Genomic DNA, 288,358 nt, shown 5'->3' on the forward strand with positions numbered 1-288,358 from the left:
TGATATTGGACAAGATGACCCTCCCGTTTATGGGTCACGGGGCTTTGTTCAAGGTGGTGGCTCTGTCATGCCTTCTATAAATATTTCAAAACATTCACTATACATTACTCACAATCCTAATTAATGACATCAGTACTATAGGGAATACATTTGTTTGGACGGGCGCACAGTCCCGCTTAATAAGTGCATACATTCCCGTATGGAGGTGAATAGGGGTCCTAGGAATCCACCTATATTATTGGGCTTCTTAGTTAGTGGTAATAAATGATTGGATCTTCGGCGACCGGTCTTACATGCATTATAAGTTGAGGGGTACTAGTTGTAGGCTTGGGATTTAGAGGCAACATTATATGGGTCATCAGCTCCCATGAGAATATTGGAGTCAACCAGGCCTTCCTTGGTTTGTTTGTATACATTACACAGTGGTGGTCGCCGCTTTGTAGTTGTCCGTGAGTCAGAGTTTCCATAGGAAGAGAAGTTTTTGTTTTGCTAGGAACTTTCATGCTGTTTGATGAATCTTCACGAAACTTTCCCAAAAAAGTACACCCACATAAGCTTATCCCTGAAATTTTTCAGGCTGATCTGTCAAATCGGAGCCAAGAAAAAAGGGGTGGCCCAAAACTTCTTTAAACAGAATTGTTGAACAGAAATACAGTAAATATGGTATAAAGCTAGACATTTACCAGAAAGTTTGCTTTTTATGAGTTGGTGTGAATCTATTTAGTAGTGAGAAAGTATGGTTCAAACTTTATAGATATATAGACAGTTGATCCTGCAAGACTTCAGCAGGAGTACCGTGGGACTGGTAAATAAAAAAATTAAATGATCTGATTGGTCATGAGTGCTTTTTTCCTATCAGCCAGTGCACTCTCACAGGATATACAGTCCTGAGGAAGCGAGCAATCTGATCAGCTGGCCACCACATGAAAGAAAATGTTGCAGTTGTCATTACAGGACACTGCAACTCAGCACCACTGCCCTGAAAATGTGAAACAAAATAAAATAGTAGGGGACAGTGTAGGGGTAGCCTAAACCCTAGTTCCTCCCAGAAGGTCTAAAAAAATAAAAAATAAATAAAGAATGAGGTTTGGGGTTTCTGTAGCTGAATAGCCACTTGTAGAGGTGTAAACTGCCTTTGGGGTGGTTCGGCACTGGTCCATCAAGGCTGCCAAGCCCTGCAGCCAAATCTCTGCCTCCCACCACAAAAGGCTGTGCACACTGATTGATTGGGTGCAAAGCCTGGCTGCAGCCAACCCACTCCGCAGTCTGTAACATCTCTTTAATCTTTGTTTTTTTAATGGATTTCTGTTTTTTAGCATGTTTATCCAACTGGGCATGCCATTTAACTGCGTGGATTAGGGGGTTAGACACAGGCAGCATCTGGCCAAATCCAATGAGGGCTGACAACCCTCTGCCATGCATGGCAGGGGGCATGTGCAGTGGGGGTTGGCTGCAAGGTCTAGCCTGTTGTCAGGCACAGCGTCCAACTACCCGCAGCCAGCTATATCACTGACCTACCTGGGCACTGTTGATGGTTGGCAGAAGAATCTTGTGTAAGAAATTCGGTTGTTAGTTAAGAGGACTGAGAGCCCAACTCAAGTAAATATCACAATCCTTGTCAGGGTGAACCAAAATTGTCACTAAATAAACCGGTGCTTAACCCTCTGGTCGCTTGGCAGTAAGCAGTCTGGCAGTTATGCAGTTCTCAAACAGTAATAAAGTAAAAACACAACACAAGAACAATTGCACACCATTTTATAAAAACTAGAGTTAATTGTATTAAATGAAATGAAAACAAAATGACAAAATGTAATCAGTGGAACCAGAGTTTTGAGTTTTTATAGTTTGAGGTAAAGATTACACCAGGGGGTGAAGCACCAACTGCAGGATCTGGTCGTTGGAGGCCAGGTCAAAGTCACAAATTTAGGCCAACCACGATGGAGTGTGGACCGGCTATAGAACAAAGTTTGTCCCTCTGTACCTTCTCATTTCGATGAAAGGTCTGCAGAGTGTCTCTTTGCAAAGCTCTCAATCACTCAGTGTTGGTTTCAGTGAAACTTTCAGTCAGGAGCAAAGTTGCTCTGCTGTGTTTCATCAACTGGGGACAGCAGAATTGTGTCGTATCTACAAAGAAGTGGTACAGTTGTACTCTCTCTCGGCTCTCGTGCGCTGACTGCAGCCATGTGCCAACAAAGGCACCTTTGCACCATAGTGAAGGGTGTCTGCACTGTGGTCAGTAAAGTTTTTATGCAGGAAGAAATATTTTCCTGCACAAAAATACTATGCTGAAAGACAATTTAATTGTTGTATGTGTGCTGCAGAGTGCAGCACACATGCAAAGAGATAAAGACAAGGAGAAATCAAAATATTTCTCCTTGATGCGTCATCCTCAGGTAGGTGCAGGATTTTGACCCAAATACATGCCTACAAGTCTTTGTAGATATTAATTTGCATCAAAACCCATCGGTGGATGCAGGGGAATGCCCATGCAACACACATAAATGCCTCTTTTACACAAAGTAACATAAGGCATTACCACTTGCCATTTGCATTTGTAAATAGCCACCTGGATTTTGTATCATGCTTTAGTAAAACATCTAACTCAAAACAAACGCAAATTCTTTGTAAATCTTGTGTGGACCTGAAATCCCAGATGACCCACAAGTTGAATGAATCAATTAATACTAAGTGAATAACAATTGCAAATACACTTTCAGAGCCCAAACTCAAACTATCTAGTGTCATAATGTTGGCCATAAAGTTGGTTAGCTCGACAAGGTGCCACCTTCGTAATGTACCTGAAATTTGTATAGTTTGAGTGCATCGCCCTTAAGGCTGCACTGTACTTGCAAACATGCGACTCCATAATGGGTGTCATGACAATGAACAGATGAGGAGAAATATAAGGAGCAGCTAACAACTCTGCATCTTTCAAGTCACTTCTGAGAAAGCCAGACAGCACCTTCAGAATGGCTAAGGGACTCATAATTGATCCTCCAAAGACTCTACCTCGCAACCTGCCGGAGACTAGGATGTCATTAACCTCTGTACTACAGAAGATGCTGTTTTTGAGCTACCTTCAGGCTTGCCAGTGACATGTCAGTTTAATCAACATCGCTTGCCTCTGTTGACAATAAACAACTCTGAGATCCAGGAGGATGGCACACTTAAGGTCCTCATTGATCAGCAACTTTATTTATTTATTTATTTATTGGATTTATATAGCGCACAGCTACCCGGAGGTTTCCCGGCGCCGAGACAATGCAAGACAAAAGGCAGGGTCAGAAGATCAACTTGGGCGATTACTGGTTAAAAAGCCATGTCTTAAGCTCCTTACGAAATCTAATGAACACCCTTTCATGCCGTAAGTGAAGAGGAAGAGAGTTCCAAAGAGAGGGAGCTGGGAAGGGAAAAGAACGTCCCCCCATTTTGACACGTCTGAATCTGGGCACCTGGAATTTGTGTTGATTGGAGGATCGAAGAGAACGAGAGGGCCGATAGAGTTGGACCAAAGTTTTAAGGTAGTTGGGAGCTAGGCCCATAGTAATTCTATGCATATAGCATAGAGCTTTGAATTTGATGCGATTCTCAATTTTCAGCCAATGTAGTTCACGAAGTGCACCAGAAGTGGGAGCAATTCTGGGAAGTTGACAAAGAAGCCTGGCCGCAGAATTCTGAACAACTTGAAGTTTGTGTAGTACTTCTTTATTTGCACCCAGATAGAGCACGTTTCCGTAGTCCAGTCTAGAAGTAACCAGCGCTTGGACCACGGTTCTTTGAGCAGCCACAGGAAGCATCCAAAGAATTTTACGAAGCCACTTTAGGATAGCAAAGCAGGTAGAAGCTACTTTGGTCACCTGCTGTTTCATAGTCAACTGGTCATCAGTAATGATGCCCAGGTTACATGCAGAAAGAGAGGGGATTGGGGCGGCACCCATCTCAGAGGGCCAGTGTTGGGGGCCCCAAAGTGATTTTTTGTTTCCAAAAATGAGGAGTTCTGTCTTTCCTCCATTAAGTTTGAGTTTATTAAAATGCATCCAATTGGCTATCTTAGATAATCCTATTTGCAAAGAGGGAGAGTTAGAGGTTTCTTTGGGAGAAAGTGAAAAAATAAGTTGAGTATCATCAGCATAAAAATAGATAGTTAGACCAGCTTGTTCTGCTATGCTTGCCAAAGGACTGACATATATATTAAAGAGTAGTGGACTAAGAATGGAGCCCTGAGGGACTCCATAAGGGGATGCGTGAATCAGAGAGGAAGCTGTGTAAGAGAAAACCTGAAAAGTCCTATTGGATAAAAAGCTGGACAGCCACAAGAGGGCTTTGCCGCCAATACCCTTGATGTTAAGAGTTTTTAAAGAGAAGAGTGAGATACAGTATCGAAAGCTGCGCTTAAATCCAATAGGATAAGAGCTACTGTTTCTCCTTTATCAATTTGTTGATGGATATTTTCAGTCACACCCAGTAGAGTCGCCTCCGTTGAATAGCCGGCACGAAAACCAGATTGGGAAGGATGGAGGATATTACTGGTTTCTACAAACTGGGTCAATTGAAAATTAACATGTTTTTCCAGGATTTTAGAAAAAAGAGGAAGGAGAGAAATTGGGCGAAAATTAGAGAAAATTTCCGGATCAGAGTTAGTTTTCTTTAATAAAGGAAGGACCATTGCGTGCTTCCATAAAGCAGGAACATAAGTTTCCATAAGTGACATGTTAAGGAACTGCATAATGGAAATAAGTATGGGAGGGTCTAGCTTTTGAAGTATCGTAATGGGGATAGGATCTTGCGGGGAGCCAGACTTGATGCTTGTAAGGATCTTAGAAAAAGAGGCAGTATCCATGGGGAGCCATTCATTAAGTAAATTAATATTATTAACTTGAGTCATTTCTTGAGTGATAGGAAAAGATAAAAGGTGGTTGGATTGAGGTTTAATACTAGTGCTGGGATTGTTAGAGTCGTTGTGGAATTCAGAATAAATTTTGTCAATTTTATCCACAAAGAAATTTGCCAGATCGTTGCATTTTTTAGGGTCAAGATCAGGGGCTTAGATAAGCGGGAATCACCAGAAAGTTCCTTAACTACTTCAAACAGCACTTTGGGGCAATTCTGAGATTGTAAAATAATCTCGGTGGCATGTTCGGCACGCGCGATGTTACATAGTCGGTGATAGTTAAGAAGGGCTAGTTTGTAAGTGGATTTCCGGTCAGGATCACAGTTTTTACGCCATTTCCTTTCCAAGTTCTTGCACTTAGTTTTTTCTATTTTGAGTATTTCTGAGAACCAAGGGGCGGGAGGATGCTGGTAGCCCTGTTTATTCTTTTTATTAGATAGAGGAAGACATACATCAATTGCAGAGGTTAGCCAATCACGGATAACCCCGTCATCTCTTATACTCGTAATCGATGGTAGGGTTTTTTTCAATATTAAATTCAGAGTCTTAATATCAAAATTTTTCCAATTTCTATAGGTACTGGATTTGGCAAGGGATACGGAGGGAGTAGGACCCCGTGATTGTGCAATCGTAAATTCCACCAAAAAATGATCCGACCATGGAATAGGAGTGGCTTGTTTACATGAGATGGTATCAAGATTGGAAAAAATGGGGTCTAATAAATGTCCTGCCTTATGCGTGGGGCCTGAATTATGTAAGAGAACATTTAATGCCGCTAAGTTAGCTATAAGAGTAGAGGTCGTAGTGCAAGATGTGTCATTGAGATGTAAATTCAGGTCACCTAAGAACAAAAAGTTGGTGGTTTCTAATAGAAGAGGAGCAATCAGGTCAGGAAGGGTCGATGCCCAAAGACCCACAGGGCCAGGAGGACGGTACATAAGGGCCCCGGAAAGAGTAAAATTAGGTGATAGGTGAAGTTTAAAAAACCCAGCTTCACAATTTTTAAAATCCAGGTCTACCCATTTACATACATAGTCAGTTTTGAAAATTAAAGCTATACCCCCACCAGTTCGGTCAGTACGATTTCTTCCATGATAGGTATAGTTGGGAGGAAGCGCATACGCCATATCGGGTCCGGAACTCTCATTAAGCCACGTTTCAGTTAGAAAGAGGGCATCAGGTTGTAGCTCCATAAGAATATTCAGAATATCGCCCTTATGCTTAGGTAGTGAGCGGCAATTAAGACTGAAAAAGGTAAAGGGAGTAAGGGATAAGTTAGTCTTGTTGGTCAAAGGAGGAGTTCGACTAGACTCATGGCGAATGGAGCTCCAGTGAAGGGGGGGAGGAAGGGTAAAGCTACAACACAAGCAGCTGTGTGAGGCTGTATCAGGAATAAGGAGTGAGCAAAAAAGGGTTGGGGACAGGTCGTAGGGTCAAAAGATTATTACGAGTGTATGCAACAAAATTTTGGGCAGGGGTTTTGGCCCCTGGCCCCGGATGGCCGCGGACGGGCGCAGACGGGCTTGCCTTAGGCGCGCCTTAGGCGCGCCAACGGCGCGCCCGCTGCACGCGTCCGCTGCGCGTCACGAGAGACATCTAAATTTAAGCAGAATCTGCAGCTGTAGAGCTACTGATTAGTGGGCGACCCGGAAGTGATAAATCACTTCCTGTTGCACTAATCGTCCCTCCACGCAATCCAAACAATTGGCGGTGGATCGGGGACACAGTGCAGGTAGGACAACGATTAAAAACTAATAATATGCTCACCAATAGTTCGTAAAAATAATGCAGATCAAAGTAAAGTTTTAATTTTCTTTAAGAAAGCACAGCGCGAGAAGTGCGTAATTAAAGGAAAACCGGAGCCCTTTACCAGGCGCTCCTTGTCAGCAAGTATGGTGCGTTTTTTTAAAAAGAGAATAACATAACATTCAATTCACGGATTCAAAGTTAAAAGCAGCGAAAGACAGAGCCCTTTGCCAAGCACTTGTCAATTACCAGGGAGACTAGAAGAGCTGCCGTTTATCAAACGCGTCCGCTGCGCGTCGCGAGAGGCATCTAAATTTAAGCAGAATCTGCAGCTGTAGAGCTACTGATTAGTGCTTCACTGCAGCCCTAGAGATCAGGGTTAAAGACAAAAGCTGATCTATCTAGCTTAGTGGTGCCATAGACAGGATTAAAGGGGAGGACATCATGGTAGAATAATTCTAGTTCTTACCTTTCAGATGTCTGACATATAGGTGTTGCAGATGTGATAAACATTTGAATACTATTAATGTTTGTGCAACTTTAGTGGCAAATATCCTAAATTTAAGTATACGTTTTTGCAGTGTGGTGCGATATTCTTGTCTTAATGAGGTCTGTCTAGTGGCCCTTACTTCTTCATCCTTACCTTTTCTCCTTCGTAGCTAATTCCCACCTTTTTTCTCCATGAGCTTCCAAATGTGGCTTCCATACCTAGTTCTTCTATAAATGTACAGTGCTATTAGCTACATGTCTTTGTCCGATATGTCTCTGGGCGTTTTCTTTATGGAAAACGCTGTTTTGCTTTTATTATAGTAAATTATATTGCTATTTTACAGTAAAATCAAAAAGAGGTACTTCATTAAAAGATAGGTTGTGTCATTTTTGCATCTTGAGTCTAAACCAAATGCATTTTCTCTGGTGACAAAATAAGCACCTGGGAGTCTTCCTCAAGTAAAACTGTCACCCAAATGCCCCCTTGAACAGTGTTTACCAGTGTTCCGCTCCTCTCCTTTAACTCAACTTCTTTATCATTTTCGTCTCTAATGTTGGGGCTTAATTGCTTGTGTCTTCTTTCTACCAGCCCATTCCTACGCATGAGCTAAGGTGTAGCTTGATTACTTGTCTCTGCATAACACTCTAAATAGAAGGGCCTATCAACCTCAGGCGATCCTCCTCCATTGCTTGTTCATATGTGCATGTGAGCTAATGCTCCTCTCCCATGTTTGTGCTCCGCTCCCACTGACGCTGTTGCTTTAACTGGATGCTGCCTCAAAATGCTTTGCCAAGGGATAATGCTCTTGGTAAAAACAACAAGTGATGGATGGAATGCTGAACATTGTCAAACACTCACCCCCAGTCATAGATCTGGGTTTAATCCATCGTTCTTTTGCTCACCATGCCACACCAGTTTGGACCCAGCCATATGCATATCAGTCTTGACCCTGTTCCTCATGGGAACAGTCCAGACCGAACTGCCCAGCCAGGTCCTCACTGGACCGGAAACAAGCATCCTGGGACCAGTTTCGGGGTTTCACCCCTCATCAGCCAGGCTAGCTTGAATCCAGTGGCATGGGAAGCACGGGACCCACGTCTGGGCATACCCTTCCCACTTAGGGCGACAAAGCAAAAACAACAAGTGATGGACGGAATGCTGAACATTGTCAAACACTCACCCCAGTCATAGATTTGGGTTTAATCCATCGTTCTTTTGCTCACCATGCCACCCCAGTTTGGACCCAGCCATATGCAAATCAGTCTTGACCCTGTTCCTCATGAGAACAGTCCAGACCGAACTACCCAACCAGGTCCTCACTGTACCGGAAACAAGCATCCTAGGACAGGTTTCGGGGTTTCACCACTCATCAGCCAGGCTAGCTTGAATCCAGTGGCATGGGAAGCACGGGACCCACGTCTGGGCATACCCTTCCCACTTAGGGCGACAAAGCAAAAACAACAAGTGATGGACGGAATGCTGAACATTGTCAAACACTCACCCCCAGTCATAGATCTGGGTTTAATCCATCGTTCTTTTGCTCACCATGCCACCCCAGTTTGGACCCAGCCATATGCAAATCAGTCTTGACCCTGTTCCTCATGGGAACAGTCCAGACCGAACTGCCCAGCCAGGCCCTTAGTGGGAAGGGTATGCCCAGACGTGGGTCCCGTGCTTCCCATGCCACTGGATTCAAGCTAGCCTGGCTGATGAGGGGTGAAACCCCGAAACTGGTCCCAGGATGCTTGTTTCCAGTCCAGGGAAGACCTGGCCTAGCAGTTCGGGCTGGACTGTTCCCATGGGGGACAGGGTCAAGACTGATTTGCATATGGCTGGGTCCAAACTGGAATGGCATGAGCAGCAAAAAAACGATGGATTTAGGCCCAGATCACTGTACTGGGGGTGAATGTTTGACAATGTTCAGCATTCCGTCCATCACTTGTTGTTTTTTGCTTTGTCGCCCTAAGTGGGAAGGGTATGCCCAGACGTGGGTCCCGTGCTTCCCATACCACTGGATTCAAGCTAGCCTGGCTGATCAGGGGTGAAACCCCGAAACCGGTCCCAGGATGCTTGTTTCCAGTCCAGGTAAGACCTGGCCTAGCAGTTCGGGCTGGACTGTTCCCATGGGGGACAGGGTCAAGACTGATTTGCATATGGCTAGGTCCAAACTGGAATGGCATGGGCAGCAAAAAAACGATGGATTTAGGCCCACATCACTGTACTGGGGGTGAATGTTTGACAATGTTCAGCATTCTGTCCATCACTTGTTGTTTTTTGCTTTGTTGCCCTAAGTGGGAAGGGTATGCCCAGACGTGGGTCCCGTGCTTCCTGTGCCACTGGATTCAAGCTAGCCTGGCTGATGAGGGGTGAAACCCCGAAACCGGTCCCAGGATGCTTGTTTCCAGTCCAGGGAAGACCTGCCCTAGCAGTTCGGGCTGGACTGTTCCCATGGGGGACAGGGTCAAGACTGATTTGCATATGGCTGGGTCCAAACTGGAATGGCATGGGCAGCAAAAAAACGATGGATTTAGGCCCAGATCACTGTACTGGGGGTGAATGTTTGACAATGTTCAGCATTCCGTCCATCACTTGTTGTTTTTTGCTTTGTCGCCCTAAGTGGGAAGGGTATGCCCAGACGTGGGTCCCGTGCTTCCCGTGCCACTGGATTCAAGCTAGCCTGGCTGATGAGGGGTGAAACCCCGAAACCGGTCCCAGGATGCTTGTTTCCAGTCCAGGGAAGACCTGGCCTAGCAGTTCGGGCTGGACTGTTCCCATGCGGGACAGGGTCAAGACTGATTTGCATATGGCTGGGTCCTAACTGGAATGGCATGAGCAGCAAAAAAACGATGGATTAAACCCAGATCTATGACTGGGGGTGAGTGTTTGACAATGTTCAGCATTCCGTCCATCACTTGTTGTTTTTTGCTTTGTCGCCCTAAGTGGGAAGGGTTTGCCCAGACGTGGGTCCCGTGCTTCCCATGCCACTGGATTCAAGCTAGCCTGGCTGATGAGGGGTGAAACCCCGAAACCGGTCCCAGGATGCTTGTTTCCAGTCCAGGGAAGACCTGGCCTAGCAGTTCGGGCTGGACTGTTCCCAGGGGGGACAGGGTCAAGACTGATTTGCATATGGCTGGGTCCAAACTGGAATGGCATGGGCAGCAAAAAAACGATGGATTTAGGCCCAGATCACTGTACTGGGGGTGAATGTTTGACAATGTTCAGCATTCCGTCCATCACTTGTTGGTTTTTGCTTTGTCGCCCTAAGTGGGAAGGGTATGCCCAGACGTGGGTCCCGTGCTTCCCATGCCACTGGATTCAAGCTAGCATGGCTGATGAGGGGTGAAACCCCGAAACCGGTCCCAGGATGCTTGTTTCCAGTCCAGGGAAGACCTGGCCTAGCAGTTCGGTCTGGACTGTTCCCATGGGGGACAGGGTCAAGACTGATTTGCATATGGCTGGGTCCAAACTGGAATGGCATGGGCAGCAAAAAAACGATGGATTTAGGCCCAGATCACTGTACTGGGGGTGAATGTTTGACAATGTTCAGCATTCCGTCCATCACTTGTTGTTTTTTGGATAATGCTCTTGGTACCTCTGTGTACCCACTCTTCTTCTTTCAAATGCATACTTTTCTTATTTGCACGCACTGGGCCCAGTGCTTAATTTGTGTTTGTTGTTTCAGGTGTTGAGCACCTGCACTTATTTTTGAGGGCCGGGGCTTGCTCTTCTGCCTGAATCATTTGCTGCAAGCAAAAGACACATATGGGAAAGACGGAGGAAGGGAAAAATGAAAAAGCGTCACAAAGGGAGAAAGCCGAAAGCTGCAAGAGTGAGCTGAAGGGGTAGGGAGTTGCTTTAAATGGATTGAAGAGCCCCAAGATGAATCCAGGATTACACTGACTCAGTATTCCGTGTTCACACATTTAATTGCAGCAGCTGCGTGTTTAAGAGGAGGGCTTTGGGCACCGGAACCTCTTTATTTACAAATTAAGCACTGACTGGGCCCCGTTCTTCTACACCCCCCTAAACGCTGCTTTAGCGAGTTCCAGTTGGCTCAGATGACCCCCCACACACTTCTCAGATCTTGCATTGAATTGCCTATTTGAGGGTCCTGTATGCCTGCAACTATTTTCTGCATTCGGTGTCAACCAGCGACGGGTTGTACGCCAGCCTCTTATAGTTTTATAGATTGATGTTGTCTTCTCCACACAGCTCCTTTGTTTTGCATGCATTTACTCACTGAAGAGTTCATTGTCTACACTTGTTCTTGAGAATATCTGTCACTTTCACTTGTCCCTATTTTCTTCTTTCCTTTGCTTTCTCGCATTATGTAATTGACTTTTCTCCTCCCCTCACACCTTATATCTCATTGTGCTATTTGGCTGACCGCCGCATTGTCCACTCTTCGGCTGCCAGCTTCTGCTGCTCTCTATCATATCTGTTTTTTATTGTTTCGATTCCTCTTTTCGACCCAATTTTCTGTCCCAGTGTAAAAATCAGATACTGTACTCAATACTGATACTTTGTAAATGTTAACATATTTCTGTTATATGTCTTTCATGGTTAGGAGTGTGTTAAGTTTTACTTCTTTCATAACTTTTAATGCTTAGGAACCTTTTCAGAGCTTGTGAATATTCAATACTAATTATCGGTTTTGCAAAGGTTTAGTGGAAGAATTCGCTCACAAAAATGATTTGCGGTAAAATTCTTAACAAAGCAAAGTTTTGCGAGGTTTATGAAACTTTACAACTTAACCCAAGTTAAAAGTATGTAATATTTGCAAATGGCCACAGATAAAATTCAAATTTCGCCCACCCTAATTGTGGTGTGACTGCAGATTTCCCTTCTCTATGGCAGCATCTATTCAAGGTGTTTATCTGTTCGGTACTCTCTTGTTTAACATATCTATTGCTCTGCCTCTCATTAACAGAGCCTTGGTTTCCTCTGGGATGTGGTTCGCGCTCAAAATAAAACATAAAAATATACCAGCAGCGAGAACTCATAATGAAAGAGCTGTGTCTGTTAAGCTGCAGAAAGGTGGTTAGCGTTTCTTTCCAATTACACGGCATCCCAAAGGAGAAAATGTAAAGGAGCCACTGGGCACCGTGTATAGTGCCCGTGCTTCCAGGAATGGCATCCACCCCCGTAGCTTGGGCATGCTGGCACCCGCACAGTGCAATACAGAATACACGCTTTCTTAGCAAACCCTTCTTTGCAGCGACTCTCACTTTTCAGTAATTTATGAGACTGACGCCCATATTTATACTTTTTTAGCGCCGAATTTGCGTCACTTTTTTACGCAAACTTACAATTGTATTTTGTAAGTTTGCGCCGATTTTGCATTAAAAAAACGACACAAATGGGATGCTAAAAAAGTATAAACATGAGCCTGAATCTCAATCTTTGCGCCAAAATACATAATATGTTTCAGTAGAGGTAATTTACATCGAGAAACTATTAAACCATTTTCCTCAATTTATGTTTTGTGACTGCCAGTACAATTTTACGTCATTAAAACCAACCGTGTATTTTATCTACAAGGACAAAATACGAAATCATATTTTGTGCTGTTGGAAATAAGCCCGTGGCCATCTGAATAGGTGATGTAATGTTTGGAGCATTAGTGTTTCCACAAATCCTAGATTCAACACGTCCTTAATTAGAAAGTGTTGTCACATCCTTTGTACCAGTGGTATTCAAAACTAAAATATTCCGGTCGTTTTAAGCTTCTACAGCTGAGCCACTCCCTCCATTCCTAAAGCAAAGTCAGCCTAATGATGTCCTATTGTTTTCTTTTGAGAACACGGTACTTGTAGCAGCCTGACCGGCCAAGCGCAAAGCAAACTCTGCATGCCTTCATCAGGGGTGTGGAGAAAGAGGCCTTTTAAAATGGGTGATGCGCTCTGAACAAAAATGTGCTCTGTTGCCTTTCAAAACAGCTACTTACATGTAAGAAATTGAACAAGAGCTTCCGCAAAGGAATGTCAGACAGAGCCTAGAAACAGGCAGTAACATTTACAGAAAATGGATATTGAAGATGGTTAGAAAACATGCTGCTTGTAGCATTGAAAATGAAAAACAATGTAAGTGTGGAAACGTTATAATTTAAAAAAAATAAAAGAACTGCTGTGTAGAGATGAATCCAGTTGAAAGAAATGATATCAATATTCTTTGAAACAAAGGCCTGGTGATCACAGCTTCTTTCTAAAAAGATTACTACATATGGCCTACTACATATGCCCAAAGGATTTCTTAGGTGCCTGTCATCATTGGTGCTGCCGAATCGCAGGGTTGCCCAAAACCAAGCAGCCGTGTCTTGATTCCACTTCATAGCTCTTTCTTCCACCATCCTTCACTTCTTCCCTCATATATCACTCTTGTAGGTTCTTTTCAATTCCCGCCCCTTTGTCATTTTTGTTTACATTCTTTCTCCCCTTTGCTGCATTTCTCTCTCTTGCTCTGGGTCAAAGTCTGATGAAGATAAGTCTGCAGTAAAATGGTCAAATCGGAATCGAAAACAATCCCATCCCTTTCTCCTGTTAACATAGAGAAAAAACATGCAGAAATCAGTGCTGGATCACAAATTCCTGAGCGTTACTACTGATAGAGCATATTTTTAGTGCTGTCCCTCCTGTCACAAAAGTCATATGAATTTGACAAGTTTTAGTTTATGAACACAAAGAATGGAAAAACTTAGGTAGAAAGCTGACACGCATTTTAAATGTGCATTTATTTGTATTTCAAAGTTTGACATAGGTGCCTTTTTAATTAAATCACATGCTAGAATGTTAAAACTGATGTTAAAATGTAATTTAGATTTTGAACTAATAGAGCCCAGAAACCATATTAGACTTCTTGTGATTTATGAAAGGTTAATAACTTTGAAAATATGCGCAAGTAAGTGAAGTGCAGTTCTCTGTTCTACCTAATGTAATGCAATGGCAAAGCCTTTCCATTTAAATGAAATGTTTTACTTATACCAATGAAGTTGATTTTATAAGTTTGCATATTATATCTGTTTTACTAAAAAGTATTAATTAAATGCATTTTACATTTTCCTTGTTGATTATGTATTTTTATCATTTGGTATTGCACATTGTCTACGCGACATTAAGCTTGTGTTTGTTATAAAACTTTTATCTCTTTAAACTTTATTCCTGATTGGAGTTTTCCTTCCGTGGCCACATTGGTCCTGGTGTCTACATTGTTGGGTGGTGTTGAAATATTGTTGATGGATCACCACACATCTTTCTGGGTCCAAAGGGCTGTCGACCTCATTGCACATTTGATTCCTGTGAAGGATGAAAGTGCATCTGCATATCTAGTAACAGACTGTTGGTTTCGTCCCATAAGATGGGGAACCATGTTTTGTTTACTTTTAGGGAGTTAGGATTGATCCCATGTCATTGCCCAGACCAACAATAGCCCACCTTGTAATTTGTCCCATGGTCCGTTCCAGAGATTGCTAAAGTTCCAGTGTTGAGACTATAAGTGATGTGTTGCATTAGTATAAATAGGCTTTTGTGCTTGCAATGCTTTTGGCTTGAAGATTGCAGTGAAGTGTGATGTTGGTAAGTGTTTTGCAGCCTCGTCGTACTCAAAATGATTGTGGTGCTTTGTGCTTTAAAATATCAATGGTTGTTGTTGTTGAAGGGTCCGTTGTGCCCTAAGATCCCAGTATAATGCCCAAGGGTAGAATACACTTAGTTAATTTATATTCGCGAATATTCTGGAATATTTTGGAATTTTGTTGAATTATCAGGAATATTCTCAAATATTTCCAAATAAGCAAAAAAAAAATTAAAAAAAATTTAGACTCATTCATACACTAATTCATACACTAATTCATTCACTCATACATGCACTCAGAGACTCACATGCCCACTCACACACTCACTCCGACACTCATGCACCCACTCAGACCCACTCATAGACTCACATACCCACTTTCAGACCAACTCAGACACTCACTCACAGATCCACAGGCAGGGGCAGGCTCTGTGGCCAATTGGGGCATCCCCGCTGGGCACGGCCAAAGGCCATGCGTGGCATGGGGTTGGGTGCTTCAAAGGGCTTGACTGCAGGACCAGGCCGCATTACTTTACATTTAATAAATCGTAAAAATTCACTGAAAAAACAAAGGTTACAGGGACGTTATAGTTAGGTTCTGAATTTGCTCTTATAAACCCATAGAAATGTAATAGTTATAGTTAGAGTTATTTCAAGGAACTATAACTCGCGCCCTAAGTTATCTATAACTCACGTCTTCACCATGCACTGCTAATTACCGCACATATTTCATCATCCATGGCATCTTCTATGACATCACTGATAATATCACTGCAACATTTGCAGTGAAATTATCGATGAGAAAACTGTTTATGATAGGGGCGCGAGTTATAGTTACCTTAAGGCATTTGAGATAACTCTAAATGCTGAATTTCCATGGTTTTGTGTTAATAAAATCTAAACCTACTAAGCTTTTTTGGTGACTAAACATATAAATGCATATATATACATATATAGCTTTTTAGTGAATATACATGTATACACACACATGTTTGCATGTTATATGTGTGTTGCCTATTGACTGTCGCCAGTAGGTAGTTATAGTTAGGAGCTAGTTTCCTTAGGAGCATCATTCTTTGCTGTGCTAATAACATAGGCACCCTTTGACAAATCTCCAAATTTTCAAAACTACTTTACTAGTCACTCCATCTGCAGTCTGGATAGATTCTGGGTGGACGTTCAAGTGGGGGGGCTGAGAAAAACAGGGGGTGGGGAGTGTTCCAAAAAGTGTTTTCTACATGCAATTTCCCATAGTGATTTTAGGCATTCTACAGCCTGAACCGTTAAAAGTTTGGAAGAAAGCTAGATCTTAATGGAGGGATTGTTTTTTTTTTTACAGTTCACAAGGATCTGGAGATCCACAATAGCTCTCAGTGTGACCCCCTGTGTGCTTCATGGTAGATCCTGAAGCTAAGTAAAAAAATACATTTACCCACTCACAGACCCTACACACCTACTCAACACTTACACACTCACACACCCACTTACATACTCACACACCCACTCACAAAATTACTCACACACCCACTCACAGATCCCCACATCCACACATCCATGCACATACCCACTCACAAAACCACTACACCCACACAGCTACTCACACACCCTTTCAGCCACTCACAGACCAACAAAACAAATCACACACACTCAGACCCACACAGCCCCTCACACACTCACTCACACATCCACTCACACATCCACTTACACACTCACACAAACACTCATACACCCACTCACACAGCCACTCACACACCCACTTAAATACCTACTCACACACCCAGACAGCCCCTCGCATACCCACAAAACCACTACACACCCACTGACAGACCCACACAGCCACACATTCTCCCACTCACACACCTACACTCACACACCCACTTACACACCCACTCACAACCCATACAAGGCCACTCACACACCCACTCACACCCACTCACAGACAAAACATCTCACATACCCACACAGTCACTCAAACATCTACTCACACACCCACACAACCACTCCCACATCCACTTAATCACCCACACAGCCACTCACAGACCCATTCACAGACCCATATAGCCACTCGCACACCCACACAGTCACTCAGACAGCAGCTCACACACAGGCAATGATACACTTATAGAAATTGCAATAGCATATGTTTCCATTAAATGTGTTGCTGTTTTAGTATTAAATGTGTGCTTCTGGTTGGGAACTGATCTGTGGATCCATGACGCATCATCCCCAATATAACCGGTATACCTCTTACTGGTCTGAGGATTCAGAACTGACCTGTGACAGCGGCAAACTCATAAAATAAATAGGTATGTTATGAAACAAAGGCAGTTTCCAAATATTAAGTTATGGGTATGGTTTCTCTGGCCTAAATGTTCAATTTTGTGGGACCTTTAGATCATATGCATATACCTTTTTTAACATTTTATTGAATCTGTGGATCTGTTGTGATTTTGTCACAGGAACTTGTAACCATAGAGTACTCATAAGGGGTTCCTTGTTGAATTTGTGGAGGATCCATGGATCCATAAAATAAACTAAAAAAACAGAAAGACTTGGGGCCTGATTCTAACTTTGGAGGACGGTGTTAAACCGTCCCAAAAGTGGCGGATATACCACCTACCGTATTACGAGTTCCATAGGACTCGTAATACGGTAGGTGGTATATCCGCCACTTTTGGGACGGTTTAACACCGTCCTCCAAAGTTAGAATCAGGCCCTTGGTGTATTGCATTTGTAGATGACTACATAAGTTACTGTACCTTAATTTTTTAGTTTTTAGTTTTAAAATGTACAATAAGAATGAATGTGTGAATACAATATATTTATAAACTTGTGAAAATGTATATTAGTAAATTGAATGTATGGGTCAAATTGTAGTGCAATGTATATAAAAAAAATGTCAAATTCACAAAAAAATCAAAGGTTATAGAATTTAAGAAAATCTTTCACAAACAAAGGTTACAGGGAAGTGGTAGTTAGGTTCAGATTTAATGCACACAAAACCAAAAAGATTCAGCAGTCATAGTTACCTGAGCTAACTATAATGTACACCCCACGCAATGCACTGCTTATGACCTCACATTTTACATTACTCATGACATGGTCAGTGACATCACTGATGACATCCCTGATGACTTCAGACAGCCAGGAAATGGGTATCACACACACACAGTCAGAGCAAGAGGATGATGCACATATTTGAACAAAGAGAACAGTGAAAAGAGGATTGAGACTCAGGGACTGGAGACTTTGGAAAACAGGCAGATAGTATTTGGGGAAAAGGCTACCATTGAGCAATCAATGTCATCTGTACCTTTACAAAACGTAAGTCACACGTTAGTCTTGGGTCTAGCTAGGCAGTAGCAGTTGCAGAGGCTGGAATCCTTGACCATAATGCCATTCCGCTATTCACTGTAGTTCAATCACCAGTTTTTCTGTCCCTCTGCCATTTCAGTTTTTATAGCTACAGTCCTTATATTTCACATTTCCTATCTTCTTTCTGTTCTTACTGTCTTCACGTTGGCTGGCTATGCTTGTGATAAGTTTGTCTACCACCTTGTAGGTGTGCCCCTGCAGCTCTCACATTCTATGAGGTATCCCGGTACTCCATGAGGTTCTTCACAGTCTCTCCATATCACATTCTGGTTAGTGAGCTTGTAAACTATATTTAACTGTCACTCAAGTAACAAATACTGAAGTCTATTCATCCCCTTCACAGTGCCCCAAGTACAAGAAACCCACAGTGAGGGCCTGGCTTGAGTTAGGCACTGACATCACCCAGTAACAGTCACTAACAAAGTGTGCCTTCCCTCTCTTCTCTTGCTTTGTTCCTCCTTTCCCCTAGGTCTTGCACTAGTTAGCCTTCTTGTGTTCCAAGTGCGATCTCAATTGCAAAGGTGGTTTTATATCAATCCCTTGCACATCCAATCTCTTCTTGACAGTTCTAGACTAGAAACAGCAGAACATCATAAGGTGTGAGCACATTATGTCAGAGATAGGGGCATAGGTCACTTTTTTCAAATGTAAACTTAATTACACTCTGCCAAATTAGCACAGTTAAACATTTCACATTAATTCTGAGCACCTCACCCCCTTCCCCAGCCCCCTCAGCATCCCTTCATTCATTGTCTGCTTCACTGATCTCTTTTCTTGGACCTCTCAACTCCATACCATCTTGGTCAAAATTAGAACCTATCTGACCTCTATAAGTGTTCCAGCTATTCCAGATGTTTTTCCCACTACCGGAGACAACCCCTACCCTCGTAGACCACCCATTCTGCCATTATACACCAGTCCATTTCTTGCTGCCATGCCCCCAGACCAGTCCAGCTCCCCAAGCCTTTGCAATATTCCTTTTTGCCACTGCCAAATCCACCGTCATCCATATCCTTTGTGCCCCAGTGACTACAGTCTCACCCCAGATGTTCAGAATACAATGTTTTGTGGATGTACTTGTGCTCTCACTGCCCACTGTTCTCAGGTATCCTACAACTGCTGCTGAGTATTTTCGCAGCATGGGGCACTACCAGAGGATATGAAAAAGATGCCCATCATCCTGCAGCCATGCAGACATTGGCCCTAATTATGACTTTGGTCGACTCGAAGCAAGACCACCAAAGCCATGGGCACCTGAAGACCGTCAGTGCTGGTGGACTTCCATCCTCCATAATATGGTTACTGCCGGATTTCCACCACATTTAGGGTGGAAATCCGGCAGCAGCCATGCTGGTGGTCGAGGCACCTAGGCGGTGCAACCACCTACCCCGCCCCACCAGTAGGATGCGACCAGCCGTATTTTGACCGTACTGATGACCTGGCAGTGTCCTGCTGCGGGGTGCTGCTGGTGGTAGCAGTGCCCCTTCCTGTTCCCTGTCGTAAGATCTCCTCGCCGGACAAGATAAGACGGGCGTCCAACAGGGGAGGGCCGTGGGAGGCTTGGGGGGGTGTTGTGAGTGCGTGTCTGTGTGTGATGCTGCGTGTGTGTATGCATGTGTGTGTGTGTGTATGTGTCTTTGAGTGTTGTGGTGTATGTGTGATTGTATGCATGTGACTGAATGCATGTTTGAATGTTACAGTGAGTGCATGTCTGCATGTCTGCATGTCAGTGTGTATGCATGTGCGCACGTTAGTGTGGATGCTTGTGAGTATGTGTGAGTGAATGTATTTATGGATGAGTGTGAGTGAATGCATTTAGGGATGAGTGTGAGTGAATGCATGTATGGATGAGTGTGAGTGAATGCGTGTATGGATGAGTGTGAGTGAATGCATCTATGGAAGTGGTGGGGAATGGATGTATGCGTGGTGCATGTGGGTGTGTAAATGATTGCGGGGAGGAGGTTAGGGGGCACTGTGACTCTAGGAGGGGTGGGGGATGGAGGGTTCAGGTGATTGCTGGGGGGGGGGGGTGGAGGAGGTGTCCACCTGTGACAGGGAAGGAACTGCCTGTCACCGGTAGCCTTACCGCCATGGTTTTCGTGTCTGTGCTTCCACCACGGAAACCATGGCTGTAGGCCAGCTCATTATATCGCCGGCGGTCTTGTGTAGACCGCCGCATGGGAAATGCACATCTCCAGCCCTGCGGCTCATACCGCCATGGCGGCATGAGTGGAGATGTGGCGGGTTGGCAGTTACCAACCCACCATACTCATAATGTGGCAGTATACACCACCAGCCTGTTGGCGGTGATACCGCTACATTAACCCTGGCAGTCAAAAGACCGCCAGGGTCAAAATGATGGGCATAGTGTGTCTCCTGCCTGTCCCACCTTCACCATTGGTGTCTGGGCATAGTAGAAGCAATGAAGGATCCTGATCTTGCTTATTCTAAACTCAGAGTGTATGGCCAATTCCTTGCCATGGCCTTCCCCCACTCCTACCGCTCCTATTTTTTCTTTAGGTGCATCAAGACTTCTGGAGAATGATTGAGTAGCTTCTTATATGTCAGGGAATATTTTCTTCTATTGGTCTGTCCTCTAGGGGGAGAACTCTGGAAGCTCTGTCCTCTTTAGGAGTCTCAATTTTATCATGTGTCGGATTTGTATATAGTGGTAGATGTCAGAGGGCACCAGTTGGTATTTTCACTGCAATGCAGGCCAGGAAGCGACATCTTCCTGAGTCCAAACATCACCCACCTTGGAGACCTACATGGCTGGTTCCTCAGCGTCTCCAGGATTTCTGCCTCCCGTGGGGGAGTCACCTACATAGACTTATTTTTCCACCCCACAAACGCTGTCACCTTCCTCCAGAGTTGCACTACTGTCTGCGTGTGGTCCGACCAAACTCTGCACTTAGTTCCCACATATAAGGTCCTTAGGTAGCCCGCAGCCCTAATACCACCCTATCCATGCAGAACACTGATTCCGTCTGTGGGAGGAAGTCCTAATGGTAAATCATACTCTGTTTTGCCACCCAATAGTATTTTTCAATATTCGGCACCACAGTGCCCCCATCGTACCAACCCCTCATTAACTTTGATAGTGCTATCCGCCTCCATCCTGTAAAAGTGACTTGATCTCTTCTTCAATTGCCTTGAAGTATGAGGTGGGTATTTCGTAAGGAGTGTTTTGCAGGACATAGAGGAAGAAGGGTAGATACATGATTTTAAACAACGTCTCCTGCCCAGAAGTGAGAGCGACAAAGATCTCCAGTGCTGCACATCCTGTTTTAACCTGCCAAACATTAGGGCAAGATTCTTCTTAATAAAGAGATCTACATCTGGTGTGATGCAGATTCCCAGGTAACGGAAACCAGTGGTTGTCACCGTAGCTGCACAATCTGGCAGCAGCCACGGCACCTGGCCCTTCAGTGGGCAGAGCAGGGATTTATGCCAGTTTATAGTATAGCCAGAATATTTACCAAAATGTGTGATGATCTGCATTAGCCGAGCTGGGATCAACTCTGGGTCAGTCACACACAGTAGCACATCATCTGTGGATAATGATATTTTGTCCTCCTGTTGCCCCTTGCAATGATATTTTGTATGACCCCCTCCAGGTCATACCCCTCAGCAGCAGATCCTGGCAGATCCATACAGCCAACGGTTCAAGAATAGCCGAGGTAAAAACCAGAGGGGATAGTGGGAAGCCCTGTCTGGTACCTCTTTTAAGTCTGAATTTGTGGGGACATCTGCTGTTTACCTTAACCTGCATCATCAGTCCAGTGTAGGAAAGTTGAATGCACTTCATGAAATTTGGGCCAAAGCCCAATTGGGCCAGTACCACAAAAATGTAGTCCCATTACAGTGCATCAAATGCCATTCTGGCATCAAATGACAGCCACAGTGACTGCACTCTCAAGTTTGCTCCTGTCCATCAGGAACAGAAACAAAAGCTGTTCCCACTGGGTTAGAGCAAACCAATACATCCGGCTCCTGCTTGCACCCAGAAAGGGTGCTGACAGTAGAGCCGGTGACAGCCATGGGCCTCCCCCAGAATCTCGTTGAAACATTTAAAAAAAAGGTTGTGGTAAATCTCCTGGGTCATTGAATACATGACCTTAAGAGAGCTTACCATGTTTTGTAAAGCATTCTAAGCGGGAGCTGTATGCTCTTCTGCTGCAATGCGGAGACCCCTTGTGGTTGGTTCTATGGCTGCATTTTGTGGTCTAAAGAGTGTACAAAAAGACTCAACCCGTTAATGTTTGCTTGAATAAAAATGATTTGTTTAAAATAGTTTTGAGGAAGTATTATTATTACTTGCTATGTAAGTACATGGACACATATGGGATAACAGTTACTTGTAAATTATTGTGGTGATTTCTTGTCTGCTTTATATAGGTTGTTGTGCTGACTGCTTGTGAAGCCAACAGGCCACCCTTATGTATTTTGGTGCCCTGACCCAGTAGGTCTGCCTTATTTAAAATTACATTTCTTTATATTATTGCTTCGTGTTAAAAAAAATCTCAGATTTTCACTGACAAAATTAAAGGTTAAAGTGACATTGTAGTTAAATCTAGTAATAATACCTTACTTTACATGAAAAAAGCTCTGAAATTCACTGAAAAGCCAAAGGTTATAGTTAGGTGATAATGTCAAGAAAAACAAAACATTTTAAACTAAAAAAACTACTGAAATGTACCAGTTATAGTTAACAAAAGTAACTATTACTCTCGACCTCACCATGCACTGCTTATTATCTCACATATCACATCAGTCATGACATGTTCTATGACATAATTGGTAACATCCATGTGACCTCTAAAATGACATCATTGATATTAACACTGTGCAAAACGCCGCCACATACAGCAGATTGGTTTGGGGAGGAACCTAAGAGAGCTAACCCAGTTTGCACTCTGAAACAATTAGTCTTTGACAATAGGATAGCGTTGTTGTGAACCCCTAACTATAGCAGCTAAATTAGGAGGGGGGGCTGAATTGTCTTTAGATCTGCCGTTTTGTAAGATGAACCCAGAGCTTATTAGAGCTTTATGGGTTTATTTTCTCTGCCAATCTGCAAACAGAGTCTCATGGATAGCTAGGTAATGGAACACAATGACAGAGCTAATGGGACCTGCAAAGGTCTGAAAGATGAGACAAGCATAGCGAAGGAGTCCGAGATGGAGAAATTATGAAAATGAAGTTTAGCTGGCAGCTTGAGTAAGACAACTAGAAAGACAGAGGGGGGGGGGAAGAAGGGCAAGAAGGAACAAATAAGGAGGGGAATGAAATATGGGTAGCTAGAGAAAGGGAGAGAAGTGGGAAGGAAGGATGGCGGGAAGAAAAGAAAGGTGAGTGTAAGTAACAACAAAAGAAAGGGTAAAGGAGGGATGAACAGAAGTGTGAAAGGATATCCTGGGAAAGGATAGTTAGGTAGATGGAAAGATGGATGAAAGGCTGGTTGAGGTAAATGATGTATATATGGATGGGAGAATGATAGAATGGTAAAAAGGATAGATAAATGGGTACCCAATGTATTGATGGGTGACTAGATGGGTGAATCAATAGATAGGTGAAAGGGTGAAACTAAAGAGGAATGAAAAAGGGAAAGTTTGAGTAGGTAGACGGATAGATGGAAGGAAGGGTAATAGGACAGATGGAGAGACAGAATGATAAATGAGTAAAAGGATAAATGGTTGGTTACAGTAAAATGACGGATGAATGTTTGGAAGTGTTAATGGCAGATAGAAAGATGAATGGTTAGATATTATGATAGGTCGGGTGTGCAGAGAAGGGTGAAAGGAGGGATCGATAAATGTAAGGAAGAACAGTATAGATAAAGAATGGATGGCTGGCCACATGGATAGATAGATTGCTAAACGGATACAAGGCAGATGGATGGAAAGATGAAGAGGAATGGATCAAAGTGGGAGGGGTATTTTACATTTTTGACTTTCTCCTACATCAAAACTACACCAGAGCCAAACAGGTAAACATCGTTGTGCAGGTGTGAGACGCTTCGGGTCAATTGAGGCAGCACATTTCAAAACACTTTCTGGATCACCGTAAAATAGACGTCAGGCAGGGAGGGATGGAGATGAGGCAATGTGAATTGAGCACATTTAAAGGAAAGGTGTAGACCCCCTAACATACAGAAGGAATGAACAAAGGAACAAAGGGCCAGATGTAGGAAAGGATTTGCGAGTCGCAAACGGCAAAAACTGCCGTTTGCGAGTCGCAAATCGCATTTTCCTATGCAGAAATGCATTCTGCGAGTCGGGACCGACTCGCAAAATGCATTTCAGAATCGCAAATAGGAAGGGGTGTTCCCTTCCTATTTGCGATTCCTAGGGGTATGCAATACCATTTGCGACCGCAGTTACCATCCACTTCAAGTGGATGGTAACCCACTCGCAAATTGGAAGGGGTCCCCATGGGACCCCTTCCTCTTTGTGAATGGACCCCAAATTATTTTTTCAGGGAAGGTAGTGGTCCAAGGGACCACTACCTACCCTGAAAAAATACCGAAACGAAAGGTTTCGGATTTTTTTTAAGTGCAGCTCGTTTTCCTTTAAGGAAAACGGGCTACACTTTAAAAAAAAAAAAACTGCTTTATTTAAAAGCAGTCACGAACATGAAGGTCTGCTGACTACAGCAGGCCTCCATGTTTGCGTGTGCCCATAGTCGGTATGGGGCCGCAATTTGCGACCCACCTCATTAATATTAATGAGGTGGGTCATTGCGACCCCATACCGACTCGCAGACGGTGTCTGAGACACCGTTCTGCATAACATTTTGCGAGTTGCAAATAGCGAGTCGCTATGACTCGCTATTTGCAAGGCGCAAAATGTTTCTTTGCTACATCTGGCCCAAAATGATGTAACCATTAAATTGAGAGTAAGAGATGTTTACCAGTAACATCATTTTTGCACAAGTACCTGCTGATATTCGCCAGAGGCATAAAACAAAAACAAGTACTGGAGATAGTGGACAGAAAGTTAATATGCCACAGGCCCTCTCCTAGAAAGCAGTGCTTATAGATCATAGGGATCGCCAACAGCACCACTTCTCGCATAGAATAGTGGAGATGCTGGGCAATAAAAACTGAACAATAGTTGAAGCCGATACACATCAATATGAGTTAAATTATGTTTAAGCCTAGACTGGACTCAGTAGGTTACACAGAGACACTGCAGAAAACCTGACTTTTTTTTACCTGGCGCATGTAATCTGCAATTAAATGAGTTCTACGTCATATTACACAAGCATTGGCCAAGCTAATTGGTCTTCTAAATAATGTAAACACGGGAATTTACAAATTTTGGTTACGCGGGTTCCACGCACGTGGAGTGGGAAAGGGGATCAAAAAGTGATTGTTTTCTGTATACAATGCATATAGAAGATAAAGTATTGAATGTTAGAAACGATGTATTAATGGGGTGTATTATTCATGCTCACACTGATGCGTTTTTTCATACTTCTGCAAACGTTTTCGGTCCCTAGACCCTTTGGCGAAGCATAAGCTTAAAGTAAACTTATCAGTTGGAGACAGAGAACCTGGTGGATCGTAACCCACAAATTATCTGTTCAGTACATGAGGATGATGCATTCTGGGCACCGATTGGTCCTGTAGGGATGCAATATTATCTTTGTTAGTGACCTCCTGAACTTCTTTCACCATGGATGGACGCACACAAGAACACATGCTATATATCTTTAAGTCTTTATCAAAATCAGTGTGCTAATCTACTACTAATAAAATGTTTGGTTGTAACTATAAAAACAAACAATATCAGTGACAATGAAAGCACTTAGGCCCATATATACAAAAGGATTTAGCATTTCTTAATGGTCCAAATCATTATTTCGGGCACTAATAAACAGCGGAGGCCACAGCAAATCTCAAGGGGAAGGGTGGGGGAGGGGAGTTAGGGGAGAAATAAAATAATAATTTAAAAAAATAGTACCTGTTTCTGCTGCCACCGCCGGCAGCCGCCTCGATCCTCTTCCTTAAATGGTGCTGGTGTCCCAGGAGTCACTGGGACACCAGCACAGGCTCTCCACGCAATCCTGGTGCTGCTCTCATGCTATACTTACCATGAGAGCAGCATCAGGATTGGTCTCACCAGCTGGGTCTGGTACTCAGACAGTGCAATGTGGTCTGGGCAGTTTCTCCAGCCCGGCTGTGTTCCAGAGCCGGGTTGGAGGACCCTAAGCGCACATGTCAGTTTGGTCGGCCTAAGACATCCGGCCAAACTGACATGCGCATTTAGTGCACTGACTCTGTTCCTCCTCCTCCCCGTCCCATGGAACAGCCCCACCCTCCATTCACATGCTGGCTGAGCCAGAAACTGAATTATAAAACAATATTAAAATATAATTTTATTTTTTAGCCGCTGGGTCAGTCAGTGGGACAACGCTCCTTCGCCATTGCAAAGGAGCTGCCCCTGTTAAGAAATGCTAAATTGCCTTTCAGTATGTATGAAAAGCATATGCGCAGTCACAGAGTGTGATTCCTACCCAGTAGAAATCATATTTTGGGATTCACAAAATAGAAGACTGCAAATAGGGATTTCCTATTTGTGATTTCCTAACCGCATGTACATAGCATTTTCCAGTTGTGAAAAGGGTATTTAGGAAATGCTATTACATCGACTTGAATACTTGGATACTTGGATCTGATGGTAACTGGATCATTCCGAATGGCAGCTTTTGACTCCTGGCAAGAAGGATAAGCACAGTATATATATATATATATATATACATATATATATATATATATATATATATATATATATATATATATATATATATGTATATATATATATATAAATGCAAAAAAGAATAGAGAACTCTGGGTAGTTCCCAAGTTTAGGTGGAGAGCAGCTCTAGTAAGGAGCACCCTGCAACACCAGCACCACTCTAGATTTGTTCACCTCAAATGTCTGTTTATCTAGCAAAGTTTTTAAGCATAGGATCAGCACAGTGCTATCCACGCCGAGCTAGATAGTGACAAAAACCTTTGCCATTTGTACAGCAAAGTCTTTAAACACAGGTTTGACACAGTGTCAACCTTGCCAAGCTATAAAATGACAAAAGCCATTCACCACTCCAGGCACAGTATTACAACTTTGGACTGGTAAAATACCATCCAAGCAAACCTGGAATGAGTAAAAGCAACCCCTGACACGTGTTTCGCTCTCATTAGAGCTCGTCAGAGAGGTTTAGCTTTGTCCAGACACAAGGGAGCACCCAGTATAAGTCAAAACAAATCCCTTTCAGGGTTAGAGTGAAGCATAAATTATACAAAAAAGAATAGAGAACTATGGGTAGTTCCCAAGTTTAGGTGGAGAGCAGCTCTAGTAAAGAGAACCCTGCAACACCAGCGACACTCTAGATTTGCTCACCTCAAATGTCTGTTTATCTAGCAAAGCTTGTAAGCATAGGATCAGCACAGTGCTATCCACGCTGAGCTAGATAGTGACAAAGTCTTTTGCCATTTGTACAGCAAAGTCTTTAGGCATAGATTTGACACAGTGTCAACCTTGCCGAGTTGTAAAATGACAAAAGCCATTTACCACTCCAAGCACAGTATTACAGCTTTGGACTGGTAAAATACCGTCCAAGCCAACCTGGAATGAGTAAAAGCAACCCCTGACACGTGTTTTGCCCCCATTAGAGCTCATCAGAGAGGTTTAGCTTTGTCCAGACACAAGGGAACACCCAGTATAAGTCAAAACAAATCCCTTTCAGGGTTAGAGTGACGCATAAATTATGCAATAAAGAATAGCGAACTCTGGGTAGTTCCCAAGTTTAGGTGGAGAGCATCTCTAGTAAGGAGCACTCTGCAACACCAGCAATACTCTAGATTTGCTCACCTCAAATGTCTGTTTATCTAGAAAAGTTTTTAAGCATAGGATCAGCACAGTGCTATCCACGCCGAGCTAGATAGTGACAAAATCTTTTGCCATTTGTACAGCAAAGTCTTTGAGCATAGGTTTGACACAGTGTCAACCTTGCCGAACTGTAAAATGACAAAAGCCATTTACCACTCAAGGCACAGTATTAAAGCTTTGGACTGGTAAAACACTGTCCAAGCCAACCTGGAATGAGTAAAAGCAACCCCTCACATGTGCTTTGCTCTCATTAGAGCTCATCAGAGAGGGTTGGCTTTGTCCAGACTTATAAGTCAAAACAAATCCCTTTCAGGGTTAGAGTGACACATAAATTATGCAAAAAAGAATAGAGAACTCTGGGTAGTTCCCAAGTTTGGGTGGAGAGCAGCTCTTGTAAGGAGCACCCTGCAACACCAGCAACACTCTAGATTTGCTCACCTCAAATGTCTGTTTATCTAGCAAAGGATAAGGATAAGAACTTTGCATGTAAGTGTAATATATATATATATATCTTTAGGGCAGGGGTGTTTTTAGGGCTCAGGGTTGTTATGGGCTTTTGTTTGGCAAGGGTGTATTGGGTGAGTATACATATACCCACCTAATATGTACTGCTAATTACCCCACAAATTATGGCACTCATGACATCTTTGATAATATCATTGATAATATAAATGTAATATTTGCAGAAAAAGTTTGATGTAAAAAACTGTGCATGGCTGGGGTGGGAGTTATAGTTACCTTAGGGCATGAGTTATAGTTACTTCACTATAACGTCCCTGTAACTCTTGTTTTTTTAAGTGGACTTCTATGTTTTTTTAATTATATTTCCTAACTGTAACCTTCGTTTTTTTCAGTGAATTTCTATGTCTTTTTTAAAGTAAAGAAAATTGTCATTACTATACAATAAACCAATCACCACCACGCACAGTCTTCAGTCGCAACCAGGTCCTGCAGCCAGCCCCCTATAACCACTCAACTTCGAGCTGCGCAAGGCCAAAGGGTTTGTCTCTCTGGGTGTGTGAATCGATGTGACAGGGTGTAACTGGGTGTGAAAGTGTCTGTCTGGGTGTGAGAGTAGGTGTGTGAGGGTCTGAGTGGTTCTGTGAGTGGATGTGTGATGGTCTGAGTGGGTCTGTGAGTGGGTGCATCAATGTCAGAGTTGGTCAGTGAGTGGGTGCATCAGTATTTGAGTGGGTCTGCAAGTGGGTACATAAGGGTATGAGTGGGTGTGCTAGTGGGAAAAAGAGACTGAAAGAGAGAAACTGAGAGAGGGAGAGAAAGAGAGTGAGAGTAAGAGAAAGAGTGAGAATGAGAGTGAGAGACATAGAGAGTTTTTTAGGCTTTGGTGAATTATATACTTAAAATGAAATATTACTGGACATATTGAAAACAAAAATGTATTTATCAAATTAAAAGAACAAGATCACCTTTCAATATAACGATTATACTTTTGAAGTTTAAAAGAAATTAAAGAGGGAAAATGACCACGGGCATATCTGGAGAAGAACCCTCAACTTTCAGTGTGAGGATCTGTGATTTTAACCTTTAGACCATAGGCGACTCCTTAATGTGATGTTTCCAGACATACCTTTGACAGTCAACCCATGCATGTGATTGGAAAGAAATGTGAATGGTCCATCACTAGGAAGGTTTAACACTCAAAACACTAGTAAATAAACAAACACACTGTCAATCGATACTAGGATTTGAACCTGCAGCTTACTGAGTGACAGCACAAGACCTTGACCATTAAGCCAGAAGTGACTCTGTTCTGCATCCAAATGTAACTATAACATTCATACCAAAAATCATGCTAGTCTGACTCTTTGAAGTCATTGTATGGAGAGGACATTACAATAACAATCTCTCTCTCTTCCATCTCATGATGGGATGGAAGAGAGAGAGAGAGAGAGGGGCAGGACCGTGAGGGGAGTCTCGAGGACCCTGTGGGCTTAGCCGGCTCCCCGCATCCTGCAGGAGCCGGCACCGCTCCCACAAGCACGGAGATGCTTTAAATAGGAGCAATGTTTTCATCTGTTTCCCTGCCTGCATATTTGCATGCAGGGAAACAGATGAAAACTCCGCTTTCTGCAAGCAGGAGCTGTTTCACTGCTCCTGACTGCAGAAAGTGGAGTTTGTTTGCTTTTGCTTTATGGGAGCTGTCAAAAAAGCAAACAGTTTTGTCCCGGGGTGGGCACCCCAGGAGATAGCAGGAGCCAGCCCTGGGGGGTGGTTGACCCCAGGGCCATCATTGGCTCCTCAAGGGGGCCAGGCCCCCCTCCAACATGAACAAGCCCCAGGAGGTCCATGACTGACCCTTTTTTTATTTGAAATTCACCCGCGGAGAGGTGGTGGTACCTGGGGATACGGGGCTGCCTCACTTCTCCCCCTTAATTATGTTTAAAGCCCCAGGAATGTGACGGTCCCTGGGGCTGCAGGGGTTAGATGATCCCCGCATTTCATTGTATGTTTGGCATCAGAGAGGTGGCGATCCCTGGGGCTTCAGCAAGCTCAGGAGGGGGGGCCCATTTTTTACATGCCCTCAGGACCTGGCCCACCCGGGTGCTTCATTAACAACAAGCGCCGGAGCCCGCACTTGTTTTTCTTTAAAATGTTTGCTGCAGATTTGCGACACCAATGCAAATTTGCTGCAAATGTTTTAAAAAAATGCTTTTTTGCCCTGGGTGGGTCCCTCTGGGACTCCAGCAGCAGATCTAAGGGGTCAGGGTGTCCCTACCCTAGCCCCTTTCCTTATTTGTATCTGTTTTTCAGGGACTAGGCTGAAGGCGAGTTCCAAGATGGTTGCCAACACTTCCTAGTTGAAGTGTTGGCATCCGAATTAGATCTCAGCACAAGAACTACTGAACGGATTTACACCAAATAACAAAAAGGTTCTAAACTAAGAGATACCTTTCGGTCAAAAATGGTGTAATTCCATACAGTGGTTCGGGCACTATTCCTGGTCAAAATCCGTATAGGAATTAACATTGAGAAAACATGTTTTGGACCGCCCCTTTTTCTCAGCCCTGCTTGACAGATCAATCTGAAACGACTGACGTGAATGTCAAATTGGTTGGGAAAATTTGGTGAAGATTCATTAACCGGCACCAATTATATCGGCAAGTAAACAAATTAAATTTCTATAGAAAGTAGCTCCTAACTATAACTATCTGCTGGCGACTGCCAGTGTGTATATATATGTATACATATATATATATATGGCCAGGACCTGTGGCCATCCCTCAGACTGCAGTGCGAATGCCAGGCATGGTGCGCGTTTTGGTGATTATAGGGGTTTGGACATCGGGCCAGTCCCAAGGCTAGGCCATGTGGCTAACCTCCACTCGTGGTGCAGAGTTGTGTGCTCATTGAGGGTTGGCCGCTAGGTAGATATAGTTAGGACCTGTCAAGTTAGGATCTGTCAAGCGGGGGCCTAAAAAAAGAGGGTGTCAAAAAAGTTGTGTTTCCCATGTTAATTCCTATAGGACTTTTAGACAAGGCCACAGCCCGAACCACTGGAATTACACCAAATTTGGCAGAAAGCTAACTTTCAGTATGCAGATTGTACTTTTACTTATTTGGTGTAAAACCATTTAGTAGTTTTTGAGATATTAAAGGGAAAACAAATTTGTATATCTCTGGCATCGACAGATCTTTACGAAGATTAAGAGCCCATGCACGGCAAATGCACAACTCTGAGTGGCTGCCAACACTTCAACTAGGAAGTGTTGGCAGCCATGCTAGGACTTGGCTGCAGTTGAGTCTCACTAAGCAATGTGACAAAAAAGGAAAAGGGGCTCAGCTCTGGTGGTGGGGTCCCAGAGGAACCCTCCCCTTCAGGACAATAAAGCTTTTTTTCAAATTTTCTTGCCATAAATTTGTGGCAAAAAATAAAAAAATAAGTGCAGGCTCCCGTGCTTGTTTATGTGATTTTTAATGGGGTAGGCCCTCCGGTCCCCTGTAGCCCTAGAGGCCACCACCACCCCGGGGTTTTAAAAAATTGAAACACGGGGGGCGCTTGGCCCTCCCACAGCCCTGGGGACCACCACCTCCCCTGGGCTTCAAACAATTGTAATGGGGAGCCCCTGGGCCCCCCACAGCCCTGGGGACCACCACTTCCCCTGGGCTTCAAACAATTGTAATGGGGGGCCCCTGGCCCCCGCAGCCCTTGGGACTACCACCTCCCCAGGACATTGGTCAGATTGTGTGTGGGGGACCACGCGGCCCTCCCACAGCCCTGGGGACTGCAACCTCAATGGGGCATTTCTTAAATTGTATGAGGGGGCACATGACCCCACCCGCTCTGCAATCCCAGGGACCACCACCTTCCCTTGGCAAGTGTTAAACTGTATCAAAGGGTGCCTGGCCCCCCGCAGCCCCATAGACCACCACTTCCCTGGGGCATTTCTCAAAATATGTGTGGGGAACTACGCGGCATCCCCACAGCCACAGGGACCACCAACTCCGGGGGCTATTTTAGTTGAAGGTGGGCTGGGAAGGCCCCTTAAGGAGCCACTGATGGTCCTGGGACCGCCACCCCCCAGGGCCAGCTCCTTCTATGTCCTAGGGTGCCCACCCCTGGGACATAGCTGTTTGCTGTGGCTTGGCTGCAGCTTTGACAGCTGCCGCCCAGCCACAGCATTCACTCTGCTTGAGTAAGAGAGAGCTTTCAAACTGCTCTCTCTTGCTGCGAGCAGAGGTTTCCTCTGTCTCCCTGCCCGCGGAGATGCAGGCAGAGAGACAGAGGAAACAATTGCTCCCACAAAGAGGGAGCTGCTTTAACAGCTCCCTCTCTGTGACAACAATGCTGGATCCTGCAGTAGGTGAGGAGATACAGGCAGGGAGACAGAGGAAACAATTGCTCCCACAAAGAGGGAGCTGCTTTAACAGTGACAACAATGCTGGCTCCTGCAGGAGGTGAGGAGCTAGCTGGGACCGTGGGAGTCTTCTTGCTCCCTCCACAATCCTCAACATTGTGACTGGTTGCCCCTCAAAGCACCAAGGTAACATGGCCAGTATCCAAGGGATGGGGTCCCCAGAGCCGAGATTGGTCTGGGGAGTGGGGCTACATACCCCCCTTCCCTCTAAGAAACATAATAATAATTAGGCCATGCCCCGGGAGATGGGGTTCCTGGGGGCGAGATTGGCCTGGGTAAGGGTGGGAATGCAACCCCCAGTCCTCCCCCCAAAAATAAAATGAGGGTGTGCCTCAGGGGATGGGGTCCCCAGGACCAAGATCGGCCTGGGGAGGGGGGCCACACAGCCTCCCTCCCCCCAAAAATTAAACATTTAGGCAGGGCTCTGGGGGGATGGGATCCCCAGGGCCGAGTTCAGCCTGGGGAGGGAGGTCGCACAGCACCCCCCAAAACTTAAATATTTAGTCCAGGCCCTGAGGGATGGGGTCCCTGAGGCCGAGATCTGCCAGAGGAGGGGGACATGTGGGATTATGTTGTTATAGGTTGGGTTGTCAATGGGGTTGCCCGCAGGGCCTGGCCAAAAACTGTGCGCGGTGGTGGTTGGATTAACATATAGTAATGAAAATTACTTTACGATAAAAAAAATAGAAATTCACTGAAAAAAGCAAAGGTTACAGCGACGTTATAGTTAGAAAATAGAATTTAAAAAACCTTAGAAATTGCTGAATTTGTATGGTTTTGTACGCGTAAATTCAGAACCTAACTATAACCTTTGTTTTTTCAGTTATATATATCATATAATAATATTGCTTGCTGAAGTGTTCCTTGGTGTGTTTGGCACTAGCTTCAATGTGGTTTGTCATGGCATTTTTTTGAGCCTTTGAGTCACTGGTGGTATTTGTTTGAGGCAGATTTGAAAGTAGCTCCGTCTGTGGTGTCTCCGCTAATGTGCCATCTTCTCTCAGGTTGTCTGCAACTGCATTTCCGTGTCCTGAGTTCTGGTGTGTACTAGCTGACTTGTTTGGTTGTTCTGCAAGTCCTTGCTTGTTTGATGGGGATGACTTGGTCTGCGGTGTTGATTAATCTGGTGGTGTAGTTCTGGACTGCTTGTTCCAGGTTGGTTGCAGGGTGGGGTTGGATTGTGTTGAAGGAATCCATCCATTGGGGCTGTGTTACTTTGTTCCAGCTGTGGAAGGCGGTGTTGGGGGGACGGGTGGTAGTTCATGGTGATCCTGCAATGGTGAAGTGGACAATGGAGTGGTCGGCCCAGGTGAGTACTATGGGATGGCTGTATTTGACTCTGTTGCTGGCCATGAAATTCAGGTCCAGTGTGTCTTGCTCTGTGTGCTGGGTCGGTGACCAGCTGGGTCAGGCTGATGTGGCTGCCAGAGTTAGTGTCCATGGGGACGTCCAGGTGGAAGTTGAGGTCTCCGAGAAGGATGTAGTGCTTGAACTTGATGGCTAGTGGGGCAATGAAATCTGTGATGACATCACAAAAACTGGTGCATGTTCTTGGGGGTCTGTAGGCGAGAGTGTCTCTGATGGTATTTCTGCTGTCAGTGTGGATTTGGAAATTTAATTGTTCCATGTTCAGTGTGGTGTTGTCCTCCAACTGTTTCCTTGTAGATGATGGAGACGCCTCCGCTGTGTTCATTTGTGCGGTGTCAGTGTGCCATCAGATATTCTAGGAGAGCTATTGTGGTGAATCTGTCATCCAAGGTAGAGATTCAAGTTGACGCTAGAAGATTGATTGGATATAAGTTTATTTCCAGTTTGATGCATAAAAGAAACTTCATCCACCCACAAGTAAAGATCCTCCAATCTCACCCTTCGGCTTCCCAGACTTCCCTGCATTCCCAATTCCAGAGAGTCTAAGAACCTAAAGTAAAGCAGGGGAAGCAGTGGGAGAAACCAACTAAGAGAAATACATAACTAAAAGAAACACAATACATATAAAGAGAAACCATGCTAAGATAAACACAATAAAGAAATAGTGAGAACACCACACTATCTTCCCCCTAAATGATAAATAAAATATATATATATTATAATTTTTTTTTTTTTTTTTTTACATCTTCACAACTCTATTCAAATTCCAAATACTCCCATCATCCACTTTGATAGCACCTTTAAACACTTTGATAACTTTAAAGATTTTACTATAATGAGAAAAAGTTGCGCAATTTCTTTTCGGTAACTTAATCTTAACAGAATCACCGACTGCAACAACAAGAGGTTTGACTGCTTTACGACGATCATATGTCAACTTCCTTTTTTCCTGTAAAATCTCATCTTTGGTTACAGCTAGTTCTTTAAATTTCTCGTGGTTCAACTCTTTAACATATTTATTCACCCATGAAGGATTTATGCTTGTGTTAGGCACTCTTTTTTTGAACAATACAAATGGAGATTGGCCAGTACAGGAATGCGGTGTATACCTATAACTCTCAACTTTAGATTTAACAGCTTCTATCCAATTACATCCTGTTAATCTTGCCATTTGAATAGTTTCCTTCAATGTCCTGTTAAAGCGCTCAACCATACCATTAGTTTCAGGATGATATAGAGCACTTTTCTTATGTAATATGCCTCTAGATGCTAAAAACTCACACATGTGCTTAGAGGTGAATTGAACCCCATTATATGTTATGATGCATTTGGTATATCCTTCCCTTGAAAATACCCCTGAAAGAAAATTAGTAATTGACTGAGAAGTTATGTCAGAGGTAATCAAAATTTCCGGCCAACGAGACAACATGTCCATTACAACAACAATATACTTAGAAACTGAACCACACACAACAGGACCCATAATATCCATTGCAACATCCTCCCACACTTCAATAGGAATTTTCCTGATTTCTAATGGACGTGACCTACACTTGAAGGTTTTATCTGCAAATTTGCGTTCCACACAGTCACGAACAACCCTTTCCAACGCTAAATCCATTCTTGGCCACCAATAAAATTCTCTCAACTGTTCTTTTGTCTTGCAAATACCATGGTGACCCAAATGAGCTAGATGTAACAATCTTTCTCGTAAACCAGATGGAAGTACTAATCTTCCACTCCTAAAAACTAAACCATTCTCAACTGAAAGTTCATTCCAAATTTTTTTATACACATTCTCTTCATCACAGTCAGCAGGAACATGATTAGATTCAATCAAATCCTTTACCCGTTTTAAACTAGTATCATTACTAAACTCCGTTAACCACTCATCTTCCATGATACAACCATCAGTCAAGATACACACTTTCACATTCTCATCAACCCACCATATGCTACAATCTGTATCTTGGTCCCAGCCAAAAGATCTTACCCTTGACAAACAGTCAGCTGTGCGGTTCTCACATCCAGGGACATATCTGACAGAAAATTGAAAGTCTTGAAGACCAACAATCCACTTGCAAATACGTGAAGAAATACAGTATAGCCCCTTCTTATCAAAAATCTCTTGTAGAGGCTTATGATCAGATTGCACAACAAACCTAGATCCCCACAGAAACTGTTTAAACTTCTTTATAGCCCAGTAGACAGCTAGTGCTTCTTTTTCAATGGTGGAATACCTCGACTCCGCTCCCCTTAACGCTCTGGAAGCAAATGCAATCGTAACATCCTTACCATCATACTTTTGCTTAAGAACACTTCCTAAACCCTTATCCGAGGCATCAGTTATAATCCAACAGGGAAACCCTGGGCGGGAGCTGTTGAGACATTGAGCAGAAGATAGTGCATTCTTTAAATCCTCAAATTCTTTCTTGCAGGCCTCTGACCATACGAAATCAACACCTTTCTTAAGTAACTCTCTAATGCAGCAAGACCTACTGGCAAAATTGGGAACATATTTGGAATAAAATTCTGCCATGCCTAAGAAGACTTGCACATCCTCTCTTTTAACAGGATCCGCAAAATTGACTACAGTTTTAACTAGATCCTCTTTTGGTTTAACACCTTGAGAAGAAATTACATGTCCTAAATATGTGATATCTGAACATGCAAACTTGCACTTTTCTCCCTTGAGTGTGATTCCCTTACTACGAAAAGTTTTCAAGACTTCTCTAACTTTGGAAAGATGTTGTTCAAGAGTGTTAGAAAAAATGAGAACATCATCTTGAAAGAATCTAACACCATCAGTTTTCCCAAGAATATGATACATTAGTCTTTGAAATACAGAAGCAGCAGAGCACAAACCAAATGGCATCCTATTAAACCTGAACACACCAAAGGGAGTGATGAAAGATGTCAGCAATTTTGATTCTTCACACAATTGAACTTGGTGATAGGCTGAGCTCAAATCTAATGTCGTAAAATATTTTGCTTCTCCTAAAAGACAGACCATTTCATTGATGTTAGGTAATGGAAATATGTCTTCAATCACAGCTTTGTTGAGATGTCTAAGGTCTACACAAAGTCTAATATCTCCCGATTTCTTCACAGCCACAACAATGGGGGCGACCCATTGTGCAGCCTCGACTTCTTCAATGATGCCTTCAGATTGTAACCTTTGCAATTCTGATTTAACCTTGTCTTGTAAAGTGAAAGGAATTTTCCTTACTTTGCACGCTACAGGCCTGACATCCTCCTTAAGACAAATGCAATGTTTGTATCCCGTAATGCACCCTACTTTAGAAGTAAATACATCAGAAAATTCACCCACAATGTCGTCTTTGATGCTGCAAACATTTTGAACTAATACTTGAGGAATAGAATTGGGATTTAATATAATCCCAAGCATCTTCTGATGTGGCCAACTCAAAATTGTGTCACCAATAACTGGAACATATATTTTCCCTGTAATTGTGTTCCCTTTAAAGGTTATGGTGGCTTCAAAGTAACCCTTGAGCTCAATAGGTTTTCCGCCATAACTGTAAGGAATCAAATCAGGATCCAGTAGAGAAACTCTTCCCATAAAATGCTTATTGAAATCCGAAACTGATACTAAGGAAAGTTTTGCGCCCGAATCCATCATCATAGAAATAGATGTTCCGTTGACATCCACAAAATCTGAAGGGTACTGACAAGTATTATTGGCGACACAATTAACATCATAAATAATCTGAAGAACAAAATCTCGATCGTCATTACAATCAATTTCCTGAACTTTGACTTTAGACTTAGAAAATGATTTACAATACTTAGCAAAATGTCCCTTCTTGGAACATTTGTTACAAGTAACATGAATAGCAGGACAGCCTTTGCTATTAGCTAAATGAGTTGTAGAACCACACCTAAAACACATCAGTTTTGCTCTAATGTTTGCTTGAAACTTGTTATAAATTTTTGTATCTATAGCTTGAACCTCCATAGAAACACCTTTGGATTTCCTCAAATTATCAATACAAGCCATCGAGTGTTCAACTTGCTTAGCAATGATTAACACTTCATCTAGTGATGGATCACTTTTGACCCATAAAGCTTCTCTTACTTTGTCGCATTTACATTCAAGCATGAATTGATCTCTAATACGCTCTTCTAGATTTTCTCCGAAGTTACATGATGACGCTAATTTGCGTAATGCTGTGACAAAATTTTCAATAGATTCATCATCCATCTGCTTACGTTTTCCAAAATAATAACATTGCAAAATAATAGAAACTTAAGGAAGGAAATGATTGTCCAGTCTAAGTAGAGTAGAATCAAATTCATTCAAAGAGTTGTCACCTTCCGCACCATCTGATGTTGTTATTGCAGGTAAAGTTTCCAAGATTTCTTGACCCTCCGCACCAAGACAATGTTGTAAAACAGAAGTCTTTCTTTCAGAGGATAGGTTGCTGCCACAGACGCGCATGAAAGTCAGAAAAACCTTTTCCCATTTTTGCCACGGTATAGGAGGTACTCCAGGAAGAGCAAGAAAAAATGGTGGAGGTGTAATGTTCTGCATTATAACTTGTTATTGCAGAAGAATATTAAAAAAATGTAACACAGAAAAATGAAGTGTCACTTAAATGAAATAAAATATCCAGGAAAAATTAAACCACAACAATGACCAGAGTAGAGCAGGCCAACACTGTTTCCAGGAAATAAACGTTATAGAATAGAAGTTTAAAGTTATACTCTTTGATTATTTGTTGAATAACTCGCATTAAGAAGAAAAGAAAAAAAAATATATACGTGTCTTCATTAGTTCAAAACGGACCCGGGTGAAAAGCGAGTTGTAGTATCCCCTGTGGAGCGTGTTTCCCTTGAGTGCGGCCAGGTAAACAAACAGCACGTGTTTCCCAAGAGAGCGCGGCCGAAAAAGAAAGGCACGCGTTCATGTTGCTATGGCAACAAAATCAACAGCAGGTAAACAAACAGCGCCTGTATCCCAAGAGAGCACGGCCGGGAAAGAAAGGCACGCGTTCACGTTGCTATGGCAACAAAATCAACAACATGCGTCTTCAGAGGCACGAGAAAAGAAGACAGTTGAAACACACGCGTCTATTAAATTTATAAATAGACACGAACAGGATAAGTATGTGGCTCAAAAAAACAGGTTGAAAAAAAAAAAAATATATGAGCCACAAAAATGAGAAAAAAAAAATTACAGTACCTTTTTTTTTCTTAACGCTAGAAACCGAATAAATGAAGGTGTTGAAGTTTCCAAGGTAACATTTTCAGAGGTCACATCCCACCTTCGTCGCCAAAAATGTGGTGAATCTGTCATCCAAGGTAGAGATTCAAGTTGACGCTAGAAGATTGATTGGATGTAAGTTTATTTCCAGTTTGATGCATAAAAGAAACTTCATCCACCCACAAGTAAAGATCCTCCAATCTCACCCTTCTGCTTCCCAGACTTCCCTGCATTCCCAATTCCAGAGAGTCTAAGAACCTAAAGGAAAGCAGGGGAAGCAGTGGAAGAAACCAACTAAGAGAAATACATAACTAAAAGAAACACAATACATATAAAGAGAAACCATGCTAAGATAAACACAATAAAGAAATAGTGAGAACACCACAGCTATCAATCTACTGTTGCCCAGGACAAGTTGTAGTCTCACACTCTCACCATCTATTCCTCAAGTTTTTGATCACCCACACATTGGGACACCACACACAAAGTTCGAACAAACAGCAGGTCTACAGTGTCTGGAAGAGAGCTTCAATGTTATTGCCCTGTTCTCAATCTGAATTAGTACCCTAGATGGTACTCAGCCTGCTGTGCTGAACATCTTCCACACTGCACACATACAGCAGTCTCTAAGGGTAGCACTCCAGGAATGTTGCAGATTCTGTGCTATACTAAAATTGTCTTCACTGGCATAGAGATACAGTACACAGCAGAACACATGACACATATATATTCAGGCATGGAGAACACATAGGCATCTGTCCACTGGTGAGCTGAATGATGATTACCTCATTGGTAAGTAATAGCCTGCAACAAAGGCAATATTGAAGGTAGAATATTTTAACACATCTGAAGAACAAGGTAATCTCCAAGCAGTTGAATATGGCATATCCCTGTGGATCCTGACCCCCCCCCATCTGATCTGAAAAGTTATTACAGATGTGACGCAATACATTGTAGAGTGTCCATTGAGCTTCATAGAATCCAGACTCAGGACCATGTTTAACTATGATGGCACTGAGAGTGTGTTTTAACACACTTAACATTGTGAGACCTAGCAGAGAAGTAACGTAAATAACTATTATATCTTTAATCATGACGCAGAAGACATAATAGGCATCACTGCTTCTTGTAGGCATAGGTAGTTTAGCGGCAATGACTTGCATGAGCGTTCTCGCTGTGGGACATTGGGCTCCCAGAAGGAGCCTATGAAGAAGTTGCTACACAGGTACTCTTGCTAGGTAAAGTAGCACTGTTGTGTGTGCTGACATTTGCTAAAATAAATTGTGAGATGACTGCTGGCACCTGTGCCAAGCTACTGACTAGGTCTGTAGTTCACAGGATCATGCTCTCATAGCGGTGAAAGGTACACCTGGCTCAAGATTGTGCAGGAATATGACAGTGAGGAGGCACAAAGTGCATGATCCTCATCATGACTAAAATGATTTTGTGCCAAAGTGTACTGTCTGAGAAACTATAAATGGCCTCCACTTCGTTGCTAAAGTCATTTGTTATGTACGTTAGTGTTGACTGCATGTGGGGACATGATCCACAAACTAGAGTGGACAAGTCACCTGCCTACCTACCAACTATATTAATGACTCAAAGTTGATAATATTGCACATGTAGCTTTGAGAGATCTGAGCCCATATGTGTACACTGTGTGGTTTTCTATTAGTAAAACACAATTCAGCAATTTCCTAATTTACAATTTCCTACTAGCGAATGCGAATCCATAGGAATCACTATTGAGAAATCATAGATTACATATATTCCAATTTGCACATCCCAAATAGCAATTTCCACAGATTCACTATTTGGGAATTTCAAAATTGGAATTTTGTACATATGGGCTGTAATAAGCAAAATATTAAAAGGAATTACAACATTGTGACAGCATTCAGAAGTTGATTTCACTAAAAGATGTTCATCAACCTCTCCCTGTGTGACCCTCGCAAAGCTGCCTTAGCTCCAAATGTGGCTATCTTAATTACTTGAGGTGGCCTATATCCTATATAGCTTAGCTGAACAGCAAGCCTATTGTACTATTCTTCTAGAAGGTCAATTTCTCTATTAGTTGTGGTGTTCCCTAGTGAACTGATAAGACAGGCTTGCTCTGAGAAGACGATGGCCTTCACTGGGAGGTTTGCAGCTCAGCCTCCACAAACCAAGTCTCCCAGGAAGTTGAAGATTCCCTTCCTTTTAATACATGTCTGTAACAATCTTAACTACACCTTTATGATTATTTTGAAAAGGGCAAGCCTCTTGTTTAATGACATAAAATACAAGAATGATCATATTAATCTTGCAGCATCTTCACTGAATTTGGTCATGTATTATAAATCATACAAATACATATATATGAAGAATTTGTGCACTTTTAAACACTTTGTAAGAAATTGGATTATTGATTGGGGTGGATGACTGCCTACTGAGTACAATACGAGGATTGATCCGTTTGAAAAGTCCCCCAGGACCCCAGGGGAAGGCACATTGGGTCAGATGTACAAAAATGCAATTTTGCATTTCTTAAATAGCGACTTCATGGAAATTGCTATTTAAGAAATGCAAAATGCTATGTACAAAGATACGGATTTCCTAATAATGATTCCTATTAGGATTCGCTATTAAGAAATCCCATTGCATTTGAATGAATGGGCCGGTTTTGCATTTCCTAAATAGCGATTTGTTATTAAGAAATCACTGTTTGGGAAATGCAAAACCAGGGATGGCAATGCAACCCCCACCCCGAGTGCACCCCTAAAATAGGGGTGCACCTGCAGAGCACACATATACCTAAGGGTCCTGTATGTGCTCTTTTGCAATTTAAAAAAAAAGCACCTTGCGGTGCTCTTTTAAATTGTACCTAGTTACCACAGACTTAAAGTTGGTGGTAATTGCATCTCCAAAATGCCCAAATCACATTTTGGAAATACATGGTACATCAGAATATGAAATGCAAATAAGAAATCCCTATTTGTATTTCCTATTCTGGGAATCGCAAATTGGGATCTCTACAGTGTAGAAATTGCAATTTGCGATTCCTTAAAGGGCTTTGTACATTAGAAAAGCCCAGTTTGCATATCTTAACGGCCTGAAATACCAATTCGGACTGTTCGGAAATGGAAACAGGTTTTGTATATCTGGTACTTAGGGACTCTAAAGGTATCAGGCAGAAGCTAACAGCAAAGTCCAGACCAAGTCCATTTGCCACTGTTCCTCTGGGCACTTTAGGGAAAAGGCCTCTTCGAGCTTGTTGTGTCCCTGTAGCCAAATTACCTCCGATTAGTCCACTTCTTAGTCCTGGGTACAAGCAGGAGCAGGTCCAGTCCTTCAGCGTACCTATCATGTCACATACAGCAGCTCCAGTCCTCCACCGTTTTTTTGCACGTCTAAAACTATTTTAAGGGTGGTATCTTTCGTTGCCACATTTTTGATTGGCACCAATTAGTGGGTGAGGGTGACTCCTGAAAATTCCCTAACCAATGGAGTAAAAGTGCAAGGGGCCACCCCACCCGCTTTTTCAGTAGTTCCTACTTGCCTTACTGGAAACAGGCTCAAAATACTATGGGGGTCATTCTGACCCTGGCGGCCGGTGGCCGCCAGGGCCACCGACCACGGGAGCACCGCCAACAGGCTGGCGGTGCTCCAACGAGCATTCTGACCGCAGCGGTTCAGCCGCGGTCAGAAGCGGAAAGTCAGCGGTCTCCCGCTGACTTTCCGCTGCTCGTTTGAATCCTCCATGGCTGCGGAGCGCGCTCCGCAGCCATGAGGATTCTGACCCCCCCTACCGCCATCCTGTTCATGGCGGGAAAGCCGCCATGAACAGGATGGCGGTAGGGGGGGTCGCGGGGCCCCTGGGGGCCCCTGCCGTGCCCATGCCAATGGCATGGGCACGGCAGGGGCCCCCGTAAGAGGGCCCCGCAAAGTATTTCAGTGTCTGCCTTGCAGACACTGAAATACGCGACGGGTGCCACTGCACCCGTCGCACCTTCCCACTCCGCCGGCTCGATTACGAGCCGGCATCCTCGTGGGAAGGGAGTTTTTCCCTGGGCTGGCGGGCGGTCTTTTGGAGACCGCCCGCCAGCCCAGGGAAAAACTCATAATACCCTCCGCGGTCTTCTGACCGCGGAGCGGTATAATGGGGGCGGAAATCTGGCGGGTGGCCTCCGCCGCCCGCCAGAATCAGAATCACCCCCTATGTGTGGCATTTTCAAGATGGGAAAAGTTTTCAGCCACTCTGAACTTGGGCTCTGAGGACTCGGAGTGAGTGTGGAAGTTTTGTAGGTCAATCACTAGTTTCCTCACACATCTATCAGTCAAGTCAAGTTTGAAGCAATCCGTATACCCACAACAAATAAGGAGAAAGAAATCTTGTAGGACAAAAGCAGGGTCCTGTCGCAACCAAATAGTGGATACACAAGAATTGTCCTGGCACCCAGCTTGCTTCCTTTGAAGTGTCCCAGAGTTTTACATGTGCTTCAGACAGACCTGTCAGGCAGAAGTTGGATGCCCACGGCCCCCATCCTGAGTATTCACCTGGGCCCGGGCGAGTCATCCCTGTCCATTCAGGGTGACCTGTCAATCAAACTGACCTATTTTTGTAGTTTCTGGTTGGAATTTAACACCTTGTTCACACCCCATTCAGGCTGCGTTCAGACCTCATTCAGGTCAAGTACAGTCTGCGAGTAGGCACCGGCTAATGCTTATTAGCCTTCTGGAAGCTCAGGCAGGTAAAGGACTATTTACTAATAGTTACATTCACAATATATTAAAAAAACTGTGAAATTTCAATTAGTTCAGATTTTTATTAAACATAAAAATACGTTTCTGAATGGAGTGTGTAGCTTGCACAGGTCAGAAGTTATAGATTAAAGTTAATAATCTACATTTTGACTTTTTGGATGTGCCAGTTACTACCTGACCAGTGATAATGCCCTTCTGGGCCTAGTCACTGGGGGAACAAGTCATTTTTAAAAACACAAATGTTCCACGCTTTAACTGTATGCACTCTACACTGTGGGCAGCTAGGTTTACTTCGGCATGACTTATTTCATATTTAAAATCATGTTTTCTTACCCCTCAAAGTTTTTTTGGGTTTTGATAGGTCTGTGCAGCAGGGTTCAAGTGTCCCCTGTCAGGCTACACAGGCTAAGCCCTAAGACATTTCTCACAGCCACCACTGTGAATGACACAATTGGTGATGCAGTCTACTAGTGATATTTAACTTTCCAAGCAATGGGTGTATTCCTGCACTATATGAAATGTTCCAATCAGAGTTAAGCCAATTTGGCCATGTTTTAAAGGGGTATCAGAGGCACTTTGTCCTGTTTCTCAGTGATGTAGCAGTGCACTGATTTCTAAGTCCAGGAACACTAGGGTTAAAAAAAGAAATATATATCTGGGGTAATCACACAGAAAAGCAGATTCCCTATACTATTACAAAGCAAGTATTTTATGCTGTACGTGCTATCAATACTAAATGCAGCATACATTTATAAATAATAAATGTGTAATCAGAGGCATGAATATCTGAAAGGAAGTGGGAGTACATAAGCAGAAAAGTACAAAGATTTCTTCATCATCTCTGCAATGATAGAGAATAGTTATTTTGAATATATTATATATACATAAATGTCTTTACGGATTGACAAATGAAAAAGGTATGCAAAAATGCCAGTTCCTTATTTTACTATGTGGCATGCAGCAAACCCAAAAGAAAAATGCTGTCTCAAGACAGCTATGCAGACAAGCAGCAGCAGCTTTTCATTGCCTTTCTTTTGTTTTACTGAGGCTATATCATTCTGAAGACAGAGGGAAACTTTCAAATATGAGAATCGAAAGGAGAATCAATAGATGAAGTCAATGCTGTTTAACAAGTCTCACTTGTATTGGTGAAGCCTCAACGCCAGTTCTTAATTTGTAATAATAATAAGTGCTGGTGCCCAAACCTTTGCAGAGGAAGCTATGTGGCAGATGTACTGAAAAATAAACACACTCTGCTGCTGTTTGGAGCCAAACACCTTGGGGTTTAATCCAGACTCCAATTACATAAGGTGCCGGTGCCACAGTACACAACTCACATTAGATTCCAAATCCCAGTGTGTTCTGCACAACTCATTGCAGAGGCACTAGGGGCCAGATGTATCAAATGGTTTTACCCATTCTGTCTCTATGGGAAAATGCTTTAGTACATATGGCCCCAGATCCCTAACCAAGAAAGGCAACACAAATGTCACTCTTTCTTTTAGTATGGCAGAGCTGGCCAAACATTTTGTAGAGATAGCAGTATCTGGGCACCACTTATGAGAGCTGCAATCAGGAACAGGTTGCATTTAACCGTAGGCTTGATAAACAATGTGTTCTCCCGTTATTTAAAACAACATAAACACCAAGCATTCGTAGGCTGACAAATGAAATCATTTGAAAGTACTTGGGCTCTTTAAAATAGACTGGTGATTGGTTGTTCTGACAGTGTATTTTGGGGCAAGGCACACATGCTATCTGACGCTGGGTAACATAAGAAAGTACAGACCAGTGCCATAACTGCTAATTCAAAATTAACATTAACCCAAGCAACACAAGCAGCAGGTGACATGCAGCCGGAGAAGCATTGCCTTGGATGTGCATCACTGGATGTTCTACACTCTAGCCTGTGCCCTGAGCATTTCATTCAAGATAGACAGTTTCTGCACAATAAATACATAGCCTCTTCCACTTTTCTCCCTGTACCGGGTCAAGTTGTATACTTGTTCACACTGGCTGTGCTCTTTTAATTAAAGTAAAGAATGCAGACGAAAGTATTAGGTTGTCCACAGTACCACTCCTTTACCAACATAGACACTGTTCTCTGATCGAATCAGTGCCAATTTGTTAAAAACTGGTGGATTCATACATGGATCATGAACCTAGCAGCCATTTGCAATTTTCAAGTTTTTCCTCCTGCTGCGCATCCTGATGACGTAGAGAAGAGGAAAAATATCACCTCCCGTTCCCCCCGTTCCTTCCATAGCCAATAGGAGGCAGTTAAGGGGATATATGACAGGTAAGCGGTTGAGACATCCAGCCATGTGCTCTCGGCAGCCTTCTACGACCTGCAATAAGGGGCTGAAGCAGGAGGACGAGGAGATTACTACAGACTGAAGACACGGCTCACGCAGAGCTGCTTTTGGTGTTGGTCTTTGTTCTTCCTAAGGACCCCAGTGACAGGGGTCGCAAGGACAGTCCCAGGGGGTCACAAAAGGAAAGCCAGGGGCCACAGTTGCAACCCTTGTTGACTCCCCAGTGAACCTATAGAGCTAGTAGTTACATGCTTTAAGCATCTCTAGGTGTTGTAATCTTCCATACGGGCGATCATACAAAACAGGAACCACTTCTTAAGCATTTTTACTGCTGAGAGAAAAAGTTGGCTAAAATGTCCGGCGTCTCCCTACTTGTTTGCTCATGCATCTAACTACTTGTCTAATGTAAAGGCCCCGCAACGTACTTGTCTTTAGCACAAAAGTTATGCTGAACACAAGTAATGGGTGTTGTGACAAGTGTTGGTGGATGGAAGGAGAGATGAAGGGTGAAGAGGGACTTGGCATCATTGATGCATTGAAGCCAAAATATAGACAAATACAGGACTGAGATAGTCATTTATTTGCAAATTGCAGGTGCAACAAACCACTCTATGCACTGATATCCAAGAATTGAGTCGTTCTCATATGTCTAATTATGTACATCTATTGTGACCTGCATCAGGAAAAGCTAGCCCACCAGCAGGACATCTAGTAAGCTCACAAAATGCGCAGTTCATTGTGCACAGAAGTTACAGTTCTGAGGTACTTATGAGGCTTAACTTAACAGCTTGCTTAGCTATCCCATAACCGAAATATCCTAACTCTTGAAAACATATCACTGTGACCTGTGGTTTGACCTGTGGTGCCAAGTATCAAATCACTGAGAAATCTAAATTGCAGATGTGTATGGCATCAGAGACAGAGCTGAAGGTGCAGCTGTTGGAGCACTTTTGTGGAGCAACACTAAGGCCCTCATTACAACCCTGGCGGTAAATCGCCGTGCCGACGACCGCCAATATACCATGTCTGCGGCAGAAATCCGCTACGGGTATTATGCCCCACTCTGAGAATTCCGCCACTGTACAGACACCCACACAAGTCCGCCACACCAAAGGTCAGTGATAAACTGCCGATAGCAAAACCCACACCGTCACGCCAACAGGAATACGCCCACAGTATCACGACCCACAAATCAACGCGGCAGTCTTTCAACTGCGGTAAACCATTGGTGGTACGCACCGCTGCGCTCAAAATACACACACACTTACAAAACAACACCACATTGGACAATTCTAAATACACACACCTGACACACATCCCCATCCACAACCACACACCCACACCACTATGAAACACACACCGACATTACCCACAACCCTTTCAACAAAAAAGTTTGAAGAAGCAGAGAGAGAGAGAAAAGCAAAGACCACACCAGCATCCAGAGGCACCCAACACCATCACTCATACACTATCTACGCACATCAGACCACACACCCCAACACACCACCCCACACATCACGTCAACCATCACCTCACACATCAATAACACCACATCATAGCACCTCAAAGACACCCCAGGTTTTCAGAGGAGGAGCTCAGGGTCATGGTGGAGGAAATCATCCGGGTAGAGCCACAGCTAATCGGATCACAGGTGCAGCAGACGTCCATTGCTAGGAAGATGGAGCTATGGCGGAGAATTGTCGACAGGGTCAACGCAGTGGGACAGCATCCAAGAACAAGGGATGACATCAGGAAGAGGTGGAACAACCTACGGGGGAAGGTACGTTCCGGGGTTGCAAGACACCAGGTAGCAGTACAGAGGACTGGCGGGTGACCCCCACATCCTCCCCCTCAACTAACAACATGGGAGGAGCAGTCTTGCCAATAATGCATCCTGAGGGCCTTGTAGGAGTAGCAGGAGGAATGGACTCTGGTAAGTCAAATCTTTACTACTATATCCCCCCACCCTACCTGCATGCCATCACATACTCCCACCCTCACCCTCACTCCCATGACTCCATCTCCCACACACCCCACCATTCACGCCCCACCACTCCCACAACCAAGCCCTGCATGCAACAACAATGCCTGGACACCAATCACAGACATGCATGGACACCCATCACCAAAGCATGTCCAATAGAGAGACTCACCCAGGGCACACAATCACCACTCATACAAGGGCCAAGGCGATAGTGCAAGCACAGTAAAACACACCCATTGCACAAGATGACACACATAGATAAAATAACAATGCACTTACACCCCAACAGGACTCCTACCCAATGTCACCGGACAGGAGGTGTCAGCCATATCCAGTCCTTCCACAGAAGAGGCCCACAGTGACGACAGCAGCCCTGCACGCCTGGATCAAGATGATGAGCCTGGCCCAACAGGGACCTCTGGACAGTCGCTTCCCCTGCCACAGTCCCAACCCACCACAGAACCTCCCCCCTCAGGAAACATCACCACAGCACCCACCCAGCGGGCCCATGCCACTGTCCCCAGGACACGTCAATCAGCAGTGTGCCCACCACTACAGGGATCCCAGGCAACCCCACTAACACAGGACAATCAGGGACCTGGGGTCAGTGGCGGTGGGCACACGGTTCAGGGGACAGAGGCACAGGACAACAGGGAAGCTGGGAGGACTGCTGTGCGACAGGGGGAGGACAGGCCCAGGAAACCCACCCTCCACGAGGCACTATCAAACATCATGGGAGCACACCACCATTCCCAGGAGACGATGGGCACAGTACTGGCCAAGTTGCAGGAGACCCAGCGGCTGCAGGAGGGACAGTACATGGGGACCAGGGAGGACTTGAAGGACATCAACACCACCCTGGTCTCCATTGTAGGGGTGCTGGCTGGTATAGCCACCACCATGAGGGAGGCAGTGGCACAACAAAGGGCTCCTGACACTGGTCAAACTGATGAACAGCCTTCCACCTCTGCCGGCGCTAGTGGACAGGAGGCCCCACCACAGGACCAATAGGCCACCAGCACCCCACCCCATGCAGAAGGAGAACCACCAGATAAACGATCCCTGTGATCCAGGCTGAAGACAGAGAACATTGCCAAGACCCCCGCCAGGAAATAGGACCCTCCTGATTGTCACCCTTCTGTCCCACTATGTCACCCTGTCCACCTTGAACTGCCATTACTCCCCTTTCTATGCCCCATTGGACAATGCACCTGTGATACCAAGAGAACGAACTCCACTATGGACCTTCCTCCACCATCACCCCAGCCCTTTCCACATACCCCTATACACATTAGCCCCTAAATAAACACCCTTGAATCACAAACCAATCTGCAGTCAGTCTGATCTTTCACAAATGTATTATTACAACATCACCAACAAATATCAATGTAAATGTTCATTTGCTCATACCAATGTTTGAAAGTTGCTGGGCAGCAGTACATATAGCAGACGGCAGAATGAGGTACCCAGATCGGAAAAATTGAAAGGCAAAGTTAACTGTCAGTGTCCATAGACAGAGGTGAAGAGGCTGATCTATACAATGTCATACAGTATTCAGAAATGTGAGGAGTCTCTTACCTGTGTGTCACTGAAAGTACTGCATTATGATGTTCATTCTGTTGTCAATATCTCCTTCCTCTGCCTCCCCTTCCCCACTGTCCACAGGCTCCACCACTGCCACAAGACCATCATCAGGCCCATCCTCCTGCAGAAAAGGCACCTGGCGTCGCAATGCCAGGTTGTGCAACATGCAGAATGCCACAATTATCTGGCACACCTTCTTCGGTGAGTAGAATAGGGAGCCAACTGTTAGATGGAGGCACCGGAATCTGGCCTTCATGAGGACGAACATCCTCTCAATGATCCACCTAGTTCGCCCAAGTGCCTCATTGTAGCGTTCCCCTGCACTTGTCCTGGCATTCCTCACTGGGGTCAGTAGCCATGAGAGGTTGGGGTAACCAGAGTCACCTGCAAATGTCGAGGGATAACTGTTTGACACACACTAACCCTTAGGGACTACCCCATACCCAGACACCTACTCACACTGTGTGGGGACATTGGGTTCACCTATTAGCCACACACCGTGCCTCTGGAGTTGGCCCATCACATAAGGGATACTGCTATTCCTCAAAATGTAGGCGTCATGCACAGAGCCAGGATACTTGGCATTCACATGGGAGAAGTACTGGTCCGCCAAACACACCATCTGCACATTCATCGAATGGTAGCTGTTTCGGTTTCTGTACATTTGTTCAGTTCTGCGGGGGGGACAAATGCCACATGTGTACGATCAATGGCACCAATGATGTTGGGGATATGTCCCAGGGCATAAAAGTCAGCTTTCACTGTGTGCAAATCCTCCACCTGGGGAAACACAATGTAGCTTTGCATGTGTTGCAGCAGGGCAGACAACACTCTGGTCAACACGTTAGAAAACATTGGCTGAGACATCCCAGATGCCATGGCCACTGTAGTTTGAAAGTAGCCACTTGCCAGGAAATGGAGCACTGACAGGACCTGCACTAGAGGGGGGATTCCTGTGTGCTGGCGGATTGCTGACATCAGGTCTGGCTCCAATTGGGCACACAGGTCTTGGATTGTGTCACGATCAAGTCTATAGGTGAGAATGAGGTGTCTGTCTTTCATAGTCGCTAGGTCCACCAGGGGTCTGTACACCGAAGGATGATGCCATCTCATCATCTGGCCCAGCGGATGTGCCCTATGGAGGAGAATGGTGAGCAGAGGGTCATGTACCACATAGGTTGCACAAGTGTGTTTGCAGTAATGTGAGTAAATCCATGTGTGGTGTAGTTTGTCCGTATATCTGCCAAATTGTGCTGTGACACAGTTAGGTGCCATACCATGTGCTCCCCTGAAATGGCGGCTGCCTGACTTGTGAGGAGGGACAAGGGGAAATGAGGTAACTGTGCTGGCATTGTGCAGCGTCGCGGTAGGCGATCGAAGACCGCCGCGCAATTCAGCATTGGTTATCATTGGGCCCTTTGGGTTCCAGGCGCCAATGACGATGCACGTCAGTGTTGGCGGTATGCACCCCCACGGACGTGACCGCCATGTTCTATCTGTTCACTCACTTGATACCTGACCTTCAACAGGAGAGGACCTACACTGCAAGTGCTGCTGTGCCTTCACTGCGGAGGATTTGGACAAACTGGTGGATGGGGTCCTCCCCCAGTACACGCTACTCTACAGTCCTCCAGACAAACAGGTCAGTACACTGTGAGCACTGTGAGCATGATGCGTGGGCAATGCCTGTTTGGAGTGGTGTGGATGGAAGATACATGGGGGGGTGAGGCCTGCATGTGAGGATGGGGAGTGTATGTGCGTCAGGGCATGGGTGGGAACTGGTGGGCAATGAGTATGAGGGTCCGGACGGGTGAGTAATTTCCTTTCCTCCTGTACCTTTCCTCTAGGTCAACGGCCACCAGAAGAAGGGTATTTGGCGTGCCATCGCCAAGGAAGTGCAGACCCTGGAGTCTATCATAGACGGAGCACCCACTGCCGCAAAAGATGGCGGAGGCCCAGCTGGGGCTGGCCTCCCATCGTGGAAGGGGTGCCCGCCGCACCATGACCCCCCTGATGTTCTGGATCCTGGCGGTGACATATCCGGAGTTGGATGGGAGCTTGAGGCTATCACAGCAGCCACAAGGGGGTGAGTACAGTGTCAATAAGCTGACTCTGCACGCTGTACAAAGTGTCTGGGTGGGGGATGTGGGCTGTGGGTTCCCCTAGGCCAGGGCGCACTTGGTAAGGAAGGTCCCTTGTTGGGCAGGCTCTGAGGCACTCCAACCTCAATATTTGTAGTGGGCATCTACAACTGGGCAGGCTCCTGTGGGTTCCAAGTGTGCAGCAAATGGTGTGAGGCATTGTACCCCATGGCCTGGTGAATTTCCTACTAATTGCTAGTGCATGGCCTAGTGCATAGGGCTGCTCCCTGTGTGTTGTGTCCACCAACGGTGATGGTGTTGCTGGCATTGACCATGTGTGTTTTCTGTCTTTCCCCCCCTTCTTGTTTTGTCATCCTGTCCTTGTGTGCATTAGCATCATCTGGCGGAGGAGCAGAGGCACTGGTGACGGAGGGAGCTGCATCCCACATGGCCCTGGAGGGTGAATCCACGGAGGGTGAAGGCACCAGTGGGACGAAGGGCGAGGGGAGCTCCACGACGGGGACAAGAGGGGATACCAGTGACAGCAACTCCTCCTCTGATGGAAGCTCCCTGGCGGTGGCGGACACCTCTGTGCCCACCCCAACAACAGGTACAGCCGCCACCCCCCTACCAGCACCGTCCTCCCAGCAGCCCCTCAGCGTGTTTCCTGTGCCCGCTCACCCAGGAGGGTGGGCATCTCCTTCGCCCCAGGCACCTCAGGCCCTGCCCCAGTCAGTCCTGCTGCCCTCAGTGAGGAGGCTATTGACCTCCTGAGATCCCTCACTGTTGGGCAGTCAACCATTCTGAATGCCATCCAGAGTGTTGAGAGGCATTTGCAACAAACCAGTGCATACCAGGAGGGCATTCATTCTGGCATGGCAGCCCAACAGAGAGCATTTCATGCTCTTGCCTCAGCACTGATGGCAGCCATTGTTCCTGTGTCCAGCCCCCCCCCTCCAACTTCCACTACCCAGACCCAATCCCCTCTACCTCACTCTATCCCAAGCACACCTTCAAACCAGCATGCACACACATCAACACCCAAAAGTGGCTCAGGCAAACATAAGCACCACACATCCCACAGGCACTCACACAAGCACCATACCCATGCACACATACCAATATCCACTTCCTCCACTGTGTGCCCCTCCTCCACGTCGTCCACCTACCTCCCAGTTTCGTCTCCACTCACACCTGCATGCATTACCTCATCAGCCACTGCCTCCATCACCAGCACGCCCATCACAACACACCGCTCACATGCAATCACCACCCCCACTACCATTCACACATCCCCTCTGTCCTCTCCCAGTGTGTCTGTGAGCCCTCCTCCCAAAGTACACAAACGCAGGCACACACCCACTCAACAGCCTTCCACCTCACAACAGCCTCGAAACCCATGCACCTTCACCCAAACTCAGCAGACATACACCTCCTACAACCACTACCTCTTCCTCCACTCCCACACCCCCTCCATCTTCTTGTCCCAGTGTGTCAAAAAACTTTTCCTAGCTAACATTGTCCTCTTCCCTACACCCCCCTGTCCTTCCCCTAGGGCCAGGATGTCTAGATCCCAGCCCAGCACCTCAGCCACCAAATCTGCATCCACTGTGGTCCCTGCTACACAAGTAGGGGCTAATGGGGCACCCGTCAGAGCTGCCAGTGTGCCACCAACAGAAAAGAAGGACCACCCTATTCCACCACCTGCAAAGGTCAAAAAGGGGCCGGCTTCCAGCAGGGGACAGTCACACCACCCACCCAGCAAGGCCTCGCCCAACCCCAGAGTGGACAGTGCCAAGGTCCCTGCAGTGACTGTCAAGATGGGGAAGGGCCACAAGCCAAAAGGCACATCACCTCTGGGCACGATGTCTCCTGGTGAGAGGCTGGTGACCACCATATCATCAGGGATGGCAGCCACATGCACCACAGTCACCACCGCCGCTCCGACCGCCACCTGCACCACCACCTGCACCGATGCGGGCACTACGTCAGTCAGCAGCATCCTCCCCAAGGATCAGCCATCCGAGGCTGCAGGAGACTGTACGGTGTCTCCACCCACCACAACTGTCACTTGCACCATGGCCAGCACTGGCAGCATCTCCACCGCAGACACCGCCACTTGCACCACCATCAGCACCACCACGTGCACAGCTGACGCCACTCTGTCGGACGTCAGCCCCATCCCCAGTGTTCAGCCGTCAGAGTCTACAAGTGGCGTCCTGGCCCCTGGACACGCCACCTCCAGCACTGACACGAACCAGCAATTGGCAGCCTAAGTCGCCTCAGGATGGCGTGTGGGTCTGCCTCCATGGAGTATCATGCTACCTGTTCCAGGTACATTGCGTGGCTAAGACACCCAGGTGAGACAAAGTCAACTGCCACACCCCAGGTGCAGCATCACTGGGCACAAAGGCCCCTCCAGAACCAGTGGAGAAAGGCATCCACTCACCCAGTCCTTGGCAGGATGAAGAACTCTGGGCACAAAGACCCCTCCAGAACCAGTGGAGAAAGTCATCTACTCACCCAGTCCTTGGCAGGATGAAGCACTCAGGGCACAAAGCCCCCTCCAGAACCAGAGGAGAAAGGCATACATTTGAGAGACTGTGGCTTTGCACTCCCCAGGACCAGGAAGTGGGCAGTGAATCCACTTGAGAGACTTGTGAGACTGTGGCTTTGCACTCCCCAGGACCAGGCAGTGGGCGGTGACCCCACTTGAGAGACTTGTGAGACTGTGACTTTCCACTCCCCAGGACCAAGCAGTGGGCAAACCACCCATTTGAGAACTGTGGCTTTGCACTCCCCAGGGCATCGCTGTGGACATGGAGGCCCCTCGAGGAGCAGTGGCGTCGTACCATCTTCCGGCTGAGGTGCCCCCCTCCCCTTCCTCCTGAGGTGCCTGTGTTTTTTTCCGACCTGATGACCCTGCAGTGTTGTCTCCGTTTTGAGACAGGTGTCATGTGTGGGCTTGGCCAATGCTTTTTGCGACCACTGGTCCACGGACATTTCATGGGATAGTGTACGGACTTGTGTACTTGCTGTAAATATTTGTGTATACTGATTATTTGCTGTTCTCTTGATCTATCTGATTGTTTCAATATTACACTACTTAAAATCATTTCGTTTGGTCCTTGCGTTCTTCCAGTGGGTGACGGGGTGTATCTGTGATGTTATTGGATATGTGTGTGAGTATGTTGTTGTGGGTGGCGGGTGGAGGTGTTGCGTGTTGCGTGTGTGTGTCACTCTCTTTTCCCTCCTCCCCTCCCCTGTGTACTAGGTGCAGTACTCACCGTCGTCGCCGCCTTCTTTCCACTTCGTGGTGTATTAATAGATACAGCAACATGGGTAGGATCTGCAGCTCAGGCTCCATAGCATCGTGGTTCTTCCTTGGGTGTCGAGAGGTGAGAGGTTTCCCTTCTGTGTTCTGTTTCTGCCGTGATTTTGATGGCGTGGGTACCACACCGGAAAAGCTGGCGGATTGGTGCCTTGTAATACTGTGGGCGGTACATTGTCTTCCGCCTGGCTGTTGGCGTTAACCGCTGCGGTGTTTGTTGCTCCCGCCCTGGCAGTAAGAGTGTTAAAGTGGCTGTCTATGTTGGTGGTTTCCGCCATGGTCGTGATCCCATTTTTTTTACTGCCGGCCTGGTGGCGGTATTACCGCTGCTTTAACACCGACCGCCATGGTTGTAATGAGGGCCTAAGTGTCTCTGAAATTAGTGAGATTGTCAATCACAAACATCAGCTGATGTATCATCACAGGTGAAGAATCATATATAGCTTTAACAATGTGCAGTTGTATTGCAGTGCAGAACGTCTGATGCTCTCTGTTCTGTCTAGCTGGTCCCTGGCAATTAGCACAAAGCACAGCGTATTGTTCTAATTGAATGTTCCAGATGACAGTTTGAAAACAATTCAACCATTGAAACACAGGTCTCACTAGAGGTAATTGAAGTCTGCAAAAACACAGAGTCGAAATGCACTCAGCTCAGCAAGCAATTCTCCTCCAAGACAAAAAACAATACCTTTGCAGCATTGATATTCAGTTGGATAAGATCCGTTGCCACTCACATCGGTCTTAATTCTTCAACAAGAAAAAAACAAATGTTGTGCAGCCCTTCATGAGGAGAGTTGCTGGTATTTCCACCAATCACATGTGAAAAACAAGTCCCAAAAAATGAAGGGTTACATCCAATAATAGACTTGAAGCTTGACAGTAAGCCATATCAATAGTTTTAAAAATATGGCTAATGCCAGTTGTGTTCAAGAATGAAACACCGTGTGGAACTGAAATTGAAATTTCACTTTTATAGTGCTTACTGTCCCTGACAAGGAGGTAAAGTGCTTTATGGCGAGTTGCATGCTACCCAGGAGCCTAGAGTTAGTGGTCAGTCCATTGGGTATTGGGGTTAGTCTTGCATGATAAAGGAAACCTGTTAACGCACAGGTTTTAATGAGTTTTACTAATGACATTTATGTAATTTGAATGTTGAATTTGCGTAGAAAATGTAATAACTTAGAGAAAAATAATGCACGCATTTGAAGGTGCGCACACGTGAGTGGCTGCCAATGTTCACAAAGTGGCAAATATGGGCTTATTAATATGAAATGATGAGCTTATGTTTGATTAATGTAGCAATATGTCACATTAAGGGTTATGCATTATGGATTAGCTTTATTAATCGTAGGCCTTAACTTAGCGAGGTCTTGGCACAGTAGCTCGGCCTCATGTCAAGCTGTATTTCTTAGGCATTTAATAAAATGTTTGTTTAGAGAGTTAAACTGTGATTTTCCACTGTGTTGTCTATGTGCTTGTAGCTAAAAGTCTTTCTCATGAGAACTGCTTGCTAAAAAATCCTGTACTTGCTAGCACAACATTGTTTAAAGTAATGTGTGTGTGACTAACTTTCCCAGGAGAAGACAAAGACCATACTCACTGGAGTATATGCTGCAACAATATTGTTACCTAATGAGCCGAATGTCGAGAGAGAGACAAGAGGAGCCAATTATCGACAAGTGAACCATGTAGTAGAAGAACTTTAGATTAAGGGTTTTAGTTTGATTGGACAAAGTGTGAACAAGCAATCTCCTGACTAATTAGGAGGTGGGAAGTAGTTTTAGGAAATCTAACTTAGCCAGACTACACTGAGAATAAGACAGCATTTGCCATTTGCCCCCACATTTGCCCATTTTCTATCTTGCCATAAGGCAATTTTTTTCTTGACCGTCTTGAGAAGAGACGTGCTTAACTTTATTGCTTAAAAGACTTTGCCTTTTTCTAAACTTTGACGCTGAATCCTGATGCCTTGTTGACCAGACTGATGTCCTGATGACAAAGACTATCTTAGCTTGCCGATGCATATGATGAGAGGTATACTAACACTGATGGTGATTGCTATGTCTGTTTGCTTTTGTTTCTAGGACCAACTGCTATTTTGATAGATGTTTTCAAAATGTGTGTGGCTAAATTGTTTTGCATGAAGCCCAAACATGCTATGCTCATCTAATGTTAGTTAGGAATCTCACAGATGAAGTTTGCCTTATGAAATAATAGCTGATGTCTTTTCTTTGCTGAATCTGAATGTATGTGATATCATTATTCAGTTATTCTTGCTATTACTTTGCACTGTAACTTTAGAATGTGTAGGCGCTCAAGCCTTGATTAGATTGTGATTCTTTCACTGCTTTGGACAGCCAGTGTTGTTTCTGTATGCTTATCAATTGATTTTGAGATTGACCTACGTTACATTTGCATTGTTAATATAGGGAAATAAACATTGTAACTTTTACATAAAAGGTGTGGTTATTCATGACTGAAAGGTCATGGTGTGTGACTCCTGCTGATCATCAATGTTATTGATTGTTAATGGTTATTGATCTGTGCATGTACGGGATATATGGTGGGAAAATCTTGAAACGAGTCAAAAGGTTCATCGACCTATTTGCATCTCCCTTCTAAGTTTACATAATAGGGTCTGACGTGCTAACAACCATTTCATGCATTTACTCCAGTTTCATTGTGGTATATCAGTGAATTAGGTGTGATCTTTAGAGCAGGCTATGTGAGAAGCAAATGCTTGTTGAAATAGATATTGCTATGGTTTTTAAAAAAGGAGCTTAAGACAGACATGCATGAGATTTAGAGTAGTTTATACTGAACATGCATGCAGAAACAAAAAGGTAAATAGAGGTTCATTCAAAAATACATAAGTGAGTGAAAAAGTAAGTTTAATTCAAAGTCATTCAACATGCAATGATCTAAAGTAATATAGTTTGTGCAGATGTTTTGCGATGACCTGCAACCTGGGGATATAATCCAGGGAGAAAACAGTTTTACATTCTGCTCTAAAGGAACAATCTTTCTTGATGCACTTAACTTTTAAAGGGTAGCGTCACTAAAACAATGGAAGTTCAGTGCTTCCTGTTATGAGTGACTGTCAAGCATTGTGACATTTAAGTACATCCCATTACCCGTAATTACAAGTTGGCAACACCACCGTCACCCAATTAAAGCAATGCATGCAATACTTTAAAACCCAGAAAGACCTACCACAGCAATATATCCAGTATCATAAATCATTCCTATTCTTGATGCAAATCACTTTAAACCATTTATAAACTACACATCTGATATGAATATGTTGCGTAAACACCTGCCAACTTAAATACAACAAAACAGTTGATAAACATGTTGCAACAGTCATAATTAGTAAATTCAGTGCATGTTTATGTCACCCATTCACTACCTCTTGGAGAAGGTGCTGTCCCCTGTGCCCACATGAACAGACACTCTGCCCTTGAGAATAGATGTGTCTGACTTCACCTCGACCCTCCAGCATATCTTTTGCCTCGTATATACAATGTCAGCAAAATGTGCAGAAAATCGAGTATGCAGGAGTTATTTGATCTTAGTGGTGGAATAGGCTGTTTAGAGAGCAAATGTTTTGGCCATAGAGATTGAATGTACCTCTTTTCGAGTAGGATTGCACTTAGCTTATTTAATGTATCAAGTCACATGTTCAACATGTCTACTTTTGCTCCTGAAGTGCTTGCAAAGACCTTTGTTGGGGAGGACAAAAAGTGATACCACAGTATTTCAACAGCTAATAAATGCAGGAAGACCTAGACTAACACTCAACAAGATTCATTTGTGCAAATGACCTACATTCTGGAAGTTATCAGCATGTGATAAGACGGAAAGAAAGAAATGTGTTGCAAGTTTGCAAGCCCAATGAATAGTGAGGGAACACAAAGAGGTCAGTGTCATAAAGGTCTAGTGCATGGAGATGTGCAAATGGAATCAGTGTTGCTGTATACCCTGCAGTGATACTCAAACAGAAAGCTCCAAGTATGTTGTAGAAATGTTATGCATGTCACTCTAGATGCCAGGAGGAATACAGGGTATATCTGTCCATGTAGGTCCGTGGAATCAGGTCCCTGCCCCAGGACACAGGGACATGAGATACGAATCCTGAGGAGGATCAGTTCTCACCACGCGGAATATCAGTTTAGGGTACTATCATTTTATTGTACTCGCATTTCTGCTACTATAAGACTTCAGTATTTAAACCTCATACTAGATCAGTAATTCATCTATGTTCATGGTAACATTTAATAGGTGAAAAAAAGGGAGGCCAGATAAAATAATTACAAAACATATACTTACATTTTGAGCAATTGTATTCATGTACATTTTTCTAGACCTCAATAACTCATTTATTATTGCAGGAAAGAAAAATGGAAAAGTATGCATATATAAATTTGAAATCCCATTCTAATGGGTTGGTTAGAGTGAATTCACAGCTTTTTCATGATATGGAATTTGGAGTTCAGCTGCCAGTGGAGAGCAACTGGACTGAGGTTTTCTACAATGTACCCACAGGAGAAATGCGTGGCTTGTACTGTAAACTATTAGGGTGCCGGGAAGCTCTTCCTTTAATGATTACCGCAAAAGTGAACTTGACACTGCCCTATTTAAGACATTTTCTTCAATACAGAAATATTATATACCTGAGTCCTGGTCAGTAAAAATCTATATCGGGCCTTAATTAAGGTTAAAATGTGGTCATTCTCGGGTTTCTTTCTTCAATTTAATGTTTTAAAAAGTGTGTGTGCCATTAATTCTGTTGTAATGTTTTTAAAGCCCTGTTTTTTTTAAACATTATTGTGCAATTAGGAGAAACAGCAACCTACCCACTTGGTAGAAACACTCACCTCAGCAGGGACACGTTTTTGCGTGCCCTCCTCAGCCGATGCCCTGAACTGCAGCAGAGCAATCAAATAATTACAGCACTATGTGGTTGATTAATGTGAATAGGCATTACTTCAGGCTCTGGATTGGCTAGACTTCCACCCATGCTTGTTCCAGTCCACACAGAGCAGGCAAAATATGCAACATTTAGCTGCACAATTTCACTTGTTGAAGGGCTACTTATAATTTTATTGGTCCGTTTTAATAACTAGGTAACACACTTCTCTTATGCCAGGGCTTATAACAGTCAAACTGTCTTACAGTGCAACTGGAGATGTTAGAGTAGTTGCTAAAGCATTCGTGTAATTATTGACTGTGGTGTCTAGTGTACTTGTACTGCCCACGTGTAGAAGATCTACTCCTAAAATACCTGGACAATCAGGGATTTAATGATTCTTAGTAGTGAACTTCTCAAGATAGCCAAGGAGGAGCTTATAACCATTTCACCTGCAAACCCTACCAAAACTATCATTCTGTAAGAAGACAATGTTTCCATGAGGGCTTTCTACTAAATGGGCATTACCACACATCCCTTCTGGGATCCAAGAACTTTGCCTGTGGGTGGTTGGAATATAATACTAATGTTAATGGTTTGGTACAAACTGAATGTTAGCTAAAACCCAGCACTGCAAACATATTCAGATTGTCTAACCAACGATTTTTCAAGAGGCAGGATTATTTTTGACCTGTCAGCTGATAGAATGCTTAGAATTATACCTCCATCCCCCAGAAAAAGAGATTCCTGCTGGAATTCCATGTTGATGTACTTTGTTCATTGGCCACACATAGTATCCTATAGAAATATATCCTAGGACCCTTATTAGCTAACATCCAAAACATTCTAATGTATGTTTCAGTAGACTTGTAAATTGATGCTATATCTTTAATTAAAATCTTATTTCTGCTTTACAAGACTGTTACTGAAGGTACGTGGCCCTTTAGTTATCATTCATAATAAAAAAAAACATTAACTTATCATAGTTGTTTATGTTTACAGTGGGGAAAAAACAAATTATCTTCCGAAATGCAGCGCAAGTAATTTGAGAAATTTGTACAGTATCTAGCTCAATCCAAAATATATGTGCATACTAATGCAGAAGAAAGGTATGAATGTAAATGTATGTTTCTGACAGCTGTACAAAAATACAGCAGTGATGGCAAAGAAAATTATACCAAGCAGGAGCCACATACGACATGTATCTTTGGTGACATGTAAAAGTGTGCTCTCTATTTGTTTAATTGAGAGAAGATTATAGGATGCCTCTTTTTTAGAGACTTTTATCTGTACAATTATAAGAAGAAAGATAGACAAATCATTTAGCAATGACCAGGCCACAGTGTATGCCTTGAGCATTTGTAGCACCTAACTTATTTGTATTAGTACATGCATTTGAGCTTCACCACGTTGTAAAGATTTCAAGTCTTCCTGCAAAAGATGTAACTCAAAGAAGATGGATAGTGGAGAATAATAGATATGTTTAAAAGTGTTTGAGAGACATTATGAATAACTTTGAAAGTGATTGCCTTATTTCCCTGTAGGCTTCATTAACTCTCTCGCTGCAGCTTCTCTCATGGAGTGTGCCTGTTCTTTTACAGCAGTATAAATCATGATATCTGTAAACCTTTTATTACTCACATGATGTGGTGCTCAAAGAAAATCACCTAAATCCATATCCTCGCTTATTTTTAACATGTTTCTTCACAGTACCCAAACTAGGTTGTGATAGCCACCTTTGCCACAACTTCCCTGAACTATAAGTAGTTACAGTCATATAGGGGACTCCATGTCAACTAGGGTCTGATCTACTTGCTAATGGACCTAGAACTACGGAAACTTATGCATACACATATCAGTATTTGTTGGTCATAAGGCTCTACTATCTGAACAAAACCACAGATTGTATGTTCTATTGTGAACCATTTAATTCAAATCATTATCAGTCATTTTTTATTTCCATTTCCAATCTGTAAAATGTGTATAATTAATTTTCACAAGTGATGAAATTTTTTAACTGAAATTGAAGCAAAGTGATTGCAAGTTATCTGCTACACGGTCTTATTTAAAAATATAATTTCACTAGGAATTATACGTGCTCTCATCAAGTTGTCAGTGCCCTGAATGTGCAAGGGGGATTCGCAGAAGTATACTTTCAGGAAGCTTGATGGAGCGTGATGACATCAGGGGGAATCCTGGCGTCGAGGTATTAGAAGGAAGGAGTCGGGAAACAATGGGAGAGCAGGAAGATGGAGGGCAGGAAGATGGAGACAAGGAAGGTGGACAGAAGGAAGACAGAGAGGAGGAAGATTGGCAAGGAGAGAGAGACAGCAGAAGAGGACTGGACAGGAGTACCCCGAGAGGGAGAAGATGATGATCGACGATTGGGGAGGAGGAGTAAGGAACCGAAAACTAGTCGCAGAGGAGGGGAAGAGCAGAGGAGCCTACATAATTTTTTTTCGCATAGCCTAAGCCTTGACAATGTCTTGAAGACGAAACACGTGTTGGCTGTTTTGCTGCATGGATTTATGTTGCAGGTGGTCTTTGGATTTGAACTCTGACCACTCTCGTACATCTGGCTGTTTTACTGTATAGACTGTTTCATCTGATAAAGACTTTGACTATATACTTGCTGTTATAATAAATACCAAGTATCACTTGCTTCACCGGACGTCGACTCAATTCCTAAAATATTACTTGGATTTACCACAACACTTTGATCTTAGGTGTGCCCTTGCCTTTTTTGTTCTCATTGTTCAGGCAACCACCCACTCCTCCAGTGTGTGGACCTCTAACACCAGTGGTGGCAGGTGTATGGCTAGGCCGGCACCCATCACCAGCTGATTCCATTTTTAAGCCTATCTTCGACGGACACCAGTTTAACCTTGGTTGATGTGTGAGCACCTCTGGCATTCTCCACCCTCCTTCGTTTTGACTTTACTCAGGAAGGCTGGTGGCGAGCGGGGAGGGTAAAAGGGGCAGACTGGAGCCAGACCACTAAAGTTACAGAGGGCACAACTCTCATAGCCAAAAAACATAGTTAAAACACGTGTTGCTGGTGACAACTGTGGATCTAAGTTTCTTTCCTTCTGGTGCTTCTATTTAATAGGTCAGATTCTAGAGGAGAAAGCATACTGGAACGTGGCTATTTGTGGGGAGCACTATTTTTCTAAAAAAAATAATAATAATACACACACAAAACAAAAGGGGTGACTCACTAACCACTACTTCCCCCCTTTCACAAAATAGTCAATAGAATTCGTAACTGCACTGGTGACACAGTGGTGAAGCAAACAGAAGTTCATAAGGAAAGAAAGAAAACACTTACCGAATAGAGGCTTCTTGTTTTTCTCCTTCTCTCGCTGGCATCGTGGGAGCAGTCAACGGCGAAGTTTGGACTTCCCTGTGGTGATAAAAAGAGAAGAGATATTCAGGCGAACGGAATACCAAGAAGTGGAAAGACATTATAAACCTGTCCTCTTGAAAGACTCTAATAAACTGTATAAAGACTCTTGCAAACAATAAAACATACATTAGCTTTTCTCGACCACATCCCAGTGTACAGTCCTGTTTGTAGTCCGATTATAGGGACATAGAACTCCAAGAGTATTACCTGTCACAGATGAGTAATCCAAATCTTTTACACCTTTACAATTTATTCAAGATAACAAAATTCCGAAGGGTCAGATCTGCTTTCGCTGCTAAAATATGAAAACCTTTTCTGAAAACTTGTATACTTCTCTTGAGCTGTTAAACTGAAAAATATAGTAGAGTCCATAATGATGGAAACAGAACATCTCCACATGATTCTTTGCATTGGGAAATAGATCTTCATTATCCAATGATAACAATGCAGCTCAGTCATTGGTCTTTAACAGTATTTATATCCCAGGCACATGTAAAAGGACCAGTAGTGACAATGTCATTCAACAAAAGTCTTAAAACATATGCAATCTGAATCATTTCTGTATGGCCAAAAGTCTGATAAAGCACCTTTTCCCAGAGAACACTAGCAAGCAAAGGGTACACATTGATGTCAACAACATGATAGTCCTATTTAGCTCTGTGAGGAGAAGAATGGTGCTACCTTTCCTGACCCAAGTAATATGGTGTTAAACTTTCAGGAATACAGTGCCCATACACTATCAGCAAAATTATAATTAGCATTGTATTCCACCAATTGAATGATAATATTGTAACTATGGTGGGCATATGTACCTGTCATTAGCCCAGTAATAGGTAGAAATCCATCAGTACCATTGGATAACTAGAGTAGTGGACTATTCTGTGGTTTCTTGGAGAGGCACAATGAAAACTGTTCCATTTACAGGAATCTGGATTGGGCAAGTTTCCAGACAGCATAATTTTGTGCATCAATGTAATTTCAATTGATGAAACATTTTTTGAGTTGTGTACTTATTTTGCAGTTGTAGTTGCAGAAGTGACAATCATCGATATTGTTGCCACAGGTTCATTTGTTGAAGATGTTGCTTGCTTCACATCTGGACTAGTACATTTCAACACAGCTCTATTCTTCTTGTGACATTTCCTGAATAGGGAGAAGAGTGACTGGATTAATCTGGAGGCACCATGGTGTCTGCAGAATAAGCCACATCTCCTCTGCACCAGGAAGTGGTAGCAAGGATTAAGCACAAGTGCTTTCTACTTCAAGACCTGGAACAGGTGATCTGTAAGATATTCCAAAGACCAGCCTGTCAAAGATGCATTCCTGAACTAGCTCTCTCACTTTGAGGAGCCATACCAGCGTAACCTTCAGTGGCTGTGTTTATTTTGTTGGAGAAAGTTTCTCCACTCTCTTGAGTATTATGTAACATATCCAATCATAAAACAGGGTCAAATTAATCAATTTTTGAATGTGACACTCTTTCAATGAGACTGAGATCAGGTACATACAGAAGAACATCAAACAGCATCTGGTATGGGGTTTGATCACCTACTACTCCAATAGAAAAGTTACTTAGTGCTCTTTGAGCTCTATACCGGTGTGATACCAGGACAGTCCCGAGTCAAATATCCTAGCAATCAAAACTTGCCTAAGCTTATCATTGGCTCCTTTGACCACACTGTTCAATTGTAGACAGAAAGTGTGTGAGTATAGCTTTTGGACACATAGCACTCAAAAACACCATAGCAGCAAATAGAGGACCATTGTCTGAATTGAACATATGAACTACTCCCTTTGCTGCAAGGCACTGCTAGCATTTAATGACTGCTCAAGCAGTGGTGGTCTTTTATGGCCACAACCAAAAGAATCTAGGGCAGAAACCAATTGCAACCAACATATATCTCTATTTATTGACTCCTGGCAGTAGGTCAACATGATTGAGGAAAACAACACCAAAGGGTTTATTGGCTTTCATGCGCGGAGTAGGTGCTGGTCTTACTGCAGTCAAATGCTTCATTTGGTGGCAAACATTACATTGCTGTAGGTACTATTTTGAATTATTTGGTACATAGGAACACCAGTATTTTGCTGAAGCAATGATACTATATGCTGCACTGTACTTATTCAGTCAAAGCTGTTAGCAAAAAGGTCCATGAGCCCTGCAATCTTATTAAACTACTTGTAATTCAATTGAAGGTAGAATATTGTATATGTATGAAAACTTCTTAATCAATACTAGTACCTAGATAAAATTGTTGGGCACATAGTACAGTTTCATCATATATATATATATATATTAAATTCAATTGTCTACGTATGTCACAATATGACACAATGCTCAGAATTAAGAGTAAGTGAATCAAAATTGCAAATGACATAGTGCTCACATATGAATACACAAAACAGATACAAAGTGATAATAATACACTGTACATTCCAATGGTGCCTCCAGAATGGAGGTAGGAAGGGTAGCCTTGCCGGCCTACCTTGCTAATGATGTATGTTGTGTACAGGCATGTGACCACACAATGGGTCATGTGTCTCATGTATTAAAGTTTTGCTCACCTATAGAAGTTTGGCATTTTAACTGTACAATGCTAAGTTATTCAGTTGATTAATTCAAGGTGGAACCTAACATTATAACAAGGGACCTGCTGGTGACTATATGGACACGCAAGTGACTAGGTGGCATGCATCGGGGAGCATACAGCAACTGGTTTAGGGATGAGATGTTGTCTTTTCACACACAGACACAGTGATTGGTACATTATTTTTGGGACATTCCCATAGTTGCAACTATGGGAGTCCTGCATCGCCATCAAAGTCCATTGAAGTCAATGCAATGTGTTGTCATCGAGCCATGCTATGCGTTGTCGTTGTCTGGGGATCCAATGTTGCTAAGTATCCACTGTGTCGGTGTCAAAGGGCAATGCAGCAGAATTTCTCACGTACCCATAGCGATGTGTCGGTTTTTCCGGGAATTAGCTGCAGGACCTACTTCTGAGGCCCAAGACTGGACAGCGGTACCTCAGGCAAGGTAGGACGCACAGATGGCAGAGTCCAGCAGCACCAGTAGAGGAGAGATACATGCAGTCTTTGATATCCCTGAGAATGCAGAGGAACAGGGAGCAAGCCAGAAAGCCCTTGGAGTCACTCTGGGTGCAAGCGAGATGGGTCCAGCTTTTGTCCTCAGCAGGAAAGAGATCAGCAGGCAGCAGGCAGCTCAGCAAAGCAGAGAAGCAGTTCTTTGGAACAGTCAATCCAGGCAAATTGGCAATCCTTACAGCTCAACAGTCTTTACTCCAGCAGAGTTATTCCCAAGTCCAGTAGTGATCTTATTTCAGGGGATCAGAAATCCAGTACTTATATCCAACAGTGCCTTTGATGTGGGGGATGACTTCAAAGGAAGTCTTTGAGGTGAGCAAGGATCTTTTTCAACTGCCCTGCCTGCCAGGCTATCTGTGGGGGGAATCAGTCATTTAAAGTGTAAGTGTGAACTACTCCCATTATTCCTGCCCAGGAAGACCCATAGGTATGCATATGAATGCAGATACAGGTGAGTGTCCTGTGTTGTGGCTGCCTGGAAGGAATGCACAATTGTAATTGTCACCAAGTCTAGCCCGGACATGTATCGGAGACAGGCTGTAAGGCTCACAGAACATTAAGAGCAGAGAAATGCCCACTTTCTAAAAGTGCCACTTTTAAGCTAGGAATGTTAAATACGACTTTACCAGCAAATAGGATTTATCATTACCATTCCAAAGATATGACACATGACTAAGCTACTCCTGTCTGATCAAGAATTACAGCGTAAAAGTATATTAAGGAATGTCTAATGTTAGCCTATGAGAGGAGTAGGCTTCACAGTAGTGAAAAACGAAATAGGCTGTTGGTCAATACCAGGACATGTAAAACTTAGATGTACATGTTCTACTTTTTTTTTTTTACATAGCACCCTGCCCTACCTTAGGGGTGACTTATATATAATAATAGGAGAGTTTAAGGTTTCGCAAGAGGTTCTAAATGCTAAATCGAATTGGTAGTGAAACTGCATACACAGGCTCTCAAGTGGCGGGCATAAGACATGTTTACAGGGCTACTTAAGTGGGTGGGACAATCAGTGTTGCAGGCTTACTAATAGCATTTAATTTACAGGCCCTTGATGTATGGTATACCACTTTACAGGAGACTTAGAAGTAAATTAAATATGCCATTTGTGTATACTCCAGTATTACCATGTTTAGAGGGGAAGCACGTGCACTTTAGCACTGGTCAGCAGTGGTAAAGTGCTCAAAATCCTAAGAACAACAAAAATACAGCAAAAACAGGAGGTGAAAGGCAAAAAGTTAGGCTGTCAGGTCTAACACTACCGTTCCTACTTACTATTCTGGAGACACTATTGGGGAATGTACAGTATATTTCTGACATTTTTCATCTGTTTTGTGCATTTATAAGTGAGCACTGCATTGTCTGCACTTTTGATTCACTTTTTCACACTTCTGAGCATTGTATTATATTGTGATATATGTTGTCAATTGAAATTATTATGTATGATGCAATTGAACTATGAGTCTAGCACTTTCACCTAATTACTAGAATTGATTTAGAAATATTCATACATATACAATAATATGTCTACAATTGAATTGATAATTACAACTAATTTAATAAGATTGCAGGGCTCATTGACCGATTGGTTAACATCTCTGACTGAATAAGTCCCACTCGACATTTGTTATATATTGATTGTACTCAACCCCATGGGCGTATTGGATGGTCCTTCTTTCTTTATACAGAAGCAGTGATACAGTTGCACGATGACCCAAACTAATCCTTCACTAGCTGCCCTAATCAAATATAATCTGATTTGCTCATTGTTAGACCTGACAGCCTTAGGGTGGTCACCCCTAACTTTTTGCCTGCCTCCCTCCACTTTTTGGACACTGTTTTCGCTGGTTTTCAGACTCTGCGCACTTTACCACTGCTAACCAGTGCTAAAGTGCATATGCTCTCTCCCTTTAAACATGGTAACATTGGATCATACCCAATTGAACTATTAAATGTACTTATAAGTCCCTAGTACTGTGCACTATATGTGCCCAGGGCCTGTAGATTAAATGCTACTAGTGGGCCTGCAGCACTGGTTGTGCCACCCACTTAAGTAGGCCCTTAACCTTGTCTCAGGCCTGCCATTGCAAGGCCTGTGTGTGCAGTTTCACTGCCAATTCGACTTGCCATTTAAAAGTACTTACCAAGCCTAAAACTCCCCTTTTTCTACATATAAGACGCCCCTAAGGTATGCCCTAGGTAACCTATAGGGCAGGCTGCTGTGTAGGCAAAAGGCAGGACATGTACCTATGTAGTTTACATGTCCTGGTAGTGTAAAACACCCAAATTAGTTTTTACACTGCTGTGAGGCCTGCTCCCTTCATAGGCTAACATTGGGGCTGTTCCCATATATTGTTTGAGTGGTAGCTGCTGATCTGAAAGGAGTAGGAAGGTCATATTTAGTATGGCCAGAATGGTAATACCAAATCCTGCCGACTGGTGAAGTTGGATTTAATATTACTATTTTAGAAATGTCACTTTTAGGAAGTGAGCATTTCTCTGCACTTAAATCTTTCTGTGCCTTACAATCCACGTCAGGCTAGGTTTAGTTGACAGCTCCTTGCGCATTCACTCAGACACACCTCAAACACAGGATACTCAGCCTCACTTGCATACATCTGCATGGTGAATGGGTCTTTCTGGGCTGGGAGGGTGGAGGGTCTGCTCTCACACAAAGGACTGCCACACCTCCTACTTGGGACCCTGGCAGACACGATTGAACTGAAAGGGGACCTGGTGCACTTCTAAGCCACTCTTTGAAGTCTCCCCCACTTCAAAGGCACATTTGGGTATTTAAACAGGGCCTCTGCCCCTTCCAACTCAGACACTTCCTGGAGAAGAAACTTATAACCAGAACCTGCCAAGAACTGCCTGGCTGCCCAAAGGACTCACCTGACTGCTTTCTGAGAAGGACTGCTGCCTTTGCTGTTGCCCTGCTGCCTTGCTGCTCCCTGGCTGTGGTGAAGAAGTGCTCTCCAAGGGCTTGGATAGAGCTTGCTTCCTGTTCCCTGAAGTCTCAGGACCAAAAAGACTTTGCTCTTGCAAGTGGACTCCTTGTGCGGCACAAATTTGACGCACAGCTTGCTAAAAACGACGCACAGCCTGCCCAGCGGTTAAAAATTCACAACACACCGAACCGGAACAACGCAGCACTTGTGACTTTGCTCCACAAGCCCAGAATTCCTTGCACAGACCCCAGGGCGTTGGAAAACCCCGCACCCCGAAGAGGATCCACGACCGAGGGCCGGAAATCAACGCACAGTTTAGTGGAAACTAAACGACGCATCACCATGTGCGGCCCGAGAAATCGACGCACACCTCATTTGTTTCCACACTTCTCCTCCTCTGCGGCCCATTGCGGAGATTTTTCACGCAAACCAGGTACTTTGTGCTAAAAAGAGACTTTGTTTGCTTTAAAAAGACTTAAGACACTTTGGGGGTCATTCTGACTCCCGCCGGCCGCGGTAACCGCGGTGCCGGCGGGAGCCGCCAGAATACCGCTGCGCGGTCAGAAGACCGCCGCGGTTATTCTGTGTTTCCCGCTGGGCTGGCGGGTGACCGCCAGAAGGCCGCCCGCCAGCCCAGCGGGAAACCCCTTCCCACGAGGAAGCCGGCTCCGAATGGAGCCGGCGGAGTGGGAAGGGTGCGACGGGTGCAGTAGCACCCGTCGCGATTTTCAGTGTCTGCATGGCAGACACTGAAAATCTTTTAGGGGCCCTCTTACGGGGGCCCCACGACACCCCTCACCGCCATCCTGTTCCTGGCGGTCAAAACCGCCAGGAACAGGATGGCGGTGAGGGGGTCGGAATCCAATGGCGGCGCAGCAAGCTGCGCCGCCATGGAGGATTCCTCAGGGCAGTGGAAAACCGGCGGGAGACCGCCGGTTTTCCGTTTCTGACCGCGGCCATACCGTCGCGGTCAGAATGCCCTTGGGAGCACCGCCAGCCTGTTGGCGGTGCTCCCGCGGTCCCCGGCCCTGGCGGTCCATGACCGTCAGGGTCAGAATGACCGCCTTTATATCACTTTTCAGTGATATCTCTACATTTACTTATTGCATCTTTGATCATCTTTACCTGCAAATATCCAGATAAATATTATATATTTTTCTAAACACTGTGTGGTGTATTGTGGTGCTATATTGTGTTATTGTATGATTTATTGCACAAATACTTTACAGATTGCCTTCTAAGTTAAGCCTGACTGCTCGGTGCCAAGCTACCAGAGGGTGTTTGGCACAAACCAGGATAGTTTGGATTGTGTGTGACTTACCCTGACTAGAGTGAGGGTCCTTGCTTAAGACTGCCAAACAAAGACCCCATTTCTAACATTCTTTATATGTGTGCCTACTCCCAATCTCAGGCAGAAAAACCATAGGAATATTTTCATGGGGTTATAAGCATAAATAGAAATGAAACCATCGGGAGGCTTTTTACCTTTCAGTGTTGCCTGTTTTGCCACCATTATTCCAGCATCAATTTTCATCTGCGATATAGTTACAGAAACAACCTGAAAGTTTTATACTGTTGTCTTTGCAGCTAAATCAGCCTCACAGTTCTCTTTAAACTGAATCCCTTCCCTTTTATAGGTCATGTTATGTTATACTTGGACTAAAGCTAACCTGTCCTATAGAACAGCTACATTTCACCAAAGCTGCCTTGTTTAATCAATTTGCCTTTTGAGTATTTGAATTCTTTTAGGCACCAATGTGGCAAGTCCACATTGTAGCCCTGTATTCAGAATGCTGAATCTGGCAATTTTAGGGTGAGAAATGGTGAATCAGCTGTCTAAAGAGCAAGTAAAAGGGCATAAATATATGCTGTCTGTGCAGTGGAATCACCTAAAATGTTGGTATGAATGCACAGCACCATGAAGTCACCCTCTTAAAAAATCCTGTGCACTGCAGTACAAGTCGCACATTAATTTTGCTTAGTTCCAATCGCAGGCTACACAGAGCTGTCCATGTAGAACATGCTGTTATACTCATGCATGGGTACGATGTTTGGAGTTTGTGCCTTAGTTTGTGTACACAGTAGAAATCTTTTAGTCCAGAGTGCTGGATTATACTCAGTGGTACATTAATGGATTTTATGTCACTGCCCACAACAAAGATGTAGAGCACGAGTGTAGGGATACTAGCTTGAGTAGCTAGCTCAAGTGTAGGTATATTAGCTAGCTATGACTATTTGCTTTCCTGTGCCAGAAGATGTTCTTTCAAAATGGATGTTGGAACCACCATGGTAATTTGCTCAGTATAATATGTGTGTGATAAATATGCCATGGGGGTATGTGTCTCTCATTGTAAACTACATTTGTGTAGCTAGAAGTGCTAGGAATAGTCCCAATTACTAGGTTCACCTTGTTGTCCTGCATCTATAAGTATTTAATGTCTAACATAATTGCTTGTGGTGCTTATAAAGAGAGCAGTGTGCATTTCTGTCCAATTCTCCTCAGAAAATGTAGGAGTAATTAATTGATGTAACATATTAACCCACTCCTGGCAAGTAGTAAACTCTTCAAAAGCTCAAAAACACCATCAGAGCTTACAACCTTCTCATTGAAATTGGAGACTGTAAGGCAGTATACTTCTGTAAGACAATCCTTTACCCTTGATGGATACACAATCTTAGATGTTTTAAAATGTATTTTAATTCCCATGCTGGGCTCAAGGGCCACATTTTTCAAGTAACACTTGAAACACCATCACTCATGCCCTAGTCACTAGCAAGTTTGTTTATGGGAACACCTTCAAAGCTGGAATCCTCAAGCAACTCACTAGAAGACTGTTATAAATGGGGCTTCTGGTTGGCTACGGTATACACCGAAGCCAGGCAGAACCCGCCATTCTAGTCAGGACAAGTCAGATACACAGACTAAATTAAACTGTGCTCACCCCCTGGTAGATCACGCAGAGCAGACAGGCTTAACTTAAAAGGCAATGTCTAAAGTATTTGTGCAACAGGCAGGCAAGAATTACAGTAAGACACAACGAAAAATCAAGACTCTTCACACAGGGTTTTATAAAAAAAGAGATGTCTCTTTATAAAGATAAAAGAGGAGTTAAAGTCAACTCAACAAAGATTCACTTAGGAAATTATTAAAGGTTATCTTCAAACACCATTAGACATGAGTAGTGCTATCATTATTATTACAGATTCAGTTTGGTCGAAGACAGAATGGTTAGTCCCCTTTGGGACAACTCGGTCTGGCAAGGAGCCTTGTTATGCCCCAGTCCCCTCAGGCCATAGGTACAATTCAGTGCGAGCCGGAAGATCCCTTGAGGGCACCTCCTCACCACACCCAATACCTCATGTGTCCATAGGCTTGACGCCTGTTCCCAGGGCTCCTCGTTGTGTTGGTGGTTGCAGTGGTAGTCAGAGGAACAGCACCACAGAAGAGGGAGGGCCGTTATGGGGGGATGCTGAAGGACGGCTGTTGCTGGATCCAGCCAGCTCAGCTAAAGGAGCCATTGCAGGGAGGCTTTCATAGGCAGCGGTCATCAGATCCAGGTGGTTCAGTTTGCTGGGGCTGCACAGCAGGGGGTTCCTTTCACCTGCCAGTCTGGGAGGGCAGGTAGTTCATCTAAGGAAGCAGTGCCCTCCTCAGCGGACTCCGGGTAGCCCCCAGGGGGCACCTCATCCATCTCACTGGAGAGGTCGCACCGTGGAATCTCCTGGCTGTGGCGGTGGTGAGGTGCCTTCGCTTGGCACTCCGGCAGGTTGGCTGGTCACCTCAGGGGGGAAGCAGATTACAGCCAATGGCGAGACCACAATGTAAAGTCTCCTTGTAATTTACTCGCAGCCGCTGAGTCCAGCGGTTAGCACTAAGCGTCAGCTGGCCCTAGCATTTGTTCACCAAGAATAACCCAGGTTGACATGAAATGTGAGGTCCGTGATTGCCCTGAGACCTCGTAGAGAACAGAAATGGCAAGCCAGCAAACCCTTGGAGACACTCTGGGGTGATGGTGAGTCTTTCAGGGTGCAGAGCAGAAGTTCCTGGGAACAGTCAGGCCTGGCAGAGTGGCGATCCTTGCACACAGCAGTCTTTACTCAAGCAAAGTTTCTTTAAGTGCAGAAGTGTACTGATAAGTGGGTCAGGAGACCCATGACTTATAGAGGAAATGGCCTTTGATATGGGGGATGACAACAAAGGCATTCTTGTGAAATGCACAGGTCCCCCTTTCAGGTCATTCTCAGCTCCAGACAGCCAGTGGGAGGTAATCAGACACTTTGTGTGGACCCCAGCCCTAACCCCTTGAGATGGTAGTGTGGGTCCTTCCCAACCTCCTCACCAGGAAGACCCATCAGTATGCAGATGCATGCAGATGAGACTGAGTATCCTGTGTCGTGGGTGTCTGAAGGTAATACACAAGGGGAACTGTCACTTATCCCAAGCCAGATGTGTATTGGAGGTATGCTGTAGGCACACAGGGGAGAGAGTGCAGAGAAATGTCCACTTTCTAAAAATGGCATTTCTATAATAGTAATGAAAACTTAAACGCCCTGCCTTTTGCTTACATGGCACCCCGCCCTAAGGGCTATCTAGGGCCTACCTTAGGGGTGACTCATATGTAAGAAAGGGGGAATTTTGGGCTTGGCAAGAGGTTTTAGATGTCAAGTCAGGGGGTGTTAGTGAGACTGCATCCACAGGTTCTTCAATGGAAGACCTGAGACAGATTTGTAGGGTCTTAAGCCTGTGGGTGGCACAATCAATGCTGGAGGCCTCACTCACGGCATTTAATTTACAGGCCCTGGGTATATGGTATACGCGTCTACAGGGGACTTACAGGTAAATTAAATATGCCAATTTTGGATACACCAATGTTACCATGTTTTTAGGGGAGAAGCACATGCACTTCAGCACAGATTAGCAGTGGTAAGGTGCTCAGAGTCCTAAGGCCAACAAAAAGACACAGCAACAAAGCAGGAGGTAAAGGCGAAACATCTTGGGTAACACCACCCTCAGGATGCCATGTCTAAAAAAGATTATAAACCATCCAGACACAGCAGCCAGACTCATCCTCAGCCTCCTATCCAGAATTCTTTTCACACCACACCTCACGGAGCTCCATTGGCTCCTGCTATACAAACACGCTCATTTCAAACTCCTCACACACACATTCAAGGCACTACACATCTTAGACCCCATGTACCTGAACAGTTGCCTCTCCTCCCACCAACCACCCAGACACCTCCACTCTGTAGGACTCTTTCTCACACATATCCCACAGGTACATAGAACTAGATCAGCAGGGTAGGCATTCTCTTACATCACTCCTAAAGCATAGAATAGCCTCCCACTCCACATCAGAGCCTCCTCTTCTCTGCTTCAATTCCTCAAGAAGCTGGAAATCTGGCTTTTCGATTATCCAACCTACCATATGCAGAAATAAACACACAGACCTGCTCAGTGTCAGGATATCCTTGTGGCGATAGTGCGCTTTAAAATACACATATCATAACATAAGATTTCTGTCCGCCCTATCTAGGTGCTCTGTTAAATCATTGTCTCTAATATAGATGTCATAAATGTATTATTACACCTTTGGATCATTTTGTAAAATCTCCACAATCCTTGTTGCAAAAAGCTGTGGGCTTTTCTTCTACCCCTGAGGCAATCTCATATGGGTTTATTGGATTCCTCAGAATGAGAAAGAGGTTAGACACTGAGATTCAGGTGCTATATTTTGACTAAAGAATCCATTTGAGATATCTGATTTCATTTTGAATTTTTTTTTCTGACTGAATTTGTTATCAGACCAGTACTGTGAGAATTTTGCACTTTTTAACTTTCATATATCTAAAACTATGCTATATCGGTTGTCTCGTTTCAATAAAGGGGAAAGAGGAGTGTCCATAGTTGAATCACAAGGCACTGTTACACCCTGACACTTTTGGCTGTTATAGCTTGCTTCACCTCTGGCTTTAGTGGATATTGAGTTTAAACCTGTGGCTCATTCCATATGTAAATTAAATGGTGGAAAAATGTGCATTCAGATACATGAATATACAAACATATGAAATGTAAAAAGACAAATGCAAAGATTATGTAAATTCATTGCAATAGAAGCAGTCCTAGATTGTGGTAAATACTCCACAGCAGGAGATGAAAGAGAAATACTCTTTTATGTAGAGCCAAATCCCGGATTATGCATATTTTAAGAATTGGTAACAATAGGTCTGCTGGCATCTGTTCTGTTGCGTTATGCTGTGCTCTGGGATTTGATGGGAGCACCCTTCTGAATTGCAGGGATGCCAAATGTTGTTGGCGTTAGGGTGATGTCCTCTGCTGCTTTACTTAAATGGCCGGGTGGTGATGCTTGTTGGGGCCTGCCAGCACAATGCACACTGCAGCCTTAGTGTCAAGAGACTGTCTTCATGGGTGCTGTAACCAATCTTCTGCCTGCTGTCCTTTTAAACATTTTGTAAAATGCTTGCGTGTTGTCAAGTCTTTCACGTCTTAAGTGTTTGTTTGTCGAATTCCGCTGTCCCGTGTAGGGTGATTGATTGCAAGTGGCATACACGATATGTTATATGATGTTTTAATGTGTTTTACTGGAATTAAAGGGCTTCGCGTGGGTGATCCACATACTTTAAGTTGTCACGAATCTTCTCTTGAAGTGGGGAGAGTTGCAGGTTGTGCACACACTGTAGGTCTACTGGCATCTGTGCTGTCAAGCTAGACTTAATAAAAGGAATAAATAATACAGCGACAACAGAGACACTTGACAACTATAAAAAAAAGATTTCCCGTAAAATGTCTACAGGCTTGCTAAACCTAGTATCGAGAGATTCACCAAAGAAAATAATAAAGCGCTACCAATTTAGGTCTAACCATTTTGGCACAATGGAAAAGGGAGCCATGCTTCAGAAAAAGTGAGTAAAAAGAATGCAAAGCTTCATATCAGTGGCCTGTGGATTCTCATTTTTCCAGATTTCAGCTTTTGCAAAGATTTAAGCAAAAAATCATAGGTATCTATTTATTTGTTTAGTTTGATACTGTGCAAACCCAGTCCAAGGGCTTTAGAGCACTTTGCATTAGCACTTTACATTACACAAAATCGGAATGAAAAGAGCATTTAAAGAAAACAGTATGATAGCAACCATTGCTTTCTCTGTAAAACTGAATCCCACCAAGGACAGTGCAACTGTTGTTTCTAAGTGCTTGCCTAAATGATCGAGACTTCAGAGCAAGACATGTAGGTAGAGAATGATTTGGAAATGGGCCCTTGAGCAGAGGTCATTGAAGGAGGTCTAAGATAAATTAGTGGAGAGAATTTCTGCCACTAAACCCTCATTATAAACGTCCCAGTAAATGGGCTGGGTTATCCACACCGATCGAGTTACCAATATTGGGATACCGCTAAATCTGGGAATGGGGAAACTGACTCATTACAAGTTGGCTAGACAAGAGAGAGGGGCTCCACAAACCAAGGGGATGGTACACCGTGTCGACAATTAAACCAATTCTCCCTAAGGAGAAAATTGATTTTACTCATTGCCAGTTGGACCATGAGCATTTACTGAGAAATGAGGAACTGCCAAGGAATCTCTGATTCCAGATCGTAGTATCCTGGTAATTCCTCATATTGTGCCAGACTTTCAGTCAGGAGTTTTCAGCTGCTTCCAGCAGTTGAAAGTTGCAGGTGAAAAAAGTAAACAACTAAATTCCGAAAGGGCAGTAACTGTTGTTACCAGTCACATCAGCGTTCATAGGCCAATCGCAATGAGAGCCTGAATATATAGAATGTTCTAGATGCCAAGCTAAGCAATACATATTAAGCATATTAAAACAAACACTGACTAAGCAGATAGGGTGAGGGGCTGAACAGGGTGAATGAGTGAATGAGTGGATGAAATTATGAGTGCTTGGATGCATGAACGAATGGGTCAGTGAATCTATGCGTTGATGAATGAATAAGTGAGTGATTGTACCCACAGGGTGACCAGATTTTGTAGATCTAACATTGTGAAAGGCCACAGATGTGGATGTAGGACTACAAATTAGTAGTGACTGTAGCCAAAGCTGTGCTTCAATGACAACACTCAAAGACATAAAAGGACTACAATGGCATGGTGCTTCCGAGAGACATACTGTACATTGCTAAAATAGTAAGAAATCATTAACATACACTTTTTCTATTTAACGTAATTTATGTGCTTCCGTTGCCGTTTGCCTCAAAATGCTGGGCTCAGGAGCTCTGTGAACGATGGCAGCGTTACTATGAAGTGAGTGATGTGACTATAGTTATATATTTATGCTTATGGCTGGTCATTGCTGTTAGCTTTGAACATCTGGACGCCCTACGAAACGCACTACAGGGAACTGTGGAGAAAGGTGAGGCCCAACAGTGGTTGAGTACCGTTATTGGGCAATGCAGGTGACACGCGGGACAGCTCTGACAAGTTGTGCTTGATGTTCTGCACCAGTCCGTTTTATTTAATTCTGGGATTTGTAGTTTTGTTTATTCCATTATAAAAATAGAACTCCAGGTCACATAATTCAATTAAGAAAACCTGGACTGGAGCAGATCATCAAGCATCGACCTTGGAAACTTGGCAGCGATGGCGGGAGTAGGTGACAGATGCCTCAGACAATGGTGAGGACGACATATAGGTGGTCATTACAACATTGGCGGTAAAAGCCGCTTACCGCCGTGCAGAAGACCGCCAACACACTGCCGCGGCCGCGGAATTCCGCCACAGCTAATTCAGACATCCACACAAGTCCGCCACACCAAAGCTCAGTGATAAACTGGCGAAAAAAAAACCTCCACCGTCACGCCGACAGAAATACGCCCAAACTATCACGACACACAAATCCACGCGCCGGTCTTTCAACCGCGGTATTCCATTGGCGGTACACACCGCCGCGCTCAAAATACACACACTCTTACAAAACACAGCCACATTGGACAATTCCAAATACACACACCTGAAACACATACACACACCACTCCAACACACCCAACTCAATATAAAACACACACCCACATCACCCACAAACCCCTACGATCACTATTACAGAGAGGCCAGAGAGAGACACCACCATCCACAAACTAGCATCCACAGGCACACAACCCCATCACCCACATAACATCCACGCACCTCACACTACACACCACTACATATCACCACACTTATCACCACACACACCACCCCACACATCACCTACACCACCCCATGGCACGGCAAAGACACCCCAGGTTTTCGGAGGAGGTGCTCAGGGTCATGGTGGAGGAAATCGTCCGGGTAGAGCCACAGCTATTTGGAGCACAGGTGCAGCACACCTCAATTGCAAGGAAGATGGAGCTATGGCGAAGAATAGTCGACAGGGTCTACGCAGTGGGACAACAGCCAAGAAATTGGGAGGACATCAGGAAGAGGTGAAACGACCTACGGGGGAAGGTGCATTCCGTGGTCTCAAGACACCACCAGGCGGTTCAGCGGACTGGCGGCGGACCCCCGCCTCCTCCCCCACAACTAACAACATGGGAGGAGCAGGTCTTGGCGATTCTGCATCCTGAGGGCCTTGCAGGAGTCGGTGGAGGAATGGACTCTGGTAAGTCAAACCTTTAACTACCATGTCCCCCACCCTACCTGCATGCTATCACATACCCCCACCCTCGCCCCCACCCCTATCCCTCCAACTCCTCACAAATGTACCAATATCACAAACCACCCATCCCAACACCAAGCCCTGCATGCAACACCAATGCATGGACACCCATCGCTAAAGCATGCCCACTGCACATACCCATACACCCCCCTAAACCATCATCACACAAGCCCCCCACACAGGAATGCCAGCACTGGGGTACACGCTCACCCACCCATTGCACACCATGGCACACACAGATGCAATAATCTTGCCTTTCCACCCCTGCAGGACCACTACCCAACGTCACCAGACAGGAGGGTCCAGACATCTCCACTCCACCCACAGAAGAGGCCCACAGTGATGACAGCACCTCTGTCCACCTGGATCTAGATGACCAGCCCGGACCATCGTGGGCCTCTGGACAGTCGGTTCCCCTCACAAAGGCACAGTCCAACACAGACCTTCCCCCTCTGGAAACACCAGCACAGCCCCCACCCAGCGGGCCCATACCTCCGTCCCCAGGACACGTCAATCAGCTGTGTGTCCACCACTACAGGGAACCCAGGATAACCCACCACCCCAACAACAACAGGGACCTGGGGGCAGTGGCAGTGGCAGTGGGCACACGGTCCAGGGGGCGGAGGCCCAGGAACACAGGGGAACTGGGAGGGCTGCTATGTGACAGGGGGCAGACAGACCAAGGGAACCCACTCTCCACGAGGCCCTCTCCTCCATCATGGGAGCATACCACCACTCCCAGGAGACGATGGCAATGGTACTGGCCAAGTTTCAGGAGACCCAGCGCATGCAGGAGGAACAGTTTTTGGGGTTCAGGGAGGAACTCGCAACCATCAGCTCCGCCCTGGGCACCATCGTAGGGGTGCTGAAGGAAGTACTCAACACCAGGAGGGACACAGTGGCACTACAAGAGGCCCCTGACACTAGCATGGACGATGAACTGCCCACCACCTCCGCCGGCGCTAGTGGACAGGACGCCCCGCCACAGGACCACCACACCAGCACCCCACCCTCTGCAGACGGAGAACCACCCCGCAAACGGTCCCTGAGATCCAGGAACAAGACAGAGCACGATGCCAAGACCCCGCCAAGAAATGAGACCACCCTGATTGTCATCCCACTGTCCCACTTTGTCACCCTGTCCATATTTAAACTGCCCCAGCTCCACTTCCTATGCCCATATGGGCAATGCACCTGTGAGACTAATAGACTGGACTCTGCCATGGATATTCCTCCATCATCACCCCTCACCATTTAACTTCCCCCTCCAATATTTTGTATTTAAATAAACACACCTAAAGCACCAAAAGATCAGGAGTCTGTCTGTGATTTCGAAATAGTGTATTTGCAATTACAGTGACAAAATGTTCAGGAAATAGTAATGTCAACATACCTATGTCACACAGCTCTAGTCCCTGAGGAATCTAAGCAGATGACACACGTTGGGACCCACACCTGTGAAACCGTAAGGGAAAGTGAAAACTTAGTGACCATACACTGGGTGAAATCGACAGACAGGATAGAGGTAGAAGTGTAAAAGTACATGTTGTAGGCAGGAATGTATTCTCACCTGTGTTTCACTAGAAGTATTGCTGGATGACTGAGTCCCTGTTCTGCATGTCTTCTTCCTCTGCTTCCTCCTCATCACTGTCCACAGGCTCCACAGCTGCCACAACACCGCCATCTGGACCATCCTCCTGCAGAAAAGGATCCTGTCGTCGCAAAGCCAAGTTATGAAGCATACAGCAGTCCACAATGATCTGGCACACTTTCTTTGGTGAGTAGAATAGGGATCCACCTGTCATATGGAGGCACCTGAACCTGGCCTTCAGGAGCCCGAAGGTCCGCTCGATCACCCTCATAGTTCGCCCCTGGGCATCATTGTAGCGTTCCTCTGCCCTTGTCCTGGGATTCCTCACCGGGGTCAGTAGCCATGACAGGTTGGGGTAACCAGAGTCACCTAATAGCCACACACGGTGCCTCTGGAGTTGACCCCTCACATAAGGGATGCTGCTATTCCCCATGATGTAGGTGTCATGCACTGAGCCAGGGAACATGGCTTTCACATGGGAGATGTACTGGTCTGCCAAACATACCATCTGTACATTCATGGAATGATAACTCTTCCGGTTTCTGTACACCTGTTCACTAATGTGTAGGGGGGGGGCGAAAGCCACATGGGTCCCATCAATGGCACCTATGATGTTGGGGATATGTCCAAGGGCATAGAAGTCACCTTTCACTGTAGGCAAGTCCTCCACCTGAGGGAAAACAATGTAGCTACGCATGTGTTTCAGCAGGGCAGACAACACTCTGGACAATACGTTGGAAAACATAGGCTGGGACATCCCTGATGCCATGGCCACAGTTGTTTGAAAAGACCCACTAGCAAGGAAAAGGAGCCCTCATAGCACCTGCACTTGAGGGGGGATTCCTGTGGGATGGCGGATCGCTGACATCAGGTCAGGCTCCAACTGTGTACACAGTTCCTAGATTGTGGCATGGTGAAACCTGTAGGTGATTATCAAATTTCTTTCCTCCATTGTCGACAGGTCCACCAGCGGTCGGTACACCGGAGGATTCCGCCATCTCCTCACATGTCCCAGCGGACGGTGCCTATGAAGGACAAAAGCGAGCACAAAGTCAAACAACTCAGAGGTATGTACCCACAGTCTACACAGAACACCATTCAATCACAAAATGTGGCCTGTATGTGTGTTGAGAGTAGGCCTAGGTATGTGTGACGCAGTTGGTAATTAGGCCATGTGGGCCCCTGAAATGGCGGCTGCCTGACCTCTAAACTGGGACAATGGGATGTGAGGTAACTGCGCTGGTGTTGTACACCGTCGCGGTAGGCGGTCATTTTCTATCTGTTGAATCACTCGATACCTGATCTCCGACAGGAGAGGACCTATACTGCAAATGCTGCTGTGACCTCGGTGTGGAAGAGACAATGGCTCGTGCGTCTGTGGAAAGGGCCCCTGCCTTCACATCGGAGGAGTTGGAGAAGCTCGTCGATGGGGTCCTCCCCCAGTACACACTACTCTACGGTCCTCCAGACCAACAGGTAAGTACACAGGGAGCATGTTGTATGGGCTATGCCTGTATGGAGAGGGCTGGTTGTAAGAAGGAAGGGGACAGAGTTTTGAGTGAATGAAAGACGGTGGGTGCATGTGCCACATGGCAAGGGTAGGGATGGGGGCCACTCACTTTGACGGCGCAGTTGGTAATGACTTCTCTTCTTCCCCTGTACATTTCATGTAGGTCAGCGCCCACCAGAAGAAGGATATTTGCCGTGCCATCGCAAAGGACGTCCGGACCCTGGGGGTCCACCACAGATGAAGCACCCACTGCCGGAAAAGATGGGAGGACATTCGCCGCTGGAGCAAGAAGACGGCAGAGGCTCAGCTGGGGATGGCCTCCCAACGTGGGAGGGGTGCCCGTCGAACCATGACCCCACTGATGTTCCGGATCCTGGCGGTGGCTTACCCGGAGTTGGATGGGCACTTGAGGGCATCACAGCAGACACAAGGGGGTGAGTACACTCTCATTCAGCTGACTTTGGGCGCAGTGGAGGGGTCTGGGTGGGGGAGGAGGGCTGTGGGTTTCCCTAGGCCAGGACGAGTTCCGTAGTCTAGGCCCCTTCGTAAGGCATGGCCCTATGGCCCCCCACCCCATCTCTGTAGAGTGCCAACTACATCTATTCATGCACTTGTGTCATCTATGTGTGCATATGTCGTCCATAGCCTTGTAGGCCATTTCCCAGGAATTGCACTGTAGAGCCCAACAGCGCGAAGTAGTGCAGGGGGCTTCTGTGTCTGTCTTGTCCGCCAACGGTAGCGGTAAGCCATGCACTCAACATGTCTTTCTTCTGTCCCCACCCTTTTTTTTGCAGTCTCCCTGCTCTTGTACGCATTAGCATCATCAGGCGGAGGAGCAGTGGCACCGGAGCACGAGGGAGCTGTATCCCACATGGCCATGGAGGGCCACACTACGGACTCTGAATACACCAGTGGGACGGAGGGCGAGGGGAGCACCACGGCGGTGACAGGAGCTGAAACCAGCGACACAGACTCGTCCTCCGATGGTAGCTCCCTTGTGGTGGCGAGAACATCTGTGCCCCCCACTTCTACAGGTACAGCCGCCATCCCCCTACCAGCACCGCCCTCCCAGCAGCCCCTCAGCATTCGCCCAGTGCCCGCTCACCCAGGATGGTGGGCATCACCTTTGCCCCAGGCACCTCAGCCGATGCCCCTGTCACCTGTGCTGCCCTCAGTGAGGAGGCCATTGACCTCCTCAGGTCACTCACTGTTGGGCAGTCTACCATTTTGAATGCCATCCAGGGTGTAGAAAGGGAGTTGCAACAAACCAATGCATTCCTGGAGGGCATTCATTCTGGTCAGGCGGCCCTTCACCAAACCTTTCAAACTCTGGCCTCAGCACTGATGGCAGCCATTGTCCCTGTGTCTAGCCTCCCCCCTCCAACTTCCTCCACCCAGACCCAATCCCCTGTACCTCTGCCTATCCCAAGCACACCATCAGACCAGCCTGCACACACCTCACCACACAAGGGAAGCTCAGGCAAACATAAGCACCCCACATCACACAGGCACTCACGCAAGCATCACACACATACAGACACACCAACATCCACTGCCTCCACTGTGTCCCCCTCCTCCTCGTCTCCCTCCTCCCTCCCAGTCTCATCTACACTCACACCTGCATGCACTACCTCTACAGCCACTACGTCCCGCACCAGCACACCCACCAGCACATCCCGCTCACGTGCAGTCACCACCCCCACTACCATTCACACGTCCCCTGTGTCCTCTCCCAGTGTGTCTCTGACGCCCCCTCCCAAGATACACAAACGCAGGCACACACCCACCCAACATACATCCACCTCACAACAGCCTCCAGCGCATGTACCTGCACCCAAAACCACAAAACTTACACCTCCTACAGGCACCACATCTTCCTCCACTCCCAAACCCCCTCCAGCTACCCGTCCCAGTGTCTCCAAACAACTTTTCCTGTCCACCCTTAACCTATTTCCCACCACCCCCCGTCCAACTCATAGGTCCCGAACTAGCACCTCAGCCACAAAATCTACGGGATCAGTGGTGCCTGTTTTCACAGGTATGTGGAGTGCACCGGCCACCAGGACAGCCAGTGTGGCATGGAGCCACAGCACAGCCAGTCCCCCCCCTGTGAAGCACCAGAAGTTGGCCAGTGCCCGGCGGGAGAGGGGGAAGACTCCAGCCACCCAAGCCGCACCCAGGGGTCCCGGGGGGAGTGTGGACTCAGCTGTGACTCCTCCCAAGGTGGGGAAGGGCCAGAAGAAACCCGCCAAGTCTGGGAGGAGCAGCACGGCGGAGAAGACCGCCATCATCCCCGCTGGCCAGGAGGGCCCCGCCAGCCCCATCGTCGCTGCCCAGGAGGCCACTGCCAGCCCCATCGTCGCTGCCCAGGAGGGCCCCGCCAGCCCCATCGTCGCTGCCCAGGAGGCCACCGCCAGTCCCATTGTCGCTGCCTAGGAGGCCACCGCCAGCCCCATCGTTGCTGCCCAGGAGGGCCCCGCCAGCCACAGCCCAGCTGCCCAATGAAGGACCGCCAGCCCCAGCCCAGCTGGGCAATGAAGGACCGCCAAGTCAAGCACCGCTGAAGAGGGCAAGCACCGCTGAACAGGGCAAGGACCGCCAAGTCAAGCACCGCTGAACAGGGCAAGCACCGCTGAACAGGGCAAGGACCGCCAAGTCAAGCACCGCTGAACAGGGCAAGCACCGCTAAACAGGGCAAGGACCGCCAAGTCAAGCACCGCCGAACAGGGCAAGCACCGCTGAACAGGGCAAGGACCGCCAAGTCAAGCACTGTGGAACAGGGCAAGGACCGCTGAACAGGGCAAGGACCGCCAAGTCAAGCACCGCTGAACAGGGCAAGCACCGCTGAACAGGGCAAGGACCGCCAAGTCAAGCACTGCTGAACAGGGCAAGGACCGCCAAGTCAAGCACTGCTGAACAGGGCAAGGACCGCTGAACAGGGCAAGGACCGCCAAGTCAAGCACCGCTGAACAGGGCAAGGACCGCCAAGTCAAGCACCGCTGAACAGGGCAAGGACCGCCAAGTCAAGCACCGCTGAACAGGGCAAGGACCGCCAAGTCAAGCACTGCTGAACAGGGCAAGCACCGCCTACCTAAGCACCGCTAGCCCATGAGCGGCAGGGGCACTGACGCAACAGGGAACTTCACGGGGTGAGTGATGCACTCTGGGCACCAGTCCCCCTCCAGAACCAGTGGAGATTTACATCCACTACCTCTGTCCTTGGCAGGATGAAGCACTCTGGGCACAAAGCCCCCTCCAGAACCAGTGGAGTATCACATCCACTACCTCTGTCCTTGGCAGGATGAAGCACTCTGGGCACAAAGCCCCCTCCAAAACCAGTGGAGTATCACATCCACTACCTCTGTCCTTGGTTGGATGAAGCACTCTGGGCACCAATCCCCCTCCAGAACCAGTGGAGTATCACATCCACTACCTCTGTCCTTGGCAGGATGAAGCACTCTGGGCACAAAGCCCCCTCCAGAACCAGTGGAGTATCACATCCACTACCTCTGTCCTTGGAAGGATGAAGCACTCTGGGCACCAGTCCCCCTCCAGAACCAGTGGAGACTGTTACCCACTTGAGAGACTGTGGCTTTGCACTCCCCAGGATGCAGCAGTGGGCAAACCACCCACTGGAGAGACTTGAGAGACTGTGGCTTTGCCCTCCCCAGGATAATGCAGTGGGCAAACCACCCACTGTAGAGACATGAGAGACTGTGGCTTTGCACTCCCCAGGATAATGCAGTGGGCAAACCACCCACTGTAGAGACTTGAGAGACTGTGGCTTTGCACTCCCCAGGATAATGCAGTGGGCAAACCACCCACTGCAGAGACATGAGAGACTGTGGCTTTGCACTCCCCAGGATAATGCAGTGGGCAAACCACCCACTGTAGAGACTTGAGAGACTGTGGCTTTGCACTCCCCAGGATAATGCAGTGGGCAAACCACCCACTGGAGAGACTTGAGAGACTGTGGCTTTGCACTCCCCAGGATTGAACAGTGGGCAAACCACCCACTGGAGAGACTTGAGAGACTGTGGCTTTGCACTCCCCAGGATTGAACAGTGGGCAAACCACCCACTGTAGAGACTTGAGAGACTGTGGCTTTGCACTCCCCAGAATACATCAATGGGCATTGAGCCCCCTCGTGGATCTGGCGTTGTGCACTCATCCGGCTTAGGTGCCCCCCCTTCCCTTCCCCCTGAGGTGCCTGTTGTATTTCTATCTGATGCCCCTGCAGTGCTCTCTCTATTTTGATCTGGTATCGTGTGTGGGCCTCGCCCATGTATTTGGGGCCCAGTGGTCCACAGACTATGAATGGTGCAATACCTGGATCTTGGTTTATATTTTGTTAATAGTGTATATATGTATATATTTGCTTACTGAATTTTGATATATTACGATGGTTACACTCATTTCCTTTTGTCTTTGCATTCTTCCGGGGGGTCGGGGTGTAACTGTAATGTTTAGATATGCATTGGTGTTTGTGTTGTAGTGGGTGAGGGTGGGGGTGGGGGTGTTGCATGTGTGTCCCTGTTTTTTGCCTCCCCCCTCCTCTGTGTCGTAGGTGCAGCACTCACCGTGGGCTTCGCCGCCGGCGTTGGTGCTCCTGGTACAGGAGCAGGAAGACTATCGCAGGAAGAATATGGAGTTCTGGCTCCATGGTGTCCTCCTTCCTCGTGGAGTGTGTAGAGGTGAGCGTTTTCCCTTCGAAATTCCTGTTTCTGCAGTGTTTTTATCCGCTGTGAATCTGCCCCGGAAAGCGTGGCGGATTGGCCTGTCATAATAGTGTGGGCGGTACATTGTCCTCCGCCTGTCTGTTGGCGGTGACCGCCGCACTGTTTGTTTGTACCGCCGTGGCGGTCGGAGTGTTGAAGTGACTGTCTTTGTTGGCGGTTACCCCCACGGTCGTAATTGCAAAGATTTTACCGTCGGCCTGTTGGCGGGCTTACCGCCGCTTTAACACCGTCCGCCAGGGTTGTAATGACCCCCATAGTGTCAGTGCAGTGTGAAGGGACATTAGTGGCATGCTCCCTATCTATATGCGTGTTTGCAGTTCTTCACACCCGGACACTGCGTTTGTGAATCGGGCCATCTATGTGGAGGGGGGGCGAGTGGCACCTGTGAGTGGAAATGCGAGATCTATACAGTACTTCACCAGGTATAAGACATAAAGGCTGAACTTCCATTGGGTTGCAGTTGGAGGGTGTGGTCCCCCTTGACTGAAAAAACAGGCTGATGCGATAGACTGGATCGGCTAAGTATGCAAAGGAGATGATTATCATATAAACAATATTAAGCAAGCAACGTGTAAACGGCAATGGAAATTTCGACATTGAGTGACAGTATTTTATTTAACTTTCACAGAGAAACGTCTCGACGCCAAATCAAAAATATTATTTGCGGTAGAAAATAGGACGATATATATATTTGATCATTAATAATGAATTCTGGTAACAACGGTTTTTTGGAAACGCAAAATGTTTCCACAGCGCTCTTAGCGTTTCTCCCGCATTAATACGTATAGTAAATATTGTCACTTTTAGTAATGAGCAGGCTGAATATACATATGGCAAAGTTATAGCGTGGGATGTTGCCAAAATGTTTTCAGTGACAAGGGGCAGAGCCTTCCTCTTCATCACAACATACAGAACGATACGGCATTTCCAGTATTGCAGCAGCTGACGCCATGTGACACTGAACATTACAGGGGAACACGGCCTTTCTAGCCAACGCTTGTCCCCTGGAATTCCCACAAATGACACTGTGCTATTTATGACTGCATCTTTTGGCTTTACTGCCGAAGAAAAACGCGAGGAATGCAACTGTGGACGACTGCCAGCGACAGCAGACAACATCAAGGCAGTGTTGAATTAATATGCATGCACCAATCTGCTATTCATAAAAATCAACGCTATCTGTGTATTTATGAAGTGCCGATTGCCGCCATGTTACATTTCAAACAAGTGTCGCGTTGGCGGTGTTTAACTGCGTGCAGGACGATTACAAGGAAACGCGCCTCTGGCAAAACAGCGTTTAAAGGAGGCTCTTTTGAACAATTTACTGAGCCTGCACGTTGACAGCTGGGGCACAAACTGCATCCTCACGCAGATCCACAAGAGGATTGGTCCGTGGGCCTCCTATGTAACGTAAAGTAGTTTTTTTTTTCCCCCAGAAAATTAAGAACCTGACAATATGAATGTGTGAAAAGTAAGTGCGTCACTTACGTACTGGTGCAGGGAAAATACATAGACAACCACTCTAACACAGTGGTTCTTAACCTTATAGCATTCCTAGCTCCCTACTTAATCATTACTGTAAGCTGGGGATCCCTACTGAATTATTATTGGAATCCAGCCCTCCCCACCCTCCCCCCTCCCCCCCACTAAGTCATTAGTAAAAGCCAGGGGCCCAGTCCCAAACATTTTGGATTATTTCAACCGCAAAACAGCAAATAAAAAAGACGGAAACAAGCATTCATCAAACTAATGCACAAATTATAAAATATTTTGTTCAACTCACAAACAAATATAAAAGAAACTAAGGGTCTGTAGGAAGGTAGCCTCTTTCTAGCCTTGTTACCCCCACTTTTGGCCTGTTTGTGAGTATACTGCTAGCCAGGGCCCAGTGCTCATAGTGAAAACCCTATGTTGTCAGCGTGTTTGATATGTGTCACTGGGATGCTGCTAGCCAGAACCCCAGTGCTCATATGTTTGCTCATATGTTTGTGGCCTATATGTGTTCCCTGTGTGGTGCCTAACTGTATCACTGAGACTCTGCTAACCAGAACCTCAGTGTTTATGCTCTTTCTGCTTTCTAAAATTGTCACTGCAGGCTAGTGACTAATGTTAACAATTCTCATTGGCACACTGGTACACCCATATAATTCCCTTGTATATTGTACTTAAGTACCCAGGGTATTGGGGTTCCAGGAGATCCCTATGGGCTGCAGCATTTCTTTTGCCACCCATAGGGAGCTCAGACAATTCTTACACAGGCCTGCCACTGCAGCCTGAGTGAAATAACGTCCACGTTATTTCACAGCCATTTTTCACTGCACTTAAGTAACTTATAAGTCACCTATATGTCTAACCCTCACTTGGTGAAGGTTGGGTGCCAAGTTACTTAGTGTGTGGGCACCCTGACACTAGCCAAGGTGCCCCCACATCGTTCAGGGCAATTTCCCCGAACTTTGTGAGTGCAGGGACACCATTACACGCGTGCACTACACATAGGTCACTACCTATGTGTAGTATCACAATGGTAACTCCGAACATGGCCATGTAATATGTCTAAGATCATGGAATTGTCACCCCAATACCATTCTGGTATTGGGGTGACAATTCCATGATCCCTCGGGTCTCTAGCACAGAACCCGGGTACTGCCAAACTGCCTTTCCGGGGTTTCCACTGCAGCTGCTGCCAACCCCTCAGACAGGATTCTGCCCTCCTGGGGTCTGGGCAGCCCCGGCCCAGGAAGGCAGAACAAAGGATTTCCTCTTTCTATTTCTTTGGAAATAGGTGTGAAGGGCTGGGGCGGAGTAGCCACCCCCAGCCTCTGGAAATGCTTTGATGGGCACAGATGGTGCCCATCTTTGCATAAGCCAGTCTACACCGGTTCAGGGATCCCCCAGCCCTGCTCTGGCGCGAAACTGGACAAAGGAACTGCTGACTGCTCCAGGATGCCTGCAAAACCGCAACAAAGTAGCAAGAGACTACCAGCAACATTGTAACACCTCATCCTGCCGGCTTTCTTAACTGTTTCCTGGTGGTGCATGCTCTGAGGGCTGTCTGACTTCACCCTGTACTGGAAGCCAAGAAGAAATCTCCTGTGGGTCGACGGAATCTTCCCCCTGCTAATGCAGGCACCAAAAGACTGCATCCCCTGTCCTCTGGGTCCCCTCTCATCCTGACGAGCCTGGTCCCTGGAACACAGGAGCTGGATCCAAGTGACCCCCACAGTCCAGTGATCCTTCAGTCCAAGTTTGGTTGAGGTAAGTCCTTGCCTCCCCACACCAGACAGCAAACCTGTGTACTGCGTGATTTGCAGCTGCTCCGGCTTCTGTGCACTTCTCCAAGGATTCCTTTGTGCACAGCCTAGCCTGGGTCCCAAGCACTCCGTCCTGCAGTGCTCAACCCTCTGAGTTAGACTTCGATGTCGTGGGACCCTCCTTTTGTGACTCCGGATTCACAAATCTTCTAAGTGCCTGCTCCGGTAGTTCTGCTGGTGCTGCCTGCTTCTGCAGGGGCTCTCTGAGTTGCTGAGCACCCCCTATGTCTCCTCCTCCAAGAGGCGACATCCTGGTTCTTTCTGGTCCCCAGCAGCACCCAAAAACCTCTACTGCGTCCCTTGCAGCTAGCAAGGCTTGCTTGTGGTATTTCTGCATGGAAATACTTCTGCAACATCCAGCACGCCATGGGACATCTTCCATTGAAAGGAGAAGTTCCTAGCCCTTTTCGTTGTTGCAGAATCTTTGGCTTCTTCCACTCAGAGGCAGCCCTTTTGCACCTTCATCCGGGGTTTCCTGGGCTCCTGCCCCCCCTGGACACTATCGCGAATCTTGGACTTGGTCCCCTTGCCTTGCAGGTCCTCACGTCCAGGAATCCGTCTTCAGTGTTTTGCTGGTGCTTGTGGTTCTTGGAGAATCCCCATCACGACTATTGTGTCTTTCTGGGGTGGTAGGGTAACCTTACTCCTACTTTTCAGGGTCTTGGGGTGGGGTATTTTGGACACCCTTACTGTTTTCTTACAGTCCCAGTGACCCTCCACAAGCTCCAATAGGTCTGGGACCCATTCGTGATTCGCATTCCACTTTTGGAGTATATGGTTTGTGTTGCCCCTAGACCTATGTTCACCTATTGCATCCTATTGTGATTCTACATCGTTTGCACTACTTTTTCTTACTGTTACTTACCTGTTCTGGGTTTGTGTACATATAACGTGTGTATATTACTTACCTTCTAACTGAAGGTACTCACTGAGATACTTTTGGCATATTGTCATAAAAATAAAGTACCTTTATTTTTAGTAACTCTGAGCATTGTGTTTTCTTATGGTATTGTGCTATATGATATAAGTGGTATAGTAGGAGCTTTGCATGTCTCCTAGTTCAGCCTAAGCTGCTTTGCCATAGTTACCTTCTATCAGCCTAAGCTACTAGAAACTCTCTATTCTACTAATAAGGGATAACTGGACCTGGCACAGGGTGTAAGTACCACAAGGTACCCACTATAAGCCAGGCCAGCCTCCTATAGGGCCTCATTATGAGGCTGGCGATCTTGAGTCCGCCAGATTCACGGTTGGAGTCAGACCGCCTCACTTCTGGCTGTTCAATTGCCACATTACAACACTGGCGGTTGGACCGCCACCAGGAATATGGTTCCCGGTGTCATGACAGCAGTCGGACTCGTGGTCAGCCACGGCAGTGCTGAGTTCAGTGCCGCCATGCTGATAACAAGTCCAGTTTCTGCCAACCATTTCTTGGCAGGGTCCCTGCCATAAAAAGGCTGTCGGAAAGCCTGAACTGGGGCCACAAGGTAGCCCTTGCATTGCCCATAACCATGTCATGGGAAGTGCAGGGGTCCCCCTGCCCAGCACCCTCGGAATGCACACATTCCGCTACGGCAGACAGTGTGTATTACAAGGGTGCTGGAGGCCCCCTCTGTGCAACAACATTGGTGTCAGCTCCATGAGAAGCCGAGACCAATACTGCCACAGAGTTTCCACTGGGATGACTGTTGGAAACATCTGATTTCAGAGGTTTCAGCTGATCAGTCCAGTAGAAAACTTGTAATCGGCTTGGGGCGGGGAAGACCACCAGCTCTGCCGCAATCTCCTCTCCACAGGGCTGGTTGGCTGAAGGTTGGCCCGCCAGCCTCGTAATGAGGCCCTACATTTTAATGTTAATGGAGAGGATGCAGCTTTTCTAAATTCAATTGAGGCCACCCATCATCCATACTGTACTATTTTTGATGCACTTGCACTCTTCGCTTGAATCATTCAGAGGCTACCAAGATAATTTTGGCCACCAATTTCGAAATTCCTTCACATTTACATATTATTTAAAAAAAATCAATTTTACATTTTGCTTTTTTATTTATGTACAATTTACTAATCTGTTAACATCATTTACTTTTCTAAGCTGTCACAGACCAGACCACTCGAGTAGGCTTTGCAGATCTGCCGGGATTCCAGGGCCACAGGATGAGAACCATTTCTCTAATACTTTGACAACCCAGGTAGAATTACTAGAATTAGAAATATAGTGGTACAAAACTGGAATGTTTGAACCAATTACACATTATTAGAACGGTGTACACAGGTGTTAAGTCTAGAAAATTCCTATGCTGATTACCTCATTGGGCTTTGCTGAATGAAAACAACATTTTACAGTTTGAGTAACTTTATCTACATCATAAGTATGCTGAGGTGAATCATATTGTTACTATTGAGTACTCAGTATCATGATAAAATAAAAATCAATAGCAGTGGGTATAGCAATTATGGTAACAATATTGATTCTCAGTATGGAACATAAATAAATATCAGCCAGTCCAGATTGTCCAGGACAGAAAAAAAGGCATATATTTAATCTTGACTGGACAAGAGCAAAAAGGACAGTAACTAAATCAGATGTCTCCAGTGGTGGCTGGTAATTTAACAAGGGAGGGAAAATGCGGGGCACACACTCACACATACACCTCACTCACACCCATTCATTCATTCATGAATGCATGCACGAAACAAAAAAAAAAAAAATTACCTCCACAACAGCAGCTCAGACAAGGAAGCCACAGAGGTCACAGGAGGGTGGGGACTGCTGCCTTCTAGCCAACGAGGGAAGGCAGCAGTCCCAATCTCATCACAGAGTGGGATGGGGTCAATGAGACTGCTGAACCCACCCCACTCTGTGGCGAGGTGTCACTGATTGTCACTCAGCCCTGAGCACTTCAGAACTTAAAATTGAAGCGCCCAGGTCTGAGGCAATCAGTGACGCTCCCCTCATAATGAGAGGGAGGTCCTCAAGGTACATTTAGCAGGCTGAAGAGGTCACGCCCCCAGGAGCTGTGACTTTTTCTTCCTGGCAAAGTTCGGTTCAGGCAGTCAGGAGCCTAAGCTTTTAGCTCATGTCTCACTCCTGGCTGCTTGACATGAAGCAAAAGAGTGTCTGTCAGGCTGACCTTTGTTCAGCCTGACAGACACTATTCTTGCCAGGAAAAAGTGGTGGGCATGGCCCCTCAGCCCATATGAATAGACCGCTGCTGGATGTCTTCAACCAGTTGATCGTGAGCTACCAGTAGCTTGAAGACACCTTCAGAGTGGCTCACAGCCTTGAGTTAATTTAAAAAAAAACACAGGGTCACATTGTCCTTTTAAAGTTAAGGGAAGGCTGTGTTTATTTTACAATATTATATTCAGGCTGCAGATAGCAGGGCCTGATAATCACAAATGCTGGAGTCAGATTTATGACACAGAGGTAATGAATTGAAGCACAGAGGTATTCAAATCTGAAATAAAAATCCTTGTCTGCTAGTATGAGAACAACATTGTTTCTGAATGCTTTTAAATGGGAGGACATTAAAATGAAGTGTTAAGTTATTGATTAATTAACTCTTCATTTTAATTTTCTCCCATTTCCCTGTGTCACATTTACAAATAGCAGGCCTCTTGCCAGAGACACTGTGCCATATTTAAAGCTGAAAAATACAGCCATTTTTCTAAATGGGTTACATTTAAAGTGAAGAACATATTTATATGAAATATTGAGTCAAATATGTCTTAGTATGTTGTGAAGTATGCTGCTTCACTCTAAATTCCTCCCATCAAATAAAAGCTGTATTTTTCTGTTAGAAATATGGCACTGTGTCTACAGGTCACTGGGCACAAGATGTCTGCTGTTTGTAAATGTGATACTTTGAAATGGGAGAAAATTTAAGTGATGGGTTTTATGGAATCCATATAAACATAAAGTTAACTCTTCAGTTTAAATTTCTCCCATTTCAAAGTGTCACATTTATATACACCAGGCATCTTGTTCCCAGTGTCTGAGAGACATAGGCCCTCATTACAGCCCTGGCGGTTGGTGTTAAGTGAAGGTAATACCGCCAACAGGCTGGCGGTAAGTACCGCCAAATTATGACCATGGCGGTGATATCTCTGATAGATAACCAATGTACCACACCAACCACCAGGGCGGAAACAACAGCCACCACGGTGGTAGCCGCCTACAGCCAGGCGGAAGTCAAAGTTTCACCCACCATATTAAGACTCTGCAAACCGCCATCTTTTCCGGGGCAGTACCAATGCCATCAAAAGCCTGGCGGAAACAGAGCACAAAAGTCAAAGGACTCACCATTGGAGACACAGGGAAAAACCACGCCGCCATGGAAGCCGAACTCCAAGTTTTCCCGATGATCTTCTATGTAATGCGCCACCTGCAAAACCAACGCCGACGAAAACGGCGATGGTGAGTACAGCTGCCTAGCACACAAGGGAGGGTGGGAGGAAAAAGAGTGACACAAACACACACAACACACACCATTCACACACACACCATACACACACACAACCAGCTGCAATACAAAAACAATTTGACCCCGAAAATCGGCAGAATAATGCAAGGACACCTGAAATTGACAAAAGTGATTGTAATCAGTTCAAAATCAAAATTAATAATCCGATTTGGCCATGAAACAGATATGTACACTTTTATAGAAAAGGGACTCTGTCCAGTCCAAAGTTCAAAGGATCCACATGGACACAGGGCACAGTCCAAGGGGAAACGTGACACCTGAGCACATCCGGATAGAACACTACAGGGGCATCAGTTTGCAAATAGGCAGGCACCTCAGGGGGATGGGGGGCACCTCAGCCGGATGCGGGAACAAGCCTACTGGTTCTGGAGGGGGCAATATGCCCATTGCTTAATCCTGGGGTGTGCAAGGCCACGTTCTCTCAAGTGGGTGACGCACCCACTGGTTCTGCAGAGGGCAAAATGCCCATTGCTTTGTCCTGGGGAGTGCAAGGCCACAGTCTCTCAAGTGGGTGACTTGCCCACTGGTTCTGGAGGAGGCAACATGCCCATTGCTCTGTCCTGGAGAGTGCAAGGCCACAGTCTCTGAAGTGGGTGACTTGTGCACTGGTTCTGGAGGGAGCTAAGTGCCCATTGCTTTGTCCTGGGGAGTGCAAGGCCACAGTGTCTGAAGTGGGTGACTTGCCCACTGGTTCTGGAGGGAGCAACATGCCCATTGCTCTGCCCTGGGGATTGTAAGGCCACAGTCTCTGAAGTGGGTGACTTTCCCACTGGTTCTGGAGGGGGTAACATGCCCATTGCTCTGTCCTGGGGAGTGCAAGGCCACAGTATCTCAGGTGGGTGAACACCTCACTGGTTCTGGAGGGGGAAGCCCACACAGTAGCCCCTGGATGGTGGACTACATGGTGTCCGCCGGCGATGATGGCTGCATGCTGGTAGTGGTTGGGGGAGGCTCCTGGGCAGCCCCTGCACTCTGTGATGGCTACATGCTGGTGGTGGTTGGGGGAGGCTCCTGGCAGCCACTGCACTCTGTGATGGCTGCATGCTGGTGGTGGTTGGGGGAGGCTCCTGGGCAGCTCCTGCACTCTGTGATGGCAGCACATTCACGGCTGGCGGTGGGGGCCCTCTGACAGCTAGTGTTGGTGGCGGTGTTTCCTGACAGCTTCCGCTGGTGTAGAATGCCTCTTCTCCTCCTGGTCATGGGTTGGGGATCCCCTGCCAGGATGGACTCTTCCACTCTGTGCCTGGTGGTGCAGGCTCCTTCCCCTTCTTCCCAGCTGGTGCAGGGTCCTTCCCCTTCTTCCCAGCTGGTGCAGGCTCCTTCCCCTTCCTCACAGCTGGTGCCAGATGCTTCTCTTTCATCCCAGGTTGTGCTGCCTCCTTCCCCTTCAGTGTTGTTGTTCTGGTATCCCTACCACCACGAGTAGGTGGTTTTACCACTGCCCCTGTGGACTGTTTGGCTAAGGTGCTGGGCTGTGTCCTTGCTACCCTGCCTATACGTGCAGGACGGGGGTAGGGGTAGGGAAGAGGTCAAGTTGGGAAAGGAAAAGCTTTTTAGAGAGGTTGGGGGCAGGAGGAGGGAGGAGTAATGGGAGTGGAGGATGAGGGAGTGGTTGTTGGAGGTGTATGTCTGCTGGATTTGGGTACAGGTGCATGGGCTGTATGCTGTTGTGAGGTGGATGGCTGTTGGGTCTCTGAGTGCTTGCGTTTGTGTCTTTTAGGAGGGGGACAGACACAGTGGGAGAGGACACAGGTGAAGAATGCATGGATTTTGTGAAGGTGTCTGCCAGTGAGGTGTGTTCTGCTCGGTGTGGTGATGATGCTGGTAGTGGATATTGATGTAGTGCATGCAGGTGTGAGTGTGGAGGTAACTGGGTGAGAGGTGGAGGAGGAGTGGAAAACAGTGGAGGCAGTGGATGTTGTTGTGTCTGCAACTGAATGGTGTTTGTGTGAGTGCCTGTTGGATGAAGTGTGGTGCTTGTGTTTGCCTGTGCCACTCCTGTGTGTTGTCTTGTGTGCATGCTCATCTGTAGGAGTGCTTGGGATGGGTTGGGGTGAGTGGGACTGGGAAGTGGAAGTTGGAGGGGGGGCACTAGAAACAGAGACAATGGCTGCCCTCAGAGAGGAGGCCAGAGCCTGAATTGATCTCTGTTGGGCCACCAATCCACAGTGAATGCCCTTCAAGAATGCTTGCATTGCTGCATCTGGGATGCCAGCCCCTGGATGGCATTCACAATGGTTGATTGCCCTACAGAGACAGATGTCAGGAGGTCAATAGCCTCCTCACTCAGGGCAGCAGGGCTCACTGGGGCAGGGCCTGAGATGCCTGGGGTGAAGGAGATGCCCACCCTCCTGGGTGAGCGGGCACAGGCAACTCGTTGAGAGGCTACTGGAAGGGTAGTGCTGGTACGGGGGTGGCGCCTGTACCTGCAGCTGGGGTGGTCACAGAGGTGTCCGCCACCACCAGGGTACTCCCATCAGAGGAGGTATCTGAGTCTGTGTTGTTCCCTCCAGTCTCCATCGTGGTGCTCCCCTTTCCCTCCGTCCCACTGGTTCCCTCAGCGTCGGTGGACTCTGCCTCCAGAGTCCTGTGTGATGCAGCTCCTTCTGTTGCCAGTGCCTCTGCTCCTCTGTCAGATGATGCTAATGCACATAATGACAGGATGACAAAACAAGAAAGGGGGGGAGAGAGACAAAGGAAACAATGGGTCAATGACTGCACCAACACCACCGTTGGCGTACACAGCACCCTCACACAAAGTGTACAGGCCTACACACTATGCATTGCACTACCAGTGAAATGGCTAGTCACCAAGGCATGAGGAGGGGCACACACCGCCAACTGCAGTACACCTGGGACCCACGCAGCCCTGCCCAGAAGTGAATACTAACAAGCTATGTAAGCAGTATTTTCCATTCAACCCCTTAGCTTCCAGAGGACCTACGCTGCTATGTCTTGCCTGGCCTAGGGGCACCTACTGACATACAACCACCACCCGGGTACCACTCCACCAGCCATAAGTTGTGATGATAGCCACTTTACTCACCCCCTTGTGGCTGCTGTGATGCCCTCAAGCTCCCATCCAGCTCAGGGTAGGCCACCACCAGTATGGGGGCCATCAGGGGGGTCAGGGTCTGACGAGCACACCTTCCTCGTTGGGAGGCCATCCCCAGCTGGGCCTCCACGGTCTTTCGTGCCCAGCGTCACGGGTCCTCCCACTGTTTCCAACAGTGGGTGCTCCACCTTCCATAGACACCCAGGGTCCTCACGTCCTTGGCGATGGCATGCCATGATCCCTTCTTTTGATTGGTGCTGACCTGCAGAGGTAATATAGACAGGAGAACTCCATTAAACAAACATTCCAGGCTGTCACACACATGGCCCACCATACCCGATCCCATCACCATTGGCACACACATAGGCCAACTCACAACATGTACACCACCAACATACAATGCCCCCACCCACCCTTACACAATGCCTTCACAAACGTCTCCATGCCTTCACGCCACATGCATTGTGCCCACAGTGTACTCACCTGTTGGTCTGGAGGCCCATACACCAGTCCATACTGGGGTACGACCCCATCCACCAGTTGCTCCAACTCCTCAGAAGTGAAGGCTGGGGCCCTTTCCCCCGTCACACGGGCCATGGTAGGTTCCAGACACAGGTCACAGCAGAACATGCAGTGTAGGTCCTCTCCTGTGGAAGGTCAGAAAACAAGTGAGGAATGTGAAATAAGATGACGGTTACATCCACGGCGGTGCATACCATCCCTTCTGGCGTAGATCCCCATTGGCCACTGTACCCCATGGGGCCCAATATTATCCAATGAGGAATTGCACTGCAGTTCACGACCACCTACCGCCACGGCGCCCGTCGGCAGAATGACCTCACTTCCACCTGTCCCTCCACACAGGACAGGTGGTCGCCGTTTCACGGGGGGTGAACAGGGCTATCGATAATTGCTGCATCACAGGATAAATAGGCACATACTTTGAAATTACACTGTCCAAAACATGATTGCATGATGTGGACTGCTATTGTGATGTAGTTTTCAAATAGTGACAGCGTACCCACACTTGTGTCCCTTAGATATCTACTGCTGCGGGTGAATAGGAGATGGAGACATACCCCTGTGTACAGACCCCTGGTGGACTTGGCTACATTGGAGGACAGGCCCCTTATCTTCACCTATAGACTGGACAGGGCCACAATCACAGAGCTGCGTGCCTAGCTGGAACCTGGCCTGATCTCAGCTATCCGTCATCCGACTGGGATACCCCCTCTTGTGCAGGTTCTATCAGTGCTCCATTTCCTGGCAACTGTTTCTTTCCAAGTGAAGTGGGCTTGGCAGCAGGAATGTCACAGCCAATGTTCTCAATCATGCTGGTAAGAGTCTTGTCTGCCCTGATAAAAAAACATGTGCAGCTACATTGCTTTCCCCCAGGTGGAGGATTTGGCCACTGTGAAGGCCGAGTTTTATGCAATGGGACATATCCCCAATATTATTGGGGTGACTGACGGAACACGTATTGCGTTTGTCTCCCCCCCGGAAAATGTACAGGTGTTTAGGAATCGTAAGAGTTTCCACTCCATGAATGTTAAGATGGTGTGCCTGCCGGACCAGTACATCCCCCACTACAATGCTAAGTATCCTGGGTCAGTGTATGATGGCTTTGTCCTAAAGAATAGCAGCATCCCAAATGTGATGTCCCAGCTACAGAGGCACAGGGTGTGGCTAATAGGTGAGCCTTGGTTCCCACCCAGTATATGTTGGTGTATGCCTCTGCTGTTGGCCATATAGGATAGTGTGTGGCTAAGTGTTGTCCCTCAATATTTGCAGGTGACTCTGGTCACCCAAACCTATCATGGCTGCTGACAACTGTGAGGAATGCCAGGACAAGGGCTGAAGAACGTTATAATGAGGCGCATGGGTGAACCAGAAGAATCATTGAGAGGACCTTTGGCCTCCTGAAGGCCAGGTTCAGGTGCCTCCATCTGAAAGGTGGATACCAGTGCTACTCACCCGAGAAGGCCTGCCAGATAGTAGTGGCATGCTGGATGTTGCACAACCTGGCCCTCAGATGGCATGTACCTTTTCTGCAGGATGAGGACACTGGAGATGCCCCTGTGGCAGCAGTGGACCCTGAGGACCGTGCGGATGAGGAGGCAGAGGATGTGGATAACAGAACATTGGTGATACGTCAGCTCTTATCCCTGGGCAGCCGCTGATTTCTTCACCACAGGCCAAGACGGGTGTCACTACTCTAATGCATGGCTGATCCCCCCGCCTTGCCACATTGGCTCTCCGTTTCACTAACCCAGGGCGGTAGCTCAACCAGTTTTCTCCAGCACTACAGGGTCTTTCCTTGGTCTCAAATTATATCGCAACACTCCAGAAATCGTATGGTCCAGGAAGAACTCCGCAGATTCATCAGGTGATATAGCACGGCCTTTCTCCCTAGTCAAAATCTCTCGATGATCGGTCAGCACAGCAGGTTCCACCAAGTTAGGTAGCACTCTCTTGCAGTGAGTACTATGGACCCAATTGTTTTGGTTCGTCACCTGAACTGCTGTCCTTGTCGCAAGGAGCACCTGTTCTGGGCCTCGCCACCTTGGTTCCAAGCTGCTTGATCTTTCAAAGGACTTAATCATCACCTGGTCACCAGGTCGGAGTTCATGGCCTTCACCTGTAGATCTGTCAGGAAGTGCTTCTCGAACCTGTTGATGAATAGAAACCAAATTGTCGGTTAACTGTGCCAAATAATCATTCATCAGGACACAAGGTACATCATATACAGAATTTGGCTTAGGAACTCCCCAAATCGTCATTGTCCTTCCAAACACTATTTCGTAAGGACTAAGGCCGATTCGAGAGTGCTGCACTGACCTAATAGACAATAATGCCAACGGTAATGCATCCGGCCAAGTTAAGGATGTGGAAGCCTGATTCTTCGCTAACTTCAGCTTCAAAGTAGCATTATACCTTTCCACCAACCCTGCTGATTGTGGGTGGCAAACCGCATGGAACTTCTGTTTGATCCCTTTCAGGACATACTTAATAACTTCCCCAACAAAATGAGGTCCGTTATCATTCCATAAAAGTCTGCAAACACCAAACCTAGGTAAACATTATTTCAAAAGCACCTTCGCTGTGGTAATGGCAGTATTATCCTTTGTGGGGTAGCATACCCTCCCGCAGGAGTACGTGTCCCTTTTCCAGGACTGTATTGTAAACAGATCAAACAAGACTGTACTACTCTCTTAGCTGTACTGGAAATTTCTGGATGCTCCCAAACTTGCGTAAGCAACTTTGTTATTGTTGAAGCTCCAACATGTGCCAGCCCATGTGCCATCTGAACCATAGGTTGTACAAAAGCTATAGGCAATTTCCATTTATCCATCTGCTTATTCCGCCAACAGCCCTCATCATCCAATTCTCCTTCTTCAGACCATTGTCCACGTTCTTTCACAGAAGCAGATTTCTGTATATCTAATACGTCTTGTCTAGCATTATGCCAACGTTCAGCTTGTGACTTCACAACATACATAGAAGTAGTACTTCACTGCATCGCAGTCCCACGTGCCTCGCGGTCCGCAAGGGCATTACCTTGCCTTATCTTATCGGTCACTTTTTTGTGTGCACTACATTTCACAATAGCTAGCTTCTTTGGATATGTCAATGCAGTCAAGAGGTTATGCACTAATTCTCTGTGCATTATCTGCATCCCGTGGGATGTGAGAAAGTCTCTCTCCTTCCAAAGCAAACCAAAATCATGAGCCACTCCAAAAGCATAGCGGCTGTCAGTATAAATGTTCACACATAAGTCAGTACTAAGCTCACATGCTTGTGTCAAAGCTATTAGTTCAGCTGCTTGAGCTGACGTCTGTGGTATACGAGCTGTCTCCACTACCGTGTGTATTGTGGTGATTGCATATGCAGCTGAGGTCGTACCGTCTGCCAACTTCAAACAAGACCCATCAACCCACAATTCCCTGTCTACATCTGGAAGGGGCGTATCTTGTAAATCAATACGACCCTTTGTCTGTTCTTCGGTAAGGAATATACAATCATGTGTTTCTTGTGACTGAGGCTGAGTCACCGGATGTGGCAACAAAGTGGCTGGATTTAGTGTTGCACATCTCTTCAGTGTAATGTGAGGAGCCAGCAGTGTCAATTCATATCCTGTCAGGCGAGCGCTAGTTAAATGTTGTGTCTTTGTTTGATTTAAAAGAGCATCAACCGCATGGGGTACTAACACCAACAGCTTATGTGACAAAACTCTCCCTTCACTCTGACGTACTGACACAGCTGTTGCGGCAACTGAACGAAAACACCCAGGCAACGCTCGAGCGACAGGATCAAGTGCTGCTGAAAAATATGCACAGGGACGCTGCTTATCGCCATGTGTCTGTACTAAAACTGACAATGCACATCCATTTTTCTCATGTACGTAAAGTGCAAAAGGCGTCATGTAATCTGGAGTACCTAACACTGGTGCTGAACAAAGGGCTTGTCGTAGCTGCCGGAAAGCAGTCTCACATTCATCTCTCCATTGGAGGGGCATTGGAGTATCTTTAGTCAAAAGTGCTAGCAAACGTTTGACAATGTGTGAAAACCCTAATATCCATTGCCTACAAAAAGAAGTAAGACCAAGGAATGCACGAACATCTTTCTGAGTAGAGGGTACTGGTGTGTCTAAAATTGCTTGAATACGATCTGATGTAAGTGCACGGCCCTCCTTAGACAAAAGGTGACCTAGATAGGTTACCTTTGGTCTACAATATTGCAATTTCTTTTGTGACACGTTATGATGGTGTGAAGCAAGAAAAGAAAGTAAGGACAAAGTGCACTTTTCACATTGCTCAGGGGTATCAGCTGCCAACAAAATATCATCTACATATGGTATGAGAGCCACACCTTCAGGCAAAACAAAAGAATCAAGTTGTCGTTTTAACGCTTGACTATAAATCCTAGGACTCTCAGTATAGCCTTGAGGAACTCTGCAAAATCTACATGATCGTTTATTCAAAGTAAAACCAAACAAATCTAGGATGTCAGGATGAATAGGGATCGAAAAGAAAGCATTCTTCAAGTCTGTCACTGAGAATGTAGTTGCTGTCGGGGGAACCAAAGTAAGAAGTGTTGTGATGTCAGATACCACAGGATATTGTGGTATCACAATCTTATTGACTTCTCGTAAATCAATAATGAATCGGTAAATCCTAGTATCAGTATCCTTTTTCAGAATAGGAAGAATCGGACTGTTACAAACATTATACGGAACTTCCTCAACAACTCCAACTGCAATAAGATCATGCACAATTCGTGTGAGTGCTTCTTCGCCCTCCTGTGACATTTTGTATTGAGGCAAACGTGGCAATACAGCTCCCTCCTTGACACTAATATGTACAGGTGGAATAATCATTTGTCCCACATCAGTATCTGCAGTAGCCCACAAAGTACTAGGGAGTGAAGATAATGCAATATCCTCTTTAACAAGACAAACTCTTTCCATCACAGGATGATTATCATTTAAAATAACATGCACCCCTTCAGGAGAGCATGTATTGTAGCCCTGAAATACTTGAGCATATCAAGACCCACAATATCGTCTGGTGTATTTGGAGAAAGCAAAAATGGACATGGAGCAGTAAATTTATCAACATGGAATGCAAGTGGTTGTGACAATGGGCTAGGGGAAGGTGTTCCATTGAAACCTATCGATGTAATGGTTAAGCCAGACAGGGGAGCCCTTAGAATCAATTGTTTAGACAAGGCGCTACGAGTAGCTCCTGTATCAACCAGAAACTGATCAGTAGAACCCAAAACATGTGCTGTAACATAGGGACCCCCTCTGATCTACTGAAACTTCAACTGATTCCTTACCCCATCCTAGGCAATCCTATGCATAAGCAGAATCTTGGAAATCAGGCTGCACATAGTTAGACATCTGGTATTGGTTCCGTCTATCAAAAGTGTGAAACCCATCCTGCCCTCGTACATTAGCATCAACCCTAGCATGATCAATCGTGCTTCTTCTAGGCCCTGAATATCCTGAGCGATTTCTCATTTGTCCCCGACCACGTGAACACTGCTGAACACGTAGTGCTGGACAATCGGCAGCCCAATGCCCAAATTTCTTACAATATGCACACTGATCAACAGATAAATTCGAACGAGTGTAAGAAGAACCATAAGATCTACGTCCACCGCTATCACTACCTCTAAAAGGCGGACCATAAGCTTGGGCCAACATAACCTTCGTCTTTAATTCTTTTATCTTTTTATCCTCGCTACCTTTTGCTTCTAATTCCTGACGTTCATAATACTGAGCCATAGTCAAAAGAGAAACCGGAGTAGAGGTAGTCCATTAACTTTCACTAGCTTTTAGAAGACTAGCTATTCCTGGTAACAGATTTGCGACATAGTTATCGACAAATAAATGTCTGCCCGTATCATCTGACAATAACTGGCCGCTAAAATCATGAAATGCTTCTTCAAAGCGTGTAAAGAAATCAGAGACCGATTCATCTGCCTTTTGCTTACAAGACGCTAAAACAGTCCAATCTATCTTTTTAGGGGGAATAATCGTTTTTAACTTAACTAATATGGCTGCAGGAAGATCTAGAATCAACTGATATGGCTTTTTCGCAGGTTCCCTATCCCCGTCCATCTGTTCTAATTCTTTCCATGACGCCCCAAAAACTACACGATCATCAACTTTACGAAGAGTTCTCCACATATCTGGTGGTAATATCAATCCGAAAAATAAATCAATGTCAGCCAAAGTCATAGTACAAGAACTAATTGCTCCCTCAACTTCCTCATAAAAGGTGGCTGGATTTTTCCGCGGGTCAGGTAATGCTGTTTTAAGTGAAATTACATCTGCCCTATTCCAAGGAGTATACAACCAATTATAAATAAAATAACCCTTAGCATTAACAGAAGTTTTATCATCACTTGTACCCAATCCTTTAGGAGGAACATACAAAGGCGTGGCCTCCCGCATTGGTTTCGCATGAACTATCATAGTATTATCTGTTTCGAAGATGGAAGCTTGCACCCCGCCGGTCTGAGATGTACGTGCAACTACGTCCACAGCCCTTTTCTCCTCTTGCAAACGGACTGCCACAACACATAATTTCACCAAACGCCTGATTGCATCAGCCACCTGGGAGAAAACAAAAAGACCATCACGCATTTGCTTATGATCAGCTGCTACATCATCAGGCTCTAACTCATCAGAATATTTCCGATATAGTTCAATAACTTCTGTGCCAAATGCCTCAGTAAAATATAGCTGCTCCTTTTCCGTCCACCCTTTCATGTTGTCTAAAAGTTCAGAAGCAGAGACAACGCTACGAATTGTTTTACGAGCAATAGATCTAAGCTCAGACGCACAGTCAGCAGGCAACATAGAGCGACTGTCTCGCATCTTCTGTTGCTCCGAACCGGAGACCTTAGCTAACTCATGAGGGGCAGAAGGAACGACATACGGAGGTGGAGGGTGATCTAGTAACAAAAAATCATTGTGTGGTTTATTAAGGATAGGATAGAGAGGTTGCCTAACGGTGTATTGGCCAGTTACCTGTAATTTACGTTCTTTCTCTTCGAGCTCCTTTAAGTCATTTATTTATTTCTTTCTCATTTCCAATGCTTTCACATATACATTCTTCCGCTGCTCTTTCTCAAGCAAGGCTTGTTCACGCTTCACTCGTCCACGCACTTCTTTCTCCCACATTCGTACACAGTCAAACATATCTTGCCTAGACCTTCGCTTACACATACATTGTTCCACATACTCAATCTTTTGCAAATCAAATGACCCATGCACAGGCCAACGTAACTCAGGATCCGCACAAGTGTATTTATTCCATAATGTGCTGTACATTATAGAAGAAAGACCATGTTTAACATACATATCTCTATTGGGCGTCCCCTCTGGGGGTGCCGGTTGCGATTCTTCCAGTCTCAAATTGGTAGCATTACAAAAGCAACGCATCCTACAAAGTGCGCTAAAAACAGGCATGCCAAAAATAGTGCAGAATATGTAATATTATAATCAAAGTAGCACTTAAGGTGCCGTTCAAATCAATATTAAATTGGAGAAAATTCTCCTCATTACCTGCCTATATAAATTGCAATTTATGTATCAATTCAAAGGACACAAATTGACTAGTCACCCAAAACACGAGAGCCACAGTAAGTAGTGCTAAACTTCATTACCAAACAAAGGCATCAAAACCCACAGCAAGTGCCATAAAACGGCTCTTACCAATCACAGGGTGTCCAGGTTCCAACTGCCAAGTTCTAAAATCGACCAAATGGTCACTGCATGACGAATGAACAAAAAGGATCTCAGTCGAGGTCAAATCAGAAATAAGGGAAAAACGCCGTGGTTGCCAAGACTCGGGTCTCCTCAGGCATTGATTGTCCGCAGCGAGATCCCAATACTTCGTCGCGACCAATCCGTCGGGCGTCCGAGTCGCCGATGAGTTCCTGTTCGGGCTCCAATTTGTTGAAGTAAGCCTCAGCAAGGCCTACTAGTGCAAGGGGTTCGCCGTTCTCTGCAAAAAGTCCTCAGACCATATAGGAAGAAGTTGGCACAGAAACTGAAATAAAAGACAACGTTTATTAAACCTCATGAGGTGGTACTACAGTTCAAACAGCACCCTTCGGTAATGTTTGAAGTAGCACACTGAACTAAGAGAGCATGGTCCTTTTATACCCACGCAGTGGCTAAAAGAAGGTAGTACAATTATAGAAGCAAGACTTACATACATGTAAGGTAATATGGAAATGCCAAGTCGACAGGTAGGAGGAGCTAACAGTTTCAAGGACTAGTTGACACATTACTGTCTGTTACTGATTACTAACAGCTGCAGATCTTACTGGGCATGTGCGAAAGTGGGAGATGCTAAATATAACTTGTCACTAGATAGATTTTCAAGAGTAATTAACAGAAAGGTAGGACAGAGCACATGGCGAGCACATGGCAGAGAAAATGGCTGCCATGAATACAAAATGGATTCCGACATATGTTCACAATAGTTGCTAAATACAAGATGTCTTGTGCTAATGCTTAATCTAATCGCTATTAAATTACAACATTCCCACCAATAAATAACGGTTTCGTGGGTGATTTTCACAGTCTCAATTGATATACATTCATGTATAGGCAAGCAGTCTAAACAATATACTAGTGTAGCTGTCATTTTAGTAGTCTAAATCAATAACAAGGCATCTATTCTCGAATGACCAAAGCAGTAAAAACACTCAAGCCCTGTCCATCATTAACACTTACTACATTGAGAATGAACATGAACTTTGGTGCTGAGATTAGCTTTAAATCACAATATCATTAGCATAGATTAGTAGGTTGATTGGGCATTCACTCATCTTTGGTGGAACTTTTGTGTATTATTTAGATCAGCTGGAAGGTCTGCAAGATACAGGGAAATCAGAAAGGGTGCAAAAGACATCCCCGCATAAGACCATAATTAGGTCTGGTTTGACAGAACAGCTTTCTGAAATTGTCAGGTAGTACCTGGATTAGACACAGTAAATCACAGAATTACATAATCAGCTTGAAACAGAGTCATGGTATTGTGAGCCTCAGAGGTTAGCATTGATGGTGGCCGTTTGAGGTGAACTTCTCCCTCTGAGGCCGTGCTTGTGACCGCCCACACATTCCTCACAAAGCCCCACTGAGCCACCCACCTCATGCTGAAACAAAGCAATGAGGGGAGATTTGTTGCTTGACGCTGCCACTTGCTGGATCCAGTACTGATCAGACTCAGTTGAGCAGATAGTGCCTCCCCTCCCTTCCGCCCACCGGGTCTCTCTTTCGCAACCACCACCTTTGCTCCATTGTTGCCCCTGGCTGCCGCCACTGTATTCGGCCCACTCTTGGAGGCGGTGGGTTAAGGTGTACGGCAGGACGGTAAGAACGCAGACGGGGAGCAGCGTCAGTTGCAGGAATTGTGGGAAGTTGTTGCTGGAGTAGTGAGTCACCCTTGCAGCTGTGACTGTGCCTGTATCTTGGCTGACACGGTCAGTCTCCCTGGGCTGTGGTAGCCTCTCCAGCTGAAGGAGGGGAGGGAAGGGAAGGTATGATAAATCCTGGTAATCCTAGTGAGTCCTCCTGCAGGAGTTCCTCTGACAGTGACAGTTGATCAAGCCCAAGTCAGACAGACAGGAGTGCCACCTCTGACAGCAAACAAAGAGGCCATTGGCCTCTACGGAACATCGCCTTTACCATGGCTGAGTACAAATCCATACTATTAGTTAGGAGAATTAGGTGATTCGCCACTCACCAAAATTATCTGAGGGGGACTATGTGATTATTAACTGTAGAAATCCAGATCTGGTGCACCGTTTGATCTTTTCTGGGTCGGGGTTTGGGATCAGGCCACGCCTGTGTGAGTGCGGGTCCAACCATTAGTATCGTCCCATTGGGCTACTTTTACAAACCAAGGTCAAATAGTACATCCATCCGGCCCAGTTGACTTGTAAGGAAGGAAGATAGAAATTGTTGTATAGAGTTATTGGGTGCCTGAAGCATCACTAGTTCCAAGGGATACCTGCCACTTTCTGACTTAGATGGTAATGACTGACTTGCACTGCCCCTGGACTCACTGAGGGAGCCTGGAACCTGGTCCGATAGTGAGGCCGTAATTGGTCCTACGACTTCTCCCTATTCTTCTCCTCCGGAGCCTATTCATTCTGCACTGGAAGTCCCTGGCAATGATGATCCATTGCACCAACACATACCTAGTAATCTCTTGCTCACTGCATCTACTCCTCACAGCGCTGGTTCTGGTTGTGATTCTATTGCCTTAGTGCTCCCCCACACTAAGCTTGTTTCGTGAACTCTTGCTGGCATTAAAAATAAGTTGGCATGCCCTGAGTGGGAGAGCTTTGTGGACTATTTCGATCTATGCATGTTTCAGGAGACATGGGCTGTTCAGCCGTGTTTTAGGGCTGGGTTTGCCAGTTTTGATCATCCTGCTCAAAAACTGATGGATTAAACCCAGATCTGTGACTAGGGGAAAATGTTTGATTTGTTCTGCATTCCGTCCATCTCCTGATGTTTTTGCTTTTGTCGCCCCAACTGGGAAGGGTATGTCCAGACGTGGGTCTCGTGCTTGCTATGCCACCAGATTCAAGCTAGCCTGGCTGATGAAGGGTGATACCCTGAAACCGGTCCCAGGATGCTTGTTTCTGGTCCAGAGAGGACCTGGCCTGGCAGTTCGGGCTGGACTGTTCCCATGGGGAACAGGGTCAAGACTGACTTGCATATGACTGGGTCTGAACTGGAATGGCATAACAAGCAAAAAAAACTGATGGATTAAACCCAGATCTGTGACTGGGGGAGAATGCTTGATTTGATCTGCATTACATCCATCTCCTATTGTTTTTGCAGTTCTCAGAGATGAGCATGCCTCCAGGACGCTTGGAAATCTGGTTAAGAACCACTTTGGCCTGCTCTTCTAAAGTCATCGATATTGGTAACCCTGGTGTGCTATGTGTACATTTGCTATTTTCTGCTGAGTTTTCATCATACATGTATAATGTCTGCTATAGGCATGAAGGTAACTCAACTGGTCTTGCTGTTATTGATGTTATTAATGTGCTCCTTTTGTCCCTCCCAGCTGGTATTATTAGAATTGTGGCAGGGGACTTCAACTGTAACTGTGAACCTCTTGGTATTGCTAATGATGCACTTAGTGGAGAAGTGGACGAGGGCTGTGCAATTCCGGAGCTTACACTCCAGCCAATTAAAAAATGATCTACAACAGTTTTGCAACTTAATACCTTCACTGCCAATAATGGCCTACAAGGGGGTAATAAGAGGCCCCCTTCTGATAAAGAAGGGAATGTTACCTTCAATCTGCAGGGTGGGGCCTGTAGCATTTATTATATCTTGATGGATGTAAGGCTATGGTCACACGCAATTTACATGGAGGTGGTTCCTAGGAACCATAGCGACCTTAATGCCTTGAACCTCTCCATGAGCTCGTTGGGTGCCAGTGTTCCATCTTACGATCTAGAACCCCTTGACAGCTGGCTTGTGCCATCCAGCAATTGGCGTAGACTGGGTTGGAGTGTGATTACCACAACCCCAACTACTCAGGCCCAGCTGTATGAGGCCATTGCTCTGGAAACAGGGCTGGCCCTAGGAGGGAGTTTGCTTGCAGTGCACTCATGGTAGAACCTCACTAATATTCACAATTCCCTGTTTTGCTCGATAAAGGAGCTGTTTTTGGTGAAAGCTATTACTCTTCCAAATGGGCTCTTGCGACTAAATGGTTCACCAAGGCATGTCAGTTATCCAGGTGGTCCTTGATGGCTACTATCAAAGAGAGGACTAAAGCTGCAATACAGAAAGCAAGCGTTTTCTACAAAGCTGTACTGGGCAAGGCCAAACGAGATCGCCAAATGGGAGGCAGTATTGACTTCATCTAAGGGGAAGGATCATCACTATTTTTGAAAGACTGTAGCCAACAGGGGTTCAGGCCCTGCAGCCCCACTGTGTAGCAACATAACAGCTGCAGGTTGGGTTGAACATTTTTCAGTTCTCTACGTGCAAGATGTAGAGATGAGGGAACCAGCATTGTTACCAACTGCTGGCTCTACATTGAGACTAGTTAGCAGGATGTGGGAGGGTGTGGCCTTGACCACGCATGTGGGAGGCTTGGGCTCCCTATGCAAGTGATAAAAAGGAGTGTTATTTCTCTAGTGTAAAGGCATTAAGGACTGGAGCATGCTTCAAATCAGAGAATGCAGTGCGAGAAGATGAGGATGGACCACTAGCACCCACCTCTGGGAACAGCCAGTGAAAGAAGACACTGAAATGTAGAAGGGTAGATATGATAATGACAAATAAGAGACCCAATGATCTACTATTATAAATACATGAATAACCACCCCCTTGTCCATGACTCTTCCACCAAGACCAAGGTGCGATTTTAGGCTGATGCCAACCGTGATAGTCAAATACACCAAGCAGATTGGTACCCCTAGGGCCTGGACTGGAAGTTGGAAAACTCTGGAAAAGTGCTACCCTGTGCTAAAGTGTTTGCACTCTCTCCTTTAAACATGGTCAAATTGGCTCACACCCAATTGGCACATTTAATTTATGTATAAGTCCATAGTAATGTGGTACTAGATGTACTCTGGGCCTGTAAATTAAATGATACTTTTGGGCCTGCAGCACTTATTGTGGCAACCACTTCAGTAGCACTTTAAAATGTGTCTGAGGCTTGCCACTGCAGCCTGTGTGCAGATTTAAACTGCCAGTCTGATGTGGCAAAATAAACTTTTGCCAGGCCTATACTTTCCTTTTTAATATAAATACCTTACACCTAACGAAGGACTTAAACAATCCATATGGCAGGGTGCATTTAATCTAAATAGTTGGACATCTACTTTTAAGTTTTATATTGCCGAGGAGTAAAAAAAACACTCCCACCTTTTTCAATATGGTGAGGCCTACCTCCGCTATTGGATAACATAGGTTTTCTTTGTTGAATTCAATAACTGCTAACTTTTCAATGGGAACAGCTAGAAATGTCATGTTTGGACTCAAATGAATTGTAATTTAAAATCAAAATTTAACGGTAAAGTCGGAATCTAGTTTGCATATTTGAAAATGTCACTTTTAGAAAGCATTTTCCAGTCCTAAACTTTTTGTGACCTTCTAAAATTTTCAAGCTGCCTGGGTCCGTTAATTGCACCCCCATCAGTAATGCCCAGGCAGTGACCAACAGGACCTGGGTGTACCTGAGAGAGGGCCATCCTGCAAGTATGAGAGGGATGGGGTGTTCCCTGCCCCACTTACATTTAAAGGGTTTCTACCAGCACACTCACAAAGGAACTTGACACCAATCTTTTGTCACGCTAGACCTCTTGGATCCTAGGCTGTGGAACAAAGAGGAAATGAAGGAACTTTCCACAACCAGATGTGGGGGTGGGCTAGAAGTTCCCCCACTTCAAAGTGTGGCACCAAATATGAATATTGGATCTTCTGAGCCCCTCATCAGTGCACTGCTGGACCTGTGGACATTACAGAAGAAGGATTGCCTTGTTCCCCAGAAAACTGCCCTTCTCCTTAAGTCCTGCCTTTTCTTTAGACTATTGCCTGCTGCTACCAGAGGGCTGCCTTGCTGCTTAAGGCCTGCTTTTTTCTTCAGAGGACTGACCTGATGCTTGAGTCCTGCCCTGCTCGCTGAAAAGGAAGACTGGACCTTTCCCTTGCATGCCAAGCTAACCTTACTGACTGCAAAGATCAGTTAGCTGACCAGAACACAACAAACTCCAGAGACGTCCTTTCAACTGCCCAGCTAACCTGTTGCAACTACCCCTGCCTGTACCTGCAATCTGCTTGAGATTTTTTGGCCTCTGCTGGAGTGAGTTACTGATCCCCAAAAGGTGTCTCTCCAGGTCAATGACCCTTTGCTGGCATCAGTTGAGCACCTACTGTGAAATCCTGAAGTTCTGAATTCAGCACGCTGGACTTTAAGAAGAAAACGTTTTAGTGAGACAATCCTAGTTATGTTATCTGGCCTATACTCCATTGTTGCCAGCCTGAACTTGTGACTTTGTCCTGGTCTAGCATGACCAGGTTCCCACAGTTAGCACTTTCTGCTTCTTGGTGCTATTTTTATTTAAACTTTTAAAATTGCATATCTCTGATTCTACTAGTTCGGATTTTTACGTTTTGGACTTCTTTTATTTATTAAAATGTACTCTTTTTTCTAAAGTGGAATGGGATATCTCTTGTCCTATGTTCCCACTTTATTACTGTTTGTGTGCTGCATAAATACTTAACCCAGTGCCTCTAAAACAACCCTGACTGCTTTTGTGCCAAGCTACTACAGGGTGACGCAGAGGTTAATTTAGCGGCTTTTGTGGTTTATCCTGGCAAGAACTGTGGTTGTTGCTTGAGTAGGTTTTTCACCACCTCAGACCTCAGAGTTGCATAAGTACCCAGCAGAGGATCTGGCCATGAGGGTGCCAACTCAAACTTTGTTGATGTGTGTCCACTTGGCCATCAGCTCCATTGCAGTGTGAGACCCAACACTCAATTTCATGATCTTGTGACCTGGGCTGGTGCCTGCATGGCCATATGTCCTGATGGAGAATTGGATGCTTACTCTGTTTTGTGATGCATCAATCCATTTCTAGAAAGAGATTTAGTGCAGACAGGTGATGCACAGCCCATTTTTATGTTTTTGTAGTGTACTTCATTAGACAACGCTCAAAATCAAGTAGCAACTGAGATGTACCCAGCTGCACCAGAATTGGGGCAAAAACAAGCAACTGATTAATAAGTCCTTAGGGGCATATTAATGATGCCCTAGTGCCATCTTGCGCCACATTAACGTCATCATTTTTTACGTTAATGTGGCCCACTGAGGCCGAAATCCCTGCGCCGTATTTAGAGAGTGGCGAATGCATGCATTGCGCCACTCTGTAACACTTTGTGCAACATTATGCCTGCACCAGGCATAATCTATGCAAAGGTGGCGTTTCCCCGTTAGGGGAGCTAGAAAAATGGCGTAAGGAAATGTATTTTAACACCTGTTTAGAGCAGGCGTTAAAAGGGGGCTACCATTCTTTAGAATGGGGACCTATGTACTCTGCAGGAGTACATCAATAGGGTCATGAGAAACGCTATTGCCCCCTACCCTGAGCCATGGTGCGCCGTATTTTAAATACGGCGCACACATGGTGGCATTAGGAGGGTGCTAAGGGATGCAGGGAAAGTGGCGCTGCACTCGGTGAAGCGCCACTTTCCATAAATCTGCCCCTTAGTATAAGCTAATACAGCAAACTATTTTCTGGCAAAGGAATAATTCAAGAGTTAGTGTTTCAAAGTTATAGGTACCAAACCTAATTTTAATAAACTCTTTATAAACTCAGTAAACAATCAATCAATCAATCAATCAGGGATTTGTAAAGCGCACTACTCACCCTTGAGGGTTTCAAGGCGCTGAGCAGGGGAGGGGGAGAAAGAGAGGTGGTGCTGCTACTGCCCGAACAGCCAGGTCTTGAGTCAAAGAGGTCTTGGGATGGCAGGATGTTGTTGGTGTTGGAGCTGGGGTTGGAGAGTTGCACAACATGGATCCTCTGCTTCTTTAAAACATTTCAGACCTATTTGAAGGGACTATGTAACAGTAATAGTGGGCGTCAGAGAACAAAATTCTTGAAGATTATATTTACATGGGCTGGCATTATGGCGGTCATTCTGACCGCGGCGGTCGGCGGTCGCCGCCCGCCAAGCGGTTCCCACCAAAAGACCGCTCTGCGGTCAAAAGACCGCGGCGGCCATTCCGGCTTTCCCGCTGGGCCGGCGGGCGACCGCCAGAAGACCGCCGGCCGGCCCAGCGGGACAGCCCCTTCAACAATGAAGCCGGCTCGGAATGGAGCCGGCGGAGTTGAAGGGGTGCGACGGGTGCAGTGGCACCCGTCGCGATTTTCCCTGTCTGCACAGCAGACAGTGAAAATCTTTGTGGGGCCCTGTTAGGGGGCCCCTGCACTGCCCATGCCAGTGGCATGCCAGTGGCATGGGCAGTGCAGGGGCCCCTAGCAGCCATTCCCGCCATCCTGGTTCCGGCGGTGGACACCGCCAGAAACAGGCTGGCGGGAAGGCGCTCAGAATCCCCATGGCGGTGCTGCAAGCAGCGCCGCCATGGCGGATTCCCTGGGCCAGCGGGAAACCGCCGGCTCCCCTTTTCTGACCGCAGTCAGAATCGCCCAGGAAGCACCGCCAGCCTGTTGGCGGTGCTTCCGCCGCCCTCTGCCATGGCGGTCATGGACAGCCAAGGTCAGAATGACCCCCTATGTGTTTGTCAAACAAACTCTATGGTTCTGTGATTGTGAACAGCAACCCTTCTAAAGCACCTTTGTGTATATATCATTAAATGACGGCCTAAGCATTGACCGCTGCTAACAAATCAAACTGGTGGGGCAAATGTTTGAGGCAATGACAGGCACTGATAAAATCCAGATGTGCCCTTAGGCTCAACGCCAAAGCTCTCGCTTGTCTTCTGTTTGAAACAATGGCCCTCATTCTGACCCTGGCGGTCGGCGGAGAGACGGCGGTCGGACCGCGAACAGACCGGCGGTATTAAAAATGGCATTCTGACCGCGGCGGTCCCCGCCGCGACCGACCGCTACTTCTCCACTCCGACCGCCACGGCGGTCATGACCGCGGGGCTGGAGTTTGCGCACTCCGGCCCGGCGGTCGTCCCAAGACCGCCAAGGGTATTATGACCCTGCCTACCGCCGCGGTTTCTTGCGGGCGGGAACCGCCGTGCGAACCATGGCGGTAAGCACTATCGGGGCCAGGGAATTCCTTCCCTGGCACTGATAGGGGTCTCCCCCACCCCCCACTACCCACCCGAGTCCTCCCCCCACACCCTCCACCCCCCTGCCACCCCCCAGAGGTGGTACGAACCCCCTCCCCACCCCCACCCCGACATGCACATACATGTACCCCGACATGCACACACCCCCAACATGCACATATACACACCCCCTACACACACATACACAACGGGGACACATACCCGCACACATACATGCCGACATGCGCACCTGCCGAACAGCACACATTACCCATAGACACAGCAGCACCCCTCGCCCGCATACACGCACTCACACACCCCCTCTACACACTCACACGCACACCCCCATGCACGCCCACATCACACAACACCCCCCCACCCCCTCCCCTCACGGACGATCAACTTACCTTGTGCGTTGGTCCTCCGGGAGGCGACGGGAGCCATAGGGACGTGACCGCCAACAGAAGACCGCCAACAGAAGACCGCCACACAGAAATGTGGGTCGTAATTCTGTGGGCGGTGTTCTGCTGGCGTGGCGGTGGAGGTTGACCAGTCTCCACTTTCCCGCCGACCGCCAGTGTGGCTGCTGGCGGTTTTCCGGCGGAACGCTCCCAGCGGTCAGAATGCGCACAGCGGCACACCGCCGCGGTCGGCGGTCTTCACCGCGGCGGTAACTCAGCGGTCTTGCGAAAAGACCGCCAAGGTCAGAATGAGGGCCAATGTTTATAACGTGCCCGAATTGAGAGAACTGGACTTGAGGCTGAAGGCACTATGAGTTTCTCAAAGTGCATGTCAATGTGTTAAATTAACTTTAAATAAACAGTCAAAGGTGTAACTTCACCATTGCCTTGGTGCCCCTCTCCATCTCTACAGTCCGTGGCTCCATCACAGGCTCCCAGAACCTCAGCCAACTCCCCTCTAACACTCCAGACACTACACTCATGCTACTCCGGTAGCATGAGAGAAGCATCAGGATTGGCTGGAGTGGGCTCTCTCGACTCTCTGTCAGGCACTGGGGGCCTGTGCCTGCTCTCCATCCAGCTGTCTAAGACAGCTTTGGTTGGAGAGGTTTAAAGTGCACTTTTCGCTTTGGCCCTCGCAAGACATATGGCCAAAGATACATGTACATTTTAAACTGAAGCGCACACCACTCCTCCCTGCTGTCAATCAGCAGCAATGCCCCTGCCCTCAGACTCAGCTGCCAGCATGAAAAATAAAATGGTAATACTTTTTTTTTATTACCATTGTATCTTTTATTTTTGCTGCCGCGAAGGAGCAACACGCCTTCGCCTAAATGGAGGAACCACAGCTGTGCCTGAGGCAGGAAGAGGGTTTTAGAATGATCATGCGCTGAAGGTATGTCAACCCAAAAACTTCTAGTGCCCCTTTCACGGCAATGTGGCATTCTCTGTGAAGATGTAATTAAGAGCATCTTCAAAGCAACACGACAATTAAAAATCTGTAGACACAAACATCACGCTGAGTGTTCACTCTGCAATACCTGAAACAACTGGACTCAAAATTAGAACTTGCACACAGTTCCTTAAAGACACAATGGAGAGGAAATGTATGTTTATTTTAAAAGGGATGGGCATAGCTCCTTCTCTGTGACCTTTGAGCTCACCTTTGACCACTGTCAGCACATGTTGAACTTGTTTGTTCCTTCTCTGAACATTCAGTAAACATCAGTAAAGTTGTATCATTTCACATCAGATTGGTTTCCTCTTTCTTCTCCTCGCATACTCACCTTACAATCCACCACAAAATGTATTTTTTTAAAACATGTGTAGCACATGCCCTGAGGGATGCAGGTGTGTTCTGAAGGCAGGAAGTGAGGTTTTCCATACCTTCAAGACTGCCAACGATCTGCTGAGTGAGGGCGAACACATAAAGCCCCTACCTCATAAATCATAAGTGTTAATGAGATGGGTAGTGAGGGCCTCACAACACATTATCTTGTACTTGAATTTATATCTTATGCAAGCCTAAGGACACATTTGGCCTCTGCACTGACAGAGCAATGTGCTGTGACCTGACCGGACATGTAGTCTCCAACAGGCATGTAGTTTCCTATCTGTTAGATCAAAGGCATGTAGCGATGGTGCAGGAGGTCCAAATCAAAGCCAGCTTTACAAGATAGCCAACGGGGATAAATTTACATACACTTTATAAAAAATAGAATCATATACACTGTCAATGATCAGCCTGAACACCTAGATAGATCCTATCCTTATTAACTAATGTGAAACACTCCTGTGTTAAGTCATAGTTGGAGTAAAACATGCATTTGAACTTGAACTAGAAATCCACATACTAAAAAATATGGTGTTTAATGAAAAGTGGGGTTGCTACAACTCCACAGGAAAAAAAAAGTTTTAAATTCCAGTTCGTGGTGCATTTCATGCGGGAAACACAAGTACCTTGTGTAATTCATCTTTTGCCATAGGGAAATTCTGAATGGGGGTATTTATTGCACCCTATAAATATCACAACCTTTGGCACTAGTATTTACAACTATAGTATACACCGTGCTCTTTCTTGGCGCACTTGTAATTATGGAGATAAGGCCACGTGTCCTAATGTACTGGTTGCAAAGTGGTCACAAATTGTGCTCTGACATTTTCCAATAGTATTGAATTTTGCTAACCGCCATATTTACAATTGGAGAGATTAGCAAAATACCATTTGTCACAGATCTACTTGCTTAATGGATACTAATTAAGCAGATCACAGTTCCCGACCCCATACCATTGGCTTCAAACACAGGGATGGTGGCCTGAAAGGAATAGCAAACCACCATTCCTCTGTTTGCATTTACAAACGGATTTTATTTATTTTTTTTAAACAGCCAGTGTACCTTAATGGAACTGGTGCTATAAAAAATTTAAAATGGGTGCGTGTCTAAGATGGCAACAGTGTAGGAGATTCTCTGACGGGCTCTGTGGTGTTGACATGCTAAATTGCCTGAGCCTCTGCCCGGTGTCCCTGGCTGCTTGCAGGTGCGTGGTGGTGCCTGTCGAGATCTCCTACATGAGCAGAGAGTCTTCTAGGGCTGCAGGCGATCGGCAGCAACCACTTTTTATATTCTCCCTGCAGCCCCGTATTCAAGAGGGCAGTGACCAGGCAGCATGGCGCTGTGGCCAGTTTACACAGCGGGCCTGAATCCAACACGGATTAATCGGGGGGAGAAGCACTCATTCACTCCAGGACCCAACTACCCCCATTAGCCTCCAGAAATCACCAGCCACCACACCAGCCAAGAAGAGGATTCCCACAGAAGCTCCCATCAGCATCCAGTGAGACCTAGCTGTGAGCTCAGGTTCCAGCGGGCCTGAGGTGTTAGCCTACACAGCGGCTTAATAGTGTTTTGTAACCATTTTAGCTATATTTTATACATGTTATTTTAGTAAACTAGGCCTGCCGCTGTGCACTTTAACCTAGATACGTTTTCTTTCAGCTCCATTATGTTATTTTAACAGTAGCCACATTTGCAGTCTTGTTTTATTTTCTCTATCTAACTGTTCTTCGCCTCGGTCAGCACTGCGTTCTTAAACAAGACATTTTTTTCCCTCTGTGCTTTTCTCAAGGCTGCAGTAGGATAGATCTCCAGCAAAAGTGGTACGCTTGGCCTCCAATGTTCACAGAAACGTACACACTCTTACTTGGGGATCCTTTCTTAGAACATCAGCTGTTTTATTATAAAACACTACTTTGACCCATGTATGTTAGACGGAGATTCCAGCCAGATGACCTGTATGCTGATAGCTTTGCTACAGCTGCTTATGTAGACTACAGGCCTCGTGCTCAGGTTAGAGGGATGATGTCTTCCCAGGGGGAATCTGAAAGGCAGAATTAGAGCTTAACATTCTGTGCTCTAACATAGCTTAGGTAGGAAATATCCTTATAAACTCTAGTGACAATATGGTAGCGTTATTTTTGTGTTTGACACTCCTTGTCACTATTTTAATCTTGTTGTGCTTCATTGTCCCAGTTATTGCAATACATGCCTTATTATCGGAGTTGCAGTTACTTCAATAAAACCTTATTGAATTATGCTCTGCCTCTGCGGATGAGATTTGCTCTTGGGTGGAGATGAGGCACTGCTAGTTAGCCAGAACAAAACCCAGATTAGGCCGACAGGTGTCACATGGTGTGGGTTCAGACTCAGTCCCCCACAGTACAGGTGATTCTACCACCTAAATCCAGTAGTCTCATTAGGATAATGAGAACCTACGCGTCAACAGGAGGTCATTGGAATGACTTTGAGGCCCCACCCTCCTCACACCATGGGGGACAAGCCTACCGCCTAGTGCAGTCCATAATGGAAGCTGCCTACAACTCCCTGAGGAGGGAGTACTCCAGCTGACAGAGCACCCAGTGATCATCGCAGCAGGACCAGCGTCAGCTTGGGGAAAACTTGGCCCACCAGTCTGGTACCAGCAATCAAGTGAGGTCTATCACAGGTGAGGAGATGGACTGAGACACACAGCTTGAAATTTTGGCGATAGCTCGCAGTGACTCTATGGGCCCCATTCCCTCTGCCCTCTGACTTCTGTCTCACAGCTGCGACCCCAACCCAGAGTGCTTGAGCAGGGTGGCACAGCGATTACTAAGGCAACCTGTTAGAAATGGGGTATTTGGTTGGCAGTCAGGTTACCCCCTGTCCAAGCAAGGACCCACACTCTAGGCAGGGTAAACGAGAATCACCCTCAGCCAACCCCTGCTTACCCCATTGGTAGCTTGCCACGAGCAGTAGGCTTAACTTCAGAGTGCTACGTGTAAAGTATTTGTACCAACACACACAGTAACTTAATGAAAATACTACAAAATGACCTAACACAGGTTTAGAAAACTAGACAATATTTATCTAAACAAAACAAGACCAAAACAACAAAAATCCACAATAAACAAGTCAAGTTATCAATTCAAAAGCAAAAGAGTCCTCATGTAGTTTTAAACACACACTAACATTGTTAACGTGAAAATTTACCTAGGGTGCGTCAAAAATAACCCTGCATGGGTGAGTGTGTGTCAAAAAGGGCTTGCGATGCGTCGATTTCACTCACGAGCAAGACCTGGCATAATTTCATCGGGTCAGAGCGCGTCGTTTCTTCTCTCCGCAGGAGAGCGATGCGTCGATCCGGTCAGCACTCTCAGGCCCGGGCAGACCTTGCGTTGTTTTTACACGCCCAGCGGTGTTTGCGTCGGAAATCCAGCCGCACGATGATCCGAAAACCACACAGCGTGGGTTGTGATCTCCCCAGCCTCCGTCAGTGATGCTGCGTGTTGTTTCTCCAGCTCCATGCGTCGATTCTTCTGTCACGTTGCAGGCGAGTGTCGATTTTCAGCCACAGATCGGAGTTGAACAGGAACTGAATGGGCACCACAGGGCAGAGTGGGTGTCTCTCCCGAGGCTCCAGGTGCTGGCAGAGAGAAGACTTTGCTGTCCCTGAGACTTCAAACAATAGGAGGCAAGCTCTAAATCAAGCCCTTGGAGATCTTCACAAGATGAAAGGCACACAAAGTCCAGTCTTTACCCTCTTACTTTGGCAGAAGCAGCAGCTGCAGGATAGCTCCACAAAGCACAGTCACAGGCAGGGCAGTTCTTCTTCCCCAGCTCTTCAGCTCTTCTCCAGGCAGAGGTTCCTCTTGTTTCCAGAAGTGTTCTAAAGTCTGTGGTTTTGGGTGCCCTTCTTATACCCAATTTCTCATTTGAAGCAGATCTACTTCAAAGCAAAGTCTCTCTTGAATGTGAAATCCTCCCTTGCCCAGGCCAGGCCCCAGACACCCACCAGGTGGTTGGAGACTGCATTGTGTGAGGGCAGGCACAGCCCTTTCAGGTGTGAGTGACCACTCCTCTCCTCCCTCCTAGCACAGATGGCTCATCAGAAAATACAGACTACACCCCAGCTCCCTTTGTGTCACTGTCTAGTGTGAGGTGCAACTAGCCCAACTGTCAAAATGACCCAGACAGGGAATCCACAAACAGGCAGAGTCACAGAAATGGTATAAGCAAGAAAATGCTCATTTTCTAAAGGTGGCATTTTCAAACACACAATCTTAAAATCAACTTTACTAAAAGATGTATTTTTAAATTGTGAGATCAGAGACCCCAAACTCCACATGTCCATCTGCTCCCAAAGGGAATCTACACTTTAATCAGATTTAGAGGTAGCCCCCATGTTAACCTATGAGAGGGACAGGCCTTGCAACAGTGAAAACAAATTTAGCAATATTTCACTGTCAGGACATATAAAACACATTACTATATGTCCTACCTTAACCATACACTGTACCCTGCCCTTGGGGCTACCTAGGGCCTACCTTAGGGGTGTCTGACATGTAAGAAAATGGAAGGTTTAGGCCTGGCAAGTGGGTACACTTGCCAAGTCGAATTTACAGTTAAAACTGCACACACAGACACTGCAGTGGCAGGTCTGAGACATGATTACAGAGCTACGTATGTGGTTGGCACAACCAGTGCTACAGGCCCACCAGTAGCATTTGATTTACCAGCCCTGGACACCTCTAGTGCAGTATACTAGGGACTTACTAATAAATCAAATATGCCAATCATGGATAAGCCAATTACATACACATTTTGTAAAGGAGCACTTGAACTTTAGCACTGTTTAGCAATGGTAAAGTGCCCAGAGTAACAAAAACAGCAAAAAGAGAGTCCAGCACACATCAGCAACCTGGGAAACAGAGGCAAAAAGTTAAGGGAGACCACGTCAAGGATGAAAAGTCTAACACAACCCATAAACCAAAAAAGGACACCACTGTGAAGGACATGCTGACCAAGGTGGCCATGAGGAAGCCAGACTTGCATTCTGATGTACTGCCCTCAGACCATTCCTCCTGGGACTCCCTGCAGTCACCCACAGAGCAGGGGACTTCTGAGACACCCATCACCCGCTCCTTCCATGAGTCCCTTTTAACCAAGCTACAGGACAACATTGCTACCTTAAGGGATGAAATGGCTTTGGACATGAAAAAGGTTTGCAAGGAGGTGACAGACTTATGCCAGCAAGTAGTCACCCTAGAAGATGGTGGTGATGCCAGAAAAGAAGAGCTCGAAAACCACTGGCTGGCGATCCTGGGTCTGCAGGAGCAGGCCATACTTCTATGCTCGCAACTGGAGGATCAGGAAAACTGGACGTGCTTGCTCCAACATTGGAATTAAAGGCATCCACTTTAATGCAGAGAATGAAGATCTCGAGGGCCTGGTCCTTCACCTCTTGAAACAACTCCTCCCTCATTTCATGGAGACAGGCCTTATCCTCAACAACACCCATAGAGCAGGATGCCCGACTGAGTCTCCCATTATGCCTCAGGACATCCTCTCTTGCCTCCATTACTACAAGCAAAGAGATGTGCTTCTGGCTGCTCATGTTTGAAGGCAATCCTGCATGGCTATATCAAGCAACCTCCACAAACTAACTATCTTATTTCACAACAAAGGGGGTCAGATAAAGTATGGGCCATCCTTTCAAGCTGTTCTTCATCTGGGACAAAGAGACCAGAGCTGTCTGCACCCTAGAGAAGCCTGGAGGATTTTGGGATTAAACTTCATGCCCAGGATTCAGATCCCAAAGAAGATATGCACAAACCTCAAAACCTCAGAGTGCTTGAGACCGGATGGCAGCAGTCCCTTCAGTTGAAAGCCTATGGTCCAACCAATGCTGACTCCTCTAGACAATGCACTGAGCTCCTCCACCAGGTATGACAGCAAAGTCTGCCCAAGGCTTAGGGCCACTCGACCCCATCACCCTCGCTGGTTCAATTAGAGCTTCCCCAGGATGTCAGATGGCACAGTGTGTGCTTGATGGCTTCTGCTCTGACATTGTGTGGATGCCTGCAAAGAACAGACAGTCCTCTCAGAGTCTAGCCCGTTACGTTGGTTGGTGATATCACCCCATTCCGGTTCTACTATGGCAATTCCATTTTCCTCCTTCCCAGTTTGCAACTTTGCTATTGCTGGTCCAGCCTTCCTGATCAGTGCTTAGTTTGTAAATAAAAAAAAAAACATGCCGGTGCCCAAAGCCCTCCTCTTGAACACGCGGCTGCAGAAATTAAATGTGGGAACACGGAATACTGAGTAGGCGTAATCCTGAAGCCATCTCAGGCCTCTTCAATCAATATAAAGCCAATCCCTGACCCTTCAGCTCACTCTAGCAGCTTTCTACTTTCTCTCTTTGTGATGCTTTTTCATTTTTCCCTTCCTCCGTCTTTCCCATATGTGTCTTTTGCTCACAGCAAATGCTTTAGGCAGAAGAATAAGCCCCGGTGCCAAAAATAAGTGCTGTTGCTCAGCAACGGAAACAACAAGCACAAATTAAGCACTGATCCAGATGGTTCCCAACAAGCAGCAACTCTCCTCAGGCCCTGCTAAGCAGGCTGGTGTGGCAAACCTCTTCTTCAATAAGTAAAAGGGGTGCATTCTAGGGATCCAGACAGAAATCCTGGGGTGCTTGCTATCTTTCCACATCACACATGATCAATCTTCTTTCACACTAGCTCCTTATACGCACTAAACAACCACCAGACCTATTCATTACTATGACACACAGTGAAGTTCTCCTTTCTCCAGGTAAAGATCTCTTCATGGACGTAGTTTTCAACCTCATCCACATTCCCAATTGGACTGACTGTATGAGATAGGTCTTGCAGGCATATGGCAGACACACCACCCGACAGTGAAAGCTTACACCTTTTTCTCTGCTGCTTACCAGCCGTATGCCAGATTGGACTACTTCCTAACTTCCCCTGCATGTGCACAGTGACTATGCATGTTGACATGGGCATGGCTGCACTCTCTAACCATGCACCTATCTGGCTTACCTTTACGATTCCCTCATCTCTAGGGCCTCATCTACAGTGGCACCTGAATGACAAGCTACTCATCCAGAACTCCATCCACAAAAGGTATAATGAAGCAATCCAACTCAACGACACATCAGAGACTCCAGTCCCCTTCCTTTGGGAGGCTCTGAAAGCTATACTTTGAGGCCATTTCTAGTCCATCTGCTCTCCTCAATAAGGCTAGAAGGGAGGGTTAGAACGTGGTCCTTAAAGGGAAAGGCAACCTTCTATGTCATACCAGGTATGAGAGCACCAGGAGCCACTAGATACACGAAGGGTAGCTAATAGGAAGCACCCAGCACAAAATCTACATGAGAACGTATGGCAATGAACCCTCAGCAAGAACATAATCAGACCTGTATCCAAAGACGTTACACACTGCATAGCAAAACACACTTCCAGTGCATATTCGAATGGGCACCACAAGCATCGAAAGATGAGCCGCATGCAATTCAGAACCGGTGTGAATGGCAGTGACCAGTTTGACTCCAGTTCTTCCAGGAGTGGTATTCACAACACAGTTGGGCTGGTGGAAGCACCATCATTTCTTTTTCTTGTAGTGGGGCAGTCATTGCAAATGAAAAACAGCAAAATACTGCCAATAAATGCCAAAGTTATTGGAAATCCCCAAAGACATCAAATAGTTAGTGTATGGCTGAGGATATTACTCTGAAGACAGTTTGAAACGTGCTGACAAAGCCAGAAAACAGCTTAAGAAAGTGGATGATCCCAGCGGTGTTAGGTGCATTCGAAATGTGACAAATCAGCTCATCAAAATGTTTTGGAAAGTTGGTATTTAAAAGGGACTTTGGTGGTCATTCTGACCTCGGCGGTAAAAGGCGCCTACCGCCGGTCAGAAATCCTCCATAATCCCGCCGCGGTCGCGGAAACCCGCCACGGTCATTCTGACCCGCAGAAGGCAAACCTCCGAAAATCCGACCGCCACAACACACCGCCAGACCAGCGGTCGGCGGAAAGGTGGAGGTGACCAAACCTCCACCGCCACGCCAACAGAAATACGCCCATGCCATTACGACCCACGAATCCACGCGGCGGTCATTCAAACGCGGTATTCCATTGGCGGGACACACCGGCGCGGTCAGAATACACACAAACGAACAAAACTCAGCCATATTGGACGATTTGAATCCCACACACCTGATACACATACACACACCACTCCCACACACACAATACAATATAAAACACCCACCCACATCACCCACAAACCCCTACGCTTAAAAATTCGTAAAGAAGACAAGACCGAGACACCAGCATCCAAAACATAACAGCCACAGCCACTCAACACCATCACCCACACACTATCCACACACAAAACAACACACACCACCACACTCAACTCACTTAAATACACATACTCCACCCCACACATCATACACACCACCCCATGGCACCCCAAAGACAACCCCGCTTCACAGACGAAGAACTCAGGGTCATGGTGGAGGAAATCGTTCGGGTAGAGCCCCAGCTGTTCGGCACACAGATACAATACACCAGCATTGCCCGGAGGACGGAGCTATGGCAGAGGATTGTCGACAGGGTGAACGCAGTGGGACAGCACCCCAGAAATCGGGAAGACATCAGGAAGCGATGGAACGACCTACGGGGGAAGGTGCGTTCCATGGTATCCAGGCACAACATCGCCGTGCAGAAGACTGGCGGAGGACCCCCACCTCAACCCCCACAATTCACATCATGGGAGGAGGAAGTCTTGAACATCCTGCATCCTGACGGCCTCGCAGGAGTCGGCGGAGGAATGGATACTGGTAAGTTGAAGCTTCAATACTGCTTCCCCCCCACCTGCATGCCAAATCAGACCCCAACCCTCACCCCCATCCTCGAACCCCACCCTCACCCCCACCCCCATCCTCACCCCCACCCTCACCCCCACCACCATCCTCACCCCCACCCCCAGCACACCTATTCCCTGCCAATGTCTCACCATCACAACCCACACATCCCAAAACCTAGGCCTGCATGCGTCCACTAAGCATGGACACCCATCACCAAAGCATGCCCAATGCATATACACATCCCCCCCTCAAGCCACCCTCACCAAAGCCCCCACACACGAATGCCAGCACTTGGGGACACGAGAACCCACAGATACACCCATATGCCACACATTTAAACTATAACCATACCTCTATACCCCTGCAGGACCCGACCGTCAACACACCGCGGCGGAGGGGCCAGAATTCTCCACACCCCCCACCCAAGAGGCCGTCAGCGATGACAGCAGCTCTGTCGACCTGGACACCGATGACCAGCCCGGACCATCGGGGACCTCTGGACAGTCGGTTCCCCTCACACAGGCCCAGGCCACTACAGACCCAAACCCCTCTGGGAACACCAGCACAGCTCCCACCCAGCGGGCCCATGCCTCTGTCTCCAGGGCGCGTCAATCTGCGGTGTGTCTACCACTACAGGGCACCCAGGATAACCCACCACCCCAACAACAACAGGGACCTGGGGGCAGTGGTAGTGGGCACACCGGCCAGGGGGCAGAGGCCCAGGGAAACAGGGCAACTCAGCGGGCAGCTGTGCGACAGGGGGGGGAGGAGAGGCCCAGGGAACCCACTCTCCACGAGGTCCTCACCACCATCATGGGAGCATACAACCGCTCCCAGGAGACGATGGCGACGGTACTGGCCCGGTTCCAGGAGATCCAGGTGCTGCAGGAGGAACACTATCGGGGGTACAGGGAGGACATCAGAGCCATCAACACCACCCTGGTTACCATGGTAGGGCTGCTGCAGGACCTCGTAAACAGCAGGGCGGACACTGAACAACACCCAAGGGCCCCTGCCACTAGCCTGGACCAAGAACAGCCATCCACCTCCGCCGGCGCTAGCGGACAGGAGGCCCCCGCACAGCAGCAGCCCACCAGACCCCCACCTCCTGCAGGAGAAGAACCACCCCGCAAGAGGGCCCTGAGATCTCGCAAGAAGACAGAGTAGGATGTCAAGACCCCCGCCAGCAAAGGATACCACCTGATGTCATCCCACTGTCCCACATTGTCACCCTGTCCATCCTTGAACTGCCCATGCTCCATCTCTCCACAGGCCTCTGGACAATGCACCTGTGTGACTGTTACTCTGGACTCTGCCATGGACATTCCTTCACCATAGCCCCCACCCACTTGAAACCACCCATCCCATTTTGAGCACTTCAATAAACACCTATTTTGCACCAAAATATCAGGAGTCTGGCTGTGATTTCAATAGATTGTAATTGACATGACAGTGCAAATATGTCCTTGTACATGGTGAAGTCAACAAACAGCTGCCACAAAGCTGTAGTCCATGGGGAAACGAAGCACAGGACTCGTAGTGGGGACCCCAGATCTGAAATAGGGAGGGAAAAGCCAAAACTCAGTCATCATACACTGGGGCAAATAGACAGGCAGCAGAGATGCTGCAGAGTAGTTAACATTTACTAAATTATCTTTGAAATGTTACCTGTGTCCTATTGGAAGTACTGTTCAATGATTCTGTCCCTGTTGTCTGTTTCAGCCCCGTCGTCTTCCTCCTCGTCACTCTCCTCAGGTTCCACCGCTGCCACAACACCACCGTCTCGACCATCCTCCTGCAGGAAAGGCACCTGGCGGCGCAAAGCCAGGTTGTGAAGCATGCAGCAGGCCACGATGATGTGACACACCTTCTTAGGTGAGTACATTAGGGATCCACCGGTCATATGCAGGCACCTAAACCTGGCCTTTAGGAGGCCAAAGGTGCGTTCGATCACCCTCCTAGTACGCCCATGGGCCTCATTGTACCGTTCCTCTGCCCTGGTCCGGGGATTCCTTACTGGGGTCAGTAGCCACGACAGGTTGGGGTACCCAGAGTCCCCCACTAGCCATACACGGTGTCTCTGTAGCTGTTCCATCACGTAAGGGATGCTGCTATTCCTGAGGATGTAGGCGTCATGCACTGACCCTGGGAATTTGGCATTTACATGCGAGATGTACTGGTCAGCCAAACACACCACCTGGATGTTCATTGAATGGTAATTTTTTCTGTTCCTGTACACCTGCTCCCTGTCTCTTGGGGGAACCAAAGCCACATGGGTCCCATCAATGGCACCAATTACGTTGGGAATATGTCCAAGGGCGTAGAAATCACCCTTCACTGTAGCCAATTCGCCCACCTCAGGGAAAATGATGTAGTTCCTCACGGATTTCATCAGGGCAGACAACACTCTGGATAACACCTTCGAAAACATGGGCTGAGACATTCCGGAAGCAATTCCCACGGTTGTCTGAAATAACCCACTTGCCAAGAAATGTAGTACTGACATGACCTGCACCAGAGGGGGAATCCCTGTGGGTTGGCGGATGGGGGACATCAGGTCGGGCTCCAGCTGGGCACACAGTTCATGGATAGTGGCACGGTTAAGACGGTAGGTCAGGATAATGTGGCGTTCTTCCATTGTCGACAGGTCCACCAGCGGTCGGTACACGGGAGGATTCATCCGTCTCCTCGCCCAACCCAGCGGACGGTGCCTAGGAAGGACAACATGGAGCACACAGTCAAGCAACCCACAGGTACGTACTCACAGCTAGCACAGTATACGATTCTCTATGCAGTGAATGGCGTGTCTGAGTGGCTATGCAAGGCCTAGGCCTGTGTGACGCAGTTGAAATTGAGCCATGTGGGCCCTGGAAATGGCGGCTGCCTGACCTGTGAAGTGTGACAATGGGATGTGAGGTCAATGCGCTGGCGTGGCACACCGCGGCGGGCGGCGGGCGAAGACCGCGGCGCGAAGCCGCATTGGTTAACATTGAAGCCTATGGGTTTCAGGAGCCAATGGCGAAGGGCGCCGGCGGTGGCGGGACGCACCGCCGCGGTACGCACCGCCACGGACGTGACCGCCATTTTCTATCTACTTATCCACTTGCGACTTGAACTTTCACAGGAGAGGACCTATACTGCAAGTGTTGCTGTGACCTCGGTCTGGAAGGGATAATGGCTGCTGCGACTGGGGAAAGGGCCCCTGCCTTCACTGGAGAGGAGTTGGAGAAACTTGTGGATGGGGTCCTCCCCCAGTATGCGCTACTCTACGGTCCTCCAGACCAACAAGTGAGTTTAATTCAATATGGATTTGGGGCCACTGGCTGGCTTGGGGGCCTGGCGGGGATGGGGGGCATGTTGGGGCTGGCGGGGGGCCTGGCGGGGGGCCTGGCGGGGATGGGGGGCATGTTGGGCATGGCGGGGGGCCTGGCGGGGATGGGGGGCGTTGGGCCACTGGAAAGGAAAATGCTGAGAAACTTGAACGTGGTATTTCTCCCTCCCTTTACGTGTCACATAGGTCGGCGCCCATGAGAAGATCGGGATTTGGCGTGCCATCGCCAAGGAAGTCCGGGCCCTGGGGGTCCACCATCGACAGGGCACCCACTGCCGCAAGAGGTGGGAGGACATCCGCCGCGGGACCAAGAAGACCGCCGAGTCTCTGCTGGGGATGGCCTCCCAACGTAGGCGGGGTGCCTGCCGTCAACTGAGCCCCCTGATGTTCCGGATCCTGGCGGTGGCCTACCCTGAATTGGATGGGCGCGTGAGGGCAGCACAGCAGACACAAGGGGGTGAGTACAAGCATTATCTACTCTGTTGTCGCGCAGTGGAGGTGTCTGGGTGGGGGAGGAGGGCTGGGGGTCCCCCTAGGCCAGGGCGATATCTGTAGGCTGGGCACCCCCGTAAGCCCCTGTGTCCCCAGCCACCACCCTCAGTAGTTTGTCAGTACAGCCATCCCTGGGCCGTGTCATCCATGGGTGCAGTTGTCAACTCTAGGCGTGTAGGCCATGTTCCACGGAATGCGTAGCGTACCCCAAGTGCGCAACTTAGTGCAGGGGGCATCTGTGTCTGTCATGTCCGCTAACTGTACCGGAGATCCATGTACTCAATATGCCTTTATTTCTCTCTCCCCCCCCCTTTTTGTTTGTCTTTCTGTGCTTGTGTGCATCAGCATCATCAGGCGGAGGAGAAGTGGCATCGGGGCAGGAGGGAGCTGCATCTCACATGGCCCAGGAGGGCCATGCCACAGAGTCAGACTGGACCAGTGAGACGGAGGGCGAGGGGAGCTCCACGACGGGGACGACTGGACCCTGCAGCGACACGGACACGTCCTCGGAAGGGGGCTCCCTTGCGGGGGTGGCACCATCCGTGCCCCCCGCCATTACAGGTACAGCCGCCACCTAGCGCACCATCTCCGCCCTCCCAGCAGCCCCTCCGCGTTCGCCCCGTGCCCGCTCTGCCAGGAAGCCGGGCATCTCCTTCGCCCCAGGCACCTCAGGCCCTGCCCCTGTTACCCCCGCTGCCCTCAGTGAGGAGGTCATTGACCTCCTCCGAACGCTCATTGTTGGGCAGACTACCCTTTTGAATGCCATCCAGGGGGTGGAGAGGGAGGTTCATCGCAGCAATGCGTACCTGGAGGGCATTCATTCGGGTCAGGCTGCCCATCAGCGATCGTTCCAGGCTCTGGCCTCAGCACTGACGGCAGCCATTGTCCCTGTCTCCTGCCTGCCTCTACTAACTCCCTCCTCCCAGTCTCCTGTTCCTCTGCCTGTCCCACCCACACCATCAGACCAGCCTGCACACACCTCAACACCCAAGAGAAGCTCATCCAAACATAAGCACCACAGATCACGCAGACATTCACACACGCAACATTCCGATGCAGACATGCCAACAGTCACTACCACCTCTGTGACCCCCACCTCCTCGTCTCCCTCCTCCCTCCCTGTGACGTCTACACTCACACCTCCATTCACCTCACCATCAGCCAGTGTTTCCATCACCAGCACACCCTCCACTCCAGTCCGCACACGTGCAGTCACCACCCCCACTGCCATTTACACGTCCCCTGTGTCCTCTCCCACTGTGTCTGTCACCCCCTCTTCCACACCACACAAACGCAGCCACCCACCCACCCAACAGCCATCCACCTCACGACAGCCTATCCCTCCTGCACCTGCACCCAAAGACAGCAAACGTGACTCACCTACAACCACATCCTCTCCCTCCACTCCCATTTCCACTGTACCTACCACTCTCCATTGTCCCAAGAAGCTCTTCCTCGCCACTACTAACTTCTTTCCTGACCCTGAGCCCCCCCCTCCTTCTCGTCGGGGTAAGAAGAGCACCTCAGCCACCACCAGCCCTGCAGCCCCCTTGACAAGGGTGCAGGGGTATTGGAGCCCGCCAGCCCGCATGTCTGGATCTTCGCCCAGCAGCAAGGGGACAGCCAGCCCACCCCCTGGGAAGAGGAGCAGAAGGCGGAAGGGGCGCCGCAGGAGCCCGCCTTCTACATCCCCCCCGGACACCACCCAGAGACAGTCACCAGCCACAGCTCCAAAGGGAGGAAAGGGCCACAGGCCGACGACTAAGGAGGGCAAGGGCAGCAAGTTGGAGAGGTCAGGCAGCAGGCCTGCTGCCCAGGAGGAGCCCACAACCCCCATAGCCGCTGCCCCGGGAGGAACCGGCACAGCTGCCCCGGGAGAGCCCACCACCCCCATAGCCGCTGCCCAGGGAGGACCCAGCCCAGCTGGCCAGGAGGGCCCCACCACCCACAGCCCAGGTGGGCAGTGAAGGAGCACCATCCCCGCTGCCCAGGAGGGCACCACCAGGCAATTAGCAGTTGGCCATAGACCGTCCGCTGTCTCAAGAACCGCTGAACTGGGCCCTTCAAGGCAAGGACCGCTGAACTGGGCCCCGCCGTCTCAAGAACTGCTGAACTGGGCCCCGCCGTCTCAAGAACCGCTGAACTGGGCCCCGCCGCCTCAAGAACCGCTGAACTGGGCCCTTCAAGGCAAGAAGCGCTGAACTGGGCCCCGCCGTCTCAAGAACCGCTGAACTGGGCCCCGCCGTCTCAAGAACCGCTGAACTGGGCCCTTCAAGGCAAGAAGCGCTGAACTGGGCCCCGCCGTCTCAAGAACCGCTGAACTGGGCCCCGCCGTCTCAAGAACCGCTGAACTGGGCCCCGCCATCTCAAGAACCGCTGAACTGGGCCCCGCCGTCTCAAGAACCGCTGAACTGGGCCCCGCCGTCTCAAGAACCGCTGAACTGGGCCCTTCAAGGCAAGAAGCGCTGAACTGGGCCCCGCCGTCTCAAGAACCGCTGAACTGGCCCCCGCCGTCTCAAGAACCGCTGAACTGGGCCCTTCAAGGCAAGAAGCGCTGAACTGGGCCCCGCCGTCTCAAGAACCGCTGAACTGGGCCCCGCCGTCTCAAGAACCGCTGAACTGGGCCCCGCCGCCTCAAGAACCGCTGAACTGGGCCCCGCCGTCTCAAGAACCGCTGAACTGGGCCCCGCCGTCTCAAGAACCGCTGAACTGGGCCCTTCAAGGCAAGAAGCGCTGAACTGGGCCCCGCCGTCTCAAGAACCGCTGAACTGGGCCCTGCCGTCTCAAGAACCGCTGAACTGGGCCCCGCCGTCTCAAGAACCGCTGAACTGGGCCCCGCCGTCTCAAGAACCGCTGAACTGGGCCCCGCCGTCTCAAGAACCGCTGAACTGGGCCCCGCCGTCTCAAGAACCGCTGAACTGGGCCCTTCAGGGCAAGAACCGCTGGCCCTTTGGCAGACGTGGCAGGGCAGGATCTATCTCGGGCAGGGCTGCAGGATGTCCTCTGGCCAACTTGCCTCCTCCAGTGGCAGTGGGGTCTGTTATGGACTGTATGGACTATGGCTTTGCTCTCCCTGGGATGGCCCAGTGGGCAGGCCACCCACTGTATGGACTGTATGGACTGTGGCTTTGCTCTCCCCAGGATGGCCCAGTGGGCAGGCCACCCACTGTATGGACTGTATGGACTGTGGCTTTGCTCTCCCCAGGATGGCCCAGTGGGCAGGCCACCCACTGTATGGACTGTGGCTTTGCTCTCCCCAGGATGGCCCAGTGGGCAGGCCACCCACTGTATGGACTGTGGCTTTGCTCTCCCCAGGATGGCCCAGTGGGCAGGCCACCCACTGTATGGACTGTATGGACTGTGGCTTTGCTCTCCCCAGGATGGCCCAGTGGGCAGGCCACCCACTGTATGGACTGTATGGACTGTGGCTTTGCTCTCCCCAGGATGGCCCAGTGGGCAGGCCACCCACTGTATGGACTGTATGGACTGTGGCTTTGCTCTCCCCAGGATGGCCCAGTGGGCAGGCCACCCACTGTATGGACTGTATGGACTGCGGCTTTGCTCTCCCCAGGATGGCCCAGTGGGCAGGCCACCCACTGTATGGACTGTATGGACTGTGGCTTTGCTCTCCCCAGGATGGCCCAGTGGGCAGGCCACCCACTGTATGGACTGTATGGACTGTGGCTTTGCTCTCCCCAGGATGGCCCAGTGGGCAGGCCACCCACTGTATGGACTGTTTGGACTGTGGCTTTGCTCTCCCCAGGATGGGCCAGTGGTCATGGAGTCCCCTCGTGGATCTGGCGTCGTGTACTCAAGTGGCTGAGGTGCCCCCCCTTCCCTTCCCCCTGAGGTGCCTGTCCTATTTTCTTTCTGATGCCCCTGCAGTGTTCTCTCCGTGGAGTTCTTGTCGTGGGACTGGGCCTTGCCCCTTTGCACAGGACCCCTGTGATCCACGGACAGTGGTTGGACTACATTTAGTAGCTGTATATATTTTGGACATAGTTTATTTATTAATTGGGATTACTGGTGTACATATTTCAATATATCTGCCCGTTTATGATCTCTTCTTTTGGTCTTTGCATTATTTCGGAGGGGGGTGGTTTGTGGGTTGTGACAGTGATCTGTGGGAATGCATTGATGTGTGTGTTGTAGTGGGTGTGGGTGGGTGGGTGTGTGCCGGTAATCTTTTCCCTCCCCTGTGTCGTAGGTGCCGTACTCACCGATGTCTTCCGCGCCGCCGGGCGTGCTCCTGGTATATGAGCAGGAATAGGAGTGCGGGGATGACCTGCAACTCTGGCTCCATACTGCCGGAATCTCGCGTGGAGTGCGTAGAGGTGAGCGTTTTCCCGTTCGTAGTCTGTTTCCGCCGTGTTCTTATCGGCGGTGCTCCCGCCCCGGAAAAGGTGGCAGATTGGTGGGTCGTAATAGGGTGGGCGGTACATTGTCTGCCGCCGGGCTGTTGGCGGGAACCGCCGCGCTGTTTGTTTGTACCGCTGTGGCGGTCGGAGTGTTAAGTTGGCGGGCTGTGTTGGCGGTTCCCGCCAGGGTCAGAATTGCATATTTTAGACCGCCGGCCTGTTGGCGGCTTGGCCGCCGCTTTATCACCGACCGCCAGGGTCAGAATGAGGGCCTTTATCTCTGCGGAAGACCTTGCTACTTGGAGATCATAGGTCTTGCGAGCAGATGTAAGCACCACATGTTTTTGAAACAAAAGAGCTTTCAGTCTGCTCAGCTTGTCAAAATTTACTGTAGAAGTAGCAATACGAGGCTGTATGTTTGCTACTTTTATCTCTCCTGTGGGGGAAAAAAGTATATTTCCACAACAAGTCACAATTTGGGAGACCAAAACCATGTAGGTGTATCCAGCATGCATACCAAAGCAGCCTTCATTGTTCAGCATCACATAACTCCCATTCGAGAGTACCTAGAATGCTGGGTGAATCAAAGGGACAGGAACACCCTTTAGATAACAAACTAAGTTGACTGCTGGAGCATAGCTCCATGCAGGGACAGCTGTTTACAAATCATCGAATGACTTACAGTTGTCCTGAATTCGCTGCCGCTAAGAAAGACCTTCTTCATGCCATTTAAACATTTGTACGTAAAGCGTAGCTCCCACACCTCATGAATGTAACTAGCTCCTAGCCACTCAAATCTCCCTATTGGAATGTATTTCAAGCACAAGGTAAACTGAAATGTTGAAATGGGCAGATTAATTACCCCAAGTATTAACCATACTGCTGATTAAATTTCTACCACAGTAAAAGGCAACTTTTCACTGTTAAGCATGATGTAAGTTGTTTTTTTCTAACCCATTATCTGTTATTTTCGTATCAAATTAAACAAGGCAAATAACTCCCTGAAGTTACTGTATTGCCAGGGCACTTGGCCTCTTTTCAGAACTTGTAACATCCAACCTAACTGCATAATGGACCTAAGCTGACTATGTCCATGATGTTCAAATGACACATCATTTTGAATGATGTCAATTGCAGATGACACAATGTTATTTAGGACGTAACTGCAGTTGGACAATGTGTTCATACCATTCATATAATTATCGACAGCTGCTATAGCTTTCTGCAAATTTACGTGATCTATTTGCCTCAACCAGGCAGCGGCTTCCTTTTGGAATAGCTTCTAGATTTCTTTATATATGGCATATAAGAAGCATTTTGTGCATTGTTTCCTGGGACCTAACAAGAGGTTTTGTAAGTCTGTGTATTCTGATAGGACATTAAGGTGTTTTTTCATGACTTTTAGTGTGGAAGATTTTAACCACTGTTGACAGTGTTTGCCCATGCAATGTGTGGTGATGATACCAGGGTGTTGTGTGCTGATGTAATGAGGGTCAGGTCGGCTTCCTCTAAATCCATGTGTGGAGTTTACAAAACGCACATGACAGTCATTTGTGTCCACTGGCCACAATAACCACCCGTTGGGACCTAAAAGTATTGAATTAAAGGTGCCATTCAGTACCCGCCCATCGAGCTGTTATCCAGTGGCATTTAAAATCTTTTACTATTTTTCAAATTTAGCTGGTGAGGGAATACTGAGTGTATTCAATTCCTTGATTTTTATCAAGCCTAAACAACCTGTTGTTTATACAGTCTCATTGAGAAATATAATTTGTCATGTAATAAGGCATACTCTAAATAAAGCTTCCATAACCTGTATTAGCCAGTCTCTAGTTCCTCACACATTGTGTTAAGCCAATTGACCTCAATCAATGTTCATAGCCTTCCATAGCCAACTAGGAAACAAAAGAATCAGAATAAATCAATTTTGTATTAGTTAACAAAATGTTCTGTAATTTTGAAGGTGGCAATTTAAAATAATAAGACTCAGCATTTTTAACATCATGCCCAGTAAAATACAAGAACTTTTCTATGTACTTTTCGAACGCACCACTGGCGGTGTCAGACAATAGTCTTGTTGGTGTAATTGAAAACAGTTCTCGGGGTGCTGGCTTTGTGCAGAAAATAGTGTTCATACTGATGGTAACAAAACATTTCCCCATAAGTTGCAGTTGTTTGATGTTGGAAATGGCCTTTCTGCAGGGCCATCCCCAGACTTTTTGCCTTCCTCCTCTTTTTCTGACCTCTTTTTCGTATGGCTTTAGGACTGCTAATCAGTTCTAAAGTGCATATGCTCTCTCCTTAAAATATGGTAACATTGGATCATACCCTATTGGACTATTTAATTTACTTATAAGTCCCTGGTAGAGTGCACTATATGTGACCAGGGCCTGTAGATTAAATGCTACTAGTGGGCCTGCAGCACTGGTTGGGCCACCCACTTAAGTAGCTCCTTAACCTTGTCTCAGGCCTGCCATTGCAAGGCCTGTGTGTGCAGTTTCATTTAAATGTACTTGCCAAGCCTGAAACTCTCCTTTTTCTACATATAAGTCACCCCTAAGGTAAGCCCTAGGTAGCCCATAGTGCAGGGTGCTGCGTAGGCAAAAGGCAGGACATGTAACTGTGTAGTTTACATGTCCTGGGAGTGTAAACCTCCTAAATTCGATTTTACACTGCTGTGAGGGTTGATCCCTTCATAGGCTAACATTGGGGCTGCCCTCATATATTCTTTGATTGGTAGCTGCTGATCTGAAAGGAGTAGGAAGGTCATATTTGGTATGGCCAGAATGGTGATACAGAATCCTGCTGACTGGTGAAGTTGGATTTAATATTACTATTTTAGAAATGCCGCTTTTAGAAATTGAGCATTTCTTGCACTTAAATCCTTCTGTGCCTTACAATCCACGTCTGGCTGGGTTTAGTTGACATCTCCCTTGTGCATTCACTCAGACACACCTCAAACACAGGATACTCAGCCTCACTTGCATACATCTGCATTATGAATGGGTCTTCCGGGACTGGGAGGGTGGAGGGCCTGATACCTGCATGGCAAAGGACAGTAGCCTGCCCTCACACAAAGGACTGCCACACAGCCTACTGGGAACCTGGCAGACAGGATTGAACTGAAAGGGGACCTTGTGCATTTCTAAGCCACTCTTTGAAGTCTCCCCCCACTTCAAAGGCACATTTGGGTATTTAAACAGGGCATCTACCCCCTACCAACTCAGACACTTCTTGGAGAAGAAACTTGAACCAGAACCTGCCTCCTGCCAAGAAGAACTGCCTGGTTGCCCAAAGGGCTCACCTGTCTGCTTTCTGTGAAGGACTGCTGCCTTGCTGTTGCCCTGCTGCCTTGCTGCTCTCTGGCTGAGGTGAAGAAGTGCTCGCCAAGGGCTTGGATAGAGCTTGCCTCCTGTTCCCTGAAGTCTCAGTACCAAAAAGACTCCTTGTGCGGCAAAATTCGACGCACAGCCTGCCAGAAATGACGCACAGCCTGCCCTGCGGTGAAAAATTCACTGCACGCCGAACCGGAACGACGCAGCCCGACTTTGCATCGAGAACATCAAAGCAGCGCCAGCGTAGCGACCGGTAATGCGACGCACGGCCCACTGGATCGACGCAGTCCGACTTTCAGAGAGAAATCGACGCAGCGCCTGCTGTGAGGTAGAAATTTCCACCCAAGGCCTACCGGACCGACGCAGCTCCTGTGACTTCACCTTGCCAGCGCAGGAAATCCATGCATCATCCCCGGGGTGTCCTAAAACCCCGCAACCCAAAGAGGATCCACAACGAGTTCCGGAAATTGGCGCACAGCCGTCCCTGCATGAAAGCTAAATGACGTATCGCCGTGTGTGGCCCGAGAAATCAACACACACCCCTTTGTTTCCAGCCATCTCCTCCTCTGTGGTTCTTTGCAGAGATTTTGCACGCAAACCAGGTACTTTGTGCTTGAAAGAGACTTTGATTGCTTTTAAAAGACTTAGGACACTTTATGCCACTTTTACAGTGATATCTCAACATGTACTTATTGCATTTTAATCGTTTTGACCTGCATTTATCCAGATAAATATTATATATTTGTCTAAACACTGTGTGGTGTATTTTTGTGGTGCTATACTGTATTGTTGTATGATTTATTGCACAAATACTTTACACATTGCCTTCTAAATTAAGCCTGACTGCTCAGTGCCAAGTAACCAGGGGGTGGGCACAGGATAATTTGGATTGTGTGTGACCTACCCTGACTAGAGTGAGGGTCCTTGCTTGGACAGGGGGTAACCTGACTGCCAACCAAATACCCCATTTCTAACATTTGATAAACATCTTCACTTTCAAACATAGTGTAATATTCAAGTTCACAAAGCATAGCATCACTGTTTTTACATTCAAGTCATCAGAAACAACCCCTGGTGTTATTATATAATTCATAGATACTACTTAGAATATATATGGAATTTGAATCAGTAAACAGTACTTTTTCCCCAAACAATCCCATCTGAAATCGGAAGAGCTGAAATGTTCAGTAGAGACAAACCTTTTCAGACCTTATGTGAGGCCAGGTAAGGTTATAAAACCTAATCCACCAGTTCATCAGCAGAGCGTTCCGGAAGATAATAACCATGTATCCACACGATGGCAAAACAAATCTAAAGAAGGAAAGCAAGCAAAGTCAGAAATATCCACAGTTTTTTTAAGCCAGTTGAAAAGCTTACATGCTCTTGATACAGGTGCTGCAATAGAAGCTGAAGAATTTGAAAGTGAGTCGCTGATGTCGGCAAAGTAGCCAGAAGCATTTTGTGCAAATATTGGAGCCAGTGCAGGTGAAGTAGAACTGGCAGATGTATCCCTTGGTCGTTCGTAGCAAACTATTCCATTCATTTGTATTGAATTTGAATAGTATAGATCAGTCTTTTGGACATTTCTTGTCATTGATGTGGTGATAGGAACCAATGAAAGTAAATGTTTCATCCTCCCCAACTTCGGGGAACTATCTTTATCATTGTTTAATGTTTGTAGAGGTAGATCCTGATTGGTAATGAAAGGGGTACGGGAACTATACAAGAGTGCTTGTGGTCTACTGTGCAGGACCGTCCACATGGTGTAGCTTGACATTGTCAATTGAAATGAAATGTTTTTCTTTAGAACCATGCAGAGGTGGAAGAATGACAGTTCTGGTGCCATATATCATGCACTAGATCCCCAACTTTAGGAATCCAGCCGGTGGATGTTGTTGGCAGATCCCTCATTCCCAAGGTGGTGGCATGTGCAGATGAATTTTCATCACAAAACTATTGTAATTCCTGCAAGTCAGTGACACATTGATTTATGTGAAAAGGTTTTTCTGCCACCACCACGCCAGAGCCATCCAGATCTGGGACATACATAAGTATCCCAAACAGGACTTTTTATGGAGTACATCTTCCAAAAGACCTTCTGCACTGATTATTTAGTGTTTTCTAGAGTCCATACAGGTGGTTAAGCCAACTACGACCCGTACCTAGTACTCTCACTGTTAAGGATTGCTTTAAGTCTTGATTTTTCCACTCCACAAACGTGTTTGCCTTTGGGATGAGATGAAGACTAGAAATGATGTTGACAACTATCGTCGCCATGGAGTCCCTGAATGCCCTGGGGGAAAAGGCAGGGCATTGGTCCAAATGGAATGCTGCAACTGCATGTGTCCAGAAGAAGACTTGCAAATGTTTAATAACAGTTCAAGCGTCAGCTAATCATTCTGGCCATATCCATAGAAATCTGGAGCATAAAACAAAGGCAACTAAAATATGCTTGTATGCGCCATCAGGTTGTAAGGGACCACAGTGGTGAAGATACACACATTGAAGTGGTATATTCGAAATTAGGAGTGGTGTCTGTCATGGGTGTTTGACAGTGAACCCTTTAATTTGTTGGCAGATGTCACAAGAAAGGACATATTCTTTGGTCTGCTAGTATAGACCTCACCACCATAGCATTTTTGAAGTAATGAGATAATAGCTGCCATCACCTTCAAGGGCAGAAGAAACCCCCTCATGCGTTACTTTTATGAGATCTAGTCTTTGATCTTTATTGGGGATCACACGATCACCCACAACTGGTATAGCTACAAATGCTATATTTTGGGCACTTAAGTGGTAGGAATATTTGGCAGGATATGAATTTGGTAAGGGCTTGCTGTCAGCTGAAGCCTTCATAGCAGCCATTGTTTCATCATCCAGTCTCGTGTGAGAACGAGTAATCACAGAAACAGAAGCTGTGGCTACTGCTGATTTGGCTGTCTCATTGGCCAAACTGTTTTCTGCAACATGTACTTCGACACATTGGTGACCCAATGTATGAACTACATGGGCCTTTGCTTACTTGCCTTTAAGATCTGCTACTTTCCCCCACAAGAATTTGTGTTTGATGGTGTTGCCTTTTTAAGCTCTGAACCCATTTTGTCCCCAACAGTGCAGATATTCATTGAAAGACTGGACACAGTAGTACGAATCACACACAATAGGTGTAAAAAGTTCAGAATCAATGTGTTCAAGACCCAGTACTAGAGCCTTGAGCTCTGCAAGTTGTGCAGTGCAGTTCCCTAGGTTCTGCGTGTAGGTATGTTGACGGAGGAATGAACGATCCCTCATTACCCTGCTTACGGCTGCACAAGCGACGGAGTATTGGTGTTTGGTACCTACAGCTGGTTAAGCTCAACCAACAGTGTAAATTATTATTTGGTATTGATCAAGAGGCAAAATGTTTGTAGACAATGGCTATTCAAGGTCATAGTGAAGGAATTCTTGTGTCTGAACAGTTGGATTGAAAAAATAATCTACATCAGTGGCCAACAGAAATATTGCCCATTGAATCCAACGTGGACGTAATGCTTTTGCATTTGGAACTTTAGCTTTTGTAACAGCCTTTGGGGCTGGTATTGGGGTAACAACAGTAATACATTTCCAGTGGGCTAGAGGTCTCTCTTTAATTAAAGCCATCAGAACCTCAGTCAGAATTTTCTCAGTGGAAGCAAAACGCTGTTAAGCAGTGGACTCCAAATGTGATTTGTATGCTATTGGAACAGTGTCATCTTCATTGAATGTTATATAGGTGAACCCGATGGCACCAGAAATTACTCTGATGATCAAGTTTGCTTTGTTATCACATGTGTGTAAGTGTTTAGCTTCAAGCATGTCCTGCTGCAATGCTCTAAGAATGCATGTATGCTCAGTTGTCCAATGTTTGCCTGAAAAATCTGGACGTACTAAGTCATAAAATGGTTTATGCATTGTGCATAATCTGGGATGTAAATTCTGCCAAAGTTTTTAAAAAAGCCCATAAATGACTGTAGCTTTTTGATGGTTTTAGGAGGTGGTAACTGTGCTCACCTTTCTAGAAAGTGGGGTGCCAGACACTTTCCCTCACTTGATAACTTGTATCCCAAAAATAGGACACTGAGAAAAGCAATTTTATTTTTCTTGAAATTAAATTTGTAGCCCAATTTGGCAAATCCCACAACAATGTTGTCAACCCATTTTCGGTGTGTTCTGAGGTCGTCATCTGTGCAGTAGATACCATCTACATAGGACAAAGCCTCAGGATCACCATCATGTAATATTGATGTTACACGGGCTGAGAACAATCTTGGACTGTTCTTATACCCTTGAGGGAGTTGACAAAATTTCCTTTGTGAGCCAAGTGCACTGACGGCACTTAAATCCTGACTTTCAGGTGCAAAATTTTGTCAGAAAAAAATGTTGGGACGTCCAAGGTTGTTTTGTAATTTCTGCATACTACATTGTTAATAAGTGCTGTGTGCATTTTGCATTGCAAATGTGCATGTGTGCCTATTAAGGTGTCTGTAATCTAAGACTATTCTGTTACATGGGGTGAGAACAATCCTGGACTGTTCTTATACCCTTGAGGGAGCCAACAAAATTTCCTTTGAGATCCAGGTTTCCTGAAGGCAATCAAATCCCAACTTTCAGGTGCTAAGTTTTGGCAGAAAGAAACGTTAGAGCTACACAAGGTTGTTTGTATTTTTTGCACACTAAATTGTTAATAAGTGCTGTGTTGTGTGCATTTTGCATTGTGCATGTGTGCCCATTAAGGTGTCTGCATTCTAAGACTATTCTGTTACATGGGGTGAGAACATTCCTGGACTGTTCTTATACCCTTGAGTGAGCCAACAAAATTCCCTTTGAGAGCCAAGTTCCCTGAAGGCACTCAAATCCCAACTTTCAGGTGCTAAAGTTTGGCAGAAAAACACGTTAGAGCTATCCAAGGTTTCTTGTATTTTTTGTACACTAAATTGTTAATAAGTGCTGTGTTGTGTGCATTTTGCATTGTGTTTGTGTGACTAAGAAGGTGTCTGTAATCTAAGACTAGTTTGTATAAATGGTCGGGCTTAGCTTTGGGAAACAAGTGTTTATTCATTTGTGATACACAGGTTTCAATTACTCCCTGGTACTCAAGTTGTGAGAGTATTTCTCTCACTGGTGCTTTAGCCTCATGTTTAATAGAGTATTGCAGTTGGACCTGTGGTATTGATCTAATTTGTATTATATGATAAGGTGATTCTTTATCCTGTCCTACGTGGTTGTGATACAGCGCCTGAGCCTGCACCAATGCCCAACCTATGGCATAGGCTTCTTTTAATGTACCTGGAACTAGGACCGAGAAAGATGGCAAAATGACATCTTCCCCTTGTGGGAGATTACAGACAAATTCAGGTGGTCATTCTTTTCCTGCCAGAAGGATGTCATAACTATGGCCCTCATTACAACTTTGGCGGGCGGCGGATTGTAACCACCATGCGGCCGCCAATGTGGGCGCACTTCCGCGGTGGCCATCACAACATCCCTGCTGGGCCGGCGGGCGGAAACCGAGTTTCCACCCACCAGCCCAGCGGGGATGTCGGCCGCAAAACGGGAGCTGGCGGTTTTGCGGCGGTGCGACGGGTGCAGTTGCACCTGTTGCGCTTTTCACTGTCTGCTATGCAGACAGTGAAAAGCTCCATGGGGACGTGGCAGGGGGCCCCTGAACTGCCCATGCCACAGGCATGAGCAGTGCAGGGGCCCCCAAGGGCACCGTGACTCCCCTTTCCGCCAGCCTTTTCATGGCGGTACCTACCGCCATGAAAAGGCTGGCGGGAGGGGGACTCGTAATCCCCTGGGCAGCGCTGCAAGCATCGCTGCCCTGGAGGATTACAACCACCGGGACCAATGTGGCGGTAAACCGCCGGTCCCGGCGGTGCGACGCAGCGCTTCCACTGCAGTCGTAATACACCGGATTGCACCGCCAGCCTGTTGGCGGTGCAATCTGACGAAACAGCCCTGGCGGTCTTTGACCGCCAGGTTTGTAATGAGGGCATAAGTATCAATCTTCCTCAAAATATAACTTAATTGTGCACTCCATGTATCCCTAAATTTGAATTTTGTCGTTGTAAACCCTGTTGTGTGGGAAGACACTCCTGTCAGCTGTTTCGACTTCAAGTAAGTCGTTAGTTGCTGTCACATCCAGAAGCTCTTAAAGATTCTGATGAACTATTGTGACCTCTGCCACACTGTCCAGCAGAGTTACTGCCCACATCCTGTTCTTCAGCTGTATTGTTTGCCAAAATGGCTGCAACCTTTTATTTTTTAAATTGAGGCTTTTTAGTGGAAGTTTCTCTTCCTTTTATTGAAAATTGAAACTTTGGATCCGCATTGTGAATCTTTTCTTGGTTTCACGTACTTGTTTTGGTGTTCTGATCGCCCTCCTCTCTCACTGCATTTGTCGACTTAGTCCTGGAACGAACAAGATTGGTGAGTGTCAGTATATTGGTATCTATTGGGAGTTTTTAAAGTTTCCTTATTTTTTTTAGTTATCGCAGTTCTCAGAAGTCTCCGAACAAGGAGGTCTCCTCTTTGTTTGATTACCTTTATTTTGTTTTTGTTTATCGCAGTCCTTTTTAGAACCCTCTTGTGCTTGTTTGGTGGAGTATTATTGCATTCACCTTGTAGTTGTAATTTATCTGGTATTCTCCCTGACTATCCTTGCTTATACTAGTATAAGTTTCTGTGATAATTTTAGGCAGCTCAAATTCTTGTTTCTATGCAGCAATATCCCAGAGCCGCTGACGCACTGCCAATGCTACTGCTTCCCCTTTTAACTAACTTAATATAATTGAGGACACGGTGGCAAAATTGCCCAATAATTGCATCCCCATGTCTAGGGCTGGGGCTGCCCGTATTCATCTTGAATCTGCTTTAACACTTCCAAAAAATTCACAAGTGTTGGTCTACCGTGTGCGGTAGTGTAGAGTGCAGGAAATACTGCATCCCATGTAGCCCAGTTGTCCACTGAGGTAACCATCCCAAATGGCAAGTGCATTGTGAGAATTCTATGTTTATCTTGGGGTCCCATGTGGGGAAACACTGCTTCTAAAGCGCTTATTTTTTGTACCAGTCGAAACGGAATTTCTTCACGTTCGATGGGTACTTTACCCATTATTGAATGCACGGTTGCAGGATTAATTCCAACTTTAACCACATGGTTACACTGAAGCAGCTCTTGCTGAGGATGGAGTTTAAGCTCTGCATTACAAATTGTATTAAGCGTCTATATATTTCTACTAAATTATTATATAAGTTGTGCACTTCTGCTACTGCCATGGCACTTGATGGGCATGGTGTGTAAGTAGCCAATTCTGGCCACCATTACTTAAAGGACCTAGTCTAACATTTTGTGGAACGTGTGGTAGGGCCCCATCCAGCCAGTTTTGGTATTCTTTACAAGATAGTGGTATTTCTAAATATGCTTATGGTCTGTATTGTGCAGGTGCATTTGCTACAGTGTAATGATGAAATGTGTGTGTGTTCCCATCTGCTGATGGAAAGGTTACCCAAGAATAAAAAAAAGTCAGCTCTGTGTGCTTCACAAGCTTCAACTACAAATTTAACTTCCCTTCCCTCTTCTGTGAGGGAGGCCATTATTTTTTAAATGTGTAGTGAGGGGCAGTCTCATGTTTGCTGCAATTGTGACCCGTTCTGACATATTTAGAAATGGTCAGTTCAAAGATAGAAACACCAATTTGGGGAAATCCTTTTTTAGAGTTCAAGCTTAAACAACTTATAGCCTAGGATAGGTACTACTTATTTAGCTGACAAGGACATTGCACTAATACCACGGACATCTCTGTATTGGTGATTAGGGTGCCTTTAGCACATAAAGAATCAGAGATACTGGGGAGATCCATAAAGTCAGTGTCTAACCAACGTTGATGGCGCCATATCATGGGACTCTCATCATTGGGACGAGACAGCTGGCTTTGGGTGGCAGCACCACCAAGTGTGGGAGACTGAGTCGTTACTTCACTGTCTGATAGCTGTCAGCCTAACCCTTTCAGCTAGCTAGCAGCACCTCACCAAAACCTAAAAGAAAAGGTGATTCATGGCACCCTGACGCATGACACTCTATGACTTCTCAGGGAACTCGTGGTGGAACAGTTCTTACCTCTTTCTCTTAGGTACACAATTCTCACACATGCAAAGACAAACAGAAGCAGGATTTGGTTCAATTTATTTATTGAAGCAACTGCGTTCTATGTAAAAAGGCATGAATTGTGATTATTAGGACAATGAAACACAACACTATTATTATGGTGACCAGAAAAGTAAAAAAGATAAAATATCCCAACATTCTGCCATACTAGGGGTTTAAAATCCCTACTTGCACTAGTAAAAATTGAAATGAGAGAGTTAGCAGTGTTAGCCCTAATCTGCCACTACTTATCTCTGCAAGGAAGTCCCACCCCCATACCTGGGAATACGTAGGGGTTTTGCATGTTGATCTGCTGGCAGTCCTTCCGAATGGATGGAGTGATGAGGGCAAGTTCAACAGAGCTGCTTCGACATGGCACAGCGTGAGATGGCTGGCTAGAATGGCCTGTTGGGGCAGTCTGTTGTTTTATAATAAAACATGTTGTTGTTTTGAGAACTGCCCTGATGCGTCTTAAGATGAAATGTCACGCAGAAGAACTATTAACAAATTCTGCGTGAAAGTGCAACTGATAATAACAATAGAAAAATCACTGCTAAAATGAAGCTTTTGCTAACATAATTATAAGAGTAATTGAAATTAACTATGCAAAAGGGCTAAAATAAATGTGCACATGCAAAGTGCTAAATAACCCCATGACAAACCTGCTTCAGAAACAACTCAAAGCCTTGGATATCAACATGGCAGAATATGCACTGCTGCGTAGCCAACAAAAATACGACGCTGGGGGCAACAAAGTACGGTGACTGCTGGTGTGCGGACTGTAAGCCTGATCTGAAAAAAGCTTGAATCTCGGAGATTCAGGTGGAAGGACAGCCAGTTGTAATGTCTGATGATGGGATTGCTCAGGATTTTGCACAATTCTACGTAACTCTCTATGCTCCTAACACGGCGACCTGGCAGAGATCCGGGATAGTAACTAAAAGTAAGTATGCAGTTCCTGTAGAAACAGAAAGCACTGTGGGCAGATCAGACAGAACCCCACACGGGGGTAGCCCTTTCCAGGAGCAAGAGCCCCATACACCCCAAGTGGTGTCATGCTTCATCATTGGGAAGCTCCACGTTGGGCAGGCGCTGCAATGCCCGACGGTCCCCACTCGGGGGCTCTTTGTCAGAATTATTTTCTGGTTGCCGATGTGAATGGTGTGGTGCAGTAGAGGTGTGGTGTTATGAGAATGAGTAAATTGGAGCAGGAAAGGTAAATTACAAATGACTAAGGGAGATCCAAAATCAATTTATTGTGTAGGATCCCCTGTCATGATTAAAAGCAACAGAGTGAGTCAGTAATTTGTGCAATGATCATTCTGACTCAGTTGTATGAATGGAATAAGATCAACATGTTTCTTGTCTATTTAATGTCCCACATGGATCATGGCAGTTCTTCAGGACCAGGAACCTAACCTACTCTCTGGAGGGTTGTGTTTAATGGATATCCATATGTAATCCACTCCTTGCAGAATAGGCGAGGGCACAGGATGGGGTAGGTCTCTGGCAAGTCACTCTATGGTACTCAAGGGAGACACACAAGGGGCATCCCCTCTGCCACTTGATTAAACTTTTAAACCAGTCAAGTTGGTCAGCTAATTACACAACAGGGAGACACTACACACTTATTTTGCAAGGGGTGGATTACAGAGGATATCCATTAAACACAACCCCCCCTTAGAGTAGATTGGGCCAAGTGGGGCCAGTTGGGCATTGCAGTGCCTGCCCAAAGTGGAGCTGCCTGATGATGAAGCATGTATGAGGGCTCTTGCTCCAGAAAGGGGCTTCCCCCGTGTGTGGTGCTGACCTGCATGCAGTGCTTTTGGTTTCTGTAGGAACTGCATACTTACCATTAGTTGTAGTTAGGAGGTGGCATGTATGCTGGACCTTTAAAGGCCCTCTGTCCCTTTTTGTTGTGGAGAGATCTAGGTTTACCTTGCTGCCTCCAGCACCACTACTGTACCATCCCAAGATGCTGCCCAAATCAACACTGACATACACGCCCAAGACATCCGTACCGCAATAGCCAAACTGCAAAAAGGTAAAATCCCAGGGGACGACAGTTTCACTCCCTCCTCTCATAAGTCCTTTAGGCCCAACCAGGCTCCGATTCTTGCAAGGCTGTTCAATTAATTTTGCAATTCTGGTGAACTTACACCCAGCATGAGCAAGGTAGTGCTCACAGTAATTCCCATACCCAGGAAGGACCAGGCTCAGTGCTCAGCATACCGGCCCATCTCACTCCTTTATGTCAATCCCAAAATCTTCAGCAGCACCCCAACAGCCAGACTTAATTTGTATTGCAGGTCATTATTGAGCCAGACCAAACTAGATTTATTCCTGTGCGGAATTGCAGTGCCAATTCCAAGTGTCTATACACCTGATAGATAAAGCCTCAAGAGCGTGCATCCCAGCGCTGTTGGTTTCTATCGACACCAAGAAGGCATTTGACCTGGTCCATTGGCTGTTCCTATACAGCATACTAGCCAAATGGTCATAGGACCACATTTCCAGACCTGTATAAGGAGCAGCTACTGGCAGCCCACTGCCTGGGTAAGGGTCAATAGTCCCATCACCTGGCCCTTTATCGTTCACAGAGGAATGCCCCGGGGTTGCCCCCTGTTCCTGATCCTTTGTGCCAAGTATATGAAGCTGCTAGCAGAACGCATAAGGGTGAGACAGCTAATTGCGGGCATCTCTATGGAGGGCAAGTCTCATAAACTGGCTTTATATGCAGATGATGTTATGGTGACTCTCACAGATCCCCATACTTCAATTCCAGCACTCCTTCAGGAGCTGACAGCCTTTTAACGAGTCTCCGTTTCAAAGTTAATCTGCAAAAATCCCACATTCTAAGCCTCACAGTTTCTGCCCACGACAGGAACCAACTGGTACTCTCCCCACCAACTTCCCTGGTCTATGCACTGGGCATCATACCTTGGACTTAAATCTGTCCCTCCCTAACAAGACAGTGGAGCATAATCATGCAGACTTGCTGAACGTGATGGGCTCAGAACTGCAAGCCTAGAGATCTGGAGGCCTTTCCTGGTTGGGGAAAATAGCAGAGGTAAAAATGACATTGTTGCCCCAAATCCTCTTCATCATGCAGACCCTGCTTCTCCAACCCATCTCCCGCACTCTGTATACACTGTAGCAACTTATTGAGAACTTCATATGGGACGGTAAGGGCAGGGGTTGGCAAGGAAAAGAGCAAATACAACAATCAAGGATGGTGACCTTGGGATCAGGTACCTAACCATTACTACCTCGCTGCCCAACTTTGCTACGGAGAAGTATTGGTGCTTTCTTGACCAAGCTATGGCTGGTATCCACATCTGGAAGACACCCTGTCTCACTAGGAAACACAGAATGCCTGGAGTTTACATCTAGTCTGAGCCACTGTGGCAGCCTGGGAGACAGTGTACATCAAAAGTGAACTCTCCTTACCCCTGTCTCCATTCACACCACTTATTGGCAACCCTAACTCCCCACCGGCCCACGCCCGAAAAGACTATCCTGGAAGGAGGCAGGTTGCGAGAGATTGTGTGATTTGTTTGACCACACTGACCTTCAGACCTTTTCCCAGCTACAAGGTTCCTATGGCCTTGCAGCTCAGGAAGAATGGTGGTACACCGCAGTCCGCCATTGGGTTACCCGACCCAGGGATGTCGTCAGTGCTTAATTGGTAAATAAAAACATCCTGGTGCCCAAAGCTCTCCTTTGAAACACATGGCTGCTGCAATTAAATGTGCCAGCATGGAATACTGAGGTAGCGTAATCCTGAAGCCATCTCGGGCCTCTTTAATCCATTTACAGCTACTCCCTGCCCCTTTATCTCACTCTTGCAGCTTTTTGCTTTCTCCCTTTGTGACACTTTTTTCATTTTTCTCTTTCTCTGTCTTTCCCATATGTGTCTTTTGCTTGCAGTAAATGCTTGAGGCAGACAAATAAGTGCAAGCCCTCAAAAATAAGTGCCAGTTCCCCGCACTGGAAACCACTGGCTCAAATTAAGCACTGGGAGTTGTCAACCCCCCGCTTTAGCAGCTACAGCTGGGGTGGGGGTTTTGATGGAACTCTTCTGTCTGCAAATTGGCAGACAAAGGCTCATAATTAACAGAAAAGGGTGTGAAGGTGAGTAAGTGAAGGGATGAATGGGTGAGTGAGTGAGTGAGTGAGTGAAATGATGGATGAGTGGGTGAGTGGAGTGAAGTGGTGGATGGGAAAATGCATGGATGAATGATTTAAAAGATGAGAGTGTAAGGGAGGATGGGTGGATGATGAGAGAAAGGGTGGATGAGTCAGTGAAAGGATGGATGATTAGGCAAAGGGTAAATGGACGGTGGGTGAGTGGATGGATGGATATATGGATGTATTGATGAGTGAAAGGATGGATATCAGTGTAGATGAGCGACAGATTGGATTAATGAGTGAAAGGGAGGATAGATGAATGACTGGATTAAAGGGTGGATGAATGGAAGAGCGCAAACATGGATTGGTGAGTGAGTGAAAGGATAGATGGATGAGTGAAAGTTAAAGGGATGGAAGAATGTGTGAGTGAAATGGTGGATGGGTGGGTGAATGAAAAGGTGTGTGGACAGATGAATGGATGAATTAGTGAAAGGATGGATGCAAGGATGGATAAGTAAAAGGGAGGAAGAAGGGGTGGATTAGTGAAATTGTGAATTTATGGAAGAGTGAAGTGATGAATGGATGATGAGGGAAAGGATGATATATGAGTGAGTGAGTGAGTGAGTGAGTGAGTGAGTGAAAGTATGGATGGATGAGTAAAGGGGTCAACGGATGGGTCAATGAGTGGCTGGAAGGCTGGATGAGTGAGTGAAAGAATGAGTGAAAGTATGGATAAGTGAAAGAATGGATGGATAATTGAAAGGGAGGATAGATGGAAGGCTGGCAGAAACAGAAGATGGATGGATGAGTGAGGGTGACTGGATGGATGAATGAGAGAAAGGGTGGGTGAATGGTGAGTGAAATGGTAAATGGATGAATGAGTGGATGGATGGGTCAAAAGGTGAATGAATGAGTGAAAGGATTGGTAGCTAAGTGAAAGGGTGGTTGGATGAGTGAAAGGGAGGATGTTTGGATGCATGAGAGAAAGGATGGATGAATGAGCGAAAGGATAGGTATGTTTGATGGATAGGTTTGAAGTGAGATAGAAAAGTTTGTATATGGATTGACAGACAGATGAATGGAATGGTGACAGACTGAATGTTAAATGGAAGACTGAATGGATGACAGAATGTAAAAGTGAAATAGATGGTGGCTGGATGAAAGGGTAGACAGATGGATGAGTAAAAGGGTGGAGGGATGGACAAGTGAGTAAAAGGAAAAATAGATGAGTGTAAGGATGTATGGATGGATGCATGGATGAATGGATTTATGATGGATGGATTTGTTAGTGAAATAGTGCATGGATGGGTAAGTAAAAAGATGGATGATGGATTCATGAGTGACTGAAAGGATGGATGATTGAAGAGGAAGAAGAATGGATGGATGAATAAAAGGGTGAATGGATGGATGAGTGAAAGAGTAGATGGATGATGAGAGAAAGGATGGTTGAATGAGAGAGTAAAAAGATGGATTGATGAGCTAAAGGGTAAATGAGTAGATCGATAAGTGGATTGATGGACTGAGTGAAAGGATAGATGATGGATGAGTGAAAGGGATGGATGTGTGAAAGGATGGATGTAAGGATTGATGAGTGAAAGAAAGGATGAATGAATGAAAGGGAGGGTAGATTGATGGCTGGATGGAAGGGTGCAAGGATGGAAGAGTGAAAGGGTGAATGGATTGATGAATGAGTGAAAGGGTGGATAGATGGATGACTGATTGAAAGGATGGATGGATGAGTGAAAGTATAAATGGGTGGATGGATGGGTAGGAGTGTAGATGGATGAGTTAAAGGATGGGTGGCTGAGTGAAAGGGTGGATGAATGAGTGAAAGGGAGGATGGATGGATGGATTAAGTGAAAGAATGGATGGATGAGTGAAAGTGTGGACAGATAAGTGAAAGGATGGATGAATAAAAATGTGTATATGAATGAATGAAAGGAGGGTGAATAACTGAAAGGCTGGATCACTGCGTAAAAGCATGAATATGTTCAATGGATAGGTTTGAAGATATATGGATAGGTTCGGATATGGATGGGTGGATGGATGAACAGAATGGTGACAGACAATGTTGGATGAAAGACTGAATGAATAACAGAATATAAAGGTGAAATGGTGATTATTAGCGGGTTGATGGAAGGATGAAAACATGAATAGATAAATGTTTGGATGGAAGAAACATGCAAGCTCTTCTGAAGAGGGTCACAATGACTTCCTTCGCTTGCTTGATACCAAAAGACCTTTGGTTCAAAGTGCAGGGTATTTTAATTTTATGTTTACTCCCTCCACCCGACCCCAGACCCACCCTCATGCCAGTTGTAAACTGACACTATTCAAAAACTGGACGATCACCTGGGATAGTGACAAACAACTACTCTCGGACATTTATGTCTTTTAATTGAAACCGCTCAAGCCGTCCAAATCCCCAGCTCATGCCAGGTGGGAAGTCAAGCTTGGGTGCACTTTCATTCCTAAAGGATGGGCTGAATTCCATAACAGAAGCCGCTCCTCTGCTCGCTCCCCTCCAGTGCAGAAAACTATGCTCAAAACCACCATTACTGGTACTACACCCCGGCTAGATTGGCAACATGGAGACGTGAGCAACGGACAGTTGCTGGGGCTCTTTTGAGGAGTCGGCATTCTCACCCATCTTCTGTGGTGCTGTCTCAAACTACACCGCTATTGGGACGCGGTCCTCCATGACTTTAATGAAATCTTTGACACCGAACGCTCTCATTTCCTGACTTACATTATACTGGGCCTACTCAATATCCAGACGAAAGTCTGCACACTGGAAAAGAGAAGGGCATCACACTCGCCCTCTATGCAGCAAAACAACCAAACCTGACACACTGGGGTACAGATACACCATCCCACTCAGACTGGCTACACAAACTGTGGCATCTACTAGGGATGGAAATGCTCACCGCAGCCATTGAGTTCACCCTGCTGCAGTTTGACAAAACACGGGCACCATGTGTGCGTTTCTCGCACAGGACTTCAGAGAAATTACCTGCTTCTGCTGCCTGCAGGCCCTTTGACTCATAACATCTGAGTCCCCCCTCCGGTACGTGACTGAAAGGGAACTCTATCCACCCTGCGGGTGACTCCATCCTACTCATATGACAATTTTGTCTACATCAGAGTTATTTGCACATTGTCATCACCCCCCCTTCTCTCCTTTATGCCCCTTCCACTCCCTGACCCACCCTCCTATTTTTTCCTCTTCCTGTCCCACTGTATTTTTTCTGAGTTGACCCTCCCCCACGGACCTATTGGATGTAGATGAGGTATATGTATGTTATACCACTTTAATAAACAGGTTGGAACCATAAAAAAATAAAAAATATTCCCTTTGCAAACACATCAAAGGGAGGAAGTAGTGATCCATTAGACGACTGTCTACTCTCTGAGGCTGCGACTACTATTCAGTTACCACCTCGTTTGAGGTGTTGGTAACTGAAAAATACTTTCTCCCCAGAGTTATGGTCATAAAACGTTGATCGATTGCATACCAAATAACATTGTTGAAGGAACACCCCTTTTTCACCTCTTCCAAATTGTAGTTTGGTATGGCTCCCAAAACTAATTTTACAACTTTGCTATCTCTATTGTGCTTTCTGCTCTAATATCATGGATATCATTCATACTACCACTTTGTAGTTCTTGGGACACTCCCTTTTCCTATTGAAGGAAAGTGTAATATTATTTGAGGTGGACGGTGTCCATCTGAAAGAATAAGGCCACCACCTGCTAGGTGTTACAAGAATCAAATAAGATAAAGCTGTGCTTAATCACTGGTAATGTGACACAAAGCAGTCAGGCTTAAATCAAAATCAATGTGCAAAGTATTTAAGTAGTGCATGCCCAGTAGAAAAAGTCAAACACAAAAAAATATAACATTTCACCACCAATTTTAAAATAAAGAGGAACATGCTATGAGTAAAACAAGACCAGAACATCAAAAACAAATAAGGAGAACCAGAGACACTACTTTTTAACAATTTAATTGAAAAATGCCACCAGAAACCACAAAGTGTCAATGATAGTCCATGGAAGCGGTAGACAGGAACGCAGGCATGATATAAGGCCAGTGCAATGGACTAGTACATATTGCGGTGTGTGGTGACATCATAACTTTCTGAAACTGCCACTCTTAGCTCAGACAGAGGAAGACTCAGATATGGATTATGGGTAAGGGTCCAGCCCTGAACATTTTGTGACAGAGAGGCCTCTTTGAAGTAAATTACATTCTTGGGCCAACCCCAGGCAATTATCTCTGCTGTGTGAGGCATTTGCTGTTAATGCAGATTAGCCTCGAGCAGCTTCAGGCAGGATAAAGATAATTTTCTAAAAGTTACATTTCCCATATATATTAAAATTATGACTTTACCATTAAATTGCATTTGTACACAAATGCACATTTCAATAGGACAAAAACCAATGTGGAGCGTGGATTGAAAGAATGACAGATAAAGGTCACAGATTCAGACCATATCAACAATTACATTCTACAGAAGTGCAACTAACACCTTCAGCAACATCTTGAAACCACAGTGTTGTGAACAAACCCGAACATCTACTAATTTTCCTCAATCCCATTATGCTACAAATTTTCGTGTGAACCATTAACTATTAAAACAAATCAGAGAGAGGTTTCTAAAACTAATGCACAAAACACCAATTTTGCATTTTGTTCCTCATTCTGAGTGGAAAGATTCATAATGAGGTCCTAGTACCACATCTAGTAATTACAACACCTACAGTATCAGTAGCACTCAGGCCCTAATTATAAGATGTCTCGAGTAGTGTCCTAGGAGGACACCGCTCTTGGCAACTATATTGTGGTATTGCTTGGGGCTTGTGCGGCTTGTGCCCCATCTCAAATTTACCTGCCTCCCTTATGCCCCACCACCAGATGACAGCTGGAGTCAGCCAAAACAGACACTGGCCTCTACCTGGGAAAAACAATATTGTTCCCATTTAGAATTCACATGTTATTTACTCTTGAGTTCCCTAAGAGTATTTGATTTGTCAGAATATTGTCTTTCTGTAGTTTTTGTCATGCAACGTACTACTCATATATAGTGTGTACTGTGAAAAGAACTGAATATATATATCAGTGTGAGTTCAGGTTGTAGGTGAGTTTTTAAAACGGGCCACTATTAAGAGCTGTGGAGTTCAGGAAAAAGGCAGAGTACATTTCTCATACTGTCCATCAGTGGGTCATAAAGGAGTTCAGAATACATTTACATCAATTTTGGCCGCTCCAAAGAACACACACAGGATAAAGTTGGTAATGTGATTCTATGCGGAAGTGTGTGAAGGAAGAGCACAATTGTAGGAACACTGCCAAGGCAAAATGTAACTAAAAGTCAGTGACAGGTGAGTGGGTGCATTTGTGTGCGTAAGGGGGAGATAAGAGGAAGGAGATGCAAGATGCATTGTCAGGAGAGTGAAAAGAGGGTGCTGCGTGCTGAAGAGGAAAGAGATGAGACATGAGGTATGTACAACGAGGGTTTCAGAAAGATATCACGAGAAAAAATGGCATAAGAGCCTAACTGAGAGACGGCAGTAAAAAAAACTTTGCGTCGTATATTGTAAATTTGAGCCGTGGTGGGTCAAGGAGGGCGGGTTTGGTTGAGGTACTCTAAAGACCACTACCTCCGTCACACACCTTAGTTATGTTTAATGCATAGTCTTTTTACAATGTTCACATGGCTTTGTATGTATTTGTGTGTGTGTGTGTGTTTGTGTGCGCATATATATATATATATATATACATATATATATATATATATATATATACACACATTACACAGGTGCACAGAATCTTCATGATTGCCTGTTGTAGATGGCCTCACCACTTTTATGTGTCCTCTTGAGTGCCCCCCTAAAAATAATTTCCAGAGATACCATAGCAAAAGGTTTTCCCTGTCCCTGATTTAGCAGATCCTCAAACTTCGTTCCCAATAATTCTGGGTCTGGAGTCCCTAGACCTGGGGACTTGCGAGACACTGTAGGGTCTACCGGCAGCTGCTAAGCCCAGTCTCTGTCCACCCCCATACTGCATGGGGGAGCAGAAAAAGTTGATCATATCTGAAGTAAAAAACACTCTGGGGGTCATTGCAACATTGGCGGTAAAAGCCGCTTACCGCTGTGCAGAAGACCGCCAACATACCGCCGTGGCCGTGGAATTCCACCACAGCTATTATGACCCACATCTCGAAATCCGACAAAATTCCGACACCCACACAAGTCCGCCACACCAAAGGTTAGTGATAAACTGGTGAAAACAAAACCTCCACCGTCACGCCAACAGAAATACGCCCACGCTATCACAACCCACGAATCCACGCGGCGGTCTTTCAACCGCGGTATTCCATTGACGGTACACACCGCCGTGCTCAAAATACACACACATATACAAAACACCGCCTCATTGGACAATTCCAAATACACACACCTGATACACATACACACACCACTCCCACACACCCATTACAATATAAAACACACACCCACATCACCCACAAACCCATACGACCAATATTACAGGGAGAAGGCCAGAGAGAGGCACCACCATCCACAAACTAGCATCCACAGGCACTCAACACCATCACCCATACAACTTCCATGCACAAAACACCACACACCACTACATATCACCACACTTATCACCACACACACCACCCCTCACATCACCTACATCACCCCATGGCACAGCAAAGACACCCCAGGTTCTCGGAGGAGGAGCTCAGGGTCATGGTGGAGGAAATCATCCGGGTAGAGCCACAGCTATTTGGAGCACAGGCGCAGCACACCTCAATTGCAAGGAAGATGGAGCTATGGAGAAGAATAGTCGACAGGGTCAACGCAGTGGGACAACACCCAAGAAATCGAGAGGACATCAGGAAGAGGTGGAACGACCTACGGGGGAAGGTGCGTTCCGTGGTCTTAAGACACCACCTGGCAGTTCAGCGGACTGGCGGCGGACCCCTGCCTCCTCCCCCACAACTAACAACATGGGAGGAGCAGGTCTTGGCGATTCTGCATCATGAGGGCCTCGTAGGAATGGACTCTGGTAAGTCAAACCTTTAACTACCATATCCCCCACCCTACCTGCATGCTACCACATACCCCCACCGTCGCCCCCTCCCCTATCACTCCAACTCCTCACAAATGTACTAATATCACAAACCACACATCCCAACACCAAGCCCTGCATGCAACACCAATGCATGGACACCCATCACTAAAGCATGCCCACTGCACATACCCATACACCCCCCTAAACCAGCTCACACAAGTCCCCACATAGGAATGCAAGCACTAGGGTACACGGTCACCCACCCATTTCCCACCATGACACACACAGACGCAATAATTATGCTTTTACACCCCTGCAGGACCACTACCCAACGTCACCAGACAGGAGGGCCCAGACATCTCCACCCCACCCACAGAAGAGGCCCACAGTGATGACAGCAGCTCTGTCCAACTGGATCCAGATGACCAGCCCGGACCATCGTGGGCCTCGGGACAGTCGGTTCCCCTCACACAGGCACAGGCCACCACAGACCTTCCACCCTCTGGTAACACCAGCACAGCACCCACCCAGCGGGCCTATACCTCCGTCCCTAGGACACGTCAATCAGCTGTGTGTCCACCACTACAGGGAACCTAGGATAACCCACCACCCCAACAACAACAGGGACCTGGGGGCAGTGGCAGTGGGCACACGGTCCAGGGGACGGAGGCCCAGGAACACAGGGGAACTGGGAGGGCTGCTGTGCGACAGGGGGCGGACAGGCCAAGGGAACCCACGCTCCACGAGGCCCTATCCTCCATCCTTGGAGCATACCACCACTCCCAGGAGATGATGGCAACGGTCCTGGCCAAGTTTCAGGAGACCCAGGGCATGTAGGAGGAACAGTATTTGGGGTTCAGGGAGGAACTCAGAACCATCAGCTCCGCCCTGGGCACCATTGTACGGGTGCTGAAGGAAATATTCAACACCAGGAGGGACACTGTGGCACTCCAAGGGGCCCCTGACACTAGCATGGACGATGAACTGCCCACCACCTCCGCCGGCACCAGTGGACAGGAGGCACCGCCATGGGACCACCACACCAGCACCCCACCCCCTGCAGATGGAGAACCGCCCGCAAGCGGTCCCTGAGATCCAGGAACAAGACAGAGCACAATGCCAAGACCCCCGCCAAGAAATGAGACCACCCTGATTGTCAACCCACTGTCCCACTTTGTCACCCTGTCCATATTGGAACAGCCCCAGCTCCACTTCCTATGCCCATATGGGCAATGCACCTATGAGACAAATAGACTGGACTCTGCCGAGGACACTCCTCCGCCATCGCCCCTCACCATTTAACGTCCCCCTCCAATATTTTGTATGTAAATAAACACACGTAAAGCACCAAAAGATCTGGAGTCTGTCTGTGATTTTGAAATAGTGTATTTGCAATAACAGTGACAACATTTCCAGGAAATAGTAATGTCAACATACCTATGTCACACAGCTCTAGTCCATGAGGAATCTAAGCAGATGACACACGTTGGAACCCACACCTGTGAAACCGTAAGGGAAAGTGACAACTCAGTGACCATACACTGGGTGAAATCGACAGACAGGATAGAGGTAGAAGTGTAAAAGTACTTGTAGTAGGCAGGAATGTATTCTCACCAGTGTTTCACTGGAAATATTGCTGGATGACTGAGTCCCTGTTGTCAATGTCTTCTTCCTCTGCTTCCTCCTCATCACTGTCCACAGACTCCACAGCTGCCACAACACCACCATCTGGACCATCCTCCTGCAGAAAAGGCACCTGTCGTCGCAAAGCAAAATTATGAAGCATACAGCAGGCCACGATGATCTGACACACCTTCTTTTGTGAGTAGAATAGGGATCCACCTGTCATATGGAGGCACCTAAACCTGGCCTTCAGGAGGCCGAAGGTGCGTTCGATCACCCTCCTAGTCCGCCCATGGGCCTCATTGTAGAGTTCCTCTGCCCTGGTCCTGGGATTCCTCACTGGAGTCAGTAGCCATGACAGGTTGGGGTAACCAGAGTCCCCTAATAGCCACACCCGGTGCCTCTGTAGTTGACCCATCACATAAGGGATGCTGCTATTCCGCATGATGTAGGCGTCATGCACTGAGCCAGGGAACATGGCATTCACATGGGAGATGTACTGGTCTGCCAAACATACCATCTGTACATTCATGGAATGATAACTCTTCCGGTTCCTGTACACCTGTTCACTCCTGTGGGGGGGGACCAAAGCCACATGGGTCCCATCAATGGCACCTATGATGTTGGGGATATGTCCAATGGCATAGAAGTCACCTTTCACCGTAGGCAAATCCTCCACGTGAGGGAAAACGATGTAGCTCCGCATGTGTTTCAGCAGGGCAGACAACACTCAGGACAACACGTTGGAAAACATTGGCTGGGACATCCCTGATGCAATGGCCACAGTTGTTTGAAAAGACCCACTTGCAAGGAAATGGAGCACTGATAGCACCTGCACTTGAGGGGGGATTCCAGTGGGATGGCGGATTGCTGACATCAGGTCTGGCTCCAACTGGGTACACAGATCCTGGATTGTGGCACGGTCAAACCTGTAGGTGATGATCAAATTTCTTTCCTCCATTGTCGACAGGTCCACCAGCGGTCGGTACACCGGAGGATTCCGCCATCTCCTCACATGTCCCAGCGGACGGTGCCTATGAAGGACAACAGCAAGCACAGAGTCAAACAACTCAGAGGTATGCACCCACAGTCTACACAGAACACCATTCATACACAAAATCTGGCCTGTATGTGTGTTGAGAGTAGGCCTAGGTATGTGAGACGCAGTTGATAATTAGGCCATGTGGGCCCCTGAAATGGCGGCTGCCTGACCTCTAAAGCGGGACAATGGGATGTGAGGTAACTGCACTGGCGTTGTACACCGTCGCGGTAGGCGGTCAAAGACCGCGGCGCAATGCTGCATTGGTTAACATTGGACCCTATGGGTCCCAGGAGCCAATGACGATGTACGCCGGCGGTGATGGTATTGTTGAATCACTCGATACCTGATCTTCGACAGGAGAGGACCTACACTGCAAGTGCTGCTGTGTGCTTCCCATGCCACTGGATTCAAGCTAGCCTGGCTGATGAGGGGTGAAACCCCGAAACCGGTCCCAGGATGCTTGTTTCCGGTCCAGTGAGGACCTGGCTCTGCAGTTCGGGCTGGACTGTTCCTATGAGGAACAGGGTCAAGACTGATTTGCATATGGCTGGGTCCAAACTGGGGTGGCATGGTGAGCAAAAGAACGATGGATTAAACCCAGATCTGTGACTGGGGGTGAGTGTTTGACAATGTTCAGCATTCCGTCCATCACTTGTTGTTTTTGCTTTGTCGCCCTAAGTGGGAAGGGTATGCCCAGACGTGGGTCCCGTGCTTCCCATGCCACTGGATTCAAGTTAGCCTGGCTGATGAGGGGTGAAACCCCGAAACCGGTCCCAGGATGCTTGTTTCCGGTCCAGTGAGGACCTGGCTCTGCAGTTCGGGCTGGACTGTTCCCATGAGGAACAGGGTCAAGACTGATTTGCATACGGCTGGGTCCAAACTGGGGTGGCATGGTGAGCAAAAGAACGATGGATTAAACCCAGATCTGTGACTGGGGGTGAGTGTTTGACAATGTTCAGCATTCCGTCCATCACTTGTTGTTTTTGCTTTGTCGCCCTAAGTGGGAAGGGTATGCCCAGACGTGGGTCCCGTGCTTCCCATGCCACTGGATTCAAGCTAGCCTGGCTGATGAGGGGTGAAACCCCGAAACCGGTCCCAGGATGCTTGTTTCCGGTGCAGTGAGGACCTGGCTATGCAGTTCGGGCTGGACTGTTCCCATGAGGAACAGGGTCAAGACTGATTTGCATATGGCTGGGTCCAAACTGGGGTGGCATGGTGAGCAAAAGAACGATGGATTAAACCCAGATCTGTGACTGGGGGTGAGTGTTTGACAATGTCCAGCATTCCGTCCATCACTTGTTGTTTTTGCTTTCTCGTTCTGGAAGAGACAATGGCTCGTGCGTCTGGGGAAAGGGCCCCTGCCTTCACTGCAGAGGAGTTGGAGAAGCTCATCGACTGGGTCCTCCCCCAGTACACGCTACTCTACGGTCCTCCAGACCAACAGGTAAGTACACAGGGATCATGTTGTATGGGTTATGCCTGTGTGGAGAGGGCTGGTTGTAAGAAGGAAGGGGGCAGAGTTCTGAGTGATTGAAAGACGGTGGGTGCATGTGCCACATGGCAAGGGTAGGGAAGTGGGCCACTCACTTTGACGGTGCAGTTGGTAATGACTTCTCTTCTTCCCCTGTACATTTCATGTAGGTCAGCGCCCACCAGAAGAAGGATATTTGGCGTGCCATCGCCAAGGATGTCCGGACCCTGGGGGTCCACCACAGATGGAGCACCCACTGCCGGAAGAGATGGGAGGACATTTGCCGCTGGAGCAAGAAGACGGAGGAGGCTCAGCTGGGGATGGCCTCCCAACGTGGGAGAGGTGCCCGTCGAACCATGACTCCCCTGATGTTCTGGATCCTGGCGGTGGCCTACCCTGAGTTGGATGGGTGCTTGAGGGCATCACAGCAGACACATGGGGGTGAGAACACTATCATTCAGCTGACTTTGCGCGCAGTGAAGGTGTCTGGGTTGGGGAGGAGGGCTGTGGGATTCCCTAGGCCAGGGTGAGTTCCGTAGGGTAGGCCCATTCATAAGGCATGGCCCTGTGGCCCCCCACCCCACCTCTGTAGAGTGCCAAGTACAGCTATTCATGCCCCTGTGTCATCTATGTGTACAGATGTCGTCCATAGCCCTGTAGGCCATTTCCCAGGAATTGAACTGTAGAGCCCAACAGCGCAACGTAGTGCAGGGGGCTGCTGTGTCTGTATTGTCTGCCAACAGTAGAGGTAATCCATGCACTCAACCAGTCTTTCTTCTGTTCCCCCCCCCCCTTTTTTTACAGTCTCCCTGTTCTTGTGTGCATTAGCATCATGAGGCGGAGGTACAGTGGCACCGGAGCACGAGGGAGCTGCATCCCACATGGGCATGGAGGCCCACACTACGGACTCTGAATACACCAGTGGGATGGAGGGCGAGGGGAGCACCACGGCGGTCACAGGATCTGCAATCAGCGACACGGACTCGTCCTCCGATGGGAGCACCCCCCTACCAGCACCGCCCTCCCAGCAGCCCCTCAGCCTTCGCCCCGTGCCCGCTCACCCAGGAGGGTGGGCATCACCTTCGCCCCAGGCACCTCAGCCCCTGCCCCTGTCACCTCTGCTGCCCTCAGTGAGGAGGCCATTGACCTCCTCAGGTCACTCACTGTTGGGCAGTCTACCATTTTGAATGCCATTCAGGGTGTAGAAAGGGAGTTGCAACACACAAATGCATTCCTGGAGGGCATTCATTCTGGTCAGGCTGCCCTTCATCAAACCCTTCAAACTCTGGCCTCAGCACTGATGGCAGCCATTGTCCCTGTGTCTAGCCTCCCCCCTCCAACTTCCTCCACCCAGACCCAATCCCCTGTACCTCTGCCTATCCCAAGCACACCATCAGACCAGCATGCACACACCTCACCACACAAGGGAAGCTCAGGCAAACATAAGCACCACACATCCCTCAGGCACTCACGCAAGCATCACACACATACAGACACACCAACATCCACTGCCTCCACTGTGTCCCCCTCCTCCTCGTCTCCCTCCTCCCTCCCAGTCTCGTCTACACCCACACCTGCATGCGCTACCACTACAGCCACCTCATCCCGCACCAGCACACCCACCACCACACCCGCTCACGTGCACTCACCACCCCCACTACCATTTACACGTCCCATGTGTCCTCTCCCAGTGTGTCTGTGATGCCCCCTCTGAAGATACACAAACGCAGGCACACACCCACCCAACAGCCATCCACCTCACGACAGCCTCCAGCGCATGCACCTGCACCCAAATCCACAAATGTTACACCTCCTACAACCACCACCTCTTCCTCCACTCCCAAACCCCCTCCAGCTACCCGTCCCAGTGTGTCCAAACAACTTTTCCTGTCCCCCCTTAACCTATTTCCCACCACCCCCGTCCAACTCATAGGTCCCGTACTAGCACCTCAGCCAAAAAATCTCCGGGACCAGTGGTGGCTGTTGTCACAGGTATGTGGAGTGCACCGGCCACCAGGCCAGCCAGTCTGTCACGGAGCCACAGTACAGCCACCCCCCCCCCTGTGAAGAACCAGAAGTTGGCCAGTGCCCGGCGGGAGAGGGGGAAGTCTCCAGCCAGCCAAGCCGCTCACAGGGGTCCCGGGGGGAGTGTGGACTCAGCTGTGACTCCACCCAAAGTGGGGAAGGGGCAGACGAAACCTGCAAAGTCTGGGAGGAGCAGCATGGCGGAGAAGACCGCCATCATCCCCGCTGGCCAGGAGGGCCCCGCCAGCCCCATAGTCGCTGCCCAGGAGGCCAACGCCATCCCCATCGTCACTGCCCAGGAGGCCACCGCCAGCCCCATCGTCGCTGCCCAGGAGGCCACCGCCAGCCCCATCGTCACTGCCCAGGAGGCCACCGCCAGCCCCATCGTCGCTGCCCAGGAGGGCCCGCAAGCCCCATCCCAGCTGCCCAGGAGGGCCACGTAAGCCACAGCCCAGCTGCCGAGGAGGGCCCCACAAGCCACAGCCCAGCTGCCCAGGAGGGCCCCGCAAGCCACAGCCCAACTGACCCATGAAGGACCGCCAGCCACAGCCCAGCTGGGCAATGACGGACCGCCAGAGCAAGGACCACTGAACAGGGCAAAGACCGCCATGGCAAGCACCACTGAACAGGCCAAGGACCGCTGAACAGAGCAAAGACTGCCATGGCAAGCACCGCTGAACAGGGCAAGCACCGCTGAACGGGGCAAGGACCGCTGAACAGGGCAAAGACCGCCATGGCAAGCACCGCTGAGCAGGGCAAGCACAGCTGAACAGGGCAAGCACCGCTGAACAGTGCAAAGACCGCCATGGCAAGCACCGCTGAACAGGGCAAGCACCGCTGAACAGGGCAAGGACCGCTGAACAGGGCAAAGACCGCCATGGCAAGCACCGCTGAACATTGCAAGGACCGCTGAACAGGGCAAGGACCGGTGAACAGGTCAGAGACCACCAACTCAAGCACCGCTGAACAAGGCAAGGACCGCTGAACAGGGCAAAGACCGCCATGGCAAGCATCGCTGAACAGGGCAAGGACCGCTGAACAGGCAAGGACCGCTGAACAGGTCAGAGACCGCCAACTCAAGCATCGCTGAACAAGGCAAGGACCGCTGAACAGGGCAAAGACCGCCAAGGCGAGCACCGCTAGCCCATTAGCGGCAGGGGCAGTGATGCAACTGGGACCGTCACGGGGTGAGTGCTGCACTCTGGGCACCAGTCCCCCTCGAAAACCAGTGGAGACATGCATCCACTACCTCTGTCCTTGGCAGGATGAAGCACTCTGGGAACCAGTCCCCCTCCAGAACCAGTGGAGACATGCATCCACTACCTCTGTCCTTGGCAGGATGAAGCACTCTGGGCACCATGCCCCCTCCAGAACCAGTGGAGACTGTCATCACCTACCTCTGTCCTTAGCAGGATGAAGCACTCTGAGCACAGAGCCCCCTCCAGAACCAGTGGAGACATGCATCCACTTGAGAGACTGTGGCTTTGCACTCCCCAGGATGGTACAGTGGGCAACCCACCCACTGTAGAGACTTGAGAGACTGTGCCTTTGCACTTCCCAGGATTGATCAGTGGGCAACCCACCCACTGTAGAGACTTGAGAGACTGTGGCTTTGCACTCCCAAGGATGGTACAGTGGGCAACCCACCCACTGTAGAGACTTGAGAGACTGTGGCTTTGCACTCCCCTGGATTGATCAGTGGGCAACCCACCCACTGTAGAGACTTGAGAGACTGTGGCTTTGCACTCCCAGGATGGTACAGTGGGCAACCCACCCACTGTAGAGACTTGAGAGACTGTGGCTTTGCACTCCCCAGGATGGTACACTGGGCAACCCACCCACTGTAGAGACTTGAGAGACTGTGGCTTTGCACTCCCCAGGATGGTACACTGGGCAACCCACCCACTGTAGAGACTTGAGAGACTGTGGCTTTGCACTCCCCAGGATTGATCAGTGGGCAACCCACCCACTTGTGAGACTTGAGAGACTGTGGCTTTGCACTCCCCAGGATGGTACAGTGGGCAACCCACCCACTGTAGAGACTTGAGAGACTGTGGCTTTGCACTCCCCAGGATGGTACAGTGGGCAACCCACCCACTGTAGACACTTGAGAGACTGTGGCATTGCACTCCCCAGGATACATCAATGGGCATGGTGCCCCCTCGTAGATCTGGCGTCATGCACTCATCCGGCTGAGGTGCCCCCCCTTCCCTTCCCCCTGAGGTGCCTGTTGTATTTCTATCTGATGTCCCTGCAGTGTTTTCTCCGTCATATTCGGGTATCTTGTGTGGGCCTCGCCCATGCATTTTGGGCCCAGTGGTCCACGGACTATGAATGGTGCAAAACCTGGACGACTAGTTGTGGTGTATATTTTGTTTATAGTGTATATATATATATATATATATATATATGTATGTTTTTGCTTACTGAATTTTGATATATTACAATAGTTACTCTCCTTTCCTTTTGTCTTTGCATTCTTCCGGGGGGGGTTGGGGGTGTTACTGTAATGTATAGATATGCATTAGTGTGTGTGTTGTAGTGGGTGAGGGTCGGGTGGGGGTTGGGATGTTGAGTGTGTGTGTCCCTGTTTTCTGCCTCCCCCCTCCCCTATGTCGTAGGTGCAGTACTCACCGTGGTCTTCGCCGCCGGTGTTGGTGCTCCTCGTAGAGGAGCAGGAAGACTAGCGCTGGGAGAATATGAAGTTCCGGCTCCATGCTGTCTTCCTTCCTCGTGGAGTGTGTAGAGGTGAGCGTTTTTCTTTCGAAATGCCTGTTCCTGCTGTGTTTTTATCTGCGGTGAATCCGCCCCCGGAAAAGGTGGCGGATTGGTCTGTCATAATAGTATAGGCGGTACATTGTCTCCCGCCTGTCTGTTGGCGGTGACCGCCGTGCTGTTTGTCTGTACCGCCGTGGCGGTCGGAGTGTTAAAGTGGCTGTCTTTGTTGGCGGTTTCCGCCACGGTCGTAATTGCAAAATTTGTACCGCCGGCCTGTTGGCGGTCTTACCGCCGCTTTAACACCATCCACTAGGGTTGTAATGACCCCCTCTGTCTTCTGTCACTCCTCATCTCCGTCCAGCACCCAGTCCCGAGAAACAAAAACTTCAGCATTTACCACTGTTTCAAGTGTGGACATAGGCCAGTTATTTGCACAGAAAGAGAAAAAAGCATGCAGAATTGGACCTTGTTTCCGGGGTCCATCTGTGCTTCCATATTCTGGTGAAAATAACCTGTAGTGGTTAATTCTGACCCCGTATCTCCCTGGAGGGTTAACTGGGAACTCAGAATGAAGTAAACTGTGTGGTATAAATCCATCAAGCGCTAATGATGAGCTTCATCCACAACCTGCAGATCAACATCCACAACATGATATGTTCTGATTTTTGTAAATAATGTCTCAAAATCAGTCGAATGTCAAATGGTTTTCTCCCTGATGTTCAAAGACTGCAGATGCTGCCCCGCCAGATGAATGTTCAAATTAATAAGCAAAATCATTACGCTGACAGCATAAAACGCATCAGTGCATTTTCCCCAATGGAACTGAAAAAAACCTGTAGACAATTGCTTTTTGAGTGTTTGTTTTTTTGGCTCATATACAATGTTTGCAGTAGGTTTTCAGAGAGGAGCAGCAGCACAGTTCCTAGACTGCAAATACAAAGCTAACCTTGCAATGTAATTGGCTGCATTCTGCTTGCTTTGAAAACTCATAAGAAACCACCAAGGCATCACTGATGATTCCATTTTCTATAATTGAGCCGGCAGCGTTGCCTTTTAAAATTCAGCTGACGAGTCAATGTGGATTGGGGAGAGCACATACATAATCCATGAACACATTCCTAGCACAGTTTCAGCTAAAATATTTGTGCAGAAACCAGCAGCCCGCGACTGTAACGCTTTAGAAAGCAAAATCAAGTGCATTAGAAAATTATTTAAATTAATGTAAACCACCTTACCAAAGTCAAACCCTGCTCTAGGAACCACCCAGCAGCTTACTCCAAAATTGCCGTGGGTCGGGTGCTTGCTAAGTGGGATAGAGGATTCGTTGGCATCAAATATGTTTTGGGTTAGCTGCTTGGTCTCTGTGCTCCCACATGGGTTCGCCCTACGCTTCTTGATTCATACTTTAAAGAACATTGTAAGCACCATGCTTTTGACGTATTTAACACCTCTCACGGCCAGCAATTCCAGAGATGATGCAATAGTTCTTGTCGACCTAGTCACATTGTCATTTGCCACCTACTCCTGGCAGTCCAGCAATATTTGACTTTTCGGGGAAAGCAATGAGGCACCAGGATGCTAGTGGCATCCTTGGTGGCAGCTTAGTATTGGCTTGCCCCAGAACTGCCACTCCGGGAGATATCAAGCTATTTAATATCTTAATAAAAGGAGGGAAGCGCATCTCTTTCCTGGCGCGTTTCAGCTTGCAAAGTAGTCTTGGTCACAGTTGCAAAGGATTCCAATTCAAAGTGCCCACGAGCTTTTTATAGACACGGTAGCCAAGTGGCTACTCTGGATCCCTTCCTACAATTCCCAGAATGCACTTAATATAAATGTCGTATCTCATCACGCTGCAGTAAATAGTCAAAATAATGGCATAAATAGTATCAAATTACTGCAAGCACAGTCAAAGTCATATCATATCCAGTTCAGTTTCCATAATATATTCAATAAAATGTCACTGTGTATTTTTTAAAAGACGTGAAATTGCCTCATATCTCCAGCTTAAAGGAAGTGCATTATACATTAATTCAAAAGCTCCAATGTTGCAGTCCACACCATGAATCTCATGTACATCCAGAGTTCTGAATTTGAACTTGCACAGTGCTGCCTCAATCTCATATGTATGTTTGAACTCACAAGCGTCCGCAATCAACAAAAGGAAGTGCAGTACTCCTCTAGCACTCCCTTGCTCAGGCCACACATGCAATGATATCTGAGTAATTCATTTCCTGGTGTAAGGGCGAGTGGGTCATGCTCCTTTAAAATGAGGCCTCACAAAAATGTCTTCGAGAAGGGAGCCTCCAACCTTGCAGAGCAGCTTAAGCAAATGGGAACGAAGCATTGCATAAATAAATCCAGCACACAAAGTGATGAAGCCCAACTCCAGGAGATTCCAAGCGATTTAATATCTTAATATCTTTCCTGACAGGTGTCCGCTTGCAAAGTAGACTTCCAATTCAAAGTACCCATGTGCTTTTAAAGACACAGACCCACTCAGACCGTCACACATCCACTCACAGAACCACTCAGAACCTCATACACCCACTTTCACACCCAGACACTCTCACACCCAGAGACACCCTCTCACACCTATTTTCATACCCAGAGACAGACCATTTGGCTGTGCATGGTGCAGGATTGGTTGATTATGGGGGCTGGCGGGAGGCCCTGCGGCCATCCCTGCAGTGCACGACTGATGGACCTTCGCGGCAGTGGTTGGATTAGCATATAGAAATTAAATTTACTTTATATATATTTTTTTTTAAACTAGAAATTCACTGAAAAAAACAAAAGTTACAGGGAAGGTATAGTTAGGTTCAGAATTTACTCGTACAAAACCATAGAAATTCAGAAGTTATACTTAGAGTTATTCCCAGTAACCTAAGATAACTATAACCTTTTCCCACTGCATTTTCCATGAGCAGGAAAACAGAGGAAAACCTGGGCTCACAGCAAGTGAGAGCGGTTTAGCAGTGTTTGCTCTGACTTGGTGGTAACTGTAAATGTTTCTGTCAAGTCACAGCAAACAGCTGTGTCCCAGGGTTGTGCACGCCTGGACATAGCACGAGCCGACCCTGGGGGTGGTAGTCCCCAGGACCAATAATGGCTCATTGTGGGGGGCCGTGCAGCCCTCCTTCCTACATGTAAATAGCCCTGGGGAGGTGGTGGTTCCCAGGGCTAGTGGTCCATGACGGACCTCCTTCATTCTTTAAATTCAGCCATGGGGAGGTTGAGGCACCCCCCATAATTTAAGTAAATTGCAGCTAAGTTCACTACTTATTTCATTTATATGCAAAATGATTTATAGAGCATGACCGGGTCTCTAAGGTGGCTAAAAACTTAACAGAGAACAATAGGCACACCTATGAAATCCAATAATAGAACATATTATGGTATATTATATTAGAAAAGATGTATTGAGCACACAAACACACTAGCGTCTCTTGGTAGTAAAGGTATCACTGTGTTTTAGGATTGGCGGAGAGCTTAGTCCAAAACCTGGCTAAAAAGCTGAATTTGTAAGTTGCGTCCAATAGAAGAAGAGAGTAAGGGCCAGATGTACAAAGATACAGATTAACAGTTTGTAATTCGCGCTGTTTTCTGAATCGGATATTCAGGATTGCTATTTGGCATGTAAGAATCACATTCCTTATTTATCTATTCGCATTTTGCGATTCAGTAAATTTCAAATCTAGGTGCAATTACTGAGAGTTGCTTTTTGGCAGTAAATGATGACCTCACAAACAGAAAGTAGAACAGCACATGCTCATTAAAGTACCAGAGAGCACTCAGGTTGGAGAGTGATTTCAGGCCCCATCCAAAACTTTCCCTATTTTGAGCAATCCACCTTTGGAAACTAGCACAATTTCTCACCAAGGCCATAAGAAGTATACAGAAGCCAGGAAAAGAAAAAAAAAGATTCTGACAATGCATTACAAGTTGTAACAGAGGAGTGGGCACATTATGAGTTATCTGGGAAATCACCACTCTCTGTGTCAGATTCCCAAAGAAAGAACCTTTGGCTCTCCATACAGGAGAGGATTAGTTCTGTGGGTGGGTCCCACTGAAAACAATTGATGAAATATGAAAAAGGTGGCAGGATCTACAATCTAGAGAAGGTGGCAACCCACCTAAGTGTAGCATCTACTACACGAGAAGGACCCCTCCTCTTAACAACACTAAAACCTCTTCAGGAGGTGATAGAGTCTGTTAGTTGGGGTGGGTGGTAGCCCACTGTAAGAAATGGGGCTATTATCTGAGAAGGGTGAGAGCCTCACTCAGATAGTACGCACAATCCTTGTCAGAGTGCACCACAAAAGTCACTGAAAAAAAACCTTTGCTTAAGCCTTTGGTAGCTTGCGACAAAAGCAATCAGGCTTAACTTAGTGGTGATGCATAAAGTATTTATGCAGCACTCAAACAGTAATAAAGCAAAAACACAATCCCAAACCAAGTTAGAAAAATGGAGTGAATGTTATAAATAAAATGAAACAGAAACAACATAAATCCAATAAGTAGAACCATTGTTATGAGTTTTTAATGTTTTAGGTTAAAATAGCACCAAAAAGCACAAAGCACCACTCACAGGTGTCTGGTAGTACTTTACTGGGTCAAAGTTACAAGTTCAGGCCAACCACAATAGCGCAAAGTTTGGATACAGGAAAATAGTTAACCTTTTCTGAGTCAAAGTCCACATGGGAAGCCTCAGCTGAGATTCACATTGACAAGAGGCTGCAATTAGATCATTGTTGGCTTAAGGAACAGGACGCTGCTTGAGCTTTGCATAGGCATGTGGTGTGGGTGGTCAGTGTTTGGAACAAGGAGCAGGTCAAACCTTGGTACTTCTTATTCACGGGTGATGCAGAAATCATGGCTGGTTCGTGGAACCTGCTTGTGGTTACAAGGAGCCTCAAGCATCTGAATTTTCACCTGTAGCTCAGTTTTGGACGTAGTAAATGCTGATGCCAGCCAAGTATCCAGGACCTAAGAGACATCAGTTGGCAATCAAGACTCACTCCAGCAGAGGGCAGGAGCACGGCTCAGGTAGGTCCAGTTGGTGCTGGTCAACCGGGCAGTTGCAGGGAGGGCCTCAGGAATCTTGTTGTCTCCCTGCAGCTTAAAGAGTTGGTCAGCCAACTGACCTTTGGAGTCACTTCTGCGGATCCTAAGTTCAAAGCTTCCTTTTTCAGAAAGCAGGGCATTCCTTTCTCTGAACCTTCCAAGGGTCCAGGAATGTTTTATTGAGAGTGTATCATTATTATGCCGAGTGACAGCCTGTGGATAGAGGAAGCCCCTTTTGCCTAACATTTTCTGGGTTTGGGTTCAATCTGTCTAGGGAGATAAAGGAGACAGGCCTAGGTGTGAGCTGCATTAGTCAGTGGTAGGGCAAGAAGAAAGGAGGGGGGTGCACAGCTCTTAGCCTTCCCCTTGAAGCTTAGGAAGGGCTGAATACAATACCTCAGGCCATCCTATTCAGAGGAGGAACATGTCCTACTTTTAAATATCATGCACTCTTTCTTACAAGTATTGAAGACATACTTAGGGATGATGGGTCAATAGGTAAAATGGGAGGTTAGTCTTTTTTAGGCTAAGGTGTTATTTGGGGTTATTTTGACAGGTTGAATTTGCAGTTTAATCCTGAGTAGCCAGCTTGCTTTTGGCAGGCCTGCATCATGGTTTGTATTGTCACTTTAGTGGTCACACAATATGTGCTGCAGTCCACTACTGACAATCTGAAGCCATAACATTGTCAACACTATAGCACTCAGAATGAACTGCTGCATATAATGTCACTCAGCTCCAATGTATAGACCAGAATCATATGTTTTATTATATAGGCACACATCATTTGTTTTCTCCTATATGATTTGATATCCTTAAAAGAGCAACATATTTTCACATACAGTGCCTAGGCCAGTACTTTGTTGAACTACACCTTTGAATTTACTGCCAGCAATTTGTTTACTATTTCTATCTAATTTTGTATTGAATGAGTTATTATTGAACTACGGTTTTCCATTATTAGTTTTACCCAGGTTCTAAAGGCATAAGGGGTCTCTACAGATTCTTATGGCTTCCATGGAGGTGGACATGTTGGTGTAATGGACTGACCTATGTGGTGCTGCAAACACTGAATACAATTCTGTGATACAGTGTAAAATCATATTATCTATATGTTGATATATATATTTCATATGAACTGACAAATAGGTACCAAGAGGTGGTTTATGAGTAGCACTAACAGTAAAGTAATAACACATAAAGGTGTTTGAGTCCCAAAAGCATCACACTAGGTACTAAGAATGGGCCTATTAATTAACCAAGTCTGGGCTATGATCCTTCATTGGAGTTGTCAACTATTGTTTGGGTCATGCATCTCCTCAAGTAGGATATGACAATGTCTAAATATCCGGAGCTGGGATTGGCTTTCTTTCATACCCTAAGAAGAACTCTTTAATTGACTTAATAACTTGATGATTGCATGTGTGAGCAATGGTCACAAGCAACTAGTCATTTGACACTGCTACCGTTTTCATGAGAAAAGTTGTCAATAGATTGTAATCAGCATTTGGGATTTTGTACAAATATGAGCATTTCACTCACACATGTTGGGGTTTTAATTCTATCTAACTCATCATTAAAATCTTCACAAGGTTTGGAACTTTTTTAATGTGATCACGGTGATCAGGTGTGATGTACAGGGTTTGCAGTGGCTTTTAACAGATAAACCATAATAGTAAATTCTCCACATCTCAAATCTTAACCAGTCTAGTTGCAACAACTCATTATTTTCGTGTTTTTGTCCAATCTGTCAGGTATGGGCCACTCCAGCAGGCGTTTGAAGTAACTTGCTTGACAAATAGTGCCTTCAACACTGAAAAGGAAGCTGCATGACCAATGGTGAATTACACAAGCCGTGGATGCATCATTCAGGTCTTCTTCATCGATTAGGTTGGGGTTCTGGTTCTCTTGATCAATCTCTTCCGCTGCAAGGTCAGCAAGAGTGTCCGTATTATCCTCAACACCATTACATCTTCTCACCTCCTGAGAACCACAATGACAGAGAAATCATAACTGAGAAAGAACTGAGGCACTGAAGAATCATCGGAATGAGATGGTGTACAAATAGTCCTCAATAGTGACAAAATATATTTTTCTGCAGAAGATGAAGAATATGCAACTGCAGCTCCATAAACTACCACTGATGGCTATGCTTTCCAAGTATATGAGAGTAATTCGGGGGCATTTAAATTCAACCCACAGATGCAACTATTCTTGTTTTCCTTGTAGGTCACCTGGTTTTCAATGAAACCCTTTATCACTATTTTCAGATAAATTCTAAAGCAGTTAACAATGTACAGACACAATGTGAAATATGTAAACCTTGATGTCTACTTCTCTCTGTACTGTAAATACAGTTTCTTTTAAGTGAATAAAAAAATCTCTAGGGGCGAGATGTACAAAGCAATTTAGCTTTTTTTAATAGTTTGAATTGCTATTTCAGTCCGTTAAGAAATGCAAAATGGGCTTTTCAGGTGTAAAAGTCCTTTAGGGAATCGCAAATTGTGATTTCTACCTAGTATGTGTGATCCTCTGAATAGGAAATCGCAAAATAAGAATTGGGCTTTTAGGAAATGCAATTACCATCAACTTAAAGTCGATGGTAACCATGTGCAATTTTACAAAAACACTCCAAAATGCTTTTTTAAGTGCAATTGAGCACACACATGCCCCTTGGGCATAATTGTGCTCTACATATTCACCACTATTTTTGGGGTGCATTTCGGGGGGCCTTTTGCCCATAGCCATCCTTGGTTTTGCATTTTCCAAATAGTGATTTCCTAAAAGGGAATCATTATCTGGGAAATGCAAAACTGGCCCATTGTCACAAATGGCATGGGATTTCTTATTTGCGATTCCTACTTTGTATTAGAAAATCGGTATCTTGGTACATGGCATTTTGATTTTTCTAAATAGCGATTTCTACATACATCTGACCATATATCTCTAGATTTTTGTAGTTGCTTTGACTACCACACAGCATCAACAGGAATAACAAAAGGTGACTCACACTTCTCAAGTGCCCCAGCAACCACATACCACAATCAACAAGTAAATGTGAGGACTGATTGACCTAAAACACTAACGCCCATATTTATACTTTTTTAGCGCCGCATTTGCACTGCTTTTTGACGCAAAAATGGCACAAACTTGCAAAATACAATTGTATTTTGCAAGTTTAAAAAGTGGCACAAATGCAGCACTAAAAAAGTATAAATATGGGCCTAACAGACTTATTTATGAGATGGTTTGTGTAGCTCTTGCACTACGCAATGTGGTGCAAGACTGATGCAAACCTTAAGTCAGATTTATGAAGCACTGTAAGGCCACTTTGCATGGCCCTGAGTGGCTCCATAAATCTGGAGTAAGGCAACGCAGCTCAAATCACAGCGTTGCCTTACTGTGCACATGGGAGGCGTTCCATGGGTGTTGTGTGGGTGTTCCCACACAACTCCTATGGATTTTGATGCATTTCCAGATTTACCAGAAGAGGAGAGGCATAACAAGGAGAAATATCTTTATTTCTCTTTAATACTTCCTCTGCGGAATGCAGCACACATAAAAAGAGGAATATGCCTCCCAGGACTGTTTTTGTGCAGGAAGGTGTGACTTGCTGCACAAAAATATCCTGCATGGAGCACAGGAATCCTTGCACCATGGTGCAAGGGATTAATTGAGAAAGTATTCAGTGAGTATACAGGCGCTACCGTCTCTTGATAGCAAACTGTCTCAGAAGGTGCACTGGTCAGGTTGAATACTTCCAAAAGACCCCAGATACCAGCAGATAATAACTGGTAAAATTAGAAATTACACAAATTGCCAGGCACACAGCCAACCAGTACAACATTTAGTTGTCTCTATAATCCATATATTTGATTCACAACAGTACTTCCACCTATACTATATTGCTTTATTAGTCCATATGTATGCCCAATTGGCAGCTGCTGCATCCACAAATATTTCATACAAGGTCCAATAAAACATGTTACATAGTTCAACAGATCAGTTTCAAGTAGATTTCACATTGGATCTCCAGTAAAACCTTTGAATACTTTTCAAATCCAGCCAGCTAACACGAGTTTCGTCAGTGATATTACCCCTATGACTTCATCAGGGCTGTAATGATGTATGACACACAAATTAGTCAAGTTCAATTTAAATAAAATTGTTGAAACTAATATAATTATCATGCGGTGTCATATGGGTGATCCTTTAATACCATGAAAATCAAGTTGAACTTTTTTAAATTAGTGTAACGAGTCTGCTCCCAATATTGTGCATAAAGTGACCATGTGCCAAAAGAAGGGACTAGAAATAACCATGCCAGTCCTATTGGTCAAAAATTAGTGCTAACCAAATTAGCAAACACTGTGTCTCATAGATGTGCACATACCATTGTGTTTATTACCAATAGTATCAGTGTCACTAACCTTTATAATAGAATTGTCCTTTCAAACGTAATCCCTCTGGTTGACGTTGGTGTAATGGTTTCAATACAAAGTACCCACAGTCAACTATAATGAATTGCAGTTCATCTGTCCAAATATCAGAAACAACATTATGTTACGCAATCTGTAAATAAATGCCATTGTCTCCTCTGAGTAGCACACTGCAGTACCTAGCTTCATAGCCGCTAAAATATATAAACTTCAAAACAAAAATTCTATAGACATAGTCACTATTTACAAAAGTTCGGACTGCTGATGTGGTCAAGTATATAAATTATATCGGAGTTCTCCCGCAAAGGATTAAATTGCCTTCACACATGACTTGTGCGTTAAGGGACCCAGTATAAATTCATGAGCATACTCAGTGTCGTTCCTCGACCAGCGCACAACCAAATCTGCACAGAAATAGCCTACCAAAGTTTCGCTGTTAGCTGCTGTTAAATAAATATGAAAGAACACCCACAGTGGTTCAACACCCAGGTTCCGATTGAATTAAGTCCAGGTTTTCCCCCTACCTTCAAAGTCTCTGGCACACTTTTTAGAATGTCAAGCTTGACGGATGCGAGTACGCTCATCACTCGAACGTGACCTGCACCAGAGATTAAATACCTGCATCCACCCGTCGGACGGGGGTGCGCTGAACCCGTGTGTGTATGTCCTTTCTTCATTTCTATTTCTTATGCATAGAAACAGAGAGAGGACTCAGAACCCCTGACTTCTCTCTCTGTACTGCCGATAGGTAAACTAACAAAGTTATAAATGTTCGTTATAGCATTGTATTCAACAACCTCTTTTCCCATAGCTGTCCTCATAAAGTGCAAACGGTAATAAGCAATATCAAGCATATTCAGTATACAATTGTACCCTATTCTTCCGAGTCAAACATTTTGATTGAGCATGATAACTTAAAAACATGTTCACATAGAGACAATGGCAGAACACTAGTAGACTAAGTAATTATCAATTCCCATGAAGGTCAGAGACTTGTATCCCTAAATCTATTCAATGTGCACTAGACCAGAATGTAGAATATAAACATAAGATTCAAATACTCATATAAATATGGTCCCAAATTACCATGAATATTCCTAAAACTTAGAAATCCAAACTCAAGTTCCTAAAAAGTATTCCAGCTCATGATCTGTATTTAGACGCAATTCCACTGCCTGTAATTTCATAATCCAGGGTGATTCACTTCGTCTAATCCGTAATTCCCTGTTTCCACCCCTGGGGTCCACAAATATATGTTCTAGACCAAAAAATTGGAATGTAACCTGAGTGCTCTGATTTTTGCAGATCCGGACGTGTTGTGCTAACGGGTATCTCTCATTCCCTTGTTTTACCGCCCTCAGATGTTCTCCAATTCTTATTTTCAATGGGCGTATAGTACTCCCTACATACATACATTCACTTTTGCATTTACGGGGATGTGCAATCGGCCGGAGGTTATCTAGAGTCACCAAAGTGGCCGGGCGAGCCCGGATTGGTATTGGTCTGATAAATGCACGCATCCCGGGAGGTCAGCGCTCGTCGGCATGTATTAGCTCTAGAATTACCACATTTATCCAAGTAACAGATGGAGCGATCAAAGGAACCATAACTGATTTAATGAGCCATTTCCAGTTTCATTGTACCGGCCATGTGTACTTACACGTGCATGGCTTAATCTTTGAGGCAAGCATATGCTACTGGCAGGATCAACCAGGTGAATCAAATTTATGGATTATAGAGCCAACTAAATGTTGTACTGGTTGGCTGTGTGCCTGGCAATTTGTGTAATACCATGGTGCAAGGGTGCTTGTGTTGGCTCTAGACTGCCAAAACAGTGCCACTCCAAGGGAAAAGGCAGGGATGTGCCTTATTGCCTTACATACTGCACATTCCCCCACTTGTTAAATTTTACCCACAGAATGAGCTACAATCAAACCTGGGTTTCCTTGGATAATCGAGAGGTCAAGTTGGGACTACCTGGGCCTGGCCTCTATCTCTCATGCAGACTTTCAGACAATTTGTCTTCCCATTGCTGGTGCCCGATAGAATACAAGGATTTAGGATGCTCTCTTTTTTTAGGGGACATGATGATAGAGCCCATCAATGGAGACCACGAGTGAGGGACAGAAAAGAGGCTAAAGAGGAGCTATGTAGAAATGTGAAAAATATCAAAATGTGAGACTTTAGGTAAGCTGGGTTACTCTTTCCCTACTCTCCTTATTTAATTTGTTGACTTATGAAATTTTCTGGTGGAGCATTGGGAATAGTTGTTGATTTAGCACAAAGAACAGGTGGTGTGACATGGGGTGGTATGGTGAGCAAAGAACAATAAATCAATCAGTGCATTTGTAGAGCGTGCTACTCCCTTGTGAAGGTCTCAAGGTGCTTGAGGAGGGGCGGAGAGCTGCTACTGCTCAAAAAGCCAGGTCTTGAGGAGTCTCTTGAAGGTCAGTAGGTCCTTGGTCTGCCGTAGGTGGATGGGGAGGGTGTTCCAGGTCTTGGCCACGAGGTAGGAAAAGGATCTGCCACCGGTTGTTGTCCTGTGGATGCGTGGGACAGTGGCGAGGGCTGTGGAGCGGAGCTGCTGGTTCCGGGAGTAGAAGGTGAGACGATTGTTAAGCTATGCTGGTCCGGCATTGTGGAGTGCTTTGTGGGCGTGGGTTAGGAGTTTGAAAGTGATCCTTTTGTTGATGGGAAGCCAGTGTAGGTCTCTCAGGTGGGCTGTGATGTGGCTGTGGCGGGGGATGTTGAGGATGAGGCGTGCTGAGGCGTTCGGTATCCGTTGCAGTCTTTTCTGGAGAGCTGCTGTGGTTCCCGCGTAGAGAGCGTTGCCGTAGTCCAGTCTGCTGCTGACGAGGGCCTAGGTAACCGTCCTTCTGGACTTAATGGATTTAACCCAGTTCCAGCACTCTGTCCATCATCTTGTTGTGTTGCTATGTTTGCCCTGAGTGGCCAGGGTATGCCCAGACGTGGGTCCCTTGCTCACTGTGCCATTGGAGTCAAGCTTGCCTGGCTGATGAGGGGTGATACCGCGAAACCGGTCCCAGGATGCTTGTTTCCGGTCCAGGGAGGACCTGGCCTAGCATTTTCGGGATGGATGTTCCTGTGGGGAACAGGGTCAAGACTGATTTGCATATGGCTGGGTCCAAACTGGGGTGGCAAGGTGAGCAAAAAAACAATGGATTCAACCCAGATCAGTGACAGAGAGTGAGTGTTTGAAAAATTTCCGAACTACGTCCATTATATTGCTGTGTTGCTATGTTTGCCCTAAGTGGCAAGGGTATGCCCAGACGTGGGTCACTTTCTCACTGTACCACTGGATTCAAGCTTGCCTGGATGATGAGGGGTGATACCTCGAAAACAGTCCCAGGATGGTTGTTTCTGGTCCAGAGAGGACTTGGCTTGGCAGTTCGGGCTGGACTGTTCCCATGTGGCATGGTGAACAAAATAATGATGGATTTAACCCAGATCTGTGACAGGGGGTGAGTGTTTGAAAACTTTCAGCACTCTGTCCATCATCTTGCTATATTGCTATGTTCACCGTAAATGGCCAGGATATGCCTAGACGTGCGTCCCTTGCTTACTGTGCCACTGGATTCATGCTAGCCTGGCAGATGAGGGGTGATACCCCAAAACTAGTGCCAGGATGCGTGTTTTTGGTCCAGAGAGAACTTGGCCTGGCAGTTTGGGCTAGACTGTTCCCAAGGGGAACAGGGTCAAGGCTTATTTGCATATGGCTGGGTCCAAACTGGGCTGGCACGGTGAGCAAAAGAATGATCGATTTAACCCAGATCTGTGACTGGTGGAGAGTCTTTGAAAAGTTTCAGCACTCCGTCCATCTTGTTGTGATGGCGTCATGGATAGTCACTGCTGTAGGGTGAAGATCCCATCGGGAGTGCAAGCTGTAGTTGCCAGAGCTTCTCATTGGTAGTCACAGTTGGCTGATCATGTTGTAGCATGAAGCGCAGATCCTGTGTAGCCAGTCGTCTTCTGTAGTATCCACAGGTCCAAGAGTGTACTGAAGAGTCTTTCTCAGGGTTCCATATTTATATCTGGTGTCAGCTTTGAAGTGGGAGAGACTTCTAGAGGTTAGTCCCCACAGATGGGCCTGGATTTTTCATCCTCCCTGCCATGGACCCAGAATATCTACGGTGACAAACTGCTAGTGTGAAGTCCCTTGTGAGTGTGCTGAGGCAGCTCCTTTGAAATGTAAGTGTGGTATGTTGCAGCTCCACCCCCACCCACTTTGTAAGGATGACTCCTGCTGCTAAAATCCAGTCCCCCTTTGTGTATTCCTCCTTCTGGAAGGAATACACAAAGACCAACTGCCAAATACACCATGTGACCCAGGAAAAAGGTTGCAGGCACCAGATGGTTAGGACAGCAAAAATTGCAACTTGCTAGAAGTGGCATTTTCAGAACTGTTACTTAAAATCAAACTTTTAAAGAGGATCTCCAATTACACTTCTTTAAATACCACACATGAAATGTCCACCTGCTCTCAAAAAATAGTAATCACATATTAATGTAATAAGGTAACCCAATGTTATCCTATGGGAAATGGAGGCCTCATAATAGTTAAAAACAAATTTGTGAGTTTTTCACTACCCGAACATGTAAAATCTAAAGTCCATGTCCACCTTTTTAAATACAATGTACCCTGCCCTATGGGCTGTTTATAACCTATCCTAGAGGTAACATATATATTAACAAGCAATGGCAAAGCCAATAGGCTCTGCCTTTGTTTTTGCTTTTACATTCTATCTTGCTTTCTAACTGGATTATGAATATTAGAAAAATGTTATACTAATGTTTGTTTTAAATTTGATAAACCATTAATAGCTGTTTTTGCTGTGATGTATGTTGAAAAAATATCCCAGGGTTCCAAACTCGTAATTTGTACCTTATTTGTTATGGCATTGTAGTAGAGTATAGTAATGTGTAGTTAGAAGAGTGCCACTGCACCTGCTGAGCCATGTAAATCATGCCCTTTGTAACCACAAGGTAACTGTAATTGTGACTGCCTGTTTAGTAGTAAAATATAGCAAAATTGGTGTTTAGAGGAATTATGACAACTTTTGGCCCAAGTGTCACTGCACCTGCTGCACCATTCAAATCATGACCTTAGTGCCTGCAAGAAAGCTGCACTTGTGACTGCCTGTTTAGTAGTAAAATTTAGTAATAATTTCTGTTTAGCAGGGTTCATAGAGCTTTTGGCCACAGTGCCACTACACATGCTACACCATTCAAATCATACCCTATTGCTTGCAAGGTAACTGCACTTTTGATTGGCTATTTAGTAATAAAATATAGCAATATATTATACTTTTTGATGCAAAACTGCGCTAACACAGTTTTGAATTAAAAGGTTTAGCGGCAGCTTGCACCATTCTATAGCACCAGCCTGGCGCCATATTTAAGGAATGACACAAGCTGACGCTAAGCTTGGGCTAATGTCAAAATAAAAGATGCTAGCCGGGTGGGGGTGGCCATAGAGGAGATGGAGGTTGAGTGTCAAACAATGACTCTAGGCTGGTCAGAGGCATAAAAAAATGCCACTAACCAGCTTAGCGTCATTTCCAGACGCACCACCATCCATAACACATGACTCCTGTCTTGTAAAAGACAGGAGTCATGTCCACCACCCCAATGGCCAGCCCAGGGGACAAGTGTCCCCTGGGTATGGCTATTGCACCCAGTGCCATGCATGGGGCCCCATGTCAGGGCCCCCGATAGCACTTAAAAATTATTTTTCAAATAGTTACCTATACTTCCCTTACTTACATGGGGTGGGGCCCCATCCTCTGGTGTCCCTCTGGTGTGGGTGGGGGGTGTTTCTGTGGCTTGGAATGGGCACCTGTGGGCCCATCCCATGGCGTTTAGCCATGCAAATGGGTCCACAGGTCCTCCTGGCATCGCACCCACTTCAGTCTCCAGTTCAAGACAAGTTGAACAGCATGCACCCTTGTTATCATGTACTCCTCACACGGCCATGTTTCTTATGATCTCTGCCTTCTCTTCCAGGCCTACAGAGCTGTGTCTCTGAAGCCCCCCACAGGGGGTCACCTACTGAAGATAGGGGCCATTACAATCATCTCCAGGGCACTGCTGATGCTCTTCTGCATCATCAGGGCCTTCTACTTCTGGAAAGTCAACAAGCATGTAAGTGATAAGTGACAAGGCCACCAAGGGTTGTTCACTGTCGAGGCATATTATATTAATGGGTGATATCGCAGGAGGTGCTAGCTTAGGGGTCCATGCCACTGTCTCCAGACTGCGAAGTGAAAAGTATGGAAGGGCAGTTGGTCTCCTTGGCTGCACCAGGGCCAAGAGGTGTTTATTTCCCCCAAGGAAATAAACACCCCTTGTATGAAGAGCTGGCATGGAATGAAAAAAATATACCTCAGAAGTGCAACACTAGTGGACATACACTGGTTGCCAGCCAATCATAACCAACTAGCAAAGGGTATTTGTTCCAAACTCCAAGGAACAGATGAACTCAACAAAGCCGAGGAACAAAGAGAGGAAGTGCAGCCAGATGACATGAGAGGTTGCTTCTGACCAATGAGAAGCAAGAAAGAGAATGTGACCGGAGAAGCCTACCATTGGTAAGCAAGGGGAAGGCTATGGGTGGGCTTTGGGCCCATTTGAAGATTTTTTTCCTAATACAAAAGTGCTGTGCAGGTGAAACCTAAAAAGGGAGTTTTTTGCTTGGCATAAAGTTTGCCAAATTAAATTGGCAGTTTAAAACAGCACACATGCTACACTGGCAGCCCTGAGACATGTTTTAAGGTTTTAAGGGGCTATTATAGTGGGTGGCACAATCAGGGCTGCAGGCCCATTAGTAGGATTTAATTTACACTTCCTGGGTACATGTTGTACCACTTTACTAGGGACTTATAAGTAAATCAAATGTGCCAATCATGTGTTTGCCAATTCTACTGTGTTTAAGGAGTGAGCACAGAATATACTAGCAATGGTTAACAGTGGTAAAATGCACAGATTCCTAAAGCCAACAAGGATCATCTAATCTAAGCTAAATTGGGGAAAGTGTTGGACTTTAATAGGGCTAGGTTTACTATTCCCACTCCCACCTAAACTGCATTGGAGAAAGTGCTGGACACTGAATGAATGACCAAACGTGTAGACTGCACAGCAAACTCGAAAGTGTCCCTCCACTGAACAGACAGGTAAGGATACCAGCAATCATATTCAATGTACCTATATGTAGAATGTAGAATTTTTCAAAAACACAATTCACTCTGCGTCTCTGAAAGTCTAGCTAAAAGGCGATTCCAGGCCTGCGTCACCAAAATAGTAAAAGAAGAACCACCTCTCCTTACCCATTTGGGGCAGGGAGCTCTTACCAGGCAACATGGTCACAGCCTGCCAGAAAGATACTGAGGACCTGTTTCATAAAAAGCCAAATGGGCTAATACCAGAAACTTAAACAGAATTATTTTTCTCAACGGCAACCAATGTTAGGAGGTGACGGAGGCGTACTGTGATAATTTAAATATGAGGATTGCCTCAGTGTTCTGCAATATTTGCAGGCACTTGAGAAGTGAGCTTGGGAGGCCAAGATAAAGTGCATTGCCGTAATCAATTCTAGACCTGACCAGGTGGGGAACCTCCCCAGACGAAATACACTCCCAATTGCAGGTGCAGGCTCAGCCATATAATAAAAGTTGTTTTATCTGGGTTGCATCACAAATTATTGGTCCCCAGGGCTGAGATCAGCCTAGAGGGAGCACAGCATTGGGTTGTTATAGGGGTTGCCCGCAGGGACTAGCTGCAGGCCAGGCCCTGCGGTCAACTCCCGCAGTGCAGGGTTGGATGGTATAGGGGTTACCCACAGGGAATGGCACCAACCAAGGCCATCTGCAGCATGGGTTGGGTTGTTATAGTGGTTAGCCACAGGTCAGACTTCGCGGCCAACCATGCACGGCCTTTGGGTAGTTACAGAGGTTGCCTGCAGAGCCTGGTCGCAGGTAAGTGCCCTAAGGTAACTATAGCTTGTGTCTTCGTAATGCACTGCTAATTACCCCAAAAATTCCAGCACTCATGACATCTTTGATAACATCATTGATAATATCAATGTAACATTTGTAGTAACATTTTTGACAAAAAAACTTTGCATGGTAAGTGCGTGAGTTATAGTTACCTTAGGGAACGAGCTATAGTTACTTGAGATAGCTAAACTATAACAGATGAATTTCTCTGGTTTTGTGCGTTTAACATGTGAGTCTAACTATAATGTCCATGTAACCTTTCGATTTTTAAGTGACTTTCTATGGTTTAAAAAAAATTCTATTTCCTAACTAGAATGCCCCTGTAATCTTTGTTTTTTTCAGTGGCTATATATATCTCAGCTGTAAATTACTTCCACTTTCAGGATGGGCCTCAAGTTCACTGAAATTAAGTCATCTGCATGACTGGGTTTTCAGAAACCCACACTCCTAAAGAAATAAGATGTCTCGGTTGTGGGTAGTCAGAAAGCTCAACATGTCACCCAGTCTGATCCTTCAAGCTTCTGGTGAACAAAGATATAGGACCTCATTTTGCCTTCAGCAGTCTTTTTGAAAGACCGCTGAAGCTGCTGCAGCCAACAGACCGCCAGTGCTGGTGGTCTGCTGACCACCATATTAGGAGTCATTGGAGGACTTCTGCCCATTTATGCGTGTAAGTCCGACTCCGAAGAGGTGGTTGCATCGCCAGCACTGCCACCCCAGCATGACTCCACCTGCTGTATTATGAGCTGTATTATGACTTGGCGGAGTCTTGCTGGCATGGGGGTGCTGGCGATGCAAGACCACCAGGACCCATCCCCTCCCGGAGGACCTCCTCAACGGAGAAGGTAAGTGATCGTCCAAAAAAGGGGGGTTGAGGAGTGTTGGGTGCCTGTGTGTGGTGTGTGTGTGTGTGTGTATGTGTGCGAATGGGGGTGTCTGAGTGCATGTTTGTGAGTGAGTGAGTGGGAGTGTCTGTGCAAGTGTGCGGATGAGGGGAGGTGCATATGTGTGAGTGTGGGTGTGTAAATGGATGAATGGATGTGTACGGTTGGGGGGTGTTTGTGGGTGCGAGTATGCGGTGCAGGGGTGATGAGGTAGTGAATGTGTGCATCTATGTGATTGAATGTGAGTGTTTGTGTGCGTCTATGTGTGCATGAATGGGGTGTGTGTCTACATGTATGCGAGCGAATGGGGGTGTGTGTCTGCATGTATGCAAGTGCGTGGGGTTGTTCGTGTGAATGTATGCGTATGCCGAAGGGTGTGTATGTGAATGCATGCATGGGTGAAGGGTGGGGTGTTTCTAAGTGTGTGGATGGGTGTGTGGGTGCCTGCATGTGTGTGGACATGTGGGTGTGTGTGCCAGCAACAGGAATGGGGATTCCTGTTGCCAGGTGCGTTTCTACCAGAGTTTTCGTGGCGGGGTGACTGCCACGGAAAGCCTGGCGTTCTGCAGCCTTGTAATCCAGCCGCAGCAGTGTGACCACACTGGTGGGCCAAGCGGGGTTGTGGAGGTTTGGCATCTGCCAAACCCCCCAACTTGGGATGTGGCGGTCTTTACCACCGGGTCCGCTGCAGTAAGACCGCCATGGCGAGGCTGGCGATCTGATGACCACCAGCCTTGTAATGAGGGCCATAGGTTTATATAGGTAGTAGGTATTATCATAGCACTATCTATCAGTGTCTGGATTTGAAGTACAATAGAGATTGGGCCCGGTGAAACTCACTGGGTTGATTGGGCCACCTGCAGGTCTACATTTCCTGCTTGTTCCTTCTATTCCTATGTGGTTTCAAAGATGATGTCTGGCTTTCTTCTGGAAGTTTTTGTTGTTCCTTCTGGAATTCCTTTTCTGCTTCTGTTGGGGAGCCCCCTGTATCTTCTTTGTCCTCTTCTCTGGAGTCACCTGTTATGTACTCTTGGTTAGCTTGGTCTGCTTATGATGTATAGATCTGCTCATGGTTTATCGTCCTCCTTCCTTTGCCTTGTCTGTCCTCTCCTCATTCAGTTCTCTCTCATTCTTGTACTTGGTGCGTAAGTTCTGGGACCTCATCTGCCTCCATCCTTCGGGAAACTCACCCTTGCTCCTTTACTTTTGCTCCTCTTTCTTCTTTACTCCTGCCATTGTGACTTAGCTGATGTCTCCAGCATTTGTTCATCTTCAGCCTTCGGCTCTTTCTTGACTTCCAGGGGTAGTGGTACTCTTTTTGATGCTCCCTCCGTGGTAGATCCATCTGAGCAGGGTTCGCCTGCTGCAGCAGTGATCTTAGGTAGGATGGGTTCAGCACTACCGTAGATGCCTTTGTTGTTTCTGCCCAATAGGTACCAGCATCTGATGGTGTTGCCTCCTTCACATCAATTTATCATGGGGTATCTTTCCTGGTCGGCTTGGCCTTCTTTCCTGCATCTTCTCTTGATGCCTTCACCTTCCAACCTTGTGTTGGCTACCTGGGATCTGGTGGTTCTTGTGGTTGAGGTTCCTGCAGCCACTCTGCATAAGTCTTCTTTCTTCCTGACTTGGTGTTAGAAATGGCCCTTTTTGCATGGTTATCCCCAAACGTTTTTGCCTTCTTCCTCCTATTATTTCTGAGCTGTTTTTGCTGGTTTATTGTCTCTGCACACTTTACCACTGCTGATCAGTGCTAAAGTGTAAGTGCTGCCTATGTAAATTATATTGGTGATTGGTTTATCCATGATTGGTATATTTGATTTACTAGTAAGTCCCTTGTGCACTAGAGGTGACCAGGGCCTGTACATCAAATGCTACTAGTGAGCCTGCAGCACTGATTGTGCCACCCACATGAGTAGCCCTGTGAACATGTCTCAGATCTGCCAATGCAGTGTCTGTGTGTGCAGTTTTGAACTACCGATTCAACCTGCCAAATGTACCCACTTGCCAGACCCAAACCTTACCTTTTTGTACATTTAAGGCACCCCTAAGGTAGGCCCTAGGTAGCTCCATGGGAGGGTGCAGAGTATGTTGAAGGCGGGACATGTACTGATGTGTTTTACAAGTCTTAACAGTAAAATACTGCCAAATTCGTTTTTCACTGTTACAAGGCCTATCTCAATCATAGGTTAACATGGGGGCTGCCTTTAAAAATCCTTAAAGTACAGTTTCCCTTTGAGAGCAGATAGATATGTGGAGTTTGAGGTCTCTGAACTCACAATTTAAAAATACATATTTTTTGTAAAGTTAGATTTTAGACTGTCTGTCTGAAAATGTTACTTTTAGAAAGTGGACATTTTCTTGCTTAAACCATTCGGTGCCACTATCTGCTTTTGTATTCCACGTCTGGGTCAGACTTGACAATTGAGCTGTTGTGAATTCCCTCCAGACAGTGACACAAAGGGAGCTGGGGTGTGACCTGCATATCCTGATGAGCCATCTGGGCTAGAGTGTAGGGAGCCACTTACATCTGAAAGGGCTGTGTCTGCCCTCACACAATGCAATCTCTGACCCCCTAGACTGTGTCTGGTCTGGGGCCAGGCCTGGACAAGGCATGATCTTGTGAACAATAGAGACTTTCCTATGAAGTATGCCTACTTCAAAGACAGAAAGGGGTATAAGTAGTGAACCCAAACCCCCAGATTTTTTTAATCTTTCTGGATCAAGAGGAACCTCTGCCAAGGAGAACAGCTGACGAGCTGGAGGAGGAGTACTGTCCCTTTGCTGTGTGTGCTTTGCTGGGTTGGCCTGCAGTTGCTGCTTCTGCCTTAAAGAGGGCAAAGACTGGACTTTGCTGTATATCCTGCTTGTGAGGTTCTCCAAGGGCTTGGAGGAGAGCTTGCCTCCTGTAGGAAGTCTCAGGGATATCAAAGACTTCAGCTTCATCTGCCTACAGCACTGAGAACTGTGTGTTTTGTGCTGCAACAGAAGAAAAACCACTGCACTGCCAACAACGACACCGCTGCCTGCACCGTGACCTGACGCCGCCACACGGAGCCTTGCCCCATTTCGCGCCGCAACCCTGGTCTCATCAATGATGCCATCTGCCCTAGCCGCCAAGCCGCTGCTTGCACCATGACCAGTGGGCCCCACACTCCGCTCACACCGCAGCCTTGGCATCCCCGACGATGATGCTCCATGCTGACACCAGTGCTGCTGCCTGCACCGTGGCCTGTGGACACCGCTCGTAATGTACACGAAGCACCGTACTATCCTACACCACAGCCCCGGTCCACTGACGCCAACGTCAACGACTCCAGTGTCATCAACAAATGTCCCTGTCTGAACCACGACCCGTGGGTGCTGCACGGACCCCGCCCTCGGCACATCGCTGCCTTGGGCCTACCGATGATGCCACGATCCGGATCTCATCACGAGGATCACGACGCCGTGCATTTCCAAGGTACTGTTTGCAGGTCTTCACAACACAGTAGCTGGCCCTGGACAAAGGCCGGCCGGAACTGTTGGATTTGTTGTCACAACGCCTTGATAGCCCCACATGGAGCTATCGACTTCAAGGAGCTGTATTTTTCAGTAATTCTTGCAAAATTCATATCTCTTTTACGGTATGTGGGATTTTTCTCATTTTGGTAATGTTTCACATAGATAAATATTGGCTATTTTTCTAAAACTGATGCGGTGTCCTTTTGTAGTGTTTCTACTGTATTACTGTGTGTAATGTGCAAATGCTTTGCACATTACTTCTGAAATAACCCTGATTGCTCGTGCCAAAATAACAAGAGAGTTAGCAGGGGTTATCTGTGCTGGGTATCTCCCTTATCCTGACTAGAGTGAGGGTCCCTACTTGGACAGGGTACAAACTGACTACCAACTAGAGACCATTTTTAAAACAACTAGTATGTGTCCCTCACACTGTGGAGGTTGCATATCTTCTTTTGAAAATGCATCTACTTGTTTCACAGATCCTGGAGAACTTTTCTGGGCAGTCCTTGGATTTGTGTTTCATCGTGTTGCACTTCCTGCCAGTGAAGGGTTGTCTTAGGTACCTGATTCTAGGTGAGAGCTTTCCGATGAGTGCCCCAGGCCATCCTTTCTTGCTGGGTCTTATTCAAATTTCAGGGTTGCTTGCCAAGCTGTGTTCTATAGCCCTCTTTCATCTAAGACTTTGTATGGTCCTTTCAAAATGATGTTGTATCTTCCGAGATGCCATTTCCTTGTCATGTGTAGTGGGCTGGTCATTCTACCATGCTCGTCTTCTTCACTGATGTTGGCTCCCATCTGACCGCCATGTCAAATGTATTGTATGGTGCCACACCTTTCTTTGATTGGAAGACTTTGCACTACTTCCCGAAGAGCATCTGGGCAATGAAAGACAGACGATTAGGATGGATGCTGGGGCTTGGCAGTTCAGCACCTCTGTCTCTGGAACACTTGCTGATGTCCAAGAACTGGTCTACCCATTTGGGGACTTTCTTCTGATCTCTAACTTTCCATCACATCACTTGAGAGTGCTGGTTGGTTAGGGAGTACCCTTTGAAATGTTCCCATGTTTGGTCCCTTCATTGACAACTCCTTTCCTATCAGGTTTGGCCATGCCAGTGCCTTTAGGTCGTGTCTCCTTGGCCCCTGGGGCCTGCTTCCCACCAACCTTCTCAACACCAGTGCTCTTTTAGGAGAGTGTCCCTGGTTAGCAGGTGCATTGCTTTCCCCAAGTGGTTTGGGGTTTGGCATCAGGGCATCCACCGGAAGATACCTTGTTTAATGGTTACTGAGAAGCTAGTGCCCATTTCTTTGCCCATTTTGCAGGTATTTCCTCCTGGATTACTGGTGTAACTGGGGATGCATTATGAGAATGAAATCTACAAGCAACTGGGTGATTCGGTTTGCTATGAAAAAATTACTCATAATCCTATACATGAACTTACAGGTTTAATTAATAAATCGCTTAGAGGTTGGTACGATAGGGGACTACTTAATGAAGAAGAATCCATATACTTAAAAATCTTTCAACCAGTTTATCCTTGTCTGTACACTTTGCCTAAGGTTCATAAAAACGTACCCTTCCTGCCTGGTAGACCAATAGTATCGGGTATAGGGGGACGTACGGAGAAGTTGTCACAATTTGTGGATATTTTTCTACAACCATTTGTACGGAATCTGCCCTCATTTATCAAGGATACGAAACACATTTTGAGTATTCTGATGGATGTTATTTGGGAACCAGGGATGATTATGGTCACATTGGATGTGGTCTCACTGTATACGAGTATCCAACACAATCTGGGTATTTTGTCTCTTAAATATTTTTTGAATCAGAGGTCTGCAAGTCTTTTTGATCATACTGAGATGTTGATAACCATGACAGAAATAATATTGTATAACAATTTTTTTCTTTTCAAGATGGATTGGTATAAGCAAAAACAAGGTGTAGTGATGGCATTGAGGTTTTCTCCCTCCTATGCCAATTTGTTTATGGGTTATTTGGAACAGGATTTAATCTGGGGCCCTGGGAGTGCTAAATGGAATAATCACATTCTATACTGGGGCAGATATATTGACGATTGCTTCATGATCTGGACAGGGACAGTTCTGGAATTGAATCAGTTTTGTGAATACTTGAATTCAAATCAGGCTAACATTAGATTTACATGTGAATATAGCAATACTCGGATTACATTTTTGGATGTAGAACTTTACATAGATGATCAGAAGATTCATAGTTGTTTGAATCGTAAGAGCACAGCATGTAATTCTTTGTTACATGCAAGTAGTGCACATCCTAAACATCAAATAAATTCAATTCCATATGGGGAGTTAATCCGTGCAAGATGAAACTGTAGTAAGGATGACGATTTTCAGCGTTGTACTGATGATATGAGTAGACGGTTTGTACAGCACCGATATGATATATTTGTCATTAAGAGAGCTTGTAATAAGGTTATGTGAGTGGACAGGAAGGATACTCTTACATACATTCCCAAAACAGAAATGGAAATGATAAGATGTGTGGTGGATTATACTCAAGCATCTAGTGATTTACTTAAATGTATGCATAGGCACTGGCACATTCTGAGGGCGGATAGGAATTTACACAAATATATTTCTGATCGTCCTTGTCTTACGTATCGTAGGGGTAGAAGTATGAAAAATATACTATATCCTAGCTATCCGAAGACTGGGCATTCCAGGGATTGGTTAACAATGAGGAACAAAGGCTTCTTCAAATGTGGGTCCTGCGGTATATGTAGCTGGGTGAGAAATGGTATTCGCTCATATACGAACAGTATTGGGGAAGAATTTCATATCCAATCATACATTAACTGTAATAGTAAATATGCGGTCTATGCGATTGTTTGCAACTGTGATCGAATGTATATTGGAAGTACTGTTAGAGCTTTGAAATTGAGAATTGGTGAACATTATAGGGCAGTTAGACAAGGTGATGCTAGATACCCAATTGTTTTACATATGCAACAATGTTCAGTACAGGGCCATATTAAAACTTTTTATTTCTTTGGTCTGGAACACATTCCTTTGGACCCTTGTGGGGGCAACTGAATTGCGTCTTAGGAAACGTGAATGTTGCTTGGATATTGAAATTAAGAACTGTTGAGGAGGGTTTAAACACTAATCATGAATTGGAGTTCTTTTTGGGGGAATAATTATATATTTTATGGACAAGTTCGATGAGATACTTTTGTAGAGATGTGTGCTCACTCTGTGGAGAATGGTTACTTACCGGTGATATTGAGACTGGTAATTATGAATGGGGTTCTTTCCCCGTAGTTTTGTGTTGATAGCTTATTGTCAGTGATTTGCCTTGAGATGATGAATAGTGAATCTTGATAATTTCAGACTGATATAATTATTTTTTCACTTAGTTATATTCGTTTGATAGTTTTGTGCATTCTATTTTATTTTGGTTGCAGTTTGTTTACTTTGTCTGTTAGGTTTATGTTATATTACTCTTTTTTTGTGAGATTGGTGTTAACTTAGTGATTCACATGTGCCTTGTTTGAATCATATATCATATGGTTGAGATTAATCTTATGATTGAGGTATTTTATTATTGTACATCTATTGTTGCAAAGGGAACTCGAGTAATAGTGATTCCCGTTCAATATCAATCCCCTTTTTTTGCTTTTCAAGATTAGTTGGAGTTGAAGGATGTGAGAATGAAAGAGATGCCGGTCCATTTCTGTAGCTCACATGTTGGCATAGTACTCCCAGAAATAACGATACGTTTTGTAAAGATGTGGTGCTTCTAATAACACATTTTTCAGCATATTTAATAAAATGTATGTGGTACCGGTATTATTGTGGTAGTTGGATTGCCCACATTGAAACAATGAATCTTTTTTAAAGGGGGCGAAGATCGGTATGCGAAGGGGAAGGTTCCGCATATTCAGCGGAACTACAAAGATGGCGGCCGATTTTCAGGTACGGAGTCCTTTTTCTAGTTTGCCGCCCCTTCACGTGTAAATGGATAACGTGAGGGGTGAGTGCGGTTTAATGGATTCATTCACATACACACCGAAAGTTAGATGACACGCATTTCATGTTTATACGGGGATAAGTGAGCGATTACCGTATTACTTGTGATTTTTGGTGTTATTCGTATTGAAGTCTTGGAAGAAGCCTGGAATGAGTTTTTGATATATTGCTTATTTATTAACGTGTGCATTCTTGTTATTATTCAGATATGATTGATAGTCCGATCAGTAGCTAAACGAAATGGTTTAGTGGTTGTTGAGTATTTGTACGGTATCTTTTTCTATACTCTGAGCCATTTATCTTTTCTCTTTGGTGCAATAATGAAGGGTTTTGCCCTCAACTTTTGTAATTTACTTTGATACTTACATTTCTTTGTTGTGTTAAAATTGTTCTGTAATTGGTGAGTTTTCATTTATTTGAAAGTTTGGTATGGTTTTTAGGTCATTACTGGACTTCCAATGATCATGTATCAGATGTTCTGTGCAAGAAAGTAATGAATGGAATCTTTTTGGAAATTTTGGCAAGAAAGGGGTTCTCTTTCGAATTAACTGAATCAGTGGAGGCAAGTTCTAAAATATGTTGCCAGTGTGGCGGTATTAGGCACTAATTGGTTTTCAATTTTTTGGGTGTAGGGAGTGCCATTGTTTCACAGATTCAGCATGTGTATATATTATTCTGGATTACTGTTTATTTGTGTGTTAATATTACTTGATATTACTAACGTATGTATTACCCACCATTTTCCTTTCACTTTTTACTTTTTTATTTTTTATTTACTTTTGTCATCACATCAGTGAATCGTGAGCACTACTATGGGAGCACAGGGTATTATTACTATATATCTTATCCATGAAGTATTTGTTGTTTGATATTATTTAGGTCATTTTATTTATTAATTGCAGCCTTGAGGAAGTCAATGCGAGGATTGGATGCGTGACGAAACACGTGTTGGCTGCTGTGGATGTATTTGGAGAAGGAAGCTACAATAAATATACGACAATTTGTCATCTTTGGATCTGTGGACTCTTGTCGTTTAACACATACGTGTGCCTTGGACATTTTTCAAGGGATGGATTACCACTTTTTCCTAAGGGAGGTTCCTTTAAGGTTATCGGGTTGCCATCAAAGGAGCTTGAACCTCTCTGCAAACAGCCCTCTGTCTTTGCTCCCTGAAATACTACACAGGACTCATAAGGGCTATGGTGGGGTTATAGGTATTACCTCCAAAGCATTTATCTCCTCTGCAGAGCACTCCAACAGACCTGTGAAGGAGGAGGTTTAGACCTTCATCATTAGTCCACCTAAAAGCTGGGAAGAGAAATGAAAAAGGATTGCACCATTTCCTGTTATACCACACAGTCTTTAGGGGGGGTCTAATACAGCCCAATTAGGAAACTTAAATTGGCACCCTTGTGTCCATAAAGATCTGTAGGCCTTGTCCTGTTTTGAAAGGCTTCACAGGTCAAAATGCTAGCACTGTATTTTATTTTTTAATCCACTTCACAGTGGTACGAATGAATAAACCAACAGATCCTATGCTTGATCGAGGCAACTTTCTGATTTGTTGTTTTTTAGGGAGCTTAAGTGATTTGCCCACCATCACAGCATGCTGAGTCATCACTAGGCCTCAAACCCAGTTCCTCAGTTCCAAGGTCGGCACGGTGGCCCACAGGACTATCTCAGATGACATACACATTAGATCTTATATACGTGTTGGAGTGTGTCTTTTAAAAGCAAAATTCATACGAAAAGCATGTAATATAGTGTGTGATGAAGCCGCATAGAAAATGTGTTAACATAAAAAATAATGCAGGCCTTTGAAATGTGCCCATGGGAAGTGGCTACCAATGTATACGAAGACTAATGAAAAGGCTTATTAATTCTGAATTATTATGCAATAATGTTTTGAATTTGTATTAGTATATCATAATTAGAGTTATGTGTTAAAAGTATGCTTTATTAAAACAAAGGGCTTTAGCTTAGCGAGGGTTTGGGCCTAGCTGCCTGGCCTCATATTAAACTGTATTTTTTAACGTGTAATGTGCTGTTTTCCAGGAGTTATGTGTGTGTAGACATAGTAAATTTTTCTCATGAGAACCGGCTTGCTCAAGGTGATGTTCTTGCTAGATGCAACAGTGTAATTCATAACAGGTGCAAGGTTAACCGTACTAGGAGAAGACAATGAAGACACTGACTGGAGATCAAAGTGTACCATTTTCTACCTGACATTCTAACTGTTGAAGACGTCAATAACATAGACCAATCCGTGACATGGGAACTGTGAACTGTGGAAAATTCTAGCAAGGTGCTTACCAAATTATTGGACAGAGATAATGATGCACCAAACTTTATCCAATGAGAAATTAGGGAATAGTTTGACAGTTTTGACTTAATGTCTCTGCGCAAGGAGAAATCAGGTCATTCCATTTTCCCCTTTTTGAGCCTACTGACCAACTTCTTTGAACTATTATTCTTTCAGCATTTGCTCTGATACTTTAAAACCATCCTCTACCCCATTCTTGCCCGATGCTAACTTCTCGTCTATCTGAGGGAAGTATGGTTCCTTAGCTATGCTATCTTGAGACTTTGCCCCATCCTATCTTTGCTGATGCAGATGAACTGATGTCCTGAGGACGAAGACTGACGCTGCTTGCTGATGCAAACTGTGATTGTCTATTTGCCTTTTCTTCCTAGGTACCAACAGCTATTTTGATAGAGGCCTTAGTATAGATGTTTTCTAAATTTGTGTTCACTAAAATGTTTTTCATGAAGCCCAACATGCTAATGCTAATTTGAGGTTAGTTGAGGTGTTTACTAATATCTTATGCAAATAGACAAATGACTGAGTTCTTGCTTTGTTGAATCATGTACTAATGAGACTCTGCTAAACGGATTCATATTAATGAGGTGCCTAAATAGTGAATTAATATATTCTATGCATTGACTAAGTTGTGCCCTGATTTCTACGTAGTATTGCTTCTGATGTGGTGTATTGATATTGAGAATAACATATGTGATATTAGATTGTTACTAATAGGCAAAATAAATATCCTAACGTTTAACTAAACTGGTGTGGTTATTCATGACTGAAAGGTCATGGTGTGCTCAATTATTGATTCTTACTGGTTGTTTATTGATTAATGATTGGAATTACTGATTGCATATCGATTTGTTGATTGATGATGCCAGGAAAATATTTCGTACTGGGAAGTCCCCAAACGTGGTCCAAAGGTTTGTCGACCTAAATGCGTCTCCTTGTAAGTTTACTTATTAAGGCTCTGAAGCGCTAACATATTTCTTCCAACGGGACACAATGAGAGAGGACCTCTTATGGTTACCTGCATTTTAGTGCATATATAATTGATTCATTTTTCACCTGGAATGAAACTAGGTTTTGTGGGACAAGACTGTATGGGACTAGTTATTTTTGTTCGCTTTGCTCATCGTTCTTGGAATCGCAATGAAAATATAGGCACTGTTAACTCCTTTTTATAAATAGGTCGGGAGCATTATGGGTAAGCTTGTGAATTACTTCATATCCGGTTTCGCTATGTTTTGAAACTGCTTGGACCGGATACAAAGATCCTCCCACTGTTCAAATGCTGCTGCTTTTATACACCCGAGGTTCACCAACAATCATCCACTGTGAATTGAATGAGCAAGATTCAGTATGAGCTGTACAGTTAACAAAAAGTAATGAAGGATTTCAAATTAAATATCGTGTGCCAAGTCACTAAAACCAATAGGAGAGACTTGTCCTTTAATGTACAAATGCAGTTTCAATCTTAGCTGTGACAAATGTGATATAAACATCCAGATGACACATAGAATTGTTTTAGAAGAGATTGCTTGAAACCCAAACACCCCTATAATTAATGAGTCTACATGAACTCTAAAACATTCTGCGAAGAGTGTTTTCAGCAGGCTGCAAGTGCCTACGTGGACAAATGATTAACAAGTGTAAACCGTGTTCGATGCATATCTCACGTCAACACTGTGTGTGGTTTATGCCGGTAGCAGAGCATGGATGCTGAAAATAGTCTTGTATAATTCCTTGAACGAGAATTGATGTTATGTAATGAGATGTTAAATAACTTCAATTTTTGTGAAGTTTGTCTTTGTGAGGACAGAATAATCAGAAGAGCACCTTTCATTTCCGAAAAACGATTTGGTAAAATATACTTACTTCTAGAAGTGTGATTCGTTACAAATGTATTCTTCCTGTATAAAACGTAATATTGTGATGATTTTATTTTTAGGACAAACGATTGCAAGTATTTAAGCACTGAATATAAAATGTGTCTTACATTCCAAAATAATTGTCAACAGCTTCAATAATATTACCTTAGTCCTTATGTATGTAATTTTCATTCGCAAAATGTGATCACAAATTGAGATCTGGCTTTTGAAAATGGAACGGAAGTTTGCAAACTGACCTATGTAATAATGGGTTGGTTCACAAACTTCAGAATCAGAGTGGGTCACAATCCAACCTACTTCATCATTACTCACGATGTAGGTCGTACATTGCTACTCAGTCTCACTGAATGCCATCACCAGGATGGCACCTGCTGGGGCCAACAGGGCACCATGTCTGTGATCGCAATTAAATAAAGTCTATTTTTCTAACACAGCCCATTTCCTTAAAAGAAGTAGTGCTGCATTTTTAAAGAAAGGGTTTTTGTTTGTTTGTTTAAGAGTTGGCACTGCTCCCATGGACCACTATTGGGACCCACCCCTATTTACTAATGTGTTAACACATCCTTTTAGGTGTCAGTAACATTTCAATGTTTTGCTACCAAATTTTGGTTGATCCAAGTTCAGAAAAAGCAACTCCACACACGTTTTGGTTTTTACCAAACTGAGCATCGCAGCTTGGCAAGCACGCTTCTGCTTTCACTGTGCCAAACAAATCAACTAATCATGCAACCTTCGGCATGCAGTAAATAAAACAAGTCCAACACAGCACTTCTTAGTCAAAACACTAGCATCAATGTGTTATACAGATACCAATGCAATATAAAACAGCGCACTGCAAAATCTGGGGCGAGGTTTGCATTTGATAAATAACCACCATAAAACAAAAATATTTAATTAAAATAGGTTTGTTTCACAGAAATTGTACACACACTGTATGGGAATCAGCTTAACAGGCTTTCTTACAACAAAGGAGAGGTATTGCACTGGCAATCACAGCAGATAAAGCTTCCCTCTCACACAGTTCAACTATAGCCTGGACAGCAACATTGACAGCAGTGGGCACACTTTCCCCATACAGAGAGCCCATTTAACCCCAGAGATGGTAGCGCAGCAAAACTACCAGGGGCATAGTATTCCCAGTTGGTGAACAAACAATGACCACAACAGTAGTATCATATGACAGGAGGAGCCACAAGTTCCCCTGCTACGCCCCTCCTTTACCAGTCCCCTTCTACCAGTCATTATTTGTAATAGAATGAGTGTTGGTGCCCAGTACTCTGCTCAGAGCCCGTGGGAGGTGCTATTAAATGTCACTTCACTGCAAACAAAGGCTGATTGATCTAGTGTTCATATTATCTCTCTTGAATTCATTACCAGACACTTGCTGCCTCTTTATATCATTCTTGCACATTCCTGCTTTCTCCCTTTGTGACGTGTTTTCTGTCTTTATCTTCCTCTGTCTTTCTGTTTAGTGTGTTTTTGCCTCTCTTGTTGTCAAGAAAAATCTGATGCAGAAAAATATGTTCCGGTCCCCAAAATTAAGTACTGGTGGCCCCCACCAGCAATCACCAGCTTAAAGTAATCACTGATGAAGCGAGACTAGACTCTTATTTTTCCACTCTACCATTGTGGCAGGAACACATGGCAGGCGTCCTGACTAAACCTGTGCTGTTCTCTACATTCACGGTTCCAGTGGTAAGGCCAATAAGGGGAGCTGTGGGGCTACGATGCGAATGAGGTCCTGCGTCAGAGATGCGCCCTCCCAGAGACGGTTCTAATGTGAAGTGATGCATCTTGCAGCATCAGTTCTGCTTGGAACACAGCTGGGCTGGCAGAGCACTGTCAGGTCCACTTTCAAGGGTCCAGGACTGGGTGACTCCACTTGGGAGTTAAAGCTCACAACAGTCAGAGTCAAGGTGCTGGGTTCAAGATGGTTGGAAGCTTTTTCATCCCTGAGGCTTTGATCTGGAGGCCAGACAACTAGTCCTTGGATACCGTCTGGTGATTCTTGGTTCAAGATGTAGATCCAGATCTTTTCACTCAAGCAGTAGGGCAGCATAGAAGCAGAAAAGCAGAGTAGCAGTCCTTCTTGTAGCTGAACAGTAGAAAAGTCTTCTGCGTCTTCCACAGGTCCAGAGGTGCACTGAAGAGATGGGTCTGAGAGTACAGTATTTATATTTTGAAGTAGGAGAAGGTTGTGGTGTTTCCTAGCCCCAAAGCTTTTTTGGAATTTTCTGCATTCCTGCTAGGGTCCTAGCTTATCTGGGGACACAAAAGACTAGTGTAAAATCGTTTAGGAGTGTGCTGAGGCAGAGTCTTTGTGATGGTTAAGTGGGGTAGATGAGGGCTCCGCCCCTATCAATAGATGGCCCATCATGCCAGCACTTATTCCACCTTTATCTCACGGTCTCGGAGCAATACACAAAGTCCAACTGCCAGCTACACCTAGTCATGTGGCTCAGGATATAGGCTGCATGCACCAAATGGTTGGGACAAGAAAATGCCAACTTTCTACAGTTGTCATTTTCAGAACTATGACTTAAACTGCACATTTACCATTAAAGAGGATTTTAAATTACAATTCTTTAGACATCAAACTTGATATTCTTAGTTGCTTCCAATTGAAAGTTATCAATTAATAAATATAATAAGGTAACACCATGTTGTCCTATGGAAGAGGAAGGCCTGGCATTAGTAAAAAACGAATTTATTAGGACATGTAAAACCTAAAAGTACATGTCCAAAGTTTAACATACATTGCACTCTGCCCTAAGGGCTGGTTAGGGTCTTCCCTAGGAGTGATTTATATGTCTTGATAAAAAAGGTTAAGGCCTGGAAAATGATGTATTTGGAGGTCGAAATTTCAGTTTAAAACCTTAAATACCGGCTCCAATGGGAAGCCTGATACCTGTTTAAAAGGTGACTTAAATGGATGCCACAATTATCAGAATAGGCCCACTAGCTGACTTTGATTTACAGGCCCTGGGTACATGCCCTACCACTTGACTAGACATTTAAAAGTAAATATCTGTGACAATTGGGTGTAAGCCAATGTTACCATGTTTAAAAGATGGAGCACAAGTACTTTAGCACAGGGGAGCCGTGGTAAAGTGTGCAGAGTCTTACAAGCGAACCAAAAGTGGTCCAGGAAACTGAAGAGTGAAGGCAACAAGTTTGGGGATGACCTGCAGAGAGGGCCAAGTCCAACAAACAAACACCTTCATTTTTAATGGCATCTAAGCAACAAATGTGTAAAAATATGATTAAGTCTCTTTAAAATTCAAAAAGTGTATTTCATTCACATGCAGAATCATTTTAACTTAGTACATCAGAATGCAGCACAAATAGAAAGAGGTAAAAACGAGGAGAAACAAAAATATTTTTCCGTGTCACGCCTCTCCTGCAGAGGCATATCTTTTTGGCGCATGCCCAGGTTTACCAGGTTTGGTAAATCTGGAACAGCTTCAAACACCGTGGGAGTTGCATTGACGCCTTGAGAGGGGCCTGGGGGACCGCAGACTACATTGCCCAGACTCATAAGCGGCAGGAAGCCGCTCCTGCTGTGATTTCGCGCCCGGAGGCACTTATCATCGGTTCTCTTCACCCGCTGCGCAGGACGCCTTGAGACAGGCTTGGGGACCGCAGACTACATTCCCCAGACTCATAAGCGGCAGTATGCTGCTCCTGCTGTGATTTCACGCCCAGAGACGCTTATCATCGGTTCTCTTCACCCGCTGCGCGGGACGAGCACGGGCGTGCTCGGGCGAAGACCGGGCAAAGTGCGGTCCCGCCTGCGCCCGTCAGAGCCCAGAGGAGACTGGGCTGGGCCACCCCTCTAATATTATTGTTAGAAAGTGTATCTTAACTAAAGGTTATCGAATATTTGCATTATGTCTGACTAACAGTGCATTAACGGAGGATTAGTGAGGAAATAAGTGGAACAAAGTACCTTTGAGGCTATCCTAGCAAAGGTTTAAAACGAAGACATGGGTAAGAGGAAGCAATCAAATACAAAAAAATACATCTCCCCACAAAGAGCACACATCAGTATTAAAGTACATCTCAGGGGCAATGGGGGCTATAGACAAACAAATTACAAATGTAGAAGAAAGGTTATCACTACAAAGGAGCCCTATAGAGGCTATACCCAGTTATAACAACCCCCTAAATTTCGACCCTGACTCCACATAGTTACAGGGAATAGAAATTAGGAATCAGGATAAAACTCAAAATGGCTGCATTTAATATGTATATGAGTCTATATCAGAAGTTGATGATTTCCTCCCCCCCCACCTAAACGCACAAGGAAGCCGGGACCACTGCAAAGGGGAAGGTCAAAAAGCCCTCTGATAGCAGGAACCCTGCAACACGCCCGATACAAGCCCTCAGCATATAGGACGGATACATGATAAAACCGGTAATAAGAAGCTCCCGAGGAAAATAACTGCAACCTCGGTAAAAATTCAAGCAAGCACCCTGGACCCGATTAAAGCATTAGAACTTATATTCAAAGCATCAGTTGATATTCTTCTAAATCGCCTAACTCAAATAGAAAATAATTTGGTATCTATTCTTGATTTAGTGAAAACACGAATGGTCGATCCAATCTCTACAACCCCCCAATTGAATGGCCTAGCCGACTCAAATCTACATTCAGTAACGGAGACGCAAACTTTCTCTTCCTGTAGAGCAATGTACATGTCCAGGCCGTACCAATAGCATGCACCAAACAATGTGAATGCAGATAAGCAAAAGGAGTCTCGAGACCAAAGGGGGGGCTTTGCACTTATATTTCAGAATAAGTTGGATCAGATAAAGGACATTAGTTTAATTTTTTTTAAAAAATCCAGATGATTATATGCAAATTACAAAAGCTATGCCAGATAGTTATCGTAAATTTTTACAATAATGCCCCTTCAGATAAAATTTCTAGTATAATTAGACAATTCCAGGATGACCTGGGATCAGTGTGTAATTCCTCTGGAAGAGAGTCTTTGATTGTAGGGGGGGTGATTTCAATACTCACCAGTGCACACACTTGACAGAGAAAGCTTGTGGTCTTTATGTAGGGGAGTACGAGGACCAAGCTCATTTCTTTCATAATCCCTATGGCAGCATATTGAATGACACCATGAATATGTATGATCTTGTATTTGTAAATGGAATTCATGGTAGCAATCTGCAATTTAAACCAACTTTTAACGGAAGACGCGCAAATCCCATAGTAGATTTTATTTTAATACCTAATATTTTTTCCTATAGCGTAGCCAATCATCAGATCCATGATCTTGCCCTTAACGATCATTACCCTTGAGAGAGCGCAGCTTATATAATCTATATTAACATGAAATGTTTATGAATTAATGTGTGATAATGCCGCATAGAAACTGTAATAGTAAAATTTTGCTTAAATGTGCACCTGAAATGTGACCACGGGGAATGGCCACCAATGTATACGTGGACTAATAATGATGACTAAAGTGTTTATGTATTATTATATTGAATACGTTTATACTAATTATTAATAATTGTATTATTGAATTTGTGCTGAAATCCTTGTAGGCCTTAAGTTAGCATAAGCCGAAGCTCAGCTGCTTGGCTCTCATATTAAATGTATTTTTCCTATCTTGCAGTGTGCTGACTCGCAAAAGGACATGACCTCTTGTTTGCTTCAAAACTAGAAGCCGAATGTAACCATGCTAGATCCGTTTTCATGCATTTTTTTCCATTGCTTGTAGGGTGATATAAAAACAAAATGAAACAGTGTAGATTAATGTAATGTACAAGGTCATTCAAACCGGTGAAGACAATGGAGCTACTGACCAAAAGATGTGCAAGATGAAATCATACCGGACTTGCCACCTCTGAAGACATCGAACAGGAGAACCAATGAGAGACTTGTAAAATAATATGGGGTGAAAGATAGGTGAGTTAATGTGTTTTCTGATAGGTTAAAGATAGTGGGGTATAACAAATGTCCAATAGGATTTTAGGGGAATGTACAACGAAAAAGGGATAAAAACCCATGACACGGGGAGCCATTGAGAATTAGGTAGGGAATGCTATTGATTTTATCCAGAAACTTTGTCACTCTGTTTGGTGACTTATTGGTTCGCTTAGAACCATCCTTGTCCTTAGATTTGCCCATTTTACACTCTACCTCCTTATGAGGGAAGTGCCCATTTTGCCCCGGAGCTGTTCTGACTGATGGCGATTTGACTGATGTCCTGAAGACGAAGACTGAACCTGAGTGCTGACCTAAACTTTGGAGGGTAACTATGACAATGTATTTGTGATTTGTCTGTTTGCTTTTCCTTTCTAGGTACCAACTGCTTGCTTTTGACAGGGACCATAGTTAGATGTTTTCCAAATTGGTGTTCTAAATCGTTTTGCATGAAGCCCAACATGCCAATGCTAATGAGTGGTTAGGACAGGTGTTCACTAAACTGACACAAATAGACAAACAACTGAAACTATGCTTTGTTGAACTGACACGTTATTGACACTCAGCTAAATTGATCTATGTTCACGCCGTGTTATGTTCTGATGTTTGTGATTTTAGCCTTAATGAAATCTTACCAAAGTTGCCATATTGTGACTATGCTATTATGTTTCTTGGTTTTGAGATTGACGCATCTGCTTATAGAATTGTAAACAATAGGGAATAAAAACTCATAAAATTCTACTAAACTGGTGTGGTTATTCATGACTGTAAGGTCATGGGAGCGTTTTGAATTAATTAATGACTTTGACTAAAGTGAAATGTATTGTTATAATAAGTATTGATGACATTATTGACGTGTTGATTGACATATTAATTAGCTATCTCGTCCTAAGGTGTCTCTCAACTGGGTCAAAAGATTCATCGGCCTAAAACGAGTCCTAATGTGTAATAAATTATAATAAAAGGACGTGTTAACACCCTCAAAGCATCCACCTTGCAGTACCCTGAGGAAAAAAGCATCCCATGGGAGAGGTGGATAATAATAATAATATAGAATTGGGCTCAAGAAATGGATATTTCCTATACTGGTCCCAAATCGAACCAATAGGCTTCATGAAGCAGTTGCTTAGTGATTATGCAAATGATTTCGAGATCTGTCTTAGTGATAATATTAATCCACAAGAATGTATCAGAGCCTTTTCAGCAATCACCTGTGGGATTAAAAAGTCACTTAGCGTTGATATGAAAACGCCAGGTCCCCAGGGGAAAAAGATCTGGTTCGACTCTGAATGCACACAGGCTCACAAAACACTTAAGAAGGCCTTACATAATCCAGAAAGAAGCAGGAGTGAGATCTCCACCGTCAGACAGGAATATAAGAAGGCTGTAAAAAATAGGAAGAATTTTGTAAAAGAGCAGGCTAGGAACATCTTGTATGAAGCAAGCATCCAAAACAATAATGTCACATTCTGGAAGGTAGTAAATTCCCCGTTGTTAGGAGAAAGAGATTCTCCCACCATAAAAATTGCTATTACGAAAAAGGAGTGGATAGCCCATTTTTCAGAAATATACTGTTAAAAAATGGTAACTTCAGATCTAGACGCCAATAGAGGTTATGTACTGACTATTACCCCACTGTTTAGCGTAGATGAGGTCACTGAAGCCATTAGCGAAAGTAAGAGTGGGAAAGCACCAGGTCCAGATGGAGTCCCAGTGGATATATACAAATCCAACATTACTCTACAGGCCCCCTTATTGACACAGGTTCTTAGAGCATGTTGTTCCGCAGGTTTTATTTCAACCTGGACGGAGTCCATTATTGTACCAATATTCAAAAAAGGCGATCACCACAATCCTGCCTGTTATAGACCAATCTCGCTCCTTGATACCTTTGCAAAGATAGTTGGTTGTATTATTTTGAATAGATTGCAGGAGTGGACTGAAACGAATGACATTTTAATGGATTTGCAATATGGCTTCCGTGCAGGGATAGGAACTGTGGAACAGGCTCTAAACCTTGATATCCTGATTGGTAAATATACTAAGGTCAGGAAAGGAAATCTATAAATCTATATATATTCGGAGACTTGACCTCAGCATTTGATTGTTTGATCCATAGTAAATTATGGTCCATCCTGCTCCAATTGGGGGTAGACAATTGTCCACTTCATTAGGGAGTTATACTCGGGAAGCAGAGCAAAGGTACGGTTCGGAGTGCATGGGGAATGCACTAACTCATTTAACATAAAACAAGGGGTATGAACAGGCTGCGTATTAGCGCCTTTTCTGTTCTCACTATATATAAACAAACTTGAGTCAGTGTTAGTTAAAGCATGTAAGGATTTACCACAAATTGGACACCGGCCGACACCAGCCCTTATGTATGCTGACGACGCTGTCCTTATGGCACGAACCCCAATAGCGCTACAGCGCCTTTTGGCAAACTTTGACAATTATATGGGCGAATTAGGCCTTAGAGTCAATCGCTCTAAAACTTTAGTGTTGAAATGTGGCACTAAGCCTATTAAAAACTGCCCTATCACAATAAAGGGAGAGAAGATAGACATTACATCGACATTCTCATACCTAGGAATTTTGTTTGATAACCAAGGCACCTAGAATGAATGTATTAACTTGAGGAAATGACACTTTTTAAAACCAATATGGCCATAAACAACTTCTCTAAAAGAGTTGGGGGGATCACTCCAAAAGACATGCTGACAATTTACAGTGCCAAATGTGTCTCTGTCGCAATGTATGGGACGGGCTTATGGGGACATAAAAACTGTAATGTGTTGCAGATAGTGGAAAACTATTTTTTAAAATTACTTATGAATGTTCCCAAATCTTCCTCATCATTTGTGTGCCATTCAGAACTGGGGCTCATGTACATCACTGACTTAATTAGGCTACAACCAATACTGTTATGGCACCAAGTATGGACATCAGAACGTGCAAGTTTGAATAGGGCAATCATAAAAGATTGTCAAACATCAAATTATTCATTACAAATCTCTTTTGTTGAAATATATTAAGAATTTTTTTATGGACTTGGGTCATCCAGATTACTATGACACTCCAGAGTTAATGGAAGTACTGACCAGGAAAGAACTCAAAAAGAAATGCCTCACTCATCTGGTTGATGTAAGGTGGGCGGCGGAAGCACAAAAATCGAGTGTCATGAGGAATCAATTGATGCAAATATCTGATGGCATGGAACCATACTTGCGGTACGTTCTGAACCCTAGGCACTGCTTTGTCCTTATCCGCTTAAGACTAGAGAAATTTCATCACTTGGTAAGTTTCCCTCTAATGAATGATTGGAGCTCTGAATTGGAGAATTGTCCTTGTGACTTAATCTCTAAGCAAAGCACAATACACTCAGTTTTATTTTGCAAAATGTATATTAAACAGAGAAAGACATTTTTTATACCAATTCTAAAAACTTTACAAATACAACAGTCTCGTCCGGCCTTTCTGTATCTACAAAAACTCCCATCAATCCAAATATGCAATGGCCTCGCAGCATACTTATGCGCAGTTCTCAAGGCCAGAAAGGTGTTGTAGATATGTCCACAGATGCTTTCAGCTATTTTAAAGGCTTCAAAAGTTTCTTTTCTAATACATTGATGTAATTTATGCTGGATTTCAAGTTAATAACCACTCTCTATTTTTAAATTGTGCTTTGTGCTGTTATGGCCTCTGATAATTAACCAAATAAGGTAGTTCTAGGACACAACACACATAGACAATTCGAGATTCTTGCAATCTGCTGTCTTAGCAGAAATCTGCTATGCTGTTGTGAGTTTTAGCGGATCGGCCATAAAATTATAGAGGGCCTGTGGGAATTGAGATTTGATTCTTTAAAATGTTTTATTTATACATGCATGTGTTATCGTCTAGTATAATTGCACATTTCATCTTAGGCCGTTGGAATTAGAAGTACTCTTTATGAGTGGATTGGCCAAAATGCATTTTTAATGCTCTTTAATTTTGTTTAACTATGTATAATTCTTTGGAATAGGACCATATCGCACCTTAGATTGACAGAACCAGATTCACTCCGCAAGGAGTGGAATTGGCCAAAAACTGTGTTTTTAACGTCTTAACTTCGTACTATTTTATATATATATATATATATATATATATATATATATATATATATATATATATATATATATATATATATATATATACATATATATATATATATATACATATATATATATATATATACATATATATATATATATATATATGTATTAGAACAACAGAACCTGAAGCATTCCACAATGCATGGAATTGGCCAAAAACTGTGTTTCTAATGTTTTTAACTTGGTACCATTTTTTTATGTATATATGTGCCAATTTTTAAAGGCACACTGCACTTTACGTAGATGAGATCGGAAATGTCCAAGTTGGTCTTGAGGTAACACTCCTAGGAAGGTCTCTTGTTATTTTTTTTACATGGAAGCTAATGGTTGCAATTGTTTTTATTATTTGTCATGAGACATATTCTTTTTGCATGTATTAAGTGTTTTTATTGTACTTTTATGGTCTAAATTTAGGCCGAATAAAGATATCTTTTGACTTTTTACTGTTTGCTTAAAATAACCAAGGTGTGAAGGTGCTAAAAATCATACTACCTGCAACCTTTATAGTATGGTGAACACCTTACAAATAAACCATCTTCTGAAGCAAAGCAAGCACATGTACATAGATTAGTACCCGGTGCACACAGGCCCTCATTACAAGTTTGGCGGTCTTTTTGGAAGACCGCCAGTGATGGCGGCACAGTGACCACCATATTACGAGACACAACCTGAAGACTGTCCAAATACAGCCACAAATTTTAGGCCGCCAGGCTGACTGAGAGTGGAAGAGAGACGGCCCCACCACCAGCACTGCCACACCAACAACACCTCGCCCTCCATATTACTACCCACAAATCAGTACGGCTGTCATTGCATGGCGTTAAACCACTGGTGTTGAGAAATCGCCGCTGTCAAAACATCACTCCCACCAGAACCTGACACCACATTGGATAGTCTGAATATCCCACTCCTGACACACACCACACACACCTGCTAACTGCACTTTATAGCACACCCTCACACCCCCCCACAATCCTTTGCAACCACAACCACCAACAGAGAGACCGAGGAGCACACCAATGGAGGACCCTACACGTCTAAACCATAGGCACCAACACACTTCCCAAACATCACGAACCACACAACTGCACCACCAACACAATACACACATTGACATTGCACACATACACCAGATACCAGCAGTACACACAACACACACACCCCCAACACAACCACCATGTCCTGCAGAAGCACCCACGTTTCACTGATGATGAGTTGAGGGTCATGGTAGATGAAATCGTCAGGGTAGATCCACAACTGTTCGGAGCAAATGTCCAGGAAACCTCGATATCCAGGAAAACGGATCGTTGATAGGGTCATCTTAGTGGGCACCCATCCGCACAGAAGGAAGGACATCAGGAAGAGGTGGAACGACCTGCAGGGGAAGGTGCGTTCCATGGTATCTAGGCGCCAGATTGCCATCCACAAGACTGGCGTTGGTCCCCCTCCTGCTCTCCCTGAGTTCACATGGAGGGAGGAGAAGATCCTGAACATAATGCATCCTGAGGGCCTGACTGGAATCATCGGAGGACTTGACTCTGGTAAGTCAACAACACTCCCCAACCACCAACCACTCAAACCCAGCATGTGTCTCCACCACCCATCACTCCCTAATCTACCCCATCGCACACTTCTGCCCCATCACTCTCAGCCCCTCCTCTGCATGCCACACCACCCCACTGCCAATATCCGTACACAATCCCTCCCTAATGTACAAATATCAATCACAATGTCAAGCACCACAACTCTAACAATACGTCACTCCCTAAACAGAAAGAATGCACAGTCCGACTTCACAGTGGGACACCTGCACAGAAAACCATAGCACATGCCACACCAACTGGATGTATCCACTGCGTGCCTACACATAGCAATGACAGCAGTGCAATTCACAATCCTCAACCTTAAATGCCAAATTGAAACAATGTCACCACATGTCAAACGCAAGCAATGTCTGCAGTGCTGCAGCTGTTATTGCCATCACTTGGAAGCAAGTCAAGCTATTCCAAACATCAGACGTGGATACCAACAAGTACATCTCCACAATGTAACTCCCTCCCTTACCATCCACAGGTCCTACTGCCACTGCCACCTGGCAGCCGATGCCAGAGACAGACAGCACTCCCAGTATGAAGGCCTCAAGTGGATGTCTGAATATTGATGACTTGCCTGGGCCATCTGGGACAACTGGTCAGTCCACCGCCACAAGCCCCACCTTAGACACATCTGAGTCCCCCTCCTATGTGGCTACCACAGCACAGCCAACCCTACATCCCCACATCTGTGTCCCAAGAACAGGTCAATCAGCAGTGTGCCCCACAGTACAGGGACCAGAGTTAAGGTCGCACACCCAAGACGATGAAGGTTCTGGTGCAACTGGGAGTGGGCACACTGTGCCAGTGGCACAGGGGGCCAGGGGCAGCCCAAAGGATCGGGCACCGACAACAAATGACTGAAGTCCTAGGAGCATACCACCAGTTCCAGGACACTATGGGCAAGGTCCTCGCAACCGTCAAAGAGAACCAAAAGCTGCAGAGGAAATACCACCAGGAAGTTATGCAGCAGTGGCAGACCCTCAGTGCCACCATGGCTTCCATTGCAGGGGTACTGAAGGAACTGACCACAATCCTGCATGAGTCATCCATCCACCAGCAGGCCCCTTCAACTTGCCACATTTCAACTGAGCCCTCCACTTCTGCGGCAGCTAGTGGAATGGAGGCCCTACCAAAGGACCCGCAGACTACCAGCACCCCTCCCTCGTAAGGAACCCACACGCAAGCGAGGACATCCATGCAGACATCCTGCAGGTCCTGATGCCAAGACCAAGACCACTGCCAGGAAGTGAGCCTCTCCTAAACATTCTCCCTTGTCTGCACTGACACACCCTGTTGACTGTCCACTGTTATGCTCCATTTTCCCATGCCCCCTTGGATACTGGATCTGGACTATCACAGTTGGGACAACTACTCTAATGAGTACACCCACCATGACCCCACTCATCACACATTGCACTTGTGAGTAACATTAAACACCTTTGGCCACAGCTACTGCCTATGTGTCCTGATTGTAATGAGTAAGATTTGCATTTGATTGACATATCATCACAGTCAAACCATTGTCCTGCAAATGTCTGTGGGATAGACAGAGGAGGAGCACTTTGCAGCAAGTTTGATGGTAGAGCAGAGATAATCTGAATACATGTGTCAAGGGAGCCACCATGCAAGGCAGGAACCAGAGGTACACCACACGAAGGCCCTGAAAGTAGACCAAGACAGGTAAAACTATCATGATAGGAGACACAGTAGGCACTAAACACACATGCTGAATAATGTCTCAATCCCTAGTGTGAGTTAGCATATGGTATCACAAACCATATACCCATGTCAGGTCGACATTTCCACGACATCCATACTCAAAGGTCCTTCCCTCACAGCTGACAAATCTCACCTAAAGGCATGTTCCACAGGCTGTGAATGTTGGGTTACACATTCTCCCATTGTGGACTGTGAGGAATATTAGCAATACTGATGACACAACTATCCTTGGCACAACAATTGCTTTAGCAAAGCAGTACAGGGAACATAGCACATGGACAACAAATTGCATGAATAATGCTACACAACAGAACAGTGGAAATAGCACTCACATTTGAACTGAAACACCTCCTCTAATGGCCAAAATGTCCACCCAACCCACCCACAGGGTGAGCTGCACTAAACGCCTCCACTGATCACAGATACCAGGAGGAGCTATGGCACAATGCAGACATGAGTACAGGTAATATACATTACATGTGACACATATCTGTTTCTCATGGGAAGTATTGTTGAATTAACTCTGCTCTGGAGTCAGCTGCATCCTCATCATCTTCCTCCTCATCACTCAGTATGTCCCCTTCATCAGTCACTGGTCCAGCTGCCAACTCCTCAGCGCCAGATTGTGCACCTATGTAGCAGACTTTAAATGGTTTGTAGAGTAGGGCACCTACGTAGACATGTAGGCCGCGGAATCTGGCCTTCAGCAGCCCAAAGGGCCTCTCGATGACGCACCTCATCCTGCTGTGGCCTCATTGAAAGGGTGTTCGCCATCTGTTTTTGGATACCTCATAGGTGTCCGCAGCCAGGGAAGGTTAGGATACCCAAAGTCACCTGTGTGCACAAAGGCAGGACACATCTCAATACCGGTGGGGGCACAGGGTAGATTGTGAAGTGGCATTAGATGACAGGGGCACACATCCTATTAGACACATACCGATAAGCCATGCCCTGTCCCTCTGTAGTTGTGCCATCATGTGTGGGATGTTGCTGTTCCACAGAATGTATGAGTCATGTACAGAACCGGGGTACCTGGCCGTAATCTGCAAGATATATTGGTGAGTGAGACACACCACCTGCACATTTATGGAATTATAGTTTTTCCAGTTCCTGTACATTTGCTCATTTATCCTGGGTGAAACCCTGTCAATGTGGGTGTCATCTATGGCCCCTATCACATGAGGGCTGTGTGCCAAATAGTAGAAGGCAGCCTTAACAGTGGTCAAATCCTCATGTTGAGGGAACATGATGTAGCAGGGCAGTTGTCTGAGCAAAGCACACAGTACATCCTTCAAAACATTGCTGAACATCGGCTGTGACAGCCTTGCTGCCAAGCACACTGACATCTGAAATGTTCCTGAGGCAAAAAAGTGAAGAACAGACAACACCTATACTAAGGGAGGGATGGCATAGGGATGACGTATGTCAGGCAACAGACCAGGCTCCAACTGGCTATACAGCTCCATGATGGTCCGACAGCTCAGACGATATGTCTGAATGACAAGCCCCTGTTCCAGGGTAGCAAGGTCGACTAGGGGCCAGTACAAAGGGGCATGTCTCATCATCACCATTGCACAATATCTGGGAACAGGAGATAGGAGAAGTCAAAAGTTGATGTATGCAATGTGTTGTCATTGTCAGTCTATACAGTAGTCACTACATATCATCCATAAATTAATCTACTTTTCACTTATTGTATGTATGTAAAATGGCAGCTGCCTGTCCTGCATGCACAGGACAGTTGGAAGTGACCTCATTCTGCCGGCATCAGAGGTCATGGAGGTAGGAAGTCTAAACCGCTGTGCAACTCCTCATTGGATGACATTGTTGTCTATGGGAGACTGGGGCCAATGGGGATCACTGCCGGCGGTGACTGTCATGTACGCAGCCGCCATAACCACCATTTACTGTTGCGTAACTCACTTGACTCCTGACACTCGTGGAAGTAAGACCTCCACTGCGTGTGCTGCTGTGTTCTGACTCTGGAAGCCAAGATGCCACGTCCTGCAGGAGATAGGGCTCCAGCCCTCACCCTAGAAGAGCTGGAGAAGCTTGTGAACGGTGTCCTACCTGCATGGACAGTTGTATGGGGCACCAGAGCAGCAGGTGAGTGTCATGTCACTGTCATGTGTGATTGTGATGTGTGTGAGGATGAAAGGAGTTGAGACGAGGCAGATGGAGTGGATGCATGGAGATGGGTGAGGAGTGTGAGCGTTAGTGGCGTGAGGACATGTAACTGTGGTCATGAAATGTGTTTGATGTGTGATGTCACCTGCTGACCCTGTAATGCCAATCTACATGACTTTGTCCTTCTGTCTGTGTCACCCATGCAGGTCAGCGCCCATCAAAAGAAGGGGATTTGTCTGCTTTCGCCAAGCAAGTGCGGACCCTGAGGGTCCATGCCCGGCAGAGCACCCACTGCAGAAAGCAGTGAGAGGACCTTAGACGGTGGGCCATGAAGACAGCAGAGACCCAGCTAGGGATGTCCTCCCATTGGACCCTGACCCCCTGAATGGCCTGCATTTTGGCGGTGGCCTACACTGATGTGGATGGGTGTTTGAGGGCAGCACAGCAGCCACAAGGGATAAGTACACACTGACACCTCTATGATGTTCTGCCTGTATGGTTCTGGGTTTCCTTCCAGTGGAATGATGTAGTGTAGGTGATTGTTAGTAGCACTATGGGTATCAGCCACCCTGGCAGGATTGGTTCATAGATGTGTGCCCATACCATGCAGACGGTGACTTATTTGGGCAGTTGCTTCCAATTTAAAAATTGCATGGTGACCCTCAACAAGGTTTAAGATCCAAGCTCCTAGCATGAGCATCAGTAGGTGGCAGGGCATTGCCATCGGTACCAGTCTACCACTGTTAGCGAGGTAATTAGTGTGTCCTCAATCAGCTGTAATGTACTGTATGTGTAGATAGGTACAACTGGGCCAGATGTCACTGTGCTATTTGTCAATGGGTTAGTGGGCATGCTACCTACCCATGCAGGATTCTGTAAGCTGTACACAAAATGCCTCCTCCCATGACCATGGGAATGTGCCAGGTACTGGACAAGTGTGAATAGGTTGTCCCTCATCAAGTACATGAGTGCTACTGTTCCGCCATTAGCAGTTTCCATGTGCATAGCTGTAGTATCCCCCATGGTGTCCTACTGTTGTGGCATGTATAGGTGATGGCATGGTCTGCCATGGCATAGCAGCAGATAATGTTGTTGATACTCTGTGAGTATGTAGGGTTGTTATTGACCCATTGAACCCTGTCTTTCTCTACCGCCCTCCCTCGCTCTCCACCTCTGTCTTTGTGTGCATCAGCATCATCAGGAGTAGAGGCAGTGGTGGGTGGGGAAGCTGCAGCCCACGGGACCCAGGAGGCTGATACCAGCAGAGCCGAGGGGACCAATGGGACGGAGGACGAGGGGAGTGCCACAGGGGAAGACAGGATCGATGACTACATCTTCAGATTCCTCTTCTGATGGGCGCTCCCTGACAGTGGCAGACCAATCTGGGACCATCCCAGCACCATCCTTTGTCCGCTACCTACCTTACCAGCACCGTCCTACCAGTAGCTCCCCACCCAGTTGCCCATGCTCGCTCACCCAGGAGGGTGGGCGTCTCCTTCGCTACAAGTACCTCTGCCATTGCTTCAGTCAGCCTGGCCGTCAGTGAGGAAGCTATTGACCTCCTGAGGTCCATCTCTGTGAGGCAGTCAACCTTCGTGAATGCCATGCAGGAACTGGCATCACGGATGCAGCAGTCGAATGCCTACCTGAAAGGCATTCATGGTGCCTTGTCTGGCCTGCAGAGATCGTTTCAGGCTCTGGCCTCCACATTGACGGCAGCCAGTGTTCCTTTTTCTTCCAACCCACCTCCAACTAACTGTTTCCAATCCAACATCCCTCTCCCGTCTTCCATCCAAGGCACACGTTCATACCAACATGCATCCACATCAACAAACCCAGATCGCAAGGACAAACACAGGCATCACAAAAGACACCACCGCCATGCAAACACACAACATTCAGATGCAGACACAACAGCATTCACTCCCTATATAGATTCCCACACCACCTCTCCCCTCACAGGCACTTCCACGCTCATACCTGAAGTCACCACATCATCACTCCCAGATCCTGCCACAATGCACTCATTTCCACCGTACCCACAATAGCAGACCCACATGCATGCACCCCATACATCACATGAGCACTTAGCACAACTGTCAACACCACCACATACAGCACATCCACCCTTCCTGCACACACCACCACAACATACATACACACATCCCCCGCCATCTCCCTGCATTTCTTCCCCCTCTTCCCACCACACCTAAACACCCACACTCACACACCTAACAGTCGCACAGCACACACACGATATCCACACACCCACCTGCACCCAGGCACCTCACCGTACCTACCTCACTACCACTCCCTCTCCCACCACTCCCAAACGTTACTCCCAGTACCAACCTTGTGCCCCTAAAAAACATTTCCGGCATATATTTTCCCTGTTCCCTCCCACTGATCCAGTCCCTACACCCCAAGCACCCTGTTTCACTCCCCAAACACCTGCCTTCCACCTTCCAAGCCTCCCATGGGGCACCTGGAACTGGCCGTGCCCCTCCCCCATCTAAGACATCTACCCCCACCAAGGCCAAGGTTACCCCTCCCAAAGCAAAAGCCAAGCTCCGTCCTCAAAAATCTAAATCCAAAACAAAAGCCCCACTCCAAACAGAACCAAAGGACCCCCTCTCCAAACCCCCACCTAAGGACCCCACCTCAAAACCCAAACCCCTACCTTGGACCCCCCTCGCCCCTAACGTGCATTCATGCCCTATTGATGCCCCTACCATGTGGAGGCCACTTTGCAGTCAGGAGGCAAGTTGGGGCCATGGACATTGCCCTGTATGCCTTGGGCACACAATACAGTTAAACTGGCCAGTAGGCCTATATTGTATATAGTGATTTATTCATTGCAATTTTCGATTTAATATATCTGCACCAGGGACCCCTTGGTTTTGAGGGTAACACACTTGTCCAGGCTTTCTTTCCACATGTATGTGTTGCACATGTGCGATTTGTTGTGTGTGGTTTGTGTTTGAGTGTGTGTATATGTGTGTGTGTGTGGCTGCTGTGGGTGTTTGTTTGCGTATGTGTGTGGCCTTTCCTAGCCGTGCCGGGTATGTATGTTGTTTGTGTGTGTGTGTGTGTACTAATGTCCTTCCATCCAGTGTGTGCTTTTGTCTTTGTCGCTGGTTCTGTAGTTGTATGGACTGCAGGAGCATTGGGAACGTGCCTGTGTTCCTGAAGGAGAGTGTCCCCTTTTATGTGGTTCGTTTCTGCCAACCTTTTCGTGGCAGGGCAACCGCAGCAGAAATCCTGGTGATGTGCTACCTCATAATATGGTCAGCGAAAACATGCTTCTCGCTGGCCTAGAGATGCCTACCGCCGGCCGCGGCAGCCCACCCACACTGGCGGAGCTGGCGGCGACTTGGCTGTGTTCCTGTCGGTTCACCGCCATGTTCATAATATGGCGGTCTGCTCCTGCTGTAATGAGGGCCACAGTCTTTATGTTATGTACAAACTGTCCTGCTAAAACAAATCTGTCTAATAACTTAGGCCTGCTTACAATACTGAGGTCCTCATTACAACCCAGCCGGTAAATCCCGCTTACCGCCATGCTGACGGCCGTCGAGGCACAATGGCTGTGGCGGAAATCTGCTACAGGTATTACGACCCACATCTTGTAATTTGCCACAATACAGACACGCACACAAGTCCGCCACACCAAAGGTCAATGATAAACTAGCTATAGCAAAACCTACACCGTCACGCCAACAGAACTACGCCTACACTATCATGACCCACGAATCAACGTGGTGGTCATTCAACCGCAGTAATCCATTGGCGGTACACACCGCCGCGCTCAAAATACACACACATTTACAAAACACAACCACATTGGACAATTCAAAATACACACACCAGATACACATACACACACCACACCCACACACTGACACCACTATAAAACACACACCCACACTACCCACAACCCCTTACAACTATTTTATTGGAAGAAGCAGAGAGAGAGAGAGAATAGCAAACACAACCCCAGCATCCACAGGCACACAACACCATCACTTATGCAACATCCACAGCACAACAAACAGCACCTCACACATCACCCACACCACAATTATGGCACCTCAAAGACACCCCAGGTTTTCTGAGGAGGAACTCAGGGTCATGGTGGAGGAAATCATTCGGGTAGAGCCACAGCTATTCGGATCACAGGTGCAGCAGACATCCATTGCAAGGAGATGGAGCTATGTCAGAGAATTGTCGACAGGGTCAACGCAGTGGGACAGCATCCAAGGACATGGGATGACATCAGCAAGAGATGGAACGACCTACGGGGGAAGGTGTGTTCCGTGGTATCCAGACACCTGGTAGCAGTACAGAGGACTGGCGGTGGACTCCCACCTCCTCCCCCAACAACTAACAACATGGGAGGAGCAAGTCTGGAAGATCATGCATCCTGAGGGCCTTGCAGGAGTAGCAGGAGGACTGGACTCTGGTAAGGCATATCTTTACTATTATATTACCCCCCGCCTACCTGCATGCTATCACAAACACCTAGCCCAACCCTTACACCCATCACCCCAACACCCCACTGATAACCAACTATGACAATCCACACATAATAAAACCAAGGCCTGCATGTTACACCAATGCATGGACCCCCATTACCAAAGCATGTCCAGTACAGATACTCACTCAGGCCCCAAAATCACCAATCTCACAAGGGCAAAGACAATAAGCCAAGCACAAGACTAGAGGGTAACTCACCCATTGCACAAGATGGCACACACAGATACAATAACTATGCATTTACCCCCCAACAGGACCCCTACCCAATGTCACCGGACAGGAGGTGCCAGACATATCCAGTCCCCCCACAGAAGAGGCCTACAGTGACGACAGCAGCCCTGCACACCTGGATCAAGATGACCAGTCTGGCCCATCAGGGACCTCTGGACAGTCGGTTCCCCTGCGGCTGTCACAAACCACTACTGAACCTCCCCCTTCAGGAAACACCACCACAGCACCCACCCAGCGGGCCCATCCCTCTGTCTCCAGGACACATCAATCAGCAGTGTGTCCAACACTACAGGGACCCCAGGCAAACCGACCAACCAAAGACAATCAGGGACCTGGGGTCAGTGGCAGTGGGCATACGGTTCAGGGGACAGAGGCACAGGATAATAGGGAAGCTGGGAGGACTGCTGTGCTAAAGGGGGAGGACAGGCCCAGGGAACCCACTCTCCACGAGGCACTCTCCAACATCATGGGAGCATACCACCATTCCCAGGAGACCATGGGCATGGTACTGGCCAAGTTTCAGGAGACCCAGCGGCTGCAGGAGGAACACTACCTGGGGATCAGGGAGGACTTGAGGTCTATTAACAACACCCTGGTCACCATTGCAGGGGTGCTGGCAGACATGGCCAACACCAAGAGGGACACAGTGGCACACCAATGGGCCCCTGACACTAGTTGAACGATGAACAGCCCTCCACCTCTGCCGGCCCTAGTGGACAGGAGGTCCTGCCACAGGACCAACAGGCCACCAGCACCCCACCCCCTGCAGAAGGAGAACCAGCCCACAAACGGTCTCTGAGATCCAGGAACAAGACAGAGAACATTGCCAAGACCCCCGCCAGGAAATAAGATTCTCCTGATTGTCACCCTTCTGTCCCACTATGTTACCCTGTCCACCTTGTACTGCCATAACTCCACTTCCTATGCCCCCTTGGACAATGCACCTGTGATACCAATAGACTGGACTCCACCATGGACATTCCTCCTCCATCACCGGAGCCCATTGCACAGCCCCATCCACTTATTAGCACAGAAATGAACACCCTTGAATCACAAATCAATCTGGAGTCAGTCTGTACTTTCACAAATGTGCAATTGCAACCTATCTGAAAAATAGCAATGTCAATGTTCATTTCCACATACCAATGTTCAACAGTTGTTGGGCAGCAGTAAACAAAGCAGAAGGCAGAAAGTGGTACCCAGATCTGTAAAATGGAAAGCCAAAGTGAACTTGTAGGGGTTCATACAAAGAGGTAAAAAGGCAGAATCATGCAATGTCCTATAGTAGTATGATATGAGAGGAGCTGTGCCAGTCTCTTACCTGTGTCTCACTGGAAGTATTGCATGATGATGTTGTTTCGGTTGTCTATATCTTCTTCTTCTGCCTCCTCTTCTTCACTGTCCACAGGCTCCACAGCTGCCACAAGACCAACATCAGGCCCATCCTCCTGCAGCAAAGGCACCTTGCGTCGAAAAGCCAGGTTGTGCAACATACAGCATGCCACGATTATCTGGCACACCTTCTTCGGTGAGTAGTATAAGGAGCCTCCTGTCAGACGGAGGCACCGGAACCTGGTCTTCAGGAGGCCGAACGTACGCTCAATTATCCTCCTAGTTCGCCCATGTGCCATATTGTAACGTTCCACTGCCCTTGTCCTAGGATTCCTCACTGGGGTCATTAGCCATGAGAGGTCAGAGTAACCAGAGCCACCTGCAAACATCGAGGGACAACTGTTAGACATACACCAACCCTTAGGGACTCTCCCATACCCAGACACCTATGTAAACTGTGTTGGGACCTTGGCCTCACCTATTAGCCACACACGGTGGCTCTGGAGTTGCCCCATCACATAAGGGATGCTGCTATTCCTCAAAATGTAAGCGTCATGCACAGAGCCAGGATACTTGGCATTCACATGGGAGATGTACTGGTCTGCCAAACACACCATCTACACATTCATCGAATGGTAGCTTTTGCAGTTTCTGTACATCTGTTCATTCCTGCGGGGGGGACAAATGCCACATGTACATCAATTGCACCAATGATGTTGGGGATATGTCCCAGGGCATAGAAGTTACCTTTCACTGTGGGCAAATCCTCCACCTGTGGAAATACGATGTAGCTGCACATGTATTTTAGCAGGGCAGACAACACTCTGGACAACACGTTAGAGAACATTGGCTGTGACATCCCCGATGCCATGGCCACTGTTGTTTGAAAGGAACCACTGGCTAGAAAATGGAGTACTGACAGGACCTGCACTAGAGGGGGGATTCCTGTGGGATGGCGGATAGCTGACATCAGGTCTGGCTCCAATTGGGCACACAGTTCATGGATTGTGGCACGATCAAGTCTGTAGGTGATAATGATGTGTCTGTTTTCCATTGTCGACAGGTCTACCAGGGGTCTGTATACCGGAGGATGACGCCATCTCATCATCTGCCCCAGCGGACGTGCCCTCTGGAGGAGAAGGGTGAGCAGAGGGTCGTACACCAAGTAGCTTCTAGAAGGGTGTTTAGAACAACTGTGATGTAATCGGTGTTTTGCGCTGTATGTCCGTATTCCTGCCCAAAAGTGCTGTGACGCAGTTAGGCGCCCTGCCATGTGGCCCTCTGAAATGGCGGATGCCTGACCTGTAAGGAGCGACAAGGGGAAATGAGGTAACTGCGCTGGCATTGTGCAGCATCGCAATAGCCGGACGAAGGCCGCGGCGCAATTCAGTATTGGTTATCATTGGGCCCTATGGGTTCCAGGATGAGGATGTACGCCTGGGGTGACGGTGCGCACCGCTGTGGACGTGACCGCCATTTTCTATCTGTTCACTCACTTGATACCTGACCTTCAACAGGAGAGGACCTACACTGCAAGTGCTGCTGTGACCTGAGTCTGGAAGTGACAATGGCTACAGTATCTGTGGAAATGGCCCCTGCCTTCACCGCAAAGGAGTTGGACAACCTGGTGGATGGGGTCCTACCCCAGTACACCCTACTCTACGGTCCACCAGACAAACAGGTGAGTACACTGTGTGCATGATGGATGGAACATGAATGTATGGAGTGGCGTCGATGGAAAATACAGGTGGGGGCTGGGCATAGACCAGCATGTGAAGATGGTCAGTGTATGTGTTTTTGGGCCAGGGTGGGAGGTTGTGGCCACTGAAGTAAGATCAACTGTACGGGGGATTAAAATCCATTCTTACTTTACTTTTCCTATAGGTCAGCGCCCACCAGAAGAAGGGTAGTTGGCGTGCCATCTCCAACGAAGTGCAGAACCTGGCGGTCTACCATAGACGGAGCACCCACTGCCGCAAAAGATGTGAGGACCTGCGGCGATGGAGCAAGAAGTCTGCAGAGGCCCAGCTGGGGATGGCCTCTCAACGTGGAAGGGGTGCCCTTTGCACCATGAACCCCCTGATGTACCGGATCCTGGCGGTGGCATATCCAGAGTTGGATGGGCGCTTGAGGGCATCACAGCAGCCACAAGGAGGTGAGTACTGTCTCATGCAGCTGACTCTGCACGCTTTATGAGGTTTCTGGGTGTGGGAAGTGGGCTGTGGGTTCCCCTAGGCCAGGGCAAACGTGCCAGGGTAGATCCATTGTTAGGCAGGCTCAGTGCCAGTCCAACCCCAAAAGTGGTAGTGGCCCTCTACACCTAGTCAGGCTCCTGTGGGTTCCTGGTGTGCAGCAAATGGGCTTAGGCATCATCCCCCAGGGGCAGGTGTTTTTCCTAAGAACTGGTACTGCATGACCTAGTGCATAGGGCTGCTACCTGTGTGTTGTGTCCGCCAATGTTGGTTTTGTTGCAGGCATTGACCATGTGTCTCCTCTGTCTTTCCCCCCTTTTTGTTTTGTCACCCTGTCCTTGTGTGCAATAGCATCATCTGGCGGAGGAGCATTGGCACCGGAGCGGGAAGGAGCTGCAACCCACATAGCCCAGGGGGCACCAGTGGGACGGAGGGTGAGGGGAGCTCCACAACGGGGACAGGAGGAGACACCAGTGACAGAGACTCCTCTTCCTTGCGGTGGCGGGCACCTCTGTGCCCACCGCATCAACAGGTACAGCCGCACCCCCCTACCAGCACCGCCCTCCCAGCAGCCCCTCACCGTGTTTCCTGTGCCCACTCACCCAGGAGGGTGGGCATCTCCTTCGCCCCAGGCACCTCAAGCCCTGCCTCAGTCAGCCCTGCTGCCCTCAGTGAGGAGGCTTTTAACTACCATTCACACGTCCCCTGTGTCCTCTCCCAGTGTGTCTGTGAGCCCTCCTCCCAAAGTACGCTAACGCAGGCACACACCCACCCAACAGCCATCCACATCACAACAGCCTCCAGCCCATGCACCCTCACCCAAACTCAGCAGACGTACACCTCCTACAACCACTACCTCTTCCTCCACTCCCAAACCCCCTACATCTTCCCGTCCCAGTGTGTCTAAAAAACCTTTCCTCGCTAACATTGACCTCTTCCCCACACCTCCCTCGCCATCCGTCCTCTAGGGCCAGGTTGTCCAGATCCCAGCCCAGCACCTCAGCCACGAAATCCTCGAGCACTGTGGTCCCTGCAAGTCCTCTAACATTGCGGGCGGCACCCATCAGGGCTGCCAGTGTGCCACCTAGTGAGGCCAAGGATCACCCTATTCTGCCACCTGCCAAGGTGAAGAAGGGGACAACATACCGTAGGGAAAAGCCGCACCAATCACCCTGCAAGGCCGCCTCCAAGACAAAAGAGGACAGGGAAGGACCCAGCAGCGACTTCCAAGGTGGGGAAGGGACACAAGGCTAAAGGGAAGTCAGCTCAGGGCACGAAGCCTTCGGCTGAGGGACTGGTGACACCCCTTCTGCAAGACAGAACAGCAACCTGTACGGCGGCGGCCACCGCTGCAACCTCTGCCACCTGCACCGCCCCATGCACGCCCACCTGCACGTCTGCTGACTCTGCCACAGTCCCCAGCATCATTCCCAGTGAGCAGCCGTCCGAGGCTGCAGGAGACATTCTGGTATCTTCCTCCACAGGTGCTGACACATGCACTACCGCCAGCATCTCCGCCGCTGACACCGCCGCAACCACCGCCACCGGCCCCACGACGTGCTCAAACAGTGCCCCCACAGCCAACATGACCATCATCCCCAGTGGGCAGTCGTCCGAGGCTGCAGGAGACGTTCTGGAGCCTGCACAGAGTACATGAGGCACCACAACCAGCACTGGCAGTACCAGCAGTTGGCAGGCTAAGTCGCCACATGATGAGTGTGTCTCTGCCTCCATGGAGTATCATGCTACCTGTTCCCAGGAAATCTCGCGGCTCTGACACCCAGGTCCGGGAATGGGAACTGCCACACACCATGTGCAGCACTCTGGGCACCAACCCTCTCCAGAAACAGTGGAGAGATACATCCACTACCCCAGTCCTTAGCAGGATGAAGCACTCTGGGCTCAAAGCCCCCTCCAGAACCAGTGAACAACAGCATCCACTCACCCAGTCCTTATCAGGATGAAGCACTCTGGGCACAAAGCCCCCTCCAGAACCAGTGGAGAGATACATCCAGTACCCCAGTCCTTGGCAGGGTGAAGCACTCTGGGCACCAAGCCCCCTCCAGAACCAGTGGAGAACAGCATCCACTCACCCAGTCCTTAGCAGGATGAAGCACTTTGGGCACAAAGCCCCCTCCAGAAACAGTGGAGAGATACATTCACTACCCCAGTCCTTAGCAGGATGAAGCACTCTGGGCACAAAGCCCCCTCCAGAACTAGTGGAGAACAGCATCCACTACCCCAGTCCTTAGCAGGATGAAGCACTCTGGGCACAAAGCCCCCTCCAGAACCAGTGGAGAACAGCATCCACTCACCCAGTCCTTAGCAGGATGATGCACTCTGGGCACAAAGCCCCCTTCAGAACCAGTGGAGGGATACATCCAATACCCAAGTCCTTGGCAGGATGAAGCACTCTGGGCACCAAGCCCCCTACAGAACCAGTGGAGAACAGCATCCACTCACCCAGTCCTTAGCAAGATGAAGCACTTTGGGCACAAAGCCCCCTCCAGAACCGGTGTAGAACAGCATCCACTACCCCAGTCCTTGCCAGGATGAAGCACTCTAGGCACAGATCCCCCTCCAGAACCAGTGGAGAACAGCATCCACTCACCCAGTCCGTAGCAGGATGAAGCACTCTGGGCACAAAGCCCCTTCCAGAACCAGTGGAGAGATACAACCACTACCCCAGTCCCTGGCAGGATGAAGCACTCTGGGCACCAAGCCCCCCCCCAGAACCAGTGGAGAACAGCATCCACTCACCCAGTCCTTAGCAGGATGAAGCACTCTGGGCACAAAGCCCCCTCCAGAACCAGTGGAGATATACATCCACTACCCCAGTCCTTAGCAGGATGAAGCACTCTGGGCAAAAAGCCCCCTCCAGAACCAGTGGAGAACAGCATCCACTACCCCAGTCCTTAGCAGGATGAAGCACTCTGGGCACAAAGCCCCCTCCAGAACCAGTGGAGAGATACATCCACTACCCCAGTCCTTGGCAGGATGAAGCACTCTGGGCACAAAGCCCCCTCCAGAACCAGTAGAGAACAGCATCCTCTACCCCAGTCCATAGCAGGATGAAGAACTCTGGGCACAAAGCCCCCTCCAGAACCAGTGGAGAACAGCATCCACTCACCCAGTCCTTAGCAGGATGAAGCACTCTGGGCACCAAGCCCCCGCCAGAACCAGTGGAGAGATACATCCACTACCCCAGTCCTTGACAGGATGAAGCACTCTGGGCACCAAGCCCCCTCCAGAACCAGTGGAGAGACATCCACTACCCCAGTCATTGGCAGGATGAAGCGCTCTGGGCACAAAGCCCCCTCCAGAACCAGTGGAGAGATACATCCACTGGAGAGACTGTGGCCTTGCACTCCCCAGGACCAATCAGTGGGCAAACCACCCACTTGAGAGACTTGTGAGACTGTGGCTTTGCACTCCCCAGGACCAATCATTGAGCAAACCAACCACTTGAGAGACTTGGGAGACTGTGGCTTTGCACTGCCCAGGACCAATCAGTGGGCAATGCACCCACTTGAGAGACTTGTGAGACTGTGGCTTTGCACTCCCCAGGAGCAAACAGTGGGCATGGAGCCCCCTCGTGGAGCAGTGGCATCGTCCCATCATATGACTGAAGTGCCCCCCTCCCCTTCACTATGAGGTGCCTGTTTTTTTCAACCTGATGCCCCTGTGGTGTTCTCTCCGTTTTGAGGCAGGTATCATGTGTGGGCTTCGCCCATGCATTTTGGGACCATTGGTCCACGGACAATGAATGGAACACTATCCGGACTTGTGTAGTTGCTGTACATATTTGTATATGATGATTTTTTACAGACCTGTTTACCTATCTGGATTTTCGATGATTGTCCTTGCATTCTTCCAGAGGGTTGCGGGGTGTAACTGTAATGTTGCTGCATGTATCAGTGTGTATGATGTTGTGGGTGAGGGTGGGGGTGGGGGTGTTGTGTGTTGCATGTGTGTGCCACTCTCTTTTTCCTCCCCCCTTCCCTGTGTGCTAGGTGCAGTACTCACCGTGGTCGTCTCTGCCGTCTTTCATGTTCATGGTAGAAGAGGAGGTAAACCAACATTGGTAGCACCTGTAACTCGGGCTCCATGGTGTCCTGGTTCCTCGTTGGGTGTCCCTTCCAATTCCTGTTTCCGCCATGCTTTTGATGGCGTTGGTACCGCCCCGGAAAAGCTGGCAGATTGGTACTTTGTAATACAGTGGGCGGTACATTATCTTACGCCTGTCTGTTGGCGATTACTGCCGCGGTGTTTGTTTCTACCTCCGTGGCGGTCGGAGTGTTAAAGTGGCTGTCTGTGTTGGCGGTTTCCGCCATGGTCGTGATTCCCTTTTTTTTACCGCCGGCCTGTTGGCTGTATTACCACCGCTTTAACACCGACTGCCAGGGTTGTAATGAGGGCCTAAATCTGTTTTACATAGAATCATTGCACTGTTGGAATTTCTTTCTGCAGTGCCAAAAAACCTGTGTGAAACACACTGAACACAGGTCATCAACTATCACCTACACACAAAGTACTCTTCAAGACAAAGACTTATAATATGTTCAACATACCTATGATGCATTAGGAGCACATGCATTTTGCAAACACAAACATCCATTAGCTGGACACAGGCTGTACAAAATTAGGTGGAAAAATAATTTGGTAGTTATCCGCCACTATGTAAACTATAAAACAAACTAACACATTCATTGGATGATGTCATCAGTGATGCAATCAATGATGTCATTTGAGATGTCATCAGTAATAACATAAATGGTGTCATAGAACATGTCATGAGTGGTGTAATATGTGAGGTCATAGACAGTGCATGGCGGGGGAGCAAGTTATACTTAGCTCTGCTAACTATAACTGGTTAATTTCATTTTTTTTTAGATCATATAATTGTATATGTATTTGGTGATATTCCAAGAGTCATGATCCCAGCTTGATTTCATGCACAGGCCCAACAAATACAGTGGCAGCACGGAAATGGGAGAGTATGTGGGTGGGTGGCCTCTTAGTAACTGAACAGTAAAGACGGTACAACAGCTCCATTCCTACCCTCATGCATCTATTACACATTTCTTCTAGATGCTGGGCTAAACCATTATGACAGCATTCTTTCTTGCACGTTTGAAGAACAGTATGTGTATAATTATCCACACATATGCCATGGCATGTAGATCACCAGGCATTTCCAACAGAAGTAAAGTAATGGACTAGAGTGTCTTACACAGCCTTGGATTTGATTGGTTCCTTCTGTCAAACAGAAGCTTGAGTGTTATGATTGGTTCTCCAGAGTCCATCAGCCAGGTTTGTCACTTTCTTCACTCCTTTTAAGTGTTTACATGTTCCCTCTTGCTCATTTCATCAGTTTTATCAGTTCCAAATCCATATGTATGCTAATAATCCTCAAATCCATCTCCAATTTGAAAAGAAATACAATACCAACCTGAGCACGTACCTAGAACACATTTACTCATTGATGGATGAATGCTTCCTCGACATGAACTGGGGCAAAACTGAGAATCCACTTGTCAGAGTTGAGCTCAACTCAACCTTAGAACGTAAGTTCTTACGGCAAATTTCAGTAGGCTAGCCCAGTGCTTCTAAACTTTTTAGACACAGGAGCCACTGTGTATAAAAAACCTTCACGTCCAACCTAGCTTTATTTGACATGATGGGGGCAACTTTTTAATGTAACTAAAGCATCGTGTGGTAGCGCATTGTCATTTACAGGCAGCACAATTTTCATTGAAATGTTCACTAACTTTGCACAGACAGATAGTTGTACTGCTAACACTATATAGCACACAAATGATGACGTGTTGAAATCAAGATTCAGTGAATATTTATTATTTGTGCATCACCTAGTAAAGTGCCTTGATTTGTTCTTATCCTAAAATACTTATTTCCATCACACTTCAAAATTACAAAAAAATGTGTTCCATTTTGCTTTCCTAACTAGTGAATGTGTACAATTCATTTACATGTATTTACTTTTTGTTGTGTGTTACGAAAAAAATGACATCCTACAGCCTTTCCTTTCACACTTAATGTACTCCAGCAGCACTGACACTCAATTTTCACTTTTCTTTCTTTAACTGCAATGTGGGAGTAGCTTGTAAAGACCAGTCCTCATGTTTAAAATAATCAGAAAAATAAATAGGCTGACATTTGACTTGTGATTGAAACACAGCAATGCACAGCAAATGTAACAAGATAAATATAGAATTTAAAGCCGTGACAGCTGAACTCCAATAATCATCTGAACCTCAATATTTTATGCACCTTAATTTTCCCTTACGCAGTTCAGCTCCGGAATCTCTAGTTGAATAGCAATAAGAGACTTCCCTTCCCATCAATAAAACATTACTTTAGCAGAGAAAAAGTCAGAATAGAATTCTGGAACATTTAATAACTGAGTTCTAGATCACAAATAACGTATAAAAGACTTATTACATAATAATTAATACAAACGATATGGAGGAAATGCATACATTTGCCATGAATGCTCAGATACAGAATATAGAATCAGAAAGCATAGTAAAATCCCTATTTAGGCAATTTAGGGCCAGATGTATGAAAGCATTTCTTAACAATCCGAATCGCAATTTTAGAAATTGCAAAATGCGATTTCTACCCAGTAGAAATCACATTTTGCGATCCCCAAACAGGAAATAGGAATATACAAAGCATTTCCTAAATGCAAAATGGGCATTTAGGAAATGCATATACCATTGACTCGAAGTCGAAGGCAACCATGTGCAATTTAAAAAAATGCACCCATAATGCATTTTTTAAGTAACATGTAGTGCACATGCCCATAGGGCATTTGTGCACGTTACATGGGCACCAGCAGTTTTTGGGGTGCATCAATGTGGGTATTAGGGCCATAATGACCCCTAGTATTGCATTTCCTAATTTGCGATTTCCTACTAGGAAATTGCAAATTAGGAAATGCAAAACCATTTCTTCCTTTTGGCCATTAGGCCCAGTGGAAGGAATGGTTTAGCATTTCTTAGATAGTGATTTCCTAATAGCGATTCCTACTCTGTGCAAAATCCATCTGTAGGAATCGCTATTAACAAAACGCAATTTTTGTACATTCCATTCCTAAGGAGTAGCTATTTAGATAATGTAAAATGAGAATTTTGTACCTCTCGCTCGAAATCTCTCTAGATATTAAGGTGGAGTTTTATAAACATTTTTCGCTGAGCTAGCATCACAAAAGTGAGGCTAACCAGTAAAAAATGTTTCTTTCCTAATTTATTTTCCAGTGCAAAGTTTTGTGCTAGAAAGTACCCTAAAAGTAACACAAAGCAGCTGAAAGCACTGCTTTGCATTACTTAGTACCAGGGGGCTTTACATGAGTGGTACATGGGCATTCCCATGGAACCACCCAAGCCTTTTGAGGCAAAACTCGATCTACAAACAATAGTAGACAAGGTTTTGCACCAGAAGCTAACGCCATTTGAAAGCAGACGTTGAAAGGACAAATGTTTTCATTTCTTCTTCCTTTTCCAACTTTGGAAGTGTGCTGCACTGTGCAGCACCCATACAAAGTACGAAAAGTGTTAAAGTGTGTCTAAGCATAATATTTTGTACTGGTACAAAACCTATGCTAGACTCACACACGCACCCTTGCACTATGGAGCAAATGTGTGTGTGTGGCGCTATGCATCTGAAAACAGCACCAGCGCTAGAGAGAGGGGAGGCAAGTTCCATATCTTTGTCGATATGGTGCTCTTCTGCTCCCTCCCTGTCATGCAACTCAGTACAGCATTTTTGGCTGCTGCCCTGCATTCCATGCCTTTTCTGTAAATCTGGGCCTAAGTGTCAAGTTCAAAATGAGTACAGAATGAGTGCTGACAGCATCCTAAGGGAGGAAAGGAAAGTCTCAAAATAATCAGACAGGGTCTGAGGAGAAAAATGTGATCACTTCTGGGCCTTAAAAAAACGGGGTTTTTATTCACAATGAATGTGTAGCATTCATGATCATGGTTAGGTCGCACTGGAAAATCAAAAGCAAACACTTAATTATTAAAATTTCTTAACACTATCTCCTATTTTAAGGTAAGAGAAAACGTCTGCGTGTTTCCTCAGCAGCTGCACTCAGGAGATGTCCAATATAATATGAAACATTTCTCAAACAATAGTTCAAAAGTTCATAGAATATTCTTTTGCATACCTGCATCAGCATTTGCTGTGGAAAACCTTCAAAATTATCATCAGGTACACAATGGAAAATGTAATTCACAATACATGCTATCTAATGCACTTCGACCCTTGAGTCATAGCACTCTGTGCACCACAGAAATTGTGGGAAAGATGACTTACAGCGGATCATTGGTTGTCACCTAAAATTGCACCCAAAAAACTTCTACAGAGGCATCATTATTCACCATCATTGTTTGTTTACTTTGGATAAAATCCACAAAACACAGCAGAAAAATTGTATAAATGTTAAACAAACCTTATGTTTAGCAATAAAACCAATACAATCACAATTCAGCTAACTGCATGGCGGTCAAGAACTTGACAGTATTTCATAGAACAACGTAAGAACGGTAAAGCTAAGAATTGAAGTGAGATACATAGTTTGTCGATAATTAAGTGCAAAATTTCTTCTGCATTATCCACACAATGGAAGGAATGTGGCCACTCTTTAAACTATAAAGTCACCTGTGCATGTTCTAAGGACCCTTAGTGCTGCTAAGTGCTACCTACCCCGAGCAGATGAGAAATTGGTATAATCCATTGTCTTCATGGGGTGTTATGAACATTAATCCCATTGGTGCGGGTGTTGCCCGACGCCTGCACTACTTCCATGGTGCGGGTCCTGACCAGTGCCCGAAACCAGGGAGGGAGTTAAAAAATCCTCTGGTGGATTTTTTATTTTTATTTTTAAAAAACCCCGGGAGACTCGAAATAGATTCCGTGTCCTCTCCCGCCCCCTGCTCCACCACCTGCACCTTTGTGACGTTAGCACACCGCGATGTGCGCTGACATCACAATCTGTTTGTCCCACCAGAGCAGGAGGCAGCGGGAAGGCCGCCTTCTGCTCCGGTGGGGAAAACGTGCCCAAACGGGCCTCCCCACCATTTGTGAAGGCCTCATTTGAAAGGGGAGGTTCTCCCCTTTCAAATGAGGCCTTCCTGAAACAGTTTTGCTGCGATCGAGGGCCAGGAAACCCCACTAGGCACAAGGGAATTCACCTGGGAGGGTCAGCCCCCTCTGAAAACAGCCCTCCCAGGGCATATTTAAAAGAAATCAAGTTTACCCCTGGGCAGGTGCAGGTGAACCCATGTGGGGCAATTTTTTTAAAATAGTTGTATGGTTTCCCTGGGAGCCACTATGGCCCCCAGGTAAACCATACAGCTTTTTAAAAAAAATATGGATCAATATATCTATATCTTTATATAGATCTATATATAGTCATATATATATAGATATGTATATGTATGTGTATATATATAGATAGATAGATAGATAGATAGATAGATAGATAGATAGATAGATAGATAGATAGATATGTATATATATCACTTTTGTCAATGCATTTGTGGGTTCCCTGGGGGCTGCGATCCGCCCCCAGGAAAACCACACCCACATATTAAATATATATATATTCATCACCAGTTCTCTTGCAGTTGCAGATTGTGTCTTCAAAGCAATGCAAATACTTCAACTGACGCGTTTCAATTGTAGCTTTGAGGCAGCAATAAAAAAGTCAAGTAACTCTTGTGATTATGTTTCTGCTACAAAAGGATTTGACTTTTGTCTAGTGGCAGTTTTGATGCGATAAAGTAGCGCAAAAGGTTTATATGCCTACGGCAAAGATCAAACCTGTATTTTATGTAAATAGCTGAGTGGATTAGTAAAGCCAGCCATTACCTGCGCTATAATACAAATGAAATGTATGTGCAAAGGGGGCTATGGAGAGATGAAGTTCACTTTTGCTGGATGGTAGTGAGGGAATCCAAGGTGTAGGTCATGGGAGTGGGAGCACCAACAATGATTGTTGGACTGAGCGCGAGAGGCACTAAAGACTGTGACGATTGGTATGTGACAAGGTGAACTTATAGTGTCTCTTTTTTGTTTTTTTGAGTGTCTTGAGAGAACGTGCTGATTGAGGGAAGAAGCAAAGGTAAGGTGACTGACCTTTACTGTTGCACGCATCACACCCACCAGCAATTTTGCCTGTCACAGAAATGGCGTCCCGTTCGATGACTGCTGCTCAAGCCCTAACTCGGGTTACAGAGGACAGCACTGACGTAAGATCAGAGACTGAGACAGCAGATACTGAGACAGCATCTGGGGACAGGACAATTGTGCAGACTCTGGGAGTGATTTTTCTGACAACTCCTCTTCCAGTGATTCTGAGGGAGGTGATGAGGACAGTCCTGCTGTCCCTTCACAAGCACCGCCTGTGCAGCGGAACAATAGCCGGTTCGCCCAACCCAGAGAGCAGGTGCATGTGGAGTCAAGCACAGAGAGAGTGCTCTCTTGGGAGCTCCCCAATTTAGTTCAGCCCCAAATTCCACCACCCAAATCGTATTGTGGAGACATCAAAATTATCAATCACAAAACAACCTGGTTTTGTAAGGCAGGCACCTGCGTTTTTAGTCCTGGGCTTGACGGCCATATAGGGAAACCTACCAAACCGAAACATTTCTGGAAACTAGACACCCGTTGGGGGGTCCACTGAAGTGTCACTTGTGTGGATTGCCAAAGTTTTCTTACAAAGAATACCCTGCAACGGTGAAATGTTGAATAAAAACTCAATTTGTTGTTTTGCATTTCTGTCACACAAACTACAGGAATATGCTGGAATCCACAAAATTCCTACCACCCAGTGTTTTCCCACCTGTCCTAATAAAAATGCTACCCCACTTGAGTGGCTGTACCTAGTGCCTGCATCAGGAATGGATCACCCCAGGGTCAACAGTTGCCCTCATGCAAGGACTAACATTGACGGTTGGGTGATCCATTCCTGACATGGGCACTAGGCCTACCCACAAAAGTGAGGTACCATTTTTATCGAGAGACTTGAGGGAATGTTGGGTGGTAGGAAATTTGTGTCTCCTCTCAGATTCCAGAACTTTCTATCACCAAAATGTGAGGGAAAAGCGTTTTTTAGCCACATTTTGATGTGTGCAAAGGCTTCTGGGTACCAGAACCTGGTGAGAGCCTCACAAGTTACCCAATCCTGGATTTCCCTAGATGTCTAGTTTTAAAAAATGTATAGGTTTGGTAGATTTCCCTAGGTGCCAGATGAGATAGAGGCCAAAATCCACAGCTAGGCACGTTCCAAAAAACACAATCAATTTCAGTGTAAAAATGTGGTGTGTCCATATTGCGTTTCCTGTCGCGGGCAGTAAGCCTAGCCACACAAATGAGATACCATTTTTATCTGGAGACTTGGGGAAACACAGAATAGCTGAACAAGTGTTATTGCCCCTTGTCTTTCTCAACATTTTTCCTTCCAAATGTAAGACAGTGTGTAAAAAAGAAGTCTATTTGAGAAATACCCTGTAATTCACATGTTAATATGGGAATCCTGGAATTCAGAGATGTGCATATAACCACTGACTCTCAACAGCTTATCCTGTGCCCATTTTGGAAATACAAAGGTTTCCTTGATACCTATTTTTGACTCGTTATATTTCACCAAATGAATTGCCTTGTACCCAGTACACAATAAAAACCCAGTGCAAGGTGCAGCTCATTTATTGGCTCTGGGCACCTCAGATTTTTGATGAACCTACAAGCCCTATATATCCGCACAGCCAGAAGAGTCCAGCAGACATAACAATATATTGCATTAAAAAATCTGCCATTGCTGGAAAAAGTTATAGAAGAAAACGTGGACAGAAATAGCTCTTTTTTCAGCTCAATTTAATTTTTTTTTTATTTTAACTGTTATTTTCTGTAGGGAAACCTTGAAGGATCTACACAAATGACCCCTTGCTGAATTCACAATTTTGTCTATTTTTCAGAAATGTTTAGCTGTCCTGAATCCAGCATTGATTTTACACCCATTTCTGTCACTAAATGGAAGAAGGCTAAAAGCACAAATAATAGTAAAAATGGGTTAAGTCCCAGTAAAATGCCAAAATTGTGTTGAAAAATGTGGTTTTCTGATTCAAGTCTGCCTGTTCCTGAATGCTGGAAAGATGGTGATTTTAGCACCGTAAACTCTTTGTTGATTTAATTTTCAGGGAAATAACACGTGCTTTCATTTGCAGCCTTTTTTCCCATTTTTCTGAAAAAACAAAAGTTTAGCTGTACTTTGGCAAATTTCTTGGTCTCTTCCAGGGGAACCCACAAACACTGGCTACCTTCAGAATTGTAAGGATGTTGGGAAAAAAGGACAGAAATTTGGCTTGGATAGCATATGTGAACAAAAGGTTATGAAGGCCTAAGCGAGAACTACCCCAAATAGCCAAAAAAGGGCTCAGCACTGGGGGGGGAGGGAGAAGGAAGGCCCAGCAGCTACGGGGTTAAAGTAGAAAAACAAGTACAGCACTGTTTCAGGAAGTTTCGCACATGCCAGAGAACAATGGCTCCCGTTGTTTGCCCTGTCCCAATTCAGGCAAAACTCCTTTGTCTGCCAAATTTAATGGTTGAATTTAACTGAAATCTATTTGGACACAATATGCAGTATATTGTCCAAAACAATATGCTCAAAAGAAAGGGAGCACTGGTGGTCGCAAAATGTGTCTGTATTTGAACCATGTTTACAAGAGTAGGAAAGGAGCATTCTGAAGGAGACTCCCTAGAGACTTTATAAATTTGTTTTCCGTTACAGACCAATTATTGACCTTCTTGTTCCCCCACAGTTCCACCCCATAAAGGCTGAACCCCAGTGCTTTTGATTAGTAGATTCCCAGGGCCAAGCCTATGGTTAAATTTTTTGTTTCCTTAAAAAAAAAAAAAAAAAATTCAAACACTTTTAGTAATCTGAGGGGATCAGGTTATACTGCTTGTTATCCATACACCAATTAGTTTAAGTAAATGACTCATTCAATCTGGTTGGAACCGGCTCCCAATATGTCCCAAGTCATTTTAGGTCAGGTTAGTTTTAGAAGTATTTAGCTCCATCCCCCATTCTTTGCAGAATTCCATAATGCAGTCTACCAAGGCATGCAATCCAGCAGGCATTTTACAGACTAGTAACCTGTTATTGACGAATAACAAAGCAGAAACTTTCAAAGAACCAATTTCTGTTGGGTCCCTGCCAGTGATGCCTAAAAATGAAACCACATTGTTGATGTACAGTGAAAGTACGGTCAGGACAAATACACATCCTTGCCTGACCAGTTTAGCAACTGTTATTTTATTGGTTAGTTCATTCGTAGGTCCTCACCTTAGCTGGGAGTAGTTATTAATATGCAGGCGGATAAGGATGGACATCGTATATTTTAGGGGACCAAAGATCAAGTCAAAAGCCAATAATAGGTGAACAAGTGCAACATATAGATGCCATTTGCCCAAGATCACTGTTTTCTAGTTAATGATGTAAAATCTAAAGACCTGATCTGTGGTGCTGGTCTTAATCCGAAAGCCTGATCACAGGTCAGACAAGATCCTGTTTTCTTCTAGCCATAACAATAGTTAACCCAAAACCTGAAGACAAAATATTTTTTGCAGATCGTTATGGGGATCATCACATCTGCCTTTTTTTATATATGAATAAAATTTGGGCCCCATGCCATGATTTTGGTATCTTGGCCCCCTCCAAGATGCTATTGGTGTATATGCAGCGCACTCAGGCATGCAAATCAGTGACCTAGAGATTTCCTGGAAATTCTTCTGGGAGCAGGGCCTTCCCACTTATAGTATCAAGGATGGCTTCATACGTTTTGTGAAGCGAAACTGCTAGTGGAATAGGCCAATTCTTCACCTTTTGCTGTACCATGGGCAGTAGGTTGAGTGGATTTATTTCAGATTTAGAATACAGGTTTTCAAAAAGGTCCATCCAGAACTGTGGCTGAACAAATTTTACTTTTGTTGATAAATATTTGGTACCATGGGCAACTATATGCCTGAATGCTTTGTGGTTCCCTAGTTTAACTGCTGCACATACAGCCTGCCACAATTCCCTGTCCCATTCAGCCCTTGAAATCTCTTGGGCTGTTTTTATAGTTTTTACTAGCTCTTTTGATTTAATTTGGGTCATTGCTTTTGATTGATTTAAGAAGTGCCTCCTAGCAATTCTTATTTAACCAGTTTGTATTCCCAGCTTGCTTTCTTACCTATTTAATTTTCCTGGTCAATAGGGCACTGAAGGCATCAAAGTGCTCCTTATGTATTCCAACTGTGTCACATGGTTTGTATGTGTCACTGTTTTTACACAATGCCAAAATGTCTAATGCCTTTACCACCTTATCCTGCATTAAAGAAGTTAGGTCCAGATGATGCTTCATTTAGTACCATTTCATTATATGCTTGTTATTTGACAGACTAATTTCACCAAAATGGATAGAGGGTGGTTTATTGGGTGTAAGTAAGGGGAAGTCCTGCAGAGTAAGGTGTAAGGCATTGTGATCACTAGCTATATGCTCAAAGATCATCATGTCATTCATGGAATGCCAAAGCAGGAGATCGATAATGTTGTAATCTATTCTGCTTGTGCAATTAATACGATTGTAGGTATGTTTAAAGGCTAGGGTCCTGAAGGAGTTTGGCAGGCGGAAAAGTCCGCCCACCAAACTCCAGCCATAAGGTTACCGCCTTTGTGGCAGCCCTCCTGTAGCCCCTATTACGAGTTTCCTGCTGAGCCAGTGGTCTGGCCCAGTGGGAAACAGCCCACAACATTGACGCTGGCTTGTAATCAAGTCGGCGGCAATGTTGCTGTGCGTTGGGTGCAGTAGCACCGTCACGCTTTTCACTGTCTGCTAGCGTGGTGCAACCGCCATGTAAAAGCCAGCAGAGAGGGGACTTGTAATCCCAAGGGCAGTGACTGCCAGCCCATTGGTCGGCGAAAAAAGTGGTGCCGGCAGTCCCACGTGGCACATTCGCCAGGGTCATAATGTGGAGGCCGGTCTGGCTGTCCTAGAATTGATAGACTTGTAACGAGGGCCTAGGTCTGATCAGCCATTATATGGTTTAAGACCTAAATTAACAGTTATCCCTGTTAACTGAATGGCTTGCTTTGACCACTTTTTTATTGTTGGCAGTTTGAGCATCTTTATTTATTGTTTGGACTTTCATGGCCCACCAAAATGAGCTCACGATCCACCAGTAGGTTGCCACCCACAGTGGGTGAAACACTGGGCAAGCCACCAAATACATAGGAAACTGCAAAGGAAAATGTTAAATACTTAGCTATTATTATTGATAAGGAAGCATAATTTATCCCTTAATTCACAAAGTGGTTCAGAGTCAGAATAAACTTTATTCGGTTCATAGCATAGTGACCATAAAAGCATAATATCTTACAGCATTTCATCACAATAAAATACTAATCTAAAATAAAAAAAGTCATAACTCCTTTCTACTTAATAAGTACTCTGTCCATGTTAAAATGGGGATCAGAGTTATCTAAATACAATTCAAATAAAGATAAAAACAATCACTAAAGTCTTCCATTTCCTCACAAAACTTCTAGTTAAAGTGCAAGCAGCAATAAGCCCCAATAAGAAATGTTCACATTTAATTATTTCTTTGTTGGGTGGATAGAATTCATTTAATTATTAGTTCAAATAGATTTCCATGATACAGCGACACATGGAGCTGCGTAGGTGGCAATAGCGTCTACATTTTTTACGTTATTGTTGTACTGTTCAGATTTAGTGCCAACATACATACATAACATATCAGTACATAGGGGTGTCCCCTTTTAACGTCTGCTCGGAGCAGGCATTAAAAGTGGCAAAAAAATGCCACAAAGAAATTTCTTACTACGCCCCCTTTGCATACATTATGCATGGCACCTGCATAATGTACCGCAAAGGATTACAAAGTGGCACAATGCATTTGTAAATATGGCACGGGGAAAAGGCCACCTTAGCGCTGCCACAGTGTAAAACAAATAACACCAAGGTGGCACTAAGGAGGCGCTTGGTCCTCTTAAATCTGGGCCAAAGTTTAATCTCAGCCTTTGAAGATAATTACAACTGAAAAATTCAAAAGTAGTCAAATCGGAAATGAATAGTGCACTGCTCATAATGATATTAAATTTGATCTGTTATCCTTTAATCCTTTTCATGATCTTATTACATATAAAAATAATTTTGCTAAGAGGTACCTGACCTTTATGTCATTTATTCCCATCAGAAATTGATATGATTTCATTCTCATCAGAAATTGATATGATTTTTGGTAATTATACAGCCCTTCATTTAAAAACAGAGACTTTGAATGTTTTTTTTCCTGCCTTCCTGATAAATGTAGCAAGAGAGGGTTACATACATAGTTAATTGGGCCAATATATTGTCACACAGGCAGTTGACATCCTTATGTGCTCACTTGGTTACCATCGGAAAGGCTACCAAGTGGTGTAATATTGAAAAAAGGAATCTTGTTAAAAGAAATCTATAATACAAATTATGACGCCCCCTCCAAGGTAGCACTTTAGCCCTGATGAGTAAGGTATTATGAGTACGCTGTCACTGTAACTTGGCATATTTTTTCCTAACATACTGCTTAAATACTTTATTGGGCAAGAGTAAGATGGTTTCTGGCTTTTTCCACAAATTCATATCTAATTGGTTAAAAGCATTAACTTCCAAATAGCCATACTGAGAAAGGTCCACCTGCGTATGTAGTCCAATCATCTTACTAAACTCCCAACAGTATTACTACTAACCAGATAACATTACTGTGATATTTTGCTCATACTTGTCAAATACAATTACAAATTTGTCAACTATTAAAGATTCAGAATCATGCAGCAAGACTTCTGAATCTGAAAAATAGTTCTACATGCCCCCAACACTGAGATGCCTCCGCTGGCTTCCTGTGCAGCAAAGAATCCAGTTTCATAAATCCTTCCACACACACGACCCCTCTTTCTGCAAACGTTTTCAACACACTACCAGCCCATGAGAGATTTGAGGTAAAGACATGGTTTCTGTTTGTTTCTGCCTTAAAAACTTCAGGTGATTGGAATGTAGAGGAACTAATAGACCAGAGGTTTAGGATGAGATTGACCTTGCACTGAAAATTCAGCGGGTTATCTTAAATTCATTAAACAAAATTGAAAATCTATTTTTTTAAATGTGCTTTTGCTCCTCCGTGTCTGACAGGAAGCAACCCACATTCTAGGGATCAGTGTCTGCAAGCCTAAAGCATCATTTCAAGACCTGTCATCGCAGAGACTGCTCTATGGGTCTCTAATAAGCACCTAGTCTGTGTGACATCAATTAATTAATTATAGGCAGGTGGTTTCAAGATGGGCAAATGGCCTCCCACAATAAGGGAATTCTATGTAGGTTGAGGTGCACAGTTGCTTCATCATTTTGAACTCCCCTCCTCAAAATTAATGCCTTTAAAATAAATGATAGCTCCCAGCAGATCCAGGTCAATTGGGGAGTCTGTCAGAATGCAGTGATATGAGGTCAACACCCTCAAAGGGCCAATCTGGCAATGGAGAATCCAAGGCTTTGATCTTTTGTGATAAGGTTGGTGTTGGAAATTGCCCTTTTTGCAGGGTTATCCCCAAACCTTTTGCCTTCTTCCTCCTATTTTTTTCAGATCTATTTTTGCTGGTTTATTGTCTGCGCACTTTACCACTGCTTATCAGTGCTAAAGTGCAAGTGCTCCCTATGTAAATTGCATTGATGTTGGTTTGTCCATGACTGGCATATTTCATTTACTGGTAAGCCCCTAGTAAAGTGCACTATGTGTGCCCAGGGCCTGTAAATCAAATGCTACTAGTGGGCCTGCAGCACTGATTGTGCCACCCACATGAGTGGCTTTGTAACCATGTCTCAGGCTTGCCACTGCTGTGTCTTTGTGTGCAGTCTTGCTCTGCCAATTCGACCTGGCAAGTGTACCCACTTGCCAGGCCCAAACCTTCCCTTTTTGTACATGTAAGTCACCCCTAAGTTAAGCCATAGGTAGCCCCACGAGCAGGATGCAGTGTATGTAAAAGATAGTACACGTACTGGTGTGTTTTACATGTGCTGCTAGTGAAATACTGCCAAATTCAGCTCTCACTATCTCTGAAAAATTAAAAAATACATCTTTTGGTAAAGTTTTTTTTAGATTGTCAGTTTGAAAATGCCACTTTTAGAAAGTGGGCATTTTCGTGCTTAACCATTCTGTGCGTTTGTCTGCTTGTGTATTCCATGTCTGGGTCAGACTGACAATTGATCTGTTGTGAATTCCCCCTAGACAGTGACACAAAGGGAGCTGGGGTGTAGCCTGTAAATCCTGATGAGTCTCCTGGGCTAGAGTGGGGAAGGAGGAGATGGCACTTACACATGAAAGGGCTGTGCCTGTCCTCACACAATGCAGGTATGTGTCTGGAGCCAGGCCTAGGCACGGCAGGATCTTGAGAACAACAGAAACTTTCCTTTGAAGTTTGCCTACTTCAAAGGCCAGAACTGGTATAAGTACTGGACCCAAAACCCCAGATTTTTAGAACACTTCTGGATCAAGAGGAATCTCTGCTAAGGAGAAGAGCTGCCCCTTGGCTGTGTGTGTTTTGCTGTGTGGCCTGCAGTTGCTGCTTCTGCTTTGAAGAGGGCAAAAACCGGACTTTGTTGTGTATGCTGCTTGTGAAGTTTGTCCAAGGGCTCCGGGTAAACCTTGCCTCCTGTTGGAAGTCTCAGTGATATCAGACTTCAGCTTTATCTTCCTACAGCACTGGGAACTGTATGTTTTGTGCTGCAACAGAAGAAATGATACCGCTGATTCCGCCGTGACCTGATGGCGCCACACGAATCCGTGCCCCACATCGCACTGCAACCCTGGTCTCACTGACGCCACGATCTGATGCCAACATCGAGACACTGCTTGCACTGTGACCTGTGGGCCCCTCACTCCACATTGCCTTTCTCACATCACAGCCTTGGCATCGCTGATGACAACACTCCATGCTAACACCGACGCCATGGCCTGAGGACACCGCCCAAGAGGTACGTGATGCACTGTCCCGCACACAGACCCGGTCCACTGACGCCAACACAATCAACACCAGTGTCATCAACAGATGCCCCTGTCTGCACAGCAACCCATGGGCGCCGCAAGGAGCCCACCACGCACCGCACCACTGCCTTGGGCCTACCGATGAAAGCACTTCAGCAAAGATGACACCTTTGCCTGCACCATGACCTGGAAACACTGCACGTTGCACTGCCCTGCTTCACACCACAGCCCTGGTCTCACCAATGCCGCAGGATGCCGTCACTGAGCCGCTGCCTGTACCGTGACCGCAGCCCTGATGATGTCCACGGCAGTGCTCCTGACTTCGTCATCAGCCCGGAGTTCAATCTGCAACATATTTCACTTCAAGGGCCTGACAACCCCCGCACCGACCTCTGGAACCAATGCCTGCAGCGCCAGAGACACCACACTCCAAATCTCATCACAAGGATCACGATGCTCTACATTTCCAAGGTATTGTTTGCGGGTCTTCTCAACACCGTAGCTGGCCCGCGACACCACGGCTGGCCTGAACTGTTGAATTTGTTGTTCACTACGCTGTTTTACACAGATAAATATTGGCTATTTTTCTAAAACTGGTTTGGTGTCCTTTTGTAGTGTTTTCAATGTATTACTGTGTGTTATGTGCAAATGCTTTACACATTGCTTCTGAAATGAAATAAGCCTGCCTGCTCGTGCCAAGCTACCAAGGGGGTGAGCAGGGGTTATCTGAGCTGGCTATCTCCCTTATCCTGACTAGAGTGAAGGTCCCTACTTGGACAGGGTGCAAACTGATTGCCAACTAGAGACCCCATTTCTAACAGTTGGTAAAGGTGAAAAGATAGGAGCAGAAACAAAGTTTGTCCTCCTCATTGGGCAAGGGAAAACGGTTCAGTTAGTCTAGCTTGGTGGCTAGCAGTGGGGCCTGCTATTGTGCCCAAGGTTCTGTAGTAGGTGTGATGGATATTGACAAAAGGCTGCATTCATCTGGAACCTGCAGTCATACAGGAATTTCTTTTGTATACTAGGTCTACCTGGGTTGAAAGATAACTACGGCCTCTTTTTTGTACAATACTGTACCTATGGTGTGATATATGCGCCTGAGCCCCATCGGTGCAGGTAGGGGAGCTCCATCCCTTCAAGAGGCGGGCCGCTATTTAGCTCAAGAACAATGTATACCTATGAGATATGGCAGACTCATCACATTTTGCGTTCTGCCACTGGACTTCCTGCCTCACACTAGCAATAGTTAACGCTACCTAATACGGCTGTCAGGCAAACAGTCCAATAGTATGTGACTAGCCACTGGTACTGTGTGTGTAATCTTGCAGAAGATTTCAGAGTTCATATAGAGGTTAGGGGTGCATGCCAGCATCAACGTTTAATCGTGAATGAAACATCGACACCAAATGTTTTCTTCTGATGAAAGAACACAGGAAGGACAGGCTCTCTGTCTGACCTCAGTAAAGGAACGTTTACACAAAGCTTGCTTTCACTCTCATCTAAGGCAGCAGCTTATGAATGAAGCCTGGTGACTCACATCCTCCTTCACGAGGCTCTAACAAACCAGTCATTACTGCGTCTGGGAGAGGCTGAGAGCTCAAGAGCTTCTCTCAGAGGATAGTGTAACAGACATTAAAGCAAGAGTTCCCTGCAGAGTGACTAATCTGAAAGGTATGCGGAAAGGGACCACAAGAGCACGGCCATTCGACCTCAACAAGGAAGTGAGATCCTCGCACAGATTTGATCATTGAATTGTGAATGCAGCCTGTAAATCCCAAGAGGAAAGCAGAGATTAAATTTCATGTAGTAATAATCTATTGAGCGTGTTTTTGCATCAGTTAAAAAAGATACAATTTTAGGGCCATATTTATACTTTTTGACCCAAAAGTGCGCTAATGCAGTTTTGCGCCAAAAAAATTAGCGCCGGCTAACGCCATTCTGAAGCACCATGCGGGCGCCGTATTTATTGAATGGCGTTAGCCGGCGTTAGCCGACCGGCGCTGCCAGGTGTGCGTGAAAAAAAACGACGTACACCAGGCAGCGCCGGCGTAGGGAAAAATGGCGTTTGGGCGTCCCAAAATGGGGCAAGTCAGGCTGAGGCAAAAAAATCATCTTAACCCGATTTGCACCATTTTTTTTGGGCGCCCAGACGCCATTAACATGACTCCTGTCTTAGCAAAGACAGGAGTCATGCCCCCTTGCCCAATGGCCATGCCCAGGTGACTTCTGTCCCCTGGGCATGGTCATTGGGCATAGTGGCATGTAGGGGGGCACAAATCAGGCCCCCCTATGCCACAAAAAAAAAAAAAAATACTTACCACAACTTACCTTTTCTTCCCTGGGATGCGTCCCTCCATCCTTGGGTGTCCTCCTGGGGTGGGCAAGGGTGGCAGGGGGTGTCCCTGGGGGCAGGGGAGGGCACCTCTGGGCTCATTCTGAGCCCACAGGTCCCTTAACGCCTGCCCTGACCCAGGCGTTAAAAAGAGGCGCAAATGCGGGGTTTTTTGCCCCGCCCACTCCCGGGCGTGATTTTTGCCCGGGAGTATAAATACCACGCACATGCCTGGGAGTCATTTTTTAAGACGGGAATGCCTACCTTGCATCTCATTAACGCAAGGAAGGTGTTCACGCAAAAAAATGACCGTAACTCCATGAACTTTGGCGCTAGACGCGTCTAACGCCAAAGTATAAATATGGAGTTAGTTTTGCGTCGAATTTGCGTCGAAAAAAACGACGCAAATTCGGCGCAAACAGAGTATAAATATGCCCCTTAATTTCTTGGATCGTGCACGTTCTACCAATAATAAAACAAACATTGACAAAGCCAATAAGTCTGGCCTTGACAGGCGTGCATTTTTTCACAAACATGCAATATGGCAACAAAATTGCAAACATATAAAAATAAAAGGGTGAGCCAGCATCCCAGACACACTAGCCTTGGCATTGAAATGCAGTGCACTTCTTTTCAGGCGGCTCTGCGCGTGTGTTTAGGAAAAATGTCGTCACTGACTTCACGAAAGCCAGTAGACAAAATGGGCTTCATCACTGCCCCATGTTGTATGTTCTGGTGGGCAGAAACAAAACATTAATGACACCTGAAAGATCAATAGATGACGTGGCAGCCGAAAATTAAATGTGTCTCTAGGCCAGACTAAAAAACGACAGTGACAGCATATGACAACTAGGCGTGTTATACCTGGTTACCAGTAACCCCATTAGTTCAATTATATTCAGCTGAGTTTACTACGAGCCCTCATGACCACAAAGTCACACCAAAAACATATTTTGCCAGACAAAATCAAAGCTTAAATAAACTGGCATCTAGGTCTTTAGTGTAATAGTATTATGGTTATTATGTTACCAAGCACATTTCCAAATTGTAATCGTTTTCTGAAATTAACAGTCATTTTCATCATTATTGTTTCCAGTTATAGACTATTTATCCAGACTATGTTGAAATTTCTATCAGTGCCAAAAATGTACTTGTCTTAGCTTCTTTCTTTCTTTACCGTAGATGTTTAGGAAATGCTGATTACATGAGACTGATGGACTTTAAATTAATTACTGATCATCCTCAGGAGAAGTGCGACTGTGATGTCTTCGAGTAGTGAATAAAAAGGAATAGATAGATGTGTATCTGGATAATTATATGGCATGGCATGTTACGGCACGGTATGGTCTGGTATGGTATGGTGTGGTGCAGTGTGGCGTGACGTGGTATGGTATAGTTTGGTATGGTATGATATAGTGCTTTTTTAATTAAATAGTGATGACAACAAAGATAGATTACAAGACATTTATTAGCTTTTAGCATCATCCAAAATGGCAGAATTGAGATGAAAAGAATGAGATATATATGTCGGCCGAATGGTACAATTAGTGGTTAATTTGTGCTGGTGTGTCCTGGTGTGTCTCACCCACACTTATTCTAGCTAAACAAGGATACTTTCAGTCCTTTGCGTGGGTGGAAGTCAGTAGGCAGAGTCACTATCTGAAGCCTGTTGAAAAACTATTTCAGTCAGCCCAGCTACCTCAGGTTTCAGGCCCACCAGGCCTGCAATTCATGTCACACTCTTTATGTCAGCTTGGGTGATACCCATTAGTAACATCAGTGTCACGCCATCATCAGAGTGCATACTGTCATCCATGTGACTCTTTGGTGTCTCCAATAGTTAGCCCGTCCTGGATTTCACCTGCAACACGTGACATTTATTTGTAGGCTACAGTGCCTTGGATGGCTCAGCTTGTTCAGGGACAGAGGGTGCTCAAAGAGCACCTTGTACTGCGCCTGCTTTGCATACAGTAGACCATCTCTGACAGTGTCCAGTAAGAGCCTTAACCAAGCCCAGCATTTCTCCACCTGAACGTCCAACATCAGCAGCAGTTCCCAGCATGCTCCATGTGTTGGTAGCATGGCATCTTTCAATGATTAGTGGAGCGCCTGGCCTCTTCTTTCCACTCACCTACAACTTATTTGCACAACTCCTGAAGGAAGCAAGTGCTTCAGGTACTGTGGGTTGGGAGAGAGATTGATGGAAGCCCACAGTGCAGAAGAGTGCACACTGCTCAGTGCGGGGGGGGGGGTTGTTAATGTTAAGAAAGCAAGGGGAGATCTAAAATCAACCAACGGTACTAAGTAAAAGATAGGAAAGGATTATTACACTTGGTTGTCCAGACAAAACTGCATAGTCAAGCATGAGAAGAATGGGGGGATGCACTGAGGAGTTCCCATGTTTTGTTTCCCTGATTCCAGGCCGGGGCATAGAATTTGTCCTGGCAAAGGGTAGTGTTGGTCTCTTTGCGTCAGCCAAAAACCTTAAATGTGACTTTTCCAAACACCTAATAGGTAACAATAGTGTCTTATTGATGTGTATGACAGCACCGATATTCATATTAAAGGTGACAGTAGTACCCACAGTTATTCCTTTAAATGATTTTAGTTGCTTACCTTTGATTTTGACTCAGAATTAAATTGTAAAAGCTAGCGCAGACTCGATTCAACTGGGTTTCAAACCACTGTGCAGCAGTGTCGTAACAAAACATAAAGTGGCCCCCTCGCAAAAAATGCTGAAGGCCCCACCACACTCATATCAGTAGGGGCTGAGTGGCCCCCCTCCAGTATGGGTAAGCCTGCCCCCACCTGCAGTGAAAGGGCTGTGGGATCCTCTAGTACGCCCCAGCTGTGCAGCAATCAAAAGTTGACTATAACATGGTAAAGTAGGGCATTTGTTGCATCATTCAGCAAAGGAAATATTAGACTAGAACAAAGATTTCAGACATTTTATAGGAGATAATTGACTAACAGACGAATCACAAAAGCAAATAAAAGTTATAAGGGGACAAAAATGAAAATTTATAAAGGAGAAAGATGGTGCTTAGTTCACAGATTGATAGAGAATGTTTGACTTAAATTGTACTTTAGTGAATCCTAGTATGTTTTAATGGGATACAGGAGTTAGCTTGGCCAGTGGCTTGCAGACTCGTGCCCCCATCACCCAGTGACTTTTACCCTACTTAGCTTGCTCTGTTTTAGTGCATTTATTTAATTAAATATTTTAATATGGCTGCCTTGTGTAGGTGTTCACTTTAGGTACTTTCCCTCTTCATGCTTTCGAGGGAATTGTTTATATTAATTACTGTCCCAAGCACGCCTTGTTATCCATTGTTTGAGAACAAACCTACACCAGGGGTGCAAGTAGATCTGTATAAATACTCCTCTCTTTAACAGATAGTCAGAGGGATCCCGACCAGATGACGTCGCTGCTATCGATGCTGCACGTCGCCTTGACGCTGACCTAGTCTTCGTGTCCCTACGAAGTCTGAGCTAGAAATCACATTCCAAGGTAACGAGGGTTGGGGGTTTTTCTCACGGACATGGCATTGGCTGATTGAGGTTTAACATACCTAGCTCTCTTCTAGGTTAGATGTTAGGTTCAGGATGCTAGGCTATTAGGACATATCACTCACTTCATGTTTTTTCATGATAACGCAAGATGGTGGGGGTCTTTGTATTAATGACTCTTGTCTTTACCATTCTGTTTCTTGCACTGTTCATTATCCTAATCATTGCAGCCCATGCAACTTATCGCAAAATGCAGTTTTGCTAAATAAAATCTATTGAAACTTTACTGCATCCTCTTCATTGCCTGTGTGTGATTGAGCCATGCTGTTAATGTTAGAAAGGGGTAATCTCCGTTTAACCACGACGCTCCCTGAGATGTTACACTCTTTTCACCATGCGTAAAGGCTGCCACAAATCACCTTTTACTGTTTAAGGTTTTTGGTGAGGTACTGCTTGTGAGCCGGAAGGGTTGGGACAACAGTTGCGTTTTGTTGTAGGACTGGCGTAGTCACCTGCAAACATAAGTACTGTCTTCCTTAAACCAGCAGTCTTGCCTAGAGCAAGAGTCCAACTACGACATGGCACCACCAACGAGGGTGTTTAGGCACTAATTTACGGATACCCTGATTATCACTGTCTCACATACTGCAGGTACCCTAAGTACCATTTTACGGAGACGTCCGTGGTCTTGGGGAAGAACTTCCTCAGCTGAACAGGGACCACCTAATTAGGCTGTAGATTGTTCGAGCTCAAACTCATAAAAGGACTTTACTCCCCACTTGGTGTTCCATCTCTTTACTCATTTTTACTATGTGGCTAACGCCATAAACATTTCTGAGAATGCTAGACAAGCTTTAACTTTACATTTAGTAGCGCATGGCTTAGCAGAAGAGGGCGGGGATGTTACATTCACAGTCGAAGCTAGTGAAGCTTACCAAACAGAAATATTTCATTCTTGGGTCACATTTCCTGCGAAAAACAGTAGATCAGACACATTCCACACATACAACATTGCAAACGTACCTCAACTGTACCAAGCATACCAGTATCTTGAAATACCGCTCACTTATCAAGAGTATCAGAACTGGTTTAAAGGCGCCCTACCACATGTAATACAACGCATGAGATTAGGTCCATTAGGTAATGATGGACCAACATGGCCTACCTTTGCCACATACCACACCTCACCCAGGTATTCAAAACATGCAGGCAGCAGACCTGTGAGACTTAAATCTTGAATTAGTAACACTTTACAGATGACTAGTTCAGTTCGTAATGCGAACTTTGAACACAACACCAGCACGTCCAGCACCACCGGCACATGCTGGATACCAATTGGCTACTGGGATTAATCCACAAACAGTACATACCATTATGGGTAAATACCCAGAGAATGAGAAAAATTCAGTTCTGGATAGCCCAGAAAAAAAATCTGCAGGAAGCTGTGTTTCCCCATACGGGACTACAGGAGAAACATAGAATTCTTACTATATGCTTGCCCTTCAGGATGACTACGCCACATGGGGTACAGTCTTCACTGCAATATACACAACCACGCATGGTACATGGTACCCTGACACTTGTCAATTTACCAGAAGTGTTAAAACAAATACAGAATGAACATGGGGCTGCACCAGCCCTAGATTTGGGGATGAAATGAATGCGTAACTTTGACGCAGTCTCCTCAATCATACTCAGTAACATTAAAGGGGAAGCGGTAGCACTGGCTATTCGCCAGCTTCTCCAAGAGATTCCACATTTGGACAAGGAGAAAGAGCTACCGAAAGTTATTTCCGATACCTATTCTAGTCAAACTGAAGAAGCTGTGAATACAAAGTACCACTCCTAAGGAAGATACTAAACAAGTACAGGAAAGTTCTAAGAATAGCTGGAATAAGCAAAAACAATTTAAAGAAAGACGAACTAAGAGAGCAGATTCTCCACATCCAGAGAACTCCAAAAGGAGATTTAGGTGGTCATTATGAACACGGCGGTAACAACTGCCGTGTTCATGCTGGCTGTCAAAACACTGACCGCCAGCGACCCCGGAACCCCGCCGGCCAAATAATGAACCTTTCTGTGGGTCTGCGGCGGAAACATTGTTTCCGCCCGCCGGCTCACAGAAAGGCCAGGCCGGGACATTGACGGCGGCTCCACATGGAGCTGCCATCAATGCCTCTGTGCGGCGGGTGCAGCTGCACCCGTCGTGCAGACCACTACCCGAAAATCGGGCAGTGACCTGCGCGACGGGGGCACTGCCCTGGGGCCCCTGCACTGCCCATGCAAAGTGCATGGGCAGTGCAGGGGCACCCCCTCCACCAGCCTTTCTCTCGCGCATGATCCCGCAAGGGAAAGGCTAGTGGATATGGAAACATTATCCAAAGGGTAGCACAGCTACCCTGTCGGATAGTGTTTACACTCACCGCCAGGATGCCTGATGGCGGAAGCCTGGTGGTGAGTGAAGGCTGCCGATGGCGGCCCTCGATGTGTTTATAATGTGGCGGGTTGGCCCACCATGCCGGCTGGCGGTTTCAGCCGCCAATGCCGGCATTGCGGGCCAACCAGCCATGTTCGTAATGAGGGCCATAGTATCAGAAATAGGGAAAGTATACAAGCTCCCGACAGATATACTGATTCACATCCCTCTCGTTCCTTTCAGGACGCACCGGATAGACGTAGCGAGAGAGGGGGCTGTCCTGACCGACGTACTGAAGACGTGAAACAGTAGAAAAACTCACCACAGTCTTCAGACAAAAAAGAAGATAAGTCCCCACAACAGAAGCCACAGTTTAAAAAGAAAAAGGTGGCTGCACTGTCAATTAAAAATGCAAGTACACTTGAGAACCTTGTTGAAGAACATGACGTGGGCAGTGACACTGTTAGACAGTGCAGCAGAGGTCACAATATGTCACCAGAGTCTGAAAGATCATCTGGATGTAACAGCAACTAGCAATTTATTTGCAGTTGAGACTGTGGACTGGCACGTTCTCCCTCCTGATAGGGTTTATGATTTAAAAATTCAAATTGAAGGAGACATAGAGCGCACCATTAAAGTGATATTCTGAGTTGAACTTAATTCTGATATCCTATTGCCCGAAAGAGACTTGCCACCTGAGCAAGTCCGTAAGCTCCCACATGGGGCAGATGTCATTTTGCATTCTTTCTCTGATCTTGTTCCAGAGGCAGTAAAACAAGCCTACACTGTCAATTGGGCTTTAATGCAGGCACTTGCACTATACCGTAATCATGTAGATTTTGACAAGGACTCTCCTTGTCATGTAATACGTATCAGGTCCACACCCCAACCTCAGCCACAATATCCTGTTAAACACGAAGCTAAAGCTCCAGTGAGGGAGATCTCTTTCAGCTCGAGTACCAGGGAGTAATAGAGCCCTGTGTCTCTGCAATGAATAACCTGTTATTCCTGGTTGCAAAGCAAGACCATTCTACAGAATAGTCTTAGATTACAGGCACTTACACAGTCATACACGCACATGCGCTATACAAAATTCACATAGCACAGCACTAATTAACAATATGGTGTGCAAAAAATACAAAACAACGTTGGATATTTCCAACGGGTTCTTCTGCCAAAACCTAGACATGAAACTCAGGACCTGAGTGCATTCTCATTTGGCTCACAGAAACGCTTCTGCCATTTGCCCCAAGGCTATAAGAGCAGTGCAGGACTGTTCCCAGCCCGTGTAACATCAATATTATATGATATTGATCCCGAGTCTTACATGGATGACATCTATCTCACGGATGACAACCTCATCATTCATCTTGTCAGGGTCGATCGGATCATTTTAGGATTTGCAGACCTCGGTTACAAATTTAACTTTAAGAAAAGTAAGATAGCCTTTCTCAGTGTATTGTTCCTGGGATATGAACTATCAAATGAGGGGAAGAGCCTGGTCCTGCGCTTAATAGAGAAATGTGCACAACTTCACCCACCTAACACGCTCAAGAAGCTACAGTCTCTACTTGGCTTCTTTAATTTTGGCAGAACAGACATTGCTGACTATGCACAACATATCAAGCCACTTTATGACTTAATACGTCCAGATTTTATAGCAAACGCTGGACAGTTGAACACACACGCATCCTTAGGGAATTGTAGCAGGACATGCTAGTAGGCAAACACTTGCACACACGTGACAACAAAGCAAATTTGGTCATCAGGATAATTGCTGGCGCCATTGGGTTTACTTGTGTCACCTTTAAAGAGGGCGACACAGAGCCCATAGCATATAAATCACATTTATACTCCAATGCAGAGCAAAGTTTTGACCTACAGAAAAAATTCTGACCGCAGTTCAAATGGCTGTCATGAAGGAGAGGCCACTTGCCCAAGGGAAATGTTTCACTGTTGTTACCCCGGTGCCAGCCTTAGAGGCTGCCACCAAAGCAAGCATTCCTAGCGCCACATTACGTCCACATTGGATTCAGTGGGGAACCTCCCTGACTGCCACTGATATTGACTACATCTTTGATCCAAAACTTCAGACACAAGAATATCTCCAATATGAACAGGAGTACCCCACTCCTCTAGATATTTTACCACTTGTCAGATATAATACTGTCATTTATACTGATGCTTGAGCACAACCAGCTGTAGGTACCAAACATCAATATTCGGTCGCTTGTGCAGCCGTGAGTGGAGTGATGAAGGATAGAGTTTTCCACCCTCACAATACCTACACGCAGACCCTAGGGGACTGCACAACTCAGCTGGCTGAACTTAAAGCCCTTCTTCTAGCGCTAGAGCACACAGAGCCAGGACTGCTGACTTTGATGGCCTGTGACTCATACTACTGCGTCCATTCCTACAAAGATTACCTCTATCGGAAGCTGAACGGGTTTAGAGATTCTAAGGGGAACACTATAAAACACAAAAGTTTGTGGAGGAGGGTGGCTGACCTTAAGGATAAGCTACAGTGTGTCCATGTAGTACATATATTGGGCCACCAACGTATAGGAGTACATGTTATCGGCAACACTTTGGCTAATGAAGCAGCCAAATCCTCAGTAGCTACGGCTTCAGTAGCTGCAGTGACTTGTTCTCAGACAAGATTGGATAATGAAATACTGACTGCTGTGAAGGCTTCGGCTGAAGGCAAGTCTCTTCCAAAAGCATAACCTACAAAATATGCTTACCACATCATTGCACAGAATGTTGCTTATGCAACAATTCCTGGGGTTGGAGATCGAGTGATCTCCAACAAAGACCAGAGACTAGATCTAATAAAAGCAGTGCATGAGGGTGTTGCTTCTGCACATGCTGGTATCTCTGCCACAGTAATCCTCTTGCAGAAACACTTCTGGTGGCCAGGTCTATACAAACAGATAAAACAAAACATCCTTTTTTCTGATATTTGCCAGCAAATAAAGGGCTCTATTATCAAACGCCCACTGCAGACATTCCTCTTAGTGTCCAGCAGGCCACTACAATGTGTGTGCCTGGACCATTGCGGTCCACTCCAACCTGATGGTGCATACAAATACATCTTGGTGATTCTTGTTCTAGATTCCTGTGGGTATGGCCTCAGCGGTCGGCTGATGCTCGAACTGTTATAAAAGACTTGCTGATCTTTATCTGTACATATGCGGTTGCAGCATTCCATTCGGACCAGGGCCCTACATTTGTCTCTAAGGCATTCAGGGACACCATGGGGATGATTGGTGTTGAACTCCATTACTCCTCACCATACCATCCTGAGGGAAATTCGGTCATGAAGAGGCGGAACCATGATCTAAAGCAGTCCTTAACAGCTGCATTATTAGGTTCTGGCCGCACTTGGCTTCATCACCTATATGGGGGTCCAGAGAGCACTGAACAATCTGTCAAGATGGTCCTTGAGGGGACACACTCCTGATGAGGTTCTCTTTGGGATACCTATGTATGTGCCAGATCTTGATGGCCCTGGTTTGGTGGCAGAAGACACACCATTTGACATAAATGAACGTCTCACTGTCTCACAGGAGCTTCAGCAATTTTGTGATGACAAATCATCCACCAGTGCTGCCACCTTAGGAATAAGGGATTTCCCAACAACTTCCACTGGCTGGATTCCTAAAGTTGGGTATCTGGTTTGTGAGAAGATCGCTGTGAAGAAGGAATTTGGTCCATCCTACAGAGCACCAGTCCCAGTCCTCGGAGTACAAGGTATCAGAACTGTCATCTTACCAGCACTGCCTGGTTCCAGAGCAAACAGATTCATTTCCATTAATGACTTCAAAGTTCACCATGTGGCCAATCCTGCACAGTAGACCCATAGGTCCCTTGGGTAGTTCCAGATCCCCTCTCACTACCCATCAGGACATACCTCTTCAAAGTAGAATTAACAATACTACTTTGGACTACATAACAATGTCCAACGATGTTTCACACACCTCCTCGACCATGGGAGGGCGGAAAATGAGCGCTTGCTGATTCTAGTTACCACATCAACGACAGCACCTGTCCAAGATTTGGCAGTTTTTTTACACCAACACTACACAGACTGATGACACCGTCTACTATGAGCCTCCACGTGAAGTGGATCAATCTACCAGTAATGCACCTGCTCCTGTATTTGCAGAGACTGCCTCTGGTTATTTCATCGACATTGATGACTTTTCTTCAGACTGATTCACTCCAGTGATTGAAAATGTATCAAAGACATGTAAGCTGTACCTATGGCTTACAATTAACTATTTAATTCACCCATGGAACTAATTATGGTTCTGTTTGACATTGTTTGCATTGTTCCTATAGACTGGGTTTGTGACTGTTTTCTTTTTGCTTATAACATTTTTGCTTCCTGAACGCTCCTCAGTTGAGCTTGTTGATGAAGTCTTAACTCCATGTCATTCCTCACATAAGGTCCGAAGACACTTGTCCCTTGTGAACATTTCAGCCGTGCCAATTCCTGATGGTATTGTGTGGGTCAATGTTCCATTTGATACAAACAGGCCTACTGAGGACATTCAGGTTCCATATGTATTCAAGATTTCTATGACAGATGTCATTTCACCTGGTGTTGTATCTGATGATTGGGATGTCCAGATAGTTGATTCTATGTTAACTGAAATTAAGGTCCATTCAGTGTTTGAAAGTGATGATGTATATAGACATACAATGAATTATGGGGAAATGTTCTGGTATAATAACTGGGGACATTACTACCTGCACTGTGCTGCTAGACACAGAACAGTGCTTAACTACACACAGTAGGAACACTGTTCTACACCACCTGTGGGGACCCTGAAATGTTATTCAGATAAGTTTACTTATTTCACTGGACATGACACAAAGAATTTAGCCTCATATTATTTCAAGTTACCTCCTTCCAAAATTGGAAAATGTTTGCTAACAGATACAACGCTGATCAATTCAGATTCCTTTGTTTCCCGTCTTGTAGTTGAGGATTACGAATACTGGAAGAACACTATTGATTTAAAAAGTGTATGGGGAACACAAGCTTGGCAAATACAGGATAGGGAAGCTTTATTTAGAGCATACCTGATTCCTGTGCAAAAGATCTTTTTAAATGACACCATTCAACAGACATCCTGTCTGGGGTCAGCAAATTAAAAGAAATGAACACGCCCAGTATCCCCACACCGGCAAAGTTTAATGATTGGCAATTATTCCTGAATGTCACCAAGGAAGTGCTAGATGCAAAGATTCAGGCTGACACTTATAATTCTTCACTTTCCAGTCCCGCTGGGTGGTTAATTTGGCCAATAGACACCAATGGATGTTATGCATGTTTTTTTAATTCCTCAGGAGGTTTCAAGATCAGCCGGCCAGACCCTCGCTTTATCTCAGGTCAACACTCGGGTATAGTTACAACATACAGTGTGGGTAAACTGTGCCAACAATGGGTACAGTCGAACACGTTAGCCGCAGTTAAAGGACATCTTAACACTCTATCTGAAGATGTAGACTTGCAGGACTTTTTGCTAGGTCCTAGAAAGCCATGCTCTAAAAGATTTGTATATGCCATGTATAATGAGAACTGGAAGCTTTCTCAGATCGAAGCTACTGCGCGCTTAAGGCAAATAGATAGAGGAAACTTAGAAAAGGAAGGCTTTAGCTGTTGTCGATAACGGCATGAACACTTTGTCCAACAGAATTTATTCACTGACAAACATAGGCCCATATTTTTACTTTTTAAGCGCCGCATTTGCGTCATTTTTTTATGCAAAAGCGGTGCAAACTTCCAAAATACAATTGTATTTTGGAAGTTTGCGCTGCTTTTGCATCAAAAAGCGATGCAAATGCGGTGCTAAAACATATAATTATGGGCCATAGTGGCATCTGCAATAGATATCATTCAGACAGACATGTCCCGTTTATATCTTGGACAAAGTCAGGTTCCATCATGTAGTTAGGTTGGACGATACAGACATTGAAAAATGGCCAAATTCCATGGAAATACATTAACGGTAGTGAATTGTTCATGTTTTTAATTTATCCAAGGAACAGCAGACAATGGCTAAAAGAAAAGCAAGCTTCACCATGCTTCATATAGAGAAGTTAGAAAAGCTGCCTTTCACAGTCGTAGAGTCCTTCAAGAGCATTATGAATCTGCCCATTTCCACTTTTTGTTTTTCGAAATGCCTGAAACATCTTGCGGTGGGCAGGTATGAGCGACTGGGCTATAGGTATATTAAAGAAGAGTGGGAGCTGCCCTCTGATTATAAGTGTCTGAATGGCGAAACAGAGGTTTTTCTTAGCGGAAGCGAATGTGAGACTACTGTTAGTCATTCAATGATTTGCAAGCCGGTGTCCCTTCACGGCCTTTGCAATGCGGGGGTCACAAACTTGGCCTGCTTTCTGAAGGATACTCCCGTCTCTCTGATTCGACCAGCATTTCATGTACTTTCGAATGGAAGTTATGTGGTGCTGAGCGACCAAAGCTGTTGCGGTATGCGACCAGGAACTGCCCACGCAATTTCAGTCTCTAAGGTTGTTACATGTTGTGAACAAGTTTTATTCCCACCCCCTCACACGAGAGATAAAAATATCAGACATGGGGCCTCTCATTGATATTATTAATGTAAATTATGACAAGCTGAGCAGACTAAAGGCGCTACTGTTTCAGAAACAGCTAGAGAAACATATGCTCTGCAGATTGCGAGTTCATCAACCGAGATACAATCTCTATTAAATACCAACTTCCCCAATCACTTTGGAGAATTGGTTTCCAGAATTTTCAGCACCTCGAGCACTGCTGGGATTTTCCATTTCTTTAAGGCTGTTGGGTCTGGATTAGTGTCCATCTTCCAGATTGTCTTCAGAGTCATCCCATTGGCCATCCATTCACTCTTTTTAAGTGTGTTTGACAGCTTTCCAATTATTTTGACATTGATTGGCAGGATACTGCTTCTATTTCTTCTGATTAGCAGTGGTTGTGTCTTTTCAGCCACACAAAGCAATGGAGGCGCTGCCACCTGCTCAACTGTGCCATGATCGCATGGTTCAGATCTTCGATGCTTCCTTGCTGGTGGAATTGGAGCGTGATTGGTCATTGTCATTCCGAACACTCCTAGGGTGCGTGCAACCAGTCTTTCACTGCGTATGAGGCCTCTTCGAACATTTGCCTACAGTGTGTCTTGCTGTTATGCCAGTGTTTCCTGTGAACCAAGAAGTGCTGAGGTCCCTGGAGAGGGTTCATTCACGGTTGTGCCCCTTGATACTAACGCTAATTCGCGAGGCCTCTTATGAGCATTCCTTGCTCACCCAGTTGGCTCGTTACACTATGGAGGATGGCACTACTGCAGGTGGACCTGCACAAGAGACTAATACGCACTACTGCTCCATGGACCTATCTGCCCATCCTGTGATCGCTCTAACATCTGATGATATGGCCTCTTGCTTGGGGTCCTTTCCATTCAGTGACTCCAGAGATGCTCTTCAAGATCATGACTATTGTAAATATTTTGATGATTGGCTTATTATACCCAATCCAAAAGTATACATTTATTGTCCTTAACTTTGGCCTGCTGTGCTTATCATGGTCGACATTATATCTCTTGCTATGTTTTTAGCTATTGGATTTTAATATGTATTAAAGAGGATTTGTTTGCCAGTTTTTTATGCTTTTAGCTTTTAGTCCAGAGCATTTTTTAGCTTTTGGATTCGGTGGCATCAAGATATGGCGTCATACTTGTTACAGCAATGGGAAGGGTGTAGTGAATCCTAGTTTGTTTTAATGGGATACAGGAGTTAGCTTAGCCTGTAGCTTGCAGACTCGCGCCCCCGTCACCCAGTGACTTTTACCCTACTTAGCTTGCTCTGTTTCCCGAAAATTATGAACTTCGAGTGGCTCCTTCAGTCCAGGAAGCCCTGAAGTTTCACAAAATTTCTTTGCATTTGTCTCAACCACTCTTTGGAGCTATGTCGACGTTTTGACCCCGTAATAAGATGAGTCAAGAAGTTCATAATTTTCTTAAAACCACACTCTGCACTGACTGTATATATCACCTTCACTTACCTGCACTTCAGCACTTTCACTGTTTTTTAGGAGCACCTATTGAGACGAATGTGAAAATAGAATATATACTCTCTCATGAACAAAATTACATGTTCAATCCATATTCACATTTAAAAACGTTTTGGATTAATATGATCAAAGTAATATATGAAGTAATACATTTCTTTTGATATCCCATTTAGGGTACACAGAGAATTTCTTAAGTCTTTTGTATCCCGCGGAAGTCTAGGTTACTTTCCCCCTTGCACTGACCTCTAATGCAAACACTTTTTGATAGTGGGCATTTTCCTGCTTGAACCATTTTTGTGACTCTGCCTGTTTGTGGATTCCCTGTTTGGGTCAGTTTGACAGTTGGACTGTTGGCACCTCTCTCCAGACAGTGACACAAAGGGAGCTGGGGTGTAGCCTGCATATTCTGATGAGCCATCTGTGCTAGGAGGGAAGGGAGGAGTGGCCACTCGCACCTGAAAGGGCTGTGCCCACCCTCACACAATGCAGACTCCAACCCCCTGGTGTGTGTCTGAGGCCTTGCCTGGGCAAGGCAGGATTTCACAATCAAGGGAGACTTTCCTTTGAAATAAGCCTTCTTCAAATGCCAAAATGGGTATAAGAAGAGGATCCAAAACCACAGACTTTAGACACTTCTTGGGGTAGACACTCTACCTCACAGACACTTCTGGACAAGAAACCTGCTGGTGAAGAATCCCTGAACCAGACCTGCCAAGAGCAACTGCCTGGCTGCCTAAAGGACTCACTGGGACTGCTTTTCTGACAAGGACTGCTGCCTTGTTGTTGCCCTGCTGCCTTGATGCTTCCTGGCTGTGCTGAGAAGTACTCTCCAGGGGCTTGGATAGAGCTTGCCTCCTGTTCCCTGAATTCTTAGGACCTGCAACTGGACTCCTTGTGTGGCGAAAATTCAACACACTGCCTGCTAAAAACGACGCACAGCCCGCCCCGCTGTGAAAAATTCACCACATGCCGAACCGGGACGACGCAGTGTGACTTCGCAAGGAGGAGATCAATGCGGCGCCTGCATTGCCACCAGAACTTCGACGCATGGCCCACCGGATCGATGCATAGCTGACCCAGGATGAGGCAGCTGACTTCCAGAGAGGAATCGACGCCGCGCCTGCCGAGCAGGAGAAATTTCCACGCAACGCCCACTGGATTGACGCAGCGATTGCGACTTTGCTCCGCAAGCCCAGGATCCAATGCACAGTCCCCGGGGCGCCAGAAACCCCCGCAACCATAAGAGGAACCATGACCATGAGCAGGAAATCTACGCAAAGCCTTCCCCTGTGTGGAAAACAGTGATGCAAGTCAATATGCGAAGGGGTGAAACCGACGCACACCTCCCTGTTTTTCACGCATCACCTCCTCTGCGGCCCCTTGCGGAGATTTTAAACTCGAACCAGGTTCTTTGTGCTTGCAAGAGACCTTTATTGTTTTTAAGAGATATTTACTTGTTTTGCAAAGACGTAAGACACTTTATATCACTTTTGCAGTGATATCTCAACATCTACTTATTGCATTTTAATCGTTTTGACTGCATCTTAGATAAATATTATATATTTTTCTAAACACTGTGTGGTGTATTTTTGTGGTGCTATATGGTGTTATTGTATGATTTATTGCACAAATACTTTACACATTGCCTTCTAAGTTAAGCCTGACTGCTCAGTGCCAAGCTACCAGAGGGTGGGCACAAGATAATTTGGATTGTGTGTGACTTAACCTAACTAGAGTTAGGGTCCTTGTTTGGACAGGGGGTAACCCGACTGCCCACCAAAGACCCCATTTCTAACAGAGACATATTCCAGGAAGTATTCTGTAAATCCTTCTAAACATTTTAGCGATCTGTATATGGTGTGTGCATAAAAGGTGAGTGAGGGGTCACCCTTGGTGGCTACTTTTAGGCATTCAAATGATGAACATGAGAGGGGTGCAACATGCAACTTTGGAAGGAATGGTCTCTTTAATGCTAAAAGGATATTTCTCCACTGGAGTTGGATTGTCTGTCAGCTCTAAATGTTCTGTAACCAAGGTGAAACAGGGTATCCATAATATTTTTGGAGAATTCATTAAACCAGGACTCTATTATGCACCTGAAGTCAGTACTGATAGTCTCTATGAAACAGCTATTTGGGAGTGGTGTGAATTGGCAGATTTGCATTATGTAGTTGTAAGAAATTGGGTTATTAGAAGCAGGTTGTCAGTCCTCCACAAGTAATAGGTCCACAAGTGTCTCTTTACTGTGAACCAAGTACCCCAATGTAGCACTTATCTCTTTTCATGGTAGTGAAGTATAGCAGTCTGAGGCTTAATCAGGGGAGGTGCTGTGGGCTAGTAATCTCTGGCACACAATAACAACACTCAATAAATAATTTTCCAGTCACTACTTTTTCTTTGAAAAAGGAAAAGTACAATTATTACACATATACTATTAATTACTATGCATTAATGTACAAATATATACATCAGGCAGATGGAAATACCTTTGATGACATTCTGAAATCACATTGACCATAGCGGGTCATGACCCCCAAAATCTCAATGCCCCTCCACCTATACCAGATAGGCCTTTAGTAAAGGGGCCACCGCATTAAAATATAAGGCAATCCTATTGGTTTTGTCAAGGGGTCACCAAATTACAATATAAGGGAAGCCGACTGGCTTTGTCAAGGGGCAACCAAATTATAGGAACAAGAATTACATGTTCAAAAATCATCATATTCTCCTAATAAAACTGTGCAAATCAATATAATGTGTCTGAGTCTGACCTTTAGATCACATAAAATGGACCACACTTTAGACCACATAAAATGTAGCCAAAGGACCAAATACTATGAGTTCTTACACTTCAGATCCTATGAGCAAATGCTCCAGCTCTTCAGTGTTTTAAATAATGATGGAAACCTCCCCTGCGGTCAGAACTTTAATGACCAAGGTTATTTAGGGTTAAGTCTGTAAATTCAATTCTAAGTGGCTGCTGCACTCCCTACAGCCACTACAACATGCTGAAAATACATTGGTGGTGCACCTTCCTTTTCTTTGGGTACCATATAATATGTCAATATGCCCTTGCAGGGTAATATGAGGTGCTCCGTACCCAGAGCAGTGAATATGTCAGTAGCAGGCCTCCTGCTCCTTTTTGTGCTGTGTGGCCTGCACAACAAGTTTTTCCCTTTTATCTGGAGTGCTGCAGGGCTTCCCTGGTCCCAACCATGGGAATCTAATGCATGCATCCATGTTGGGGATTGGGCAGTGTGGGGAGCCCACTCCTAAGCTGCCTGGCTGGCTCCCATACCAGAGCCAAACTGGTATGTGCAGTCACCTGCCCGCATTGTTGTGGGCAGGTTACTGTTTGTTCAGCAACTCTGTTGTTTCTCCTGGGAGAAAGGGTCCCCCGGGACTCGGAGGACAATAGTAAATGCATCAGGCTCAGGGGTTGGGGTCCCCAGGCTAAGAATGATTGTGTGGCAGGTACCCCGTGCAGATCACTTCCATGGCCAAATTAAATCATTAAATCTGTGCCTCCTCCTGGGCATTGGCCCCCTCTGGGGGTGTTTTGGGAAATTGCAGCAGAACCTCATGCACTCCTTGTCTTTGCAAAAGGTCAAAGGCTGGACTCTTTCTGCATGCTGCATAACTCGGACCCCACTTGGCCTTTTCAACGATCTTAAGCTCATTTTACTCCTTGCCACATTTCAGCATTCCTTCTGCCCTACGAAGGAGCACACCTTGCAGGAAATTAATTTTACTGGCTCCCTGCACCCGCCTTCTCCTCTGCATTGCCCTATAGAAACCCCATGTTCTCCTAGCCATCTTGCAGGGCATCTGGATCACAGTGAGGTCCATGTCTTCCTCCAACTGGTCTTCAAGGGATGTGTGGGGGCCAGCATCATTGGCTACTGAGAGACCCATTTAGCCCTGGGGCTAAGCTGCAAACAGAGTCCTTAGTCAATCAGGGCATCAGTCAGCTTGTCCTTCCAGATGATGTCCATGGTATTTCCACTGTCACTGTCCAGGTACAGGGTATTGCAATCCCCTTGGGTTATGAGTATGCCAATTTTTATTCCTGTGTCAGCCTGTGGGTGGTGGACACCCCGTTGTCTAAACCTAAAACTGGCTCTGGACAGTTACTCCTTTTTTCTGGGTTTGGATCTAGCCTGGCTAGTGAAACAAAGGCAGAGACAGGCCTGTGGTCATGTTCCTTTCTTTGTGCTGGAGGTGTGTTCCTTTGAAGTGTAATCCTGGCTTCTACCCAGCCATCCTGTCTTCAAGACCAACTACCCTCTACACCCATGCCCCGTTTTCTCCTTTCTGGCTCCAGTACAGTTTACCCAGGAGGGAGCTATTACCAGCCCAGACAGCTGTCCACTCACAAAAATGCCCCAAATATTTAGTCAGGGAAATGCAAATTTTCTAAAAGAGACATTTCCAAAATAATAAATAAAAATCGACTTTGACATTAAAGATGATTTTATATTACAATTAAAATAAGTGGAAGAAGGATTTCCAGTGCCATCACAAGAGATTTTAGCTCTGCTAGTAGTGCTGTGCAATCCCCTAGGGTCTGCGTAAATGTACTTTGGGGACAAAATGTATTATCCTCCATGTAGCCACTTACGACTGCGCAAACAGCGGAGTATTGATGCTTTGTGCCAATTGCAGGTTGTGCAGAGCCATCGGTGTACCTAACTCTATGATATTGTTCAGTGGGCAAAGTGTTTGCTGGAAAAGGGTATTCTAGTTTGTATTGCAAAAATTCTTGAGTTTGCAACTTAGGTTCAGAAATGTAATCTAGATCAGTGGCTGTCAAAAACGTGGCCCATTGTATCCAACGTGGATGTAATGCTTTTGCGCTAGGAACGCTGGCTTTTGTGACAGCCTCTAGGGCTGGGATGGGAGAAACGACAATAATGCGTTTGCCCTGGGCTAGAGGTCTTTCTTTAATGACTGCCATCTGAACAGCAGTGAGAATTTCTCAGTGGGAGCAATGCACTGTTCTGCTGCTGAGTACAAATGTGATTTGTATGCAATTGGGATGGTCTCACCCTCATTAACGGTTACATAGGTGAATCCAATGGCACCAGCAATTACTCTGATGACCAAGTGTGTTTTATTGTCCCTTGTGTGTAGATGTTGTGCTGCAAGCATGTCTGTTTGCAGGTCTCTGAGAATGCGTGTGTGTTTGACTGTCCAAAATTTACTTGAAAAGTCAGGACGTATTAATTCATATAAAGGTTTTATGTGTGACGCATAAACTGGAATATAAATCCTGCCAAAATGTAGGAAACCCAATAGAGTTTGGAGTTTTTTAATCATATTTGGAGGTTGTAATTGTGTGCATGTTTCTAAGAATTGAGGCGCTAGGCTCTTACCTTCACTCAATAGTCCATATCCCAGAAACAGGACACTGAGGAAGGCTATTTTTGTTTTTTTAAGTTGAATTTGTAACCAAATTCAGCAAAACCCACAACAATGCGGGCTACCCATCTTAAATGTTGTAGTAATTCATCATCCGTATGATAGATATAATCTACATAGGACAATGCTTCAGGGTCAGTGTTGTGCAAAATTGCCATCACACGAGCTGTGAACAGCCCTGGGCTGTTCTTGTACCCCTGAGGGAAATGACAGAATTTTTCTGAGAGCCTAGTGCACTGAAACTTGTTAAGTCTCTACTCTCAGGCACTATATTCTGGCAGAAAAACCATTGGAAATGTCCAGTGTTGTTTTATATTTTTTGCGTACTATGTTGTTCATCAGTGCTGTGCTATGTGAACTCTGTATAGCATATGTGGTTGTATGACTGTTTAAATGTCTGTAGACTAAGACTATTCTGTATGAATGGTCCGGTTTAGCTACTGGAAATAAAGGATTATTCATTGGGGAGATGCAGGGTTCAGTTATGCCCTGGAACTCTAGTTGTGTGAGGATTTCTCTGACGGGTGTTTTCGCATCATGTTTTATTGGATACTGAGGTTGAGGTTAATTTTCAATAGGTATTACGTGGTAGTGGGATTTTTTATCCATTCCTACATGGTTGCAATATAACACGGGTGCCTGCACCAATGCCCAATCGATGGCGTAGGATTCAGTTAGTTCCTCCGGAACAAGGGGCGAGAAAGAAGGTTTAATAACCTCTTCCCCATATGGGTAGGTACGGAAAAATTCAGGTGGCCAATCTTGTTCAGCCAACAAGATATCATATATATTTACCACGCAATCCCAAAAGACTGCATCTATTGTGCATTTAATCTCTCCAAACTGTAGCGTTACTTTATACACCCTATCAGGCGTGGAGGCTCGCATGTCTGCAGTTTCTACTTGTAGAATGTCATCAGTTGCTTTCACCTCCAGATGCTTTAGAAGACTCCGGCGAACTATTGCGGCCTCTGCCGCGCTGTCTAGCAGCTCTAGTGCCCACTTCCTTTTCTTCAAGAGGACCCTCTTGTTCAGCGGCATGTCGTATTGCAACTGCTGCCACCTTTTTCTTTTCAAATTGTGTTTTTTGTTGGGGAGGGTTCTCTTCCTTTTTAACAGAAACCTCTAATGAGCTTTGCGATTCCTGTCTCGGTTTCACGTACTCTGTTCTTCGCTCTGATCGCCCACCTCTCTCACTTCATTTTTCCGATGTGTCCTGAAAGGAACAAAATTGGCGTGTATCAGTATATTGATATCTATCAGGTATTTTTATATTATCTCTATTTTGGAGATTATATCTATTCTGTGGGGTCTCCGTATGCGGAGATTCTCCCCTTTCTTTTTTAGGCGTTTGTTGTTTTTTCTCCCAGCATTTCTTGTTATCCTCAGGAGCTTGCTTGGAAAAATCTTTATTTGATTTGCCCTGAAACTGTGGTTTAGTTGGTCTGGGCTCTAGACTATCTCGACCAATACTAGAATAGGTCTCGGCGATAATCTTTGACAGCTCGTGTTCTTGATCCTGTTGAGGAACATCCCGGAGCCACAAGAAACACAGCTAGTGCAACGCTTCCCCTTTAAGGTTACTCAAAATAATTGAGGATACAGTGGCAAAGTTGCCCATTGATTGCATCCCCAAGTCTAGGGCTGGCGCAGCCCCATATTCATCTTGAATTTGTTTCAGCGCTTCCGGCAAGTTGGCAAGTGTTGGGGTACCATGTGCGGTACTGTAGAGCGCAGCAAATACCGTGCCACATGTGTTACAGTTATCAGCTGTAGGGACCATCCCAAATGGCAAGCACATCATTAGAATTTTATGTTTATCCTGAGGTCCCATATGGGGAAATACTGCTTTAAGTGCATTTATTTTTTGAGCTAACCAAAATGGAATCTCTTCCCGTTTGGCGGGTACCTTACCCATAATCGAATGTACAGTTGCCGGGTTAATACCTGGTGTCACTGCATGTGGTTGCGCCAGAGCAGCACGTGCTGGGTTTGTATTCAATGTTTGCATTACAAACTGTACTAATCATCTGTATATTGCTGTCAGTTGAGTATATAAATGACAAACCGCAGCTACTGCTAAATTTGCTACTGCAGGGTGAGGTGTATAAGTGGCCAATAAAGGCCAGGTAGGACCATCATCACTTAGACCATATTTGTTAGCATAGGCAGCTCCTAGCTCATTTTTTTTATATTTTAATCACCTGCTTCTTTCCGAGAAGATATACTTGTCGCACTGCACATTTTATCATCCCTTTACACGCATCTCACTTTGTGCCCTGTTCAAGTATGTCATGTTCAGTATTTGATATTCTAACTCATATTGCCATTCCAGGACCTCAGGAGTCAGTCCCCAAATCCTAGACATGTTAGCACATCAAGCCTGTTCTTAGACCACTGTAGGATTTATTATATAAACACCACCTAGTCCTAAGGCGACAGAGGGCATTCCAGACATGACCATCATTTCTGTTGGACCTGACCCTTTTTTCAAGGTTATCCCCAAGCATTTCATCTTCTTCCTCCTATTTTTTCGGACCTGTTTTGGTTGGCTTTAGGACACTCTGGGCATGCTACCACTGCTGACCAGTGCTAGAGTACAAGTGCTCTGTGTCTAAATGTAATTGGTGACTGGTTTCTCCATGATTGGCATAGTTGATTTACTAGTAAGTCCCTAGGTCAGTGTGCAGTGTGTGCCCAGGGCCTGTAAATCATATGCTGTTAGTGGGCCTGCAGCACTGATTGTGCCACATAGTCATATGTTTCAGTCCTACCATTGCAGTGCCCACGTGTACAGTTTTAAACTTCCATGTCAACCTGGCAAGTGTACCCACTTGCCAGGTCCAAACCTTCCCTTTTATTACCTGTAAGTCACCCCTAAGATGGGCCCAAGGCAGCCCCATGGGCAGAGCACAGTGTATTTAAAAGGTAGGACATGTGATGGTGTGTTACATGTCTGGATAGTGAAATACTGCTAATTTCGGTTTTCACTATTGCAATGCTTATCTCTGCCATAGGGTAACATGGAGATTGCCTTGAAATATCTTTTAGGTGTAATTTTCCATTGGGAGCAGATAGCGAAATGGGGTTGGGGGTCTCTAAAACCACAATGTAAAAATACATCTTTTGGTGAAGTTAGTTTTTGAATTGTGAGTTAGAAAAAATCACTTTTAGAAAGTGGGCATTTTCTTGCTTAACCATTCTCTGCCTCTGCCTGTCTGCTGAATACACGATGGGTCAGGATGACATCTGGGCTGTTTTTGTGTTCTCTCTAGACAGTCACACAGAGGGACTGAGATATGCCCTGCATATCTTAATGGCACACCACCAAGCTGATGAGTCTTCCTGTGTTAGAATGGTGAGAGGAGCTGACACTCACACCTTAATAGGGCTGTGCCTGTCCTCACAGAAAGCAGTCTCCAACTCCAAGGAGTGTGTCTGGGGCCAGGGCATGGAAAGGCAGGATCTTGTGCACTACAAAGACTTCTCTTCGAAGTGTGCCTACTTAAAAGTCAGAAATGTGTATAAGTACTAGACTTCTGACACCACATAGAAACCTTTTGAACTGAGGAAATTCTGTCACGAGCTGGATGCTGCATGCTTCTTCTGTCCTAGGAGTAAAAGGACTGGACTTGGCTTTCTTTCACCATGCATCCAAAAGTTTTCCAAGGGTTTGGACTAAGCTTGCCTTCTATCAAGGGGCATCAAAGACTTCATCCGCCAGAGCCTGGGCTCTTCTGCTGAGAATCCTAACTTGTCAAGTGGTGCCAACTCCAGTCTAAGTTGGTGATCTGAAGGAGAAAAGCCATGCATCAATGTGTGTTGGCACAAGAATCCACGCAGCGGCTGTCTTGCAGGTGAAAAATTGATGCAGCACCTGTCTTGCAGCTGCAGAATCAACACAGCGCTTGTTTCAATGCGGTCCCATTAACACAGTGTGGCTGGATTTTCCATGCATTGTCCTGGGCCCCAATTTTTCATCGACCCTGCACCGTAGTAAGGAACCGAGGCTGTGGGTCCAGAAATCTATGCATCGCCTCTCCTGATAGGAATTTTTTTTATGTATCACCTACCCTGTGCAGTAAGGAACTGACTGATGGCTTTGCTTTTCTGGCATCTCACCTTCCCTCTGGCCCGCATCGTCTTTATTTTTGGCACATCCCAGGTACTTTGTGCTAAAGTGATACATCCTATGGTTTAAGATTTGCTCAAACTTTTAAAAGGAGTTATTTTGACTTGTGTATGTTGCATTTTTGCCACTTTGGTCTTGTTTCACTCAGATAACTATTGGTTATTTTTCTAAATGGGTGTGGAGTCCTTTTGTAGCATTATCACTGTGTTACTGTGTGTGTGTGGTGTGTGTGTGTGTGTGTACAAATACTTTACACATTGCCTCTGAGATAAGCCAGATTGCTCGTGCCAAGCTACCAAAGGCGTGAGCAGGGGTTGTCTTACCTGTATGACTCACTTACCCTGACTAATGTGAGGGTACCTACTTGGACAGGGTACAAACGACTGCCAGCTACAGACCCCATTTCAAGCAGTTCCATTGACAGACTTGCTGCTCCTGAACCTGAATTCAACCACCTAAGAGGATTACCATCCAGACAACGGGCAGATCCTTGCCAACCTTTCAAGTATAGGGTCTGGGTCCTTCCCATTAACCGGGATAGGCAGAAAGGTTACCACTGCTATGCTCTCTGATTTTAGACATAGGGTGTAGGTCGGAATCTTTAGACTTTTAGGATCATACAAAGATGGTGATGTTGTTTGTCTTCTTCACACTGATTGTAACAATGATCACTGTAGTATGTTTCATCTGCCTAAGTAACACAGCCCATGCATTTTATAATAGGATGCAAATACTTAAATAACTGCATTGAATTCCATTTTGCATCTTTTGTTCTGCCTTGGCATGTGTGAGTCTTTTTAGTGAAAGGGGTATGATCTGTTGACTGTGACTTCCCTGAGGAGTCAGAGTGTCATGTTTAGGTTACCCCATATCACCTTTCCTTTCTAGGGTGAGGCACTGCGGGCTAGCCAGACAGATTCCATATGGTGTGAGACCAACTAAGGCACCCACAGGCGGTGGTGCTGCCAACCTAAAACATGCAGTATTATTACCAAAAATGCTAAACATTAATTGACATTTGTTGTCCTTTAGGTACTCTTTAGTTCTCCCTAGACTAAAGACAATGGAACAGATGGACTAAGATGCTGGTCGCAAAAGGTAATCACAAATTGTAGCTAAAGGTTTTGAGACCAGTATTAAATTTTTCTAACTAACCAATTTGTTAATAGTTTGGTTCGCAAAATAAGGAATTGTAGGAGGTTACATATTGACCTGACTAATGAATATTAATTCATGCAGGTGGCAATTTGCAACCCTTTACCATTGGCTATAATCTCAGAAATGATGGCCCTGAAAAGGATAACAGACCATCATCACCATGACTGCATTTTAAAATTGAAAACTTTTCAACCCGGCTCTTTAAAAACAAAATCTTTTTTCAAGTTTGAAAAACCTCTATGAGAGTTGGCAGTGGCCCACTGGAACCACTGCCTACTCCTCCTGTAGCTGACTCCCTGTTTCCAAAAGAGGAAGGGATCCAAGTGGACCCCTTCCCCTTTATGAATCAGTTACCAAATCAACTTTGGAAGTGATAACTCTTTAGTGTTTTGTGATCAGAATTACTTTTCTAAAGCCATTGTATGAGTCAGTTAAAGTTTAAAATGGGTATAAGTAGATAAGTAAAAGAAGAGATTTTGTGAATCACAGGGTTTGCAACTGCCAAAATTCCCTAGTACATCTGACCCAATGTTCCCTAAATTACCCCTAATGAACCGTTTGCCTTGTTGAGCTATTGCCAGCTTCCTACGGTTACAAGGCTACCCAGTGTTATTTAGAGGCAATCTGACTTAAAGCCTAATTTGTATTCCTCAAGTAATATGTTTTTATTCTGTGAGTAATGCATTAACTATGACTGCAATGCAAATCCCAATGATAATAGCAAAGGAGGCTCATCCAATGATTCAGCAGAAAGTGCAATTGTCTGTTGAGTCAACTGATGGATTTTATTTTGATCAAATGGTGTAATCTTTACTACCATCCGACATTAAAAGAGTTACACTGTAGATAATGTTCCACTTACATATTGGAACAGGTGTGTTTGTAGACTATGTAAAGTTTCCTGCACCAGGAGAGAAGGAATCATATAATATGTTTGGCTTGAGTAAAGCTACTTTTGTACGTTTTCTGGAGATAGCTGCAAACTCTTTCCATTTTGTCAAGTCACTTTGATCTTTGCAATATTTGTATTTGGCAAAAATGACCTTTCTTTTTTATTTGCAATAAGAATATCAATGAACCTACTTTAGAAGGGGCTTTGGCACCATTCTCTTTCAGGTACGTACAGGTCTCCTTTTCTTTTAACATAGTGCAGCTCAGAACTAGAAGCTATATTGTTTTCAGTTTCTCTTTTTGATTTTAATGGGTTTTAATTCATCAGTCACATCTACTATTGTGTGGCAGCAAGAGGCTATAATGACACTGACATCCTCGATTTCCTCTCATAGGTATAGGTACAAGATACAAAGTAGCTTAATCTCATCATATTCATGTTTTTGTAAATTTGTTTTCTTCATTGTTAACTCCCTTTTTATGACTGCTCCTCAAATTTTCAAAACTGATCATGAAATTTATAAGTAGGCTTTTGGAGCAGTCAACTTGGAAAGGGTGACTGACTTAGAAAGTACCATGTTTTGAGATGATATGGTTAAGGATGGATCTCTTATTTGGGTTGAGTTCATGCTTTACTATGCCTTAATATACCACTTAAGAATGAGATGAAGTAATGCAGTTGAGGGTCTGGGATATTTTGTCATTGGACATTAAAATCTTCAAGAACAATGTTTTGCATTAAGTAAATCAACTAAATTGTAATGTTTGCTATACATTTTTATATCCATTGTTTTTTCCTTTTGGCCTATGGTGGATAATATTGATCCTAGTGATTTTGAGGGAGAGAGTTTCACTTCTATTGTCAGGCAGAAGTGATCAACTGAGTAGAAAACTGCTTGCCTGATTTTTGTTGAGTGCAACATTGCCTCCATTTGCGTCTTATAGGTCTACGTTTCAGTTTGGTTGTATAACATGCATAAAGTGCACTCCATAACATTTGTGGTGGGTGCTCTTCAGAGAATTTGTGCAAAGAGATGGTAGATGCTGTATTTAACATTCAGTTGTCCTTGTAGTTAAGGACACCTAATAAAAGCCTGGAATGCCCATGGTTTAAAGGATGGTACCTATATTGTAATGAAGGCACATTTTTCAATAATTGACATTACATTAGCCTAAAAACTGTTTTTCCATACACCAACAAACTAGCATTAATGCTTATCAAATGTATTGCTTTATAAACTCTACCTCTCTTGTGAACCACCTTTCTAGCAAAGTCTAGTTATTCTGAGTAAAAGTTTCAGAAGATCAAATTTTCATTTTCATGCACTGAATGTATTAGGCATCTAGTACAAGCTTATGATGGCAATGGATGTGCACAGTAGAGGCGACGTGCAGGTTGGTGATACAGCTTGCCACAAACTCTCTGAGAAAGCCCACCTGCAGATGTTGGCATCCCCATTGCACCTGCTTTCAAGATTCGTCTTTCAGTTTTGTAAGTCCCTCAAGAATCCCTCACCATTGAGGTGCGGGAGGACATTGATATGAAACAAAGGGCCAGATGTAGCAAACAGTTTGCATGTCGTAAAAAGCAAATTTCGCTGTTTGCGACGTGCAAACTGCACTTGGCAACGCACAAAACCCCTTTTGCGATTCGGTAATCTTGTTACGAATCGTAAAACGGGTATGCAAGTTGCAATTAGGAAGGGCAGTCCCCTTCCTAATTGCGAGTCGCAGTGCAATGCCAGATTGCTTTGTGACCACGAACGCGGTTGCAAAGCAATCGCAGTTTGCACCCATTTGAAATGGGTGGCAACCCATTCGCAAATGGGAAGTGGTCCCCAGGGGACCCCTTCCCCTTTGTGAGCGGAACTGCAAACAATTTTTCAAAGCAGGCAGTGGTCCTATGGACTACTGTCTGCTCTGAAAAAATAAAAACGAAAACGTAAAAAATTTTTGTTTTGTAATGCATCTCGTTTTGCTTTAAGGAAAACAGGCTGCATTAAAAAAAAAACTGCTTTATTTAAAAGCAGTCACAGACATGGTGGTCTGCTGTCTCCAGCATGCCACCATCCCTGTGAGTGCCGCGAGTCCCAAGGGGGTCACAAATTAATATTAATGAGGTGGGCCTTTGCGACCCCCTTGCGAGTCGCAGATGGTGTCAGAGACACCATCCTACATTCCAATTTGTCACTTGCAAATTGGGAGTCGCTCTGACTCGCAATTTGCAAGTCGCAAATTGGAATATACCTACATCTGGCCCATAGTTTCCTCACTATATGGTCAGATTATGGACATGGGTTCACTGCAGCGTCCTTGGTACTTTTGTTTAGGTAGCTTTACGTATTGACTGTAGAGGAGGGTTTCACAAGTTCTCTTCATATCTCAACAGAAATGACATTAAAAGCACTTAAATGTCTGTGATGACTTGAGGGATTTGAGTGTCAATTGAAAAGGATAGGAGGATTGTGAGGACTCTCCACAGCGACATAACGGGGACATCCTTGAAAAAACTATGAAACTTCAGAAGTTTGTGAGGTAATGAATAGTGAATTACTGGATTGAAGTAGGCTAACAAGTGCTTTAGCAGGCCTTATGCAGAAGATGGAGGTTGAGGTGAGGGAGGCTAAATAATGGAACACAGCCCCTACCCTACCATATCCTATCTTAGTTTATCCTTTCTAAGAATTGGGTTTCCCTTCATTGGGCCTGTTCCTGGTTCCCTCCCCCCACTTGACTAATCATACTGAAGCTGCGCCTGTGATCACTGGATCTTCTCATAGGTTCCAAATGTCAGACCGAACTGAACTTAGACCCAGACAGTTAAAGACTAGAGCAATTTATATAGTTACCATTCCTGTGGGCTATGTTAATAGGAGCAAAGATAAGAATCACAATTCCCACAATTTTAGAAGACCCCAAGTTTGTCATGCTCAAATGTCACACTTGCTTAATTTTGAAGTCTGCTTTCTTAATATTCACCACCTTTGACAGTATCCTTGAACACCTTGGACACATCATTGGTGGGATTTGTACATCTAATCACATCCATGCTTTTTCTCCGGCTCCAGCTAACAAAGGGGTCATTTATGGTGCAAAGGTTAGGAACAACAGGCCCAGCACAGTGGGATGCTCTCTCCCAAAGCCAGAGCCTTCCATCCCATTCAGCATGTCCTAGACAGAAGGAGGAGGAGGCAGAGGAAGTTGCATTAGTAGAAAGAACTTGCTAGAGGAGCTGGAGATGTAAGTGTACATCCCATGGACTACTCCCATGATTCCATGCGATGTTCTAATGCCTCTGCCATGACATTGGCTCAGAAAAGCAGAAGGTTACTCTGTACTCGGGAGTCCAACAATGACTCAACAATGGTCAAACCTCCATGGATTGCAGGAGTAAAAATACTTCATTAGGGAAGGAGTGAAATAAAAGTTAATCGTTGAGACAAATTGGGTCAAGACACTTCATCAAGGGAAAAATTATCCGCAAATTAACCATCTACAAAACATGCATAGCATATTTTGTCTTGGATAAATAAAGAGATCTACAGGGAACTGTCAGAGGACACTCAGGAGTCCAACAATGACTCAACAATGTTCAAACCTCCATAAATTGCAGGAGAAAAAAAAACACTAAATTAGGGAAGGAGAGAAATACAAGTTTATTCATGAGCCAAATTGAGTCAAGGCACTTCATCGAGGAAAATATTCTCTGCATATTTTCCATCTGTACAAAATGTGTCACATATTTTTCTCTTGGATAAATAAAGAGATCTAGAGGGAACTGTCACAAGCTGTCAACCCCAAGACACAGATTGGCTGACACAAACACCTTGTCCTGCAACCAGAAATAACCTCAGGAAAAGAGTTTCTCAAAAGCTCACATACCTTCATGAAAGATGTAATCAGCATCCTAATACAAAGACCCTACAAGGGCACCTGATGTCTAAATCCACATAGAGGGAGGGAAGAGAGAAAGTTTAAGTCTGGATGAATATCTTGGCTGACTGTGGAAAGCTGATCAATAATGCCCCACTCCTTCTTGAAGAAACACCCAACTGTCCAGGGTTGAGGATTATATGCTCAACCAGAAGATATGGGGCAAGCAGCACTTTGTCATATTAAAGATACAAAAGCCCTTGCAGTATGAATACAGACCTGCCCTAAAGGAGATGGCTTGGCTCCATTCCATGGTAGGCCCATGTGCTATTAGAGCATGAATCTTCAATCTTCAATCTGTTTATGAAATGAACATGATTGGTGCACTTGGATGTACCTATTTTGGTACATAACCAGAACCTACTAAAACAAATACCCACTGTAGATTATTATAAACACCTATTTATAGAAACTGGAGTTAAAATGTGTTTGTTGAAAATTGCCTCTGGATATGTCCATCATCAAAATGGCTTGTGAATAAATATGTAGGATTTGATGTGTGGCACTCAAATCGTGAACCATGGAATGTGAACTCCCTTTTTAATTATTCATGGTAATAGCTATTTGATTATATCCAGGCAACCAATTCAAAGGCTCAGACTGAATTCCACATGCTTCATGGAATGTCCTCCATTCACCCCTCTGGAAGATTTCACCCCTCTGGAAACCCCCATACTGTGATTTTTCACAACAGTCCATGGCAAGAAAGATATAAAAGAAAATGTACAATAGGATGCTAAGCGTGCTTACATAATGAAGTACTATGATGCAGTGGGGGCTGGAGATCTTTAAAAGTTGTGAGGTGTAATATTTACCAGGAGTTCATTCCATTTTTCCTAAATGTGCCTTGGGAGTTGCCCATATATTAAGAATTATCTACATTGTACCAAAATCTACTTTTTGCTTAGGTAGCTCCTGTGCTAATAATTACATAAAATATTCCATTCCAGGATGTTGCCACTAATATTTCCCATATACCATGGATGGACCTATGCCAAACATTAGCTCCAGTATTTCAAAGGAAGACGTTTTTCATGATTTGCTTCCTCCAATCCACCCTTTCAGCCCCAATATGCCATGGCTGCTATCGCTAAGGCAAAGAATTGTCTACAGTATGCCGCAACCAGCATTTTGCCATAGGTGTCCCTTAATGTAAAACATTTCTTTCGGTATTTCAGGGTTTCTAGTTTGCCTTGGGTGCCCTCCCTTATCCCAAAAATCACCTCTGCAGTCCCATCAAAAGCATTTTGCTACAGGTGCCCCAATGCTGTGAATTTCCTCCACTGTGCAAGTACCAACATTTTTCCATCACGGGCATGCCAAGAATTTCTTTTGGTATTGCAGGGCCTGCATTTTGCCATAGGTGCTCTGCCTTATGGCAAGAATTATCAGCAGCAGCATGTTACCAGCATATTACCTTGGGTGCTGCTATAAACCCAGATTTATATTGAGCTTGCCATGGCCAGCTGCAGACTCACAATCATAACCATGCAAACAAACACACTGTTATTCACTTACACTCTCTCACTCATACTGATTCCCTCTTGCAATTACTTTCTCCCCCTCATAGTAACTCCCACTCACTCATGCTCACTCCCACTCACAGTTACTCAAACACAAACTTAATCATGCTCACTGTTTCTCACTCTCACGTATAAATACACACTCATCCTTTCAAACTCACTGAGTTTAGGCCCTGGTGCAACTTCACCTGCTGCACAATTGATGCCCACTAATTGATGCACCAATAATGCCCTTCCATGACCTCTCACAATCTCTAATCACTCACCCGTCATAATGCACTCACACTCTTTCGTCCACTCCCTTGCCCTAACTCACACTTATTTATACACTCAGATTCCCACTCAATTTCCCTCTCATTGACACCCTCCAACGTATTCACACACACTCTAAATCAATCTCAGTCCCTTTCAATCACTTACAAACACAGTCACATATACACCTACATGCACAGAGAAAAAACATGTATTTTTCAATGACCTTGCTTTCTTAAATGGTAACTCAGAGGCTCCTTGCTAAATAAAATGGATTTTACATGTGTGAGGGGATCGTAGTTGAATTATGCCCCTCGCATGCGCAAATCAGACATCCAGCTACAGAGTGCTGTATTTTGAAACAGTACTTTGTAGCTGGATCGTGGCTTACCCCACTCAGACCCATCCTCCTCCTGTCATCAGTAGCCTGAGGAGGAGGTCAAGAGGGCTGACCTGCATATTGACAGTGTTCACAAAATTCATGTTTTCATGAATGCTGCCCACTTAAATATTTCGCAGCAGAGGCAAGGGGCAGAAAGCAGTGCCTCAAAGGAGGCAGGTCTACACTGGTTGGTCCGTAATAAGGAGCTGCTGCTGATCTGATGAACCCCAAAAGGGTCCTGTTATGTGTCCTCCAAAACAAACAACAATTAATGTTTCAGGGGTGGAAATAAATAAAAGAGGAAACAATCCTTACCATAACATGGAGCTGCCGTTGGATATTCTGAATATACCTTCACTACTTCAGATCTGCACTGTTTGCAGTCCAATGTTAGTCTCCCTTTCCTTAAACTTCAAATGTACTGCCTGATCCTGATGTTTATCAACTGGATCCTCAGCAAAGAAAAATTGGGGCACTTGAAATATACTGGAGTAGACATCAGCCCCACTGACTGTCTCCTCAGACTCCTTTATATAGTGGAATTGGGTGAGAAGTCCTATTAGTAGACTCCTCCTCTTTTCCTGATTAGTTCTCTGGAGGGCAGGCAGGCCACATGTTCAGTATCCTGCCATCCTGAAGCACTGATTGCCTATTTGCTACTATGTTTCATGTACCCTGATTACCTGTGAGTCCTGCTGAGTTACTAAGCACCGGTTCCCTAAACCTCTGTTTTGTTCTGATGTTGCAGCTGTGGATCTGCAGACCCTCCTTCATGTAGGTGCCATGAGCTGACAGCAAAGGCTCAGACAGAACCTAGCTGTCACAGCCTAGTGCAGGGGAGCACCAGGAACACCTACAACACTGTTAAGAGTCCAATTAAGGCTAGGCCTTGAAACTGCCGAGCATAACAGCTCAAAGGGCGCAGTGGAAAGGGAGTAACTGGAGTATCTCATTACATTAGCTCTAAGCCCCCACCAGTTACCACAGCATGTTTTTTTGGGTGAGTGGGGAAGCGGAGATTATGCCACAGTTCCCCTTGACGCACCTTGACGCAGCCGCGAGTATGGCCTGAGTGGTTCACTCGAGTGGTTCACCTCGACCCTCATCACGCTGAGGAGGCTGTCGGCCGCCCGGGCCTCCAGCCTTCCCTGGATCATCTGGATCAGTCCAGACCGGTGCAGGAAAAAGCCCCAGGACCCCCCGAAGCCCTGTTGGGCCGAGTGCAACTAGGCAGCGAGGCATCTGGGAGGCACCAGGGAGGCTCCAGGGTGGTGAGTACATCCTTCCGTCCTCCCGTCCCTCATCGCCTTGCCCCGCCTCGCCGGACCCATCAGTGGCGGGAGCATAAAACGAACAGCCAACCTTTAGGTAAGCGGCCCCCGTGGCCCGAACGCGGGTGCGGCTTGCGGGGGGCGAGGAGGGAAAGGGCCACGGAGACCAAGGCTCTGCTATTAAAAACTCCAAACTTTGAGCTCCAAGCTCCAAGCTCTGTTCCACCCTACCCCTGCCCCTGCGTGCCTGTCCGAGTGGGGCAAGGACCATTGGAAGTGGTCAGGGGGGTAGAGGGGGCTCCAGAGTCTCAGGACCATCATTGTCTCTGGCAGGGTGGACTTCTGCAGCCCTCGGCCGCTCCCATAGCGACTGCTCAGCAACTGCTCAGCTATTTTGTTGCACAGCCCTACCTGGTTAGACCTGGATAGGACCACACCCACCAAGCTGCACTGAAATCATGGACAGCACTAGCAGCACACCCATAGAGCACACCCACAGACCAGAGTGTGGAAATGTGGAAGTGTGTTACAGTGCTCAGTGTCCGGCAGCAGTGGCAGGTGAGAGGAGTGCAAGCAGCAGAGCTCATCGATCCCACACTTTGACAACGTAACAAGAAAAGAGAAGCAAATCCAATCCAACAGGAGGCTGAGCGGTCAGTAGAGGGAGGCGCGGGGGAAGTGCGAGCAAATACCCCCGAATACCCCTAACCGGCCTCTCAACAACCACAACCTCAACAACTTCTTACAGCTACTCTCAACTCTCAATTGGGAACTCCCAAAGGCCTGAGTAGATCACCCTGATATCAGCAACCCAGCAAGAGACTGTTCAGTTAGGGATTCAACTGCGGTAGGAACATGAGATCAGGCAAACCACATAGTCAACCCACGAACCAAACGAGGAGAAAAAGGAAAAGAGAATTGACTACGGACGGAACAGAAGTAAAAAAGAGAGCAGGCAGTGGTCAGGACTCAGTCCACCCCATCTCATGCAGTAGACACTCGCCAGACCAAGGTTCTGGCTGGGTGCAGGCTGAAAAATTCTCCTGCATGGAAGAAACAAACTGGGGGCATCCGGACACTGTGGATGAGGGGAGCCCACTGCCCAATCATCAGGGCGCAACCTATCATCCATCTCCGACTTGCAAATATCAGGAACACTCGGAGAGAGTCCTAGAGTGAACTCGCCTGCTCCTATCCCCGTCCCTCTTTCGCCAGAAATAGTAATTCTGAGGAAGCAGCCTCTGAAACCAGACGATACGGATACAGCACAGGATCCCTGCACCCCGGCACTAGGAGGGCCCTCCACTCCAGGGCTAGTGAGATCTTTAAGGAACGCCAGTATAGATCCTGCAATGCCCCATATCACAGCCAGTCCAGCAAACCAATCAATTCTGGACTCAGGGATGGTAGCAACTGCGGAAATCCTAGAACAAGATCCCATGGCAAGACATCCCCAAAGCTAGACTCCATTCCTTCCCAGCAGTTGGATGTGAAAATGAGGAATTAGAACACTGGAATATGGAACAAGGTCGCCCACGTAGGACACTCGGGAGGGAAACTGAGACAGTCGCTCAGATCCACGCCCGCAAAGCAACTAAAGTGACCAAAAATGGAAGTACCTCTAGCAGGGATTTTAAACGCAACCTGCAACCTCAATTACATCCACGACCCCCAGATATTGTAAGGGCAGATGATATGTGGGCTGCAATCCTAAACTCAATGCAAGCTACAGTTATGGCCCTGCAGTTCCACTCAAATGATATTCAGGTAGACTTGTTAGTATTTGTCTCCGGTATCAACAGCAAGCTGGAAGAGCTAAATGCCTTAATTACAAGGGCACAAGCTAATCAAGCCAACAACATTACCAGCTGCTCTTGCAAGGAGGTGGTAGACAAACTGTCCCAACTGCCACAAATCCTAGAAGGCATACTTAAAGAAATTATCTCTGCCCGGAAGGATGAATACAGTCATATAACTCCCCTCGCTACCTTGTGAACAGCTGACCCGTTTGCACCAAAACAAGAGGAAAATCCTTGCACCCCTCAAACAGTCTCACTGTCTAGGATAAGAGAGAAAAATTCTCATGCAGGAAGTATTGGTTCAGTAAGCCCTAGATTGGAAGATAGGGAGAATTATCTCCCATCGCAAGACACCGCCAAACCCGGGAACTGTGAGAAACCCCCATCATGGGTTCTATCAAAAAGAGAACGCAAACGGGCAAGAAAAGGAAGACGTTCGGTTCGTGCACTTCAACTATCCATCTCAAAGATTCCTGAAATTACCTTACACAAACAAAGTCAGGAGCATCTGGCTCCAAGTGGTAGGCAAAATGGTGATATCTACATTCCAGCAAGTTCTAGCATCAACACAAAAGCTGGAGCTAAGACCCCTTCCAACATAACAGGGGCTGTCCAGCTACTAAAGCCCCTGTTGGGGCCCCACGATGCGCTTAGCAAATCTTCGGACAATCGTAATAGTCCACAAGACGCCCGCCAGAGCATAAAAATAAAATCTACTAAGCCCGGACAACACAGACAAACATTGCAGGAAAACTCAATTAGCAAGAGGTATGTCCACGGCCCAAGGTGGGGTGAAGAGACCACCACGGAACGTTCCGAGCATATAGAGCAAACCCAGCCCCTTCACGAAGCTACCCAAAACGACAAACCACTTCCCCAGTTGTTGTGAGTTCCAGAGTTCACCCCAAGATCTACCACTGATATTCTCAACCGCTCCACCATTCTAAGACTGATAAAAGCTCTCCCGGATCTACAGCACATGGCCTCAGATAATATCGCCGCAATTAAATTTATCCAAGCTAGAGGCTGCCAACACCCGGATCTCACGCTTTGTATTTTTGCGGACCCGGCCCTCCCTATGCAGATCATGGAAAAAAAGGACCTGCTGAAAGCCTGGGGTATCGAGGTAGCCTTCTACAAAGGTGAGCGATATCCACTCCCACTACTAGCTTCTCATTTCCTGGAAACGCCAAAAGGCATGCGGTCCGTCTTGCATGGTGCACGTGCAGCTACCCTAGACAGCAGAGGCCCTGCAGAAACCACTATCGAGAAAAGGCTTCCCAAATCCCCGCTGCAAGTTCAATTTTGGAAGCATGAAGGCAGGAAAAGACTGGTCCAAGTTCAGAGATCCTGCCTTGGAAGGGAATGGGTACCTCCGGCTCTTCACCCGAGAGCAACGGGTAACAGCTGAACAGCTGGGGAAACATCCCCACAAAGCGTATTGAATATCTGCTCGTGGAATATTGGTGGCCTGTGGGCAAAAATAGAGGACCCAGAGATAACACCTTTGATAAATCAATACCGTTAGTAGGATTCATTGAATATTTCAATCCAGCTACAAAAAGGAATAGGCCTGGCTGGCCAAGGGCAGGCTTAGTGACATATATTAGTATAAGCATCCGAGCAAAGATCACAGAGCACAAGGAGGACGACTTACCCTTCCAACTTATCAGGCTTGACGGCTTGACGGCTGGGGAAAGAATATACAGGACGCAATGATCCTAGTCAACATATACATCATTCCAAAAAACCAAAACAACTGAAGCAAACAAGTTATTATCTGAATTGATTAGGATGAAAAGTCTGGTACAATCAGCATATTGGCTAATATCGGGCGATTTTAACCTCAATCTATTCCACATGCCTGGTGAAAACCACATCCAAACAGTGGCAACAGTGCCCACCCAAACCATCCCTACTAAAATTAGGAAAGACAAATTAGGTGAGAGTTTCATACGCACCTGTGAAGGTATAGGCCTCTTTGCCATAAACGGTCGAAAGCTGCCCGACATCCCTCCAGTATGGACAAGGTCCTCTGGGAAATCAGTATCCCATCTAGACTATACACTGGTAACACCCGCCCTGTACACTTTAGTGAGTAACTTCAGCATTGTGGACCGAGTTGAAAGTGATCACAAGCCTCAGGTAATAGGGATCCGCTCATCACCATTTGAATTGGAAAAAGCGGTAGCCCTGGAGGGGCTCTTTGCACCGAAAACCTAAAACGACTTAAATGGCCATCGGATACCATTGTAACCCAAGCAGAAGGGGCTCTACTGAGGCTAGAATCAATGGCCACAGGTAGGGCGAATTTGACAACGGTCTGGGAGAACTTTGCCACCAACCTTATTAACGCAGTCAATGTAGAAAGCACAAGAAAGGGAGCGCAAATGAGCCACCAAAAGCGTTTATATCTTCCACAGCCTCTACGAAGAAGGAAAGCAATCGTGGGTAAATTACTAAGGCAAATGCGAAAACACCCAGACAACGGACCCCTACTGGCTGCTCTGTGTGAGAAAAATGTTGTTACAAACTGAGCTGCGTCCAAGAAGGGCCCCTAGCCAACCTAGTCTGGCAGGAAATCTCCCTGAAAAGAGGCAACGGATACCACAAAATGTATCTGGAAAGGAGTATAAGCCTCTTGAACCTAGGTGGGCTATTGGATCAGTCGCTTACCATGACGGCTTTTAACAAAGCAGTCAATAAGTCATGTAAACTACTTAGTTGGCTGGAAGACAAAGAGGCTCTGTGCAAAAGGTCGCATGGCTGGCTTACCTTTAATTTGTATAAAACTCTAAAGGAATCTACACCATTGGCCGCCCCCTACTCAAGGAAAATTACGCAATGCTTTTTAAGGCTTAGGCTGGGCGACTTCCCAACGCCAGACCTCCTCCCAAATTGGAAAAAGGGGCCACAAGCAGGCACACAGGAATGCCGCCTCTGTCATCTGTCGGTTAAAAACCTGCTGCATGTGGTCTGCCTTTGTCCGGCTCTGGCTGGAGACAGAAAACGCTTATTGAAAAAATAACTAAACGGCCTAGGGATTAGATCTTGCAGACAAGCACTAATCGAAGCATTCAACCCACAAAACACCATATTGAATATTAGATTGGTTCAATTTTTAGAAATGTACTCAGGTAAATTAATGTCTGCTGAAAGACGCCTGTGACAGGGAGGGCGCAAGTAGAGACATAAGCCACCTACTTTGAGTAAAAATGTTAAAGAAAGAAAGGTACCTGGGTAATATTCGCCACATGGCCTGACTGGCCGGAAGCACTGTACTAAAAATCTGAGTCAAATAGGGTTTCTTTTTTTTTCATTTTAAACTTGTGAAATATATTTTCTTTCAGTTTTATAAATTTTATGTAATTCATATGTTTTAGTGTATGAGCACGGTTCTGTTAACTTTTATGTTGAAGGATTACTTTTATGGTTTTAATTAACTAATAAACATTCTCTCTCTCTCTCTCTCACAGCATGTGTCCTCTTGCAGTAGAATATTTTAGCTTCACAGTGTTTGTAATGAACAATGGGACTCATGTACAAACCCTTTTTGCAAGTGCAAATGATGCAATTTGCAAAATCAAATGGCTTGCGATAGCAAAAGGGCTTTTCTTATGTACAAGTGGGGAAATTATTTCTGATTTATAAAGGGACTTTTGCAATCTTTTCAGAATTGGAAATAGCAGGGGGCATGAAAGGTGCACCCCCTCTCACTGTTTCTGGTTTATGAAGGAATGTATTAATAGTTTACAACTGTAATTACAGTTATAACCCATTGATGACTTAAACCCTGACTTGAGGTGGAAATTAAGTTGAAAAGGGGGCTGGAGGGACCTGGGTGGGGGGACCCGCGTGGGGGGGCCCTCATAGGGATTCTTCACCTGTGGGAAGAATGTTGGCAGCCTCAAATGGGAAGGCCATGTTCCGGGAGACTACTACCTGCTCCCCCTGAAGTGAATTTGCACAAAAAAGTTTTTTTATTTTATTTTAAAAGTAATCCGTTTTTTATTGCAACCATAGGGATGGTAATCTACTGTCCATTTCAGGCCATCATCCCTGTGATCACAGGGAATCACAAGGGGTGCCTAATGATTAATAATTAGACAAGTCATTCTGAGAAAAATTTGATTTGGTTATGAATTGACCTATTATTGCATAGGTCAGTTCACAGAATACATTTACGCAAAGTCAGTGCACAATTTATGACGACTTTTAGCAAACAGAATAATAGTACAGGAGGCCCAATGAGCCTTTAGGTGACCTGTTAAGATCACCTTGCTCTCAGTCTCAATAAAATATGCTGCTTAATGTATGAACTTTATCTGAAACTGAGTACTCAAAGGATTAAAGTCCTTTCTACCACCTCACTCCTTTACCCTACAGCAGACCTGCCAACTTGTGAGAATTATCCATCGTGTGAGGAGGATGTGGGGCCTCGAAGGGAATGGGGCCAGGTGCCCAGCACAGCCCGAGGCACTTTTCAATGCACCTCACACCACTTCCATCCCAGTCAACACTAAACGCAAAGCCTTGGAGGCTGCCACTGATTTCCTGGGGAGATTTAACACACATAATGGACATTGGCTGAACAAAACGTCCAACAATTAACTGAAAACCTGCTCTCTGCAGCTGTTTCTAGCTAATTGTGTGCACTCCATGTGATATCGGCTCTTAACCGGGTAATTGTGTGATAGGAGCCAATATCGTGAGACACACGGTGGCACCATTTAAGTTGAAAGCTCTGCTACAAACTACAGATTTAAAACTGAATCCTTGCTCTTACAGACCTCAGAACTTCTCTAATTCCTATCAATTGTGGTAAATTTCAGTGTTTATTCTGAATGGTAACTTGCTAGTGAGTCAACATCTTAGAAGAACCTCGCTAGGAAGGCTATGTTCTAGGCTTGTGGCATAGGAAAATGGGAGTCCACCTGGGGCGAGTACCAGATGCCAGATGAAGGAGCTAGTGATCAGAACTGCCAGATCAGTTTGCAGTTTCTGTAGTGATTCCGTTGATGCCTAGAAAGTTGTGCTTTAACAAGGTCCAAATCCACCTTTTGCTGTGAGAGGACTTCAGAACTACAACTCCTAGTAGTTTTCTTTTTCTCTGTCACACTCAACACCATATGAGTGTCATGACCATATATCGTGAAATTCAGGCCATGCAGCGTTATTAGCTTAGTTTGAATACAGGTAAATAGTAACCATCACAGACAGCAGAGCCCTGTGGGATGGCGTTTCATAAGATTTTACCTTATTCTTTTCCAGACTGTTTCAAATTTATCATCTGGGCACCTCTTTTGTATGGATGATTAATAGAGTCAAGGCCATGCCCTCCACACCTGAAGAAGAAGCAGGACTTTCTTCTGGGATGCGATGGTCTTTGGAGTTGTGTGGCAGACGCATCAGCAGTTTTGTCGTTGTGTGATTCTAGCAGCTGATACCAGAACTGGATTATGGCCGATATTGCCCTCTCCTAAAAGGCTGGAGCTCTCCTCCTGCCTATATTCGCCAACCTCTAACTCTCATTTCATTCGGCAAAATTCTAAAACGTTGCTCGGTCATGTCTGACTGGAAGAATTAATTGCACGTCATACGTGTCAGGCATGCAAAGTAGCGCGTTGCCCTTGAGCTTCGGTGAGCTACGTAACTTTTATAAATATTTTAAACATTTTGTTTCTTGTACACGACAGCAGCGCACAATGCTTTCCATTGAATATCTAAGGATAAAGACATTTCAGCGCGCATAACAAAAAGAAATGCTAAAAATATTTTAACCAAAGTTAAATAGCTGCAAAAAAATGTTCTTCAACTTTTCACTGAAACGCGGGCTTTCCAGTAATGTGCACTAATGTACATTGCCCCCCAGGTCAAATAACTGCACGCAAGTTACTGCCTAGTTGCTTACTCTGCATATAAAGATTGCAGTTGGAGTGTGCCAAAAGTAAAGCATGTATCCTGGCGGCGGATTCCTGTTTTGTTGGATTTTGTTTAATTGTGCAGGAGACAAGCATACCCAGACATGCATTTGTGTGTGTTTTTTTCATTCATTTGTACTTTGTGTAGTAAAAGATAGATCTAGAATGTGTAAAAAACTGTGACAGTGAGCGCAGAAATGCAATAAAATAACCAACATATCAGCAGATATTGAGGGGCAGTCGGGTAGATGATCAACAGAGGTACCACCTAAAATCCTGCAGATGTCCTTGTTAAAACTCCATGGAAGAGATTCATTTTCCTACAGCATCGGACAAAGGATTTTACTACTTCATCCGTTGCCTAACTTCATTGTGAGTGATGGCATACTGTATTTTAAATGAGAGCAAACCACTACACACAAGCTAGTTCCCCTTTGTGCCAGGGACTGTTATGGCAATGTGTGCTTTTTGAGACCACAACATATCTTTTTTTGTCAATGTTTTTTTTCAGATTGATAAAGGCCCAGCAGCTTTCCCAGCAACAAGTTTTTGAAAAAACCTTTAAAAAACAAAGTGAGCACTGACAAAGCCAAAAGGCTGACAACCAAAACAGATCTATTGGCTTTGCCAATTATTGTTTCATATTGGTGAAAGGCATTTGTTGTAACTGCATACAGTACCCCCAACAATGAAGTTTTACAAACATCATGACAAGAAATGACACAGCCAGTCTCCGACCAATTGGCTTTGCCAAAGCTTCTTTAAGACTGGAATTTCAAGGGGTTGGCTGAGCCTCACATTTCATATAGCTAGCTACAGATTTGTATATGCCAATGGCTGGGAGTAGTTAGGTGTGCGTATTACATCAGAGGGCTGTTTGTTTGATTTGCTGTGGCTAGTCCCAAAGTGGTGTTAACTGCCAGGAAGCATTAAAATGATTATGAGCAGACATCAACTTAGTCAGCAGCACCTAAAAAGGTCATGTTTAAGGGCTACAAGGCTGAGATAGCATGTTTTTGGTGAGAGAAACGTTCTGAAGAAATGCGTTCACCCTTTGTTCCAGGTAGTAAAGAATCAACAGTTGCCCCTCGTGATCACCTTCTCTAAACTCACCCTATTTGGACAATCCACTCCAGTACACAGTGTAAATGCACTATGATCAGGGCATGCACACAACTGAGATATACACACATTTACACAAATCATTCACAAGGGTAAGCAACTCTGCCTTTCAGAGGATGCCTTCAGTACAACTTCCTTTGAGAAGGCATTGTCGGCTGTGCAAGGTCCATCAGGATGGGAATGCCTCTAGCAAGTACTTTCAAGTCCCAGTGACTGTTGCTTTTTGATATACTATCATAGCTATTTGTTCATTCTTAAAAATGGGGCTGCGTTCAATCCGTCATGTTTGCTTTCCAGCCAGCCTTCTCCTTTCAGCTCTTCCTGCATTATACCTACAAAAGCCATGGGCGGGATATGTCTTTTGGCACCAAAACGCCTTTAGTTTTTTACACTGAGTCATCAGTTTCCTTGACCGTAATTTTAATTCATGTTCCAATTTTATGAATTTCCAGTTTAAAAATACGATTGTGTTACTCCTATTACCTTAGGACTCCAGTGCGTTTAACTTCAGTTACATCAACAACAAATCTTCAATCCTTACCATTGTACATCCAGTTTAGTATTTGCCATATTTGCAGGCCTGAGGAACAAGACGACATACTACAAATTAAGGGGCATATTTATACTCCATTTGCGCCGAATGTGTGTCAAAAAATTTGACGCACAATCAGCGCAAACGTTGCCCCATATTTAAACACTGACGCCCGAGCCGGCGCAAGGGCAAATTCCGCTATGTGCGTCAGTTTCTGGATGCGGCAACCCGCCCTGCGTTAATGACATGCAGGGTAGGCGTTCCCGTCCAAAAAACGACGCATACAGCCGTGCGTCGTATTTATGCTTCCGGGCAAAAATGACTCCCGGCCGGGAAGCGCGCAAAAAAATTACGCAAAGCACGAATCGCGTCAAAATTTAACGCCTGGGTCAGGGCAGGCGTTAAAATGGGGCAAACACACCTGTATTTAATCAGAACACACAGAACAAACAACAGAGCAGCAGAGCAGCAGAGCAGCAACAGAGAGACATGGAGGTGATTTTCATTCAGCGTGCACGTAGACGCAGAGCCCTGCAGCAACAACAGCAGCTACAACAACAACAGCAGGGACCCCAAAGGCAGCGCAGAAGGCAGGAGAGGATATTCCGCCCCAGAACAACCCTACATGGCCTCAGGGAACGGGACATCATCCAGAGGTACCGGTTGAACTGGCAGGCCATTCAGCAGCTGCTGAGAAATATTGAACAGCAGTTGGCCCCCACTTTAATGACACCCCGCACTATCCCAACAGAAACAAAGCTGCTTGCCGTACTTCACCTGCTGTCAAGTGGCTCGTTTCAGACAACTGGTGCCCTGGTTGGTGGAATATCCCAACAATCATTCTCTGCATTCCTGCCAAAAGTACTGGATGCCATCATTCGCCTGACACCCCGCCACATCTGCTTCCCTAACACACTGCAGAAGCAGCAGGAAACTAAACAGGGGTTCTACGCCATCAGTGGCTTCCCGCACGTCCTTGGTGCAATCGACTGCACACACATACGCCTTGTGCCACCTGCTGCGAGTGAACACCTCTACCGCAACAGGAAGCACACACATTCAATCAACGTGCAGCCCATAGTCGATCACCAAGGATTGATCAGCAACATTGTGGCTAAATATCCTGGGAGTGTACATGAAGCATTCATCTTCCGTCACTCTACCATCAACCAACACTTCCAGGATGGACTGTATGGCAATGGACTACTTGTTGGTAAGTACAAAAATCCTACTCATATACACACTGCACAGCAACCCTCTAGGACAAACAACACATACACCACAATAGCAACACCTAGCCAGGAACACACTGAGGTACTCACATCACTAGCCATGTTTCAGAAGTCACCATTGAACCTGTCACACATTGGAATTTACTCTACAGCTTAATGTGAAGACCTTAATGAGTGTGGTAGCCTAAATGTCACCTTGCAAATTGTAAGTGTCACAATAACCTGTACACTAATACATTGCATAAGTTTTAAGGTATGGGATGTCCTGGGTACTTTCACATGAACGTGTTAACTACACTTTCATGTTTCAACTCTGCATGGAACTATCATCTCACCCCCAGTGAAGACACACGGACACCTGTATGACAAGTTACAATGCTAGGGAGGGCACACTGTACTCAAAAAACAAATACATACTGCTGACAAACGGTTAGCCAACAAACACTTGCTCAGCCAAGGAAAAAAACTCCATGCAAAAGTTTTCACCAACAACTATAGGTTGTCACATTAGTACACAAAAGAGTCACAGACAACACAAGACAACTACTGCCATCAAAGATCTGTACAACAGTGCCTCCGACATCTAATTGATCCCATTCTGTGTTTTTCTTTCAGCTGATCAGGGGTATGGCATCCAGCCTTGGATAATGACACCATTTGGGAACCCAAATACTGCTGCAGAGCGGGCATACAATGACGCCCACAAGAGGACACGCTGCATTGTTGAGCGGACCTTTGGGATCCTAAAGTCAAGGTTCCGCTGCCTTGACATAACTGGCGGTAGCCTACTCTATTCCCCAGAGATGGTCTGTAAGATCATACTCACTTGTGCCATATTGCACAATATTTGTGTAAAATGGAACATTCCCCTCCTTGAACCGGACCCAGACATGCCTGAGGATGACGAAGAGGAGGATGCTGGCCTGCAACAGGAGGGGGAACAACCTAACACGGCAGCAGGAGTGCGTAGGCGCCAACAGCTTGTCAATAATTTTTTTTCATAATTTCTTATAACAACACTTATTGCACAATTGTAAATAAACACAGATAAAAAAACACCACATCATGCTTTGGCCTATGCATTTCTGACCACCTTTAGTTTGAAATTGCTGAAGAAGAATGTCGTCTCATTGAGCAAGAATGTTATAACAATCATCACACCAAAAAAAAACATCACAAATGTATGCACAGAGGGTAGGATGTTACATGATACATTACCATCCACAGAGGCCAACAGGAGTACAAATGTGGCAATGACACATGCCTGATCCAGACACCTGAGACAGTCTCTCACCCAGCCCAAAAATGTAGATCATTTGAAAGTCTCATCACACGTGCTCAGAGACAGGGTGGGACCATCCATGTGTACGTGACCATGTCCTCAATGGCTTCTCTCAAGTGTTTGATATGAGCAATACCCAATTGGAACAACATTAGCTGCCACTAACTCATGAGGAGACCTTGAAGTTACAGTGACAACATACACCCAGACAGGTGATAGTGGATCCACATTCCCACACACATATACACATATGTCATCCAATCAACCACATATTTGAAAGCAGCCCATCACAGTAGTGTCCCAGTTTGAACCTAGCAGGAAGAATGTAACATGCCACTAAACCAGGTAATGCAGAAAGGGCCACAGACATCAACAAAATATTTGTCATCAGCACATGAGGAACGCTGAGATTTTGCAAACATAGTCATTGGAAAATGGTATGCCAGATTGCTCCAAATCATCAATAGTGCAAACGTCAAATGGGCTAATGAGATGAATGAATGGTTAACAGTGATTCATACCATATGGCCTTACATTAGCCTGCTGCTGCAGGTTTTGCATAACAGAATAAATAAAAGCCATGGATAAATTAGCAAATCTGGATGGGCAAACCCTAGGGTGCTGGGGGCCTAAGTCCACCTCTACCGCCCCCCAAATATACAAGAATCTTGTACTTATGAACTAAATACATGCATAAGGCACATGTGTGGGCTACATATCAAAAGTAAAACAAAAATCAGAAACTCAAATTCATAATAGGACATGGTTAGCCCCATAAAAACTGTAAGTGACTATTGCACACCCTGTTCGGACTATAGATAAAAGCATCACCATCATAATTGTGGACACATTTTTGAGAATGAATACATCATGGTATCCCATCCATCATTTCAAAATAGCCATCAACAATTACCCAAAATATGTGTACAAATATGGTTAATACATTATTTAACGTATGATAAATATTACAGTGTGAATGCCTTCTATACATACAATAACGGACATGTGTCATAGCTAACCACAAATGTGTATCACATGGCACCGTTTGGCCATGACAAATCTCCTTCACCAAGTTTTAAAAATGAAGACATAATTTAAAAATTTCTCAAAATTCCACGCATACAGCATGGGCGTCCTAATTTTTTCACGTACAGGAGTGCACAGAATGCAGAGTCAAATATAAATTTTCATAAATGTTTCTCATATTTAGCCATGAAATTATAATTTACATTGAACATTTTTTGACTCTGCATTCTGTGCACTCCTGTACGTGGAAAAAATATGACGCCCATGCTGTATGCGTGGTAATTTTGACGCAACATGGACAATATGTTGGACATGTCATGTACCTTATTAATTTATTAATATTCACGTCATATTTTTTGACTCTGCATTCTGTGCTCTCCTGTACGTGGAAAAAATATGACGCCCATGCTGTATGCGTGGTAATTTTGACGCAACATGGACAATATGTTGGACATGTCATGTACCTTATTAATTTATTAATATTCATATCATATTTTTTTACTCTGCATTCTGTGCTCTCCTGTACGTGGAAAAAATATGACACCCATGCTGTATGCGTGGTAATTTTGACGCCACATGGACAATATGTTGGACATGTCATGTACCTTATTAATTTATTAATATTCATATCATATTTTTTGACTCTGCATTCTGTGCTCTCCTGTACGTGGAAAAAATATGACGCCCATGCTGTATGTGTGGTAATTTTGACGCAACATGGACAATATGTTGGACATGTCATGTACCTTATTAATTTATTAATATTCATATTTTTTGACTCTGCATTCTGTGCAATGTTATGCGTCAAAATAAATGACGCACATTGTGTATGCGTGAAAATATGACGCATAACGGGAAAATAAAAACGGCGGCCATTTTATGCAGGAAGTGATGTAATAGGATATCCTGTTCACTAAATCTGTACTGGGAGTTCACTTTCACTTTCACTTTGCAGTCTCAGATTTATCTAGACTGTGTGGTTGTGTGAAAGGTGTTGTCCTGTGTTTAACTGCTTTTGTGTCCTGTGTACCTTGTATTTTGTCTTTTTGTGATCCTAGTCTTGTTGCCTAATATTGTCTCAGTCTGTTTAGTCTAGTTTTGTCCAATCTTGTTTTTGTTTGTATTGTC

This window comes from Pleurodeles waltl, chromosome 4_1 (assembly GCF_031143425.1).
Source record: "Pleurodeles waltl isolate 20211129_DDA chromosome 4_1, aPleWal1.hap1.20221129, whole genome shotgun sequence".
Lineage (NCBI taxonomy): Eukaryota > Metazoa > Chordata > Amphibia > Caudata > Salamandridae > Pleurodeles > Pleurodeles waltl.